General features: G+C 59.7%; 17 protein-coding genes across 34 annotated transcripts; 10 read left to right on the top strand and 7 right to left on the bottom strand.

Annotated features, from left to right (window-relative positions):
* Nucleotides 1-1,562: 1,562 nt before the first annotated feature.
* LOC129404822 (protein kinase C zeta type-like) lies at nt 1,563-7,705 on the bottom strand. The gene is made up of 4 exons (XM_055137829.1): nt 7,525-7,705; nt 5,857-5,978; nt 3,585-3,671; nt 1,563-1,891 (listed from the first exon to the last, which is right to left on the bottom strand). The coding sequence occupies exons 1-4, from the start codon at nt 7,593-7,595 to the stop codon at nt 1,692-1,694; spliced, it is 480 nt and encodes a 159-aa protein (XP_054993804.1). The 5' UTR covers nt 7,596-7,705; the 3' UTR covers nt 1,563-1,691.
* A 5,217-nt stretch (nt 7,706-12,922) lies between these two features.
* Nucleotides 12,923-23,099, bottom strand: GABRD (gamma-aminobutyric acid type A receptor subunit delta). Of its 3 annotated transcripts, none has more exons than XM_055137790.1 (9): nt 22,903-23,099; nt 17,889-18,001; nt 17,642-17,709; nt 17,340-17,560; nt 15,431-15,513; nt 14,680-14,817; nt 14,151-14,306; nt 13,843-14,048; nt 12,923-13,761 (listed from the first exon to the last, which is right to left on the bottom strand). In XM_055137790.1, exons 1-9 carry the CDS (start codon nt 23,082-23,084, stop codon nt 13,462-13,464), a joined length of 1,467 nt encoding a protein of 488 aa, XP_054993765.1. In that variant the 5' UTR covers nt 23,085-23,099; the 3' UTR covers nt 12,923-13,461. The 3 variants fall into 3 exon arrangements, with proteins under 3 accessions (XP_054993765.1, XP_054993766.1, XP_054993767.1); XM_055137791.1 differs by lacking the exon at nt 22,903-23,099 and adding an exon at nt 20,757-20,917 and having other exon boundaries at nt 17,642-17,748; XM_055137792.1 differs by lacking the exon at nt 22,903-23,099 and adding an exon at nt 20,757-20,916.
* Nucleotides 23,100-32,374: 9,275 nt separating this feature from the next.
* Nucleotides 32,375-86,784, top strand: CFAP74 (cilia and flagella associated protein 74). The gene is made up of 40 exons (XM_055137766.1): nt 32,375-32,792; nt 39,063-39,147; nt 43,521-43,602; nt 43,715-43,837; nt 45,135-45,233; nt 46,916-47,020; nt 51,153-51,326; nt 52,649-52,759; nt 53,172-53,274; nt 53,687-53,844; nt 54,022-54,226; nt 55,311-55,475; nt 57,450-57,623; nt 58,005-58,123; nt 60,781-60,847; nt 61,232-61,321; nt 63,448-63,597; nt 64,526-64,685; nt 69,124-69,200; nt 69,388-69,510; nt 71,266-71,387; nt 72,166-72,294; nt 73,331-73,418; nt 73,674-73,847; nt 75,011-75,144; nt 77,278-77,527; nt 78,184-78,276; nt 78,647-78,783; nt 79,004-79,138; nt 79,251-79,360; nt 79,440-79,495; nt 79,568-79,687; nt 79,925-80,080; nt 80,325-80,463; nt 80,539-80,693; nt 80,771-80,897; nt 80,986-81,134; nt 81,574-81,708; nt 81,802-83,432; nt 86,710-86,784. Exons 2-39 carry the CDS (start codon nt 39,081-39,083, stop codon nt 81,967-81,969), a joined length of 4,929 nt encoding a protein of 1,642 aa, XP_054993741.1. The 5' UTR covers nt 32,375-32,792; nt 39,063-39,080; the 3' UTR covers nt 81,970-83,432; nt 86,710-86,784.
* Nucleotides 86,785-94,487: 7,703 nt separating this feature from the next.
* On the top strand, nt 94,488-143,595 carry GNB1 (G protein subunit beta 1). Of its 4 annotated transcripts, XM_055137817.1 has the most exons (13): nt 94,488-94,657; nt 121,549-121,597; nt 128,068-128,219; nt 129,444-129,545; nt 131,373-131,411; nt 131,964-132,070; nt 134,580-134,643; nt 136,268-136,430; nt 140,271-140,337; nt 140,719-140,920; nt 141,035-141,251; nt 142,045-142,161; nt 142,250-143,595. In XM_055137817.1, the coding sequence occupies exons 4-12, from the start codon at nt 129,489-129,491 to the stop codon at nt 142,149-142,151; spliced, it is 1,023 nt and encodes a 340-aa protein (XP_054993792.1). In that variant the 5' UTR covers nt 94,488-94,657; nt 121,549-121,597; nt 128,068-128,219; nt 129,444-129,488; the 3' UTR covers nt 142,152-142,161; nt 142,250-143,595. The 4 variants fall into 4 exon arrangements, with proteins under 4 accessions (XP_054993792.1, XP_054993793.1, XP_054993791.1 ...); XM_055137818.1 differs by lacking the exon at nt 128,068-128,219 and having other exon boundaries at nt 142,253-143,595; XM_055137815.1 differs by lacking the exon at nt 128,068-128,219 and having other exon boundaries at nt 94,489-94,657.
* Nucleotides 143,596-145,718: 2,123 nt separating this feature from the next.
* Nucleotides 145,719-154,398, top strand: NADK (NAD kinase). Of its 4 annotated transcripts, none has more exons than XM_055137795.1 (12): nt 145,719-145,892; nt 149,336-149,554; nt 150,313-150,396; nt 151,102-151,231; nt 151,314-151,422; nt 151,506-151,591; nt 151,685-151,787; nt 152,182-152,348; nt 152,449-152,548; nt 152,623-152,794; nt 153,069-153,151; nt 153,384-153,590. In XM_055137795.1, exons 2-12 carry the CDS (start codon nt 149,382-149,384, stop codon nt 153,440-153,442), a joined length of 1,266 nt encoding a protein of 421 aa, XP_054993770.1. In that variant the 5' UTR covers nt 145,719-145,892; nt 149,336-149,381; the 3' UTR covers nt 153,443-153,590. The 4 variants fall into 4 exon arrangements, with proteins under 4 accessions (XP_054993770.1, XP_054993771.1, XP_054993768.1 ...); XM_055137794.1 differs by having other exon boundaries at nt 145,734-145,892; nt 152,623-152,780; nt 153,384-154,398; XM_055137796.1 differs by lacking the exon at nt 152,623-152,794 and having other exon boundaries at nt 153,384-154,398.
* Nucleotides 154,399-160,506: 6,108 nt separating this feature from the next.
* SLC35E2B (solute carrier family 35 member E2B) lies at nt 160,507-174,415 on the top strand. Of its 4 annotated transcripts, none has more exons than XM_055137805.1 (11): nt 160,507-160,697; nt 161,328-161,464; nt 163,406-163,580; nt 163,846-164,213; nt 164,303-164,438; nt 164,624-164,751; nt 166,011-166,131; nt 167,913-167,966; nt 168,120-168,192; nt 169,342-169,487; nt 171,479-174,415. In XM_055137805.1, the coding sequence occupies exons 4-11, from the start codon at nt 163,916-163,918 to the stop codon at nt 171,717-171,719; spliced, it is 1,197 nt and encodes a 398-aa protein (XP_054993780.1). In that variant the 5' UTR covers nt 160,507-160,697; nt 161,328-161,464; nt 163,406-163,580; nt 163,846-163,915; the 3' UTR covers nt 171,720-174,415. The 4 variants fall into 4 exon arrangements, with proteins under 4 accessions (XP_054993780.1, XP_054993782.1, XP_054993779.1 ...); XM_055137807.1 differs by having other exon boundaries at nt 161,311-161,464; XM_055137804.1 differs by having other exon boundaries at nt 161,190-161,464.
* Nucleotides 174,416-175,012: 597 nt separating this feature from the next.
* Nucleotides 175,013-185,361, top strand: LOC101555794 (cyclin-dependent kinase 11B). 4 transcript variants are annotated; one of them, XM_055137778.1, is made up of 18 exons: nt 175,013-175,314; nt 175,464-175,587; nt 175,700-175,815; nt 176,445-176,542; nt 177,697-177,835; nt 180,522-180,658; nt 181,343-181,468; nt 181,630-181,725; nt 181,804-181,974; nt 182,182-182,247; nt 182,717-182,892; nt 183,143-183,233; nt 183,532-183,653; nt 183,729-183,834; nt 183,939-184,168; nt 184,236-184,352; nt 184,440-184,588; nt 184,666-185,361. In XM_055137778.1, exons 2-18 carry the CDS (start codon nt 175,477-175,479, stop codon nt 184,946-184,948), a joined length of 2,334 nt encoding a protein of 777 aa, XP_054993753.1. In that variant the 5' UTR covers nt 175,013-175,314; nt 175,464-175,476; the 3' UTR covers nt 184,949-185,361. The 4 variants fall into 4 exon arrangements, with proteins under 4 accessions (XP_054993753.1, XP_054993752.1, XP_054993751.1 ...); XM_055137777.1 differs by having other exon boundaries at nt 176,445-176,572; nt 182,185-182,247; XM_055137776.1 differs by having other exon boundaries at nt 175,015-175,314; nt 176,445-176,572; nt 181,807-181,974.
* A 44-nt stretch (nt 185,362-185,405) lies between these two features.
* Nucleotides 185,406-188,197, bottom strand: MMP23B (matrix metallopeptidase 23B). 2 transcript variants are annotated; one of them, XM_055137799.1, is made up of 8 exons: nt 187,465-188,197; nt 187,098-187,222; nt 186,892-187,031; nt 186,647-186,814; nt 186,239-186,403; nt 186,054-186,164; nt 185,855-185,981; nt 185,406-185,774 (listed from the first exon to the last, which is right to left on the bottom strand). In XM_055137799.1, the coding sequence occupies exons 1-8, from the start codon at nt 187,612-187,614 to the stop codon at nt 185,597-185,599; spliced, it is 1,164 nt and encodes a 387-aa protein (XP_054993774.1). In that variant the 5' UTR covers nt 187,615-188,197; the 3' UTR covers nt 185,406-185,596. The 2 variants fall into 2 exon arrangements, with proteins under 2 accessions (XP_054993774.1, XP_054993772.1); XM_055137797.1 differs by having other exon boundaries at nt 186,239-186,814.
* A 151-nt stretch (nt 188,198-188,348) lies between these two features.
* MIB2 (MIB E3 ubiquitin protein ligase 2) lies at nt 188,349-194,779 on the bottom strand. 3 transcript variants are annotated; one of them, XM_055137771.1, is made up of 19 exons: nt 194,642-194,779; nt 194,276-194,324; nt 192,952-193,215; nt 192,645-192,816; nt 192,289-192,395; nt 192,015-192,209; nt 191,791-191,933; nt 191,210-191,314; nt 190,979-191,141; nt 190,770-190,903; nt 190,522-190,670; nt 190,285-190,441; nt 190,048-190,208; nt 189,841-189,967; nt 189,531-189,764; nt 189,171-189,349; nt 188,904-189,088; nt 188,755-188,820; nt 188,349-188,681 (listed from the first exon to the last, which is right to left on the bottom strand). In XM_055137771.1, the coding sequence occupies exons 3-19, from the start codon at nt 193,196-193,198 to the stop codon at nt 188,443-188,445; spliced, it is 2,763 nt and encodes a 920-aa protein (XP_054993746.1). In that variant the 5' UTR covers nt 193,199-193,215; nt 194,276-194,324; nt 194,642-194,779; the 3' UTR covers nt 188,349-188,442. The 3 variants fall into 3 exon arrangements, with proteins under 3 accessions (XP_054993746.1, XP_054993745.1, XP_054993748.1); XM_055137770.1 differs by having other exon boundaries at nt 190,770-191,141; XM_055137773.1 differs by having other exon boundaries at nt 190,770-191,141; nt 194,276-194,331; nt 194,646-194,755.
* A 7,186-nt stretch (nt 194,780-201,965) lies between these two features.
* FNDC10 (fibronectin type III domain containing 10) lies at nt 201,966-203,555 on the top strand. The gene has a single exon (XM_055137821.1). It carries the CDS (start codon nt 202,005-202,007, stop codon nt 202,698-202,700), a length of 696 nt encoding a protein of 231 aa, XP_054993796.1. The 5' UTR covers nt 201,966-202,004; the 3' UTR covers nt 202,701-203,555.
* A 5,406-nt stretch (nt 203,556-208,961) lies between these two features.
* On the top strand, nt 208,962-220,626 carry SSU72 (SSU72 homolog, RNA polymerase II CTD phosphatase). The gene is made up of 5 exons (XM_004607037.2): nt 208,962-209,125; nt 214,428-214,571; nt 219,987-220,126; nt 220,199-220,317; nt 220,403-220,626. The coding sequence occupies exons 1-5, from the start codon at nt 209,046-209,048 to the stop codon at nt 220,502-220,504; spliced, it is 585 nt and encodes a 194-aa protein (XP_004607094.1). The 5' UTR covers nt 208,962-209,045; the 3' UTR covers nt 220,505-220,626.
* A 437-nt stretch (nt 220,627-221,063) lies between these two features.
* On the top strand, nt 221,064-224,356 carry TMEM240 (transmembrane protein 240). The gene is made up of 4 exons (XM_055139014.1): nt 221,064-221,223; nt 221,364-221,470; nt 223,637-223,845; nt 223,943-224,356. The coding sequence occupies exons 1-4, from the start codon at nt 221,167-221,169 to the stop codon at nt 224,089-224,091; spliced, it is 522 nt and encodes a 173-aa protein (XP_054994989.1). The 5' UTR covers nt 221,064-221,166; the 3' UTR covers nt 224,092-224,356.
* A 40-nt stretch (nt 224,357-224,396) lies between these two features.
* Nucleotides 224,397-234,637, bottom strand: LOC101555268 (ATPase family AAA domain containing 3A). Its single transcript, XM_004607179.2, has 16 exons — nt 234,323-234,637; nt 232,602-232,678; nt 232,430-232,531; nt 232,283-232,342; nt 232,088-232,157; nt 231,832-231,997; nt 231,691-231,760; nt 231,304-231,459; nt 231,043-231,099; nt 230,797-230,922; nt 230,571-230,695; nt 229,516-229,567; nt 229,209-229,279; nt 228,638-228,805; nt 227,993-228,101; nt 224,397-224,964 (listed from the first exon to the last, which is right to left on the bottom strand). The coding sequence occupies exons 1-16, from the start codon at nt 234,522-234,524 to the stop codon at nt 224,818-224,820; spliced, it is 1,758 nt and encodes a 585-aa protein (XP_004607236.1). The 5' UTR covers nt 234,525-234,637; the 3' UTR covers nt 224,397-224,817.
* Nucleotides 234,638-237,710: 3,073 nt separating this feature from the next.
* On the bottom strand, nt 237,711-242,210 carry VWA1 (von Willebrand factor A domain containing 1). The gene is made up of 4 exons (XM_055138949.1): nt 242,048-242,210; nt 240,798-241,355; nt 239,549-239,833; nt 237,711-238,803 (listed from the first exon to the last, which is right to left on the bottom strand). Exons 1-4 carry the CDS (start codon nt 242,118-242,120, stop codon nt 238,472-238,474), a joined length of 1,248 nt encoding a protein of 415 aa, XP_054994924.1. The 5' UTR covers nt 242,121-242,210; the 3' UTR covers nt 237,711-238,471.
* A 5,455-nt stretch (nt 242,211-247,665) lies between these two features.
* Nucleotides 247,666-250,849, bottom strand: TMEM88B (transmembrane protein 88B). Its single transcript, XM_004607177.2, has 2 exons — nt 249,467-250,849; nt 247,666-248,946 (listed from the first exon to the last, which is right to left on the bottom strand). The coding sequence occupies exons 1-2, from the start codon at nt 250,250-250,252 to the stop codon at nt 248,707-248,709; spliced, it is 1,026 nt and encodes a 341-aa protein (XP_004607234.2). The 5' UTR covers nt 250,253-250,849; the 3' UTR covers nt 247,666-248,706.
* ANKRD65 (ankyrin repeat domain 65) lies at nt 248,920-255,616 on the top strand. The gene is made up of 5 exons (XM_055140957.1): nt 248,920-248,961; nt 251,637-251,732; nt 251,834-252,009; nt 252,082-252,616; nt 252,839-255,616. Exons 2-5 carry the CDS (start codon nt 251,661-251,663, stop codon nt 253,232-253,234), a joined length of 1,179 nt encoding a protein of 392 aa, XP_054996932.1. The 5' UTR covers nt 248,920-248,961; nt 251,637-251,660; the 3' UTR covers nt 253,235-255,616.
* Nucleotides 255,617-257,813: 2,197 nt separating this feature from the next.
* MRPL20 (mitochondrial ribosomal protein L20) lies at nt 257,814-260,473 on the top strand. Its single transcript, XM_004607175.2, has 4 exons — nt 257,814-258,170; nt 258,262-258,372; nt 258,962-259,039; nt 260,062-260,473. The coding sequence occupies exons 1-4, from the start codon at nt 257,919-257,921 to the stop codon at nt 260,233-260,235; spliced, it is 615 nt and encodes a 204-aa protein (XP_004607232.2). The 5' UTR covers nt 257,814-257,918; the 3' UTR covers nt 260,236-260,473.
* Nucleotides 260,474-268,627: the final 8,154 nt, after the last annotated feature.

Genomic DNA, 268,627 nt, shown 5'->3' with positions numbered 1-268,627 from the left:
AGGTGGGCAGGCGTGTGCCTTGCACACAGCTGACACAATTCGCTCCCCACCACCCTGTAAACACCCTGGAGCCTGCCAGGAGTAATTCCTGAGCACCACTGGGTATGGCCCAAAAAGGGAAAACAGAAACTCCACATACAGGAACCCAGGCCGAGCACAAGAAACCGGGATCCCTCCCCAGCCCACCTGGCCTCAGAGCCCGCCGGGAGTGACCCCCAAACAAATGAAGAAAACTGCCGCTCAGATCAGATGTGACAGTCAGTGCTGCCCAGGGGGAGAATCGATTCTGCCACAGGGGCCACCACGCCTGTCACACCAGCCTGCAGGGCACTGGCCCACGAGTGCTCAGGGAGGGGCAGGTACTGGCCTGGGCAGGAATGTGGGTGGAGGGTCATCTGGGCAGTTCAGATGAGGGCGTGGACAAGTGGCTCACAGAGAACCAACTGCCTGCCTTTCAGTGCTAGAACATTCTGTCCGTGCAGCTCACACACAACCTGTGAGCAGACCGTGCACAGGGACTCTCCTGAGAAGGCCCCTCCTACCCCACCACAGGCCCACCTTCTTGCTGACCCTTGGCGCCAGCAGGGCTGCAGGAGGGTGGGGGGCCCTGGCTGGGGCCTGGGGGCAGTCACAGAAGCCGCTGGGTCAGCAGTGCAGGGAAGGGTGCCCCCATCTGCAGGTCACCGGCCCGCCACCGGAAGGAGCTGTGGAATGTGCGCCAGCAAACAGTCTGCCTTGAGTACCCCCAGGCATCCCAAGGGCCAGGCGCGCTGCGGGCAGGGTGTGCCTCCTTGCCAGGGCCTCTAGGGTCAGCCCCGATTTCTGCTACTAGGCTGCCCTGCACCTCTCTCGCCCAGGGGAGACAAGCGCTGGCCCATCAGCCCCCGGAGGGACTCCGGGAGCCAGACTGACCACTGTGCTAGTGAGCCGGTGTCCATACAACAGCCCCTGCTGGGGGCTCCCCAGGCCACAGTAGGGCACAGCCAGGCAGACGTTATGGGGTCTGGTCCGGGCAGACAGACGGACACTGAGGGCCAGAGCGATTATACAGCGGAAGGGCTCCTGCCTTGCGTGCGGGCGACCCAGGTTTGATCCCTGCATCCCAGACAGCCCCCCAGCACCAGCAGGAGAAACTCCTTAGCACGGAGCCAGGCATAAATCCTGAGCACTGCCGAGCATGACCCCCAAACAAACAAACAGAACGATGGACGCTGTGGGGCCTGGTCAGGGGCAGACGTGTGTCCTGAATCTCCTTAGGGGTCACAGGCCCTCCTGGGATCTCCCTTGTGGCACCCAGCTGGTAGCCCTGCTGAGGGCAGCAACAGTGACCTAGACACAGCACTCACAGCCACAAACTCACTCACACACACAGGGACACAGACACACCCACGGAGGGACACCCCCAGACACCCCCAGACATATCCCAGACACACCCAGAGATACGACCCAGACACCCCATACACACCCCCAGACACACCCATCGACACACCCACAGAGACATTCAGATACACACACACAGACTCACAGATACACTCACAGACATACCCACAGACTCACAGACACAGACACCCACAGACACCCACAAACACACACACAGTCACCCACAGACACCGACACACACAGACACACCTGCAGACACACAAAAAGACATACACAGTCACCCACAGACACCGACACACACAGACACACCCTCAGACAGATTCACAGACACACAGATACCACAGACATCCCCGCAGAAGGACACACACATGCCAACAGTCACAACCACACAGACTCACAGGCGAGAGCAGCAGAGTGGACACCAGCCTCAGAGGCCTGGCCCAGAGGCTGTGGTACTCACTGTCCTCGCCGGGGCAGGGCAGGCCGGGCTGCGCAGGGACGCTCGGGAAGACTGCAGGGGGGACAGAAGCCAGGTCAGCGGTGGCACCGGCATCCCTGCCTGCCAGAGGGGAGCCCAGAGCTCGGCTGTGCGGCATCAGCAGTGCGATGTTGACTCCGAAACCACGGAGGGCTACCCTGGGCATGCCAATCCCCCCCCACTGCATGACCAGGCCTCGTCAGGGGTCTCTCCTCGGCCTCAAGCACAAAGGGCTGCAGTTCAGCTACTGCTCCCTACCCAGCCTGAAGAGGGACAGTGAGGGCCGGGGAGGGACAGCGAGGAAGTGGCAAAGCACTGACCGGCCATTGTCCTTTTGGTCCCAGCTTTGGCTCAATTGTCCAGGGTGCATGCTGGGGGCCACTGACACCTGGGGGCCTCACAGCTGGGGGGTCATACAGCTGAAGGATGATACACCTGGGGGCCTCACACACCTGCGGGATCACCCACCTGGGGGATGGCACACCTGGGGGCCTCACACCTGGGGGATGGTATATTTCTGGGGGCCTCACAACTGGGGATCATACAGCTGAAGGATGATACACCTGGGGGCTTCACACCTGGGGGATGATGCACCCGGGGGCCAAACACCTGGGGCATCTTACACCTGGGGATAGTATACCTGAGGACCTCAACCTGGGGGATGATACACCTGGGGGGCCTCACACCTGGGGGCTGGTACGCCTGGGGGGCCAAACACCTGGGGCATCATACACCTGGAGATCACATACCTGGGGGATGGTACATCTAGGCCAACCACAGATGTACACATAGATGTGGCCGTTCAACCACGGTCACTGAAAAACCCCCAAACACTGGGAATCTAGGGCGGAAACCCCAATTCTTGGGCTGAATAAAGTATTTTCCCAAAACCTAATTTCTGACCAGCTCTGAGCTTCCCACTTAAGACACCAGCACCCAGGGAAGGAACCCCCCTTTCACCCCTGCCCAGGGCCCCGTCCCCCTCACCTCTCTCCCCTGCCCAGGGCCCGTCCCTCTCACCTCGCTCCCCTGCCTGGGGTCTGTCCCCCTCACCTCTCTCCCCTGCCTGGGGCCCGTCCCCCTCACCTCGCTCCCCTGCCTGGGGTCTGTCCCCCTCACCTCTCTCCCCTGCCCAGGGCCCATCCCCCTCACCTCTTCCCTGCCCGGGGCCTGTCCCTCTCTCCTCTCTCCCCTGCTTGGGGCCCATCCCTCTTACCTCTCCCCTGTCTGGGCCCTGTCCCCCCACCTCTCTCCCCTGCCCAGGGCCCATCCCCCTCACCTCTTCCCTGCCCGGGGCCTGTCCCTCTCTCCTCTCTCCCCTGTCTGGGCCCTGTCCCCCTCTCCTCTCTCCCCTGCCTGGGGCCCATCCCTCTTACCTCTCCCCTGTTCCCCTCTCCTCTCTCCCCTGTCCAGGGCCCGTCCATCTGACACTGCCTCTTCAGGGCCTAGAACGCCTGAGCACCAGGCTGCCAGGGCAACCGAGATCAGCCTGGGCTCCTGGGCTGAGGGTGGGATCCCGCGCTGCCTTTGCCAGAAGCACCATCACTCCTGGTGGGCTCAGGGGACCCTAATCAAACCCGGCGTGCAAGGCAGCGCCCTATGGCTGTCCTATGTCTCCAGGCCCGGCACTCTGGCTTCTACCCAGGAAATGCGAGAGTCGGACGGCTGCTGGGCCCTGATGCCCGTGCGCCCGGCCCCACCCTACAGGACCGGACACAATACTGACCGTGGAAGATGAGCACTGCCCTGCGCTGACAGGCCAGGCGGAAGGCCTCCTCCAGCTCCATCTGTGAGGACACAGTACAGGGGTCGCCTGCGGGCAACAGAGAGCACTGAGCCCCAGGACAGAGCAGGCGCAGGAGAAACCTGACTGGCGGCCACAGACACCTAGCCACTGACCAGGGAGCAGGAGGAAGCGAAAGCAATGGGGCAGCCTCACCACCCGCCAAGTCCAAGAGATCAGTGCCCACCTGCAGGGGCACAGGCAGGAGCTGGAAAAGGCCAGACAGGGACAAGGGGTCTGTAGACGAGGGCGCAGAGGGATAGGGGTTGCAGCTGGAGGTCAGGTACTAGGTGAATAGGGGTCTGGGATAGGGCCTGCAGGAGGGGTCTGGGGAACAGGGTCTGGGGGAGAGACGCCTGGAAGACAAGGGTCTGGGGAACAGGGGTCTGGGACACAGAGGTCTGGGACACAGGACCTGGGGGACAGGGTCTGGTGGATAATGGTCTGGGGGACAGAGTCTAGGACAGGGTCTGGGGAACAGGGGTCTGGGGGACAGGGCCTGGGGGACAGGGTCTTGGATAGGGTCTGGGAGACAGGGTCTAGGACAGGGCCTGGGGAACAGGGTCTTGGATAGGGTCTGGGGGACAGGGTCTAGGACAGGGTCTGGGGGACAGGGTCTGGAGGACAGGGGTCTGGGGGACAGGGTCTAGGACAGAGTCTAGGGGATAGGGTCTGGGACAGGGTCTAGGACAGGGACCTAGGGGACAGGGTCTAGGGCAGGGTCTGGAGGACAAGGTCTGGGAGACAGGGTCGAGGACAGGGTCTAGGACAGGGTTTAGGATAGAGTCTGGGGGACAGAGTCTGGGGGACAGAGGCCTGGAAGACAAGGGTCTGGGACACAAGGGTCTAGGACACAGGGGTCTGGGTCACAGGACCTGGGGGACAGTGTCTAGGACAGGGTCTGGGGGACAGGGTCTGGGGGACAGGGTCTAGGACAGGTTCTGGAGGACAAGGTCTGGGAGACAGGGTCGAGGACAGGGTCTAGGACAGGGTTTAGGATAGAGTCTGGGGGACAGAGTCTGGGGGACAGAGGCCTGGAAGACAAGGGTCTGGGGAACAGGGGTCTGGGACACAAGGGTCTAGGACACAGGGGTCTGGGTCACAGGACCTGGGGGACAGTGTCTAGGACAGGGTCTGGGGGACAGGGTCTGGGGGACAGGGTCTAGGACAGGGTCTGGGGGACAGGGGCTGGGGGACAGGGTCTAGGACAGGGTCTAGGACAGGGTCTGGGGGACAGGGTCTAGGACAGGGGCTGGCGGACAGGGTCTAGGACAGGGTCTGGGGGACAGGGTCTAGGACAGGGTCTGGGGGAAAGTGTCTAGGACAAGGTCTGGGGGACAGGGGCCTAGGGGACAGGGTCTGGGGGACAGGGTCTAGGACAGGGGTCTGGAGGACAGGATCTGGGGGACAGGGTCTAGGACAGGGTCTGGGGGACAGGGTCTGGGGACAGGGTCTGGGAGACAGTGTCTAGAACAGGGTCTGGGGGACAGGGTCTAGGACAGGGTCTGGGGGACAGGGTCTGGGGACAGGGTCTAGGACAGGGTCTGGGGGACAGGGTCTAGGACAGAGTCTGGAGGACAGGATCTGGGGGACAGGGTCTAGGACAGGGTCTAGGACAGGGTCTGGGGGACAGGGTCTAGGATAGGGTCTGGGGGACAGGGTCTAGGACAGGGTCTGGGGGACAGGGTCTAGGATAGGGGCTGGGGGACAGGGGTCTGGAGGACAGGATCTGGGAGACAGGGTCTAGGACAGAGTCTGGGGGAAAGTGTCTAGTACAGGGTCTGGGGGACAGGGTCTAGGACAGGGTCTGGGGGACAGGGTCTGGGGACAGGGTCTGGGGGACAGGGTCTAGGACAGGGTCTGGGGGACAGGGTCTAGGACAGAGTCTGGGGGACAGGGTCTAGGACAGGGTCTAGGACAGAGTCTGGGGGACAGGGTCTAGGACAGGGTCTGGGGGACAGGGTCTAGGACAGGGTCTGGGGGACAGTCTCTAGGACAGGGTCTGGGGGACAGTCTCTAGGACAGGGTCTCGGGAACAGGGGTTGAGGGACAGGGCCTGGGGGTGCATGTCTGCAGGCTCGCGGGCTCAGGACCAGAGTCTGTCCCTGCCACGGGGCCTGAGGGTGTCCCTGCCCCCTGGTCAGTCCTGCTTGCCGAGTGCCCCTTCCAGGAGTCCCAGCCCAGCAGGCAGCCGCAGTCCCTCCCCAAGACACACCTTCGCTGTCCACCCACTTGAGGGTGAGCGGGTGGCTGCCGCTGAGCCTGCACAGGCCGCGCACTTCTGCACACAGCTCCTGGAAGGTGGTGGCGGGGTCGACGCTGCTGATGAACAGGTCCCTGGGCGGGGGGGCACACGGGCAGCTGACCCGCGGGTTCCGTGGGTAGCTCCCACAGAAGTCCTGGGTGCTGCCAGGTTCCTCCAGCGGTCTCGGAAGAGCCCTGTGCAGCACTGGGTGTGGCCCCAAGCTCGTGGCCCTGACCCCCACCCCAGGCACATACAGCCCTGCTGGGGGTCTGGGAGGCAAGTTGACCCCCCTCAGGACGGAGGTGGAGGGTGCTCAGGGACACTGCTCCCCCAGAGACAAAGGAGGGACGCTGCCCCCAGGCACCAAAACAGGAGCCTTCAGGGCTCCCACGGTCCCCTGGAGCTCAGCAAGCACCCACCCAGTATGGGGGTCTGCAGGGCTGGGGGTCACCTCTCTATGGGACCCCACACCCCCAAGGCAGCCTCCTTCCTGCTGGAACTGCCAAGAACCAGCTCTTCAGGGCTCCCCTAGCCCAGCCCAGCCTGGAGGGTCAGCAGAGGGGAAACGGAGGCAGGGGGCCAGGCACACTTCTCCCTGGAGACTCGGACGGGAGGGGGCACCGGCTTTTGCCCTCAGCAGTGCCAGGACAGGTGCTAAGAGACAGTAAAGGGCGAGCTGGACCCGGGGCTCTGGGGGGCTGTCCAAGCAGGGCAAGGTCTCCGAAGTCCCCGAACTGTGAGGCCCTCCGGTGCTCTGTTGTGACTGCACCCCCAAGGGGACCCCCATATCCAGCTTTTGGGGGGCCACAGCCTCTTTCTTAGAGAGCCCCTGTCCACCCCTTGTTCACCCCTGGTGGACGAAGACGGGGCCGAGTGAAGGTCAGAGTGGGCCCCATGTTCTGGTCACCCACATTCACACCTTCTTGCTGTCCGCTCCCTTGCCTAGAGGCCCCTGAGGCGGGCGTGGGCGTGGTCACTGAAGCCTCTCTGCCCACACCCCGTGAGTCCCCCAAGACGGCCTGGGAGCCCCTAAGTGCGGCCTCGGCACCAGGCGGGCACTGCGTGGGGGACCGGACCGAGGGTGCCGGGACCCAGCCAGGAGCACCGCCGGGAGCACCGCGCCGGCACCGCCCGCAGAGCCCGAGCGCGCGTCCACCCCAGCCCGCTCCGCAGCCCGGCTCCCACCGACTGGCCGGGCGGCGCCCTGCCCTCCAGCCACGCCCGCGCAGTCCGCGCCGGGGGGACAGCAGCCCCGCCGGCCAGTCCCCGTCTGCGTCCACTGCCCCGCCGGCTCCGACCCGCCGCCCGTCCCACCGCCCGCCCAGCAGCCGGTCCAACCCGCCGCCCGTCCAGCCCGTCCCGCCGCCCGTCCAGCCCGTCCAGCAGCCAGTTCAACCCGCCGCCTGTCCAGCCCGTCCAGTTGCCCATCCCGCCGCCCGTCCAGCAGCCAGTTCAACCCGCCGCGCGTCCAGCCCGTCCCGCCGCGCGTCCAGCCCGTCCAGCCCGTCCCGCCGCCCGTCCAACCCGGCCCGCCGCGCGTCCAGCCCGTCCAGCCCGTCCCGCCGCCCGTCCAGCCCGTCCCGCCGCGCGTCCAGCCCGTCCAGCCCGTCCAGCCCGGCCCGCCGCCGCCGGCCTCACCCGCCGTAGTGCGCCTTGAGGCGGACGCGGCCGCCGCTCCCGTCCATCTTGGGGCGCGTCCGGCTGGGCATGGCGTGGACGGCTGTCAGAGCGGCGGCCCGAGCGCGCGGGTCAGGGTGCGGGCCGGGGGCCGGGGCGGGGGCCGGGCGGGCCGGGCCGGGCGCCTCCCGCTGCCCCCGGGGCGCCGGAACATGGCGGCCGGGCCGGCCGGGCCGGGGCCGGGGCGGGGGCGGTGGCACCTGCGGCCAATGAGGGCGAGGCGGGGCCCACCTGGGCCAATGGCGCGGCGCGGGCCACCTGTGGGGCGGGGCGCGGCCCACCTGCGGCCAATGGCGGCGCGCGGCCCCTCGCGGGACGCGCCTCTGGGGCCCCGACGCGGCGCTCCGAGGCTGAACTCCGGCGGGGCGCGCCCTCCCTCACGCCTGTCCCGAGCGCCCCGCGCCCCCACCCTCCCTCACCCCTCCCGGCGCAGACCCCGGGAACCGCCCTTCCTCTCGCTCCTCTCCCTCCTCGCTTCTCCCCTCCTCTCCCTTCCTCCACCTAGCGTTTCCCCTCCCCTCCCGCTCGCTTCGCCCTCTCACCTCCCGCTCCTCACCTCTCCTCAGTTTTCCCCTCCTCACGTTCCCCCTCACCCCCGCCTCAGCTCCCTCCTCACATCCCCTCCTCACCCCTCCTCACTTTCCCCCTCACCTCCCTCCCCACTTCACCCTCCTCACTTCACACCCTCTCATCTCCCTCCTCACTCTCTCTTCTCTCCTCACATCCCCCCTCACCCTTCTCACTTCCTCTTCAGCTCTCTTCCTCACGCTCTCCTCAGCTCCTCACTTCCCACCTCACACCCCCTCCTCACCCCTCCCCACTTTCCCCCTCACTCCTCCTCACTTCCTCTTCACTTCTCAGCCCCCCTCAGTTCTCTCCTCACTTCTCACTCTCATCTGACTCCTCTCACTTCTCCCCTCCTCACATTCCCTCCTCAGCCCTCCTCACTTCCTCTTCATTTCTCCTCCTCACTCCCCTCCCAGTTCCCCCTTCACTTCCCTGTCCTTCCTTCCTAGCCTCTCTCTCCTGCGTGTGTGTGTGTGTGTGGAGGAGGGTCGCAGAGTTTCTGTGTGGGAGAGGGAGAGGACTCAGCACTCTGCGGTGTGGCCGCCAGAGAGAAGCCCCCCAGGCCTGGCTCCTCACTGTCTGGAACCACAGCGGGGCACAGCCAGGACTGACCAACCGGGAGGGACAGTCGCCTTCCTGCATCCCCGGGCACCCCAGAGCCCTGGACTGAGCGCCAGAGCGTCTAAGAGCCACCTGCCACCTGAGCACTGTTCTGGAAGTGGGTCCCTAGTGCGCCCCCACTCATTGCTGCAGCCCCCTCATGACAACCAGAAGCGGCAGTGGCTGAGCAGAAAGGCAGGCCCCGCCCACCTCCGGGTACACGCCCTGGTTGCCCTCTCTCCCCCCCCCCCCCCGCAGGTGTCACTTCCGCCCCGCCCTCCCCACGGTGTCACTGTCCAGCGGCCAGCACTCTTCCCTCCCCAGCCACCCTCATCCTCTCTGCCCGGATGTGGTGGCTTGGCGCCTGTGACCTGCAGCGGGAGGAAGGAAACCAGCTTATAGGTGAAGACCCTCAGGACCGAGATCCAGTAGGGGATCACAGTGGGGCCACGGGCAGGGTGCCGCCTCTGCCCCCCATCATGTACCTCAGTGGAGGGCGTGGGGCTGACCCTGCTGTGTGCTGCCCACTGGGGGCTGGGGAGACTCTAGGCACGGCTCTCTGAGCAGACCTGGCCGCTGGCAGCTCCGGCACCTCCTGTGCCCCAGCCCCGCTCTGGGCAGCAGATGTTTCCTCTGCCGCGGGTCACGGGGCTTGGGGAAAGTGACAAACAACAGCCTCCACCTCTGTGGATTCATTTGTTCCACTGCCTCTGACCCGCAGGGTCTGGGGTGTGGGGGATGATCAGACATGGCTGCTGGGGTGCTGTGGGAGGGGCGCACTGAGCCGCCCTTCCCAGAGCATGCAGCTCTGAGAGGGGCCTGAAGCTTTCAGGGAGGGCAGCGCCCTCCAGTGGGGGCTCCCTGCCCTACACCTGTCTGGCCTCACAGGCGGCGGCTCCTCTGTGTGTGTGTACACATGCTTGCTCTTGTGTGTGCGTCTGCACATGCTTGTGTGTGCTTATATGTGCATGTGTACATACTATGAGAGCCTGTGTGTGCATGCTTTTGTGTACACATGTCTGTGTGCCTGTGTAAGCATGTCGCTGTTCCATGTATATGTGTCTGTGTGTGCATGTGCCTGTGTGCATGTGCCTGTGTATGCATATGCCTGTGTGCATGTGTCTGTGTGTGCATGTGCCTATGTGTATGTGTCTGTGCGCATGTTTGTGTATGCATGTCATGTGTCCATGTGCCTATCTGTATGTGTCTGTGTGTGCCTGTGTGTCCATGCGCCTGTATGTCTGAGCCTGTATATATGTGCTTGTGTGTTCATGTGCCTGTGTGTCCATGTGCCTCCATGTGCCTGTGTATATGTTCCTATATGTGCATGTGCCTATGTGTATATGTGTGTGTCTGTGTGTGCATGTGCCTATGTGTATATGCCTATATGTATGGGTTTGTGTGTCCATGTGACTGTGTGTGCATGTGCATAAATGTGCATGTGCCTGTGTGTGTCTGTGTGTGCATGTGCCTGTGTATATGTGTCTATGTGTGTGTCTGTGTGTGCATGTGCCTATGTGTATGTGTCTGTGTGTGCCTGTGTGTATGTGCCTATATGTATGGGTTTGTGTGTTCATGTGCCTGTGTGTGCATGTGCTTATATGTGCATGTGCCTGTGTGTATGTATGTGTGCATGTGTCTGTATGTGTATGTGCCTGTGTGCATGTTCCTATGTGTGCATGTGCCTGTGTGTATGTTCCTCTGTATGCATGTGCCTGTGTGTCTGTGCATGTGCCTATGTGTCTATGCATGTGCCTGCATGTGCATGTGCCTGTATGTGCCTGTGTGTGCCCCTGACATGTGTGGCATGTTTGTGCATCTCTATATGATGTGCATGAGTAGAGGGGTGCTGGGGCTGTCCATGTGTGCAGACAGGGATCAGAAAGGAGGGCTGGGGGGAGGGGGTGTCAGGGCTTTGGGGAGGGGCCTGGTGAATGAGAAGGGATGAGCCTGGGCCTGCTGTGCTCCCCACACTCCCACTGGGTTCACACCCTGTACTGGGGCGTGGTTGTGTTGTCCTGTCAGGGCAGTGTGACACAGATGAGCCCAGGGTCCAATCCTCAACAGGTGCCAAGGCTGCCTCTTCTTGCAGGACCCTTTGGTGCCAGGCTCCCTCCCAGGACGTAGCTCCCCCCTAATGTGGCAGCACAGCTCCAATCTGGGTAAGCCCGTGGGCCGGGGTGGCCCAGTGTCATGCCCTGCTTGCACGGTAGCAAGCAGATGTGCCGCAGCCAGGCCCCCAGTGCCGCTGTGGCCTGGACGGTGGGAGGCAGAGTGAAGCCCCTGCTGCACCCTCGCGGCACTGGCCCAGATTATATTTAACCCAGAGCAAGTGAGGGCTGAGGAGGCGGCTCCCACGCCACGGTGACCATGGCAACTGCGTGGCGGAGCAGTCTTCGGGCGAGTCCTGCGCTCAGCCTTCTCGCAGTTCCCAGGCGCCCACAGCTTCCCCGCTGTACCCACCTGGAGAACCCCCCACCCCTGCCTGAGACCCCACCCGTCTCCTTTGCTTCCTCACTGTCAGAATGCAGGCCAGGCCCAGGGCCCGGCTGGGACTCAGGTCCAGGTGACGGGTGACAGGCAGAGCTACCGGAAGAGCCGCAGACAGGATCACTGAGACCTTCCTGGAAGGGTGTTGCAGCCCCCAGACCCCAGAGATGCTCCTGCTGCTACCTTACAGATGGGGCAGGGGAAAGGCGGGGAGCCAGAGGCCCTCAGCCTTGTGCCGGGAGCAGCCCCTCGGGCCCTAGTGAGGGTGGGCACTCCCAGGCAGGAGGGTCCTTGGTGGGCCTGGACGGTGCTGCACACAGCACTGGCCGCCCCCTACCCCGGGCCCCAGCATGAGGGCCTGAGGCTGGCCCAGCCTGCTTGTCCGTGAGCCCCACTTGGAGAGTCGGCCACGGTGCCCACACACTCGCCTGCCCAGAGCCCCAGGCTTGATTTCTAGGCGGACTGGAGAAGCCGTCTCCTTACTTCCTCGCTACGCCACCTCCAGAGTGTCCCCAGGTCCTACTCACTGGGAGCAAGAGGTCCCTACTTGAAAGAGGGCTCCTGCAGCTGGGGAGGCTCAGGTGAGAGCGAGACAAGGACAGAGAGAGACAGACACAGAGACAGAGACAGAGAGACAGGAGAGATAGGCAAAGACAGACAGAGACATGGAGGGGGGCCCAGAGAGTCGCTTCCTGCGCTCAAGTCCCATCTCAGACCCTGAAGCTCTGCTCAGAGGGGACCTTGATTTTCCTCCCCCGTGTCCTCCCCTCTGAGCCTGGGAGGTGACTGTGCATATGTCCTCTGCTGTTGTGGGGTACCACTCAGGAAAGCACCTGTCCAGCACCCAGGAGCCAGCACCAGGCCAGCCCTCTGTCAGCCATGCCCTGCCCTGTCAGTGGCCATGAGGGGACCCTCCCTGCCCTCTGCCAGTCTCTCCCGGGCAGGAGGAGGGGGCAGGAGCAGGCAGTGTGACTGCAGGCTGCAGAATCCAACAGCCCACCCTGCCCGCTGCGTGGGTGCCCGAGGCAGAGAGGCGGCTTTAAATAGCATCTGTGGGAACGAGGGCGGGGGCAGGGAAGGCAGGAGGGGACAGGGAAGGAGGGGGGCACAGGGAAAGCAGCAGGGGACAGGGAAGGGGGGGACAGGGAAGCTGGGGGCACCGGTGGGCGGAGCAGAGTCCCGCCCTGTGCAGGGCCCAGAGGAGAAGGCTCACTGGCTGCCTACCTGCACCCCACTGGCCGCCCCACACTTGCTCCGCCTCCTGGTGCTGCCCCAGGTGCTGGCCAGTGCAGGTGCAGCCCTACTCAGCTGCCAGGCTGCCGCTGGCCCCTGAGACCTGACCAAGGTCCGAGTGAGGGGCCGTGCCGGAACTGGAGCTGTGGGTCAGTGTGGCTCTGGCACAGCCCGCTGTCCTCTGCTCGGACACATCAGTGTTCTCTGGGGGTGGCCAGGGAGGACAGGCAGAGCCCTGCAGCCGACCGCTGGGGGGAGGGGGTGGGCAGAAGCCCCCGGGGCGCTCTGGCCCCACTGATGGACAATGGACAGCTCGCTCGCAGACCATCCCTTCCGGAACAGCTGTGGCTAATGGCCCCCGAGGCGCCTGTCAGGCGTCACTGTAGAGTGGCAGGGGGCCGGGAAGGGTGATGCCCGGACACAGCCCACCCTGAGAGGGAGGCAGGCGCAGCGCAGCCAGAGGCACAGGCACCCTCGGCCCCAGGGCTTTATTGGCTTCATGCTGGCACCCCATTCCTTGAGGGCAACCCCAGAGTCAGGCCTGAGCACAGTGGCCATTTGGGGGTCCCCAGGCCGCCCAGGGCCCAGATGGAGCAGCCTCAAACCTGTCTGTGCTGAGAAGGGGGTCGGCAAGGGGCAGGCAGGAAAGAGGAGGGGATGGGCAGGAGGGAGGAAAGGGGGCAGGTGGGGGCGGGCGGGGGGGACCAAACAAGAGGGCAGGAGGGGGAGAGGAGGAGATCGAGGCAGGAGGGGGGAAGGGATGGGCAGAAGGGAGGAAAGGGGGCAGGTGGGAGGGGGAATGGAGACAAGTGGGAGGGGCAGGCAGGACGGGACAGCAAGAGGGCCAAGAGGGCAGAGAGGAGGGGGAGGAGGGAGGAGAGGCAGGAAGGAGGGCCGTGCCGGAGGGGGGAGGGAGGAGGGCAGGTGTTGGGTGGCTCCAGAAGAAGGGTGGGGTGGCCTGGACGGAGCCATGGGGACCCGGGCTTGCCCACCCTGGGACTCGAGTCCTCACATGGTGTAGGCTGCCCAGTAGATGACGTTGACGGCGGCAAAGGCCGCGGGGAACACAGCGCGGGCGTAGGTGTCGATGGTGTCTGCATCGATGGGTTTGAAAAGCGCACGGAGGCTGCCCTGGGCCGCGGCCGGGGCTGCCCCCCGCTTCTTCATCTCTCCTGTCTCCACCTCCACCGAGCGGTAGGCGCCCATGAGGTTCCCGGGGACGAGGCGCTGAGGGCCGGACAGAGCCAGCTCCCTGCTGACGCCGGCCGCCGAGAGAGAGAAGAGCACAATGGCATTCCTCACGTCCATCTGCAGGGAGAGGAGGGCAGCTCACGGGGCGCCCGGGCGGGGCAGTGACAGGGTCGTCCCAGGGACTGCCCGCGGGCTCACCTCCACCCTCTGGCCCACGCTCTTGGCCTTCTGCTTCTTCCTGTAGTCGGCGTTGAAGTGAGCGAAGGCATACTCCACCAGCGCGGCAAACACAAACACGTAGCAGATCCAGAAGTACACGTCCAGCGCCTTAATGGCCGAGGCGCGTGGCAAGGAGGAGCGGGCACTCACCATTAGTGTCGTCATGGTCAGCACGGTGGTGATGCCTGCGGGCACCGGGGTGGGATGGCTGGAGCCCCCAGCCCTTCCGGCCACACCCCTGCTGCTACTGGCCCCCGCTGCCCCCAGACTCCCTTGCCCAGGCATACCGAGAGACACGCGGGCGGGCACGGCTGCCTGGCTGATCCAGAAGGAAACCCAGGACATGGCCACCAGGAGGACGGATGGCATGTAGGACTGGATGATGTACACACCCCGGTTTCTCCGCAGGTGGAAATGCAGGCTGAGCCTCGGGAACTGGCCGGCTGCCGGAGAACCCTCTGTCCCTTAGGGCCCGGCCCACCGAGCCCCACGCCCACCCACCTCTTCATACTGTCCAGTGGCCCCTCTGGCTCCTGAGGAAGGACAGCGTTGGGCCAGCTGTGGGCCTTGAGTTTGCTGGCTCCGCTAAGCCCCAGGGAAGGGTGTGTGGTCCCCTCCCTACCCGGGGCAGGCAGCAAGAGCAGGGAGAAAAGGGGCAAAGCTGGCGACTGGGGACTTTACCCAAAGGACACCTTGCTGCCCAAACTTGGAGCACAGCGAGTCCTTGGGAAGGACAGAGGGGCCCAAGAGAAACCCCGTCCACTGTGCTCCTGCATGGCTGCGGCGGCGATCTCTCCCTGGGAAGAGGTCCCATACCGGACTTGAAGTTCATCAGCTCCGAAGTGAAGCGGTAGCTGGTGATGGTGAACTGGGCCAGCTGCAGCTTGTCCAGCCCGTGGATCTGCTCCTGGTTTTCCGACCAGTAGTAGAGGATGTCCTCAGATGAGTAGCCATCTGCGGATCCACACAGCCAGGTGACCAAGTGAGGGGCTGGGGCCAGGAGCCCGCATTGGGCCCACCGTCACGGCCACGCCCTAGAGGCCTGACCTGAGACCCCGCCCCCAGCAGGCCACGCCCCTACGGGCCCGCTCTCTAAGGCCCTTTCCCCTGCACTTCTGCGTGAGGCCCCATCCCTGGCAGGTCCTGCCCCGTGAGGCCCCGCCCTTCCACGTGAGGCCCCGCCCCTGGCAGGCCCCACCCCATGAAGCCCACCTCCTTCTGTGAGGCCCCACCCCTCCACGTGAGGCCCGCCCACTCCGTGAGCCCCGCCCCTTCCTCGAGGCCCAGCCCCGTGAGAGCAGTGCGGACACGCCCCCCGCATATCACCTCCCTGCCCCCCACCTCTCAGCAGGCCTCATTGGCAGTGCCCCTGGGGTGCTGGTGCTGGCGACACAAGTACCAGCGCCTGGCGCCACGGCGTGGCTCTCCCGAGGGCGCTGGCCATGGAGCCGACCAATGCCTCCTGGCCCTCCTCATTCTCAGGGTGGCCTGCCCCAGGGCCAGGCTGAGTTCAGCGGAGTTGCCTGCCCTGAGCCGTCTCCCAGCCCACGCCCGCAAGCCCACTCACAGCTCTCCAGATGCAGCATGCACTCCTGCTCGTCCATGGGGTACTTGGCCAGGTCCATGTCACAGGCCACTGTGGATGTGATGCTGTCAAAACAATGTCCTTTGGTGAAGGTGGGCGTGGGCAAGGTTCTGCCAGCAGCTCCTGCCCGATGGAAATGCCAGGCCTCCTGACCCTGCCGCAGCTGCGTCTCAGACCCCGTGGGCAGCTGAAGCAGCTGGGAAGGATGGAAGCTCTACCCCGTGGGACTGTACTCGGGGCCTGTCCTGGAAGCAAGAGCTGGGTCTCACTCGTTTCTGTTTGGAGGATGCAGCACCAATGCTGATACTGGCTAATTGGGGCACGGAGGCTGGGAGGTCAGGTCGGCCTGAGTGAAGGTCCAAGGTCCTGCCGGCCCTGGGAGAGTCTGGATTGTCCAAGATAGTTTGGGTTCTTCTTTGTTAATGGCAGGTCAGGGGGCACACCTGGTGGCACTCAGGCTTTCTCCTGCCTCTGCTCAGGGATCACTCCTGGCTCTGTGCTCAAGGCACCATCTGTAGTACCAGAGGCTGAACCAGGTTGGTCAGAAGCAAGACAAGTGCCTTACCCCACAATACCATCTCTCTGCCTCCACACCCTGAAGAATTTGGACTCATGCCAATATCCCAATTTTATTTTATTTGTTTTGTTTTGGGGTCACACCTGCAAGTGCTCAAGGGTTATTCCTGGCTTTGCACTCCTGGCAGTGCTTGTGAGACCATATGAGATGCTTGGGCTGGCATCAAACCCTGACTGGCTGTGTGCAAGGCCAATACCCTACCTGCTGGACTATAGCTCTGCCCCCAAACCTCCCAGTGTGAAGACAGCGGCCTCCTCAGACTGTGCTTTGGGTACCACGTTGTTTTTTTTTCTTTTTGGGTCACAACCGGCGATGCACAGGGGTTACTCCTGGCTCTGCACTCAGGAATTGCTCCTGGCGGTGCTCAGGGGACCATATGGGGTGCTGGGAATCGAACCCGGGTCGGCCACGTGCAAGGCAGACGCCCTACCCGCTGTGCTATTGCTCCAGCCCTGGGTACCACGTTTGAACATGATGCTCCACCAGCCAAAAGATGAAGCCTTGCTGAAGGCTCAGATGAGGTTAGTATTGTGTAGTAACAAAGTGTGTGCATGTGTGCTGCGGGTGCAAGCCAGGCCATGTGCATCATGGTGTGAGCTGCGCCAGCGAGCCCGTCCCAGTCATCCTTATGTAAAGGGAGTATTTTTACTGACGGTCTGTGGGTGTGTTTGGACATACTGCTGTGGTGCACGGCAGGGACAGGAGCCCTCTGTGAGACTCGCTTCACCGTGACACACCTAGAGCAAGACCCACAGCACTGTACCCCCCCTAACGTTCACACCAGCCCCCGTGAACCGGGTCCCCTCCATCCTTGGCACAGTGACGCCAGCTGACAAATGTCAGTGTGCACGTGCCTCCACATAGTGCTCAGTGTTGGGGCCTGAGCGACAGCACAGCAGGTACCGGCCTTGCACATGGCCAACCTGGGTTCAATCCCCAGCACCACTTGTGATTCCCGAGCACAAAGTACAAGTTAGCCCTAAGCATCAATTTATTTTTATTTATTTATTTATTTATTTTTGCTTTTTAGGTCACACCTGGAGATGCACAGGGGTTACTCCTGGCTCTGCACTCAGGAATTACTCCTGGCGGTGCTCGGGGGACCATATGGGATGCTGGGAATCGAACCCGGGTTGGCCGCGTGCAAGGCAAACACCCTACCCGCTGTGCTATTGCTCCAACCCTAAGCCCTGAGCATCAAAGACCCAAACCAAAGCAAAGAGAACCCCAGTGAAGAAAGGCAGGTGCCAGCGTCACCTGAGTGATCTGTGGGGACAGAGGGAAAGAGGGTGCACCCCGCCCCGAGGGGCTCACCGGATGCTGTAGAGAATCACCCCGTCAGGCTGCAGCCGGATGAGCTTGTTCTCCACCGTCACGTCGTGGAACCAGGCCGACTTGGCGTTGACGATGAAGGTGTCCGGGAGCCAGAGCTTGTCAACGAAGCGACTGTCCAGGCCCAGGGTCTCGTTGGTGTGGCTGTAGGAGAGCCGGCTGTCCCTCCAGCTCTGGTGCACAAACACTGTCATGGTGTACTCCTGAGGGGCAGGAGGCCAACACTCTCAGCACGGAGACAGGCCCAGGGGCCAGACTGTGGGCGCAGGATGGGTAGCACGTACCATGTTGGCCTCTGAGATATGGTCAATGCTGGCCACCTCGATGGCCAGTGCCACGTTCACAGGCGGTCCTGCAAGGAAGGGGCAGAGCTGCAGGGGCGGCGCTGAGTCTGTGAGTGACAGACAGGAAGGGGGCGGGCGCTGTTCAGCCTGGGAGGACCAGCCCCCGCCCCTCAGTGCCCAAGGTCTGACGGCCACAGGGGAGCTGGTCTCTCCTGGGCTCCACAGCAGGCTGGCCCAGCACACCCACCTCCAATGCCGGGCCGGAAGTTGCGGGCGTAGCCTTCCACCAAGCTGTCCAGATTGGGGAGCCAGGAGATCTCCAGGTTAGAGCCGACATAGTCCCCAATGTCACTCACAGCTCTGCAAAGGCAAAGCCCACGGTCTGGCCAGGCCCCGGGACAGCTTGGTCCCAAGTGCTGAGACAGCGGGTGGGGTGGGGGGTGGACAGGAAGACCCCCCAAGGGACTCACATTAGGAACCGTGCATCCTCCCCCTCCTCTCCCCGGTGGACCAGCACCACCCCCTGGCCGAACTCCAGGCAGCTCCTCCCACCCGTCCCACCAGGGCAGCTAGCCACAAGGCCCCTCTTGGTCGCTCAAGCCTGGACCCCAATGAGAGCAAGAAGGTGCCCTTCAGCTCTGAGGATGGTGGCATGGACACCCCCGAGGCTGAGGAAGAAGAATGGTCATGGGGTCCCACAACCGAGCCACCAGGCTGTGGGCCCAGAAGGCCGCCATCATCTAGGCAGACCCCGGAGCCCCCGTTTCTACATGCTCCTGGCGCCATGCACCTGGGGCGGGCTAGCCTGATGGATGGTCACATGGGCTTCTCTGTCCGACAGCCCAGGGTCAGCGCCGTACAGAGTGCCTCATGGCCTCATGTGCCTGCCCCCTGCACCCCGGGGAGCCCTTGGCCGGGGCCCCACCGGGCTGTGCACAGAGTGAGGGTCTGAGGAACATGCAGCACATGCTGAGGCCATGTGTAGCCTGTGAGGCCTGGGCAGCTGCGCTGAGCAGCCGGGACACCGGGTACGGCCCCCCACACCTCAGCCCCTCGCTGTGAAATGCCGTACTGCGGCCAGGAAACCCAGGCGCTGCTCAGGCACGCAGGGCCCGGGCTGGGACGCGCCTCCTCGTGCTCCACCTGTAGCCCCCGCAGCTCTCACCGCCAGGGTCCCACCTCAGACTCTGGCGGCCCTCCGGTGCCCAGCATTTGGCCCTGCCTCTCGCCCAGGACTCCTACACCCTTGCTTCCTCTCACCGACCCCTACACATCTTCCTGACCCTGTGCAAGCCCTCCCCAGGGAGTTCCTCCTGGACACACCCGCCCACTCACCGACCCGCCCATCACACCCACCCGTCATCTACCCATTCACCAAGTTACACCCCACCCATCACGCACCATCAGTCTATCCTATAACCGTCCACTCATCCACCACCATCCATCCATTCGTTACCCTACTACCCATCCACCCCACCCCCCACCCAGCAGCCTGGAGGGCTCCTGATTCAGCTGGCGGCCATGGGAGGGCAGTGGCCTTGGGTCCAGCTCTCCGTGGGAGGAACCTCACCATGGTTTGGGCGCCAGAACCCCAAGGGCCTTCCGCCTCAGGCCTGCGGTTCCTGCTGCCTCTGTGCGCTTCTGCCCCTCCCCCCACTCTCCCGACCCCGAGGGGCACAAGGGCCGCTGTCCCTCAGCAGGACCCGGCACTGGGCCTGACTGATGAGGGGTGTCTTCAGACATGAGTGCGTGGCCCGAGTCTGGCATCCGGGCCTGGTCCCCAGGGAGGCACGGTGAGCTGGTGGGCAGAGCGGGGACTCATCAAAGGGCCAGCCCTGAGGCCACACCCACTGGGCAGGGCTTCAACAGAAGAATATCCACTGTGCCACCACCATGGCAGAGCCCTCCCAGCCCCTGGCCTGCACCCACAGGAGCCCTGAGTCAGGCTCCGCCCCAGGGGCAGGAAAGGGGTCGAAGGCTGGTGGGGGAGCCCCGAGTCCCCAGCTGATGGCTACCGGCCTGGAGTAAGGCCAGAGTGTGTGTGCAGTTCTGGCCCGAGAATTCCTGCCTCAAGTGCAGAAACAGGCCCAGGGGCTGCGGGGAGAGACGCGGCACCCCTGGCAGAGGGGCAGGGCCGGGCTCCCCAGTGAGCTTGGCAGTCAGGCCCGGGTGAAGCTCTGGGCTTCGGAGGCAGCTGCGATCCCAGCCTTACCCTCTGTCCTTCCTGTTACCTTGAAGTCGGAGAGGAGGAGAGAAGGAGGAGGAGGAGGAGAAGGAGGAGGAGGAGGAGGAGGAGGAGCTGAGCCTCCCAGAACTGGTCCCCCAGCCCCTGGGGAGCACTTCCAGGTGTGCCCGCCCCCCATACAAACAAAACCGGATGGATGCCAGGCTGTGCTCCCACCCACCCGGGACCCGCGTCCAGACCCCACCTTGCAGCGGCGGGCCAAGTGCCCTACCAGGACAGACCGCTTCTGCCGGCCGGGTTAGGGGGTGCCGCTGCAGCCTTAACCCCAGAGCCGCACGGGCCTCCTGCGAGTCTGGGGGAGGGGTAGGTCCCCTCGCGCCTGCCCCGCTGGCGGAGAAAAGCTCGCTCCACCTTTTGGGGTCCAGCACTGCAGTCCTCCAGCCCCGGCCGGCCCTTCCCTGTGCGCGGGTCAGGGGGCGCCACCCGAGCCGGTCCCCGGAGAGGACCCCGGCGTCCTGCGGCCCCAAGTCCCAGCCCGGCTCCGCGCGTCCGTCCCGAGTTGGCCCGCGGAGCGCCGCTTCAGCACCGGGCGCGGACAGCGGCGCGGACAGCGGGGACGGGTCGCGGAGAGCGCGGACAGCGGCGCGGGCAGCGCGGACGAGGCGCAGCAGCGGGGACGGGGCGCGGGCAGCGGGGACGGGGCGCGGAGAGCGGGGACGGGCGCGGACAGCGGGCACGGGGCGCGGGCAGCGGGGACGGGGCGCGGAGAGCGGGGACGGGGCGCGGAGAGCGGGGACGGGGCGCGGAGAGCGGGGACGGGGCGCGGAGAGCGGGGACGGGGCGCGGGCAGCGGGGACGGGGCGCGGAGAGCGGGGACGGGCGCGGGCAGCGGGGACGGGCGCGGGCAGCGGGGACGGAGCGCGGGCTCACCTGGCGCCGCGGAGCAGCAGGAGCGCGGTCAGCAGCCGGGCGGGTGCGGCCATGGCCGGGCAGGGAGGGCGGGTCGCTCCGGCCTCTCGGCTCCTCCCGCCGCTCCGGCTCCAAAGTTGCTGGCGGCGCGGCGGCGCGGGCGCACGGGCGGGCACCGGGCACGGCGCGCGGCGCGGGGGCGGGCGGAGCGCGGGGGCCCCCTGCCCGCCGACCCGCCCCGCAGCGCCGCTCCAGGGCCCGTCCGCGGAGACCCCCTGGAGCCCGCCCACCCCCGGGTCGGAGGCGGCGGGGCCGCGGGCGTGTGGCCAGAGGCTGGGGGCGCTGCCCTTGGGCGGGGAGCACCGGCCCCTGCACCCCGCGACCCGCGCCGCCCGACCCCCGCCCCGCCGCCTGGCCGGCCCGCCTCTAGGCAGGCACCGCTGCTCAGGAGAACCCACCGCCTCACGCCGTCCCGCTGACCCCACTGCCCCGGTGGGGCCCTCCCGACGACCCCACCACCCCACGCAGACCCAACGACCCCACCGCCCCAGGCCTTTCCGGTGACCCTCACTACAGCTGTCCCGGTGACCCCACCTCCCCACTCCCTCCAGACTCCACCGCCCCTGGCTGGCAGCCTCTGGCCCCTCAGGTGCCCCGGAGGCTGTCTCAGGTGCTGGTCTGCTCCCTCTGGGGGTGCCCAGTCCTGTGCCCCCTTTAGCAGGGAGCTGGTGTCAAGGGGCCCCCCTCCACATAAGACAAGGCCAGGTGCCGATGGTCAGTGAGAACAGCCTGGGCTAGGCCTCATCCCTTTGCGCCTCTGGCTCTGTCCAGGCACAGCTGCCTACTGGGAGGGGGGGTGGGGGTAAGGGGGTGGGGGGTGTCAGGTTGCCCGCTGCACTGTCAGGTGACACGGGGCAAACGGAAGAGAAGGGAGCAGGCGACCTGCACGCACAGGACAGGGCACCAGCCCCTCCTACAGGACCCCGATATATATATATATATATTTTGCTTTTTGGGTCACACCTGGCGATGCACAGGGGTTACTCCTGGCTCTGCACTCAGGAATTTCCCCTGCCCGTGCTCAGGGGACCATATGGGATGCTGGGATTCGAACCCGGGTCGGCCGCGTGCAAGGCAAACGCCCTACCCGATGTGCTATTGCTCCAGCCCCAGGACCCCAATATTTGCCTTTTCCTTTCCTTTTCCTCCTGTTCTCCCACGCCTACAGTTTTGTGTCTCCATATTGCCCCAATTACTTTTACTCTAGCCAAAGAAGAGGGGCTTCCATTGCCCCCCCTACCCCCACTCCCTGTCCTTCCTTCTGCTGCCAGGAACTCACGCCGTTGCCTGCCACATGTGGTCCTGGGGCCCAATACAGGGTCGTGAAAGCTCTTGCACTGAGCCTGCCCAGGGCCCCTTTCCCGTCACCAGGTGCTTTGGCAAACGGTTTCCTGCCCGTGGGAGCCTCTGCCACACCTAGTCGATGTCCCTCCACCTGTTCCCCAGGACTATTCATCTTTTGTTGGTAGCTTTGGGTCACACTTGGCAGTGCTCACTGCTCAGGGCTTGTTCCTGGTTCTGTGCTCAGAGATCAGGCATGGCAAGGCTCAGGGGACTAGTTGCTGGGGCTCAGACCTGGGTGCCCTCCCCGCTGCCCCATCTCTCTGGCCCCCAGAGTCTCACCCACTCTACCCAGATGAGCTCCAGCGTCCAAGACCACGGAGTCAGTTTGGTCGGCCCCCCCCAAGGTCAGGGAGCTAGGATCGTGGTCCTGTGTGCTTGGCTCTCTGGCACACGCTCCCCTCCTGGGAGAGCCGAGGAGTTGCCCTGGAGCCAGGCTCTGGGCATTGGATCCGCTCTGCTGCGGCTTGCCCAGCACGCTAGGGAAGGCAAGGGTCCCCACAGATACTTTCTGGGGGGCGAAGCACAAGAACCAAGGGCTCCCAAGGTTTTTGTTCTTTTTGTTCTTGTTTTTGGGCCACACCTGGAGGTACTCAAGGGTTACTCCTGGCTCTGTGCTCAGGAATTACTCCTGGCGGTGCCCCAGGGACCACATGGGATGCTGAGGATTGAACCCTGGCCCGCCATGTGCAAGGCAAACACCCTCCCCACTGTACTATCACTCTGGCCCCGACCCCAAGTCCTTTAACAGAATCCAGTCCTTCACCTCTGCAGCAGTGTCCGTCCTGAGAGCAGCTGTGGTGCTGCCAGGTGCTGGGCACTGCCTCCCCCGAAGACCCTGGTGGTTCCTCCACTCCTGCCCAGGGCTGACGAGAGCTCGGGTGGGCGAAAGGGGCCGGTGTGCGTGGGAGGAGGCCATGGCTGCAGCCAGACTCTTGGTGACGCCATTCTCTCCTGGCACTGCTGTGGGCATCGAATAGGGACAGGATCAGAGGTGAAGAAGTTGCCCCCCCCCCCGTCCCCAGGGCTGCACCCCTAGCTGGGCTGTCTTGGCCTCTGTTCTAGGTCCCCTGCCATGGCAGGCTCAGCCTCTCTGGCATGGCCCTTGCCTAGAGCGTGTGTGTTCAGTCTCTCTGCTATTGTACGCAGGAAAGCCTTCTGCTTCCCTGTGACACAGAACAGGACGCACACATTTGCCCGGAAACTCCGTCCTGACCCCCCGGCCAGCTCTCCCCACCCTGAGGACAGTGACACCTGAGAGTTAAAAGGCTGCAGAGGTCCGCCCCGCCGGCCCGGCCCCGGCCACTCAGCCAGACCTTGTGCCACTCTGTCGGGAAAGGCTTTGCCGGGTGCTCGCGGCCTATGGGAAGGATGGCGGCATGTCAGGGCCCCAGCGGAGAGCTGGGCGCATTTCAGGGTGGCAGCAGGCCGGGGCCCAGGAGGTGGGGATGAGTCACTGGCCCGGAGGGAAACTGCACAGTTAAATTTAAACCCCTGCCCTGTCTGCCGGGGAAGGGCTTTGTTATTTTCCTGGGGAGATGCAGCAGTGAGGTGACAGGGACAAAGAGAAGGTTTCAGTGAGCCCAGAGTGGGACGATCAGCCCCATGATTTTCCAGCAGAATCCGCTAACTTGGCGAGCAGGAACTTGGCAGGAAGCACGGGCTGCGAGCCACACACATGCCGCCCGGGCTCCCCGCCCCTCCCACAGAGGCCAGTTCACTAGGAAACCAGCCCAGCTCAGTGGCAGTTTTTAGGCAGGAAGCTGTGAACCAATAAAGCGTCAAGCGGGGAGCATTGTCTGCCCCAGCTCCGCGGCGTCTGATTGCGCTTGCCTAAGTGTGACGTGGAGAAGTCACAATTCTATTCTGGAGCTGTGTGCTTTGTTTTTGAGGGGTGGAGGGTGCCAGGGGTCAAACCCCGGGCTGCAGACGTGAAAGCATGTGCCACCACTGGGCTACTGGGTTTGGAAGTGGCCATTTGAGTTCTTCTGTGTGATGGACAGCGCTAAACACAAATTAGCATTCCAACAAAAGGGCTGTCACGGCAGTGATAACTGCATTGTGCCTCGGTGCCAGGTGACTGACACCGCTGCCCTGGAGAAGGCTCTGTGGGAACTGGCCACCTGCCAACGTGGCGCCAGCGCCGGGCCCGGGTCTCTCTCTGGGCTAGCGGTAACCCCTATGTAGGAAATTCGCTTAAATCTTTTTTGTTTATTTGTCTGGCTTGATTGGGGGCCACACCTGGTGACGCTTAGGAACTGTTCTGGCTCTGCACTCAGGAATTGCTCCTGGTGGTGTCCGGCGACCATTTGTGACGCCCGCGGTTGAACCTGGTTGGCCGCAATGCTGTACAATCTCTCCGACCCCTTGCTTAAATCTTCTTCTTTTTTTTTTCTTTTTTTGTTTTTCTTTTTGGGTCACACCCAGCGATGCTCAGGGGTTACTCCTGGCTTTGCACTCAGGAATTACTCCTGGCGGTGCTTGGGGGACCATATGGGATGCCGGGGATCGAACCCGGGTTGGCCGTGTGCAAGGCGAACGCCCTACCTGCTGTGCTATTGCTCCGGCCCCGCTTAAATCTTCTTGACCTTAGAATCCAACACTGCCTCTTCCCTCCAGAAAGACCCGACTGAGTGAGCCACGGGCGCCCTTCAGCGACAGGCTGTGCATTGTCCAGCGTCAGGGTTTCAACTGCCAGCGTGGGGGATCTGCTGGCCTTCAGCTTTTTAAAATTTTATTTCTTTGGGGGAGCCACACCTGATGGTGCTCAGGGATTACTCCTGGCAGTGCTTGGGGCCATATGGGATGCCAGGTGTGAGGCAAGCTCCCCCCCACCGTCTGGCTGCCCCATCCCAGTTCTTGCCACTTAACACAGTGTATGCCTGGATGCACAGTGACCCAGTGACAGGTACTGTTGTGGCAGCATTTTTATTATGAAAATGCTTTTGGTTCCTGCCTCTGCAGTCCTGAATGTAGGTGATGAGGAATGAAAGCCCCCGCTAAGGCGGGGAGGAGAGGCTGTCAGGGTGCGAGGGAGGCGGCTTCTGCCGAGGAGAGACTGAAGCACGGGGGGCGCCTGGGCCATACAGTGGGGACTTGATTCACATCCTCTCCTTCCTGGCTGGAGGCTTCCCCCTTCAGAGCCAGGTGGGGCCAGCCTAGGGGGACCTGTGATGGAGGGAGGGGCGTGGAGCAGGGGACACGGGCCTGGGGGTGGAGGCTCTGGCTGGGAATCTGGGCTCTAGACTTGGGTCTCAGTTCCGTGTTCAGGGACTGAGTCCGGCCCTCTCGAGTGTCGCCGCTGCTCAGCCCTCCAGCCCCTGGGCCCCAGCTTTTGTTTCTGTTTGTTTGATTATTCCCTCTGTATTGAGGCTGCCACATCTAGGACCCCACATGTGGCAGTGGCACTCACTGGGTGCCAGGGCACAGCAGTAAGGTGGAGAACTACTGACTCACGTCCCCAGACCCCCCAAATTTGAAAGATTAGCTTGACGGAAAGGCTGAAGAGAGGGGACTGTGGTTAAGGCACTCACCTTGCACGCAGCCCGCCCAGGTTCCATCCCCAGCCCCCAGTGGCATTGCCAGAATGGGGGTAAGCACTGAGCATGGTCAGGTGTGACTTCCCAAAAACCCCTTTCTTTTGATACTCACGTACAAGAAAAGTGATCCATGGGACTGGAGTGATAGCACAGCGGGTAGGGTGTTTGCCTTGCACGCACGCGGCCAACCTGGGTTTGATTCCCAGCATCCCATATGGTCTCCTGAGCACCGCCAGGGATAATTCCTGAGTACAGAGCCAGGAGTGACCCCTGTGCATCGCCAGGTGTGACCCAAAAAGAAAAAAAGAAAAGTGATCCAACATGAATAAAAGTCGCTCATTTTAAGTCCCAACCTTGGTGGGTTCGGCGCTGCGTGTACTGTCTGTGCTACGTCACGATCCCAGCCCGAAGTCCAGCCCCGTCAGAGGGGCTCCCGCCTCACCCCTGCACAGGCAGGGCTGCTCTGGCCCCTTCTAGATGCCTTTCTGAAGTGCTTCCTGGTGGCAGTGAGTCTGCGGGAGGAATCTTTCCAGAGTAGACACATGCAGGCATATGCATGCACCCATACACGTGCACGTGCACACATCCACACATGTACAGACTTTCACATGCACATGCCCCTTACACTCATGCACACATATGCACACACCCATATACGTGCATGTGCACACATCCACACATGTGCAGACCCCCACATGCCTCATACTCACATGCATACATACGTGTGCACACCTGCACATGGCCACATGCACACACATAAACATATGCATGCACACACATGTCCCACAGGACTCTTGCTCCAGCAGTGTATTAGAGGCACGTGCCAGCCCTCTGCAGGGCCGTGGAACTGTGGCCAGGCTAGCGGGCACCCCCTCTGGCACACTCTGTGCAGGAGATGTGTGAGCTCCTCAGAACCTGGGACCAGGCCCATGGCAGCCATGGAGGGGCTGACTTCCCTCAGCCAGAGATCCTGGAGCCTGAGCTGGCCCTGCTGGGCCCCCACTGGCTGCAGCTGCACGAGGGACGCAGCAGCCACCCAGAGCCATGGAAACCCTGTGCGTGTGATTTGAAGCCTCGCACCCCACAGCCAGTTTTCACATCTCCCTGGTGTCTAGTGGTGCAGGCTCCGGCCCCGGCACCCTGCAGTGACCATGGCTTCTGATGCCCACCCAGTCTGCGGTGTGCACGGACAAGCATTTTAGTATTTTTTAAAACAATTTATATTTAACTTATATTCAAATTTCTTTTTTTTGAGAATAAAAAAAACTTGCTTTGCTTGGTTCCCCCCTTTTTAATTGAATCACTCTGAGATATATAGTTACAAAGGTGTTCATGATTTGGTTTCATTCATGCAATGTACCAACACCCAGCCTTCACCAGTGCACGTTTCCCACCACCAATGTCGCCATTCCCTCCCCCACCCCCAGCCTGCCTCTAGGGCAGGCACTTTTCTCCTTATAGGCTCTGTGGTTTGAAATACAGGTACTGACAGGTTATCATGCATGTCCCATCACCCCCTTTCAGCACACAGTTCTTGTCCAGAGTGATCATTTCCAACTATCATTGTCATAGTGATTCCTTCTCTGTCCTAACTGCACAACCCCTACCCCCTGGCAGCCCCACAACTTTTGGCAGGCTTCCCACCATGGACCAGTCCTCCTGGCCCTCGTCCTACTGTCTTCAGGCATTATTTTCATCACATTGTATCATTGTCATCCTGTTGTTCGTCGATTAACTTGAGTGGGCACCAGTAACGTCTCTATTACACTCAGCCCTGAAATTTTTTTTTTCTTTTTGGGTCACACCTGGCAATGCTCAGGGGTCATTCCTGGCTCTGCACTCAGGGATCACCCCTGGCGGTGCTCAGGGGACCGTATGGGATGCTGGGAATCGAACACCAGTCGGTCGCTTGCAAGGCAAACGCCCTACCCGCTGTGCTACCGCTCCAGCCCCAGCCCTGAGATTTTAGCAGCCTCTCCTTACTCATCTTTCTTAATGATTGGAGGCTCTTTCAGGGTCAGGGGAATGAGACCTATTGTTACTGTTTTTGGCATATTGAATACGCCACGGGTAGCTTGCCAGGTTCTGCCGTGAGGGTGGGATACTCTTGGTAGCTTGCCAGGCTCTCTGAGAGGTATGTATATATCTGTTACTGTATTTTGGATACGAATACGCCATGGGGATCTTTCCAGGTTCTCCCAAATGGGCAATAAACTCTCGGTAGCTTGTCAGGTTCTCTAAGAGGGAGAACTAGGCTATTAGATGTCGCGTGGCTGCATTGCAAGCTTCCGGGAGCTTGGTTTTATAGTCTCTGGATGTTGGCTATTGATGGGATTACATGGCGCTGGGAAACTAATATGAAATTAGTTTCATATTATGGTTTTTTTCATATCCCACAAACGAGTGCAATCAGTCTATTTATGTCCCTCTTCCTCTGACCCATTTCATTCAGTATGATACTCTCCATGTCCATCCAAGTATAAGCAAATTTCATGACTTAATTTTTCCTCAGGGCTGTGTAGTATTCCACTGTGTACATGTGCCATCATTTCTTTATCCACTTGTCAGTTCTCAGGTACTTGGGTTTCCATATTCTGGCTACTGTGAATAGTGCTGCTGAGAGCATCGAAGTGCTGAGGGCTTTTCTGCTTGTGTTTTTGGACCCCCAGGGTACAGTCCCAGGAGCTGTACTGCTGAGTGGATGGAAGCTCAGTTTCTGTTTTTTTGAGAAATGCCTGTATTGTTTTCCAGAAAGCAGAGCCCGTTGTAGCACTGCTCAAATCAGTTTCTCTACTGTCTTTGGGGTCATGCTACTGCTATCCCCACCATTTTCCTTGGACAGTGGCTTAGCAGCTTTCACCAACAACGGGTTGCTGACGGCATACCTCATTGTTCCCAAGCTTCAATGGCCTCATTTTTACTTTTCCTTTTTCGGAGGCCACAGCCAGTGGTGCTTAGGGCTTACTCCTGGCTCTGCACTCAAGGATCACTCGTGGCAGGCTCAGAGAACCATATGGGTACGGGGAATTGAACCTGGACAGGCTGCATGCAAGGCAAGCACCCTCCCTGCTGTCATATGTTTCCGGTCCTTCATTTGTTACCTTTGTGCAGCTTTCGGCAGAGGGTACATCTACCCATCACTGCTTTATTGTCTGAGCGGAAACGTGCTTTCACAGAAGATTTTCTTCAGTAATGATTTTACTGAGATAGAATTGACATCCCATAGGGCCGGAGTGATAGCACAGCAAGGAGGATGCCTGCCTTGCACATAGCTGGTCAGGGTTCAAGCCCTGGCATCCCATATGGTTCCCCATAGCTGCCCCTGCCTTCCTGCCTGCCTTCCCGTCCCCATCTGCCAGGCTACTCCTGTCTCTATCCTGGTTTCTTCCTGTTGCTCTGTATCAACTGAGTCTTGGTGTGTGTGTGTGTGTGTGTGTGTGTATGTGTGTATGTGTGTGTGTGTGTGTGTGTGTGTGTGCGCGTGCGCGCCCACGTGGTGTGTTTTCTTTTGGATTTGGGGCCACATCCAGGGGTGTTCAGAAGCTAGTTCTGATTCTGTTCTCAGCAGTGCCCCCTGGCGGTTCTTGGGACCCTCTTCAGTGCCAGGGAACAAACCCAGGCTAAGGCGGGCAGTGCCTTACCCCTGGCCTCCCTGTCCAGCCCGTGTGGTGTGTTGGCGTTTTTCTTGTTTATTCCAGGGAGATAGTGAAGTAGGTACTTGCCTTTCATGTGGCTGCTTGGGCCAACCCCAGTTTAATCCCTGCCACTGAACGCGGTTCCCTATGCCTTGCTGGATTGGTATAAACTTTCCCAGCCCCCCAAATTTTTCTCATTTTCATCCATTTGATGTTTGTGGGTCTTGGTGACCTAGTAGATTCATAGTTTTCAACCAGTTGGAAGGTTTCAGTTTCTTCTGAGGGGTCGTCCTCCCCTCTGGACCGTCCCACACAATCCCACGGCCTGGGAGAAGGCTCCAGCCTCCAGCCCCTCAGGCCTGGCCTCCTGGAATCCAGGCTGTCTGGCTGTGCGTGCTGCCAGTGCTTCGGGCCTCACGCGAGGCTCCGCAAGAGCCCGACGGGCCTTGACCCATGTCGGCCCGTCCTGGCTCAGCAGCGTGCTGGCCTGGCAGTGGGCAAGGCAGCCATGTGTCTGAGGGTGGTGCTGCCTCTTCCTGAGGTGTGAGCCACCTCCATCGGATCTGAGATGTCAGGAGTCTGGGAAGCATGAACACGGGGGCGCCCTCCTGTGCCCAGGCTTTCCCAGCCAGCCCGACCTAGGGAGCAAACCCATCCTGCTCCCTATTTTTCCCAGCCCATTTTTCCCAGCCCTCTTTCTTAATTGTCATCTGTGTATCAACTTCTCTATGGGGGGGGGGCACCCTGCTGTTCTCAGGGCTTACTCATAGCTGTGTGTTCAGGGACCCTACTCAATGTTGGGGACCAAATCTAGGTCAGCTGTGTGCAAACCAAGTGCCCTAAACCCTATGCTACCTCTCCAGCCCCCATATTCCTGTGTCATAGGTGACAATTTCCTGGTTCAACATCCATAACTACCCAGGACAGGCTCCCCATCCCAGCTGCTCATGAGTGACTGCCGTTGGACTGAGCAAGGCCCTCACATGTCTTGAGGAGCCCTATCTGGCTGTGCTCAGGGTTTACTCCCGGTGGGCTTAGGGGACCATGTGGGCTGCTAGGGACTGAACCCACGGAGCTGACACTTGGGAAGAAGCAGGACAGGCAGGAAGAATAGGTGCTGGGGCTGCCCACCAGGAAGGCGGAGGGGCTCTAGACAGTCTGTGGGAAGCCCGTGTTGGTAGTTAGGGTCAGGTCCCGAGCCCCTGCCCTGGTCAATGGCCAGGACCCACAGGGAAAGGTGCAACACTCTTCTATGGTCCCGGCTGCTAGAGGCTGGCAACTAGCTGAAGCCTCACAGGAAAATGCACAGCTCCTGTGGGCGGGACTGTTGCTGGCCCTGCTCTCAAAATAGTAAGTGTCCAGCTACCCTGCAGGGTTTTATTTCCGACATGAAAGCGCGGGTTGCATTGTGCGCTTCACTCTCGCTGATACTAGCTCTGGTACCTTAAATAGGAAGAGCCCCTCCAAGCTGGCATGTGCACCGGCCGGTGCAATGCCAGGCGCTTTGATCATCCGCTTGCTTTCTGAGGTTATGGCGGTCCAGAACTCTCTGGTATGTTTTCTCTGATCTGGTGTCATTCGTTTTTCTAAGAAACTGTGGCCTCTTTAGGGGGACAGAACCCGGGTACTAAGAGTGCTCATTGCCGCTGGGCTTGGTGGCTGGCTTTAGGCTGGAGCTGAGCCCAGATGTTGCAGCCAGAGCTGCACAGGGCTACTGAACAGGCAAGATGTGGCCATGCATGGTTGGAATTTTCCATGTTGCTTAAGCTGTACCAGCAAAAGATACAAGGAAAGTTGCCATTTTAATCTTCTTGGTGTTGTTTGTGGTTACTCCAAGTAGCGCAAGGGAACCATGGGTGCCAAGGACTGAACCAAAAGCTCCCATGTGCAAAACATTAACGCCAGCCCTTCGTGCTGTTCCCTGACCCCTTTTTAACCGTTTTAGCATGTGCAGTTGGATAACATCCACACTATCGTGCAGTTGTCACCACCAATCGTTTCTAGAACCTTCTCATCCTCCCACACTGAACAAAGCCCCCTTGATGGTGCCTCAAGTCCCTGCACCTGCCCCTATGCCCGGCCTCAAGGTCCCACCACACTATGAATCGCAGACAAGGGACCGGAACCCAGTGTCTGGTGCCCACTCTCTGCCCGTGTCCGGGGCCTCCGCGTGTCCTCCCGTCCCTCCTTCCCGCGGCGGCCAGGCCCGCTCCAGCCACCGTGCTCCACGACCCACGAGGCTGCGGCGGGTCCAGCCTGGGTCGCGGGTGGGACTGCACCTGGCGAAGCGGCGGCTCAGACCTGCCCAGGCCCATCACGCAGGACGCGGGTGACGTGCGCACTGGGCGTCTCTGCGATGCCGCCCCATGAGACAGACTCCTGCACACAACGCGGCGGCCTGGGCTCCGCACACAGCTAGGCCTCCCGGGCGCCTCCCCGCCACTGACCCGGCTTTCAGCCCGCGCCAAGAGCGCCGGACTCCACACTGCGCCTGCGCGGATCTCAACCCTACAGACACACACACACACCCACAGACACACACAGACCCCCCCCTACAGACACACACACACACACAGACACACACAAACCCCCCCTACAGACACACACACTGACACACCCACACACACACAGACACCCCCCCCACCAATACACACAGACACACACACGCTCCTGTACTGAGCCTGCGCGGATCTCACCACACAGACACAAACACACACACCACAGACACACAGACACACACACAGGCACACAGGCACACACACACCCCACACAAACACACTGAAACACAGATATACTCCCACAGAGACACACACACCTGCTCCTGCACTGTGCCTGCGCGGATCCCACAACACACAGACACACAGACACACACAGACGCATCCCCCACAGACACACAGAACACATCCCGCAGAGACACACACACAGACACACCCCCACCAACACATACAGACACACTCATAGACTCACATACACAGAGGCACGCGCGCGCGCGCGCGCCCGCCCGCACCCCCGCTCTTGCACTGCGCCTGCGCGGCGGGCGGCCCCTCCCGCGGGGGGCGGGGCCGCGTCCGTCCCTCGGGCCGCGGCCGGTTCCCCGGGAGACCGCGCGCCGCCTAGCGACGGGGGACGGGCCAACGCCCGGCGTCGGAGGGACCGCGGTGAGGGTCGCTTGTCCCCCGGGGGTCCCCGTGAGGGCTGAGGGCCGAGGACCCTGAAGGGTCACCGTGAGGACTAACTGGGGTCGAGTGGAAGTTCTGTGGCCACGCGACCCCCGGAGGGGCCCCCCTGAGGAGTCGTGGGGCGCCTCAGGGGCCGCGGGGGCGTCTGCGGCTCCGCCTCTCCCCGCCGCCGGCCTTTGGGGGCCGCCCGCGCCCGTCGCCGCGTCTCGCGCGCACGCACCGTCCGGCTGGGCCCGGCGCCCGCGCGCCCGAGAGGGAGTGGGGGGCGCCCTCCCGCCTCTCGGACCCGCGCCGCCCCGTCAGGTGAGCGGGGAGGGGCCTGCTCCCGCGCGGGCACCTCAGAACTCACCCACCCGGGGCTGGAGCCGCAGCGCGGCGGGGAGGGGCCGGCCTGGCACGCGGCGGGCGCGGGTTCGATCCCAGCATCCCCTACGGTCCCCCAGCACCGCCAGGGGTGATTCCTGAGTGCAGAGCCAGGAGTGACCCCTGAGCATCGCCGGGTGTGACCCAAAAAGCTAAAATAAAAAACCCACCTCACCCGTCTCGTGCTCGCGTCAGGCAGACCCTCTCCCGGCGCTTGTGTCTCAGGGCTGTAGTTATCACTTAAGCAACCCAGTGCATCTTCACTGTTTTTGAATTTTGTGTAAGTGGAAAAATGCTCTGTATTCTTTTAACTTTTGGAACAACGCCAGATTTATATAAAAGTTACCGGGCCTGAGAGATGGCACGCAGGGAAGGCACTTGCCTTGCTCCTGGCCACCCAGGTTCACCCCCCAGCACCACATGTATGTCTCCTGAGCCACACCAGGAGTGATCCCTGAGCGTAGACCGGGAGTCAGCCCTGAGCACAGCTGGGTACAGCACCGCCCCCCTCCGCCCAACTCAGATTTTTAAAAGTTTCGGATTTATCACCAAATATACTGGATTACTTCCTGGGAGCTATGTGAGTTGCGACACCATGCTCTATCACCTTGAAATGCTTTACAGGGCATTTCCTCCACATGAAGACTTTCTCTACCCTAACTGCAGACTGCCAGTGAGGAGAGGGGCGTGGACGGTCATCACTTGATGCCACAAAGTTGTCAAAACAAAAGGGTCCAGTCCAGGATCACACAGCATGCTGCGTTCTTACTGTGTTGTGTAGTCTAGAACATTCTCAGTATTTCTGGACTTTCTACGCTGACTGCTCTAGAGTTTTCAGGCTGATTGATTACTCTGTAGCAAACTCTTCCACTGGTGCTTGCTCTTGCTTGACTTCCCTTTCCTACTTCCAACCGGGGAAATTCACAGAACTGATGCCTTCTGACCTGCTGCTTCTGTCCTGTCAAGTGGCTGCCGCTTGTCACTTTATCCATGATGAGCACTTTGGTTATTGATCAAGGTGGAGTCCACTGCCTCCCTGCAGGGAAGTGACTTTCCCTTTATAATTACTGAGTGTTGTACTGGGTATTTTGAAACCATGTGATGTCCTCTTCCCTCCCAGGCTTCTGTGCACATGGCTGCCACAGTGGACACCAAGCTCATCCCTCTTGGGCCTGGAGACCTTATCCTACACCCCCCCACCTTGGGACAGCCCACCATACACCTCATGCATAGTCTGCCTTTTCTGTCTGGCTGGGAAACCTTTGAAAGTACAGGGAGTGGGGAGAGGAAGAGCACTAACAATGATCCTTTCCTTCCCCGTCAGTGATGAGATACTTCTGCACTCTGGAAGCTGCAGTTTATCTTTTCGTCTGCATGACCCCATAGGATTGCATAGTGTAGATCATGGCTCTTTGCTGATGGCCCTGGGGATTGTATCCAGAGTGGCCGCTGCTCTGTGAGGGAGGGCCTAGTATGTCTCCTGACATTTTTGTGTGTTGAGCCGAATTATATCCTCAAAAATAATTGTATTTTGAAATAATTCACACCATCTCAGAATGTGACCTCATTTGGAAATAGGGTCACTCACTGGAGAAATTAATTAGTTAAGAGGGCCCTTATCCAATATGACAGGTGTCTTTTAAAAAAAGGAGAAAGTTGGACATAGACACATACAAAGAACATTATGTTGTATTATTAGGGTTGTATTTACCACGAGTCAGAGAACAATCAGAAACTGGGAGAAAAACCTGGAATAAATCATTCCCTAGTACTTTAGAGGGAGCTTGCTGCTTGTCACAACCTTGCTTTCAGATTTCTGGTCTTTCAACCGTGAGAGAATGCATTTTTTGGGGGGGTCACACCTGGCGATGCACAGGGGTTACTCCTGGCTCTGCACTCAGGAATCACCCCTGGCCGTGCTCAGAGGACCATATGGGATGCTGGGATTTGAACCCGGGTTGGCCGAGTGCAAGGCAAACGCCCTACCCGCTGTGCTATCGCTCCAGCCCCGAGAATGCATTTTCGTTCTTCTGAGATACACATTTTGTGCTTTTTTTTTTTTTATGGCATCCCAGGAAACTCAGAACATGTAAGAATTTCCCTTAGGGTACCTGGTAAGGAGAGGAATTGTAGAATCAGAGGGTGTGGTAGAATAATGTTCCTCAGTGATGTCCATGTCCTAATTCTTGGAATCTGCGGACACGATAGGTTATATGGCAGTGGGGAAAATAAGGAGGATACAGATGGGATTAAGGCTGTTAATCATCTGTCTCTGAGATGGGAAGATTATCCTGGTTTGTCCAATGTGCTATTACCACCACAAGGGGGGCAGAAGAGAAAACCCCAAAGACAACAGCTTGAAAGTTCTACCTGATGTTGCTGCAGGCAATGTGGATGATCTACGGGCACTGGAAGGTCGGTAGCTTAGGATGTGTGAGTCGCACAGAGGAGACCCCGGCTTGATCCTCAGAAGTGGCGTTACATAGTCCCACGAGCATTTAACGGAGAGTAGCCCCCTAGCACCAAGAAGTATGTTACTGAAAAAAAAAAATCATCCCTGACACTGGAAAAGGCAAGAAAATGGATTCTCCCTCTGGAGACTATAGAGAGAGCCATTGCAGCTCACCTGATTTACGCACAGGGAGACATTCAGTCCTTTGACCTCTAGGCTGTGAGAAAGTGAATCTGTATGGAACCTCTGGGTTTGTTGAACTTGTCATTGCAGAAATACAGAGGTCACAGATCTTGAGTTTCCCAGGGCCTGGCTCCACACAGTTTCCACAACTCATTCAAATACCATGAGTGCAGACTGCGCTCTGCCTGTAGGCTTGGGGCCGCTGTTCTTATGAGGCATTTAATGTTTTTCCAAATATGACTTGTGTTTGATGACTCTATGATAATATGCCATTTTGGTTTTTGTATTTTTTTTTCTTTTTGGGTTACACCCAGCTATGCACAGGAATTACTCCTGGCGGTGCTCAGGGGACCATATGGGATGCTGGGTATCGAACCCAGGTCAGCCGCATGCAAGGCAAACACCCTACCTGGTGCTATTGCTCCAGCCACGTTCATTTGTATTTTCTAAATGCAAAGGAGCTGAGTTGTATTACCAAAAAAGTAATTTTCCTAAACTAGGACTCTGTTAAGAATTTGAAGGGAAAAGTATTAATAGTGCCAGGAAAAGAGGTATGATCTGGGAGATACTGAACATGTAGCAGCTCCCTTTACTGGACACTTAAATGTCCTTTACTGCCAAGTGTCTTTCAGAGTTTTGCCATTTGGCTGTTGGACTTATTTTTGATACCAAGGCCACACCTGGTGATGCTCAGAGGCTATTCCTGCCTCTGCTCAGGAATGACCCATGCCAGTACTCAGGAGTCAGCCACAGGCAAGGCTAGCACCTTAAACTGTGTACTGTCTCCAGTGTTTCCTGAATACCAGCAATGTGCTCTTAACGGTCAGTCTTCTGGGTGGCTTATTGCTTTTATCTTCTACTTTGGAGCTCTTTTTTTTTTTTTTTTTTTTTTTTTGGTTTTTGGGTCACACCTGGCTATACACAGGGGTTATTCCTGGCTCTGCACTCAGGAATCACCCCTGGTGGTGCTCAGGGGACCATATGGGATGCTGGGAATCGAACCCAGGTCAGCTGCATGCAAGGCAGACGCCCTACCCACTGTACTCACTGTGCTATCGCTCCAGCCCTAAACACATTTTTATTTGTTTGTTTGTTTTTTGTTTTTGGGTCACACCCGACAATACACAGGGGTTACTCCTGGATCATGCACTCAGGACTTACTCCTGGCGGTGCTCGGGGGACCATATGGGATGCTGGGAATCGAACCCGAGTCAGCCGCGTGCAAGGCAAACACCTACCCGCTGTGCTGTTGCTCCAGCCCCTAAACACATTTTTAAATGTTTGTGTTCCCCATGTGTCTACTGTTTTTGGTATTAAGAAGCCCTGAAGTCAAGATCCTCCTTCCACTTCTCAGTATTGCAGTTTTTCTTTCTACCTTACAGTCTTTAATTCACAAGGCGTGCCATTGGGTGGGCATTCAGCTAGCATGTTTGGGCCACTGCTGAGATGCTCACATTCTTCCCTCTCCTCCTTCACCCCACTCCATCTCCTGTTGGGATTGTGGTGATAGAGGTGTTGGTTCATGAGTCTCTGTAGTTGAAAGTATATCTCTCCATTTACTTAATTATATTGACTAAATTGTGGAAAATTTCAAACTCACACAAGTCTGGAGTGGTAATATGAACTACATGTATCTATCATTCCATTCTGGGAGTTAATAGAATTTTATCTTTTTCTCCTCACTTTTAGTCTGTTTTATTGTTTTTGTTTTTGGGCCATACCCAGCATTACTCAGGGCTTCCTCCTAGCTCTGTGCTCAGGGGTGAGTTCTGGTGGGCTTAGGGACTATATGTGATGCCAGGAATTGCAAGGCAAGCACGGAGCCACTGTACTCTCTCTCTAGACCCCTCACTTTTAGTTTTCAAATAATACAGTCTAAAGAAAGTATCATTTTACCTATCAATTGGGGAAGCAAAGTAGGTTTTATTGAAAGGAATTGAGAGAGAGAAAGAGAGAACACAGGCTTCTCCATAGGAACAGCACTATAGCACGGTCATCCTGTTGTTCCTCGATTTGCTCGAGCAGGCACCAGTAATATCTCCATGGTGAGACTTGTTGTTACTGTTTTTAGCATATTGAATACACCACAGGGAGCTTGCCAGGCTCTCCGAGGAGAGGGACAGAGGAATCGAACCTGGGTCGGCTTAGAATCAGCTCAGAGGCTCCTTTTCAGTATAGTTGAGGAACAAAATATTTCATCTTCATTCACACTTTTCCAGGCAGGAGAACCCCAAGATACACCCTGGTTTACTTCATGGGCCTCACTGAACTCATTCAGTTCCCAAGCCTGACCAGAAGTAGAGGAGGAAAGTCATAACTAAATCACTCATGAGTACAGACCCTCCTTCTAAAGAGAAAATGACAGAGTCCCACTGTGTAAAGTTAAAGGAGATTGAAATAGAAATTAAATGGAGTAAATGACCCAGTTTCCTTAATAAATGAATGTCATGGGGGTGGGGCTGTGAGACTTTTCAATTAAAAGGGTCTAAAGAGACAATGAGAGGAAAAGTGATATGGGGATCCTTGATGGATCCTGATTCAAGCAAGCAACTGTAAAATATTTTTCTTGAGAATCTGTGGGAAAATAACTATAAATTGGTACTAGATTTTATTAAATCAATGTTAATTCTGTTACGGTTGATAATGATTTTAAATATGGATGCCCAGGAGTGAATATTATTTTGGAGTCAATTAACTCCCATGTTACAAAGCATAGTATGAACTGTCTTCTGTGTCTATACAAAAAGGACATTGCTAAACCATGCAAGTGACATAAAGGAGAGGGAAAAGCAAAATTATTAGTGCTTGATAGAATTTGGTGTGCCTCAGGGGCACTGTTGTGGGAGTAACTCAATAAACCTAAGCTCCCTGAGGGAGGAGCATGGACAAATCAAAGTTATCCAACATGTAACAACCACCCAAAAACCAGGTATAAAGTCTTTCCACCACAATTTTCTAAAGCCCTCTCTCTCTGGCCTCATTCACCACTACTCAAACCACCGACTTCTGTCCCTGCCAATTGGTTTACCAGTATTTGGGTTGAATATATACTTTTTTGTGTCTTGCCCCTCTCCTTCTTAAATTTGAGTGACAGGCTCAGCACTTAGCTACAACTTCACTCTTATCATCTTAATGTCTTTTTACAAGATAAATTGTGCTTATGAAATTTAGTTTTTAGGATGCTCAGGAGTTACTCCTGGCTCTGAGCTATGGACTTAATTCTGGTGGCACTCAGAGGATTATATGGGATGCCTGGGATTGAATGCAGGTTGACCACATGTAAGGCAAATGCCCTATCCACTGTACTGTCACTCTAAGCCTCAAGATTTTCAAATTCTGTTATTTTTTTTTTTTTTTTTGCTGGGGAGGGCACACCAACAATGCTCAGGGGTTACTCCTGGCTCTGCATTCAGGAATTACTCCTGGAAGTGCTCAGAGAAGCATATGGGATGCTGGGGATCAAACCCAGGTCAGCCACATGCTATGTAAGGCAAGTGTTCTACCTTCTGTACTATCTCTCCAGCCCTAGGCCCTGTGATATTTTAACCTCTGATTTTGTTCATCTTGTTTTCCAGTGATTTCTGCTTCCCAACATGGAAGAGGATACCAACCCATCCCCCGAGGAGGGGCTTTTAGCCAATGACACTCTTGTGGAAGATGGTAATAAAGGTCTTTCCCTGGGGGCAGCCTTCTGGCATCAAGGGGCACAAAGTGGCATGCTTCACAGTTGTCCTTGAGTTCCCTTTTTTTTTAGGGGGACTTTATCTTTTCAGCTCATTTTTATTCCTCAGTAAGGGAGCTTAAATTGTTCTGTTTTCAGTTGAAAGAGAAAAATTTGAAAGTGGCAGACCATAGTTCTTTAGTTTCTAACATCTATTTAAAAATCTGATGCCATTTTTATCCCAGTCCTTTGAATATGACCTATTTTTGTTTTCTTTGCCTGGAAGCTTTTAGATTAAAAAAAAATGATGATCCAAAATTTTCTAAGCTATGTTGGGCACCAGGAGAACATTCCAGTCAGAATACCAGGTTCTGCGACCAGAGAGATTTTCAAGGCACTTGCCTTACGCATGACTGATTCGTTTTTGATCCGCAGTACCTCATATCCCGCCCCCTCCCAGACAACTCACGACGAGTGAACCCGAGAGCAGCCTAATGTGCCCCTACCCTCCTGCAAATACCAGGCTCGATGGTCCTTCACTCCCCACCTCAGAGTGTTTTGGGGTGTGGTGTGAGTAGTCAGGTGCCACTACCCAAACGCTAAGCCTCCTCTCACACCACCTTCCCTCTCCCGTTCTCCTGTGTCTATGAATTGATTCCTTTTAGAATCCTTTTCCAACCACACTGAGATTCAACATGAGTGAAGATAAAACCAGTAGTTCCATTTGCTTTGTTTTACTAAAGGTCACAGCCATTCTCTAAGATAGTAATTTCTGTGTTCACAAATGTGTGTATGGGCTCTCTCACCACATGTATTTGGTGGCCTTGAACCTCTTCCCCACCCCGGCCAGCAGCTGCCACCAACAGACACGTGAAGGAAGGAACAGGGCTGCCAAGCGAGTTGGTGATCAGTTACAGATTATTCCAATCTGCGTTCTGCCATTTATTCCATTCTTCCCGAGGGCCTATTCCAGTCTCCCTGAGCAACGGTGACAGTCTCACATTGCTCCTCATTACCATCTCCTGCTATCCCCGTGCTACTTTGTGTGCCCAGTCTTAATCAATAGCCCAACCTCCTAGGGTGAAGGTAGTGATTCCACCCAGGTCAGATAGCACAATCAACACATGTAAAGCCCTTCCTTCTGGGGAAGCTCTTATAAAACAAAGATCTCCTCCTGCGAGATCTCCTCAAGGGCAGAATTTTATCTAAGGGCATATTTCTCCTTTCCTTAGTCCAAAAACAATCACCCTAGATTTTCTTCATAATAATCTTTCTAGTCATTTTGTATGGACACAGTAAAGAGATACATTAAGCTTATAGGATGGTTCTCCTGAGAACATCTCGCTATATATCCCAGACTACAGTGCTCAGGCCAGATTAGTCCTTCCTAACCTCAGCAGGGTCCTTATCAGTTGTTTCTCTTTGGATCATAACAGAATTTGTCCATGATCGTGCTCTTAACTTATTGTTAAGTTTTATGGTGCTTGGCCTGTCCTGTTATGATGCCAGGGTAGCTTACAGTTTGCCCTGGGTCCATCCAGTCCCTTCGTTAGGACCCTGCTTTTGGGGTGCTAAGAACTAAGGGCAACTGAGGCTTAAGTCGAGTAAATATGACAGGTGCCCAGGAGTAAATACTATTCAGAGTCAGTTAACTCCCAAGTTACAGAAGCATAGCATAAACTGTTTTCCTGTGTCTATACAAAAAGGGCATTGCTCTAAAGTAAACTATGCAATGGACATAAGGGAAAGAGAAAAGCAATATTTCACTTACATGTACAAAATCCAGCGTCCTTAGAAGGATCTGATCTTAGAAGTCACAGGGCCTGATTTGGGGATATAGGTGATTAACAGATAGGGGAAGCAGAGCACAGAGGAGAATCCTGTGCTCTGGGTTTGATTCCTAGCATCCCATATGGTTCCCCGAGCACCACCAGGAGTAACTCCTGAGTGCAGAGCCAGGAGTAACCCCTGAGCATTGCTGGATGTGACCCAAAAAGCAAAAAAAAAAGAAAAGATAAACCTCTTTACAAATGGGAGCACTATGATGGGTAACCCAATAAACCTAAGCTTCCTGTGGCAAGGGAGAAAGAACAAACCAATGTTATCCTATAGTAGTTCTCAAACTTTCTTAAATCATATAATCCCTTTATAATATTAAAATTTATTGAAGACTCTAGACTTTTATAGGCTATGTATTTCAATGTTTGTTGTACTAAAATTGAACCGAGGGGGCCAGTGATTTGGCTTACAGAAGAGCACCTGCCTCACATCTGTCAGGCCCTGGGCTAGATCCCTCCCACTGCGCCCAGAAACTGTATATGCATTTAAGGTAGAAATGAGTGGGTCAGAGAGACTGTGCAGTGGGAAAGATGTGGCCCAGCCAGGTTCAGTCCCTGACCACATATGGATGGGAGCATGGCAAGGAGTGACTGAGCCTGGTGCACAGCTGGGTGTGCCCCCAAACCAACAACAACGAAAAAAAGGGGGCAGGGGAGAAAGGGGAGAGGAAGAAGGAAAGGCAGGGCCAGAGTGATAGCACTGCGGGCAGGGAGCTAGCCTTGCTCATGGCTGACTTGGGTTCAATCCCCAGTACTCCATATGGTCACTCACCAGAACTGATCCTAAGTACAAGAAATAAGCCTTGAGCAGTATTGGGTGTGGCCCCTACCTCCACTAAAAATAAAAGCAGATAGATAGGGAAGCCTAGTCTCTTTCTCTCTCCTCTCTCTCTCTCTCTCTCTCTCTCTATATATATATATATATATATATATAAATTTATACACACACACACACACACACACACATATATATATATATATATATATATATATTTGCTTTTTGGTGATGCACAGGGCTTACTCCTGGTTCTGCACTCAGGAATTACTCCTGGCGGTGCTCTGGGGACCATATGGGATGCTGGGAATTGGACCCGGGTCGGCTGTGTGCAAGGCAAATGTTTTACCTGCTATACTATTGCTCCAGCCCCAGCCTAATGTCTATAAAGAAGAGTACGGTTTAGAGGCATTCTGGTGAGCAACGTGGCCCGGACAATGCTCCGGACCCGAATCGGGGCCAGCAACACCGGGGGGCCGGAAGGAGGAGGTGCCGCCAGCACACCTTCTCCAGATGGAACCCTGGCGACACTGAGCAGCAACTAACACGGCTCCAGGATTCGGGACTGGGACACATCCGAGCCGCGCGGCCGCTAACGCCACACGACCTTTTCTAAAACCTGAAAACATACAATCTTTGAATGGAAAACTAATTATCAATTGCCTCCTTATTAGGGTTATCTTATTTGGGGATATAACTCCCACAACAATAGTGAGTTTTGTGTTGAAATATGGAACATAATCAAGGTGAAGAGAAAATAAAGTGAAATTCATCAGTAAAAAAAAAAAAAAAAGAAAGTAAAGGAGAGTACCAAAAAAAAAAAAGAATGTTCATCAATATTACAACATTGCTGTATGTTGATAGTAGCATTTTATAATTATATATATTTTTTGAATTATTTGCATAATATCTTTTTGCCACAACCAATATAAATTTGAACACAACAGAAAAAAATTAAAGTCAGAAAACAGAAGAAAAAAAAAAAAAAGAAGAGTACGGTTTAATGATATGCTGGATTCTCTTTTAACCCTAGGTTTAGTCTGTTGCAAGCATCTGCCACATGGGCTCTACTTCATGGGCAAAACTCTACTTCACACATCAAATGAAAATGAAAGAATCCAATAGCATCTTTTAGTGTTATTATGAGAATAGCCTTGATTTTGCAGACTCTGGAAGAACTCCAGGGCCCTCCAGGTCCCAGGTGGCACTGTTGGAGAACCTTTGCCCTCAGTGCTGTCACCAGCATTGACCATGAAGTTCGAGCTTGTCAGGGCTTGTTACTTGTTGAACTCATTTTTGTATGTTCAGAATGGCTCTCTGTTTTCTAACTCTTTTATTTATTTATTTATTTATTTATTTATTTATTTATTTATTTATTTATTTATTCTTTTTGGGTCACACCCAGCGATGCTCAGGGGTTACTCCTGGCTTTGCACTCAGGAATTGCTCCTGGCAGTGCTTGGGGGACCATATGAGATGCCGGGGGGATCGAACCCGGGTTGGCCGAGTGCAGGGCAAACGCCCTACCTGCTGTGCTATCGCTCTGGCCCCTCTAACTAACTCTTTTTGTAATTTTGGGGTCACACCAGGCGATGCACAGGGGTTACTCCTGCCTCTGACTCAGGAATTACCCCTGGCGGTGCTCGGGGGACCCTATGGGATGCTGGGAATAGAACCTAGGTCGGCCGTGTGCAAGGCAAACACCCTCCCCGCTGTGCTATCTCTCCAGCCCCCAATGTTTTCTAACTCTTATTTCTAGAAAGAGATGCACCGGACCATTCAGAATTGGAGGAGGAACCTTCTCCTCCAGAAGCTGCAGAGAACACTGCTGCAGACTACTGGTAACTGCTCTGCCCCCACCGCAGCTTTCATCCCAGCTAGGGAAGCTGGCTTGTGCAAACTACAGGGCACGTTTGCCACACAGTGAGCAGCTGGTGTCCTCTCTTGGTTAAGTTCAGAGAAAGAGCTGAAGAAAAGAGACGTCCAGGCCGAGAGTCAAGAGCTGCAGCTGAGGAAGGACTTGAACACCCTGGATATGCTGCACAGGAGGAAAGACCTCTCTATTCAGAAAGTGAGGTGAGGACCAGGAGATGGCGCTTGCTGGAGCCCTGGCTTCAATTCCTGGCACTGCATGCTCCCCCAGCAGTGCTGGAAGCAACCCCTGAGCATCGCTAGGTGTGTCTCCCAAGCTAAACCAACCAAACAGAACAGAGATGAGCCCCCCCAGCCCCAGGCACGAGCAGCCTCCACAGCGCAGCACCCTTTGGTCGTGATGCCCAGACCTTCTCCTACCTTCTGGGCGCTCTGCTTAAATCCTGCGGAGAGCTGCCCCTTAGGAGGCTGTGTCAGCTCAGACAGCCCCGCCCTTTTCCACCCCACCTTGGTCACGGTGTGGTGGGCACACCAGCACTAACTCTCAGGTCACTCGCCACTCCTTGATGTCGGTGAAGATTTGAAGCTTCAAACTCACAGACTGTGGGAACAACCAGCTCCTGTCCTTTCTTCCTTACTGCATCTACAAGTATGTGTTACACCTATGATTTTTATTGGGAGTTTGTTTGAAAGCAAGTTTCATGACACTTGACTCTGAAGTGCTTTGGTGTCAGCCCAGCACTGGCGCGGTGGCAGAGCACATGTCTAGCCGATGTGAGGCCCTTCGTCAGCCCCTGGCACAGCATACCCGCCCCAGCACCTCAGGCGAGGCCCCTATTTCAAACAAACAAGTAATTCATCCAAATACTTTAGTGTTTCCTAAAACGAATATTCTTCTGCTTGAACCCAGCACTGTTATTTCACCTAACAAAGCCGAGAATGTTTCCCGTTACCGTCATGAAGCCGCTTGTGCTGTGGTTCGTCCTCTGGATGTCCTCTAGAGTCAGTATTTGAGTTGTGTCTGTGCCTTTAGTTGCAGTGAAAGTCACACAATGGAAGGATCCCGCCAGGGCTCCCAAACGCTGCTGGGGTGCTAAGGAGGGGTGCCCTGTGTGGCCCACTGGGACCCTCACTGTGGGACTCTGCAGTGTCCTTCATCTGTGCAGGTCCAAGTTAACTCTGCTCCTGGATTCTCAGCACAAGGCAGGGGCCCTGGAGGCTGATGTCGCCTGTCTAGCTGCTCACCCGATAGGGTTTCCAGAAAGCAGCGGAATGCCCTGCTTATGTGCTGGATTGTACTAGAAAAATCTTGAAACCCTGCCGGGTGAGAGGTCACTTAGTCCAACTGCCGTCTTCTGGGCTAGTGGAGCAGGGTAGCAGACAGCGAAGGCACCAGTTTTCAGGGAAATATTGATCTGAACTCTGGTCCTAGTGTTCAGAAGCAAAAGCCCTGGATTTCAGGGACATGCTGATCTAAATAAACTCTGGTTTCAACTTGTAGAAGGGAGCTCCATGCTTGCCGCCAGAGGATGGATTTCATTGCCAAGCAGCAGGCGACTGTGTCCGCCAATCTGGCTGTGGAGAGAGAGGCCAACAACATGTAGGTGGCTCCCTCTGGGCTGGGGGGCTGAGGGGGAAGCAGGGGGCTCAGCAGTGTCGCCAGGAAGCGCTCGCATTTGTCAGGGTGTGTCGGAGTGCAGGCAGGCAACAGAACAGACCAGCCACCGCCTGTGCATTGGGGACGAGACTGGAGCTCCCAGGAATGGGCGATGCAGTGGTCGGGCACTTGGGTCTCACTGAAGAAGAGGTGCCGGGCTGCAGAGTGATGGCCAGGCTCATTCTGGGCCCCATGGGAAATACCCACGGGGATGGGCCAGTGTGGGGCCAGTCCAGGGTACTGAGTGGGCTCGGCTAGGGAAAAAGGTTCAGAACTGGCTTACTTTGGGCGAGCAGCCAGATTGGAGGGGGCGGGGCAAGGTCAGGGGGAGGTGGGGGGATGGGGAGTTGCCTGCAAAACCACCCGTAGAGGGCCGAGTTCCATCCCCAGCACCGCATATGGACCCCCAAGCGCCACCAGGAATAACTCCTAAGTGCAGAGCCAGGAGGGAGCCCTGAGCACTGCTGGGTGTAGCCCCAAAACAACACACACAAAAAGACCACCAGCTTGAACACAGCAGCCCAGAGACTGCTCGCCCCTGCACACTGAGCTCCCCTGAGTGGTGCCGTGTCCCCTGCATCTATTCCTGTCGTCCTGACAGCAGCCTCTGAGGTTCTCGGGGGCCTTCTCTGGCCTTCCCTAGGTCTCCCAGCTGAGAGGGCCAGAGGGACCTTGGTCCTGCCCCTCTGTCTGAAGCTCTGGAAGCAGCCCACTCACTTCATGGAGAGAACAGAGGCATCCACCTGCTCCGGCTACCAGAGATGGGACCCCACAGGATGTAGGCCCGATGGAATAGAACCTGGGCAGGAGCCTCCCAAGGACCCAGGATGCAGGAATAAGACCACTTGGAAGGGTTGGGGGTATACCCAGGGGTAATGGGGGCCTGCTGTGTGCTCAGGGTTTGCCCCTGGGTGTACTCTAGGGACTATGTAATACTGGGGATCAGATCAGGGATGGCTACATGCGAGGGAGGGGCCTTACTCCTGTACCATCTTTTTGGTCCTGGAAGGATTTTTTTTTTTTTGGGGGCCACACCCAGTGGTGCTCAGAAGTCACTCCTGACTCTGTACTCGGTATCCCTCCTGGTGGGCTTGGGGGACCATATAGGGTGCTGGGGATTGAACATAGGTCAGCTGCGTGCAGGGCAACCACCGGACCTGAGTACTATTGTTCTGGCCCCCCGGAAGGATTTTTAAGTTTGCCTATCTTTGAAAATGAATGCCCAAACCACTTCGTCTCATTCTGTCCACGTGAGGAGGGGACCAGGTCCTCTGGAATTGCTGCATCTCTGAGTGTCAGTGGGCTGTATGTGGGAGTGGGCTATATGTGGGAGAGGGGAAGAAGAAAGACTCGGCACCAGGACAGTCTCCTTGGGCAGAAAGGAGAGCCAGAGGGGTTCTGTGTGGCTGCGGCCATGGACACCCCACTTCTGCCCCATCTCATTGGGGAGAACAGAGCTTCCTGGCCACTTTCTGTGGCTGCAGTTCGTGTGCAGTTGACCTTGTGAGTGATCTCTCTTGGAGTGAAATGGCCGTGAAGGGGGCACGGAGGCTGAGAGAGGCCTGGCAGGGCCGCCTGTGGGCCAGGCCTCCAAGCACGCCCCCTCCTGTTTCTCCTGTCCCCAGTGCTGCTGTGGGCCGCCTGCAGGCAGTGGCCAGAAGCCTGTGTACTGAGCTGGAGAAGGAAGAGGAGCAGAAGTCCCAGCTCATGGCCATGCTGAGGGAGAACGAGTAAGTGGGACAGGAGCGGGGCTGGCCATCGCTCAGGCTCCGTCCTGGCTCAGGGTGGGAGCAGAGTTTTGGGCAGATGAGGAATGAAAGGGAGGGGCTTCCTTCATTTTCATTTTGAACTGTTTTTATGTTTACAGATAAGTCAGAAAAATAGCTCTAACACTCCGTGTTCTCTTAGCTCAGTGGTCTGTGAAGTCCTGTAGCCTGTGGGTCCTGCTGGGGTCACATCAGGCTGTTCTGCCTCCCATAAGCACTAACCCCACATCCAGCAGTTGTTAGATGACAGGCTAGTGACCTGTCATCTGGTCCTGCAGTATCCGCCGTTTCCTCCTGCTTGTTGGAGAGTGCACCCCACCAGAACCATGGCCTTGGAGGGTCCACAGCCCCAGAACCACTGTCCTTGGAGGGTACACAGCCCCAGAACCATGGCCTTGGAGGGTACACAGCCCCAGAACCACTGTCCTTGGAGGGTACACAGCCCCAGAACCATGGCCTTGGAGGGTACACAGCCCCAGAACCATGGCCTTGGAGGGTACACAGCCCCAGAACCATGGCCTTGGAGGGTACACAGCCCCAGAACCATGGCCTTGGAGGGTACACAGCCCCAGAACCATGGCCTTGGAGGGTACACAGCCCCAGAACCACTGTCCTTGGAGGGTACACAGCCCCAGAACCATGGCCTTGGAGGGTACACAGCCCCAGAACCACTGTCCTTGGAGGGTACACAGCCCCAGAACCATGGCCTTGGAGGGTACACAGCCCCAGAACCGCTGTCCTTGGAGGGTACACAGCCCCAGAACCACTGTCCTTGGAGGGTACACAGCCCCAGAACCATGGCCTTGGAGGGTACACAGCCCCAGAACCATGGCCTTGGAGGGTACACAGCCCCAGAACTACTGTCCTTGGAGGGTACACAGCCCCAGAACCATGGCCTTGGAGGGTACACAGCCCCAGAACCACTGTCCTTGGAGGGTACATAGCCCCAGAACCATGGCCTTGGAGGGTACACAGCCCCAGAACCACTGTCCTTGGAGGGTACACAGCCCCAGAACCATGGCCTTGGAGGGTACACAGCCCCAGAACCATGGCCTTGGAGGGTACACAGCCCCAGAACCACTGTCCTTGGAGGGTACACAGCCCCAGAACCACTGTCCTTGGAGGGTACACAGCCCCAGAACCATGGCCTTGGAGGGTACACAGCCCCAGAACCTTGGAGAGTTGCTTGCTGAGCACCTCATGACCCTGGGCCCCATTCTGGGGGTGGGGCACCTGAGGGCAGGGACTGTGGGTTGTAACGGCGTGCTGGGTTCCTCCAGCCAGACCAGCCCTTTCCTTTGGCAGCTGGAAACTCAATGGCATGTACAGGGGAGCTCCCTCTCTCACCCCTTTCTACCCACGAGCTTCTGCAGTGTTAGTTCCATGGCAGCTGCCAAAGCTGACTTGCAGAGCCCCTCCTGAGTCAGCTTTCTTTGGCAGCAGGAGCTTTCCTCTCCCCTTTGGTCACTCGCCAGTGTGGACTCTTTTTTGTTTGGTGGCTTCGTCTTCTGAGGAATGCATTCACTGGTCCAGAAAGTCAAAGAGTGGACGTGGACACCTGTGCCAGTGCTCAGGCCAGGTGCTTATTGCTGGTTGGCAGGCAGGCATCCCAGTGGCCCCCACAGGCATGCTGAGCAGTGTGCGAGTCCTTGCCGTGTTCTCATTGGCTGGTCCTGTGGTGCGCGCACACCCCTCCTGGGTATTGCCTAAATTTGATTGGATAATCTGCAGGCATGTGCCCCTAGGGATGGCTTGGGGTTTGAGAAGTGGGTACTGGCTATTTCAAGGCTTTCCTGGGGTCTGTGCTTTCTAGCATGTAAGCAGTTCCTACATCGACCCCCTCCTAATAAATACCCTATTTGTCCAAACACCATGAAGTTTGGTTATTATAGACCTCTGTCAGTCACTTTCCGTTTAGGATGGAATGCTTTGTGTTGAAAATGGTGGGCTGGAGCCATAGCACAGAGGTTAAGGTGCTTGCCTTGCAGGAGGCTGACCCGGTTCAATCCCTGGTACCCTATAGGTCCCTCAGGCCTGTCAGGAATAAGCCCTGAGCAGAGCTGGGTGTGGCCCAAAAACAAAACAAAACAGCCCCCAAAAATGGACTATGAGTGATTTGTCTTTTTTGCACTCGGTGCTTTCTCACTCTCTCTCTCTCTCTCTCTCTCTCTCTCTCTCTCTCTCCCTTTCTCCCTTTCTCTCTTTCTCTCTTTCTCTCTCTCTCTTTCTCTTTCTTTCTTTCTTTCTTTCTTTCTTTCTTTCTTTCTTTCTTTCTTTCTTTCTTTCTTTCTTTCTTTCTTTCTTTCTTTCTCTCTCTCTTTCTTTCTTTCTTTCTTTCTTTCTCTCTCTCTCTTTCTTCCTTCCTTCCTTCCTTCCTTCCTTCCTTCCTTCCTTCCTTCCTTCCTTCCTTCCTTCCTTCCTTCCTTCCTTGCCACATTTGACAGAGCTCAGGGGTTTCTCCTGGCTCTGAACTCTGAATCACTTCTGATGGTGCTCAGGGGACCATAGAAGATGCCAGGGATCGAACCTGGGTTGCTGTGTAGACAGCAAACGCCCTCCCTGCTGTGCTATTGCTCCAGCTCCTCTCACTGCTCCTGACCCTCTGATCACTGCACATGTGGCCGGCAGGTTTTCTCAGGCCGACTCCTGTGACCTTTTGACATCCCCTTCTATTTCTCCGGGCACACTCTGGTACACGGTGTCCTTGTGCACATATACTTCCCTGCCCCAACCTGGCCAGGCCACTTGTCCAAGGAGCCCTAGTTTCTTGAAGGAAGATGGTGTTTAGCGGCCTTGAGCTGGGTGCCCTGGGCATTCCTGTGCCCTGCCCCCCATAGGTAGACCCCTGTGATTCCTGCCCTCCCGTCTGCATTTATCTTCTGCCAGGGGTGGTGGTCTGTTTGCCTCTCCCTGTCCAGTCTTGGTCAGTCACCTTGGCTCAGCTGCCACCGCTCGGATGCTGTCCTCCTGCCTTGCGCCCCGAGCTGCTGCCGGAGGGCCGTCCCTTCTCCTTTCCGCTCCCTTGCCCTGTGCCTAATGCTCCAGGAAGGGCACGCAGATGTCTCGCAGCCGCTCAGCTGCCTTTCCGCCTGCAGCCCTGGCCCCCGTGGAGTCCAGCCCAGCATGCCGGCCTTCGTCCATTCATGAACTTTCACTTCAAAGTTCCAGTGTCTCTCCCAGCTGCGTTTTCTGTGCAAATCTTTGTCATTACCCTTATTATTATCATTATTATTGTTTTGTTTTTTACTTTTGGGCTACCTTGGCAGTGCTCAGGAGTTTCTCCTGTCTCTGAACTTCGAAATCACTCCTGGTGGTGCTCAGGGGAATGGTGAGGCTTGAGGGTCAACTGGCTCTCCATCCCGAGTAACAAATCTTCACTCTCATCTGTCCTGGCGTCAGGGGCCCTGTAGCAGTGGGCCAGAGCGGAGGCTCTGTAGGAGCTGTCCCTAGAGGGCGCTGCTGCACTTCTCTGCCACACAGACCCGGTCCTAGCACAGTGCAGGTCTCTGTCCTGAAGCCCTGTGACAGCCCCTCCATGCCCTTCAGCTCCCAGAGGTCCCCATGATGTTGGTTGGTGGCACCTCCTGTCATCTGCAAAGCTAGCGATGCTGCATCTCTGGCCCTCCCTGTGTCGTGTCGTAGATACAGTGGGGACAGTGGGACCCGCACTGCTCTCGCACTCGGCACCCAGAACTGATACAGCACAACCCTTCAGCGGAGGGTGCCGGCCCTCCCCCATCAGGGTCCTGGCCCCTCCTCCAACCCCGCCACCCCATCCAGACACATCATCACCTCCATGCCTGATGTCACCTCCCTCCATGCCCAGTGTCACCTCAATTTTGCCTGGTATCACCTCCATCCGTGGCCAGGATAACCGCCCCTCCATGCCATGTATACCCTTCCTCGTGCCCGGTATTGGGGAGGCCGGGGCTCCGTGGAGGTGGAGATGACCTGTAAACAGTGCTCAGGGTCTGCCTGGATGATGTGATTCAAACCCAGCACCCAGCCGCCCAGATTCCCAGAGTGGACGCTCCATGGATGGCCTGCCCAGGTCCCAGCACCTTTGCCAGCATAAGCAAATGCATCTGTCTGCCAGGAACGCCATGTGGCACATTGAGATTCAGAAGGTGAAGTTTGAGGATTTCCAAAAGTCTGTCCAGGAGAAGGCCGTGGCGACCAGCAGGTGCCTCCAGGTGAGGGCGGCCCAGCAGCTGCGCCAGGAGGAGGCAGCCTCGGCGCGGAGGGCACGCAGCCAGCTGCTGAGGGTCAGGTCAGTGCCTGGCATCCTTTCTGCTTCTTGTCCTGTCGAGCCAGCTGGATGCTGGCCCTGCTGCTGTCTGTCTCCAGGCCCTTCCCTCATGCCTTTGTTCCAAGTCCTGAGGCTTCTCTCCTTGCCCTCCCTTGCGCCTGGACACTCCCCCTCCCTCCCTCCCGCCCTCCTGCCCTGGACACTCCCCCTCCCTCCCTCCCTCCCCCCGAAACTCCCCCTCCCTCCCTCTCTCCCACCTGGACACTCCCCCTCCCTCCCTCCCTCCTCCCCACACGCCCCCTCCCTCCCTCTCTCCCTCCCTCCCCCCTGGACACTTCCTCTCCCTCCCTCCCTCCCCCTGGACACTCCCCCTCCCTCCCTCCCTCCCTCCCTCCCACCTGGATACTCCCCCTCCCTCCCTCCCTCCCTCCCCCCTGGACACTCCCCCTCCCTCCCTCCCCCCAGACACTCCCCCTCCCTCCCTCCCTCCCTCCCCCCTGGATACTCCCCCTCCCTCCCTCTCTCCTTCCCCCCCCGACACTCCCCCTCCCTCCCTCTCTCCCTCCCTCCCCCCTGGATACTCCCCCTCCCTCCCTCCCTCCCTCCCCCCTGGACACTCCCCCTCCCTCCCTCCCCCCAGACACTCCCCCTCCCTCCCTCCCTCCCCCCTGGATACTCCCCCTCCCTCCCTCCCTCCTCCCTGGACACTTCCCCTCCCTCCCTCCCCCCTGAATACTCCCCCTCCCTCCCTCCCTCCCCCTGGACACTTCCCCTCCCTCCCTCCCCCCTGAATATTCCCCCTCCCTCCCTCCCTCCCTCCCTCCCACACTGGACACTCCCCCTCCCTCCCTCCCTCCCCCATGGACACTCCGGCTCCCTCCCTCCCACCCTCCTGCCCTGGGCATTCCCCCTCCCTCCCTCACTCTGGACACTCCCCGCTCTCCCTCCCCGCTCCCTTCCTGTCCGATGCTCTTCCACTGGCCCCTGCCCTTGCTTTGAAGTGCCCGTAGGGCAGCCCCTATCTCAGGGCAAGAAAGGGCTGTCGGTGTTCCCGTGTGCCCGGCACCCGGCACCCGCAGCTGAAGTCCCCTCCCAGGTCCCCACAGTGCCCTCCCTGTTCCCAGTCCCATCTCATCCCACAGCGCCACATTCGTGTGGGTCCCCTAACTCCCCGCCTAGTCCAACCCAGTCGGATCTTAGTGCCCGCTCCGCCATCCTCCCGAGTCCCTCCGGTGTTCTCTTGGTGGTTTAGTGGCAGAGCTGCCTGCGGTGCCCACTGTGCCCTGCCTGACGGGCAGAGCGCGGCCCCCAGAGCAGGTGTGCCATCTCGCCCGCTGCTGCAGGAGGTCCATGGAGCTGCAGAAGGAGCAGGGGCTCCGGCACCAGAAGCTGCTGGCTGACGCGAAGAGGAACCACAGGGTGGCAGTGAAGTTCCTGAAGGCGACCCTGGGCAGGTAGCCCTTCCTGCCGCGGGCTGGGGAGCTTTCGCCTCCGTGATGGAACCCCCACTTCTTACTGTGCAACCCTCCTCTCATCCCAAAAGGTTGGGTCTGTGCTTCCCGGGCTGCCAATGTATTTTCAGACAAGACCCACAAGGTGCACGGACCCCCAGAACACCTGAGGCCAGGGCTCCTTCATGTCTGCGGTTAGCCACAACCCCTGTGACTGCCATGTGGCCCCGGTGAACTCTCTCCTCATACACGCACACACACACACACACACACACACACACACACTCACACACACACACACATGCACACGCGCGCACGCATACACACCCGTGCACAGCCCAAAACTCCTCCCAGCCCTGTGGCTGCACAGAAGCAGGCCCTGGTGCCTTCCAGCTGCCCACGGACCTTTCTGCAGGGTTCGAGAGCGCACAAGAGAGGAGGAGCTGGCGTCCCAGGAGCACATGCGGAGGCGCATGGACGCTGTGCTGGCCCTGAAGAACAACATCACTGCGAACCGCGTAGGTCCTGGGGCCACACCCTCACCCCTCTCAGAGCCCGGCTAGTGCCCGGGACACCATCTGGAAGGGTCTGTCCCAGCAGAAGGCCATTCTGTGTGCTGCTCCACCCGCTCCCAGCTCCCTTTCCAGGGCAGAAGGCAGAGAGCCCTCCTCCAGGGGACTGCTCCGGAGCACCGGGGCTCTGAGTCATCCCCAAGGCGGAGGGGGCAGGCACGAGCAAGCTTCCTCACGGAGGGCAGCCTGGCTGGGAAGCACAGTGGCAGTTGCTGGCGAGAGCTCATGTTGCAGAGCAGGGCACGGGGTGGGAGCCGGAATCACTGATTCTGTCGAGGGCTGCCTCAGTACCCCCCCGTGCACGTGGCCGGGCTCACGCAGGTGCAGGTGTGGTCACTGTAGCCTCCTCTGTGTCCAGGAACTGCTCCGCAAGATTCAGGCCTGGGGCCAGGCTAAGACCAATGCGGCTCAGCAGAAGGTCCAGGCCGAGGAGAAGGAGATTCTGGCGCAAGGGGGGAACGCCTTCAAGCACCTCGTCCATCAGCGCAAGCGCCAGGAGCTGGAGGCCCAGACCAAGTGAGGCCTGGGAGCAGGCATAGAGGGGTCACGGGCGTGTGTCTGTCCCCAGGGGCCCAGCAGCAGGAGCTCCACACTCCCCCGTCTCCTACCCCCAGGCCGCAGTTCCTTTGCCCCCCCGCCCCCCCGACCCCGGCCCCATTCCCAGGCAACTGCCGGGCGTCCCGTTTCCCACAGAGCCTTTGAGGAAGAGCAGAAGCTCAGGAAGCTGGAGATCGTGAGTCGGATTTTGAAAGAGGAGAGCGAGGAAGAGAACAAGAAAAAGCAGCAGCCTGAGCCTGCGCAGGCGGCGCAGCGCCTGACTCTGCGGGACAAGACGTGGCAGTACATCTCTGACTTCTCCAGAGGGCGTGCCACGGCTGCAGGCACCGTGCACCCACCGGTGAGTGTGGCACGGGGCAGGGAACCAAAGCAAGACCCCTCGTGCTCCGGGCTGCCTCCCCTGGGCTCCTGGCAACCTCCTCCTCAGGCCCAGTTGCCCTGGCCACTGCTGTGGGCACAGGTCTGCACATCCCCCCAAATGTCCTTGGAGGGACACAGACCCCCACACAGCTCCTCCTCAGTGGACAGCAGCCAGGAGTAACCGTCTCGTGGGGGGCAGACTGGGTGCCATGGGGGAGAGGCCCATAGTCATGGCACTGCTATAGCAGAACTGACCGGGCCAGTGTGTGGACAGACCTGTGAGCAGAGGTCAGTCCTGGGCCAGGTGAGACTTGGGAGTGTCCCCTGGTAGAGGAGCTCGTCCCCCTGCTGCTCCTTGGCCTCATGTCCCGGTGCTGAGGGTGGCTGTGTGCGTGGCGGGTGTAGGGACGCCCGCAGAGCGGGGCTCTACTCTGCCTGTCGACCTGGAGTTCCGGGGGGCACTTCGGCTTCTGTGCTTGAGCACCCAAACCTGGAGGCCGACTCTGGCTGGTCCGGGTCCCAGCACCCACAGCGCATCCCAGGCCCCCCATGCCCCAGTTCTGCTGTCCCTGGGCCTCAGCCCCATGGCTGCTGGCACCCTGGAGGCCTGGCACCTGTCGCCTCCCTCTGTCTCACAGCCTCCGAGCCTCTGCCCTGCTCCTGTCCTTGTTGCTCCTTGTAGTGGCTCTGGCACCTTGTCTCTCTCGGGGCCCTCTCCAGGCATCACCTACAGCTGCGTCCCTGCTGCTGGCACAGAGGCACCCGAGAAAGGGTCTGTAGGACCCATCCAGGCCGAGCAGAACACAGGCTCTTGGAGGCCTGGGGCCGTCAGCAAAGGCAGAAACCCCGAGCAGAGTCAAGGATGCGGCGCCTGCCTGCGCTGGCTGTGGGCAGTGGGGGACTGAGCAACACCCAGAGACCCTTCTGTGGCACCATGCGGGGACGACGCTAGGAGGAGCAAGGGGTGCTGTGTCCCACCGCGCGGCCTGCAGCCCCGGCAGCCCCCTGCCCTCCTTCCTGGGCCGTGTCTCTGCGCCAAGGTCAGCGTGCTGCTCCCCTCCCAGGCACAGGAGCACGACTTCCCTGTGACGCCTCAGGCCTCGCAGCTACTGAAAGCCATCTCCGCCGACTTCGCCCAGAGCGACCTGTGGGCCCTCAACGCAGAGGAGGAGACGCTGGCCAAGCCAGAAATCCCCGGGCTGTGGGATGAAGACTACAAGCTCTGCCAGGTAGCAGCTTTGGCTCTTCGGTTCAGTTGATTGATTGACTGATTTTTGGGTCACACCTGGCTGTGCTCAGGGCTTACTCCTGGCTCCGGGCTCAGGGATCACTCCTGCGCGGCTCAGCGGACCCCATGGAGTGCTGGGGAGTGAACCCAGATCAGCCGTGTGCAAGGAAAATGTGCGGCCACTGTGATCGCTCCAGCAGCGCGTGCATTGAAATCCCTCAGCTTTAGATGCCATCAGGTGTTTTGTTATTGTTGTTGTTGTGGTTTGTTTTGTTTTTTATGGAATCACCGTGAGATAGAGCATCACAAAATTGTTCATGATTGGGTTTCAGTCATACAATATTCCAACACCCGTCTCTCCACCAGCATAATTTCCTAGCACCAGTATCCCCAGTTTCCCTCCCACCCCTCTAAGCACCCCCCGACCCCTGCCTGCCTCTATGGCAGGCACCTCTCTTCTCTCTCTCTCTCTCTCTCTCTCTCTCTCTCTCTCTCTCTCTCTCTCTCTCTCTCTCTCCTCCCTCTCTCTCTCCTCGCTCTCTCTCGTTTTAGGCATTACGGTTTGCGACACAGATGCTGAAAGGGCATCATGCATATCCCTTTACCTGCTCTCAGCACTCAGTTCCTGTCCAGAGTGACCATTTCCAACTAGTATTGTCCTAATGGACCCCCCTCCATCTTAACTGCCCTCCACCTCCCACACCATTGACCAGCTATTGACCAGTCCCCATGAGGTGTTTTTATTGGGTGTCCATTTCTTATGTCCTCTGTGCCCCTGGGCCCAGGCAGCCCACTCCTGAGGCTTCCCTGGGTATTGGCAAGCTGCTGCTGCCCCCCTCCCTCCGCACCCATGCCACACAGTGTTGGTATCAGCCACACCCAGTTCCACAGGGCCAGAGTCAGTGAGAGTTGGGCAGACGGCTCCAAAATTACTCTGCCCTGCTGGGGAGACGGTCGCAACAGGAGACCCCGCTGCTCGGGGACCCTCTTTCCAAGAATGCTGTGTCCTGCTGCTGCAAAACCAGCAGGCACCATGCTGTGAGCCAGGAAGCTGGAGTGCTGCCATGGCCAGTCAAGGCCAGGCGCCACCTGCACGACCCACCTGCCATGGCTCTGTGTACACATGGCTGACAAGACCTCTGTGATTCTGCTGGTTCTGGGGATAAGTGACTGACCAGGCCAGGAAGATGACAGGTCATCCCTCATGTACCCCTACTTCTGAACACTGACCATAGGGAGGCAGGCCCTGGAGCCCCCAAAGATGAGGACCTAGACAGTTCCTATAGCTGCATACTAGGTACTTTTCTAGTTATCTCCCCTGCTTACTCCTGTTAGTCTGGGGAACCCTCTGACTGTGCCCACATAGACTTAACCCGTACCTGTAGCCAGGTACTGCTCACAGATATTAGTCACCATGCCGAGCCACTGTTGGTAGGCAGGGATACCCTCTCAAGAATAAGTTGCTTCCCGGGGCTGGAGTGATAGCACAGCGGGTAGAGCGTTTGCTTTGCACGCGGCCAACCCGGGTTCGATTCCCAGCATCCCATATGGTCCCCTGAGCACCGCCAGGAGTGATTCCTGAGTGCAAAGCCAGGAATAACCCCTGTGCATCACCAGGTGTGACCCAAAAAAAAAAAAAAAGAATATGTTGCTTCCCATAGGGCATTTCTTGACTTTGTCAGGGCCAGAGTGGTAGTACAACTGGGGCTCAATCCCTGGCCCCTCACACGGTCCCCCAAACACCAGGAGGAATGATCTCTGAGAGCAGAGTCATCACATGAGCATCTCCAGGTGTAGCCCCAAAATAAAATAAAAAAGACTTTGTTGGGTTGGAGAGAGAGCACAGCAGGTAAGCGCCTGCCTTGCACGCGGCAGTGGCCCACGCGCCCCTCCCGCTGTGGCCTTTGAGTCTGTGTGCTGACACGTGTGGCCCCGGAGGAGGCCCTCACTGACGCCCCTGTCCTTGTGAACCCAGGCGCCCAAAGAAGACATGGACCGGAAGCCCGTGGGAGGGACAAAGATGGAAAAGGACATCCTGGCCCGTGCTCTGGAGAAGCTACGCAGTGGGCTGGTCCACAAGCAGGTGGTGTCAGGTCGAGAGTTCAAAGGTTGCCCCTTCAACAGCAAACCCAAAGTCATTCACTTCAAGGTGAGGCGGGAGGGGGGGAGGGGCGGCACTCCTGAGCCTCCCACCTGGGAGCTTGGCCTGAGGCTCTCACCCAGGGACGTCGCTCTGGTGGGGACACTAGAGGCAGGTAGCCAAGAGTGTGGGTGACCTCGGTCATGTGAGCCATTTCCTGGACTCCAGCTCTGGGCCCCAGAAGTCCTTCTGACCTTGGTGGCGATGACTCCCATTCAGTCATGTCTCTGGGTTGCTCTCGTGGCACCATGGCCTGGCAGCTTTGCCACCGTTCATAGCCTTTAGACTAGCACCCAGTGTATAGGGGTGGCCTCTGCGCACAGCCGCAGCTGCCTTGGCAGGCTAGCAGTGGCCTTCAGGAAGCCTCGAGAGCTTCTCTGATCATTCTAGGACTTTGACGTTGGCAAAGTGTACAAGAAAAAGATCACGCTGATCAACACCACCTACACCATCAACTACTGCAGGCTGGAGGGTGTGGAGGAACACCTGCGGGATTTCATCCACATCCAGTAGGTGCTCCTCAGCCCTTCCCACTCAAACAGTCCAGAGCCTTCTGTGCACACAGTGCCCGGTGTGAACCCAGCACCATGCCTGGTGTGAACCCATTGCCGTGCCCAACATAAACCCAACACCGTGCCTGGTGTGAACCCGACACTGGTTTAAACCAAGCCATGCATGTGGCTTGGGTCTGGCTGCCCACTGTGTTTAAACCCAGCACTGCCCAGTGTAATCCCAGCTCTGTCTGGTGTAATCCCAGCTCTGCCTGGTGTGATCCCAGCTCTGCCTGGTGTGATTCCAACTCTGCCTGGTGTGATCCCAATTCTGCCTGGTATAACCCAACTCTGCCTGGTATAACCCAACTCTGCCTGGTGTGATCCCAGCTCTGCCTGGTGTGATTCCAACTCTGCCTGGTATAACCCAACTCTGCCTGGTGTGATTCCAACTCTGCCTGGTGTGATCCCAGCTCTTCCTGGTGTGATCCCAGCTCTGCCTGGTGTGATTCCAACTCTGCCTGGTATAACCCAACTCTGCCTGGTGTGATTCCAACTCTGCCTGGTGTGATCCCAGCTCTGCCTGGTGTGATTCCAACTCTGCCTGGTATAACCCAACTCTGCCTGGTATAACCCAACTCTGCCTGGTGTGATTCCAACTCTGCCTGGTGTGATCCCAGCTCTTCCTGGTGTGATTCCAATTCTGCCTGGTACAAACCAACTCTGCCTGGTGTAATCCCAACTCTACCTGGTATGATTTCAACTCTTCCTGGTTTAACCCAACTCTGCCTGGTGTAATCCAGCTCTGCCTGGTGTGATCCCTACTCTGCCTGATGTGATCCCAACTCTGCCTGGTATAACCCAACTCTGCCTGGTGTGATCCCAGCTCTGCCTGGTGTGATTCCAACTCTACCTGGTGTAATCCCAGCTCTTCCTGGTGTGATTCCAACTCTGCCTGGTACAAACCAACTCTGCCTGGTGTAATCCAGCTCTGCCTGGTGTGATCCCTACTCTGCCTGGTGTGATCCCAACTCTGCCTGGTATAACCCAACTCTGCCTGGTGTGATCCCAGCTCTGTCTGGTGTGATTCCAACTCTACCTGGTGTAATCCCAGCTCTTCCTGGTGTGATTCCAACTCTGCCTGGTACAAACCAACTCTGCCTGGTGTAATCCAGCTCTGCCTGGTGTGATCCCTACTCTGCCTGGTGTGATCCCAACTCTGCTGGTGTAATCCTAACTCTGCCTGGTATGACTTAAACTCTTCCTGGTTTAACCCAACTCTGCCTGGTGTAATCCAGCTCTGCCTAGTGTGATCCCTACTCTGCCTGGTGTGATCCCAACTCGCTGGTGTGATCCCAACTCTGCCTGGTGTGAACCCAGGTCTGTTCCAGTTGTGAACTCAGGGCTGTGTCCCAGGGTGCTGTGCCTACTGTCTCTGGGCTATGGTTGTCTGAGACCAGCCCTGCTGCCCTCATGAACGTCTGGCTAGTGTGTTGTTGACCGTTGCAGCTAAGACTTCCCTGGTAGCCACACATCTTTTCTATCTGAATATTGGAGCCATCTCTCTTTGTGTTTCTTTGGGTGGGAGGTCTCTCGCAGTGCTCAGGAGCTAGGACCCCTCTGGCAGCACTTGGCCCAACATTTCAGTGCTGCTCCTGAGCACCAGTGCCAGGACCCCCAGGGCCACACTCAGTGATGCTCAGGGGACCATTTGGTGCCAGGGAGAGACTCACGACTCCACGTGTAAGGCATCTGCCCTCCTCCATCCCAGGTCTTCCCCAACCCTGACACCATCCATCTTTTATTCCAGGGTTACTTCCTTCAGCTCTAAATTATTCACCTGTTCCAATGTTTCATTTTTCTTTTTGGAGACCCCCCCTTGAGCATAAGATGGATATTTCTGTATGTCTGTAATTGTCTTTCTGGTCACTTTGTTTTGTTTGCTTGGGGGCTACTGCTGGCTCTGTGCTCAGAGGACCATCTAGGGTTACGGGATCAAAGCCAGGCTGGCTGTGTGCAAGACCAGTGCCCTCCCTGCCTTACCATCGCTCTGGCCCCTTTCTGGTCCCTTTAATGCTTTCTTCTCTTTATTTCCCCTATTTTCCCCTGATGAGCCCTGCTGTGTCCTGGGCAGTCCCCCTCGCTGTTCCCCCCGTGTCCTGGGCAGGCCCTCTCTCCTTTCTGGGCAGTCCCTCCTTTCCTCTGCTCATGTGCGCTGCACCCATTTCGCTTGTGTTTCCAGTGGTCCCTTGCTGCAGGTTCCCAGGTCCACGTGCTCGCTGTGTGTTCTGTCCCATGAGCTGTCTTCCCAGCCTTTGGTTTGTTGGTGTTTGGGCCACACCTGACTGTGCTCAGGGCTTATTTCTGGCTCTGCACTCAGGGATCACTCTTGGTGTGCTCAGGGGACCATGTGGGGTGCCAGGGAGAAAACCTGGATTGGCAGTGTGCAGGCAGACACCCTTCCCGCCATGTTTTCATTCTCAAGAAAATGACCATCGACTTTCAAGCGGCATGTCAGGCCGTGGCTCGAGAGGCCTTCCGGAGGACCTGCCTCCCACAGTGCTGCCAGGAGGGTCCACGTCGGGCTCTGTGGGAGGGACCCCCTGGAGAGGATGGTCCTCGGCCTCCATTCCTCACCTGGGGATCTGACCGTGTTGGGGTCCTTGTGCCTGCAGCTTTGACCCCCCTGGTCCCATGTCCACTGGGATGTCCTGTGAAGTGCTCGTCACCTTCAAGCCCCTGGTGAGTAGGCCCCGCTCTCTCTCGAGGACGGGTGGGAGCAGGGTTCCTGCTGCTGCTCGGCTCTGCGATGCCCCCGAGTTGGAGGGAGCGCCTCGGGAGGGTGCGAGGGCTTCTGCCTGGCTCTCTCGAGTACATTAGCACACTCCCGAGCCCCGGAGCCCTGTGGGCGCTCATCAGCTGGACCAGGTGTGCCCTTCGGTCTAAATGAGGCTTGTCAGAATGTGCCAACAGGCCTCACGGGGTACAGCCACAGGCCTGTCCTCGGGGCTGCCCCGTGCGGCAGGCAGTGGGCAGCTGGACCCAGGCTCTGGTTCTGCATATGCTCCCCTGGGTGCTGGGTCAGCGGACAGACGTCCCTGGGCTGGGGCTGTTGGGCTTTTCCAGGTGAACAAAGATTTGGAAGGGAGCGTCTCCTTTCTGGCGCAGACTGGCAGATTTTCTGTTCCACTGAAGTGTTCTACGAAGAAATGTTCTGTAAGTTCAAAGATCTCTAAGCCGGGTTGGGGCCCGGGGTGGGGAGCCCGGGGTGGGAGTGGAAGTCTGACGTGTGGCAGCTGAGACAAGAGCGGGCGCAGCGGGTCAGAGACGGAGGTGGAGGGTTGGGGAGACTCGCCTTGCACAGCTTTAGCGGGGCCCTGGGCCGTCTTTCCTCAGGCTGGAATTGCAGTTAATTGCCCCACACCTGCATCTGTCCCTTATCTGTTTGTGATTGGCGGTTTACCCACCGTGGCCGACTTTGTTTTTGATCCATTTTACACCTGTAGACACTGGTCTGCAGACCAGCCTCTGAAGACCACTTTCTCTAGTCGGCCTCATTTCCTTCCTAATAATCTAGCTCTGGGGTTTGTTTATCCTCTTTTATTTCCTTAAATTATAACGTTCGGATTTGGATTTTACCTCTTCTTTTTTTTAATTTTTGGGTCACACCTGGTGATGCACAGGGGTTACTCCTGGCTCTGAACTCAGGAATTACTCCTGGCGGTGTTCAGGGGACCATATGGGATGCTGGGAATCGAACCCGGATCGGCCGCGTGCAAGGCAAACACCCTACCCGCTGTGCTATCACTCCAGCCCCTTTACCTCTTTTTTTTTTGTTTTTGTTTTAATGTTTTTTAATTTCAGAGACATACCCAGTGATGCTCAGGGCTTATTCTGGCTCTGCACTCAGGAATCACTGCTGGTGGGGCTCAGGGCCAGAGGGGGTGCTGGAGATTGAACCCAGGTGGTCATGTAGGCAAGTGCCCTACTTGCTGTCCTTTCTCTCTGGCCCCAAATCTTTTTTTTTTTTTTTTGCTTTTTTTGGGTCACACCCGGCGATGCACAGAGGTTACTCCTGACTCATGCACTCAGGAATTACACCTGGCAATGCTCAGGGGACCCTATGGGATGCTGGGAATCGAACCCGGGTCAGCCGCGTGCAAGGCAAACGCCCTACCCTCTGTGCTATTGCTCCAGCCCTCTGGCCCCAAATCTTTATATTTCTTTTGTGTTTGTTTGGGGGCCATACCTGGAGGTGCTCAGGGCTTACTCCTGGCAGTGCTTAAGGAACCATATGGGATGCCAGGGATCAAACCTGGGTCGGCTACGTGATAGGCATATGCTCTACCCGCTGTTGTATGGCTCTAGCCCGATCCTTAGCTTCCTAGCCTGTCCGCTCTGGAGAGTATGCCATGAGTCCTCAGGCCTGTGTGCTGGGTGGGCCTCAGGCCAGTCAGCGTTAGGTCTGGTTGACTTGTGTCTCTTGAGTCTTTAGCAGCCTTCAGCTGCCTGGTGGCGCTCTGGGTTCTTCCTCCTCTCCCCAGCTCTCCTGAGCCTTCCTTGTTTCCACCTTGGTTCTTCCTTCCTCGTTTGTCTGGCTGTTCTGGCCGTTGTTTGAGAGGAACACTGGAAGCATCTATTTCTCCCATCAGCTTTCTCTATTTTGATGTGACATAGCTGTTAAATGTTGGTGTTTGTTTTATCTTCTTGCTCTGTTGAAACATTTGCTAAAATACAACTAATCTTTTCATGGTTTTCCTTGTTCTACCTTTATACCCACAGGGCACAGCCTTTCCAGGCAGCTTCCTCTTATTATTCACACACACACACACACACACACACACACACACACACACACACACACACATACACACACTTAATATTTGTCCATGTGTGTGGCTTATAGCTCATTTCTTTTTAGCTGACTTGATATTTAAGAGTCGGACTTGAGGGCTGGAGTGATAGCACAGCAGATAGGGCGTTTGCCTTGCATGCGGCCGACCCAGGTTTGATTCCCAGTATCCCATATGGTCCCCTGAGCACTTCCAGGGGTAATTCCTGAGTGCAAAGCCAGGAGTGACCCCTGAGCATCGCTGTGTGTGACCCAAAAAGCAAAAAAAAAAAAAAAAAAAAAAAGAGTCGGACTTAGATTGCCCCTAAATCACCACAGCTGTGCAGAGATTGGTGCCTTGGGATTGTGGATGTCACCCTGGTCTGAGCAGAGGCCACACCTCTCTTACCCGGAGTGACTCGGTGTCAGCTGAGTGAGGCAGCAGTGGGGCTGCCCCGGCAGGGAGGACGGCTCCGCTGCCTGCTCCTGGCTCACTGGGCTTCCGTGGCAGCTGAAACTGGACAAGCAGCTCATCGACTTCGGCAGCTATGTGGTGGGTGAGACGGCAACGCGTGTCATCACAATGAGCAACGTCGGGGGCTTGGCCACGGATTTCATCATCCTCCCAGAGCCAGAGTTCTGTGAGCTGGACAGGAGAGCTGTGAGTGTACAGGCTGGGGAGATGTGGGGAACCCTCGGGGCATGTGGGGACAGGTGGGAGCTGAGGGTCCCAAAGCTCCCCTCGGCCCGTGGCTTGGCCTGAAGACCAAATAGTCGCCTCACGGCTGTGGCTTCTTGGAAGGCGCCTCAGCCGCCTCCTGTATGTTTCAGCTCAGCAGGTGGAAAGGGCCTCGCGCTTCTAGGGGCCCACAAGATGGTTTCTGCCCCGTCAGTAGCCACTTAGTGGTCACGCTGGCGTGGCAGCTGCCCACAGGATTAAGGGTCTTTGCAAATACCTTCCCTCAAAGGCTCCCCCAGGGAGGAATGGACCTCCCAGAAGGCAGAGGCAGGGGCCGGGGCAAATGGATCAGAGTGGGCGATGGCTGAAGGGGGGCGCTGGGTGGGACTCAGGCCCAGGCTGTTCTGGCACTCTGGGAGCAAGGCCCTGTGGCCAACTGGATGAAGTCCCAAGGGTCGAACTTCAACCCCAGTGCCCTCGCTGTCCCCAGGATCTGAGTTGTAGGTGGCAGACTCAGTCACCTAGTGGTGATGCAGGAAGGGAGACGGTGGGTGGCAGCCTGTGGCAAGGGGTGAAGGTGGCACCAGGGCAGCTCACAGGCCCGCAGGGACCAGGCTCCCCAGCATTGAGAGAAACGGACAGGGAGAACGGTCAGCTGGACGGGGACTGTGGACAAGGCCTGGCCCAGCACACAGCAGACTCCACACCAGCGTCGGTCTCTGCAGGACAGTGGGGCAGACCCGGCTGGGCTCAACGGAGTGAGGCAGAGGGTCAGGCCTGAGCCTCTGCGAGAGGCAGGACTATGGTCTAGACAGGACCTGGAGCAGGTTCCAGCCTCTGCCCAGTTCTGCCAGGGCCTGAATTGTGACCCCCCAAAGAAACAAACAAAGGTCCATGTTCTCTTCTGCAGACAAAGCTGTTTGGATATGAAGAGAAAGCGCTCTATGATAAAATCACCAGCTTCTCTGAGAATTTTCTCGAGGCCCCTGAACTCTTCACTGACCGTATGCTTATCCCGAGGGGGCTGGGAAAGCCAGACAGCAGGGACCAGGAGGAGAAGAGCTCTTCCGGTGAGGGGCGCGGCGGGAGGGCTGCCGGGACTGCCTCGCCACACCATGGTGCTCTCCAGGCCCGTGTTCCTCTAGGGTTCTGACTTTCAGCGATAGGAAATAGGAAAGCACCTACATATTTAAACAATGTGCGCAAAATGTGCTGGCTGTGGAATGGATCGGAACTTGCACAGTTCCATCTAACAAAATTCCCGGGCCTTTGACAAGACCCTAAGACAGGGACCACACGCGCGCCTGTGGAACCACTCTGCCCCAGAGGGGACCATCTGCCTGGACTGTGGGGCGGCCACAGACAGCCCATGTGTGCACAGGTGTGGCCTTGAGCTCTACCCTCCAGGGAGCTAGCTCCAGTGGGCTGTACGAGGCTTCTCATGCAGGGGCCTGAGCTCAGTCCCCAGCACCACATGCTTTCCCGAGCACTTTCAGAGTGAGTAAACCTGCTGTGGCCCCAAAACAAAACATACCAAAAAACATGTCTTTTTTTTCCTTTTTTGGTCATATCAGTGATACTCAGGGGTTACTCCTGGCTCTGTACTCAGGAATTATTCCTGGCAGTGCTCCAGGGACCAAATGGGATGCCGGGGATTGAGCCTGGGTCCACCGCATTCAAGGCAGATGCCCTGCCACTATACTGTCACTCTGGGCAAAAACATCATTTTTGCAATCATAACAAAGAAAGCCAAGAAGGCCCACAGCTATAGCACAGCGAGAAGGGCAGTTATGTTACACAGTCAACCTGGGCCAACCTGGGTGTGACCCCTGGCACCCCATATGGTCCCCGGAGCCCTATCAGGAGTGATCTCTGAGCACAGAGCCAGGAGTAAGCCCTGAGCACCATCGAGTCTGCCCCTCCCCTCCAAAAAAACCAAAGCAAAGCAAAGAGAAAACAACTCTGTAAAGATGATTTTGCTGGACTGGATCTTGTTGAGAAGTGGGTGTGGCTTCCTGGTGTCCTCCAGCCCTGGGCATGGAGTCGGATGAGATGGCCTTGACCTCAGCTGCCCAGGGGCCCTCAGCCTCTCTCTGAGCAGAGCCTCATATATACCCCCGGGGAGCCCTGGGGAGGGTCACGGAGCAGCCCTGGAGGAGCCCCGGCTGAACCCTGCAGCTGCCACGTGGGGCTGCGTTGGCCCCCCTGGCATGAGCAGAGCCCTCAGAGGCTGCACATGTGTGTGAGGGCAGGAGAAGCAAAACGCCCCTAGAGCGGGGCAAATAGGCCCTCCCAGGGCCCTGGAGTGGTGCGGGACTGTCCCTCGCTGCTGAGCAGCCACCACCGGGAGGAAGCAGTCCCTGTGGAGAAGCTGAGCCTGCTGAGGTGCTGCCCAAAGCCAAGGCCCGCACAGCTAGAGGACCGGGAGCCAGGAGTGTGCAGCGAGGCCAGCTGCGGGGAGGGGTCTGTCCTCCGCATGCTCGAGACAGGTCCACTTGCGGGCTGCAGTTTTCTGCCGACATGCAGGGTCTATGCATGGTCAAAAGTCTCAGCTGAGGGGCTGGAGCGATAGCACAGCGGGTAGGGCGTTTGCCTTGCGCGCAGCCGACCTGGGTTCGATTCCCAGCATCCCATATGGTCCCCTGAGCATCACCAGGGGTAATTCCTGAGTGCATGAGCCAGGAGTAACCCCTGTGCATAGCCAGGTGTGACCCAAAAAGAAAAAAAAAAAAAAACCAACTCTCAGCTGACCAGGGGAACTCTCCCCGGCACCCAGAAAACGAAACAGGCTTCCAGCTAACTTCCTACTTAGGGATGGCAGGAAGATCCGGGAGACCGCGAGGACATGCACCCACTCCGAGGCAGTGTCAGAGGCTGGAGGAGGAAACAGTCAGTCTGGGGGCCGAGGCTGTGACTCAAGGGGTCGGACACTTGCTGTGCGGGCTCGAGGCCTTGAGCGTGACCCCAGCACTGCCTGCTTCCCTTTCAGGCCGCCAGAGTGACCTTCCCCGCTTTTTCATAAGCAGCTTGGGCTGGGGAGAGAGCGGGCAAGGCCGACACAGGCTGTGCCTGAGAACAGCTGCGCTCACTCCCCGGTCAGCATGGTCCCCCTGCCCCACCGGAGCAAGCCCCAGCCTCGTGCTTGAGCACTGCCCTTGAGCACTGCCAGGTCTGGCCCTAAACCCAAAGAAACAGTTTGAAAAGAAATGAAATTATGTGCCTTGACAGGGAGCATGTTTACCTAGAAATTCCCAAAGAATCCCCAACTAATAACAGTTTTGCATGTGGTCACAGGATACAATACATTTAAAGAATCAAGAATGTTTCTAGAGTAGAAATTAAATATTGAAACTTGAGTTTCTGATAAGTCACAGTTATAAGATCACCAAAAGCATGAAGTGCCAAGTCACCAAGTCATGCAGCTAAGGGCAAAATTTGGAGAGTCTGGGGGCTCGAGCGATAATATAGCAGGGGCGTTTGCCTTGTATGCGCTGACCCGAGGTCAATCCCCAGCATCCCATGTCATCCCCAGCACTGCCAAGAGCAATTCCTGAGCACAGAGCCAGGTGTAAGCCCTGAGCATCGCAATGCTCTGATGAAAGAAACCAGAGGCCTCAGTGTGGTTTGTGTGCGGAAAGATTCTGAGATGGGCCAGAGAGATGGCAGAGGGTCTTCCTTGCCTGACACACAGCTGGGGCTGCCACCCCTGTGAATCGGAGCACCCGGCTCCTAGCTCCCAGAGTCCTGTGGGGAGTTTTGTTTCTGGTGGCTGCACCCCGTCAGCGCGCTCTAGTCTGTCACAGAGCAGATGCCCCTGTCTGTCGGGGCCCCACCCGGTGGTGCTCAGGGTTGACTCCTGGCTCTGCGCTCAGCGGAGCTACCCGCAGGGCCGAGTGAAAGGAAGTGCCTCCCTCACCACCTGTACCTCTGATCCCTCTTTCATTAGTTGTTAATCTACTCTTGCTTGGGGCCGGGGCAGCACACAGCCAGTGGAGCCTGGGGTCTCCTGGTGACACTCAGAGGATCTTGGGGTGCTGGGGGTTAAGCCTGGGCCCCCCATGCAAAGCCGGTGCGCCAGCCCTTTGGGCATCTCTCCGATGTGAATAACCCTCATGCATTCTCGTCGACTGTCCTGACTTGAGGAAGACTGGCTAGTGGGAGGGAATTGGAATGATTCCAGTCCTCTGCCTCCATCAGTACCTGTTGGGGCTGGAGTGCTCTCAAAGAAATGCTCACAGGTAACTCCACCATGAGGAGGCAGGGGCAGGGGAGACCCCTCTGGAGCGTAGGGTGCCTACTGTGGTCATGGGGGAAAGGTCTGGAAAGACAACATGACTCTATTGCTCGGGTCGCAGCCTGCCCTGGGCGCCAGTACTAGAAGGTACCAGGAGGCTCCTTTCAGCCTCTACTTGGAGAGCACAGCCAGCCAACACCTACTGTTCAGGCCCTACTCCTGCAACCTGAGGAGACCAGCAGCGCCTGTGTACCCACCTTCCCGATGACCCCACAGACACTCCTTCCCCACAGACCCTCCTTCCCCACAGACCCTCCTTCTCCACAGACCCTCCTTCCCTACAGACTCCACAGACCCCACAGACCCTCCTTCCCCACAGACCCTCCTTCTTCACAGACCCTCCTTCTCCACAGACCCTCCTTCCCCACAGACTCCACAGACCCCACAGACTCCACAGACCCCACAGACTCCACAGACCCCACAGACCCTCCTTCCCCACAGACCCTCCTTCCCCACAGACCCTCCTTCTCCACAGACCCTCCTTCCCCACAGACTCCACAGACCCCACAGACCCTCCTTCCCCACAGACCCTCCTTCTCCACAGACCCTCCTTCCCCACAGACTCCACAGACCCCACAGACCCTCCTTCCCCACAGACCCTCCTTCCCCACAGACCCCCACTTCCACACAGACGCTCCTTTCCCACAGACCCCACAGGCCCTCTTCTCCACAGACCCCACAGACCTTCCTTCTCCATAGACCCTCCTTCCCCACATACCTCCCCAGACCCTCCTTCCCCACACACCCTCCTTCCCCACTGACCATCCTGCCCTACAACTGCATCAGGACAGACTTGCCTTCTCCACACACCCACCTTCCCGGCTGACCTGCTTTACCCTTTGTAGTTCGCATCCCCACAGCCCCCACACCTGCCTTCCCCTGTTTCCCTACACCATCCCCCACAGACCCCATGCTGGTGTCCTCCTGAGAGCCTCAGGCCTGCCCACCAGTCAGAGAGAGATAACCTGGCCATTACCACCTGGTGACCCCCTCCCGGAGGGAGGAGACAGACAGGAATGCTGGGAGCTTCCTCCTCAGCACAGCCCAGAGCCACAGAGCAGGGAGGGAGCAGAGCCTTTTCCGAATGCATTAACTGATCCCTGAGAGGGAGGAGAGGGCGGCTGGGCAGTGCAGGAAATGCAGTACGCCTGGGCAGAGGGCGGAGAGTCACGTCATGGCCTGTGCTGCCACCCTCACATGAGTCCCTCTTGCAGAGTCAGATGAAATGATGACTACCACCTTCATGATGTCTCCCCAGAGCGAGGACCGAGTTGAGATCTCACTGGGAGAGGTCAGCAGGCCACCTCCAACAGATGTCCCCCACCCGGGCATGGCATGGTCCTCCCAGCTGACCCGGCCACTCGGGGCAGGAAGCTCTGGACAGTCCAGGCGAGACTCACGCTTAAAGCTGGCCGAGGGGCCGGGCTTCGGGGCCCATCATGGCACTCAGGCAGGGCGGCCTCTCTCTGGCTGTGCAGGTCCGAGAGGGCAAGATCGACCCCTTCTGCTCCGTCAGAGTGCCTGTCATCTTCACCCCTGCCACCCCCGGAGTGGTCAGAGCCAAGTTCAAGATCCTGTTCAAGAACCAGCAGTGCCCGGCAGTGAGTACCCACGGCTGCTTCCCGTGCATCCAGAGTGGGAAGCGACTGCCACGTGTGCGAACATATGAATAGTCTTGCCCCTCATCACGCCCGATGTCTGTCTCTGCCTGGCCAGCCTCAGGCATCATGGGGAGACTCAAAGCGCTGGAGCGCATCTGTGTGTCCAAGGCCACTAGGTCGACCCCTTCAGGGTGTGACCCCCAGGCACCCCCAGATACGGCCCAAGTGGGCCCCAGCTTCTTCAGGTCCAGTCACAGCACCATCAGGCCCAGGCACTGCAGAGCGGGCTTTCAGATTTATACATATGAAGGGCCAGAGAGATAGTCCAGTGGGTAGGGCCTTGCTTTGCCCAAGACCTACCCAGGTTCAATCCCCAGAATCCCACAGTGCCCTGAGCCCAGCAGGAGTGATTCCTGAGCTCAGAGCCAGGAGTAAGTCCTAAGCACCGCAGTGTGGTTCCAGAACTAAACAAAAATAAAAATAATATGTGCAAAATTGCACTCCAAGATGATGAGACACTTTATTTTTATATTCTTGTCTTCTGGTGCTGCTGGGAATCAAACCCCAGATCTCACACACACACAGGGCATCTGTGGCCCCTCAGAATTTGATCTGAAAACTTGAAAATTTGTTAAGGACAGGGAAATGCTGGAATATGGGCACTGCACCGTCTGCAGGTGAACCCTGAGCACTGAGCCCGGCATATTGTCCAGAAGCCAAAACCAACGAGAAATCTGGCCAGGTGACCCCTCAGCCTCCTGGGGCACAAAGGCGAGTGCCCGGACCAGCCCAGCTCCCCCGGGTCTGCCTGTGCTGGAGGAAGAGCCCACGCGAGGGCTGCTCTCAGGGCACCCTGCCCCCGTATCCTCCTCCTCTCGGCTCCCCGGGCACCCTCCCTCATTTTCCTGGGCCTGGGTCACATGACCCTGCAGTCCCTCACAGAGCCCACTGCACCCCAGTGTACCCCACCATACCCCACATGGCCCTGCAGTGCTCAGCAGGACCCGCAGGGCCCCTGTGCTGAGCGTGTGGCCACTGAGGTGTTGGTTTGGATTACGGGAAGGGAAACGGCTCTCCCTTCTTCCCTTCCCTGCCCGTGGGCTCCTGGGGGACAGCTCTGCCCACAATGCGTGTCTGTGGGTGGTGGCTGTGGCCCCAGCAGGGCTGCTCCTGGGCAGCCTTGATGTGTACGCATGGGCTCTTGGCTCACCTGGACAGAGAGTGGCCGGCAAGGCTGAGCTGCCCCGTCTCCTGCGCTGGCCCTGGCAGACTCGGCAGAGGAGGGTTTGACCCTGGAGCTGCGCGGCCTGCACAGGAGGCTTACGTCATCTTGCTTTGTTCTTTGAAAATATTGGCAATTAAGAGGATTTTGATTTATTTGGTTTTGGACAGCCCCGAGCTGTGCTCAGGGATGACTCCTATATTCTTATAAGTCATCCCTTATATGACTCCGATATTCTTATACATATTCATATATGTAATATAAGGAGGATACGGGGGCAGGGTGCCCTTGTGGCTCCCAGGGATTGAACCCAGGCTGGCTGTGTGCAGGCCAGCCCCTTGAGGCCTGGATTCTCTCTCCCGCGCCAGGGTCTTTCACTCTGATAATCTGAGTAGTGCCACAGAACTCTAAACCATGGCAGTTTGATGACCAGCCTTCCCATTTTAGTAGCGTTACCAAGACTCCGTCGCTGAGCTTAGGTCTGCTTGAAGCTGGCGGACGGGACGGCTGCTGAGTGTGCGTGTCCATCTCAGCTCCTTTTCAGCGCCATTGGCACTGCTGTGGACGTTCCCGTCTGGGTGCCGAACCCTGAAGTGGACCTGAAGATCTGCATGTATGACCGACTGTACCAGACCTCCATCCTGATCCAAACGCGGTGAGCCAGGGCCTTCTGGGGCTCCTGACACCTGCACGCTGCCCAGAGACCCAAGGGCTGTGCTCTGGGCTGGGATCCCCGATGGGTTGGGTCAGCAGGGTCAATCCTCCTATGCCAGCCCAGCCTCCCTGGGGACCTGGCGGGTGGAGCAGGGTCAGCCAGAGCCCGGCTGCTTTGTAGGGTGATTTCTGGTTCTGCTTAATTTGGCCAATTTTCTGGGCCCAGGCATGGGTGAGATACTGGGGGCCCCCAGCCAGCACAGACATGTGCAGTGTGGACCAGCCCCGGCGCAGGAAGGCCCTAGGGCTCTGGATGGCAATGAGAGAGGACCAACCCTGGCCCTTTCTTCCTGTAGCTCAGCCAGGCGGCCTCAGGGCCTGTGGTGGGCGCAGTAAGCATAGGGAGGGGTCCCCATGCCCTGGGTTAGCAGAAACCCTGGCCGGCAGAGGATGGAAGAGCTTTGGAGGCCAGGGGCTGGTGGCTTGGCCCACCTGGGGACCCAAGCATCGTGCAGAGCTACTGCTGAGGGCTGTGAGGCCAGCCCTGCCCACAGCCTGCCCACAGGCTGGAGAAAGGTGGAGCCTGGCTGGCCTGTGCCCCCGTCCTGCGCCTGCCAGCCAGGTCTTCCCAGAAACATGGCCATCTCCGATGGTGGCGAGGCCCTGATCGGGGAGAGCCCTTCCTGGCCTGGCCTTTCAGCAGCGCCCCTGAGGCCTGAGGCACACGTGGAGACGGGGTCCTGCCGTCACTGACTGACTCGGGACTTCGGGGCCCTCAGGTCCAAAGTGGCCCTGCGTCTGAAGCTGGAAGTGTGCAAGGAGCTGAGGGCCCACTTTGAGCTCCTTCCCGAGATGGGCTACATCCAGGCCCTGTCGTCTTTCTCGGTGCAGCTCAAGTTCCTGCCACGGTGAGTGTGTGCCTGCCTGTGTGTACTTGTGTATGTCTGCATATGTGTGTGCCTGCATGTGTGTGCATGTCTATGTGCCTACATGTGTGTGTGCGTGTGCCTGCATGTGTGTGCATGTCTATGAGCCTACATGTGTGTGCGTGTGTGCCTACATGTGTGCGTGTGTGTACATGTCTGTGCCTACATGTGTGTGCATGTGTGCCTGCATATGCGTGCAGGCAGGGGAGTGACTGTCGGGCCTGCCATCCTCATGCCTGGCCCCCACGCTGATGAACACCTGGCCCTTCCTGGAGCTGAGCTGTCCCCTCCACTTCCCCAGCAAGCGTGTGTGCCTGCTGCCCTTGCCACAAGGCAATCCCACGACTTAGGGGGACTCTCATCCATCTCTTGTTACTTCTGAGACTGTTTCCTCCCCTTGGCCTGTGCTTTGAGATCGAGTCCACACATTGGGTCTGTGGCTGCCTCCCTCCCCACCCCATTGCCTCCTTCTGCCCCTAGTCACAGCCAGAGGCCCAAGGTTAGGGCCTGGTGCTCTGTCTCTCCTTTTTTGTCTTGACCTTGTCTTCAATTCTCTTTTCTGGGGGCTCAGGCACTCTGAGGCCACCCAAGGACCACGCGGTACCAGGAGTGGACCCAGGGCCCCATCCACCACGCGGCCTCAGGAGCCCCTTTGCCTTTTCCTGACATTTCTTACCAACTTAACTCTCTTTCAGGAAATTTTAAGGAAGCTTTTTTTGGGGGGTGTGTGCCACACCTGGTGACGCTCAGGGCTCTGTGCCCAGGAATCACTGCTGGCAGTGCTCAGGAGATCGATCCCTGGTCAGCTGGCCAGCTGCATGCAAGGCAAACACCTTACCTGCCGGGCTGTCGCTCCTCTCCCAGAAATAACTGGCTTTAAGTGATGGTACTGTTTTAGGGTTCCACACGCATGCACTGTGCACACGGGGCGTGGCGGCTCTCAGTGCATCCTCCCCTTCCCGCCATCGCCTGGGTCGGGTTTACCAAGGCGCAGGAGCTCCTGACACTCCTTTTTCAGACACTCTCTCCCAGAGGACGCAGGGAAGTACTTCGACAAGGAGAGCAGAGTTCTGGAGGCCCCGATGACCATCAGGGTGGCTGACCAGGTCTGTGCCAGGTGTTTCCTGGGATGCAGTGGGGGTCTTCTGGGGGTCTCTGGGAGCTGAGCAGTTCCCAGGAGGCAGACCCTGCCCCTGGGCGCCATCCCTCTGCCCCCTGCCTGTGCCTGCTTGGCCATCTGATTGTGTGTCCGTGTACACATGTGCACACTCACTCCCTCCTCTTGGGCACCTCCTCTCCAGCGCTGGGTGGGGGGAGCGTGAACTGCCGGTGAGTGACCAGCTGTGCCCTTCGCTCCTCAGATCAGACCCGTGGAGTTCACTGTCCACGCCATCGTCACCACGTCGGACCTGCAGCTGAGCCCCTCCGTGGTGGACTTCGGCTACTGCACCATCTATGAAGCCATCAGAGCCGAGATCAGCCTCTGTAACTGTTCCCTCCTGCCCCAGGAGTTTGGATTCGTCGGGCTCCCCCAGGTGCCTCCTGCTGCAGGGAGCGGCGGAGGGGGCTGAGGCGGGCAGAGCCAGGGCGCTCTGGGCAAGGCCTGTCCAGCTGCTGCCCAGGTCCTGTGGCCACTGCGGGGCAGCCTTGTACGCTCCTCGACGCCTCCGTCCCCTGCTCATCCCTCTTCTGTACTGCTGTCCCCACGCTGCTCTGCCAGCCTCATCCCTGTCCTCTCCCATTCTCCCACTTCTTCCCCCACATCTCCCATCCCTACCTTCCTCTCTCTCCCTCCTGCATCCCTCGCTCTCCCCCTTCTCTGCCCCCTCTCTCCCTCTCTGCCCTCCCCCTCTCCTCCTCCCCCCTCCTCCATCCTGGCACAGACCCAGAACCCAGGACTTCACCCTCCAGTCTACAGAGCAGACAGGAGGGTCCCAGATCAGGGTCCCTCACTCCTTCCTGCACTGCCCCACCCACTCATACATGCTGGCTCACGGCACACACAAGTGTGCACATGATCAGACACAGACATGCAAGCGTCGTACTTGCAAACCCACATGCACACATGCTCACACAGAGACATACACAACAGGTATAAACACGCTCCTATATGTAGGTGCACACATAGACATGTGCACACACGCATTCACACACATGCTCCAACAAGGATTCATGGTACACACTAGCTCACACACATGTTCACAGAGTTATTAATGACATGCATACTCACATAGCACACATGTTCCTACAGATACCCATGGTGAATGCACGATCACATTCACACACATTGTGGCACATGTGTGCTCACATACACTCACTCATGTTCTCACATGTACTCAAGGCGCATGCTTGCACACATGCTGCTTACACTCACACATACTTGCACAAGCACTTGTGGCACTTTTGTACTCACACACATGCTCTCATAAGCTCGCATGGAACATGAGTGCTCACACACACTCACACAAGCTCACATAAGTACTCATGGCACATCCATGCTCACATACACTCTCATGCTCACACAGTACTCATGGCACATGTGTGCTCATACACGTGCACAGGTTTCACGGACATAATGTGCTCACACAGGTACCTCGTGACACGTACGCTCACTCACATGGTGCTCTCACGAGCTCTGCCCCACGGCACCCCTGAGCAGTTTGTGTCTCTGGTCTCCTCCACGGTTCCTGCTGGCCAGTTTGTGGATATTCAGCCCAGTGATGGTTTTGGGACGATTCTGCCCCTGGAAACTCTGCAGCTCGACGTGATCTTCCAGCCCACCAAGGCCAAGGAGTACAGCTTTGAGCTCATCTGCAAGTCCGAGATTGGCCGGTGAGCCAGTCAGGGGTGCGGGGAGTCTGGCTCAGCCTGCGGGGGGGTGCCTATTTCTGTTCCAGAGACACACTGCTGGCCAGTGGGGTTTCAGACCAGGGACAGGACACCGGGGCCCGGGCAGCATTTCCCACGGGAGACAGTGGGCGGCGGCACGTGGCAGCTCGCACTGCGCAGGGAGACAGCGGGTGCCCTGTGCGGCACTGCGCGCGGAGACAGCGGGTGCCCGTGTGCAGCACTGCACGCGGAGACAGCGGGAGCATGTGGCAGGTCACACTGCGCGGGAGACAGCAGGTGCCCATGTGTGGCACTGCGCAGGGAGACAGCGGGTGCCCATGTGCGGCACTGCGCGCGGAGACAGCAGGGGCACGTGTGCAGCACTGCACGCGGAGACAGCGGGGGCACGTGGCAGGTCGCACTGCGCAGAGCTGCCTCAGGGCACCAGGCCTGAGCTTCCCGAGCAGAGGAAGACATGGAGCCCCTGGCAGGGCCCTGAAGCAGCCCTCTGGGCACCTGCACCCAGCACTCACACGCAGGTGCTGGAAGCCTGGGCCTCCCTCTGCCTGGGCAAACGCCTCAGGGTGGAGAATGGATCATGGCAACCTGGAAGCTTCACTTTGGGTTTCATGGGGAAGTGCTGATGGCTCCTGAGCAGCTGTGCAGTGCTCCCACCAGCACGTGTGGCACTGTGCCCCGGGGTGGGGGTCTGAGAGCCGAGGGCAGTGTCAGCCCTGAGGTTGGCCTGTGTCCTGTCCTTTGGCCCGCTTGGTGGTGACACACAGCCTGGCAGGGTGGGTTGTGGTCAGGGGCTCAGCGTGCCATGCATGGCCAGGACTGGCCTCGAGGGCTTGCACGAGCAAGGCCTGCGTCCCCCTCTGTCAGGGCCAGCCCATGCTCTCAGGTGGCCCTCTGGGGCAGGGCTCACTGCATGTGCTCTTCCAACGTGGCGCCAGGCGTCCTGGGCACAGAGCACGGAGTCTGTGCCTCAACAGCGAACTCTGGCCCCCCACCTCCAGGCCGACGCGTGTACACCTGTGGCATGTTGGGAGGCTTCTCACAGATCACGTGAGGCAGTTACACAGCTGTTCGTGATTGGGCTTCAGTCCCTCAGTGTCACCAGGGCCCAACTCCCAGCACCAGTGTCCCCAGCTGGCCAGACTCTCAGACTCTCCTGCTAGATTTGTCCCGAGCAGCCCCCACTCAGCTGTGCTCGCTGCCTTACGCTGCCGTCTGTGCAACATTCTTCACAGTCCTGCGCCAGAAGCAGGTGCCAGAGCTGCGGTGCACGCTCTCCTGGCAGCCCTGTTCTCTTGCCGCCTCGGCTCAGCCCCCCGCTCTGTGGGGACCGCCTGTCTTTCTGGACTCGGAGGGTCGTGGGGCGTTCTCCACGGCAGTGGGGGGAGCAGCTCGCGCCTTGCTCTTGTGGTCGTACTGTTTGAGGGAGCATGGGATTTTGTAAATCACAGGTTGGCACAGTAACCCCCGAGTGGCCACTGAGGCCTGAGGGGCAGGTGAGTGGCCAAAAGTGACCGGTGGGGCCAGGGAAAGGCTGTGCGGGCCCAGTCCCTGGCACACTGTCCGTGACAGCAGCACGAAGTGGAGGGCAGAGGACCGGAGTCCCACAGACTCCAGGGGCCCCGCAGGACCCCCAGCCCAGCCGCACACGCCTCACTCTCACTGCCCGGATGGCTTCTGTCACAGCGCCTCCCGCCAGCCCTGAAGCCAGGCCACTGGGACAGACTCGGGGCTCGGGTTGGGAGGAGCAGGGGGCAGAGGGGCTGGGGGGACGACAGCTACGAGCTCGGGGACTTGGGGGACACTCCAAGCCAGCACGCTGGTGGCTTTCCAGAGGTCCTGCAGCACGTGTGACTCCTCCGACTCTCACTAAAGAACAGCCATTGGGGGTCAGGTCCCCCACTGGCCCGGGAACCCGAGAACTGTGGCTTGGAGTCCCATAGAAGAGGAAGGAGGGACGCAGCTGACAGCCTCACCTATAGCCCAGGAGTGCCCTCACCCCTGGCACCGCTGGCCCGCATGGGTGCCGGAGACAGGACTTGCCACACACGCTGACGGTCCCATGTGGGCGCCTCAGAGGTGGGCAGGGGCCTCAGCTGCCCCTCATGGCTCCCCCAGGTGCTTCAAGCTGGCGTGCCAGGCGGTGGCTGTCTCCCCGCCACTGGAGCTGTCCCACTGCCAGATCAAGTTTGCCACCACCGCCTTGAGCAGTTCTTCGGTGGCCACCCTGTACGTCATCAGCACTCACGGCGCCCCCGCCGGCTCCCAGGACGCCACCCCCGCGGGGCCCACCTCCTTCGAGTTTTTGGTGCCCCACGATGCACCCATCACCATCTCCCCCTGTATGGGAACTGTGTTTCCCGGAAAGGTGGGTGTAGGCCCGGGGGTCCTCAGGGCCAGAGCAGAAGGCCCGGAGAACCCAGCACCCTTGGCCGCAGGCCTGCTCCTCATTCCAGCAGCTGCCAAGGGGTGAGCGCGGCTGCACGGCCGCCGGGGGAGGTGAGAGATGAGGGGTAGCCCGGCTCAGGGAGGTGAGGTTCGCCCAGCCAGGGGAGGTGAGGGGTCGGCCTGGTCAGGAGAGATGAGGGGTTAGCCTGGCTGGGGGAGGTGAGGGTTGGCCCAGCCAGGGGAGGTGAGGGTTGGCCCAGTCGTGGGAGATGAGGGTCAGCCTGGCTGTGGGAGATGACGGTCGGCCTGGCCAGGGGAGGTGAGGGTCGGCCCAGTTGTGGGAGGTGAGGGTCAGCCTGGCCGGGGGAGGTGAGGGTCGGCCTGGCCAGGGGAGGTGAGGGTCGGCCCAGTTGTGGGAGGTGAGGGTCAGCCTGGCCGGGGGAGGTGAGGGTCGGCCTGGCCGGGGGGGGAGGGTCGGCCTGGCCGGGGGAGGTGAGGGTCGGCCCAGTTGTGGGAGGTGAGGGTCGGCCTGGCCGGGGGAGGTGAGGGTCGGCCCAGTTGTGGGAGGTGAGGGTCGGCCTGGCCGGGGGAGGTGAGGGTCGGCCCAGCCAGGCCACTCTCCAGCACTCCCTGTAGAGGTGCCTGGTCCAGGTGACCTTCGGGCCCAAGCTGCCTGCGGAGCTCCAGCAGCAGGGACTCTTCCAGACCAAAGACGAGGAGGTCAAGCTGGTGAGGGGCAGGCAGGGGTGGGAGGGTGGGGGTCGACTTCCCGCCACCTTTCTCCTGGCACCCCCACACTGGAACCTGGGGCACAAGCCACCTGAGCGTATGGCGACACCCGAGCCAGCTCCTTGGAGGGTGGCTGGGAGGCTGACAGGAGCCTCTGTCCAGGGACAGACGTCCAGGTCCTGGCCAGGGGGTCAGGCCTCAGGGATGCAGCAGAGCAGCACTGGGGGGGTCCCCCTCAGCCTTCCGGGTGGTTCCCAGGCACCCCTGTAGCAGCCGGAAAGGCACAGGGACACCGAGGCTGCCTCGGTTTCCCCTTGGGTGAAGGCTCCACCTGTAGGGAGTGGCCCCCAGCCGGCCTCTCCCCTGGCAGCACCGCCAGAGCACCACCATCGTGCAGAGGAAGGAGCCGCGGAAATCCTCAGTGTACCAGCGGCAGAGCCACGAGCAGGAGCAGCGAGCTCGGCCGTCCCATACACAGGAGCCGCCGAGCAAAGAGCTGGCGCCCAGGTGGGTTGGACCTCGCCTTCCCCGGCATCTGCCCCTGCCCACAGCCCGGCTTCCCCCTGCCAGCCTGGCCCTGGGCACGCGGCACTCGGGGGGGCTGTCCAAGGCACCTGCTCCCCTGTGCTGACTGGAGCCGCTGGGGCTGGGGCTGCCATCACATGGGGCTGTCCAGCCCTGTCCTCTGTGCCCGGGGCGGGGGCTGCATCTTGATGCCTCCCTCCAGCTCAGACCAGTACCAGGCTTTGCAGGCCAGCCTGGCCAGGTCTTTCCAAGGCAAGTTTGACAAGTTTGTGGTCCCCTGCGTCGTGGCCAGCGGCGACCTCAGGGACAGGGAGGGGATGGAGCCCCTGAACTTCAGGTGCGAAACCAGGGCAGGGGTGGGGTGTGGCCAGACCCAGTCTCTGCCTCTCCCTGGCGAGGGTGGGGGCAAGGCCACAGGGCCCCGCCCTGAGCCCCTGCTGCCCCTGCAGCCCCCACCACACTCTCTACCTGGAGCTGTGGTGTCCCACAGTGGCCCCGTCCATCATGGTGATGTCCAACAACGGCAGGACCGTGATCGAGTTTGATGAGGTGGCGATCGGTGAGTTGCAGGTGGCCCTGCCGCCCGCCCTGCCCCGCCCTGCCCCACCCGGCCGGCTGTGACCCCTGCCCCTGTTCAGGCCACAGCAGCCTGAGGAAGGTCTCCATCCAGAACGTGTGCTCCCAAGGCCTGGACGTATCCTTGCTCTGGGGCCGGGCAGCAGCGGGGGCCATGCCCTCCCCCACCTCTCCTTGACGTGAGGCTCAGGTGGACTTCTCCCTGCTGAACCCCGATGGCCCCTTTGTCCTGCTGAACCCTGTCAGCAAGCTGGCGACAGGCGAGAGCCACACCCTGGCGCTGTCCTTCTCTCCCCATGAGAACGTCCTGGTGAGCACCGCAGCCCGGGCCCGCCCCCACAGCCCTGCCCCAGCAGCCTCGCCCCTCCCGGCACACGTGCACGTGCGCGCACGCGCACACACGGACACACACACACACACACACACACACGCACACGCACACACGCACATACGCACACACGCACGCAGACATATGCACACACACGCACGTGCACACACGCACGCACATACGCGCGCACACACACACACGGCCCCGTCTCCCGCGCAGGCCCAGGAGGCGCTGGACATCATCACCAAGCGGGGCGCCCTGACGCTCACCCTGAGGGGCACGGGTGTGGAGCCCAGGATCACCTGCTCCATCCAGGGTGACATCCTGCACATGGGCTACGTCATCGCCAGGGAGACCGTGTCCATGGGTTTCAAGGTGCCCTGGGAGAGCCCAAGAGGGTGGGGCAGTGGGCTGGAGCCCTGCCCCTTTGCCCTTCCTGGCCCAGCTTTGAATGGGGCCCTGCAGGTTGAAGTGAGACAGCGAGGAAGGGGTCTGGAGGGGAGAGCAGCCCCTGTGACAGAGGACAGAGACGCAGGGGAGAGGGCAGGGACGCAGGGGAGGGACAGAGGCAGGGCAGGGACCCGGATGGGCCGGCCCACAGCACCCCCTGCCCGCCCAGCTGCAGAACTGCTCGTCGCTGCCCGTGGAGTTCTCCATGCAGCTGGACAGCCTGGCGGACAGCGGGCCCAACTCGCAGGTGCCGTTGCCGCGCTTCCTGGCAGCGGGGGCCGTGGGAATGCACCGGACGGAGGTCGTAGGTGAGGTGGGCCCGGGACGGGCGTGTGCCAGGCAGGGCCGAGCAGGGTCACCACTGCAGCGCCCACACCCCGCAGGCACACAGAACTACGGCGGGCAGAGCGTGTTCAGCGTGGCCCCCATGGAGGGCGTCCTGGAGCCCGGCCAGGCGCAGGACTTCACGCTCACCTTCAGCCCTGACCACGAGAGCCTCTACTTCTCGGACCTGCTGCGGGTCGTGCTCTTCAATAAGGTGGTGGCCGGGCGGGACCCACACCAGCCCCCCGCCCGCGGGGCTCAGCCTGACCAGGGCTCTGTGGCCTTCCGCAGAACACGTCCCGCCAGATCCTCCTGAAGGGCGCCGCCCGAGAGCACAGCATGTTTGTGGAGGGAGGCGACCCGCTTGATGTGCCTGTGGAGTCGCTGTCAACCGTCCCGCTGCTGGAGCACGGAGAAGGTGGGGCTCTCCCGCTTCACCCACACAGCCCCGCGTGGGCCCGGGCACGCTCAGACACTCGGCCCCTGTCGCCCCCGGTGCCCCCTAGGCAGTGCTCCCCCCTTAGAAGGTGAGGAGCTGAAGGGCATACTGGTGACACTGGACTACATTCAGCTGGACGAGGACACACCGGCGTCCCCGGCCACCCGGGAGCTACAGGTGGGCTGCATCCGAAGCAACCAGCCAACCTCCAAGAAGGTGAGTGCACCCCCCAGACGCTGGGCAGTGCTCCCTGCCCCGTGCTGCCCGTGCTCCTTGTCTCATGCTCCCTGTCCCATGTTCCCCGTGCTCTCTGCACCATGCTCCCTGTCCTGTGCTCCCATGTTCCCTGCCCCACGCTCCTCACCCCATGCTCCCCATGCTCCTGGCACCATGCTCCACATGCTTTCTGCCCCGTGCTCTCTGTCCCATGTTCCTCGTGCTCCCTGTGCTGTGCTCACATGCTCCCCGTCCCATGCTCCCTCCCCATGCTCCCCGTGTTCCCTGCCCTCGTGCTCCATGCTTCCCACCGCACGCTTCCCACCCCATGCTTCCCATACTCCATGCCCATGCTACCTGTCTTGTGCTCCCCATGCCCCCTGTTCTGTGATCCTCGTGCTCCCTGCCCTGTGCTCCTCGGGGCCTGCCTGCCTTACAGGTGGTGGACTTCAGTCTGGACAGTGTCTCGTCCCTGCAGCACAAAGGCTTCACCGTGGAGCCCACCAAGGGCTCTGTGGAGCGCGGCCAGACCAAGACCATCAGCATCTCCTGGGTGCCACCCCCGAACTTTGATGTAGGTGCTCAGGAAACCCCCAAGAGCCCAGGGCCCTGGGCGGGCTGGGCAAGTGCAGTGGCAGCCCCTGAGTGCCCTCTTCGCCCCCCACAGTCGGACCACCCCCTCGTGGTGTCGGCCCTGCTGCAGCTCCGCGGGGACGTCAAGGAGACTTACAAGATCCTCTTTGTGGCCCGGGTGCTGACGAGCACTACCACCCCCGGCCCCCCAGTCCTGAAGCCAAGAGCGCCCACCCCCACTTCCACCTCAGAGCTGGCGTGAGCCCCTGTGAGCCTCTGGGCTTCTGGCCCAGGGCCCCTCAATAAATGCTACTGTCCCCAGCCCTCCGCACTGCAGGTCAGCGGCAGGAACCGCAGCTCATCATGCCTGGCTGGGTCCCTCCTGCCTGTCTTCCCCGTGCCCGCTGGCCACGGCAGCATGGACGTCCCTGCCTTGCCTGGGATAGTGTGTCCTGGGAGTGAGCCCAACCCCGGGGACAGCCAAGGACAGCCAGCCCCAGCCCTGTGTCCTCTGCACTCTGGGTGGTCTGCAGAGTGACCAGCCAGCAGGGCCAGCCCTTGTTCCTCCAGCCCAGGCCCCTCCTGCTTCTGCCGCCTCTGGACGGGAGCGCCCAGCACCTGCCGCCCACACCCCCACCAGGCCGCTTCCAAGCCGCAGGGTGGACAGTGAGGGCCTGGCCCATGGCACTGGGACCTGTGCAGGGCCAGTGTCCCCACACCAGACACTGGAGGAAGTGTGGGCCTCCTGCCCTCCCCTCCACACAACCCACAGCTCTGTGCAGTAGTAACCCCTGGGCCTACCGCCGCCCTTCCAGGAGCTGGACCTGGACTCTAAGGCCCCTCAGCCTACAGCCCGTGTGGCTCTGAGCAGGTCCCTCCTACGAGGAGGTGGTCAAGGTGTTCACGCAGACGGGGAGAGGCCCAGCAAAGGGTCCAGGATCGTTCCCTGAGCTCCCAGCACAGCCGGAGGGATTGGCTGCAGCTCTGGCCCGGCCCAGAGACATGACCGCGGGCCCAGGGCTCAGCGGCTGGGAGAGTAAAGCGACTAGTCGCCAGCTCCGTCTAGAGGAAGGTTCTGGGAGGGACCCTGGTCTGCAGGCACCAGCGTGCCCCGTGCTGGGAGGTGTCAGAGTCCCCAGGCCACCAGGCCCACCTGTGAGAAGCCCTTTTCTGCCAGCCCCCAGGACAGATGCACGTGTGAGAAGGGCCAGAGATTTTACAAGCCGCCAGCCTGGGGGAGGGCTCTGGGGGCAGCAGCGCTTTCCTCGTGACCCTGCCCCGTGGCTGCTGCCCCTCATGCACCGTCCTGAGTGACCGTGGGTCTGATGGCAGAAGCCGACCAGCAGTGGCCCCCTGCCAGCCTCCTGTCATGCCACCATCAGCCCCGCCTGCACGAGTGCAGGGCTCTGCACCTGTGGGTATGGTGAGACAGGCCTGCTGTGGGGGGCCCAGCCCTGCTTGGACATGCCCAGTGCGTGTGGCCCGTGACCCCCTGTGGAAGACAGAAAGAGCCGCCCCTCGGCCCCCGGCTGGGCAGCCCCAGGACTGCACACAGAGCTGTGGCCACCCGCTGTGCTTGGTGGGCGGACACCTGGGCAGCTCACGAGTCTGCAGGTCGCTGTCCCCCTGCCACCTCCTTCACTCCACATCAGGAGTCAGACCTGCCCCAGCAGCCCAGGCCACAGCCCCTCCTAGCCACCCCCGGGACGAGGCTACCAGCCAGAGGTGATCCTCAGTGCAGGAGCACAGGCTGGGGGGTGATCAGGACTCAGGGAGCACTGTGGGGTCGGCAAGGAGGGTGCAGACACCAGCGGGGAGCCCGAGTGAGACTCAGGACTGCGGGTCCAGGGGACCCGGAAAGATCTGGCGGGGCAGAGGGGCCAGAGCTCAGCCTCTGTGCGTGCCACTGTGCCCTTTTTCTGGCGCGTCCCCACCCATGGGAGGCCTCCCCTGAGGGGGGCCGCTCCCTGCAGGCCCTGACTCTGAAGACCCCAGAGCAGGAGCCCAGCCCTCCCTTGGCCGCGCTCCCCTGGAGGGCCTGGGCTTCCCTACCTGGCAGCGTGCCAGGTCCTGCCCCCTCCCAGTGCCGGCTCAGGGAGGCGTTGTTTGTGGCCCCCAGAGCTTGGTGGCACTTTTAGAGTGTACGGAGCAGATTAAAGCGACGGTGGGATGGGCCCAAGGGCTTTATGGGGATCTGGATCTTCCTCACCCAGAACAGCAAGTCCCGTGCCCCCAGGCTGCTCAGTGGGCCAAGGCCCCACCGGAGTCTGCACAGAGTGGGCCGGGCGGTAGGTGGGGCTGATGGAACAGGGCGTGTCTGGTGGGTGGGGCGGCGGTCCCAGGGCTTCCTGCCCAGGCCTCAGCTTGGCCTTGGAGCCCTGGGCAGGAAGGTTCCAGCAGCGCCAGGCCGGCCGCCATGGCAGGCCATAGGAAGGGCCCACCCGGGCTTGGGGGGCCTCCCTCTTCGTGCCCACCGCCCGGGCTGTGGCTTCCAGCTCTGAGAGGGGGGAAGGTTCTGAGCCCCATTTCCGTGCCTGCGCCTCTGTGGGGTTTGACCTCCAGCACCCAGATCACAGCCCATAGGGTGAAGCATCGAAGTGACAGCCAGGGACACCCCGCCAAGTGTGCGTGTGCCCCCACGGGTATGGGGAATCCATGGAGAGTAAGTCCTGGAGGGAGGCCCAAGCCGGAGCCTGGGTGGCCCCAGGAAGAGTCACGAAGAGAAGGATGATGTTAGCTGCACCACACTCAAGCCCAGCCAGGGCAGGGCGCCTACAGGAGTCGTGGGCAAATGTCCCTCAGGCTGTCCAGGCCTTTGCTTTCACAAGGCCCGAGTTCGTGTGTGCACATGCATGAGTATACGCATGTGTGCCCACGTGTGCCCATGAGTGCACATGCATGTGTGTGCACGCATGCATATTTATGTACACATGTGTACATGCGTACACACATCTGCATGTATGTGCGTGCTGGTTCCCATGGTGCTGCCCTCAGATGTCCCCAGAGAGGAGTGTGGTGTGGTGGCGCCTCTGTGTGAGAGAATCAACATCTTGGCCTCCACAGGCGAGCACCTGCAACTCCCCTTTCTCTGCTTTCCTGCCATGGAAGCTTCCCTGAATAGCCCCTCTGCGCCGCTCCCCTGCGCAGTCCCCTCTGCCCCCCATCCCTGCACAGCCCCCGCTGCCCCTCACCTCTGCACAGCCCCCTCTATATCCCTCACCCCTGCATGGCCCTTCTGCCCCTGCCCTGCACAGCCCCCTCTATATCCTTCACCCCTGCAGGGCCCTTCTTCCCCTGCACAGCTCCCGCTGCCCCTCACCTCTGCACAGCCCCCTCTATATCCTTCACCCCTGCAGAGCCCTTCTTCCCCTGCACAGCCCCCTCTATATCCCTCACCTCTGCACAGCCCCCTCTATATCCCTCACCTCTGCACAGCCCCCTCTATATCCCTTGCCCCTGCACAGCCCTTCTGCCCCTGCATAGCCCCCTCTATATCCCTCACCCCTGCACAGCCCCGCTGAACAGACTGAAGAGCCTCTTCTGCCTCCCTTACCCCCATCTGTTGGAACTTGGGGGCTGCAGGGTCTTCTCCCAGCTGGGATCTGGCCCAGGGTTTGCCCATGAGGGTCTGTCTCTGTTCCGTCAGTGTCCTTGTATATGTCCTCATGTGTGGCTGGATTTGGGTCAGAAACTTTTTTTTAATTTTATTTTTGTAAAGTTGTTCACAATATTTGATTACATTTGATATTCAAACACCAATCCCACCACCATTTTACCTTCCCACCACTGTATTTCCAACCCGAACCCCAAACTCTGCCCCCAAATGTCACTGTTACTGTCACCCTTTTGCTCATTGATTTGCTCAAGCGGGCACCAGTAATGTCTCCATCGTGAGACTTGTTGTTACTGTTTTTGGCATATCGAATATGATCTGCAAGAGGGATGGAGGAATCGGAGAGCCCGGCAAGCTACCGAGAGTATCTCGCCCGCACGGCAGAGCCTGGCAAGCTACCTGTGGCGTATTTGATATGCCAAAAACAGCACCAAGTCTCACGATGTAGACATTACCGGTGCCCACTTGAGCAAATTGATGAGCAATGGGATATATATCACTTGTATCACTTGTCATCCTGTTGATCTTCGATTTGCTCGAGCGGGCGCCAGTAAGATCTCCATTTGTCCCTGTCGCGTGCTAGTGTAGCCCAATGAGATCTGCTCGCTCCAGGAACAGGAAGAGCCTCAAATCGTTCATTCAGGATTTTGATGAAGAAGTCTGACCATCTCGTTGGTGGGCGGCCACAGGGTCTTTTGATGTCCCATGGAATCCAGTTGGTAACAGCTCTAGTCCAGTGGTCATCTCTGAATCGCATTACGTGTCCGGACCATCTGATTTTTGATGCTTTGGCAAACGAGACAGCATCCCTGATTCTTTTTTTTTTTTTTTTTTTGCTTTTTGGGTCACACCTGGCGATGCACAGGGGTTACTCCTGGCTCTGCACTCAGGAATTACTCCTGGCGGTGCTCAGGGGACCATATGGGATGCTGGGAATCGAACCCGGGTTGGCCGCGTGCAAGGCAAACGCCCTACCCACTGTGCTATTGCTCCAGCCCCAAGCATCCCTGATTCTTGACCGTTGATGGAGGTCGGAACTCTGGATTCCTTCTCTTACTTGAGTGAAATGTGATACTCCTAGCATGGCTCTTTCGATTCCTCTTTGGGATACCTGAATAGCATTCTCATCCTGTTTTCGTAGGGCCCAGGTCCCTGAGGCATTGATATATATATATATATATATATATATATATATATATATATATATAGTGTGTGTGCAATATATATATATATGTGTAAATATATTTACCCTAAGATCGGTTTCCTTTTACTTTAAACCCAATCAAGTGTGGTGCACTACACTTGGTATATTGGCGGTGTAAAGTATGAGATGTTGCGCGGCAGCACTTTCGGTCCAGGAATAGATTCACTCATCTATTCATTTCACAGGTGAGCTTGCCCGAGCAAGTGGAGCACGTTCGTGAACATGGCGGTGGTTGACTTCTGTTTCAGCTTCAGGGCTGGCTCCACCGGGGCAGGGAGGGGCCTCACCCACTCCCCTCTGGGTTGCCCGAAATGAAACAGCCTGGCGCAGGGTCTGGCGGCCTGTCTGTGCTCTCTTCTGAGAGATTCCTATTGAGCCTCTGGATCACGGCTGTTGATGAGACTGTATGGCACCTGTGGCAGTTTGTAGCAGTGACTGCCAAGCTGCCGGAAGTAAGCGGAGATGGGGGGAGGTCACTCATTCCTGAGAATCTCTTTTTTTTGTGGAGGACTCACAAATGGTGCTCAAAGCCTCTCCTGGAGGTTCCCAGCCACCCCCGCCAGTACCCCCAGTGCTAGGGCCTGGGTCACAGTGACAGTGACGCCCAAACCCCAGGCACTCTGTGCTCAGGGCCTCCAGGGCTGCCTCCCCACTGTGCTCGAGACCGTGTGGTGCCCTGAACCCTCTGTGTGGTACTAACACTCAGTTTTCAGATGGACTGAGTCAGGGCCACCCACCACTCATGGTGAAGAAGCTGCTGTGAATTTGGGGAGCTCCAACGTTGAAGTTCTGAAGAGAAACCTAATTGTTCCCAGGAAGGGCCACACTCAGCCACGTCCTCGAGCAACACCCCTGGCTCTGTGCCGGCATCTCCCTGCAACTGGTCTGTGATGAAAGCCACCTGCCCCCAGTTCCATTGAGAGTCCGGCCTGCTCCGGATGGGACGAGAATTGGACAGAAGGCCAGGGAGGCCATGCAGGGCAGAGAGGACAACAGGGACCCCAGGGAGAAGACATGGGTCCCCTACTGCCGGCCTCAGCACGGAAGGGGGATTCAGGAGGAAGCAGCTGTCTCCAGGCAGCGTGGACACTCGTCACTCCCAAGGGGAAGGTGGATGGGGAAGGGCTCTGAGGTCTCAGCAGTTCTTCCCGAATCTAAAGCTATTCAAAAATACTGTCTCCTCTGTAGTAACATGTAAGTAATCTCATCCAAGGGCTCCCGGGTGAGATGCAACAACCTTCACACACTTTCTTTTAAGGAAATCTTTTTTGATCATTTTTAGCGAATTAATCATAACAAGCAATACAAAATAAATCATTTCGGGCCTGCTCTTGGCGCAGGCTTGGTTGGTGGCTGGGAAAATAGAAAACAATGGGGTCGTGGGAAGATGTAATGGTGGTGGGATTGGTGTAGGAATATTGAATGTAATAAATCACTGAACGATTTTATATTTTTTAATTAAAAAACAAAAACCAAAATACTGTTCCTTAAAGAAATGAAAGTGAGGGCCCACAAGTGGCCCCGGGGCTGAGGCAGGCATGAGTCCAGCACAGCTGAGCAGACACATTTACTGTCCTACTGATGAAAACTCTGGCCCAGAGGGCCCAAGTACCGCTAAGAGTGGCCCTGGGTCCTCTAAACATGCCTGGAGACTGCAGAATTACCCTCATAAAAACACAAGAGAAAGTACAAAGGTTAAGACACTTGCCCAGCACATGGGCTACTACCCTGGTTCCAATCCAACACCACGTAAGGCCCCTTGAGCACAGAGCCAAAATGTAGATAAATCCTTAATCAAAATAATGCGATATAAATATTTTAAAATAAATAAATAATGCCTTATAGCACGAAGAGATTATGCAGGGCTAAGGAGCCTTCATGCAGGTCATCCAGGGTCTTCTCCCAGCCACCACATGGTCTGAGCATTGCTGGACACAGCTTTGGGTGTTCCGGGTGGTCCTTGGTACCACAGGACCCAAGCAGCATTGTATCCTTGGGCCCCTGCCAAGAACTGCCCTTGTTAGCCAAGGCTAACAGCCGGGGCTCCCTGCACTCCCTGAACACTACTTGGGAGGCTAAAAAGCTTTTCGGGCCAGAGCCTAGTGCAGTGAGATGGCGCTTGCCTTGCATACGACTGACCCAAGCTCCATTCCCGGCACCACATTCATTTCCCAGCCCCACCAAAAGAGATTCCTGAGTGCAGAGGCAGGATAAGTCCCAAGTACTGCCAGGTATGGACCAAACCAAACCAAAACAAACATTTTACAATAGTTGTCACTTAATTTTTTTTTTGGGGGGAGGCATACCAGGCTCAGACCTCCTGCATACAAAGCCTATGTCAGACTCCAGATAACTGCCACTTAAAAAGGAGATTGTGAGGCCAAAGCAATAGTACAGAGGGGATGGATTTGCCTTGCATGCAGCCGATCTGTGTTCAATCCCTAGCATCCCATATGGTCCCCCAAGCACCTCCGGGAGTAATTCTTGAGTGAAGAGCCAGAAGTAACCCCTCCGCATCACTGGGTGTGACTCAAAAAATAAAAATAAAATTAAATAAAAAAGGAGATTGTCAGAGAATGAAGACTAAAGACCAAGGGGACCAGAGCAATTATACAGCGGGGAGGCAGTTGCCTTTCTCGTGGCCTACCCAGGTTTGATCCCCATCCCATATGCACCACCAGGAGTAATTCCATAGTGTAGAGCCACGAGTAACCCCTGAGCATCAGCGGGTGTGACCCTAAAAGCCAAAAAATAATAATAAAGACCTGGGCCAAAGCCATAGAACAACAGGGAGGGCACTCGCCTTGCTCGTGGCTGATGGGGTTCACACCCTGGGACCCCATAGCACCCCATGAGTACCACCAGGAGAGATCCCTGAGCACAGGAGTAACCCACCCACGCCCAAGAGTGCCTGAAAACAAGCTCTGGCTGAGACCCCTCTGGAGACGCAGAGCACATGACTTGTGCGTGTGAGTTGCTGGACACCCAACTCCCCCTGTGCTGAGCTGGGCATCACTGGGCACCACCCTTCAAGATTTAAAACTATTATGTTGGATGGGTCAGAGTAGGAGAGAACCAGGGACCAGGGGAGACGGGATGCGGTGGTCGCAGTCAGCAGCAGAAACGTCATGGAACACGTCACCTCTGGAGCTCAGCGCTGCCTCACACGCCCAGTGGGAGCCCAGAGGCTCCGTCCTGCGGACCCCACAACCTCACAACAAACGGAAACAAGGGTTCTTGTCCCTCAATAGACCTTCGTGGCCACGCCAAAGAGCTCCGGCCCGGCCCCGCCCCGCAGTCAGGCCCCGCCCCCAGGGTTTAGGCCCCGCCCCGCCCCGCCACCCGGCCCCGCCCCGGCGCCAGGCCCTGCTCGGCCCCGGAAGCGCCCTGGGCGCCTCCCGGCGCTGTCCAGCAGGCGGCGCTAGCGTGCGGCCTGGAGCGCGGGAGCCGGGCGGGGCTCCACTCCAGGCCCAGGGGTCCCCCGAGGCCCCCGGCGCCCCCGAGGCCGGGGAGCGCGGCTGCGGCGCTGGGCCGGGCGGCCCGCCGGGGCCTCTCGCGGCGCCCCGGGACCGCAGGCTGCGCCCGCCGCTCCCAGGCGCGCGTCACCGGGACCGCCGCGCCCGCTCCGGGGCGGGTTTCCAAAACAGCCGCTCCCGGGGGCCCTGCGGGACGGCACAGCCTCAGCCCCCGGGACCAGCCGAAGGGGCTGGACAAGGGAGTGAGGGCAGCGGGGACCCGGACTCACCTCTGTCCTGCTCGACCCCCAGGAGTAGCGACCGGGGGCCGAGCACAGGAAGATCCACGTCCGTTCCCTGGGGGTGCTGTGCTGCCCCCCCCACCCCCCCACCCCCGCTTGGTGTCGGGTGCCTCCCAGGAACCCGCCCCTTTCTCAGCCTCCGGCCCCCTCCTGCAGGTGGACAGGCTCTCAGTCCCAGGACGTCCTCCCGCAGCTGTCCCCTCCCCCCACGCGTGCTGGCTGCAGGACAGCTGTTCTGCCCACTGCTCAGGGCACCCACCTGGGGCAGCCACGGACCCACAGGGGTGGAGGGCACGGACAGCGCAGGGAGCTGGAGACTGGGGCGGGGGAGGGGGCAGCAGGTCGCCCCCAGTCCAGCCTCAGAAGGACAGACAGAGCCTGAAGGACACTCAGCCGGCCCACTGTCTCAGGGAGAGGAAGATGAACACAAGCTTCACCCCGGCCCTGCAGGGCTGCCCAGGGCTAGACTCTGGCATCCAGACTTCATCAACCACAGCCAGGGCAGCAGGCAGAGGGGCCGCGCCCACACGCCCCCAGAAGCACCCCTGCAGGGCTGGGCCAGGGCCACATGGCCAGGGGAAATACCCTCAGAACTTGAAAGCCTGTGTCCAAACCCAAACCTGCAGGTGTGACTGTGCCGTGGGCAGGCGCTGGCCTTGTACGTGGTGAATTCAGCTTGACCCCCAGCACCTCATATGGCCCCCCGAGCCCACCTAGAGTGACCCCTGACCACCACCCTGTGGCCCAGAAGACAAAACCCGAAAACCCTCGCAGGCTGGACTGCAGACGACACAGGGGTGAATGTGCCCACCTGGGCTGGAGCCCCCCACACCATGGGCATGAACCCTCGAGCCACTGGCATCCCCAGGTGTGGCCACGAGGGGTACTCAGAAGGTTGGTTGGAGCTGCCAGGCCCCCAGACCCGCTCAGAGGGGGCACAGAGTGGGGGGATGTCAGTGGCCCTGCCATGTGCCACGGGTCTGAGCCCTTACAGGCATTAGTGGCTGATTTCGTGGCTGCCTAGACTGGCCAGGGAGGGTACCCAAGGCAACAGCCCGGGGAGCTGGCACCCAGGGGGCTCAGAGGGTGCTGACCAGAGTGGGAGGGGCAGACAGGGCTGGCGTGGCTGAGGGCTCGGGGCCCTTACTGCCACCCTGCTGCCCACCGCCCCTGCCAAGGGCCCAGCCAGCTCGGGCAGCTTCCAGGAGGGCGAGGTGCAGGGCCGGGGGTGGCTCCCGCCCATCCCCCCACAGGCTCCAGGTGCTGTTTACGCTGCAGAGCCGGGTCCCCACGGAGCCACATCCCCGCAGGAGCGTGTGCCACAAAGTTATGGCCCCAAGGCCCCCGGGGCCAGTGGCAGCTGAGGGCAGAGGCCCAGCCAGCGGCAGGCCAGAGAGAAGTGGGGGTGGGTGGGCTGGGGCGCAGACCCCCTCGGTGGCTGGCTGGGTCATGCGGCCTGTGAGTGGGTTGGGCTTGGGGCACACCTCTTGGCCTTTCTCTCTCCGTCGCCCAGTGTCCAACCCCGCAGCAGGCAGCCGGCCTGTGGCCTGGAGCTTCGGGGGGTCCCACGGCCCGGCTGCAGGAGAACAATCGGGGCCTGGGAGCCAGGGAGCCGCCCAGGCCGGCCAGGAAATGGGCGGCGGCTGAGGGCCCGGGCAGGCGCAGGCTGGGGGTCTGTATATCCAGCACGGCTGGGCCCCACATCCGGCCGCCTGTCCCTCGCCGGGAGCCGTCCTGCAGACAGAGCCCCGCTCCCCTTCTCCTCAGAGGCTCTTGGCCCATTCTTGCTTCAGCTTTGCAGCCCGGCACCTGAGCTGAGCCCTGGGGACTGCGTCAGCCTTTGCCCCTGCATCGGGTCCCCCAGGGAGCCCTTCCCCAGCTCTGGTCCAGCTGTCCAGGCTTTGGCCCCGCTGGAGGTGGGGGCTGGCTGCAGCCTCTGGCCGGCTTTATTAAGAAATAGTGGGCCTTGCGCAGAGAGATAGGGTGGCCTTGTGAAAACGCTGACCCTAGCTCTAGTTCCTCCACCGCAGGGGTCCCCGAGCATCAGGGGGAGGTGGTGTGCCCATAGCAGGTGTGCCACCCTCCACAGGGACAAAGCCGGGGTCTCTGGGGCCGGGGGAGGCCAGTTAACTCCCCGTCTCCAAGAGATGCACAAAAGGAGCAGCAGGTGGGGCGGGAGACGGCACGGTGGGGAGGCATTTGCCTGGCTTCAGCCCCTGCACCCATGTGGTCCCCCGAGCTCTGCCGGGAGTGACCCGAGAGCAGAGGCAGGAGTCAGCCCAGAGCACTGCTGGGTGTGTGGCCCTCAAACAAGCCAACCAGCCACCCGCAAGAGGCAGAGCTGCCCCCACTGTGCCCTCTGCCCAGGCACGGGCCTTATCCAGAGCTAAGCCATGCCTGCGGTCACTGTCCAGGCCTTGTCCCCATCACCACGCCTGACACCTTCTGGAGGTTTGGTCTTGCCTTTCTGGGGCTCCTTGGTAACGCCTCAGCCCCACGGGGCGTGATGTGGAGCGGGGAGTCCCTCGAGCAGCTGCCCGCCTGGGGTGCACTCCCCTTCACTCACCTCCCACTCTCTGCCCCTGATGGTGTCTGGGCCCAATGGCCAGGGGTCAGGGCTGGTGGGGTTGGCCTCAAGCCACCTCCCACCAGCTTCCCACCCACTGGCCTCTGGTCCTGGAGTGGACACAGCTGGGACTGCACCTTTCTGGTCCTCAGGGTGCACTAGTGACTGCCAGAGAAGGAAGGAGGGGCGGACCCCGAGGGCTCCTGGCCCGGTTCTTCCCGGTGCGGCCCAGGAAGCCCAGGACTAATTAACCGCCTTCCGGGTCACCTACATTCGGCCACGGCTGGCCTGGGAGGGGGCAGGGCGCTGTCTTGGCAGGGCCGGACCAGGATACTGGCTCCAGTTGGGCCCCGGGCCAGACCCAGGCCTCCTGCCTGCCCAGTCGGGAGGCCCCTCCAGGCTGGCCTGGGGGTACTGGGTCCTTCAAAGCCTGAAGTGCAGCTCTGCTGCTGTGCGCAGGTTTGAATAATTCAGGGGCTCCCTGGTCGGAGGGCCCAGGCGCGGCAGGGGGGGAGGGAGCACCCCCAGAAATCACACAAGCAGTGCTCCCCACAGAGGGCCCCTGGCAGGGCGCAGCCTGCCTCAGAGGCACCCCCGGAACCCAGCTGGAGCCCGCAAGCTGGGCCCAGTGCCCCGCAGGCCAAGCCACCCGGGAGCAGCAACCTGGACCTTCCCCCTCCTGCCCCCTCCTTTGCCCCCCACGCCCTGCCTGTAAAGGCATAAAGGAGGGCAAACTCCAGGGAAGGCCCCGGTGCCTTTCTGTGCTGCCACTGGAACGGGGATGGGCCTCACCAGCGTGGCCACATCAGGGCCCAGGAGGGCGTGACCTGGGAGAGCCCCCCACCTAACACTGCGGCCCTCTGTTCCCGCCCCTCCCCCACTGCAGGCTGCCTCACTCCTGTGCAGGACGTGGCTCAGGCCCTGGCCTCAGAGCCCCCCAGGCCTGTGCTCCCCAGGACCCCGGTGCCCTTCTGGTCCTAGAGGGTGGTGGGCAGGGGGAGCTGGTAAAGTGCAGGGGAGGGGCGGTGTGCCTGGGAGATGTCCTGCGGGGGGACCGTGTGGTGGGAGCCAGAGGGAACGCAGTGGCCTTTGCTTAGGAGCAACGGTGCCCAGAGTAGGGGGCCGCTGGACCTGGGCTTGGGCTGCGGCCGCTGTTGGCTCAGAGGGATGGGGGGTCTGCGGGGGAGGGCAGAGGGGGGACAGGGGGGTGGAGGGAGGGTTGTCTCTGGCCGCCTGCTGGCCGCCCGCCGCGACAGGGCAGGACCCGGGCTCCCCGAGAGGCCGGCGACGGCAACGGCGACGGGAGGACGGCGCGGGGCCAGCAGGGGCTGGAGGGGCGAGGTTCCCGGCCAGGGGTCAAAGCGCGGGGCTTGTCAGATGAGATAAGGGCCGCCATGAACGCCCATCCCGTCCCTCCGGGGCTGGCCCTCCTGCCCTCGCGGAACATTCTGGAGGTTTCTGGGGGCCGGCCCGTCTCACCCCTGGCGCACGGCCGGCCGGGAGCGCGGCGGCAGCACGTGCAGGCCGGGTCTCGCGCGGCGCGGGCTCCAGCCGCGGCCCCTTTAAGCGGCGCGCGCGCGGGGCGGGGCGGGGGCGCGCGGGCGGCGGGCGCGCGCGCGCCGTGCGCGGTGACGCGGCCGCGGGGTTTCCCGAGCTGCGGGCAGGGGCCGCCGCGCCCATCCCGATGGCTGGAGGCGTCTGAGGGGCGGACTGAGGCGGCGGCGCAGCGCACGGCCGGGAGACAGCGGCCGCGCGGGCCCGAGCGACTCGCCGCACGCCCGACGCCGGGCCGGCCGGGACGCGGCGCCAGGTGAGGGCGCGGGCCGCGCGGCGGGCGGGGGGCCCGGGCGGGCGCGGGCGGGCGGGCGGGCGGGTGGGGCGCGGCTCGGGCCGGCCGCGGTCTCGGTTCCGGCCCGGCCCGCTCCGATGAATGGCCGCGCGCCGGCCGCCCCAAGATGGCGCGCGCGAAGCCTTTGTCCCGCGCCCCCCGCGCCCCTCGCCGCGCGCGGGCACGCGCCGCCCCCGCCGCGCCCGGGCCCGCCGACCCCCGCCCGGGCCCGCCGACCCCCGCCCCGCCCGGGCCCGCCGGCCCCGGACCCCGACCCCCGCCCCCCGCCCCCGCCCGGGCTCGCCGACCCCCGCCCCGCGACCCCCGCCCGGGCCCGTCTACCCCCGACCCCCGACCCGCGACCCCCGCCCGGGCCCGCCGACCCCCGGCCCCCGCCCCGCTCGGCCGGCGCGCCCGCCGGCGACGTTTCCTGCCGGGGCGGGAGCCGCGGGGCCGCCCTGCTGCCTCCGTCCGCGGACGTGCAGCCCCCCATGGACACGTAGGCCCCGTGGGTGTCGGGCGCATGGGCGCGCGGCCCCCGTGGACGTGTAGCCCCCCTGGCCGTGCGGGCCCCGCCGGCCGAGCCCGCGGGCCGGGTGTCCCCGCAGCCCTCGCCGCCTCCCGCGTCTCCCCGGCTGCCCTCCCGGGGCCGGTCCCCGCCGCGTTCCCGCCGGAGGTGTGCAGGGAGCTTGCCCAGAGGCCGTTTGGTTTTCGGTTCTGGGCCACACCCGGCGGTGCTCGGCGCTCTCTGCCTGGGATTGCGCCCGGAGAGGCGGGTGGGCCGCTGGTGGGCAGCGAGGCGGTGGGATGGGGCCCGGGCAGAACAGGCGCCCGCCCCTTCGAACCCCCTCTCCGATTTGATTCCAATCTGGGCGGCCCCGGGGCCTGGTGGGCGTTTGCTTTGGTTGGGGCCCCTGGGTCCCTGGGCAGTTATGAAAACGTACAGATCTTATGAGAAATTTCTTGATTTCTCGAAGCTCTGTTCTGTGAGCTTGACTTTCCTGCAAAGTCGGCTTATTGCAAGGGTTATCTCTGTAAATGGCACCGGGAAAGGGGCTCTGATCCCCTTTGAACTACTACTGTTAATTGGCTTTCAGCTAATAATTGAGTGGATTCGCATTTCTGTTTGAGATGTGCAGTAGCAGTGTTTATTAGAGATGCTTCATTGGATTGTTTTTTCTCTGCCCAAAGATTTGGCTCACGCTGGTCTCTGAATTGGATTAAATTCTTAACTGCCTACAGACTGGCTTTTAGCATTAGTGGGTTGGTAATAGATAGTTATATTAGCTGGGCTTGGCCATATGGCCTGTTGTATTATTTTGAAACCCCTAGTTAGCATAAGTCTAACAAGGTATTGAGCATAACCTTATAGAATTTGGGGGGGCAGCCACACCCAGTGGTCCCCAGGGGTCACTCCAGGATTGGGGATTGGCCCTGGGTGGGCTGGGCATGCAAAGCCAGTACTTTACCTGCTATATTATCTCTCTGGCTCCATGTTTTACAGAATTTCTTTTTCCCGTTTTTTGGGCCACACCCGGTGGTGCTCAGGGCTTACTTCTGGCTCTGCGCTCAGGGATCAAACCTGGATTGTTGCTTGCAAGGCTAGTGCCCTCACTGCTTTGGTCTCTGGCCCATGTTTTGAATTTTTTTTTGTAACCCTCTTTTTACAAGTTCTGATATCATGCTTCTGTCATTGACACAGTGGTCAAAGGCCTGATAAACTAGGGAGTTCAGTTTGATCAGAGAACATAGGGTGTGTGTGGGGGGGGTAATTTTGACGGTGAGATTAGAGGAACCATTGACAAAATGCGATGTATAACATTGAAAAAACACAGCTCAATTGTACCTGGAGGGTTATTCTTTATTTGTTGAAAAAAATTGATTATTTTGGTTTTGGGGTCACACCTGGCAGTGCTCACGTTACTGATGGCTTTGCATTCAGGAATTTACCTCTGGCTCTGCGCAGGGAACCGTATGAGATGCCATGGATCGAACCCAGGTCAGCTGTGGGCACTGTGCTATTGCTGTGCCCCATTGTGAATTTTGGGGCCACACCTGGAATTGCTCTGGGCGTCTGTGGTGCCACGGGTCAAACTCCGGCCTCCCCCATGCAGAGCATGGGCCGCAGCCTGCCAGACATGCCCCTGACCCTCGAATGTCCAGCAGTCCTGTACTTAGAGCAGGCTGAGAGGACAGCGGCCAGTTGGAGTTCGATCCCTGCCACCCCGGAACCCCACCCGAGTGCAGAGCCAGAACTGCCGGGTGTGGCCCCCAGACCATATATATGCGTATACGGGGAGACAAGGGAGAGGATGCTGGTGAGCGAGTGTCAGCCCACGGAGCGCTGAGAGGGCCCGGCCTTCTCGCCCAGAAGCGCCTGAGTCCGGGCCTGAGTTTCCCCTTAAGCAGTGTCGGGTCTGGAGAGTGGGCCCGTGGGACAGTGAAGCGTTTAAGCCCCGTGCCTCCTGGTGGCAGGGCGTGCTGTGTAGTATGCCCAGTAATTGCTGTCTTCCCACAGTGGAGAGGCGTATTTACGGGGTGGGAGGTGGCGGGGTGCGGGCCCGACCTGGCGGTGCTCGGGTTACTCCTGGAGATGCTGGGGATCGAACCCGGTCGGCCACGAGCAAGGCAGGTGCCCTCCGTGCTGTCCTGTCTCTCCGGCCCCGTGTTTGCTTGGCCCACCACACCGTGCCGTCCTCGGGGTCTTACCAGCTCTTGCCTGTAGGTGGGCCCTGGGCTCGTTGGACTCTCCTTGGCCCGAGACTATTCTGTGAGACCCGGAGACGGAGAGCTTGTGGCTAACTGTACCCTTCTGTGTCTCCGGCCTCAGCCCTTGGCGATTTTAAACCATCCCCACAGAGGACTGCAGATTCTCTTGGCTACCTGTCCTGCCACTCAGTGAAGCTTTAGACATTTTGGACACTTGCTAATTGGACAAAAAAGTGTTCAGAAGCAGTATTTGTGACTTCTGGTTCCTGAAATGCAGGGAGGAAGAGGAGGGAACTCCTTATTTCTGGGGGACTGAGTGGGGCTGGGCTGCCAGCCGCACCTTGGGAGGCTCCGCCCGGGGCCCGCCTTGGTGGTGCCCATCCCCCTCGCTCCTCTGGGAATGTTCCAGGGCACGCGGGTCTTTCTTCCCAAGGGCTGCAGCAGGAACGGGATGGAGACACAGGTTGCTTCCTTTGCAGATCCCTGTCACTTCCTCCCTCTTGTTGCTCCCGTGCGCTTTCTTTCCTTGCTGTTGCTTGTGGGATGCAGGACCGTGCTGCTTTTTGGGGGGAGTGGGATTGGGGGTGGCTGTGCTGCACCTGGCAGTCTAGGGTATCACGTGGACCCAGGGATCGAACACAGGGTTCCCACTTACACAAAGCCTATGTGCCCACAGTGCAAGTGTGTGGAAGGAACCGGGCCCAGGGCACACAGGCGTCAGGGCCCAGTCTGGGACAGAGATGGGCAGGGAAGGGCGTGCATGCCATGGCCAGCGCCAGCGGGCCCCTCGACGCAGGGCAGCGCGGCACAGCCGGGGACAGAGCACCAGCAGTTTCTGTGCCAGAAGGTCGGCTACAGCGCTGAGTCCGATTCGCATATGAACTGGTTTTCCCTCACACAAGCCCTTTAATTCTAAAAGATTGTGTCCACCTGTGATGTCCCATCTCTCTGATATGGGAGGACAGGTGAGTGAGTAAGGAGAGGTGACGGCGTGGAGGGAGGGTGGGTCTGAGAAGGACACACACAGGATGATCCGGGGAACAGAGCGACAGTGCACGGACATAGACAGTGTGAGAACAGTGACAAGACCTTGGCCTTGGATCACAACTGAGATTACCAGCAAGGGGGACTGAAGGAATGGACTGGGTGTGACACTGGGACAATGGTGTGGGATATCGGCCACTTGATGGTGGTGAGGGGCAATAACTACCTTGATAATAACATTATTGAGCCCATAATGCTAAACTATTTAAGTGTAGTACCTTGTGGACTGGAGAGATAGGGCCGTGGGTGAGGTGCTTGCCGGGCATGTGGCACACCTGGGTTCAATCCCTGACACCCCCTGTAGTCCCCTGAGTCCCTCCTGGAGGGATCTGATCCCTGAACTCAGAGCCAGGAGGAAGCCCTGGGCACCGCTGCCAGGTGTGGCCCCAAAACCTAAATAAACAGGGTACCTTAACTACTAGAATAAAAAAACATTTTAGGCAGTAGAGTATTACAGGGGGGGGGGGAAACTACAAAATCAGGAGAACTCTCCCCCCACCCCTGCCGCAAAACACCTGCAGAGGGGACCCCAGAGCCATAGTACAGTAGGCAGGGAGCATGCCTTCCCTGTGCCAGCCCGGGAGCCACCCCGGCATCGTGTCGCCTGTGGTTCCCCTGAGCCCTGTCATGAGCGAACCGTGAGTACCGCCAGAGTGTGCCCCAAAAGAAGTAGAAGAAACGGGTGCTGAGTGAGAACTCCCTCACCCGGCCAGCGGGGTTAAGATTGACCTGATCAGAGGGCCCCCCACTGGCCTTGCTCGAAGGAGGAGAGGAAGGGATGGACTAGGTGAGGGAGCCCGTCTGCGGAAACAGAAAGGAGGAAAAGACCCGGTCTCTGTGCTCCATGCCCTGTTCTGTGTTGGCTCCCAGACTGTGAAGTGCATTGGGGGTGCTCGGCCAGTGGTACTCAGGGACACCTGGTCCTGTGGTTGAGAGACCCTGGCTGTGTTGGGTGACCACCCATGGCACCTGGGGTTCAAACCAGCCACATGCTAGGCCAGTGCCTTGATCTCTTGTGGCCCCTTGTACTGAGCAGTGCCTCCCGGTGTGCAGTTGAGGGGCTGCACCGAGGGTGCCCCATTCCTTGTTGAGGGAGGCCTAAAAGTCCCTTCTGGACGCTCTGGCTGCTGCTTGGGCCCTGGAGTCGGGCTGGGCACACACAGTAACGCTACTGTGTTCATTTTGCTTTGTTTTGTTTTTTGGCCACACCCTGCAATGCTCAGGGCTTACTCCTGGCTCTGTGCTCATGAATCACCTCTGGCATTCTGGGACCGTCTGTGGTGCAGGGAACTGAACCCTGGTTGGCCACTTGCAAGGCAAGTTTTCTCCCCTCTGTACTTTCACTCTGGCCCTATTACTTTATTTTTGCCTCACCTGGAGAGAGTGAGGGCTTACTCTTACCTCTGTGCTCAGGCATCACTCCTGGTGGTGCCACGGATCAGACCCAGATAGACTGGACGCAAGTGAGTGCCTGAGCCCTGCACTGCATTCTCTGGCCCTGTGGTGGCACCAGGGTTAGACCACAGTCCCTCAGACACCTCCAGGAGTAGCTCCTGCGTGCTGCTGCTGGGTCTAGCCTACCCCAGGCGTGTGTGTGCTCTGTGTGTGTGGGGGGGTGACTTCAGCAGAGTCTGGGGGCCTTTCAGGGGCATCGCTGGGTGGGGAGTGGGTTCCTGGGAGTGCGGTCACTCGGTTTTCCAAGCAGCCCTGTGGACTCCTGGGGGCCCCTTAGAGCTGATGCATCTTCACAGTCACATCCAGGTGTTTCTGGCTTTCGTTCAGGACATTGCATTGAAATGTGGTGTGTGCAACTACGGGTAGATTAGCCAGCACGTGTCCGTGTGAGGGCAGCGGACAGGGCTAGGAACCACCCTCACCACCATGCGCTCGGATTAAGACAAGAAGTCTAGGCCGGTCCAGTTCCTTGATGGAAGTGGTAAGGATCTGTTTTATTCAAGGCCTTGCCCATGTAGTCTGAGAAAACGACTGTGTCCCAGGACACAAGAACATCTGAGGGAGCAGAGAACAGCAGCAGGAAGTACTGGGGGGTTATTTATGGGGTTACTTGCTGAAGGCTGAGCCATTCTTCAGAGAGGACAAATGGTAGCTGGAGCCATAGGACACTTGCCCGCCTGCCCAGGTTCAGTTCCTGGCATCACATATGGTCCCCTGAGCTCTGTCGGGAGTGAATGCTGAGTGAAGAAACCGGAGCTGCGAGTAAGCCCTGAACACCAGGTGTGGCCCCAAGCCCCCCATCCACCTGCCAAGCCATCTTCAAAACAAAAAAAAGGGACAAAGTAAGCCAGTTTGAACAGCAAGGTTATATGAGAAGTGGATTCAAAATTCTTTTTGATATCCTAAGCGCCTTGTTCTTCAAACCTGAAAAAATAATGATTTTCTAACAAATTATTTACTTATTTATTTTGGTGTTTGGGTCCACCTAGTTGTGTCCAGAACTTATTGGCTTTGCGCTCAGGGATAACTCCTGGCAGGGCTTGAGGGACCATATGGCGTGCTGGGATCAAACCCTCGTTGGCAAGACAAATGCCCTACCTGCCGTACTATCACTCTAACCCCTGCTCATTAATTTTTAGTGTGCGCTATACCGATCTGCTCACTGATTCAGTGCTCAGAGAGCACTTTTGGTAGTGTTCGGGGTATTTTGTAGTGCCAGGCAGTGAACTCAGACCTAGTTTGCAGCTCTTCAAGATGGCTCCATCGGGGGCTGGAGCGATAGCACAGCGGGTAGGGTGTTTGCCTTGCACTCGGCCAACCCGGCTTCGAATCCCAGCATCCCATATGGTTCCCTGAGCACCGCCAGGAGTAATTCCTGAGTGTAGAACCAGGAGTAACCCCTGTGCATCGCCGGGTGTGACCCAAAAAAAGAAAAAAAAAAAGAAAAAACAAGATGGCTCCATGGCTACTGGGTGGGGGTTAGCAGATGTTTTCTCGGGCATAACACAGTGAACCAGATTCTAAAAGGGAAACCACAGATGTCTTTGGTGGCAGTGATAACGTTGGAGCTTTCAGGTGGAAATGGGGATTTCCTTCTGAAGAGGTGACTCGGGGCTGGGGAGATAGTACAATGGTAGGGAGTTTGCCTTGCACGAGACTGACCCAGGTTTTATCCCCGGCACCCAACATGGTTCCACAAAAACCAAACAACAGGAAAACACAAAAAAGAGAAACATAATTATGCTACCACCTCTTTTATTCTTTTTTGATTTGGACTACTTCTGAAGGCCCTCGATAGTCCTCCTGGCAGTGTTTGGGGGGCCCTGTGGGGTGTTAGGGTTTGAGCTTGGGTTGACAGCATGGGTGACTGCGTGGGCCTGTCCGCTGTGCTATCTCCCCAACCCCAGTTGTTTTGGGCCACTCCTGGCACTGCTCAGTGCTTATTCCTGACTCTGCTTAGGGGTCACTTCTGGCAGTGTTGGGGGGACCCTGGCAGTGTTGGGGGGACCCATGGACCATGTGCACTGCTGAGTTCTGAACTGGATCAGACCCCTGCCTTCCCCACTGGACTGTCTCTCTAGCCCTGTGGCCAACTCTTCAAGCTTAACACCTCGAGCAGATTCCTCATGACCGGCATCACAGTTGTCTCCTTTCATAGAATAGTTGAGGACTCAGTGTGATCGGATCACACAGATCAGATAAACTGTTGTGCACTTAGCCAGAGTGGAAGTGTAGGAGTTTGCTGCCATCACCTGCGTACTTAGCCTGATGTAGGCACAGGTGTTAACCGCTGTCACCTGTGTGCTTAACCGGAGTGGGGCGCAGGTGTTAGCCTCCTGTTAGCAGCCTTCGCCTGCGTGCTTAGTCTGAGTGGGAGCGCAGGTGTCAGCCATCACCTGTGTGCTTAGCCTGAGTCGGAGCACAGGTGTTAGGCGCTGTCACCTGCATACTAGCCTGATGTAGGCACAGGTATTAGCCACTGTTACCTGTGTGCTTGCCTGAGTAGGATCAGAGATGTTAGCCACCATCACCTGCGTGCTTAGCCTAATGTAGACACACAGCTGTTAGCTGCCGTCATCTGCATGCTTAGCCTGGGTGGGAGCACAGGTGTTAGCTGCAGTCACCTGTGTGCTTAGCCTGGGTGGGAGCACAGGTGTTAGCTGCAGTCACCTGTGTGCTTAGCTTGATGTAGGCACACAGGTGATAGTCGCCGTCACCTGTGAGCTTTGCCTTGTGGGAGTGCAGGTGTCCGCTGCCGTCACCTGCATGCTTCGCCGAGTGGGAGCGCAGGTGTTAACCGCCGTCACCCGAGTGCTTAGCCTGATGTAGGCATACAGGTGTTAGCTGCTGTTAGCCGCCGCCACCTGCGTGCTTGCCTGAGTGGGAGCGCAGGTGTTGGCTGCCATCACCACCCTCGCTTATGATGCCTCCTTCCTGCTGACACCCAGGCCACGCGTCCCACCTCCCCGGTGGTCTCCACCGTAGCTTCCAAGGGCCTTTGCTGGCCCTGAACTCTTCCTGTGGGTATGGCGTGTGGCTGCCGCAACTCTCAGTGGTTCTTTCTACTTTTCAGTTTGGGGCGACACCCAGCAGTGCTCAGGGATCACCTCCTGGCGGTGCTGGGGGAGCGTATGGGATGGCAGGGGTTGGGTGCGGGTCAGCTCTGGAGTCCTACCCACGGTCTTATCTCTCCGACCCCAATCTCCTGAGTTAAGAGAACAGAAATTTCAGCTACTGACAGGGCAGCCCCTTTGCCTTTTTCTCCCTTGTGGTGGTTGCTGGCCATGCAGACCAGGCCTCAGTGCCTTCGTCCTGCCTCTCTGCTTCTGAGGCCGGTCATTGGGCTCGCCTCCTCCCACCCCACGCACTGGGAGCTTAATTCACGTTGTACCCGGGAAGACCCTTTTTCCAAACAGTCCTTTACAGCCCTCGGTGAGTAGGAAGTTTTCAGGGGATGCCCTCCCGCCCCCTGCAGTCCTAGAGCTTCTTGGCCCTGCCCTTGGCATTGCTCACACCGTCCTTGTGCCCCGCCTCTGCCAGTCCTGTGGAAGAGCCTCACTGGGAGAGAGTACAGGCTTCAGGCTCTTGCTCTCTGCAGCTGATCCTGCTGTGGTCCTCCGGAGGCACACCTGAGCACACTCGCCCCCAGGAAACACTAGCAAAATGCCTGGCGTCTGGTCGCGTCGCAGGGCCCAGCGTGGGGAAGGAGCTGGGCTTCTCTGGTGGGTGTGGGGTTGGGCGTAAGACCCTGTGCAGAATGTGCCCTTCTCAGCGCTCTTCCCAACAAACGCCAGCTCTGTTTTGTTTTTTTTTTCTGAAGCAAGATCGTTTTCATTTCGACTTAGATGAGAGGGGAGAGGTGAGGATGTGAGAACATCGGCTTCTCCAGCGTGGAAAAAGTACACGTGTTGAGGGGCAGCACTGCACACCGCTGACCACCACCTCTGGCCACCCTCAGCGGTGCTGGGCTCCATCTGGGGTGCGTGCAAGGCCGGCGCCCGCCCTGCTGCGCGGTGGCCCGTGCTCGCCTTTGCAGATTCCTCTTGTGCTTGCTCTGCATGCCCTGACCTGGTGCTTCCGTTGGCCGCTGCGACCCTCGATGCAGAGCTCCCTGTTGGTGCTCCCATCTGCCCCATCTGTTTCTGTCACACAGTGTCCTGACTTGGGATGGCTTAGAGCCAGGTCTGCATCCCAGTCTTGCTGCCCTTGGGCCATCCCTCCAGCTGTTCACCAACATCTGTATTTATATATTTTATGTTTTGGTTTGGGATCATGCCCAGCGGTGCTCAGGTCTGCACTCGGGTCACTCCTGGCCGTGCTTGTGGGACCAGGTCGGCTGCGTGCAAGGCCAGCACCCTCCCCGCTGGACAGTTGCTCTGGCCCCAGCATCTTTATTTCTGTTGCTGCTTTTGGTTGGTGGGAGAGGAGACGGTTGGGCCACACCTGGCAGTGCTCAGGGGTCAGGGTTGGGAACCCATATGCTGTGTGGGGAGCCAGTTGGGGTTGGTGCGTGCGAGGCAAGCACCTTATTCCCTGGACTATCGCTCCAGCCTGCCTTATTTCCTTTTTTTTTTTTTTTTGGATCACACCCGGCAATGCACAGGGGTTACTCCTGGCTTGGCACTCAGGAATTACCCCTGGCGGTGCTCAGGGGACCATATGGGATGCTGGGAATCGAACCCGGGTCGGCCACGTGCAAGGCAAACAAACGCCCTACCCACTGTGCTATTGCTCCAGCCCCTTTATTATTTTTTTTAATACGACCATTTACTATTTTATTTTGAAAAATATGTTGAGTATTACATGTTTTCAAGAGGGCCACTGATTTGAGTAACACAGTTTCCTTAACATAACAAAATTAACATGGTTTTCTTCAGCTTCATTACACTTAATCCAAAGAGTTTAAACCTTTAAACCTAGATTTCACAAGTTGGCAGTTTTGTCTTTATATATTCCAAACTCTGTCCATGTCAGCTTTGGGATTCTAATCTTGTCTGATACCGTGAGACACAGGGTAATTTGATCAGAGGCCAATTCTGAAAGGCCAGAAGACATTGTTCTAACTTACGCTGTTGAACCATTTTTCTTGATCATGTTCTCTAATTCCTTACATTCCAGAATGTTCAGTGGATTTCTAATAAACTCTCAAGATGAAGAGGAATTGATTATTGTTTGCCTGAAATCTTGGCTCGTGTTCATCTTATTAAACAAAAAAATAGGCAGGACTGGAGCAGTAGGACAGTGGGGAGGGCACTTGCCTGGCTCAAGGCCAACCTGGGTTTGATCCCCGGTCACCACCAGAAGTGATTCCTGAGTGCAGAGCCTGGAGTAACCTCCTTAGCGTCGCTGGGGATTGCTCGAAAACCAAAACCAAACAAAAAATAGGCTCCGTAAATGCCCACCAGTTCTGCCATGGAAACTGGAAAGCTCTTGTTTGCCACTGGGTCCTCGGGCAGCTCCCCTGAGCAGTGTGCGCTCCCGAGTCCTGGTCGTCCGTGCCAACTTGAGTGTCGTCTCCTTCCTGCTTTTGATTTGTGTCTGGGCCACACCCAGTGGTGCTCAGGGCCTGCTCCCAGCCCTGTGCTCCTGGAGCCATGTGGTGCCGTCCGGCCTCCCGCTCGCAGAGGCCGCACTCAACCTCTTGGGCTCTCTCCAGCCCCCGCCACTCATGCTCAAACATTGTTCAGTCCTTGCCTTGCTGGCATTGGCATCACCCAGCAGCGACGGGGCCTGTGGAGCCATTAGCCTAAGACCCACTCAAAGGCTGTGGTTTTGGGGGTGCTGCTGAAGACCTGGTGGGTTGAAGGGAAGTGGACAGTTTTTCAGGGAATTAGAGCAAACAGGTAGAGTCTCTGCCTGACTCGAGCGGGAGGCCGGACAATGCGTTTATTCAGTCAAGAGTGGCCTTTCTCCCTGTCTACATTCTCACTCTTCTCTCTCTTCCTCTTCCTCCCCCCACCCCTTCCTTCCTCTGCCACTCCTGTAGTGTTCAGGGTTTACTCCTGGTGGTGGCTGTGGTGCTCGCGTGCTTGCCAGAAGGCAGAGTTGGCGGTATTGCCATGTCCTTTCGCTTCGATGCTCACCAGGGTTGCACCCTGTTTTTGGTGCTTGCATATACCTGCCTTAGATTGTTGTTCTCTGTGTGTGTGGCCTCGGAGATTTTAATTCATGATCATATACTTCAGTTACTCAGCCCCTGCTTTGCTCCTCTGGGCCCTAAAATTGTTGAGATTTCTGAGTCGGGACAAGTGATTAGGTGTGTGTGTGTGTGTGTGTGTGTGTGTGTGTGTGTGGTGTGGTGTTTGGGGCCCACATCCCATCGGGCAGTGTCGGTCTGTGGGGGGTCACCATGGGATGGAGCCCTGGCCTTGGAATGTAGAGCCTGCAGTGTGCTGGGCCTGGAATCACTCCTGACAGGCTCAGGAGACCCTCAGGGTGCTGGGGGCTAAACCTGGACAGGCAACCACCCAAACCACTGTACCATCCTGCCCGGAGATTTACCTTTTGATTGGGGCTGGAGTGTGAGAAATGTGCCCCAGCCCGCCAGCTCTTCTCCCTGGCCCTTCCTCAGCGTGCTTCCTTTTGTGGGGGTATTGAACCCCGGCTCTCACAAGGCACGTGCTCAGCCCTCGGGGCCACCTCTCTGGCCGCTGGGTGCTCAGCCCCAGTGCTGGTCCCCCCCGCCCACCAGGATCTGGCACATACAGGGTTGTTTCCTTGTGGTTGGCGCCCCACCTGGTGATGCTCAGGCTTCTCTTGGCTCTGCACTCAGGAATTAACTCCTGGTGGCGCTGGGATCCATCCTGGGTCAGCCGCTTCTTACGAGGCAAATGCTCCACGGGCTGTACTGTGGCTTTGTGTTTGTTTTGTTTGGGGCCACACCTAGCAGTGCTCAGGGTTCCTTCTGGCTCTGCAGTTGAGGAATCACTCTTGGTGGTGCTCTGAGGCCATGTGGGATATTGGGGATCAACCCTGTGTGGGCCGCATGCAAGGCAAACGCCCTCTGCACGCAGGAATCCCTCCTGGTGTGCTCAGGGGACCATATGGGATGCCGGGGATCCGACCTGGGTGGCCACATACAGGCGGATGCCCTTCCCGCTGTGCTCTCCTCCGGTCCCTTGCAGGGTTTCTGCATGTCGTGTTCATCTTGGGTCAAGCCGAGTCCCTCTCCTTGTGCTCGCTCTGTCCCAGAGCAGTGGTTGACGACCCTGCGGGTGGCTCCGTCCAAGTAAGTAGAGGCTCCTGCTAGTGCCCCCTTCTCACTGTCCGCTGGGAGTCAGGTTGGAGCAGAGATCAGTGAGCGGCCAGCCAGGAATGCCCCTGAAGCCATGAATCAGCTTTTGCCGTGTCCAGTCTCTGGTCTGGCCCTGTGTAGTGGTCATGGCCCAGGGTGTTGTCTGGCAGCAAGAGGTCGGCCAGCCCCAGATGCCTGCGGTGCTCAGGTCGTGAAACTGCCTTACATGGACACAGTCACATCGCATGGTCTGAAGAGTTACGGTTTCTGAGTGCAAAGCCAGGAGTGAGTCCTGTGCACTGCTGTGTGGCCCCAACACATCAAAACAAAGGGAGGAAATGGCTCTGTTGGGGCCGGGGCTATAGTAGAGCCAGTAGGGTGTTTGACTTACACGCAGCCGACCTGGTTTCCACCCTGACATCCCATACGGTCCCCCAGGCACTGCCAGGATTGATTCCTGAGTGCAGAGCCAGGAGCAACCCCTGAGCATCTTTGGGCATGGACACACCCCCCCCCCAAAAAAAAAAAAAAAAGAAATGCAAAAGAAATATGGTTGTATTTCTGTTGGTTTCTGTGATTTGAAGGGCAGTTGTCCGCGTCAGGCTCTGGGAGGAAGGTGAGAGGCCCGCAGCGGTCCCTAAAGGTTTGCTTCGCTGACTTAGGGGTGGCACATCTGTCCCTGCTGAGGGCTCACTTCCGGTGGGGCTCAGCTCTAACTCCAGTTCTGCAGATTGAACCGGGCTGTCTGCGCGGGCCAAGTCCTTGCCGCTGGGGTGGGGCAGGTTTATGGCGTAGGGGCCAGGGACTCTGACTGCACCTTTGCAGTTTGGGCCCCACACTGTGCTCTCGGGGTCACGCACTCCCCTGGCTTCGGGGCCGTGTGTGGAAGGAGCCGCCCGTGTCCACGGCTTGCTGGTATGTTGCTGTGGCAGAGAGGGGCCCAGTGGCTGCCCTGTGTTGAGGGAGTGGACTTTGTTCCCTGTTCCCTTTCTTGGGCCACGCCCGGCGGTGTGCAGGCTTACTCCTGTCTCTGCTCATGGCTCGCTCCCTCCCCACTGCCCTGCACTCCGTGAGGGGAGCTTTGTACTGTCTGTTAATTGGGGTTGCATCCCAGTCCCCTGGGGGCTTGTTAGCTGCAGTGTGGCGCCTGGAGCAGTTTGCTAACAGGCCCCCGAGGCAGTCAGCTGGCGACAGGTGAGGGAGGCTTCTGGCATTCTCTGGCCTTTGTCCAGTGACTGTGCAGCTTGTTTTTCAGTTGGGGCGCAGGGGCCCCACACCTGGCTGTTCTGGAGAGACTGTGGCAGTGTTTCTGGACACGGTGCTGCTGGGTCCTCGGCGACTCTCCAGCCCAACGCCGTGATGTAAAAAGCAGTTTGAATTTGTATAAATTTTGATTTGTTTCATATTTAATGTCAGCTTTCAGCAAAAACTCGCCTGACTGTTAAGCACAGAATGGTAGGTTTGCAGAGACAGGGCAGGTCTGAAGGACTGGGCTTTGTCCCTTGTCTGAGATACGACAGAGCAGCCGGTGGCTGGCTGGAGCCCCTTACTGACCTGTTACGGAGCAGGCTCATTCCTAGGGGAACTGGGTCACCATGAGGGGCTGAATGACTGTGATTAGGCAGGTAGGTTCCTCTCGCTACCGCCCCCTCATCTTCCCTCCCATTCTTCCCTCGACTCCGAGATGGCAGAGACTCATGGGGGAGGAAGCAGGGACAGTGCCAGGTGCAGCCGTGCCGCCCCGCCCCATCCTGTGACCTCACGCCACACCCCTATGCCCGGAGTCAGCAGCTTCCTCCAGAGAAGTCGGTGATGGGTGGGAGTCCCACGGCCAGGGAAGAGAGGCTGTGTCTGCCCGTGGCCCAGCCCGGTGGTCACCAGGGGCTGGGAGATGCTGGGATGTAACCAGGGCTTCGTACTTGTCCTTTTTTTCCTAATTTAGTCTATAGTAGGAACTAGCTTCAGGGCGTGTGGCTGCTTTGCATGGCCAGAGACCTGGGTCCAGCCCCGTGCACCCCACTGAGCAAGCACTGCCAGCTGAGGCCCTCAAAAGAGTTGTTTTTGTGTTTGTAGGCAAATAGGAAATGCCATTTCCATTTTTTCACTTTCGTTTCTGGTATTGTTTTTGCTTTGTTTGGGGGCCACACTGGTGGGGCTCAGGGTTGACCCTGGCTCACGCTCAGGCATCACTCCTGGTGGGTGAGGGGGCCTGTATGGGGCGATGGTGGTTTGAACCGGGGTTGGCAAGTTGCAAGGCAGGTGGGTCACCCCTGCTCCCCCTCTCCTGGCCGTGGCCCTCACCCCTGCTCCCCCTCTCCTGGCGTGACCCTCACCCCTGCTCTCCCCTCTCCTGGCTGTGACCCTTACCCCTGCTCCCCTCTCTGACCATGACCCTCACCCCCTGCTCCCCCTCTCCTGGCCGTGACCCTCACCCGTGCTCTCCCCTCTCCTGGCCGTGGCCCTCACCCCTGCTCCCCCTCTCCTGGCTGTGGCCCTCACCCCTGCTCCCCTCTCCTGGCCGTGGCCCTCCTGCTCCCCCTCACCTCCCCTGCATCCCATATGGTCCCCAGAGTAAGCCCTGAGTACAATGGGCGTGCCCCCAAACAAAGTCAGTAAACACAAATGCAGTGTTCCTGTATTACATGACAGAGTATTCGGTTTAGTTCTGGGGCTCAGTGGTGCTTAGGGGTTACTCCTGGCCCAGTGCTTAGGGGGTCAGTCCCAGTGGTGCTGGGGATCATCCAGGCCTTCAACATGCGAAGTACTTCTGTTGGAATAAATGTCGCTAGGAATGAGCTCTGTAACAGGAAGATGAGGGGATGCTGTTCTGTTGGATATAAGCGAGATCAGAGTCTGCGGCCGTAGGCGGGATGAGGACTCTAACGGTGTCGGAGTTGAGGGGAGCTAGTTCATGGCTGGTGCAGCGTCTCGGGCACTGGGAGCACGTGGCGTGCAGTGAGATGTTGGGTCACTCGGCAGTCTGTTGCAGAGTCATGCTGGCAGGGGCCAGGGAGAGAACACAGCGGTTAAGGCTCTTGCCTTGCACGAGGCTGACTCTGGCCGTTTGATCCTGCCCCGTATGGCATTCCCCCTTACCCTGCCCTGCCTCCCACCTCCTGACTCCGCTCAGGGACATGTGGGGCATCCAGGCGGGACCCCCCACCTGCAGCCATGTGTGCTAGCCCTTGGACCCTCCCCTGCCCGCTGTACTGACACTCCAGCCCATGACGAATGCTCCTTGTGGAAAGGCATGTACTGCTTAGGAGTGTGAGGGAGAGAAAGAAGGATGTGTGTTCAAGAGGGAGAGCAGGCTTCCCAGAGGGGGAGGAATGACCCAAATGATTTCTCTTTGCCCTCTCCGCCCCTCCCCCTAGTACTTTCGGGGTCACGCCCTTCTCCGGGAACATGCTAGGCTGAACCTTGGACACCCCATGCCGGCTGGGGGGCCAGAGTGCTGGCCACCAGAGCACTGAGGACGGAAAGGGGAACCGAGTATCTGTGTTGGCCTGGAGCACCGTGGAACTCCTCGGGACGCTAAGGACACCACGAACTGGGAAATCTTGGTGCGAACCCGCGCGCCTGCGTCTTCGAGGGCGTGAAGGGAGGGCAGGCTGTGCCTCCCCCGACGCCACCGCGCACACTCGCTTCCCGCGTCTCCCGGAGCCTGGGGCCCACAGACAGAGATGGAGTTGGGTGAAGGCCTGTTGGCGTTGGTGTTGCCGGCGGCTAGGGAGAAACTGAGGAGCTTGAAGGAAAGACCAGTTGGCTGTGGTGGTGTCTGCAGTGGCCTTTGATGGGAGCCGCGTCTCAGTGGAGGAGCTGGCTCCAGAGCTGACGTGCGGCCCTGGTGGGACTCGATCGCTGCCACGCTGGGCACGGCTGCAGAACACAGCCCTGGCTTCTGGGGGCGGGAGAGCAGGGGCACGACGCTGGCAGCACTGCGGCCCAGGGTCCTTGGTCCCAACTTGGTCTTCTCTGGTTCCATGAAAGCAGGAAACTGGGGCAGTGTGAGAGCAGAGAGGAAGCAAGATAAGAGACGGGGGCGGGGCACTGACTGGGGGGTCACAGTCCAGAATCCGAGTTTGCCAGGTACCGAGGCTGGGGAGTGGGCAGGTGTGGCAGAGAGAGGGAGATGCGATGTGGAGCCTTGGTGTCTGGGAGTGTGTGGGGGCAGCTTGTGTTTGTCGTCTGTTTCTGGGAGCTGAGTTATTACTTGATTTATGTATTTGGATGGTGTGTGACACTTTGTGACTCACCCTTTTCAGCTGCAGTGGCCCCAGGCTGTCGGGAGTGCTTTCATGACCTGCCTGCCTGCAGAGAGGAGCCAGGGGCACGGTGGAGACCCTGTCCCGGGCTGGGGGCACCTTGCCTCCTGTGCCACTGGCCTGGGGACAGCAAGCCCGTGAGCGGGGCTGAGCGCTTCCTGATGAGTTTCAGGCGTGCACTGTCCCAACCCGGGTCCCTCACCACGGTCTTGTGTCCCTGCAGCCCTCTCCACCTTCAGGCCTCCCCATCCTGCTCCCCTTTCTTTTCTTTCTCTTTTTTTTTTTTTTTTTTGCTTTTTGGGTCACACCCAGCGATGCACAGGGGTTACTCCTGGCTCTGCACTCAGGAATTACCCTTGGCGGTGCTCAGGGGACCATATGGGATGCTGGGAATCGAACCCGGGTTGGCCGCGTGCAAGGCAAATGCCCTACCCACTGTGCTATCTCTCCAGCCCCCCTGCTCCCCTTTCTCTTGCCTTTGGGCATTATTCATCCCTGGGGGGGGGGCGGTGAGGTGCTTCCCAGCCCAGCTGGTGGAGTGTGGCGGGGAGGACAGAGAGCAGCACCCGCCGGCCCCTCTGTCTCCCCTGAGGCCTGTTGCGCCTGCGCAGGAGAGAGGTTTACGTCGTCAAGAGTGTGGGAATGGCCTGTTCATGGACACTCCCTCGGAGGTTCAGCAGGTCTGAAATGTCTTTTCTATCCTTGAATTGATGCTATTTTGGGCTTTAATTTTTCAATTCTTTTTTGGTTTTTGGGTCACAGCCAGTGCTGCTTAGGGATCACTCCTGGCAGTGCTCAGGGAACCGGATGGGGTGCTGGGGATCAAACCCCAGTTAACCACGTGCAAGACAAGCACCCTACCCACTGTACTATCGCTCTGGGCCCATCCAAACTTATGTTCCTGGTTGCCTGGCATGTCATCATACTGGCCGAATTGAAATGAGGAAAAACCACATGTTGAAGAAATAGGGGTGCAGCGATGTGACTTAGTGGTAAAGTACTCACCCTGCCTCTACGAGGCCGTGGATTTGATCCCTAGCATAAGGGCGGGAAAAGGAAGAAGGAAGGACGATGGAGAAAGGGAGGGAGGGAGAGGATGGCGGGAGAAGGGGAAATGTGGAGGAAAGGATGGAAAAAACAAGCACTGCAGGGGCTGGAGCCATCGCACCACGGGGAGGGCGTTGACTTTGCACGCAGTTGACCCGGGTTCCATCTCCGGCGTCCCTTAGGGTCCCCTGAGCATCGCCAGGAGTGATTCCTGAGTGCAGAGCCAGGGGTCAGCCCTGAGCATCGCCAGGTGTGAGCCCAAAGGAAGAGAAAACGAACCAGGCTTGGCACTGCAGGGCCTGGTATTTGGGAGTGCCCGGCATTATTCCTGACCCTGCTGATACCCAGGGTCCGTACGTGGTGTCGGGGATTCAAGCCAGGGTCGCGGCCACTGAGGCGACTTGTCCCACGCCGGCGAGTCCAGCTGTTCTCACTGGCCTCCTCTCGGGTAGCTCACGGTTGGCCATTTGCCTGCTGGGAGCCCAGGGAGCTCGTCCTCACCGCGTCCTCACCCGCTGTGGGCGGTGCCTCTGGCTCTGCCGTCACTCAGGCGCGTGGGTGGGATCTCTCCTCCTTGCCTCTTCCCTTGTTATTCCCAAGGCTTCTGGGGGAATGTTTGCACCTAGTGATTAAGGAGCTTCACCTTCCTTGAGTCTTTGCCGGCAGCAAGGTTAGGAAGGAAAGCCTGGGCCACAGGCTCGCGCTGCCCCCGCGCAGGCGCAGGTTTGGCTTCTGGAAGCTCCTGAGCTGGGTAGAGGGGAGCCGTGGGCGCGTCTTTTCAGGAATGGAGAAAGTAGGGTTCGTGTCTGTCCACTCCCGTGCTGTCCCAGACATGCGTGGGAGCAGCTGGGCCTCGTGCTGGCCGTGTGTGAGGCAGGGCCTTCCCTGCTGCCAGCCATTCTCACCTGATTGCTTCCTCTGAGTGCTGGGGGTACCTGAGCCTCCATCCGTGTCTGCCTGCCAGTGCCTGGCACAGACTTGATTGGCACCTGGAAAGGGTGGTTCCCAGATATGAACCAGATTCCCAGCCATTTTACTGTGTTCAGGGACGACTCCTGGCTCTGTGCTCAGGGATCGCACCTGGTGGTGCTTGGGGGAACCACATGGAGTGCCGGGGATTGAAGCTGGGTCAGCCGCATGCAAGGCAAACTCCCTACCCACTGTACTATCTCTTCAGCCCTGGGAGCTGAACTTGGGTCGACCAGATGCTCAGGAAGTGTCTTCCGTGCCGTACTGATCTCTGGAACAGTTAGCTGTGCTAGGACTTACTCCTGGCTCTGCTCAGGGATCACTCCTGGCACGGCTGGTAAGACCATAGTGGTGCCAGGGATTGAACCCGGGTTGGGCGTGTGCAAGGCAAACGCCTTACCCGCTGTGCTATTGCTCCAGCCCCCCAACCCCCCTTTTTTAAAAAGTTTTTTTTTTGGGGGGGGAAGACACTCCATTTTGGAGTTGGCTTGGGTGCATAATTTCTCCTTTTGGGCCCCTCCCATCGTCCCCATCCTCATTTTCTGAATCTATTTGCTTAAAAACACCAAGGTTTGTTTGTGATAGGGGCTGGGGTTGAACGCAGGGCTTGGTGGTACAATGCTAAGCTTTGCCCCTCGTCCGTGAAGTGCTCCAGGAGCTTGTCCCCGCGCTGCTGTGGAGTTGAGTGGAGGTGTGTGCCCGTGTGCCTGTGTCCTTCAGGCAGACCTCAACTGGCACGGGGCACGGCGTGCCAGTCTGGCGGCCCCACATGGCCGAGGATGTCAGAGCAGCTCTTGCAGCTCGGGGCCGCCTGCTGTGTGGGGCTCTGGCTTCTGGGCCTCCCGGGCGCTACTTGGGACTGAGGTGTGGGAGTGAGAGCAGCTGCGGGAGTCAGACCATGGCTGTGAGGGCCGGGGGGGTGTGTGTGTGAAGAGATAGGTCCTTTCCCTTTTGTCTTCTGGCCACATCGGTTGGGCTCAGGGATGACTCCTGGTTGTGCTCAGGACCCTGTGTCATGCCAGGGATTGAAACTGGGTCACTGAGATGCAAGGCGAGCACCCTGTGTGCTGTGCTGTGTCCCGGCTCACGTGTCCCTTGTCTTGACTGTGGGGTGATACTCAGCTTCTTAATATAGCCTGATTCTTCTAGGCAGGAGCCACTTCATGTTTCTAGGATTTCTGTGAGAGAATAGCAGTACGGTGCCAACCCCGACAGACAGACAGACAGACAGACAGACAGCACCCCAGGCTCTGGAGAGCCTCAGGCGCACCTGCTGGGGCTTCTTCACTCCTGCAGAACTGCCATGGGGGAGTTCTGGGATGCTGGTGGGGAAGGGAAAGGGCTTCAATTAGGTCGGCGGAAAGTTCGCTCTCCTTCCGTGGGAGGCCTATTTAAAGATGCGGCGCGGAGGAGTCAGATGTCAGAGCCGTCCTTCAGAACGCTGAATGAGGGAGAGGGCGGCTGGTGGTCTCGGAAGGAAAGGCCCGAAGCCACGGCAGGGAGCCACAGTGGCAGACTAGGTGGGGCCTAGAACCAGGAGGTCACAGCCAGGCCACAGGTGCTTCGTGTCGGTGTGGTTCTGTGTCTCTGTGCTTTCATTTCAGTCACTTGATGGCAGGAGACAAAGCAACTGAAGCTCTTAATTGACAGAAAGAATACCAAATCTACCCCCCCCACACACACACCAGAGCAGCGTTTGAGAAGGACTGGCGTGTAGAGGGGCCTGGGCAGGGAGAACAGCCTGGTAAGGGAGAGTGCCCACACCCTTTCCCTCTGGGCGGCCGCTCCCCATGTCCCTGTCCAGAGCTTGCAAATGCATTCCCCACTCGCGTGTTTCAGGGCACGTTGTTTGGTGCTGGGGCTCATTTGGTCTTCTTGAGCTGGCTGCCTGCCCGAGGTTTGGGGGAGCAGTAAGAGGGGGAAGCTGAGCAGACACCCCTGTTGCCCCCAACCTTCTCACCCCTTGACAGGGGAGCGTGCTCAAGAGGCGGGTGGCACCTGGCGCTGGTCCTCTCTGAGGTTGGGGGTGTCTCCTGCCGGATGCATCGGTGCAAAGGAACATTCTAGTAACTGCTCTTGCTTTTCTTTTAAAATACAGACTCATGATTCTAAAATGAGAGTCGGGCTGGGAACGTGGCTCAAGGATGCCAGCTTGGCTTTGGTCACCAGCACTGTATCCCCCACCCCCTGTGGCTCCATAGTAAGATGAATGCGACTCAGTGAGAATGGCAGGGATCACTCCTTTGCACCCTGGCTGAGTCAGGCTGCTCCTGACCCCCGTCTGGCCCAGGCTAGTCACCGGCCTCCGGTTGCTCTCAGGCATCTCTGCTGCAGTTCTGTCGGCTCACAGTTGCGAGACAGGATAATTGCGTTGGGTTCCTGCGGCTTAATCAGATGCTGCCTGTGAAGCCCTTAGTGACGGTATCCGGTCTGGAGTGAGTGCCTAGCACACATTTGTGGTGGGTTGGAAATCACTTGAGCTACGCTGGAGTGATAGTACAGTGGGTAGGGCGCTTGCCTTACACGTGGCTGACCTGGGTTCGATCTCTGGCATCCCATATGGTCTTCCGAGCACCGCCAGAAGTCATTCTGAGCGCAGAGCCAAGAATAACCACTAAGCATCGCGGGGTGTGACCCAGAAGGCAAAAAAAATTTTTTTTTCATTTCAGTTTTTTCCTTTTTCCTTTGACATCCTTTGTGGATGAGCTGGGGGATTTGGGCCACATCCAGCAGTGCTCAGGGCTTACTCCTTACTTAGTGCTTAAGGGTTGCTCCTGGCAGTGCCCCAGAGGTCTTAGGGTGCTGGGAATTGAACCCAGGCCTCCTCCTACACGCAAAGCCACACACGCAAAGCTATGCACGTAGTCAGGTGAGTCAGCTCCTGGCCCCTCAGCTCTGTACTTTAAATTATTTTTAAGATGAAATTTTATGTTTTATTAAACACCATGATTTAGTTGGCGTTTTTTTGTTTTGTTGTTTGTTTGTTTTTTGGGTCACACCCAGCGATGCTCAGGGATTACTCCTGGCTCTGCACTCAGGAATGACTCCTGGCAGTGCTCAGGGGACCATATGGGATGCTGGGAATCGAACCCGGGTCGGCCATGTTCAAGGCAAATGCCCTACCCGCTGTGCTGTCGCTCCAGCTCCCCTAATGTAGTTGTCTTAAGTGCTCAGTGTTCTAACAGTAGTCTCACCACCGGTGTCCCCACTCCCCACCCCTCCCCCAAGCCTGCCCCCTTAGCAGCCTGAAAATGACTTACTTCATCTTGCTTTTCATAGTGTGTATCTCAGATGGTGTTGCTGAAGCTGTTGTCCCGGGATGTGCTGAGCTGCCCTTCGAGGGCCCCCACACAGCCTTCCCTTCTGTTCTGCTGTGCTCCTGCTGGGCTGTCAGCACTGCGAAATCGGGAGTGGTGGTGAGGCCGCGTGCACTCCAGGGGCTGGGAGCCTGGCCCTTGTGTGTCCAGCCCCACCTGAGAGGCCTGGCGTCTCAGCCTGGGGCCGAGGCTCTGGGACACCCAGCAGTGGCTTGTAAGTTTTGAAAAAAAATTAGAGGTTTGCGGCCACACCTGATGGTGCTTAGGGTCAATTTCTGGATCTGTGCTCAGAATCGACCCCTGGCAGTATTCGGGGACCATAGTGGTGCCAGGGATTGAACCAGGGTTGACTGTGCAAGGCAGGTGCCTTAACTCGGGCACTATCTCTGGCCCTCAGGATTTGCAACACTGTTTTTGCCAGTGCTCAGGAAGTGCAGTTCCACAGGTGCCGAGGTCCCTCCCACCTCACTCTCGGCTCACCTGTCCCAGACTTGCGTCTCTCAGCAGGTCGCGGGATCATCTGGCTTTTGTCCTTTTCTCTTTGACTCACTTTGCTCAACTTGACCCCACCGATTCCTTCTATGCAGCAGTGAACTGGGGGTTTTCATTGTTCTTTTCCAATTTTTTTTAAAGTATTTATTATTTATTTATTTATTTATTTATTTAATTTTTTTGCTTTTTGGGTCACACCTGGCGATGCACAGAGGTTACTCCTGGCTCTGCACTCAGGAATTACTCCTGGCAGTGCTCAGGGGACCATATGGGATGCTGGGAATCAAACCCGGGTCGGCCGCGTGCAAGGCAAATGCCTTACCCGCTGTGCTATCGCTCCAGCCCCTAAAGTATTTATTTTTAATTTTTTTATGTTTCAATGAATCACTGTGAGGTACAGTTACAGACTTACAAACTTTTGTGCTGCCAATGATTGTTTTTTCCCTCTTTTGCTGTTTGGGTCACATCTAGTTTTGTGCTCAGGGATCCCTCCTAGCAAGCCTGGGGAACCATACGGTGTGCTGGGGATCAAACCCAGGCTTGATGCAAAGCAAGTAGCCTACCTGCTGCACTATTGCTCTGGCCCCTTTTGGAGGAGTTGTTGGTCGTGCACTGGGGGTGGGCTGGGGGCTCTTACACTGGCGCTGCTGAGGACTGAGTCCTGGCTCAGTGCTTAAGGGCTGAGTATTGTCACACCTGCCGGCCAGGCCTTTGTCCCTGTCCTGAGTCCCCTCGCAGTCATCTTCTCGCACATCTGAGCAGTGTTCCATGGTGGGCAGAGAGGGCGCTATTATGGGCACTTGTTTCCAGATCTTGGCTCTCGTAAGGCCTGGGAATGTTTTTCCTCTTGTTAGCTCCCAAGCAGTTAAGGTAGATTAACGGGAAAGCTGAGGGGCGGAGAGCTGAGTGGTGCAGGAGGTGACTGCACTGTCGGTGCGCTGGCCCTGCCCCTGGTCCCGTTCCTCCGGCACTCCCGAGAACAGCCCCTGAGCAGCCGTAGATATGACCCCAAATACCACCCACCCCCTAACACCGCCGGGTGTGGCCCCAAAACAATTAGAACCCCATGAGTAACAAAAATACAAGCTTACGTACTGGGGTGAAGTAGCTGGGACTCTGATTTGAGAAGGTCTCGGGGCCAGGAAGACCGCTCGGCCCGCAGAGACTTCCTTATGTCAGGCCCTGGGCTGAGTCCCACTCCCAAAATATTCTATCATTGTCATCCCGTTGCTCATCGATTTGTTCGAGCGGGCACCAGTAACGTCTCATTGAGAGACTTATTGTTACTGTTTTTGGCATATCCAATATGCCCAAAACATTAGTTAAAAATAAAAGTAAATTTTTACAGAAGAGGGACTTACAAAACTTAACTAAATTTCTTCTGCTTTCTCCAAAATGCCATCTTTGAATAGGGCCCTGGGTGGGGTCTTGGGGACCAGGCGGCTCCAGTGAGGTTTCTGGGGTGGGCTTGGAACCCTCTGGGCATGTGCTTCACCACGTGGCTCCCCCTCCCCCCTCCGCCTTGTGTCCGTTAAGGGTTTAGACAGGCCGGGGTGCTGGCCGTGGGTTCACCCCCCCTGGGGCACTGACTTTGAGAGAGCGTTTGGCCACCTCCTAGAATGTCTTGCTTTTGGAAATACTCCCTAATATTTCTAAAGAATGCCGGTGAGATGTCGTGTTTTTTTTTTTTGTAATTCAAGTTGTTCAGGGCGGGATTTGTCCCGCCTGGTGTTGCCCAGGACTTATTCCTGACCATGCTCAGGAGTGACCCCTGTGGACGGTCCCCCGGAAGGCGTCTGACCTGTACTACCTCTGGCCCCCTTTCGGTTTTTTTAAAAAAGTGTTGTTGTTGTGTGCTGTGTGTTGAATTTTGCTTGTGTTTGGGGCCACACGGGGCGGGGGTGCCCAGGAATTAGAGCTGGCAAGGATCGGGGGCCCTCTGGGGTGATGAGCCCGCTGGCCGGCCCGGTTCGCTCTGCTGCTGCGCGGTGTGTGGCTCTGCCCGGTGCTGGCGCCCCGGAGCTGCTGGCCCTGGGAAGTGGTTCCGGAGTTCCCTTTCCTTTAGCAGAAGCCCTCCTTTCCCGCCAGGGGGTTTCAGAAGCCCAGCTGTGGGTGGGCACGGGGGACGCTGATGGGTTGGGAGGTGTGAGCACCCCTTTTGGGTTTGGGGTCACTCCCAGCAGTGCAGGACTTACTCTTGGCTTTGTGCTCACGGACCAGTCCTGGGGGGCTGGGGGAACAGTATGTGGTGCCAGGTCCCAGATAGTAGAAAGTCACTGTGTCATATTATAAAGGGGCGGGCTCACCGCCCCCCACAGCTCATTGCTCCAGACACCCTCTTTTTTCCCCCTCCAGTGCCCAGGGCTCCTGGTGGGTCTCAGGGGAGGAATGGGCTGGGCCCAAGCAAGGCGAGCACCTTCCCCGCTCTCTCCTTGTTACTGTTTCTGGCAGTACTCGGGGCTTCCAGAGATCACTCCTGGTGGGGCTCCGGGACCCTCTGGCTTCCAGGGGTCTAAGCCAGCTTGGCTATGTGCGAGGGAAGCGCCCTACTGGCCTACCACCTCTCCAGCCCTGCAAAATTTTAACTTTTTGAGGAATCACCAAACTGTTTTCTTCCACACTCACTTATTGCCAGAAAAATATGCGCTTCCTTATAACATAAGCAGTATAAATCAAAAATAAAAATATTTTGTTAAATAAATACCTTAGAATTTGCAGTTCAGCTGAGGACATTGTCGTTGGCCAATTCCTCTCCTGCTGCCAGACTGAGTCCATGGACAAGCTAGTGGGTTCATCAGTAGGCTGAGGAACCATGAATCACCCCCAGATGATGGTGGGGTGGGGTTTGCCCAGATGGGCTCAGGGGTCACTCCTGGTAGGGCTCTGAGGAGCCTAGGGGTGTTGGGGACTGAACCCGGCTTGGCAGTGTGGAGGGAAAGTGCCATGTCCACTGTGCTCTCTCTTACCCTAAAGGGATTATTTTTAGATTTGGGTCCACACCTCACTGTATTTGGGGCTTGGGGACCATTTTGGGTGCAGGCGCCCTCCGGAACTGTTTTCTTGCCCTTCATAGCGGTTTTCCAGGGAGGTTACCAAAATGTCTGTAAGTGTCTGAAACTCTGCTTCGGCGGAAGAGCAGCAGATATTTCTGAAGAAATCTGGTATTGAACGTACTGGTGCTGACTGCATTGGGGAGGGGAGCGTGGAACCTGCTGTGTTTGATCTTGCCGTGGTAGAGACTGGCCCGAGGGGCTGTACCAGGAATCAGGCTGCAGCCCAGTTCCTGCTGCAGCCGAGTGGCGGAGACCCCTGAGGCCATGCCCTGGGCAGCAGTCTGGGTTACAGCCAGCGGGACGCTTGCCCAGCGCTCACTTCCCAGACCCTCTAAGGACATTTTTTTGGAGGAATGGCGGTGGGGGGCACACCCAGGGATGCTCAGGGATAACTCCTGGCTCTGTACTCAAGAATCACTTCTGACGGGACTTGGGGGACTGTGTGGGGTGTTGGGGATTGAGCCCAGGCTGACCGCCACAGGGAAGTCCAGCGCCCCCCTCCTGTGCATCACTTGGTGCCTATAAGGATTTTTTAAAGAAATTGAGAAAGATACTTTCCCTTCTCTCTCACTGAGAACCTCATTCTAAGCTGATAATAAGTCCTAAGTGATTCTGGGCAGCAAATGCTTTTGGGGAAGACTTGGGCTGAGTGTGTGGAGCTGTGTCCGCCCTCGTGCAGTGCGGATGGGCCTGGTCTGATTGTGGAGCTGTGTCCGCCCGCGTGCAGTGCGGATGGGCCTGTTCTGAGTGTGGAGCTGTGTCCGCCTGTGTGCAGTGCGGATGGGCCTGTTCTGAATGGAGCTGTGTCCGCCCGTGTGCAGTGCGGATGGGCCTGTTCTGAGTGTGGAGCTGTGTCCGCCCGCGTGCAGTGCGGATGGGCCTGTTCGGTCTGAGTGTGGAGCTGTGTCCGCCCGCGTGCAGTGCGGATGGGCCTGGTCTGAGTGTGGAGCTGTGTCCGCCCACGTGCAGTGCGGATGGGCCTGGTCTGAGTGTGGAGCTGTGTCCGCCCGCGTGCAGTGCGGATGGGCCTGGTCTGAGTGTGGAGCTGTGTCCGCCCGCGTGCAGTGCGGATGGGCCTGGTCTGAGTGTGGAGCTGTGTCCGCCCGCGTGCAGTGCGAATGGGCCTGGTCTGAGTGTGGAGCTGTGTCCGCCCGCGTGCAGTGCGGATGGGCCTGGTCTGAGTGTGGAGCTGTGTCTGCCCGCGTGCAGTGCGGATGGGCCTGGTCTGAGTGTGGAGCTGTGTCCGCCCGCGTGCAGTGCAGATGAGCCTGTTCTCTTTCTTTTGCAGACTATTTTACATGTAGTGGAGACCAGACCAGAAGCACTTCTGATTAAAGGTAATTTTGTTGTATGATTCTGATTTAGTCTTTAAGGTATATTTAAATTTCTGTTTGGTTTGTGTTTTGCTTTGTCTTTTCGACCACCCCTAGTGGTGCTCAGGGCTTCCTCTTGTCCTGTGTTGGGGAAACCGCATGGGGCGGCGGGAGATGAACTTGGTTAGGCTGCATGCAGGGCGAGCACTTTATTTCCTGTACTACCTCTATGACTCCAAGTACATTTAATTTTTCATACTTTGCTTTTTATGGTGCTGCAGATCAGATGCCTGGCCTCACCAGGCCGACCACGTGCTTTCCCACTGAGTTACAGCCTGGCCTGGCCAAGTTGCCTTTTTTTTTTTTTTTAATTTTTTTTTTAAGGATGAAGCCATCTTCAGCAAGGATGAAGATCCAGGGGATTATGGTTTGAGCGGAAAACAGTTGGAAAAGAATTTCTCCAACTGTTCTACACATTTCAAATCAGCAGAGCTCCCCCTCCCCCCCGCTAAATCTTACGTGGAATATCTATAGAAAATGTAAAAAGATAAGGTCAGTGACTTAGAAAAACATTCCAACATGTTATTATTGGCAGGGACATGTATGTGTGAGGTCCTGAGTTGGCCCCAGCACTGCTGTAGACTAACAGCTTCATCCCTGTGGCCGGCCACAGCAACAGGGAGGGGTGAGGCGGAGGCACTCTTGCTATTCTCTGTGCTTGTGGAATTGTTTTAGATGCAAGTGAGCTTCGTCTGAGAGACTGGGCAGGGGACAGGGCCTTCCGGCACTCCAGTGGCTCCCACGAGCCCCACACTTGGGGTCACTCTGGGTGTGACCCCAAAATCTGAACAACAAATCGAGTCAGCTCAACAGAATGAGTCAGGTGCTTTGACAGGGCTCGGGGAGGCGGGATTGCCAGCACTGACAGAGAGGCCAGGAAGCCTCAGGGAGAACAGACCCAGGAGACTTGAGTTAGGCGAGAATTCCTAAGTTTGCCGGGCCTAAAATGGCAAGCATTTTACATTGAACCTAATTTTTTTTTTTTTAATTTAGCCACTGTGAACTACGGAGTTGGTGTTCAGCAGCAGTCCCTTCCCCACCGTCCACTCCCTCTGCCTGTGGGTGGCCCTGTTATCCTCCCACCCGCTTGCCTGCCTCTGTGATGAGCTTTCTGTTTAAATAGGTATTCAGTGCTGTGGCTTACAGAACTGGCTCCGGTAGGTTTCATGCGTGATGTTTTAGTGCCTTTTACCTTTAGCGCCTTTTACTGCCCTGTTGCTCTGTCGCCTACTTCCTGACCAAGGCCACTTCTGGTGTTCATTGTTTCCCTTGCCTTCGGGCTTTTGTTCTCCCACTTCGTATCCTGAATGTGAGAGGGATCCTTCTGTGTTGCTCTCTCTCCCTCTGACTGACTTCCTTAAGCGTGATACTCTCCAGATCCATCCATGGAGGGCCAGAATTGCGTGATTCCATCTTTCCTTCTAGCTGAGTGATAGTCCACTGTGTATATGTACCACGGTTCCTTTATCCAGCCGTCTCTTCTTGGGCACTTGGGTTGTGTCCAGGTTCTGGCTGCAGTGAACACAGAGTGCAGAGGGCTTTTCTGCATTGTGCCTTTAGACCCTTAGGAGTACACTCCAAGAAGTGGAATTACTGGGTCAGATGGGCGCACAGTTCCAGGTTTTTTGAAGATTGGACTGGTTCACGTTCCCTTCAGTGGGGAATGAAAGTCCCAGTCTCCCCGCATCCACTGGTTGTTCTGTGATGAAGACAGGGTGGGGGTAGGGGATTCACGTCTTTCAGATAACTATTCCAGGACATAGAACTCTGCCTTCCGTTTTTGTACAGCGCGTCTTGGATAGGCACTTCCTCGAGGGTATGCAGCACTGGTTTAGCCACATGAGACCTCGGCAGAATGACTTGGGCCTGGGGGACTATGTCTGCCCACCCTCAGGTGGGGAGCCGGCGCCTTAGGGTCACGGCCACGTGCGCATCAGTAGGAAAGGACTTAGAATGTTCCAGAAAATGACAAGAGTGTAGGAAAGCAGATCTCAGTGGAGGGTGGACCTAGGGGCCCTGAGGAGCCTTGCAGTGGGAATATCACGTGGATGATGGATATTTTCATGTTTATTTTCTTTGGGGGCCGCACCCAGTGGCTTGTGCCTCCTCATGGCCCGTACTCGGGTTGTTCCCTGGAGTGTTTGGGGCCATGCCGTGCCAGGGGTCAAACCCAGCCCTCTTGCATGCAAAGTGCACATTCACACCAGTGTTCTCTCTGTAGTTTCACTTATTGACCGTAATTGTGGTGAGGTTTCAGAGATGTGTGTGCCTGTCAAAATATGTTCAGTTCAGGGCAGAGATATGGGCAAGGGATGAGCAGCATGTGTGAGACCCTGGGCTCTATCCCTAGGTATTAGATCACATGCCACATACATAGAAATAAGGAAATTAAGGTGGTAGAGCACTTCCTTGCTTGTCTGCAGAGTTATAAAGAAAAAGGAGAAAAAATGGAACAGGATTCATGCTGTACAAAGTGGACTCTTACCCTCCTTATCCAGCTGAAGACTGCTTAACTAAGGGACTTCACTTCTCATTTGAAATTGTATTGTGGGCAAGAGAGATAGTACAGCCAGTAGGGTACTTGCCTTACATGCTGCTGACCTGGGTTCGATCCCCCGCATCCCAGATGGTCCCGCCAAACCGCCAGAAGTAATTCCTGAGGACAGAGCCAGGAGTGACCCCTGAGCATCGCTGGGTGGCACCCCAAAACAAAAAAATACGTGTATTGTGGGCTGGACTCAATCTCAGGCACTAATAACGTTCCCAGGCTTCTCAGTAGTGAGTTCTGTGTACCACTGGGTGTGGCCCGAACACCAAAATAAAACAAAAACTGTATCAGAAGGAAAAACTTTAGAGAGTAGATCGTGAGGGCAGAATGTTAAAATATGTACAACCTAATCAATTAACTAGACATAGGTGTTTTCAAATAATGTAAACCTTTTCTATACTTTTAAATTTATGTTTTAGGTTTCCTGTCTTTTATGGGGGGGGTGGGTTGTTTGTTTGTTTTTGGTTTTGGGCCACCCCTGGGCTTACTCCTGGCGCTCAGAGATCACTCAGGTGAAATTCTGGGGACAGTGCAAGGCCAGCGCCCTCCCCACTGTCTGCTGCCGGCCCTGCGGGCGGTGTAGCCAGTTCAGGCTCTCGTTTACCACGTGATCGCTGGTGCCTGAGGTGCAGGGTGGCTGGCTAGGTGGGCTTGGAGCCCGCGGGGATGGAGTGTGGGAGAACGAGGGCGCCCTAGGCTTGGCTCTGGCTAATTTTAGGGGGGATGTGTGTGTGGCAGGGTGAGCGGAGCACTGTCACCTTGCCGAGGCCCATGCAGTGCTGGGGTCTCCTCTCTGGCAGCATTGGCCTGAATCGGGACTGACATGGGCCTGGGAATGACATTTTATAAAACCGGTAGAGGAGTCAGAGCGATGCTGCCGTAGGCAGGGCGCTGGCCTTCACGTGGCCAACCAGGATCCCTGAAGCTTCCAGGAGAGGTCGTGTGCCGTCAGGAACGCCCCACACACAGACTGGAATGTAAAAGATGAAAGCGCAGGTGGAGTTGCCGTTGGCCCCCCGAGTGACGGTATTGGTGAGAGGTGTTCTCAGAGAGGCCCGGGACGCCCCCAGTGTGTTGTGCGAGCTGTGGAGTATGGAAGGGTTTCCTGAGCCCCGGCGGGTGTAGGCCAGTGGGCAGATGTGGGGCCCTCAGCAGGGCCAGTCTTAGTGGTTAAGCTGGCGAAGGCGCCGCGTCAGCACAGCCAGGGCTTAGTGGGACTTGGCGCGGCCGAGGGGCCCAGCCGCCTGGTGGGAGGGTTCCAGAGGCGCCGAGATCGAGTGAGAAGTGCTTCTTTCCATGTAAGTATGGCTTTAGATGGGCAGTCTCTGGCAAAATAAGAAAAACTTGTACTGGGAAAGCAAAGAGAGATATTGCCAGTAATTTTTTAAATCGAAGAATGTGGGATTATGGGCCAGAGCTATAAGAGGGTGCTTGCCTTGCATGCTGCTAACCAGGATTCAGTCCCCGGGGGCCCAGACGCGCCCCTGAACACTGCCAGAGTGATTCCTGAACACAGGAATGACCGCTCAGCATCGTCGGGTGGGACCCAGAAAACAAAAACAAAAACGTGGGATATAGCCATTTCAGATATGCCTCATTGGAAATGCGGATATAATTTAACAAAAATGCTCTGTAGTGTTTTAAAGTGTCATTTTGTACTTAACTGTTTACACAAATGTTTTAATTTAAATATGATTTATTTTTTTCCAGATTTTCACATGTTCTTTATCATTCTTAGTAATCTGTAATACTTCGACCAGTGATAATTTCATGTGAAAACGATGATCTCACAGTAAGAGGTGGCATTCCTTCCAGGCAGTGCCCACAGTCCCTGGGCGTCCGTCCTCCTGGTGACTTGGGGCCAGACGGGGAGACGGTGCCCGAGAGCTTTGGGCAGGGACCACATGGTGCTGGGGACTGAACCAAAGCATCCCTCTTACCCCTGTACTTTCTCTCTGGTCTCCAACTAGATTCTTAAAAAAAAGAAAATAAAAGGAAGAGAGTTTTGTTGTGCTTTTTGGGCCCACTTGGCGGTGCTCCAGGCTGACTCCTGGCTCTGGGCTCAGGGATCACTCTTGGCAGGACCTGGAGGGACCACCTGGGGTGCCAGGTGTTGAACCCCAGTCAGCATGGTGAAAGGCAAGCCCCTGGCTTGCTCTTCAAGCCTGTCTTCCATGTAACACATTGCTCACTTGTTTGTCTCTATCTTTGCCTTTTTTTATCCCGTTTTTCCCTTCCCTCCTCATGTTTTCCTAGGAGAGTTATATTCAAGAAAAATGGCATTTTTTCACCACCACCTTCCAAAATAGTGCCTTATCCACGTACTATCTCTCTGACCCCCAACTAGCTTTGTAAAATAGAGTTATGGAGAAAATCAAGTAGCTCTTTCTTGGTTCCAGGCTTCAGAACACCCTGTTATATTGTGTGTGTGTGTGTGTGTGTGTGTGTGTGTGTGTGTGTGTGTGTGTACATATTAGAACTGTAATCAATAATGTGTGAAACCAAAGCCGCTCCACCATTCCTGTCTTTCTCCAAAAATAACACTGTTAACATTTTCTCATATATACAGAAAAGATTGCTTACATGAGCGTAGATGTTTCTCATTGTGTACAGAAGCGTCGCTTTTCCTGCAGCGCTCTGGGGCTTGTTTGTTTCAGCTGCATCTCCTCAGGACTGGAGCCTTCCCAGGCAGTGGGAACCGGGAAGTTGCGTGCTTCCTGTTAGCTCCCACGGCGTCTCTACCCTCCGCACAGGATGACTGTGGCTCCCTCTCCCTGTCCACCCTCCAGGGCGGTTTCTCCCGCTCGGGGGCCTGATGCTGTCCCTGTGCCAGACCCTCTCTGGTGCCGGGCAGGCCGCAGGTCCACGCTGAGAACCCTTTGTAGATCGTTCACCCGTGAGAGCTCTTCCTCAGCTTATCCTTGTTATTCGCTTGCTTGGGGCCCACAACCAGTGCTGTGCTCATGTCAGTCGGGAGGTGCCTGGGGACGGCCCTGTGCCCGTGCAGCATGCACACACATGTCCATCGACCTCTCGCTGATCTAGTTTCTTTTTTTGGCTTTTGGGCCACACTCATCTGTGCTCAGGTCTTACTGCACCCAGGGGTTACTCCTGGCCGAGTTAGTGGCCCATATGGGGTGCTGAACCCAGGTGGGCCACGTGCAGGGCAAGCGCCCTCCCTGCTGCGCTTTCTGGCCAGCTCCCATTCTCTCCTCTGGACCATTGTACAGCTCCAGTTAGGTCTTGCAACATCTTTCTCTTCATTGCGGTCGAAACAGGAGCCCTCGGTGGGGTCCAGCCTCACTGCGTGCTTGCCTCGGCCAGTGCCACTGGGCATTCAGTCGCAGGCCTCCGGGTGTGGCGCTGCTGAGAGCCAGCGGGACTTCCTGGGGCTCTTGTTGGGGGCAACTCTAGGATCCCGAGGCCCACAACGCCAAAGGCCATGCTCATAATTCATCATGACTGATGAAAAGAAATGCACCTGGCTGGCTTTCTTTGTGAGTCAAGATTGAAGTCAGTGAGTGCGGGAAGCATTTTTGCTTGAATTTTGTAAATAACTGAATTAAGTGAGCTTCTAATTTTAGGTTTTGAGGAAATTAACTTCTCCAGATAAAAGCAGAATAGCTGGGGGGGCTGGAGCGATAGCACAGTAGGTTGGGCATTTGCCTTGCACGCAGCCGACCTGAGTTCAATTCCCAGCATCTCATATGGTCCCCTGAGCACTGTAATTCCTGAGTGTATTCTTGAGTGTAGAGCCACGGGTAACCCCTGTGCATTGCCAGGTGTGACCCAAAAAGCAAAAAATAAAATTTGTTGACTAAAATGAACCATTTAATTCAGTGTACCTATGAAAATTGTAATTGTAGTTTCTTCGCTGATTTTGCAGAGATTGTGTCCTAGATTCTCTGATGTGGGAAGGGCGTTTGCCTTGCATGCGGCTGACCCGGGTTCGATTCCCAGCATCCCATATGGTCCCCTGAGCACCGCCAGAAGTAATTCCTCAGTGCAGAGCCAGGAGTAACCCCTGTGCATCGCCGGGTATGACCCAAAAACCAAAAAAAAAATAAAAAAGTACCCCAAGTGTGTGGCAGAGAATCCCGAGTGTAGGGACAGGGCTCAGGAGCACACCCCTGCCTCCCCTTTTATAGGCTCTTCTGCTCTGGGCTCTCCTTGGGCCACACATGGGTGGTCACACTGGCCCTGTCCAGCCTCTGTGCTGAGTGATGCTCCACGCATGTTGGGGTTGGCTTGGCTCCTGAGCTCCGGGGACAGGGACCGTGGGCAGAGGTGTGATAGGAAGCAGTCCTATACAAGGTCTTGGGGGGCAGGTATCCTTAGCTCTTGTTTTCCTTGGGGGGGGGCCACACTCGGTGGTGCTCACGGTTTACTCCTGGCGCTGCTCTGGAGTTAACTCGAACCCGGGTTGGCCTCACTTGCAAGGCAAAGCCCTGGCCACTGTGCTGTCATTCCTGTCCCTCCACTAACTCGGAACTTGTGGTTCGGGTTTCGGTTGTTCCAGCAGCCCTCGTTTCGTGCAGAGCAGGCTTTATATGCACACCTGTGCAGTGGCACTTGGGCCTCTCCCCAGGTTTCTTGGGTCCCCGAAATTGTAAACGATTAATTTTTGGGGTATGTGCTTGTGACTTACACAAAGTCTAACTTGTGCAGAATTTCCTGGTTTATTTGCATAAAAAAACATAAATTTGGTTTGCTTGTGGGCTAATTAAATAAATTTAAATAATAAAATATTTAAACTTGTGTATTTAGGGGGGGCTGTACCTGCCAGAGCCCATGTGAGGACTGGGTCTGAGCTATACCTTTCTCTCGTTCCAGCTGCCTCCCCAGTCCCAGTCACCTTTGAGATCCTCACACTGTTCCTGACTGTGCTCAGGGGTGATCCCTGGCGGTGCTCAGCAGGACCCTGTGGGGTGCTGGGTACCCAGCCAGGATCCCCGTGTGTGAGACAAGCCCCTTAGCCTCAGTGGTGTTCCTTTTGACGAGCAGCGTGCGGGCTGCCTATGGGGGCTGGGGCCATGCTCCCACACCTGCGCAGACCAGGTGGTCGTCCAGTTGCCCACCTTGTGTAACACGTGCTGTCCGTGAACAGAGTCCTATGGGACGAGGTCATCGGTTAGGGGCACTGGGTGCCCCTGAGCTAGGGGCCCTGGGTTTTCTGGAAGCTGCCCTGCAGGTCTGTCTCAGGCTCTGGGTTCTGCTGGCCCCCTCAACCCCGTTAACACTTTGTGCCTGTGTCCGTTTCAGATCTCCGATTCTCTGGGACGGCAGTGACGAGCGAGGAGGTCAAAGATGAGCGAGCTTGACCAGTTGCGGCAGGAGGCGGAGCAGCTCAAGAACCAGATCCGAGTACGTGGCCGTGTGCTTGCTCGGCCCTGTGGTCCCCGCCCTGCCGGAAGTGATCCTGATGGCAAGCCAGCTTTAGGCCCAGAGTGGTCCAGAAACGGAAAGGGGGGAAGAAAAGTTCTCATCACTGGCCTAGGATGTACTGATCAGACTCAGATATTTGTCCTGGTGGATGATGTTTCAGGGTAGCGCTCTCTGAATATATGTAAATGTGCCCAGGGATCGATGCGGATTTTGGGTATTTCAGCAGGCTGTTAGCGAGAGGAGAGAGCACTCACTGCAGGTCGGTGACCGGTGGACTGCACCGTGCAGACCCCATCGCAGTTGGCCTCCCCCGGGTTAGGTGGGGAGAGGGACTGAGGGCACTAGCCCTCCGGTGTGGAATGGTGCTTGTTTGACACTGAGGACCTGCGGGAGCGCAGGCACTGTTTCCTTTCTCCGACTGTTACCCTGAGAGGGACGGAGGGAGTGGACAGGCCCGTCCGAACATGGCCCAGCTGGCGCTGTCCTTGATGAGGCACTTCTCTCTGGCCTGTCGGGTTCTGCCGGCATCAGATGCTCGCCAAGCAGTATTTTCTACACACTTCTGAACAGCCATTTAAGTTTTCTGAGTTCACCATAAGGACGGAGCTTAATTATGTTCTTCTGAAGCACTGGGTCTGTCTTCTGAAAATCTAATCTCGTGGGAGGGGAAAGCATCAGCATCATTTTACTTGAACTTCAGGGATGGACTTTTCTGAGAAATTTGCAGCCAAAGGGGAACCCAAAATAGCCTTTTACTGTAAGAATTCAGTATGGGAGCAGTGGCAAGATTGTACAGTGGGAGGGCATTTGCCTTGCATGCAGCCAGCCTGGGGTCAGGATCTGACACCGTCCAGTCCCCAGCCTCCTTATGAGGGAGCGACCTGAGCCAAGCATTTCCCACCCCAAATTAATTTTTTTATTGCTATTTTTGTTGGTGGCAGGGGCACATTCAGCAGTGCTCAGGGGTCGAACGTGGGTCTGTCACCAACTGTACTATCTCTGTGGGCCCCACTGGATGGGTGATGGAGGGGCTGTTCCCACCTCTATCCAGGGGTCTCTCCTGTGGTGCCCAGCTGACCAGGCCTCTATGTGTTCATGCTCCAGCCCAATGAGCCACACTCGGGCCCTTCCGCTGGGTCTTTGTGTATGTGTTGGTAACTATCTCCGTGGCTGAGGATTAGTTGGAACCACCAGGAGTGAGCCCTGAGCACACAGCCCAGAGCAAGCCTCTGGCAGCTCCAGGTGTGCACCAGAAACCGGCACAGGGCGGCCTCCAGAGGAACTGGGCGCACGTGTTTCCTTTGCGATGGCACCTGCCTCCCTGTGCTGCCCTTGTGGACAGCCGTGGTCGCATTGCCCGTCAGAAGATGCCATAGGCTGAAAACAGGTGTCCGTGGGGATTGCAAGATTGATTTTCTCGTAACCTTGAAGGTTTTGGGCACTTAAAGTTTTTAATTAGATTTAGTCTAGCCTTTATAGTCCTTACCTTGCTCTCCCAGTTTCCATGTAAGAAGGGGACACAGCGCATTAGCCGGAACTTTCCCTTGAACTTTGTTCTTCGCTCCAGACCTTTTGCAGCTTTCCGTGGATTTCAGCATTAATACTTGGTTCGGGGTAGAGAGAGTCACAAGGGTGCTTTGGGGGAGCCAGGAGGGAGCTCATGGCTTCATCCGTGTGAGGCAAGTGCGCTCAAGCCCCACGCTGTTCCCTCGGGGTCTCGAGGCTTCTCCTGACTGCGGAGGGCCCGGAGGAGGCAGGGAGCAGCTGGGGTCGGCTCACATCCCCCTTCTCTTTCTAATTCACTAGGATGCCAGGAAAGCCTGTGCGGACGCTACTCTTTCTCAGGTAAGCGCTAGGGCTGCAGGCCGGGCCTGGAGGGGTGGGGGGGGGGCGGGGTGGCAGCATCCGGGTTGGGACACGCCCGCGTGGGGTCATGGCCATGCTGGCCACAGGAGGGCCTGTCGCTCAGGCTTGGAGGCCTTTTCACCAGCTGCACCACAGCTGGGAGAACCTCCAGAAGAGGCTGGAGCTGGCTGGGCAGGCCGTCTCTGATGGGATGGCACAGGTGGGGTAAAGGGGGCAGGAATGGATGGGCAAGGAAGCGTGTCTCCTTAGCCTGCTCATGTACGTGGGCACAGACTCAGTGGGGTCAAATGAGACCTTCTAGAACAATCGCTGCACAGAATTCTCACACTAGAGACCAGACATGTGGAAAAGCCGCTACTGCGCTGCGTTCACTCGGTCCTTTGTGAATGTCAGCTCTTGATGTTGGACTGTCCACCAGTGTGGCCAGGAGCTCTGTGCCCTCGGCCTAGCCTGGGCTGGCAGGGCTGTGGGTGGGCAGGTGCCATGTCAGCTCAGCATTGAGGTCACTCACCTGCCACTCTTGTCTCCTAGATCACAAACAACATCGATCCAGTGGGCAGGATCCAGATGCGCACCAGGAGGACACTGAGGGGCCACTTGGCCAAGATCTACGCCATGCACTGGGGGACGGACTCCAGGTGTGTGGGCGCAGCTCCGCTCTGGTTTGGGGCTTTCTTGGGCAAATAGCCCGAGCTCCTTGGCAGTGCTTTACCCGGAAGAAAGGTGCCTGCACTGGAGCCAGCGTCACACGTCTGCCCCCTGTGCCTCGTGCTCAATTCCTGGCCGCTATGTGGGCTCTCGTGCTGTCTCTGGGGTGTCTCCTCTTTGCAGCCTGGCCAGAGGAGGCTTTGTGCCCCGGGGCACTGGGAAGATGGGGTAGAGTTGACTCTTGGCACGTGTGCGTGCCTGTGCTGTCATAGGCCCAGCAGGCCAGGGCAGCTGGCTGCCACCCTCCCTTCTCCAGGTGTGTTTGTCACCTCCCAGGCTCGAGGCCAGCAGCCTCTCTGCGTCCCTTCGCTTCCGTAGGCCTGTTCCTCCTTCCCCGGAGTGGGCACTTGTCCTCTGCAGGCCCCACCCTGTGCTCTTGGCTCTCCGAGTGTCTCTGAGTAGTATACTTTTGTGTCGGGGTTCTCTTTGTTCGTGAAATTGTCTGCTCTAGAGTGTAAACAGCTACGAACAAAGGATTCTATCTTTAGTTTGTTCTATACAGTATTCCATACAATTCCAAATGCAAATGAGAGCCAGCTCAGATCATTTTAATGAGCCCAGTCATCAAAAGGAGCTGGAAGGCAGATGAAAAGCAGACACGGAAGGGGGGCTTGAAGGGCCTTCCTGTCCGCGTGGTGACTGGGACTGCTGGCCTTGCTGCAGGTGTGAGTGCGGAGAGGGTGGAGGTGTGCATGGGCGGGAGGTGGCCTCCCTGCAGGAAGGAGGTGCAAGGAGTGCCGTCCTGCTGGCCTGGAGACTTTGTTCTCCGTCCTGGACTAACGAAGACGCAGAGCGGTCTTCAGAGGCCTGTGCTGGCCAGCGCTTCAGACCACTGAGGCACATTCTGAGAGCCAGGCGCATTCTTGGCTTTCACACCCAGAGCTTTCTGGAGTCACCCAGTTATGTAGAAGACTGTGGAGTTGTAGGGCTCAAACCTGGGTGCTCGGGCTTATTCCTGGCACCCTCCCCCTGGATTCTCTGCAGGTCCCTAAGTTCCTTGTTCCAGACGCACACTCTGCTGAGGCCATCTCACATTTCTGTCTCCAGGACGATTCTTGCCTGATTCACTGCACCCATTGTGACTGATCCCTAATCCTGCCAAAGCTCCCAGTGCTCCCGGCTGGCGCCGCTAACATGTCGCCTGCCGGAGGTTGATGTGGTGTGTTTTCGGCGCATTCATGCTTGTCCCGTATGGTGGTACAGTCCTGCAAACATGTTCTTTCCTTCAGTCAAAGCTTGAGGCCAGAGCTGGCCTGGCACGTGTGATGCTGGCTTTGCTCCAGGCCCTGCAGGAACCAGGGAAAACTCCCGGGCCAGTCTGTAGAGTTTGCCCCTCGGCTTGGGATTAGACATGTCCCCTCTCACCTTCGCGAGGATCAGTGTGCAGCTTAGCGCCTCCCGGCTCCTCAGCGAGTCAGCAGGTCTTAAGTCTCACAGGAGCCTCTGTAAGGTGACCCTCGGGGCCGCGTGTGCTGACGCTTTGCTCTGCTGCTTCACCACGCTGACGCCTGGAGCTAGTCCTTCGTGCTCCTCGGCCGCTTTTCCTTCCCAGTTAGCGCGTTTGCCTGTTGCTGCTGTTGCCTTGTTTAGTCTCTGGTCTTCACTGCACACAGGCAGGAGGAGGGCGCGCACACTCAGCCTCCACCAACAGCCCTGGCTGCTCGGGCTGGCTTTACCACGACTCTACCGTCAGCGCAGTCTGGGAAAGTTTCACGGCTTTTAGTGAGAAATGTCTAGAAACTGTTATTCCTTTGTATCTGGACTTCTGAGTGTCAGAGTGTCAGAATTTATGCGTGCCTACTTAGGCTTTTATTTGTTCATTTGTTTGGGGGCCACACCCAGCAGTGCTCAGGGATCACTCCTGGCAGGGCTGACATGTGGTGCTGGGCATCAAACCCGAGTCTACTGTGTGCAATTCAAACACCATCCTCGCCCCTGCCCCCCCCCCCCTCGGCCCATGCCCCTTACTAAAGGTGCGTTCGGCTTTCCTGTCAGGGTTAGTTGATGGTGAGAAACCCAGCACACGCAGGAAGAAGTTCCTTGAGTCAGGAAGAGGCTGTGAGTGCAGGTGCGGCCTGCATTTAAGATGTGCTTGCTGGGAACTGAGGCTCTCTGCAGAGTTTGCTTTGTTTTGTGTGGGGATTTGAGGGATTTGAATCAGACTCTTGTTGCCCAGGGGTGACCTGCCATTCTGGAGAACCAGACAAAGCAAGCACCTGAAAACCGTGCTCTTTCCAGCCCTCTGAGGTTGTTTTGGTTTTTGGTTTTTTCCTTCCCTGCTTGTCAGTCTACTCTAAGAATGAAGAAAAAGTTTTTTTTTGATTGTCTAAGCGAGCGTCCCTTTTCTCAGGTAAATGAAACGTTGGTGCACATGCGTCACCAGCTGCTATTGTCTCTGCGTTGCTGGGGACTGAGGCTGTGTCTGTCTCTTCCTTCCAGGCTCCTAGTAAGTGCCTCGCAGGATGGGAAGCTGATCATCTGGGATAGCTATACCACGAACAAGGTAGGGACACACTGCCTTCCCTCACACCGCCCGGGAAAGGGTGGGGCTGCTTTTGTTTCCCTCCTATGGATGGTTGTGTCTGGTTCTTGAGACACAGCAAGTGAACAGGACAGAACTCCATGAGCATGACCCATTATGGTTTGTCACCTAGTTATGGCACCTGACCCAGTTCGGTCCCCTGAACACAGCCAGCTGTGGCCCCAAAGACAAAGTAAAACAGTATTTAAATCCCACAGGCATAATTTTTAGGAATTTAGTGCATAGTTGTACTGAATGAAAACAGGCTGTCACTGGTCCAGGTATGTTTTGAAAGATGAACTTCATTGTATTTTATTGGAGATTATTCCATAATCATCATGGTAGGGGGGGCCAGAATAAAGACACTGCGGGGAGGGCGCTGGCCTGGGCACATGGCCAGCCCGGCTTTGATTCCTGGCGCCTTAGGTGGTCCCTTGAGTCCCTCAAGGATTGATTTGATACCTGAGCAGAGTCAGGACAGCCCTGAGCACAGCCAGGTATGGCCAAAAAGAAAAGGCTGTTTAAATATAGCTAAAATCAAGGGAGCTGTGCAGCAGATTTTTTTTTTTTTCCTTTTTGGGTCACACCTGGCGATGTACAGGGGTTACTCCTGACTCTGCACTCAGGAATTACCCCTGGTGGTGCTTAGGGGACCATATGGGATGCCGGGAATCGAACCTGGGGCAGCCACGTGCAAGGCAAACACCCTATCCGCTGTGCTATTGCTCCAGCCCCCATGCAGCAGAATTATTTTTAAATAGTTATTAAAACTAATTTGATACCTAGCTTGGTGGCCTGTGAGATAGTACAGGGGTTAAGGTGCTGGCCCAGTTTGGATCTTGGAACTGCTTCTGGTCCCGAGTACAGAGACCGGAGCCAACTCTGACTCCAGATGTGATACAACTGCCCCCCCCCCCCCCAATAAAGAAAATATCTGATTTGGTCATGTGAGTAGAAAGCCTTTGTTTGGGGTCGACAGACTGCGCACGTGTTTCTGCCTGTCCAGTCCCTGGCACTGACCCAGCCCTCTGGACGCCGAGTCTCTCGGCTTCAGACTGGGCAATGATGCGGCTGCCGGGGCCCACACAGATGGATGCCTCGGGTCAGCCGACACCAAGCTGATCATTGGTGCGGCCCCCGAAGACAACGGCGCAGGACAGAGCGTCCCGGTAGGAAACGCACTTGTGGAGCCCACAGCAGAAGAGTTTCAGACACCACTCCAGCAAAGCCCCTCGAACGTTGGGGTGTCTTTTAAATGAGTCTGGGCTAGTGCCTCTCTCTCAGTGAGGGAGTTGGACTCAAACTGTGTCAAAGCCTGCATCAGACTGGGGTCACCTTCTGTGCTTCAACAGTCGCCCCACGTGGCTGGACACAGTCTCTGAGGGTCAGCGATGGAATCAACAGTGCGCCACGCTTGGCTGGCATGGTCAGGCCCTGGGTTTCATTCCCAGCTCCGGAGGGGGAAGAGAGACAGACATTATAATCCTGGCTGTTATTTTTGTCTTGTTCTGTCACCCATGCAGCCAGTTGGAGAGTGGAAATGAGAGTTGGTGCCACTGTTGGTGCCCACCTGTGTGAGTTGGCGTCTTCTGTGCTTTTCCCTCAGGTCCATGCCATCCCCTTGCGTTCCTCCTGGGTCATGACCTGTGCATACGCCCCTTCCGGGAACTATGTGGCCTGTGGTGGTCTGGATAACATTTGCTCCATTTATAATCTGAAAACACGTGAAGGGAACGTACGTGTGAGTCGTGAACTGGCCGGACACACAGGTAATTTTCTTGTTAGCACTGTTTATTTCATGAGGTCAGGTGTAGTCATGGCCAGAGAGCCAGCATCAGGAAATGGGATCCACGTCCATCCTTGGTCGGCCTGGCCTGTGCAGCTCTGAATCCCCTGGGTGCCCCGGGCAGAGCTGCCCCACTCCCGGACCGTTGGCCTCCTTCACCCCCACAGTGCAGGACACCACTGCATGCATGCTTGTGCGGGGCTCTTTTCTCGCCCTGTGAGTCCCCTCTTAGGAGTGCCTGCTTGCCCGTCTGCTCTGCATGCAGCCGGGTCCCAGCCCGCCAGTCTCCTGTCCTTCGGAGAGACTCCACGTCGGCCCCTGTTTGTCCTTGCACTCCTCTTACCTTTGGGCTGCTTTCTCCTGAATTTCTTAGTGTTTTAGCTTCTGACTTGGTTTGGTTCGGGTTGGATTGGTTTTGGACCTGCACTGGTGGTGCTCAGGGGTACTCCTCCCTCTGTGCTCAGGAGTGAGCTCTGATGATGCTTGGGACCGTATGAGGTGCTGGGATTCGCACCAGGGTCACTGCATCCACAGCTACAAGCCAAGCAAGTGCCTTGTGGCTCTGACCCTAGTTGTGTAGCCTTTAAGTTGGCTTTAGCCTTTCTTCTTGTTCAGGCATATGCAGTGATCCTCTAAACTCAACCCGTTTGGTTTTAGCTACTTTCTCACTGTCACTGTTGTCCCGATGTTCATCAGTTTGCTCAAGTGGGCACCAGTAATGTCTCCATTGGGAGACTTGTTTTACTGTTCTTGGCATATCGAATACTCCATGGGTAGCTTGCCAGACTCTTCTGTGTTGGTGGGATACTCTCGGTAGCTTGCCAGGCTTTCCGAGAGGGACCGAGGAATCAAACCCAGGTCATCCTCATGCAAGGGAAACACCCTACCCGCTGTGTTATTGCTCCAGTCCTACTTTCTCAGTGTAAAAGTTTGGTTTGCTTTGTCTTGTTTGTTTATTTGTGATTCACACCCTGCAGTGCTCAGGGTCTGACTCTTGGCTCTGTGCTCAGGAATCACTCCTAGAGATGCTTGAGGAGACCATCTGGGGTGCCAGGGATCAGACCTGGGTTGGCCGCAAGCAAGGCAAATGCCCTACCCACTGCATTATTGTCCTGGCCCTGGATTTTTGTCTTTTATTGACTTTGAGACCTTTCAATAGTGTCTTTGAAAATCGTTTCTGTTCTCGGGTCTGTTCGTGTAGTCAGCATCTTCGTCCTCTCCGCCTAGTCCCTGAGTCCTGGCTTCTGGCGTCTGTCCTCAGGCCTGCCCTCCCCACCTTCTGAGTCAGGTCTTCAGCTCTGGGAGCTGCCCTAGGGGGCCGCCGCCCGCACCCTGCTCTTAACAGCTCTTCCTGCATCGCACTCTGGGCCAGGAGCCCAGCCAGCCGGATTGTCTCCATTCGTGTTGTCACATTTCACTTAGGCCCGCCTCGCCGTCTGCTGCCCTCCGGACCTCCGGAGTGGCCCCAGGAACCGGCGCTGGAGGCAGTGCTCCCTGACCCGACCCAGAAGCCCACCCTCTACTGCAGGACCCTACGCAGCGATGGCCTCTGAGGAGTGGGCTTCTGTTTGGGGGCCATACCCAGTGGTGGTTGTTTGGGGTTGGAGGGGGTCACACCCAGCATGCTCAGAGCTTAGTCCTGACTTAATGCTCAGGGATCGCTCCTGGCAGGCTCGGGGACCATGTGGGTGCCAGGGGTCAAAGCAGGTGCCCTTCCTGTTATGCTGCTATCTCCCCAGCCCTGAAGAACACGCTTCTCGAACTGTTGGTTTACTTAGCAGTGGTCTTACCTTTCTGATCCCATTCATTGGACTGACTTTCTCGTCTCTCTTCCCGCTGGTCCTGGGGGGAGAGGACAGAGAGCTGAGACCCAGGAGGACCCACCGCCAGCAGCATCCTGGGTCCCACTGGCTGTGGAGGCAGTGGCAGCTCTCGACCTCGGGGCTCTGCCTCTTGGAACCATCTTTCCTGGGCCCGGGGACTCCAGTTTTGGAAGGGGAGTGGTTTGGTTCACACCCGGTGGCTGAGGGCTGCTCCTGGCTTAGTATTTAGGGGTCACACCTTGTGCTGCTTGGGAAACCGTTTGGAGTGCTGGGGATCAAGCTCCGGTCGGTCTTCTGCAAGGCAGGAACTGTCATCTCTGTGCTGTCTTTCCAGCCGAAGATTTTGGATTTTAAAAATACGTATATTTTTAAAATACATAATACATATTAAATATATATATCCCGCACAGAAGAACCTGGCAAGCTTCCCGTGGCATATTTGATATGCCAAATACAGTAACAATAACAGTTCTCATTCCCCTGACCCTGAAAGAGCCTCCAATCATTGGGAAAGATGAGTAAGGAGAGGCTTCTAAAATCTCAGGGCTGGGACGAATGGAGACGTTACTGGCGCCTGTTCGAGTAAATCGGTGAACAGTGGGATGACAGTGATACAGAAATATATATATAAATATATATTATATATGTGTATATAATATATATGCCCTCTACCTTTTAGCTAAGGCACCGTGACTGACAGTTATTCTGCTAGAGTGACCTTCCTGTCACCAGTGTCCCGGCTTCCTCCCCTCCCACTTTTGTATCTGGTTGCTATCATTTGGGTCTTGTGTTGGTCTAACAATCTGGCCATGTGCCTACCTCTGTGCCACCTGGGCCCCGTCCTGCAACTCCTCTGTTCCTCTTACTGCCCCTTGACTTCTGCCCGTCCCTGCCCACTCCTGGGGGCCCGGGTAATCTGGGTGTCCCATCCCCCTCGGCACCGTGCATTTCCTCTCCCATTGTACGCAGGTAAGGGAGATCATCTGGTGTCGGTCACCCTCATTCTGCTGTTGGACCTTTTTAAACTCTGTTTGTTGGGGAAGTGGCCCAAGTGGCAGACCACAGACCATCCCTGGCACTGTGTGTCGCCTAAGTGCTGCCAGGCGATGCACCTATTGAAAAGGGACAGAAAGGAAACTGTCGCCCCAGCAAAAAGCAAGAGAGTGTCAGGAGGAGGATTTTAGAAATTGTGCCTCCCATATCAGTAAGATTTTGGTTTCTTTTGGTTTGGGTTTTGGAGTCACCTCTGGCAGTGCGCAGGGCTTAGTCCTAGCTTTGTGCTCAGGGTAGTGTGTGGGATCCCTGTACATGCCAGGGATTGTCCCCAGGTTGGCCATGTGTAAGGCTTCACCGTGTTCACTGTCTGTCCCCAAGATTGATTTGTGATTGTAGTTTCTACAAGTTGTGCCTCTTGAGAGTAGTTTGGGCCTGTCGAGGCAAAAAGACCTGATGCGGACTTTCCAGTTTGACGTGAGTTACGTGGACACTTGGTGAGCCTTGCCTGCAGGCCTGGTTCTACCCTGGCACCACCAGGGTTGCCCTGAGCAGCCTGGAAGGGATTCAGACCACACACAACAAACACAGACCACACGTGTGCACACACACACACACACAATTTTCTTTCTGAACGCTTAGAATACTCACTGTGTCAGATTAGAATACTCACTGTGTCATAGCTGTGGTGGAGGTCAGCGAGTTAATTTGGCAGGTCAGACGCACACCACCCCCTCGGCCAGTCCCTGTGGCCCTTGTCCCTGGGGCCTTCTCCCTAGCCCTAGCACTGCACCTCGAGCCCATTCGGGCTGTGGCCAGCAGGGTCTCCTGGGCACCAGGCTGAGCACCGCTGTTGCCAGTGCACAGGCACTTGGGCTCTGACTCGCTAGCCCAGAGTCCAGCGTGCCCAGCACCTGCCGTCAGGGTGTGCCCCTGACCGCTATCCCAGGAGCAGGGGCCAGAGTCCGCAGCTCTGCACGGCGCTCACTGGGCTCTATCCTTGCTAGGCTACCTGTCCTGCTGCCGCTTCCTGGATGACAATCAGATCGTCACCAGCTCTGGAGACACCACCTGGTGAGTGCCCGGGCCGTGTGCCGGCCCCTCCGGTCTACCTAGGCTGACAGCGGTGGTCTTGCCCCGATCCGCCCTGGGGACTAGCCTTCTTCCCACATTTAAGCAGTCCCCACAGGCCACCAGCACCTCTCCTGTTTGCGACTCAACCGTCCTGGCCGGTACACGCCCGTGTCAGCATCCACGCCTGACAGAGAGGCTCTGGCCAGGCGCGGTGACCTGCCCAGAGCCCGCATCCCCTGTGCTGCTGACAGTGGTCAGCGGTGTCTCGTCAGCACCGCTCTCAGGCCATGTGTCCAGGGCCGCTGTGACTCTCGGCACTGTGTTTCCTCACTGGGCATCTAAGAACCGGGCTCCGTGGCTTGTCCTGTGCTCCCAATGCAGTGCTTTGTGGGACATCGAGACGGGCCAGCAGACGACCACGTTCACTGGCCACACTGGGGACGTCATGAGCCTGTCCCTCGCTCCTGACACCAGACTCTTCGTCTCGGGGGCCTGCGACGCGTCAGCCAAACTCTGGGACGTGCGGGAAGGCATGTGCCGGCAAACCTTCACTGGCCATGAGTCGGACATCAACGCCATCTGCGTGAGTGGGGCTCGGGTTGGGCGCCACTTCCTAGACCTCGCCCGGGCCCCTCTCCCCACGCTGCCCCCAGGCAGCTGGCGCTCGCACCCACCCTTGCCCTGCCTTCCTTCGCAGTTCTTCCCCAACGGCAACGCGTTCGCCACTGGCTCGGATGACGCCACCTGCAGGCTGTTCGACCTCCGCGCGGACCAGGAGCTGATGACCTACTCCCATGACAACATCATCTGCGGCATCACCTCGGTCTCCTTCTCCAAGAGCGGCCGCCTCCTCCTCGCAGGGTACGACGACTTCAACTGCAACGTCTGGGATGCGCTCAAGGCTGACAGGGCAGGTGAGCAGCTGCTGAGCCTCAGCCAGGCTGGGAGCCTGGTGCTTCGGCCCTTTCTCGGTGGCATGCGCCCTCCCTGCTATCTCTCTCCCGGCGTGTGTGTGCACTCAGGCCGCATCTGGGAGACTCAAGGGACCTTAGGGGGTGCCGGGCATCTGAGGCCAGTTCATGGCTGCTGCCACAGGCAAGCGCCTTAGCCCACAGCCCTCTCACTCACCTCCTTCCTCCTGTCACAGCAGTTGCAGAGATTGCCATGTCCTGTTGCAGTGACCAGAGAGGCCCACTGAGGCCAGTAGAGCTGAGGCTGGTCCCCAGGGGACCCACCAAGGACCTGGGAGAGTGGAGACTAGACCAGGCTCCCTAAATGGTCTCTCACAGAAGCCTTGGAAAGACAGGGGCTGTTCTGACCGGTTGCCTGGGCACTGTTCACCGAATCTGCAGGAGTCCTCAGCTCAGCGCAGGCCCAGCAGTGACACAGAGGGAGAGGGGAAGGGAGAGCGAGAAAGGAGAAAGAGTAGGAGAGGGGAGAGGAGAGGAGGGAGAGAGAGAGGAGAGACAGAGGAGAGAAGGGGGGAGGGGAGAGGAGGGGGAGAGGAGGAGGGAGAGGGGAGACAGCAGAGAGAGGAGAGGAGGGGGAGAGGAGAGACAGGAGAAGGGGGAGAGAGGAGAGGAGCAGAGAGAGGAGAGGAAGGGGAGGGGGGAGAGCGCCAACCCCTTCCTTCCCTGCGTCAGGCCCTTTCCCCTGCTCCCGTCCTCCTGGCCTGCCTCTGTAGCCGCTGTGCTGTTGTCACTCCAGGTGTCTTGGCTGGGCACGACAACCGCGTCAGCTGCCTGGGTGTGACCGATGACGGGATGGCCGTGGCCACCGGGTCCTGGGACAGCTTCCTCAAGATCTGGAACTGAGGCCCACCAGGTAAGGGAGTGGCCCTGCCCCACTGTCCCCCCTGGGTGAGCAGCCTGCCCTGCTGTCTCCACCCCTCACGCCTCTGCCTCTCCCACAGCAGATCGGACACGCAGCGACTGGCGGACCATTCCAACGTGCAGCGTTGCAGTGATAGCATTTCCACCCCTACTAACGTGGACGTCCTGCTCCTCCCTCGAGCCTCCGAAGGGCCCCTCTCCTTCACTTACTGCTGAAACAAGAGCACAATTCCCACTGCGAGAAGAGTCTCTGTGCTGGCAACTAAAACAAATTGTGCATTCCTCCCGGGACCATTGTCTTTGTTTTCTTTTTGTCTTGAATGAATTTAAAAGGAAATACTATAATAAACATGTTAACCAGCAGGTAAACTGGAGTGTGCTTGTGAGACACACGTTTCGCTAGTGACCCTGTTGGTGTTCCTGCTAGGCAGCAGAGGGCGTGATCTTGTAATCGGTTCTGAATTTCAGGTCGTTTGTAGCAGGATTTTGAAGACAGAGATTTCCTTTTTCAATATTCCTTTGTGTTCTGTAGTCGAGCAGAGAAAGGCCAGTGCGGCCTCCCAGAAGGCGTCGCTGCCATCACCTAGTCTCTGGGGTCTCTTTCCCGTGAGTGTCCTGGCAGAGAGACGCACCCCGCACTTTGGCCCCGTGTGTGCGGCGCCCACTCGGCCAAGTCCGGCATCTCCCCCGCCCGCGCCCTCTCCCCATGCACTTCCGTTTTCGGTCTCAGCTGGGTTTTCCTTGTGCAGTCGGAGGAAGCTGACGGGGCGAGCCAGACACGTGGCCGTGCCCACCCCGGCAGGACCCTTTCCTGCGCTTGGTCAGCGGTCAGTTCTCTGTGTATGAACAATGTACAAATCAATGTTTTGGAAATAACAATCTCACACTTTCTAAGTTAAATTTTAAAAATTTGATCATTTACCATATTGGGTGGGTTTATTCTTAGAATCGCATGCTGTAGAAACGCTCCAAAGTGCATATAGGACTCGGCCCTTAAATGTTCTTTCCTTTCTGATAGACCCTCTGTCTGCTGCCGCCACCTGGCTCACCCACTCTGCTGCTCCACGCGGCGCCCCGCCTTTCTCTGTTCCTTTCAAACGCCCCGGCTAGGTGACCCTTGGGCAGGGGCAGTGGAGGCCCCGTGGTAGCCCCCCGCCTCCACCCAGCCTCCTCCTTAGCAGCAGTAGTGGCTTCTGTCCGTCCGTGAACTGTGCTGTCACCGGCAGGCCTGGACCTGGCAGAGAGGAAGCGCGAAGCCCCCCCACCCCCATCCCACCCGCCCTCTGTAGCTCTGCGGCCCGTCCCCCCTCTTCACCTCTGGTATTTAATTTTTAAAAGTCAGTGTACTGCAAGGAAGCTGGATGCAAGATAGATACTATACTCAACTGTACTGTTATTTAAGACGTAATAAAGCAGTTTGACATGAGGGATGCTCGTGTGGCTGTTTCTTTGCAGGCTGTCTCACTGGGGGGGCTTGGCTACATCCAGTTCTTGTACCAGAAATTAAAGGGTCCAGGGGCCCTGGGGATTTCTCCTGGACACCCCCTCCTGCCCCCACCCCATGATACTGCATTTGCCCTCCCTCAGCATCTGGGCAGATCCCTTGTTCGACACGTTATTCTGGGCCTCCGGGGCTCACCCATCACCACCAGCTGCCCCAAAACCAGGGTAGGGGTGGGGTGGCAGATGGGGTGCTGCTCACCTTGGCCTCTCAGACCTCCAGACTTGAGGACCGGGTGGCCTGAGGTGCCATGCCAGCCTCCTCGAATCCACCCAGGCCGTACCCCTGGGACTGCCTGGGGGAGTGTCATTCCCACTGGAGCCCCCCATCTCAGAGCCCTGTTGTGCTCAGCAGATCTTCCTGAAGTCCACACAGTCCAGGCCAGTGCTGTTCTCTGGTCCCTGGCCACTGATGATGCTCATGAACCACGGCTGCAGGGCGCCTGGTTCCCAGAGGCCAGGACAGAGGTGGTGTGCCCTGCCATTCTGCAAGACTGTGCCAGGAGCCTGTAGCACCCACAGGCTCCCCCAAGTGCACAGAGCTTTCCCCTTCCTACCCATCTGGTCCATCTCTACCCTTGGGAGGGCCCAGGTGTGGGGCCTGATGTGGAAGATGAGCCATGTGAATACACAAGCACTGAATCCTGGCACTGCCTGCCACTGGCTGTGGGAAAAAACTACTACCAGAGAGTGACCCCCTTTGCAGACCCAGAACCCTCAAGCTGACTAGTGCCACCCAGTCCCTTCTCTCTGCCTGTGAAAGGCCCAGGGCCTGCTGGGAACAATTGCACAATGCTCATAGGAGGGGAAGCAGTTTCCTCAGCTCTGAAAGGGGAAGTTCTTCAGGAAACGGGAAGGGAGGTGCATTGCCCAAGTTCCCCAAGAGGGGCAGAGCTGCTGTGCTAGGGCTCCCTGTTGCCATTCCTGGTTAGGAGTGTTCCAGTCAGATGGGCGGGCGGTATAAGAGGTGTGACGGGCTGCAGGCGTAGTGTGTTTGCGTTGCACGCAGCCAACCCAGGTTCGATCCCCAACATTCCATACGGTCTGCTGCTTGCCGGGTGTGTCCCCAACATCCCCCGAAGGTGTACATATTATACATATGATATGAGTCACCAGCCCAGAGCCCAGAAGCAGGAAGTCGAACTGTGACATGCAAATACAGGGCACCAAGGGAGGTTCCGAAAACGGTGCCCGGAACCAGTCTGGAATCAGAGCACGCTGGCGCCCCGGGGTTGGGTCTGGGAGCTCAGTAAGGGCTAGCAGCCTCGGTGTCCAAGCGAGCCCTTCGGTTCCCCCGCCTCCTGCTCGCCGGTCCCCGCTCCCTCCTGGCTGGGTGGCCCTGCTGACCCGGGAGCTCGGGCAGAGACCGGCGAGGACTTTTCGGGCTCCTCGGGTCCAGCCCGCCCTTCGGGGAAGGCCCTGCACTGCTCCTTTTCCAGGCACCCGGTGAGGGAGGGGGCCGAGTGCCCGCCCTGAGTCACGGGGCCTGGAACAGACAAGGCAGGGGTGGGGCGGTGCACACCCAGGGTGCTCTAGTCCCCGCGGCTCGTCCAGCTCGGGCGCGGGTGGTCCAGCACGCCGGTGGAGGGACAGTCCCGGGAAAGCACTTCCCAAGCTAGTGGGGGCCGGCGCCGACCTTCCCCGCCATCCCATGGGAAAAGAGCCGAGCGCGGCCCAGAGCCCGTTTCCCAGGGCCGCACGGCGCCCACCGACCCCGGTGACCTGCCGAGCACAGGGCGCGGCGTGGCGGGCAGGGCGCCTGCGCGGGGCAGGGGTAAAAGGGAGCGGGGCGGGCCTGGGCACTGGGTAGTCGTGCTGGTCACGGCGCCTGCGCGGGGCGGGGCGCGGCGCGCCTGCGCACTAGCTGGTCCTGCTGCTTATGGTGCCCGCGCGGGGCGGGACGGGGCGGGGCGCGCCTGCGCACTGGCTGACATGACTGCTCGGCGGCGCCTGCGCGGGGCGGGGCGCGCCTGCGCACTGGCTGGTCCCGCGGCTCACGGCGCCTGCGCGGAGCGGGGCGGGGCGGGGCGCGCCTGCGCACTGGCTGGCTCTGCTGCTCGGCGGCGCCAGCGCCGCGATCCGGGCGCCGAGGGGCTGCCATGGGGCGGGGAGCGGCCGCGGCGGCGGGGCCCGGCTGAGGACGGCGAGCGGCGGCGGGGCGGCCGGCCCTGTGGGCCCGAGCCGGCCCGGGGGCGGCCACGCGGGCGCCCACGTCAGCGAACGGTGAGTGAGCGCGGCCGCCGGCCCGGGGCGCGGGGGCGGGGCCTGCGGCGGGTCCGGCCGGGCTCCGAGTGGACCTGGCCGGGCCGCGCCTCGCGCCGGCGACGCCGCTGGGCTCGCGCCGGACGGTCCCGCCGGGAGCGCTCGGGGCGCTGGGGGCCGGGCCGGGCGGGGGGCGGGGTCGGGGCTGGCGGGGCGGCCGGGTGGGGCGCGCGGCTGTGGGCGTGGGGGTGAGCGACCCGCCCAGAACCGGTGACCCTCGACCCCGGTGCGGGAAAGGCGACGTCCCCAGGAGTGCCCGGTCCGGCCGTGGCCTGACTGCGGCCACGAGCGGGGTTCAGGGCAGAGGAGGCGCAGCCGCACGGCCGCGCGGTTTCCCCACCGAGAGCGCGAGGTGAGCGCGGGGGCCCGGGGCACGGCGGACCGACCCAGGGCGGACTCGGGCCTGCCCTCCCCGAGTGCTCAGGGCCCTCTCTCCGGGCGGGGTCAGTTCTACCTGGGGAGGAGCGGGCGCTCTTCCCCCCCCCCCTGCCGGTGCCACCACACCCTCGCCAGGGCTGGGCGGCACTGGGGATGATTAACCGCGCTGGCTTCTCCGCACCCGCCGACCTTTCCCCTGCAGGTCACGGGAGAGCCGCTGGCCCGAGCCTGCTTGGCCGGACAAGGTGGGACCCTCGGGACCACCCTCCGTGAAGCCTGGCTTTGTACTGCTCCCCGCTGCCTTTGAGTCCGGCTGCCTGGGGAAGGAGTGGTCATCTCAGAGCCGGGGTCATGTGTTTGGCACCGGCGTGAGCGGAATGCGGATGGTTTCGCCCTTTCAGGCAGTCACACAGGCTGGAGAGGGTAGGGGTTTGGGGCGCAGCGCTCCTGGCCAGCCCAGATTCAGTCCCCAGCGCCCCACGTGATCCACTGAGCACCTTTGATGTGCCCCCCCCCCCAGATGTAAACACTTCAACCTACCGAATAAACTTGAATTAAATGTGAGTCCTAGGGCCGGAGAGATAGTACAGCAGGAAGGACCTTTGCCTTACACGTGGCCTACCTGGGTTTAATCACCAGCACCACATATGGTCCCGGCCAAGTCTGGCCCAAAAACCAAAATGTAAAAATAAATGTGAGTCCTGATTCACTATTGTCGAATTGGGAGCAGGGGAGAGGGCCAGAGAGTACAGTGGGTAAGGTGCTTTACTCAGACACAGTAGCCGATCCTGGTTTAATCTCAGGCAGTTGATATGGTTCTCCAAATATCACCAGGAGTGAACCCTGAGCACAGAGCCGGGAGTGAACCCTGAGCACAGAGCTGGGAGTGAGCCCCGAGCACAGAGCCGGGAGTGAACCCTGAGTACAGAGGCAGGAGTCAGCCCCTGCTGACCTGGGAGCCAGCCTACAGGGAGGGCAGCCGAGCAGCTGGAGAGAGGGAGCTTGCTTGGCGTGCAGCTGACCCAGGTTCCGTCCCCGGGCCCTGCCGGGAGTGAACCCTGCGACTTCAGCTCCTCTCTCCCCAGCCTCAGCCCGGCAGCCCTTCCTGCCTCGTGCTTCTCACCAAGGGCCCTGAGCCTGGAGGCCTGGTGTGACTGCCGTCGCTGTCTGCTCCCCGCAGCTCCGGCTTTCACCCGCACCCCGCAGTCTGAGAACCTGCAGGTTGGATTCTGCGGGGCTCTGTGGCAGTGCTTGAGGGCGACTCTCAGCTCTGCTCAAGAGTCTACTATCGTGGGGCCGCTGATTTAGAGTCAGACAACCAGAAAGTTTGAGTTTATCAGCTGGTGGCTGCACGGGGCCCCAGCCCCGAACCACACAGCCACCATGGCAGTTTCCCGATGTTTCCACGGGGCCAGGCAGTGCAGAGGCCGACAGCCTTCATGCTGGGCATAAACACTGCAGCAGGGGAAGGGGCCTGTCCCCGGTGGGTCGGTCAGGGTTATCTCTGGGGTCTGAGGACGAGGTATGTTCGCAGTGCCTAGGACAGCTTCTGGCTTTGGCGTGCAAGCAGGCTTGAGCCAGGCCGTCACTTGCTCGTGACTGTGGTCTGAGCCCTGGGCAGCCCCTCCCTGTCCCTGGCAGTGCTCGGTCTGGGTGCCAGTGCCTTTGCTGTCTCACTCTTCAGAGCCACGCCTGCTCCTGCCACCTCTCCTTGGCTTCCTGAGGACAACAGGCAGGTGTGGCCAGTTTCTGCAGCCCTGTCACCTGCCCCCGGGTCATCTGTCCTGGACTCACCTGCCCTCTGTCACCTGTTCTTTGGGTCTCTCGCCCAGGCAGGCAGGGTCCTTTGAGGGCTGGAGAGATGGTATGGGGACAGTGCTGGCCTTCACGTGACTGACCTGGGGTCAGTCCCCTGTACCACTTTAGTTCCTTCAAGCACTACCAGTTTGGCCTCAAAGCCCAGAAAGAAAGGCAGTAGAGTGGGTCAGGTAGTTGCGCCACGCCACCACCCCGGCTTCCATCCCCCGCACCCTCTGTGGTCCCTTGAGCACCTCCAGAGTGATCCCTGAGCACAGAGTCAGGAGTACCCTGCGAGCATCCTTGGCGTGACCTCCAAACCAAACAAAAATTTGAGAAAGAAAAAGTGATGGCTTTTCCAGCTTGTTCTGTGGATCTTTCGGCTCCTTGGTCTGGAGGGTTCTCTCTGACCTGCAGGAGCTTGGGGCCGCAGGGGCTTCATCACGCCCAGCCCTAGGGGCTACGGCCGGACATGTTTCCAAAGCTGAGAGTCAAAGTTCTCTCTTACCCACTTCTCCAAACTCCACTCATGTCTCTGGTTTCTGGTCTATTTTTATCGCCTCTTCTGCTTTTCTTCCTTGCATAGCCGCGTTGGCTTCATCTGGGGCCGGCAGCGGGGAGGCGTTGGAGGCCCTGGCCCTCACCCTGCATCCCTGCATCCCTGTGGAGCCCTCAGCCGCTGGGGAGCAGTGCGGGATTCCCATACATCCTTCTCTCCCGGCTGGTATTTTCCAGTCTGGGTTTGGGGTCACTCCCGGCCCCTCTCGGTTTTGCGCTGTGGGTCAGGAGATGGGTGTCCCCAGCCTCGCTGACTTGGGAATGTTTCCGTGGCATCCGCCCTGGACTTGGGCCAGCCACGCACCGTGGTCTCCCCTGCCCAGCACCCCGTCCCCTTGGGACTGGTGAGGGGGAGACGTCTGCAGGGCTGACAGCTGTGGGTGCTCGTTGCTTCCGATACTGAGTGGGGCTGGGGGTGCAGAAGAGCCGCTGGGGTCACACTTGGCGGTGCTCCACGGCCCTGTGGGTACAGAGATTTGAACGCGGGGTGGGCGGAACGCGGGGCCCGCGCCTTAACCCCAGAGCACTCTGTCCGCCCTGAGTCGGGGTTCACTGACCTGGTGTGGGAGAGGCTGGAGGGCGGGCCAGCACCCCAGGACTGAAACCAGTGCGCCTGGCTCTCGCCTCCCGAGCGCTGTCTGCCCGCGCTGACCCTCCGTATCCTCCCTTAGGCCTCAGCGTGTGTCCCTCCCAAGCCACCACGCATCAGCTGCAGACATGGAGCGTGAGCGGGTCGGCGGGAGCAAGGAGCTGGGCGTGGCCACCCCCTTGTACCGTTGCTCGGCCTGCAATGGGGACGAGGACTGGGGCCTCGGCCACCCCATCCGGGGCCGTGCCAAGTCCCGCAGCCTCTCGGCCTCCCCGGCGCTGGCTGGCAATAAGGAGTTCAGGTAGGAAGTGGGCCCTGCCCCTCGAACTCCAGACCTGCTCTCCCAGACTGTTCCAGAGGCTTCCACAGGCTCCCGGCTGAAGCTGCCTAAAGATTTGCTCTGAGCTCTGTAGAGGGCGGGGCTGGGTAGGGCCGCCAGGGTCCAGAGCCCCAGGCTGGCCTGGCCCCTGCGTGTGTGTGGGGAGGGGGTGGGGCCGGTCAGCAAGGTCCGTGCAGTCCGGCCCCTCCCTAGCCACTCACAGCACCGGTCCTTGCACAATGCGCTTTAGTAAGCGCCTGGGAGCCGGCCCGGCCGGGCGGGGATGGCTCCTGCAGGAGCCACTGCAGTTTCCGGGACGGTCCTGGTGAGTGAGCGGGCAGCCGGGCTGGCCTCTGAGGGCAGCCATGGGGAGCCCAGGGTGGAACAGCCTATGCACAGTTCTGGAGAGCTTGTGGACACGGGTGACACCTCCACGCGGGTGGGCAGGGCTGAAGGGGCTGGCACAGCATGTGCGGACGCGGGAGGCCCGCGTGGAGGCCACTGTGGTCTGGACATGCATCCCAGCACCCTGTCCCGTGGGCAGCCTGACGCCCCTTGGCTCATCCCGGCTCTCTAGAGGCTGCGGCCCAAACGGCCACTTCCCCACACTCGGCAAGAGCTTCCCAGAGGCGGTGACCCTATCCCGAGGCTTCACTGTGCCCCTAGTGGCTGTGTGGGCGGTGTGGGGCCCTCGTGGGCGCCGCCAGTGCCTGGCTCTGACCGCACGTCTCTTCCCCCAGGAGGACCCGCTCACTGCACGGGCCCTGCCCGGTGACCACATTTGGACCAAAGGCCTGTGTGCTGCAGAACCCCCAGGCCATCATGTGAGTCCGAGGGCCGCCTGCCCTCCTCCCTGGTCCCCTAGGGCATCCCCGGCACACAGGGCAGGCCACACCACCTCTGGTGGAAGGGGATCCAGGTGTACCCCCTCCTTCTTCCCAAGACATTGGGGCTCCTGCTAGGTCTGACTGCTTGGGGACTCGGGCCTGGCTGGGCTGGCCTGGGCTCAGGGCACAGGGATTGCCAGGGGCGCCACCACCAGGCCAGGCCTGCTGTGCAGATAGGCCCCAGGTGGCGTGTCCACATGACTGCCACCATCGCCCGCAGGGCTGGACCCAAAGCCCGGTGCCCCTGCTTCCTGTTTACACTGGCACGGCCCTGCCCTCGTGACCTCTCCTCACCCTCGGCCTCTAGAGCTCAGGTGGAGCGCTCCCTGGTCAGGGTGGTTAGGGTGGGTGTGCCCAGCACAGGCCACGGGCCTCAACCCTGGCAGCACCCCATCTGGCTTCCCTCGTCGCCCTCCTGGTTTGTCAGTGGATGAGGTGCAGCAAGATCCTGGCCAGGCCCCCTCAGCCCAGCTGCTCTGACCCCCTCCCCGCTGACTCAAGGGGCTGAGTTTGGGTGTCTGCGGTCCCGTTTGGCTGGTTGTGGGGTGCCTTGTCCATGCCAGCCACCTGCTCAGAGGGGTGGGTGGTGGCTGGTGGGGGACATCGACAGGGAGGCCCACTGAGCTCCCCGCTCCTTCCAAGGCACATCCAGGACCCTGCGAGCCAGCGGCTGGCCTGGAACAAGCCGCCGAAGAGTGTGCTGGTGGTGAAGAAGCTGCGGGACGCCAGCCTGCTGCAGCCCTTCAAGGAGCTGTGCTCGTACCTGACGGAGGTGCGCAGCCATCACTGGGGCGCGGGGCAGGCGTGGGCTCAGGGCTCAGGGCCCGGTAAAACTGACGGGGACCTCATTCCAGGAGAATGGCATGATCGTGTATGTGGAGAAGAAAGTTCTGGAAGACCCGGCCATTGTGAGCGATGCTCACTTTGGACCAGTGAAGAAGAAGTTCTGCACCTTCCGCGAAGGCGAGTCCCCCGGGGCCCGGGCGGCTGCGGGCACCCCAGGGCCTTCTGGGCGCCGTGTGACGCCCGCGTGCCTGTGTCTCCAGATTACGATGACATTTCCAACCAGATCGACCTCATCATCTGCCTGGGTGGGGATGGCACGCTGCTGTATGCATCCTCTCTCTTCCAGGTGCAGGACCCGCCCACCCCCTACCCCTCGGGCAGTGCCCCCTCCCCCCACCGTCATGGTCTCTCACACTGGCCCCTCGCAACCCCCCTGCAGGGTAGTGTCCCCCCAGTCATGGCCTTCCACCTGGGCTCCCTGGGCTTTCTCACGCCCTTCAGCTTCGAGAACTTCCAGCCCCAAGTCATGCAGGTCATCCAGGGTGAGTGACCCTTTTGCACATGGGGTCTTCCTCGCGCTCGGTTTCAGCTGGGGGGTGTCAGCACACCCAGTGCCACTCGGGGGTCACCGGCGGGGCTCCCTGCCTTCCCTGCCTCCAGGCCCACTTCTGGGCCTTAGTGCTGTAAGAAGCGCACTCGCTGGTTCTCGCTCAGGGTGTTGTAACCATCCCCTTCTTCCTCAGCCTGGAGGAGGCTCAGCACGTCACTGACGTGTGACCTGGACGTGTGGCCTGCTGAGTCACAGAGGAAACAGGCGGGAACTGGTTTCGCAGGAAACCTTTTCAGTGCTGGGGAGAGAGAGTTGTGGGGTCCTGCTCACAAGGGTGATGGGGCCCGGGTGTGCTTCCCACTCACTGCCCTGTGTGCGGCCCCCAGGGAACGCGGCTGTGGTTCTGCGGAGCCGCTTGAAGGTCCGGGTGGTGAAGGAGCTCCGCGCCCAGCCTCCGGCCGTCTCCAACGGTCTGAGTGAGCACCTCAGTGAGCACAGGGTGCCGGCCACCGCCCTGGACGTGGAGCTGGGGAAGCAAGTGATGCAGTACCAGGTGTGGGGGCCCAGCCCGCAGGACACGCCCCGGGAGCCCCCCTCGGTGCTCAGGGCTGCGTGAGGGTCAGTCCTCCTGCACATGCCTCCCGCGCCCACAGGTGCTGAATGAGGTGGTGATTGACAGGGGCCCCTCGTCCTACCTGTCCAACGTGGACGTCTACCTGGACGGGCACCTCATCACCACGGTGCAGGGGGATGGTAGGTGTAGGTGGGTGCCCAGGGGTTGGTGGCGGGAGGCCGCTGGGATGCACCTGTGACCCCCCCTCCCCCAGGTGTGATCGTCTCCACCCCCACGGGGAGCACGGCCTACGCGGCAGCCGCCGGGGCCTCCATGATCCACCCCAATGTGCCGGCCATCATGATCACGCCCATCTGCCCCCACTCGCTGTCCTTCCGGCCCATCGTGGTCCCTGCAGGGGTGGAGCTGAAGGTCAGAGACCCCAGGTGCTCCCCCTCACCCCTGCAGGCTGCCCTGACCCTGGCCGTGTGTCCCCTAGGAACGGTTGCCCGGGCTGTGGGCTGAGTCCCTGGCTGGCAGCAGAATGCCTGGACCCCAGGGGGCCTGTGGCAATGCTGACCCCGGGTGGGGGGCCTGTGGCGACCCTGACCCCGGGGGGGGGGCAGGGCCTGTGGCAACCCTGAGCCTGGGTGGGGGCCTATGGTGACCCTGTGCCCGGGTAGCTGAGCTGCCCCATACCTGTTTTGCTTGACCTTTCAGATCATGCTGTCCCCAGAAGCCAGGAACACTGCTTGGGTGTCCTTCGATGGACGAAAGCGACAGGAGATACGCCATGGAGACAGGTGTGTGGAGGGACGGGTGAGGGGGGCCGGCCATGCAGTGGGACCTGTGTAAGGAGCAGTACGTGAAGGCTGTGTCTCGGGCCCACCTGCGTCCTTTCAGCTGACACTCTGCCCAAGTTCCCTCCTCTGACCCTGGGAGTTGAGAGGCCCCTGGGCTGCCTGCAGTTAGCGCCCTGAGGCCGGGCTGGGGGGCTGGGGGGTTGGGGGTCACCTGCGTTCCCACTGCCTGCAGCATCAGCATCACAACATCTTGCTACCCGCTGCCCTCCATCTGCGTGCGAGACCCCGTGAGCGACTGGTTCGAGAGCCTGGGCCAGTGTCTGCACTGGAACGTGCGCAAGAAGCAGGCACAGTTCTCGGAGGAAGAAGAGGGCGGTGCCGACGGCTAGAGCCTCCGTCAGGGACACGGAGGCGGCCTCTGTCCACCACATGACCTATCAATGTTTCAGATCTGATTCTTTTTTTGCATTTCTAAGCGAGGTGCCTAGTGGCGCAGGGGGCAGGCGCTGGGCAGTGGGTCGCCTCCAGGCACTTTCTCTGGATCAGTGAGGTCCTGGGGGGGGGCTTGTGGTCAATCAGTCTGTCCTTTGGTGCGAAAGCAATTGTCACGGCCTAAATTCTCTCGCTGCACCGATTCTCCCTGATTTTGCACCTGTCCTCGGAATGCTGGAGGGACACTGAGGGACTCAGCGCCAGCCTGTTTTGATGGATGGCTAGGGGACTGTTGGTGCCATGGCTCCATAGCCCATGAGCAGAGTAGTGGGGACTGTCTGGTTGATTCTTCTCAGGATGTCAGGCTTTTGGGGTCCCCATCGTCCCTTGAGCGCACACTCCACATGTGCCCCAGGGCCTAGTAAGGGATTGCCCCAGGCCTCGTGCTTTTGATCTGTGGGCCCCGCCGGGCGGGTGCACCTACCAGTAACCCTGGCGCTAGCTGGGCAGGAGGCTCCTGAGTTCCTGGGGGGCCCCGTACCTTCACCTGGCAATGATGGGACGGCCTCAGTGGCCCCATGGTGCCCTTGGCCGGGGATCTGCAGAGCTGGCCCTGCTCCAGGTGTGCTGACCACTGCCCGATGCCTGCCCGCGTCTGCACACAGGAAGGAAGGGTGTGCTGACCTTGCAGCGCATCCCATGGCCTGGTACCCTAGTGTCCATACTGTTAATATCTCGAAAGTTTGTTCAATGTTGAAAAGCTTTATCACTATTTTCCGATTCTTTCAATAAACAGACTTGTTTAAAAAGCTGGAGTGAGCAGCTGCTTTGTTTGGCTTTCTGGGGCCAGCGGGCTGGGCGCCAGGGTCTGGAGAGGTGGGGTCTCACACAGGCGTCCCCAGCTGCTCTAAGGTCATCTCTCCAGTGGCAGCAGCCTAGATCAGTCTGCCACATGGACCACGTGGCCCTGTCGGAGCACTGTGAGCCTCCTTGCTAGTGGGCGTGGCGGAAAGCCCTGTGCTGGGCAGGGGACCTGCTGGCTTCAGGCGGGGCTGTCCCAGCTGGGCAAACTTCCTGCCCACCCACCACTGTCCAGCACTTCTCGAGCCTTCGCCCCTGCACCAGGCTGTGTTGGGAAGTGGGTTTGCACAGGCCACTCTGAACACAGGGCCAGGATGAACCAGTGTGGACCCCAAGACCGTGTGGATGGCCCTGAGGCTGGACCCAGTGCAGGAGCCTGACCCGGTCTGCACAGTGGCCTTTCTCGACAAAGGTGACCGCTGCCCCTTGTCTGCTTCTAGCTTGGCACAGACATCCCAGGGTGTGTCTGGGCCCCGGCTGAGGCTGCTTGGGTCTGGCTGGAGAACACAGCCTGGACCAGGGCCTGCCTGCCCAGCTCCCATACCAGCAGCCGACGAATGGATCGATGGGGTGTGGGGTGCGAGACCATGCCAGCAGGAGGAGCTGAGAATGCCCAGGGATGCTCCAAGAAGGGAACTTGCTTCCTCAGAGAGATCTGGGCGGAGCTTGAGCTATCCTCTGGATCAGCAAATGGAGAGGGCTGGTGTCGGTACAGAAAGAAGGGAAGCCTGGGGCTGTGGGGCTCTGGTGGGTGCTGGACATGCGTGGCCACCTATTTACTACTTGGCTCGAACCCGAGGAACCCTGAGTGCACACCACACAAAAACAATCCCACTTACTCAGGACCGCATCCACAGAGACCCCCAAAACCCCCTCCCCGCTGCTAGCCCCCACTGCCCCATGACCCCTGTCTTCCTCCTGAAACGATCTTGGTCCTAAGGGGCTCAAGCAGTGGGCAGCTGGGCCCTGACACTGAGTCCAGACACGGATTTGAACACAGGCTCCCAGGGCTGCAGCTGGTGGCTGGGAGAGATGGCGCTGGCCTGTGCTCCTGGGAACATTGCGTAGGAGCAAGTGGCTCTAGCCAAGCCCTGGCAGCCTTTTTTTCTACCCACAGTGAGCTCCCGACCCTGCTGCCATCACTGTCCCCTGGAACTAAGGCCCCCTTTGCGGTCCATGGACACTAGACTCAGTGGGAATGTGAGGGTGGAGCCAGCCAGGTCTGTAGGTGTGACAGATGAGGTGCTTCGCTTCACATCTGCCAGGTGAACCCCTGCATCTGGAACTCAATCATCTTTTTACCCCCTCACAAGCTTCTGGCTACACCTGTGTCACCTGCATGACATCCATCTGTCTGCACCATCCTCTCCTGTGTGCTTCGTGTGCTTCCCGCGGTGACGTGTCTGTCCAAATGTTGTGTCTCTCCCCTTTGTTTTTTCTAGTTAGCTGTCCTATGTAAATTAGATTTTTTTTTTTTTTTTTGCTTTTTGGGTCACACCCAGCGATGCTCAGGGGTTACTCCTGGCTTTGCACTCAGGAATTACTCCTGGCGGTGCTTGGGGGATCATATGGGATGCCGGGGATCGAACCCGGGTCGGCCGCGTGCAAGGCAAACGCCCTACCCGCTGTGCTATTGCTCCGGCCCGTAAATTAGGTTTTTAACTCCAATTGTATCATTGTATCCTGTATCACTATCATCCCATTGTTCATCGAGAGCGGGCACCAGTAACATCTTCATTTGTCCCTGTGGCATGCTAGTGTAGCCTAATGGCGTCTGTATGCTCCAGGAACACAAGGAGCACGTTGTTACTGTTTTTGGCATATCAAATATGAGTAGCTTGCCAGGCTCTGCTGTGCGGGGGGGGGGGGGGGAAGAAGAAAAAGAATAAAGAGGTCGCATGGCCACGTGCTCCAGGAAAAATTGCGTCTTCTGGGAGCATTGTTTTATAGTCTCTGGATCTTGGTCATTGATAAGATACATGGTGGTGGGGAGTGAGGGGTTGGCGGGGGTGGAGTTTGTGGATGTGACTGTCAAGCTACTGGAAAACTGGGGATCTGGGTAGAGGAGGCCCAGTCCCGATCCCAGCAGACTCCAATTGTAGAAATAACTAATTGGATGGGGAATGCCCTATGCAAATGTGTTTGTGTAAAATAACAAAGTGGAGGTCTTATTCAGCTGTTCCTTCCTCCTTTCCTTGTGCTGGAGGATAGACAGAAGGCCAGGGGACACCATGACTGTGGGACTGTGGACACTTCTCTTCCCACCTTCCAGAAGCCTGTTTCTGAATGTTGGAAACCCTAGGAAGGAGATGGAGATGGGCAGGGCAGATTCTGGATGCTGCCTGGAGCTCTGACAACCGGCAGCCCAGAGGGAAGAATTCCGCAAGAGCTGCAGCATTCTTAGCGCCTGGGAACCCACATGTTGCCTCAGTTTCCCTTCCTGAGTGCTCTTAGTTGGTTTTTCGGGAACCTTGTCAGTCAGCCCTAACTAGAGAGGACAGCCTGGAGGCTCCTGTGCTCCTTCTCCCTGAAAGTCTACTTGGAATCCATTCAGAGTTGAAACTCCAGGCTGGACAACGGGTAAGGCGCTTCTTTGCACACGGCCAACCCTGTCCCATCCCCAGCTTCCCTCATGGTCCCCCAAGTACCACCAGGAGTGATTCCTGAGTGCAGAGCCAGGAGGAACCCCGAGTATCACCATGTGTGGCCCCAAAACAAAAAATCTGAAACTCCAGCAAATACAGATGGAAACGAAGATGAAGATGAAATTCAGACTGGCCTGACCTGAAATTTCTGCCTGTTTCCCTCCTGGGCAGAACAGACAACTGTTCTCAGACAAGAGGTGGGTTCCCAGAATAGAAGTCTGTGGGAAGCCCAGGAACTGAAGGAGGAAGGCATGGAACAGCTACACTGGGGAGGTCAATAGCCAACTGTTACTTTGTTTTGATTTGGGGCCACACACCCAGTGGTGCTCAGGGCTGACTTCTGCCTCTGTGCTTAGGGATCACACCCAGCAGGCTCAGCGGACCATCTGGGGTGCCGAGGAGGGGATGGAGCCTGGGTTGAGCACGTGCAGGTGCCTTTCTCATTATACTATCACTCTAGTCCCAGTAAGGCAGGTTTTTTTTTTTTTTTTTTTTTTTTTTGCCAGCAGGCTGGATAGTATGGTGGCTAAGGAGCTTGCCTTGCAGGTGGCAGACCCAGGTTTGATCCCCAGAGCCCCAAGCAATGCCAGGAGTGATCCCTAAGAACAGAACCAGGAGTAAGTCCTGAACACAGTCAGGTATAGTCCAAAACACAAAATTGGGAATGTAGCTCAACTTTAGGGCATTTTCCTTGCATGTGTGAGGTCCTGGGTGCCAGCCTCGAAAACCTGGAAATTCTCACCAAAAGCCAGGGAAGAAGCAAGCAGCACACCTTACAGAGTGGGGGGAGTCAGTGAACCCAGATGAACTCATGCTCCAGAGCTGGGCCCAGAACAAAGGTGGGAGTTCTCATTCATAGAGTTATCTGATAGGGGTTGGGACATTTGTGGGCAGCTGGCAGGAGAGGACAGAAGCAGGAATTCCCAAGCACCGTAGTTTCACAAAGCAGGATCTGGACGACCTCAAGAGCATGAGCACATTTGGAGGATGTTCCCAAATTACCAAGGTTACAAAGCGAGATTAGGGCTGGGACCATCTCAAGGACACCCCGGATGCACCCCATGATTATGTCCTGTCTCTGACTCGTCTGCCCTCCTGCTCTCTGGCATTAGCCTGCCAGAAATGTGAGCAGGGTGTGGTTTCCTCATCAGCACCACGAAAACAAACAAAACTAATTTTTATAAATTTTTTTTTGGAATTCAACTCCCAACAACTCCCAGACCCCCAGCCAGCAAGACAGTCGCAGTATCAGGGCTTTGTGGGAGCAGGTGCATTCCCGTTGCCCACTTTGCCCGGGTGGGTGGGGTGGTCGGGCTTAGCTTAGGGATGCAGAAGGGAGCTCCGGAATATTGCAGGCACGTGCTACGGAAACGCTCGACTCGCCTCTGCTTTTTCCTTGCGTTGCTCGGTAGTCACCCGGCCCAGGGCGAGTCACCGGGTCCCTGCGGGATGCGGAGAGCGGGCCGCCCCGGGGACGGCTCGCCTCGCGCCACCAACTGCTCTCTGCCGACCCACTGACTTTAGAACAATAGAAAGTACTGCTAAGACCTAGAGAGCTTATTGTTACAGCAGGCCTGTGGGCAGAAACCGGGCTCAAAGCACCGAGCGCGGAGGTGAGCGGAAAGACCACCGGCCTCAGGTGAAACCCGCGCCGGGGCCCAGCGGCTGCAGAGCGGAAGAGACGCCCGCCGAACACCGCCCCTAGGAGGCGACCAATCAGCTCGCCCAGAGTTTCCGAGACGACCAATCAGCTCGCCCAGAGTTTCCGAGACGACCAATCAGCTTGCCCAGAGTTTCCGAGACGACCAATCAGTCTCGCCCGGGGCGTGGCCTCAGCCCCGCCGCCCTTCGCGGGGCCCGGGCATCCGAGGCCACCGCCCGGTCTTCTGGGGCCGGAAGTGGAGGTCAGGCGCGGCGGCGTCCCCGACCTGCTCCGGGGATGGGCCCGACAGGCGCCCCGACCGGGCGGGAGGGCCGAGGCCGCCCGAGCCACAGCCGCGCGACTTCCGGCGCGTCACTTCCGGCCCCGCGTGCTTCCGCCGCCTGCGCGCCCCGCCCCGGGTTCGGCGCGCGGCTCGGGGCGGAGAGACGCGGCCGCGCCGGCTGAGGCGCCGCCCGCCCGGGCTCCCGGCAGCGCGGCCGGCTCCGGCGGGGGCGCCGCGGTCCCGCCCCGCGCCCGGCGCGCCCCGACGCACGCGGCCCTTCCGGGGCGCCGCTTCCGTGCCGCCCGCCCCGCAGCCCCGACGGCACGGTCTCCCGCGGGCTCGGCGGCTCCTGGCCCGGGACCTCGCGGGGCGGGACGGGCAGGCGAGTGGGGCGGGCAGGGGGCGGGGCGCGGGAGGGTCCAGGGCCCCGGGCCCAGGCTGCGGGCTGCCCCCCCCCCCCCCCCGCGCCTCCCGAGGCCCCGAAGCGGTGTGACCCGGTGTGCGGCGCGGAGGGCAAGGCCGCCACGTGCACGCTGCAGCCTGGAGGTGGTCTCCGTGCCCTGGCGTTCCCTCCCGCCACCGACTTTTGGGGGTCACAGTGGGGTCCCCCACATGTGAAGCCCCCTGTGCTGGCATGTGCTTCCTTGAGGCCTGGGCCTGGGGGGGGCTGGGGTTCTCCGCTCTGTTGGCCCATGTGAGTTGAGGCGAGGCTCTTGCTTGGTGCTCTGGGGTCACTCAGCAAAGTTGGGGAACCACCTTGTGGTGCGGGGGGTGGGGGCGTCAGACTTGGGCTCCTGGCAGTTCCTGTGGGCGAGAACAGTCTGGTCTCGGAACCATAGCGTGTGGGACAGTCAGGGCCTTTCCAGGTCATTCTGTCCAAAGCCCTGCTGATACTCGGAATCAGCCAGCGGGGAAGGAGCACCTCGTTCTTTCGTTCTAGGACGGGTCGCTGCTTGTGGAGATAATGTTTTCGATAGGGGCACGGTTGTGCTTTGGACTGCATGTCCCCAGCGCCCCCGCTGTCCTGCGTCTTCCTGCCTGCCCCTCCCTCCGATTCTGGTTCTCCTTCACTGCTCTCGTCCAGTACTTTGTTTGCTGTAGAGTCGGGGTAGCGTGACGGTACCATTGCAGGGCGCAGACCCCTTCCCAGTGGGATGAGCCCATTGTGGACTCTGGGGGCGTGACCCCATTCAGGCTGCTCTAGGGCCAAGTTTGTACCTGCCAAAGTCGGGCAGCTAAGCCCCAAAGCAGCCGTGAGCACCTTACTACTGCTTCCTTACTACTCTGGGCAGAGGTCTTGAGCGAGGGGACAGGCAGGGCGGCAGGTAGCCATGGGTGTTGCGTGCCGTGATGGGGTGGCCACTCCCAGTGCCCAGGTAGAGCTGAGCCCTGCCCCATTCTCTGCGTGCTGTGCTCATGTCTAGATTCAGGTATGGGCAGCTGGTGATTTGTAAAAAGTTTTCGTTGTCTGACCTTGAGTCTCTTACAGGACAAGAATGACCTCTTGCTGAAAGTGGCCCTGCTTGTGTGGACAGCAAGCCATGTGGACAGGTGGTGAGGCGGAGTGTCTGTGGACAGTAAGCCGCTCATCCTGACCCCAGCTTCCCTGAGCGGCACCAACTCTCTGAGTCCCCCAGTGTGGCGTTTCTACTCAGGATCTCGGCTGCAGGCTGATCACAGATGGTCAGTATTGATTACAAGTTCACTGTGCCTTGTTGCCTGGAAACTACCTGCTGCTGCACAGGGCTGTGGCACTGGAGACCAAGAGCATCTGCTGGAGGGGACCACTGGGAAAGCACAAGTGGTGCTGGGGATTCAGAACCAGGTCTCGTGGTGCCGGGCAAGCGCCTCCACCCCCGTCCTCGTTATCTGGCCACTGTCCCTTCTGCTGCTTAAGCCTGTGGGGCATGAGCTGAGCATGGGGTAGCGTGGGCCTCTTCGAACACCACAGTGCAGCGCCCGTGAGGCTGAATCCCTGGGCAGAGTGCTGGCACCTGTGGCCAGTTGGTTCTGCACCACAGGGTTCCTGGGTCAAGACCTCAGGGCAGTGCAGCGCTGGGCTGCGTCCCCAGGGCCCCACCTCCTGTCCCCGTTCCGCCCCGCAGCGTGGCCCCCTGCCTTCTTCCTTCTTTGATGTGGTGACTGCTTCCGTTCTCCCGTGCTGCCTTTCTCTAGAGACCCAGTCCTGTCTCCGTCCTGTGGGGTTCTGGGTCTGACGTGGTGGACGGTGGGGATTTTGTCCCTGCTCGGCTCCCATGGCCTGGCTTCCCCTGGCGCTCTGATCTCTGACCTTCAGCCATCGATCTTCATCAGCAAAGGTCCTCGGGCCAGTGGAGGAAGCAGCCACGTCGTCTGCCCGCCTGCTGGGGATTTGGGCCCCTGGTGCAGCCAGCGGGGCACTCGGAGAAGCCCGGGTCTCACCCTGACCCATCGAAGCCGCCTGGGACCTGGTGAGCTTTGGCTCCTCGGCTTCGGCCTGGGCATAGGGTGTTTCTGTGCGGCTGCGCCCTCCCCTCTGGTCCCTGTGTCCGGTGGGAGCAACTCCTGGGCCTGCTTCCTCCGGAGCCCCCTCACCTTCTCGCCTCTGCAGCCTCTGCCCCCAGGACTCTGCTGGCTCTGGAAAGCCCTCGTGCCTGACGGGCCCCCATGTGTGGGGGGCATTCTTGGGACATCCCCCCACATTGTTGGGGCAGAGGTCAGAGCAGCACACTGGGTCCTCACGTGTGGCCAGCAGGAGGGCCTCTCCTGCCCTGCTCTTACTGAGCTGCAGACGCTTCGGGATTTGTCGTGTTTAGCTTTATTTTGTTTTGGTTTGTTTCGACCCCACCCTGCTGTGCTCGGGGCTTACTCCTGGCTCTGTGCTCAGGAATCACTCCTGGCGGTACTTGGAGGACCACTTGGGTTGCTGGGGATTGAACCCTGGTCAGGCACGTACAAGGCAAACGCCCTCCCTGCTTGCGGTGGCGCCAGGCCCTGCAGCGAGGAACCCCCGTTGGGACGTGACCGCTGATTGCGGCTCTTTGGTTTGGGGGCATTCCCAAGGGTGCTTGGGAGCTACTCGGGACTGCTCAGGAGTGGTCCGTGGTGCCCTGTTAGGGTGGACCAGGGTGGGCTATGTGCAGGGCAATAGCTAACACGCCATCTCTTCACCCCTGCGCTCTGGCCTCACGAGCAGCCCACCTCTAACCCTGCATTCTCCGCCCTGCCAGTGTCCCGTCTATTAACCCCTAGCTCTGGGCCCCACGCACACCCTGTCTCCTCACCCCTGTGCTCTGGCTTCACGAGCACCCTGTCTCCTGGCGCCTCTCAGTGACCTCATGCCTGCCGACCTTGGCGCCCCGTGACGTCATGGCAACCTGTGCTGGTTCCGGGGAAACAGGCCTACACTCCCCTGTCACGTGGACGCTCTGGGAGGGGAGGCCTCAAGCCGGCGCGCAGGGACTCCTGTGAGAGGGACAATATCGGGTGGGATGCTGGGTGGTAGAGCCATGGTGGCCACCTGGGGGTGGCACCTGGTGAGGCCCCTGGGCAGTGGGGGGTGGGTGCCTTGTGGGGCTCCCCATGCCTCCCAGCCTCTGTTCTAGCACCTGCTCCCGAGTGGGAAGGACCCCTGCACCCTGCTTGGTGTGAGGGGTTCTGGAGCTCATGGAAGCTTTGCCTTGCAAGTAGAATATGGGGGTGCTGATGGTTTTGAGGTTTCCCAGCCCCGTCTTGCTCCCGGCCACTGGCCTGTCAGGGGTCTGGGGTGCAGGAAGTTGGTCTGTGCTGGAATGTTGGGCATGGGCTCTGGCACCTGTTGGCGAGGGCTAGCGGCAGGTGGACAGACAGAGGAACACGGGCAGGGGCCTGGGGTTTCTTGCTTAATGATGCCCCCACCTATGGGAGCCCACTGTTGGCTAAGCCTGTGGCTGACCAGGGAGAGTCCCCACAGCCAGGCCTTATCCTGAAAGATTTGTCAAGGTAGGGCCTTGATTTCTGGTTTGGGGGCCTCACCTGGCGGTCTGCAGGACTTACTCCTGGCGGGGCTCAAGGGACCGAATGGAGTGCTGGAGATCAAACCTGGGTCGGCCGCGAGCAAGGCAGGTGCCCTATGCACTATACTCTCACTCTAGCCTGATTCGCACTTTTCTTGGGATCTGTTTCCTCAAGAAATGAAAGGTGGCAAGTGTTGCCAGAAGCCTCAGGTTTGTGATGTGTCTGCTGTGACTCAAAGCTGGGCCATTTCATGTTCAGAAACCTTTCATTGGGCTGGAGCGACAGCATAGCAAGTAGGGCATTTGCCTTGCACGCAGCCTTCCCGGGTTCAGTCCCCAGCATGTGGCCATCCAAGCCTGAGCACCACGAGTTGTGACCCAGAACAGCCCCAAAAAGAAACTTTTTGCTGTTGTCAGGTTTGTCACACCCCACGTGCAGCTGTGGACCCATCAGGGCTCCTGACTTCTAGTGTGGCCAGCATCATCCTGAGGCAGGCCTGCCTGGAAGGCACCCCAGAGCCTGCTGCAAAGGACTTGTCACCAGGACGTGCCCTGGGAGCTGGGCTCTAGGCGTGCAGACAGGGCTGACCAGGTGAGACCCTCGGCTACCCTCAAGGGACGGTGTCCCCAAGCTCACACCACTAGCCACCAGCCCAAGAGTGCGGTTTCAGTGCCTTCCAGCCTCCACATCAGAGACCCTCTCCTCCAGGCAGCAGAGGCCAGTTGGGAATGTCTTTCTGGGGGGCAGAGGAGGTGGCGTCTGGGCTCCCCCACGGGTTGAGCGGCCGGGGACGAGCCCTTCCAACTGGGGTTTGTCTCTGTCTCTCCCTTCTCCCTCCTGTCCCTCCCTTCTGCAGCCTGAGCCCGCCTGAGCTCCAGCACTGGACACTGCAGGGCCCATGCTGACCGTCCTGGGGGTCACTCGGTATGGCTGCCTCGACGAAGGCCCCTGCGCCGGAGGAGCCCAGGGGGAGAGCACTCCTGTCCTGGGCCTCGTTCTGGGGGCCCCGCAGCGAGAAGCTGGTCCTGAGCAGGGCGGAGGGCGCGCCCGAGGAGGCGGTGCTCACCATCACCATCACCGAGAGCACCGCCCTGGAGTCAGACCTGGGCGCCTGGAGCACCCGCGCGCTCGTCTACCTCAGCCTCTGGTTCTTCTTCAGCTTCTGCACCCTCTTCCTCAACAAGTACATCCTGTCCCTGCTGGAGGGCGAGCCCAGCGTGCTGGGTAATCCCTGCCCGGGGGTGGGGGCACGTCTCGCCTGTGGCAGGGGCGGGGGGCCAGGACCCATCCCTCACGGACCCTCGTCCCTGTAGGTGCCGTGCAGATGCTGTCCACCGCCTGCATCGGCTGCGTGAAGGTCTTCGTGCCCTGCTGCCTGTCTCAGCACAAAGCCCGCCTCTCCTACCCGCCCAACTTCATCCTGACCATGTTGTTTGTGGGCCTGATGAGGTGGGCACAGGGCGGGCTCCCCGCCGCCTTAGGGTGGGTGTGGCCACGTGGCCCAACACACCGAGCACGGTGGAAGGCCCCAGCGCCCTGGACCCCTTATGGCCTGCCCAGGGTGTTCCCGTGGGGTGCACAAGCTGACAGGCAGTTCGGTGGTGAGACCCACATTGTGGTCTTTCCACTTTTAGATTCGCAACGGTAGTTTTGGGCTTGGTCAGCCTGAAGAACGTGGCGGTTTCCTTTGCTGAGACCGTGAAGAGCTCGGCCCCCATTTTCACCGTCATCATGTCCCGCATGATTCTGGGGGAGTACACAGGTAACGCATCCCCCACCCCAGTCCCCGCTGCATGGGGTGCCCCAGCTTCATGCGGAGAGCAGCTGTGGAAGGAGTGCAGACAGGTGCCTATGGGCAGCTCCCCTCTGGCCACCTTCAGGGCAGGGCGAGCCCCTCCCTGCACGCCACTCCCCCCGGTGCCATTCCCTGCCCTGCAAACCAGGAAAGTGACACGTTTGCTTGATCAGCTGGATCTGATAGGTACAGCTGGTTGGGGTGTGGTCTGGTATGGCTGCACATCTTGAGAGACACAGATGTGGGTGTCAGTGGGTGCAGGCCTAGGTACGGCGACAGGGTGGACGTGGCTGTAGATGTGGATCTAGGCTTGGCACAGGTGTAGTTAGGGGCAGTAGGTGTGGTGCAGACGTGGACGGAGGTACGGATTTGATACAGATCTGGAAGGAGATGTCCATATAGACACAAATATGGGGTGGTGGGCGTGGATAGAGCTTTGGGCAAGAGCGAATGCTCACCTGCAGATGTGGGTATGGGCATGGGTGGGTCCTATTCAGAAAACAACAAAAGGGGCCAGAGAGATGGGACTGCGGGCAGCATACTTAACCATGTTCGCAGCCAGTCTGGGTTCAATCCCCAGGACCCCATATGGTCACCTGAGCACTGCCAGGGTGACCCAAAGCTAAATAAACAAAATGACTGGTGTGTCTCCAGACATACCCAGGACAGTGGTTAGGGCACTAGCCCTGCACTTGGCTGAGCCAGGTTGGATCCCCAGCAGCACCACCAGTGTGGCCCAAGAACCGAAGAGAAAGAATGACAAGATGTTTGAGTCCCAAGAGGAGTAGGACAGGCTTGACTTCTCCCAGATGTGCCTGGGAAACTGCAGACATTCCAGGGTGATCAGTTCTGCCGGTCAGCAGTGTGACACGGGCCTGGTTGTCCCCAGCAGAGGGCCACACGAGTGACTTTGAGACTGCAGTGGTGGTGAGCTGTGGCACGTGCTTGCTAAACAGCTCGCGGAGCTAAAGTGAACAGCAAACGGAAATCTGAGGTCTAGGAAGACAGCTTGACAGGCTCAGGATGTGCTGATCCTGCCGGGTGTGGCCCAGAAGTCGGGGTGGGAGGGAGGAAGAGTAAATTGGCTGGGGATCGTTGGTAGATGACCAGGTCCCAGGACTCAAGAGTGGTGCCGAGGCCACAGAGCTGCAACGTACAAGATGTCGTTGTTTCCAGTGCCGTGGAAAGGCTGACAGCCGAGGTCTCCGGTGTGACGCTCTTTGCAGGCTTGCTGGTCAACCTCTCCCTTATCCCCGTCATGGGCGGGCTGGCTCTGTGCACTGCCACCGAGATCAGCTTCAACATTCTGGGCTTCTCGGCTGCGCTGTCCACCAACATCATGGACTGGTGAGCGGAGGGGAGTACGTAGGGCTTGGGGGACATGGCTGCTGGGCGGCCACTGGAGGCCAGAGCCGGGCCTACTAAGGCTTCTTTTCATACAGTGGCCCAGGGAGGTCCCTTTGGTTGGGGCTGGGTTTGGGGTCATGCCCACGTGGCCATGCTCGGGACCAGAAGTGACAGGGATATCACCCTGGGCTGCTGCATACACAGCCATTAGCCCAGCTGCCAGCAAGTTGACCCTGGAGCCATCCCCTGGCCCTGGCCAATCCCCTCCTGAGGTCTGACCAGCAGGCAGCTGTGATTTCTCTTGCCCCCTCCCCACCAGACCCTTGCTCACGTCTCAGCCAGAAGTGGGTGTTCATATACTTTTGGTGCCAGCCGATCTTCACTGAGATTGCTTTGTGAGTCTCTGGAGCAGGGCTGCCATGAGCTTATGTGGCGGTGTTCCATGAAGGTGGCTCATCTCTCCTCCCACGTCGCTCTTAGTCTTGACAGGCAGGGGCATGCCCTTCAGCCACTCTGTGCAGCCAGCTGACACATGGCCAGTGCCTGGTTGTCCCACTGGTGGTCCTCATTGAGCACGTACACCTTCATCCACTGCCGGTGCTGTCTGGGATGGCCCAGGGTCCTGCTGCAGTTGCCTGGGAAGAGGGCCTGGGGCTGGGCAGAAGGGTGCCCTCAAGCCAAGGGTCTCGCCACCCTGCTACGGTACCAAGTCAGTGTCTGCTCACTGCCTGCCTCCCGCCTCCACCAGCACCCTGCAGAACCACTTCCTGCCTTCCTGTGCTAAGCAGTTTTGCCAGTTAATTCAGCCAATCAAAGCGAGACCAAAGTTTGATTCTCCTGACTCTTCTCCACTGCCTTCAGATCTGTCTTCCAGAGTGTCAGGGGCCCAGAAACCAAGTGAGCGACAGTCGCCAGCAGCCCCCTGCTGTCCGTGGCCTCCCTGGAGGTGCATCAGTGCCTGATCCAGGATTTTTTTTTTTTTCTTTTTGGGTCACACCTGGTGATGCAAGGGGTCAATCCTCCTGGCTCATGCACTCAGGAATTACCCCTGGCAGTGCTCAGGGGACCATATGGGACGCTAGGAATCAAACCCAGATCGGCCACATGTAAGGCAAATGCCCTCCCGCTGTGCTATTGCTCCAGGCCCAGATCCAGGAATTTTTTTTCTTCTTGGGACACACCCGGCGATGCACAGGGGTCACTCCTGGCTCATGCACTCAGGAATTATCCTGGCGGTGCTCAGGGGACCATATAGGACGCTGGGAATCAAACTCGGGTCGGCCGCATACAAGGCAAAGGCCCTACCTGCTGTGCTATTGCTCCAGCCCCCGAGATTCAGGAATTTTTGAGGCTTTTTTTTTTTTTCTTTTTTGGGTCACACCTGACATTGCACAAGGGTTACTCCTGGCTCTGCACTTAGGAATTACTCCTGGCGGTGCTCGGGGCACCATATGGAACGCTGGGAATTGAACCCGGTTGGTTGCGTGCAATGCAAACGCCCTACCTGCTGTGCTATCGCCCCAGCCCCTGAGGCTGCTTTTGGAGGTGATTTGTCTAGTGCGAGGAGGGGATCCCCGTACTGTATCCATGGGGACCTGTCTTCGGCCCTGACCCCATTGCTAGCCCAGAGGGGTGTCGGAGCAGTGGTCAGGGCAGGGACTGTGAACTCTGACTGGAGATCTTTGGCCATCTCCAGCTTGTGCAGCGTCAGACGGTGTTGCCCTGGTAACAGTAGGCTCAGGCGTCTCCCCCCCCCCTTAACCCCTTATTTTCTGTTCCAGTTTGCAGAATGTTTTTTCAAAAAAGCTCCTCAGTGGGGACAAGTACCGGTTCTCGTAAGTACTGTGAGCAGGGCCCCCTTCCGCACCTCTGTCCATGGCGTGCCCGGGGCCCTTCCTGGACCTAGATGGAACCCACAGTTGGCAGTGGGGTCGGGTGGGAGTAGGTGCCATGTGTGCAATTCTGGGTGGCGGCCCTTGTCCCCACAGGGCTGCAGAGCTCCAATTCTACACCAGCGCCGCGGCTGTGGCCATGCTCGTCCCTGCCTGGGTCTTCTTCATGGTGAGTCTCAGACACAGTGCTCCTCCACACGCAGCCGAAGGGCGGGCACGGCTTCCCGGGGGCTCCAGCGAGAGTGCCGGCGGCCCTGCTGCTCACAACACACTGCACTGGGAGCCCTTGCTCCTTTACTGACTTTCTTTGGGGTGGGGGCAGAGGGGGATGCAGGGGTTTAGGCCACTCCTGGCAGTGCTCAGGACTTGCTCTGGTCTGTGCTCAGGAATCACTCCTAGCAGGCTTGGGGAACCACAGGGGTGCCAGGGTCAGATTCTGGTCAGCTGCATGAAAGAAAAAGGCCTCACTCGTGTCCTGCTGAGCCGGGTCAGAGTGGCCCCTCTGCATGTGGGTAGGGGTCTCCGTGCTCTGCAGCAGTTCACAGGATGGGCCGGGCCCTCAACAGGCCACAAAGCAGACCCTAGTCCCCAGTCTCCACTTCAGACCCAGTGACCATGATGCTCCCTGCCCCCGCTGAGGGTCCTTCACCTGCAGGCCGTAAGACACCTCTCATGGCAGTCCTTCCCATGCGCAGAAAGGCTGTTCGGTCTGTGCTGAAACCGATGTGGACCACTCAGGCTTGGGACCTCCCCTGAGTGGGAGCCAAGCTGGGGTTTGTCCCCGTTATTCTCACTTGGTATCTGACAGTGTCCTCACGCCATCTGGGGGACTGTCCGTGGGTTTGGGGTCTGGAGGGGACAGTCCACCTGAGGGGTTAGGATGCCACACTAGTGAATGGGAGTGCAGCTGCTTATTCGGGTTGTGGCATGTCCCTCAGTCAGGTCATAGGACAGCTCGGCAGAATGACCCCTCTAGTCCCCTGGGATAGGCCCTGGTATGCCCAGTAGCCAGGTACCTTATGCACCTCAGTCACTGCCCGCACATGCTGTCCTGGTGTGACTGCCCTTCAAGTGTCCAACATAGGGCACAGTCACACCAGGCCTTGTCCTCGTCCTGGTGGCCACTTGTGCTTCCTCTTCATAGTCTGATCATTGGTGTTCAGCCCCTTTCAGCCCCACCTCAGCATCATCAGACCAGACTCCCAGGCCTGTGCAGGCATGTGTGCATGTGTGTGTCTGCATGTGCGTGTGTGTGTGTGCGCGGCGCTTGTCTCCCCGCGGAAGCACTCTTCAGAAGCTGTCGTGCCACCACCACCAGGACTTGCCGGTGATCGGGAGGAGCGGGAGAAGCGTCAGCTACAGCCAGGACGTGGTGGCGCTGCTGCTGCTGGATGGTGTCCTGTTCCACCTGCAGAGCGTCACGGCCTACGCGCTCATGGGCAAGGTCTCGCCGGTGACCTTCAGGTACAGCCTTGCTGCCTCTTCATGTCTGGACACCTGTGGCCATTCCCATGCACGGCCAAAGCACTTCCTCAGAATGGTGCCCACCCTCTGGTTGGTTGTTTTGTTTGGGTCTACATCCAGCCCTGCTCACCTTCTTCCTGGCTTGATGCTCAGGGATCACTCCTGGGTGGGCAACCCTATGGGTGTCGGATCCAGGTTGGCCGCACGTGTGTGGTGAACATCCCACCTGCTGTCCTGTATCTCTGGCTCCCTTTGGATTTGTGGTTAAATAGCTGGGTCCTAGGCCATGAACTCAGGGCCTGTTGCCTATGTGAGGCTGGGCAGGGTGAGGTGGTACCTGACATGGCAGGGCTCTTCACATATGCAAGGAGAGAGCCCGAGGCGCTCAGGGCTGTGCTCTCCTCCCCTCCTGGCAGGCGGTATGAGCATCAGTGGCTGTTCTGCAGCTCAGCACTGCGCCCGTGTGTGGCTGGCCTGCAGCACCTCTGCCTCCAGGGCAGCTTCCCTCTAGCTGTCTTGCATGTCGCTCCTAGGGCAGACCAGAGGGCAAAGAAGCGTCTGCAGGGGGCAGGCCTGCCTTCCCGCTTCTGCGGTTCTTGACCACTGAAGTCCAGCATTCTGTTTGGGGTCGAGAATTACTTCCAAGTATCTCTAAAACGTGATGGGGCCCCTCTGAGCAGTTCTCAGCTGAGGTGGCCCAGGCAGCACCTTGTCCTGGGGCGCTGCTTGGGAACTGTGTGGTGTGGGATCACACCCGGCTCGCCACACCCACACCAGTGCCTTCACCCTATATTGCCTCTCTGGCCGTGAAAGCTTCTTTGAAAGGGCTTCTTAGCTGTATTTTTTCTTCGTTGGCTTTGGGACTCCACCTGGCAGGGTCATGCGAGGGAGCTGCGGTGCTGCTTGGCCTCCCCATCCTGGGGCTTCCCAGGTGGTGCTGAGGTTAAACTGAGATGGCCTCAAGCCTGGCCAGTGCCTTCAGCCGTGGACTTTCTCTAGCCCCTGAAACTTCTTCATGACTCTCGTAGTGTTGGTTCAAAACAAAGTTGTCTTTTAAAGAAATAGTCTTTTGCTTTTGTGGCCATATGTGGTGGTGCTTGGGGCTTACTCCTGGCTCTGTGCTCACGGATCCCTGCTGGTGGGCTCGGGGGACCTTTTGTGGTGCTGGGGATCAAACCCAGGTTGGCCACGTGCAAGGCAAGGACCCTGTCCACTGTCTTACCGCTGCTGCCCGAGAAGTAGTTCTTCCTTGTCTCACCTTCGTGTCGGCCATAGTCACTAAGGTGGTCTAGGAAAGGCAGAGAAGTTCGAGCGGTGTTGGCCACGCCCAGGGCTACTCTGTTTCAGGGTCACTCCTGCTGGTAGCTCTGTTGCTCAGGGCCCACCCAGTATAGGGGGGTTCACCAGCCGCCTCATACACAAGGCAAGTGCCTTAACCCATGTTCTCTGTCAGACCCCTCCTGGAAACCAGCTGACCAGTGTCTTCAACATCTCGCAGGATTTCTGCTGGCAAAGCAAAGGCCTGGTGGGGTGTTTGTTGGGCATTGCTGCTAGGGGACTGGCATTGTGGAGGCATAAGCACTTGTGGGAGTATGGTGGATCCTTCTAGAGAGCTCTCAGGGAAGTACTGCAATTCATGGCTGAGTTCTAGGGCCCCTCCCTACCCCCAAAACACACACAGGGTGTAATTTAGGTGGTTATCTTGCATTTGACTGACCTGATGGTTCCCTGAGGACAGAGCCAGAAGTAGCCCCTGAACACTGCTGGGAGGGGCCCAAAGTCCTCTCCCCACAGGAAAGGTGCCCACCAGGGCCGGGGCTATGCTCAGTGACAGGCGGGTTTCTCACACATTTGAGATGTGGGTTCAATTTACTACACTTAAAAAAGAGGGAAAAGAATACCTCTCCTCAGAAGAGGGAGAGGGTAGCTTGGCCATGAGCCCCCTTTCTCGTGCTTGCTGCCCTCCCACCTCAGGCCCATCTCTGTTGCAGCGTGGCCAGCACTGCGAAGCACGCCCTGTCCATCTGGCTCAGCATCCTCATCTTTGGCAACAAAGTCACCAGCCTGTCAGCCATAGGCACCGTCCTGGTGACAGCGGGTGTCCTGCTCTACAACCGAGCCAAGCAGCACCAGCGGGAGGCTATGCAGAGCCTTGTCACCACCAGCAGCCACTCCGCGGAGGAGGACAGCAAACTGCTGGGCCCCAAGGATCCCAGGCCTGGGCACCAGTGAGCACAGGTCCAGGCAGGAGCCCCTTCAGTGTGGCAGAGCCTCGCTCATGGCAGACAGTTGGGTGCCATCAGACCCTCTGCTCCTTTCTCAGGACTCGGCCCACAGCAGCTGGAACTCACTTCAGGGCCCAAATGACTGTCTGCAGCAGATAACCAGTGTTGCTGGGCTGCGTCCCCAAGGGCCAGAGGTCTGAGACAGGCTGTCCTGCATCCTTGTGACCACGGGGGATGTCCCCACTGTCCTGGGGAAAAAGCCAACTCCTACTGCTGAGCGAGCTCCGGCATCCCCACCTTGCCTCGGGCCAGGATCACCGGTCTATGGCCCAGGAGGGTGAGGATGTACCAGGGCAGCCTCTTGGGGCGTGGTGAATCTCTCAGAAGCTGCCGCAGACCTCTCTCCCCTCAGCTGGCCAAGGTCAGGCTTGCTTCACCCTTCATGCAGGAGTGTCTGGAAGAGCGTTTCCTCCTGTCTGCTGCTTTTCAGGTGACTTGGGCACAGATAGGTCTGAAAGTGGGGGTTCATCCACTTTGAACCACAACCCTACAAGAGGCCCTAACGTGCAGTGGTGTCCTCACCTCATCCCTGTCGCCGTTTCTCCCAGAAGAGCACCGTTGTCACGTCAGGTCTTTGCAACCCTCCATCTTGAATTGAGGACTTGAATTGAGGACTCCCATGCGGCCTGATGCAGTGCACCAGATGTGTGCGAACACTCAGGCTGAAGGGTCACGAGCCCTGCCTTCCTCATCTCGGTCCTCACATCCCTGCTGTCCACTTTGAGGGCTCAAACCTGCTCCTTGGCTTCCCAGTTGGCCTCTCCGCTGGGAAAGACGGCAGTAGTTCCGGGAAACCCAGTGTGTTGGGAACGGAGCAATAACCATGGCTTAAAGTCCTGCTTCTTGGAAAAAGTGCCACGATGATGGATTACAGTAAGCCCTGGAACTGCAAACAAGCTTCCTTGGCAGCAAGCCCTGGATCTGGTCAGTGCCTACAGCCTGCCGCTGCCGTACCCTTCGCTCTGAGGCCCCTGACACTCTGGCTTCTCACCTTTCCCCTCCTTGATCTATGGCAGGTCTTGGGTGTGGTGTGGTTCCGTGAGACTCAGAGAAGGGCAACTCTCCACAGGCTGTGGAGCTGGGCTCAGAAGGGATGTGTGGAGGCCCCCCACACCCAGATTTTTAGGTCTGTGGGGATCCCAGGCTTGGCATGGTGGTGTTCCCCGCCCTTGTACTCTCAAAAGCATCTTGCAGCTCATTTGATTTTCTTGGGGTTTTTTTTTTCTTACTTTTTGGACCAGAAACAAAACTAGGATTCTTATAGAAACGTTCTCGGTAAGGCAGCTTTCCTGCAAAACTGCTTTTGAGACTTTTTCTCGCCTGGTGGAAGACCACAGAGCACCTGACCGACTCAGGCCAACATCCATCTTTCAGACTTGCTTCCTCTGAGCTGGCCGCTGCTCCGTTTCTGGACAGCCTGGGTAGGGTTGGTCCCCATGTCCTACGACTCTGTAGACAATATACTGTCACACTGCTGCAGACCACACAAGCGTTGACACTGGCTGTCGAACTTGCACTGGCTCATTTCCTCCTGTGTGTCCTTGTCTGTGCCTTTGTAAACACTTCAACTACATTTCTGAATTGGGTCTTCGGATTCCTAAAGTGAAAACTTAAGGTGGATGCAGCTCTCATCATCAAAGGATTGCCCAACTAGTAAATGGTGTTTAATTTTGTTTAAAATTCACATAATTAGGACTGGAGAGAGAGTTTAGTGGGCAGGGTGCTTTCCTTGCACACAGTGGTCCCAGGTTTGACTCCCACTGGGTTCCCAGGAATGATCCCTAAGCACAGGCTGGTATGGCCCAAAAACAAAACCTGTGCTAATTTCCTGAATGTCAGCGTTAAGAATAGGCAATGCTAATAATGTTTTTTCCTCAGTCCACAATATCTGATAAAGGTAAACGTGGCAGATTAGAAACTAAAGGAAGAGTCAAGCCAACCACCTTGAGCTCTGCAGCACCAGTGGAGAGGTTCTGAGGTTGCTTCCTGTGTGCTCCCTGTGGGAAGGTACCAAGGCACCGGACCTGGCATTTCCAGCCTTCTTGCTGGTTCCCTGCCTGGAGTTCAAGCATGGAGACTTTACACATCATCTCTGCCATGTGCCAAAGGCTTTTTCCTTTTCCCCATAATACACTTATGTGTGTCCAGTCAGGCCGTTCTAAAGCCTGTCCACCCAGGACACAAATCTGCCCTCTAGTCAGATTTTAAAACTTGTGGCCCCAATCTTCCACCCACACCCACAAAAAAAAGTATAATTTTGCTTTTTATAAGCAAGCATTCCTGCCCATCCACAAGATCCTGCGTCTCCTGACAAAGGGTCCAGAACCTGGCAACGGTGGCCACGAGGTGTATAACTGGGCCCAGAGCACCACAACGGGTTGGACACCGTTTGTCTTTATATGATTTCGTCGGAGGAATGAACGGTGCTGTGAGCCGAGTCAGCCGGAGGAGGGCCTAAGTGCCCAGCACGGGCAGGTGCATCGTCCACACTGGGAAGCCTGAAGACTGCCCACAGCCCTGCCTGCTCCTGCCCGAGCGCCATGCCAGGGCGGTGAGCGCTCTGCACGGTGCCTGCCCCGGGGCCTCTTGTGGCTAGACAGGCAGAGGCCACCTGGGAGCAGTAATAAACGGATGCTGTGCTGACCCCGCTGTCTCCGCTTGCTGGGGCCACCCGGGGCCCGGGAACCGTCCTGCGCGATGCGCGATGCTCTCCAAGGCGCGAGACGCCTCCTGGGCCTCCCGTTTGCGGCCTGCAGGTCAACGCCCCCCGCCCGCGAGAACGTCAGCACACAGCTGGCGACTCCGCTGGAGCAGTGTCGGCCCCGAGCGTCTGCGCCCGCCCGCTCGCTTTTCCCGCGCGCCTCAGCCTCGCCCCTTGTGCTCCGCACTCCGGGTTCTCCAGTCCGCGCCCCCGCCCCCAAACCGCCTCAGTCCCCGCCCCCGCGGGCTCCACCCTCCTTAGTCCCCGCCCCACGCCCCTCGGTCCCGCCCGCCCCCACGGGCTAAACGTTCCTCAGCCCCTCCCCCAAACCGCCTCAGTCCCCGCCCCCGCGGGCTCCACCCTCCTTAGTCCCCGCCCCGCGCCCGTCTCAGTCCAGCCCCCGCGGGCTACACGCCCCTCGGTCCCGCCCGCCCCCACGGGCTAAACGTTCCTCAGCCCCTCCCCCAAACCGCCTCAGTCCCCGCCCCGCGCCCTTCTCAGTTCAGTCCCCGCCTCCGCGGGCTAAACGTTCCTCAGCCCCGCCCCCAAACCGCCTCAGTCCCCGCCCCCGCGGACTACACGCTCCTCCGTCCCTGCACCGCGCCCACCACAGCCCCCGCCCCCCGCACTCCTCGCCCGGTCCACGGGCCCCCGCGCCTCTCAGTCGCGCCCCTCAGCGCAGCAGCCTTGAGAGGCTCCGAGTGGCGCGCGCGGAACTTCCGGGAGGCTCGTCATCCGCGTGCGCCGGGCAGGAAGTGACGACACTCCTTGCGCGCGCCGGGCGCTGTTTCTCCTCAGGCTCCAGGCAGGCGGCGGCGGTGGCGGCGGCGGAGGCGCAGGGGTGAGTGGCGGCGGGCGGGCGGGCGGCGGGAGGCACCCCCGCGGCGACCCCGTGAGCCCGGCGGGCCGGGAGCGGCCGCGCGCTCGGCCCCGCCCACCCGCCGGCGCGGCCGCCTAACGGGCTGTGGCGCGGCCGCGGCCTCTCCGCAGCGGGGCGACCCCAATGGGTGATGAAAAGGACTCCTGGAAAGTGAAGACGTTAGATGAGATTCTGCAGGAGAAGAAGCGCCGGAAGGAGCAGGAGGAGAAAGCCGAGATCAAACGCCTGAAGAACGTGAGTCCGGGCTGCCGCGCGCCCGGGGGGCGGGACCCCCGCCCCAGCCCCAGCCCCAGCCCCGGTGGCGGCGGCCCCGCAGGGACCAGGCTCCATCGCCCCCACCCCGCAGGCCGATGACCGCGACTCCAAGCGGGATTCCCTGGAGGAGGGGGAGCTGAGGGAGCACCGCATGGAGATCACCATCCGCAACTCGCCGTACCGGCGCGAGGACTCCACGGAGGACAGGTGACCGTCGGGGCGGGAGCGCTGGGCACGGGACGGGTGCCCGTCGCAGACGTCGCCTCCGACCGCGCGGAATAGAGAACACCGGTTTGCCTGGGGGACTCCGCGCTGGTGGCGCTCGGGCTCCGCGCTCCGGGCAGGGGGTAGGGACAGTGCGCAGTGTCGAGGGTCGGTCTTGAGGCTCCCCCTCTGCTGCCCGCGCCGCCGTTTCTAATGGAGCCGTCGTGTGAAGGACGTGGGGGAGGTGTGACTGGAAGTAAGCTCTGTGCAGCCTGGCGCATGTTTACGCACCCACGGAATGACAGCCGCGATTGTGGTACCTTGTTTTAAGCCAGGTTCTGTCAGGATTTTTCTTTGAGGCGGTGGGTGCTCCGAAGGTTGCGTGGTAGAACCTGTACCTTCTGTAGAACATGCGCCCCAGTCCTGCGTGCCGTGCCCAGCCACAAAGCTCTGAGGGTCACACTGTCCATCTGGACCTGTGTATAACACACAGCTTGGGTTCTAGCCTCAGAGTTACCGTGGTCATTTATTCTCAACTGCGGAGTTTCCTGGCCCGAAGAAACTCCGTAACACCCTCGTACTCTCTATGTGACTTTTTTCCAAGCGTGGTTTGTGTCTGTATCTTATTTCAGAGGAGAGGAAGATGACTCTTTGGCTATCAAACCACCCCAGCAAATGTCTCGAAAAGAAAAGGCTCATCACAGGAAAGACGAAAAGAGAAAAGAGAAACGTAGGCATCGTAGTCATTCAGCAGAAGGGGGTACAGAGCATTTGTTTTTCTTTGTATCATGTACAAGTTTATTTTACTGTCTATCTTCTGCATAGTATGATGCTATCAGTTTCAAAGCATAAACTTGTAGGTTATTGGGGGCTGGAGCGATAGCACAGCGGGTAGGGCGTTTGCCTTGCACGCGGCCGACCCGGGTTCAAATCCCAGCATCCCATATGGTCCCCTGAGCAACGCCAGGGGTAATTCCTGAGTGAAGAGCCAGGAGTAACCCCTGTGCATCGCCGGGTGTGACCCAAAAACCAAAATAATAAATAAATAAATAAAAAGTTTAAGTCCATATAATGTTTCTGACCAGTAATACTAAGAGTCAATTAGAAGTATACTGTGTTTATTATTTTCACTGTATGGAAGTAACTATTAGTATGAGAGCATCAATGTTGGGGTCAGAGCAGTAGCACAGTATATAGAGCACTTGCTTTGCACACAGCTGACCTGACTTCCATCCCCAGCACCCCATGCCCTGAGCACTGCTGGGTGTAACCCCTATACCCAAAAAAAAGCAGTGCGTGAATATTAGTTCTTTTGCTCATCTGCACAGCGTTAATGTGACCCCACCATCCCCAGAATGCCAGCCAACTTCCACCTTTATCCTTTTCTCAGAGGGGATTGGGGGGGAGGGGTTGATTTGGGAGTGCTGAATCATGTTAGTGCACCACTTCCATCCCCTTTCCCACCCCGAAAACAATGTTTTGCGGTTTGGGGACTACACCCAGTGGTGCATGGGGCATACCCTGGCCCTTCTCAGTGATGGGTCTGGGCCAGGGGGCTGCTCTGTGATGCTGAGGATTGAACTGGGGCCAGCAGCAGGCTGGTCAAGCGGCTCACCCTTCTGCTGTCTCTCTGACTCCCAGCGTGGCTTTAACCTGCCGAGAGGATCTAAGTCTCATTACGTGCTCTTTCAATGAGGGGCTAACATGGCCCTTCACTTTTATTGGAAGAGTAGGAATGGAAAGTTGCGTTTTCACAGCAGTAACTGCATTTCTTTCCATTATTCAGACAACTGTTCCAGTTGTAAAATGTCTTTTCATTGGGTAGTTTTTTGTTAGGTTCTTGGGAGTTCGGTTTGTTTGCATGACACCATCATTTCTCACTAGGTAAGCATGCTAGGGTGAAAGAAAAAGAAAGAGAACATGAACGTCGGAAACGCCACAGAGAAGAACAGGACAAAGCACGTCGGGAATGGGAAAGGCAGAAGAGGCGGGAGATGGCGAGAGAGCATTCCAGGAGAGAGAGGTGAGCCGGCTGGCGAGGGCGTTCAGGGAGGGAGAGGTGAGCCGGGAGAGAGAGGTGAGTGGGCCTGGCAAGGGCGTTCCGGGAGAGAGGTGAGTGGGCCTGGCAAGGGCGTTCCGGGAGAGAGAGGTGAGTGGGTCTGGTGAGGGCGTTCCGGGAGAGAGGTGAGCTGGCTGGCGAGGGCGTTCCGGGAGAGAGAGGTGAGCGGGCTGGCGAGGGCGTTCCAGGAGAGAGAGGTGAGCCGGCTGGCGAGGGCGTTCCGGGAGAGAGGTGAGCAGGCCTGGCACTGCAGCTCAGCTGAAACATCGGGAAGCTGGGCATCTCCTGGGAACAGTGGAAGAATTGATCATTTTTCTGTTGGGTGGGGTGTGATTGGGCCACCTCTGGCACCACTCAGAGGCTACCCCGGGTCCGCTCTCTGGGATCACTCCTTACTGGGCTTGGAGTACCCTAGTGCCAGGGATCAAACCCGGGCCAACTATGTGCAGGGCAAGTGCTTTCCCCTGTACTCTCTCTTCAGCCCCGAGATGGTCATTTCAGCAACAGGTAAGAACTCGCCAGTGAGTCCGGGGCCATAGCACAGTGGGGAGGGCATTTGCCTTGCACACAGCTGACCCGGGTTTAATCCCCGGCACCCCATGTAGTCCCCCAAGTACCGCCAGGAACCCCTACGCATCATGCGTTGGGTGTGACCCAAAAAGAAAAAAAAAAAGGAAATTTGCCAGCATGAATTGGGTGCAGAAGAGTCACGTAGCCATCCTGATGAAGTTGTTGTGGAGAGTTGTCTGGAAGTAGTGAGCTGCTGCTTTTTGAAGGGATGGTTGGGTGAGCACAGGACTTACTCCTGGCTCTGCACTCTGGGATACTTCAGGGACTGGGTGTGGTGCCAGAGATAGAACCCAGGTTAGCTGCATGCGTGGCCAGCGCCCTACCATTGTCCTATCTTTTGGACCCCTCTTGAAGATAGAATTAGGGGTAGGGGAGAAAACCTGGGGACATTGGTGGAGGGAAGTTTACACTAGTGGTGCGATTGTACTGGCACATTGTGCGCCTTAAAAACTTAACTATGAATAACCTTTTTTAAAAGGTAAGCCACTGATTTACAAATAAAGACAGAATTAGACACGGGTTGGCCGAGAGAAGCATCTGTGGTGGAGCCACTGCCCGAGGCTGTGCAGGGTCACTCCTGCCCAAGACCTAATGTCTGTGAGATGGGCCGGAGCGGGGCTAAGAGGGGGAGGGGCCTTTCTGGCCTGGTTGCTGGTGGCAGAAAAGGAAGGAGAGAGTGGGTTTCCCACAGGAGCCAGGTGAGAGCGAGCATTTGCCCTGGGTCTTCTCGGAAAGCTTGTCCAGACTGTGTGCAAACAGTTCCCGGGGTGCCCAGGGGCGATTCCTGGTTCTTGCTCAGGAGACGCCACGTGGTGCTGAGGGGATCTGATGGGGCAGCTCCCTTCGGGAAATGGCTGGCTTTGGGGCAGTATTCCTTAAGTTTATGTAATGAGTACTGAGGAGTCTGGCGCACTTCTTTGCTTTGGACTTCTCTTCTGCCCTGCTCGGCTCCAGGTATCTGAGCCAGGAAGGCTAAGCACTGCACAGCTTAGGGTACCTCAGATGCGGCAGGGGCTGGGGCACAGTGCTTGCGTAATCTTACGCTGCTCAGAACCATGGAGGCAGAGTTGGCCACCACAGCACTTGGCAGCCATGAGGGACAGTGCCAGGGATGGAACGTGGAGTCTTACCCCACACACACAGGGCAAGTGCCCTACTGGGTTCTGAAGAGTCGTTTTCTATTTGACAGTCTCTCTCATTTGGGATCTAGAGATTGATTCATGCTGAGTTAGGAATGTAACCAGATTTACAGTTCCTTTCTTGATTTTTATTTTTTTTGGACGGAAGGGAGGGTGCCATATATGGTGCTGTAGCTAAAGAGATCCCTGATTCGTTACAATTTTTTGTGGAGGGGGGGCGGCATCCCCTATCCAGCAGTGCTCCTGGTCCTGCACTCAGAGATGGTGCTTGGGAAACCTTGTGGGTCACTGGGAGTGGAACTCGGGCTAGCATGTGCAAGGGTAGCACCCTGCCTGCGGTACATTCTCTGGCCCCCAGGAGCTACTGCTGGCTCTGTGCTCTGGGTAGCTGCTACCAGTGCTGAGGACCATCTCAGCTAAGTTTGGCTGCATTTGAACACCTTCACCCCTGCACGTGTTCAGGGGTCACTCCTGGCGGGGGTTGGTTGGGGGAGGACCCTAGGACCCTACGTGGTGCTGGGAATCAAGTCTGATGGGCCACGTGCAAAGCAAGCACCCTCCTCACTGCAGTATTCCTGGCCCCCGTAGAATAGTTCAAAGAAGAAAGTAGAGGTGTCAGCAGTACCAGGTTGCGCTGGTGGCTGTCATCCTGAAGATGAGTGTCCCCGTGTCTGCGCAATTCCACTTGTTGGTCACCTGATGGTGCAGGCGGCCATCTGTTTCAGCTGCCAGTGTTCCGGAACCAGCCCCTCACTGCCTTCCTATTTCCCTGAATGCCCACTTTCCTTGCCAGCCTGGGTTGGGACTGACCTACGGCTTCATCTGCCAGAGATCCCAGGGAGCAGAGACAGGACTAGGGGTTGAACTGAGTGTGTAACCTGAAGCATAAAGCAGAGAGAAGAGAGCGAACCAGAGAAATAGCTGGCATGTGCTTATTGCAGGGACCGCCTTGAGCAGTTAGAGAGGAAAAGGGAGCGGGAGCGGAAGCTGCGGGAGCAGCAGAAGGAGCAGCGGGAGCAGAAGGAGCGGGAGCGGAGGGCAGAAGAGCGGCGCAAGGAGCGTGAGGCCCGGAGGGAAGGTAACGAGCTAGTGGGCAAGTGCTCACCTGGGACCCGGCCTTTCTCATCAGAGCTGAGGCAGGGCCAGAGAGAGGCCAGGGAGCGGCAGGTGGTGGAGCCACGGCTGGTCTGTGTGTCCAGGGCTAGGAACAGCTGTGCTGGGGGCAGGAGCTTGGAAATGGGCTTTGCCGTCTGGACTTGGGCTCTTCCTTTTTGGCCAGTGGAGACCCGTGGCTTGCAGACCTCTGCCCCTGGACCGGTGGTTGCACACCAGCCGCCTGAAAGCCAAGCTTCTCAAATGTGGGGTCTGAAAGCATTAGCAGTAGTAAAAATGAATACGGAATCATCTGTGTGCTTGGGCTGGGGGACGAAGGTGGGGAACATTTGCTTCTCACGTGGGCGGCTCTGGGGTTCAGCCCTTAGCATCACCCAAGAACACCTGAAACTGCATCATAAACCTGACGTGTTTCTGGCAGCACTGACCTGTGCATTTCTCGGGTGAGAGGGTGGCGAGTGCAAGGGTGAGGCAGCCGTGGCTGTGGGGTTGACCCACAGCTCCGGGTTGGAAGGGGCACCTCCTTGGGCTTCCTTGGTGCTGTTAGGCGTCTGCACGATGGGCGTGACTGCCGCAGGCCCTGTGCTCGGTCCCCACAGCCAGGGGCACCCTGCTCACTGGGGGATCACCTGTCCTGTCTTCGCTGCAGCCGTTTCTGCTCATCACCGAACCATGAGGGAGGACTATGGCGAGAAAGGGAAAGCCAGTCACTGGGGCCGCAGCCCTCTGCGACCACCTCGAGAGAGGTTTGAGCTGGGAGACAGCCGGAAGCCAGGTGAGGCTCAGCATCTGCAGGGCTGTTTGTCAGCCTGTGCACAGTCCGAGGGACTCTGTGCCTTCCCTCGTTCTTGCCAAGCGCGTGGGCTAAGCTGGGCTACAGGCACATCTCAGCGCTGCTTTCAGCCTTCCCCACATTTGATGACTTGTTTCCTAAAGTGAAAGAGGAGAAAATGGAGGAGAGAGACCTACTGTCCGACCTACAGGACATCAGCGACAGCGAGCGAAAAACCAGCTCGGCCGAGTCATCGTCAGGTACTGCTCACGGGGCCCGGGGCCCTGGCCACAGTGGGTGGGGCTGCGTGTGCACATCTGACTCTTTCCTTCCTGAAGCAGAGTCCGGTTCAGGGTCCGAGGAGGAAGAGGAGGAGGAAGAGGAGGAAGAAGAAGAGGAAGGGAGCAGCAGTGAGGAATCTGAGGAGGAGGAGGAAGAGGAGGAGGAGGAGGAAGAGGAGGAGGAGGAGACTGGCAGCAACTCAGAAGACGCATCTGGGCAGTCAGCTGGTGAGGACACCCAGCTGAAGACAGGTGGCTCGGGTGGAGCCCAGAGGGCGCGTCCGGGCAGTCAGCGGGTGGGGGAGTGCTGGCTGCTGGGGTGCCGGAGCCCCGGAACAGAATCGGAAGGCGTTCCCACACTGTGTAACTCCTGGGGTCCAGCACCACAGCCCTCTGGGCCCTGTGCAGTCTGCTGAGTTCTGCCTTCTCTTCTAGAAGAAGTGAGTGAGGAGGAAATGAGTGAGGATGAAGAGCGAGAGAACGAGAACCATATCTTAGTTGGTAAGTCCTGGTACTGCTACTGCTTTCACGTACCCCTGAGTATGGTGGCCCATTTGCGGGGAGGGGGAGGGTTGACACCTTCCAGCGCTGTGGCAGGCGCCTCTAGCAAACACTCCCCTTGGCCTGGCTGCCAGTCCGCAGTGGTCTCTCGGGCATGGCAGCCATACACCACAGTGTGCTCACGCCACACTCAGCCTTACCTGGGGCCACGTGTCCCCATGGCGGCACTCTCAGCGAACAGTGCTTACTGTCATCCTGGGCGCCTCTGACTTAGAGCCCCCCAACGCCCCACCCTCAGAACCCAGCTAGGAAGGAGGCAGCACTGCTGTCCAGCCTCACGGCCATGCCCACACCCCCTGGACGCTCTGAGTGCCAGCCCCAAGACCTCGAGCACAGTCTCCTGGGGCCAGGCTGGGTTGTCATCCCTGTCCCGTGTCTAAGTGCAGAAGTAATCAGTGTCCCTTTGAAGTTCCAGAGTCAAGATTCGATCGGGATTCCGGGGAGAGTGAAGAAGGGGAGGAGGGAGTAGGAGAGGGCACCCCTCAGAGCAGCGCCCTGACCGAAGGGGACTTCGTACCCGACTCCCCCGCCTTGTCGCCCATCGAGCTCAAACAGGAGCTGCCCAAGTACCTGCCTGCTTTGCAGGTCAGCCTGAGGGGGAGGGGCCTGTGGCCTCTAGCCAGGGTCTTGGGCTGGTGTTGCAGTCTGAGGCACAGGGAGGGAAGGAGGGAGTGGGGGCTCCTTGTGCTAAAGGAGTGCCACAGCCAGCCTCTAGGAGCAGCAGGGCGCTTGTATCCCTGCGGGGTCCAGTGTGGTGGGTGGTGCGCCCCCTCCCCCCCCCGCCCCCGGTCTGGGCCTTGACCCAGGTTGGCTCCCCTCACGGCTGCTTCTGCAGGGCTGTCGGAGCGTGGAAGAGTTCCAGTGCCTGAACAGGATTGAAGAGGGCACCTACGGGGTGGTGTACCGAGCCAAGGACAAGAAGACAGGTGGCTCGGGTGGGACTGCTTCCAGGCCACCCCGGGGCTCTGCTGGGGGCACGGGTGGGGGACATTCCTGGCAATGTGGCCTGCAAGGCCCAGAAAGGCCATTGACAGTGAGAAGCCTCGGGAGCCGCGGGCTTCTTGTTGTGTGAATGGCTCGTGGTCCCTTCAGCCTACTCTGAGCCCCTGGTTTGTCAGGGACCACACAGTGGGGCTTTGGTTCCTGCTGTTCTCACTGTTTGAGGGAGGGCATCTAGTGGCGGGCAAGTCCCAGTGACCCGGGAACACCTCGTCGTCTTCCCAGATGAGATTGTGGCTTTGAAGCGACTGAAGATGGAGAAGGAGAAGGAGGGCTTTCCCATCACCTCACTGCGAGAGATTAACACCATTCTCAAGGCCCAGCACCCCAACATTGTCACTGTCAGGGTAAGGCCTCTCTGCAGAGCTGCGGTGGGGCTGCAGCCTGGGGACCATGGCCCGATGACCTATGCTGCCTCCTAGGAAATCGTGGTGGGCAGCAACATGGACAAGATATACATCGTCATGAACTACGTGGAACATGACCTCAAGAGCCTGATGGAAACCATGAAGCAGCCGTTCCTGCCAGGTAGGGCTGTCCACTGTGTGTGCGCCATGGCCACGTTCCTGTGCCATGCCAGGCTGCAGGTCCTGCCTTAGCCGGGCACTGCATGTTCCCACATCACTGTCTAGGGGAAGTGAAGACCCTGATGATCCAGCTGCTGCGTGGCGTCAAACACCTGCACGATAACTGGATTCTGCACCGCGATCTCAAGACGTCCAACCTGCTCCTGAGCCACGCCGGCATCCTCAAGGTGGGGGACTTTGGGCTGGCCCGAGAGTACGGCTCCCCGCTGAAGGCCTACACCCCGGTGGTCGTGACCCTGTGGTACCGTGCCCCAGAGCTGCTGCTGGGCGCCAAGGTGAGTGCCTGCTGCTGGGCGGCCCACCCTGGGGCCTTGCCCACCCTGAGCCTGGCTCTGTCCCCAGGAGTACTCCACTGCCGTGGACATGTGGTCAGTAGGCTGCATCTTCGGGGAGCTACTCACGCAGAAGCCTCTGTTCCCTGGGAAGTCGGAGATCGACCAGATCAACAAAGTGTTTAAGGTGGGTCTGGGGCCCTAGCTCTCCACTGGGTGGTGGGCCAGCCCTTTCTGCAGGGTATGGATACTTGGAAGGGTTTCTGCTGCTTAGGATCTGGGGACCCCCAGTGAAAAAATCTGGCCAGGCTACAACGAACTTCCTGCAGTCAAGAAAATGAGCTTCACGGAGTACCCCTACAACAACCTCCGCAAGCGCTTTGGGGCTCTGCTCTCAGACCAGGGCTTCGACCTCATGAACAAGTAGGTGGCCCTGGCCTAGCCCCACCCCTCCCCTCCCCTCCCCGATGGGTGGGCGCCTTACCCATGCTCTCTCATAGGTTCCTGACCTACTACCCTGGGCGAAGGGTCAGTGCAGAGGATGGACTCAAGCACGAGTATTTCCGAGAGACCCCTCTCCCCATTGACCCCTCCATGTTCCCCACATGGCCTGCCAAGAGTGAGCAGCAGCGGGTCAAGCGGGGCACCAGCCCTCGGCCCCCTGAGGGAGGCCTGGGCTACAGCCAGCTGGGTGAGGATGACCTGAAAGAGACAGGATTCCACCTGACCACCACCAACCAGGGCGCCTCAGCCGCCGGCCCTGGCTTCAGCCTCAAGTTCTGAGCTTCCTGGGTCCAGCCCATGAGTCTCAGCTGGCACCCACCACAGGTCCTGGGGGCCAGAGCTGGGAAAGGGGGATCTGCTGCCCCCGCGTGGCCACTCGGGGCAAGCGCAGCTCTTGGACTGGGTTGTTTGGTTTTCACTTTCCTTTTTTTAATTTCCTTTGGGCTTGTAAATGTGTAGAATTAAGCCACATGGCCTCCAAAGGATATTTTTTCAGCTGGGATGGGCTGGTCCCCAAGAGGCAGCAGGGCCCACCAGAAGCCTGGGGAGGGCCTGTTGGAGCTGAACCTTGGGCACTTCCTGCCGTGCGACCTTCGGGTCCTTCCCGCGCCCCGGAGCTGAGCCCACCGGGCCGCGTGATTTTGTACAAGCTCGTTGCGTGTTCTGAGATGTAGTAAAGTTTTTTGGAGGAAGCCTGGTCTGTTGAGGGCAGCCTGCTGGCCTCTGTTGAGGGGGTGGGGTGTTGAGGGGGAGGTGGGTGCCCTGTCCACCCCCAACACCAGGTCACAGTTAACTCCACTTCCCAGGAACAGTCAGGGAAAGCTCTTCCCTGCCTGGTATGGTCGCCCCAGTGGTGGGGGGGTTCTGGTGTCCTGGCCCCAGGAGCGCCTCTCCCAAAAACGAGGCGAGACTGCGACAGGAAGTACTTTATGAGTCGCGCACACGCACGCGCCAGGAGTAGGTGGTGAGCACCCGGCGCTGGCGCCGCACCACGCACGTGTAGGTGCCCTCTGTGATGGCGTTGGCAATGATGCTCAGGTGCGCCTCGCCCAGCGCCAGGTAGCCAGGGTAGGAGAACTCCAGGGGCTCTTGGTCCTTGTACCAGCTGGGGGAAGAAGGGGACTCAGGCTGGGCATCCCAGTCCCTGCTGCCCGCCCGGATGTAGGCCTGGGGCCGGCCACTCACTGCACTTTGCCCTTCTTGTGCAGGATCTTCTGGCCACAGCGGAAGGTCATGTTCCTGCCCTCTGACACTAGCCTGGTTTTGGTCCTGGGCGGGGGTGGGGTGGCGGCCTCCGTGGGGAAGGGGAACTCTGCTCCAGTGGGGACATGTCATTAGTGGCACACCCTGGCCCGGGGGCCGGGGCTGGGGCACAGGGCCTCACCGTAGCAGAAGTCGCAGCTGCTGGGGCAGAGCCTTTTCATCAGCCTCTGGCGGGCTGCGCAGAAGCCCTTTCTGGCCCAGGAGCCGCAGACGGACAGCCGGTCCAGGCAGCCTGCAGGACGGAGTGCAGTGGGAAACTCGGGGCCCGAGGGACCGGGCCCACCGCACTCACAGCCGGGCACCCACCGTAGAGCCGGTGCAGCCCCCACAGCTCGTCTTGCGACAGCACCTTCCAGCCGCGCAGCGTGGCATTGAGGTGCATGAGCGCGCGGCCCTGCAGCGAGTGCATCAGGCCCAGCGCGTGGCCGATCTCGTGCGCCGCCACGTGCACCAGGTCGGTGAGCCACACGCCTGCAGGCCGGGTCAGGACAGGCGTCCCCTGCGCGCAGCTGCGCTGGGAACGCTCGGGCAGGAGATAAGGATGTGAGCTCGGCCCCCAGGAATGCAGCTCCGCCCCCGCCGGGGCGCGGGGGCGGGCGGGACCTGGCGTTTGGGACCCGGGCCCGCCGCCGCCCAGTCTCCCTGCCTGCCCTTCCCTGGGCGCGCCCACCGGTGCCCACCCCGGAGGGGCCCCAGGAAGCAGCCGACCGTCACCTTTCTTCCAGCTGTAGCGCGTGGGGCCCAGGATCCAGTACTCGCTGTCATCGAAGTGGATGCCGCCGTGCGGGGGGAAGAAGGCGTGGGCCAGCTCCCCGGTGGGCCCGTCGAAGCAGTGGTGCAGCGCCGAGGCCAGGCAGTCCGTGTGGTTGGCGGGGTAGAAGCCTGCGGGGCCGCGGAGCTGAGCGGGGCGCGCGGGGCCGGGCGGGGCCGGGTGGGGCGCGCGGGGAGAGGGCGCCCACCTATGCGAAGGTCACTGGGCTGCTCCGGGGCAACCTCTCGGAAACTGAAGGGGGACACCTCGCTCCACATGCGGAAGGCTGCGGCCAGGCCCCGCCGGGTCTCGCTGGGGCTCAGCAGGTTCCGAGGGAAGGAGAGGACCCTGGGGTGCGCACCCCGTTAGGGCGGCGGCCGGGCCGTAGCCACGCCCCCAGCGCCGGGCACCCACCTGTAGGTGAGGTTGAAGCGGTCCCAGCGCAGCCGGGCTGGCGTCAGCGTGTAGCGACGTCTGCGGGGCGCCTGTGGGGGCGGTGGGCCCGAGACCCCCGTGGGGGACGGCGAAGTCACATCTTCCTTGGGGGGAAGCGGGAGCCACGGGTTGGCGGCGGGGACTGTCAGGAACCGAGTGGGAGCATCCCCTTCTCTTTCCTTCTCGGGTTCTCGGCCTCGCCGTGGCACTTGGACGGCCACAAGGCAAAAGGTCCACCCCCACCCCTCCAGCCGGCCAGATCCCAGGGGCCAGCGTGCGGCCAACCACTCTCCCACCCTGCCGTGGCCACACGCTCCGGCACGGCGGCGCGCCGACGTGGCCTCACCTGCACCGCGCTCGGGGTGGCCGGCAGCCCCAGCCGCGCCAGCAGCAGGAGCGCAGGGAGCAGGCACAAGGCGCCCAGCCAGGCGGGCCGCTGGCCGCCCCGGCCCGGGAGCCCCGGCGTGGCCGCGGGCGCGCTGGCCCCGCGCTGCATGGCGTCTGCGCCGGCTGTCGGGGCGCCGCGGCGCGGGGCTGAGCACGGCGAGGAGGGAGCCAGCGGGGAGGTGGCGGCGGGCGGCTCGGGTTACAGCCCTGGGGGGGCCGGGGCCGCCTGAAGCAAACCAGCTGGCCCGCCGCCGCCCGGAGGCTGGCCCGAGACGCCTAGTCCACGGCCGAGGGATGCAGAGCGAGCGCCGCCTTGGAGGCGGGCAGGAGCCCCGGACGGACTGGCGGCTTTTTCCCTAGATGGACTCAAACCCTGGACGTCCGCTCAGAGCAGGAGCTTGTCCTGCGGGACCCGGCCGAGGCCCCTGCCAGGGAGCGCACATGGCGAGTGGGGGACGTGGCGAGGCCTAGAGAAGCAGCGGGGGGCGAGGCTGGGGCAGGAGCCGCACCCTAGGAGACGCCAGCGGGGACCACACGCACGCACGCACACCGCCGCAGGTGCACGGAGAGGAGCGCACGGGGGTCGCCTGCGGAGGTCCAGAGCCAACTCCCAACCACTAGGATGGCACGGGGTCTCGACCGGGGGGAACCTGGGGCTGCGCGGGGGCACGGGGGAGGAGCCCCGCCGCGAGGGCGGAGCGGGCCGGGATTGGGGAGACGAGGTGAGGGGCTGGCCGAGGGCGGGAGGCCGGGCGTCCCCGGGGTGCGCGCCGCGGTCCAGAAACGCCCCCGCCCCAACACACACACACACGCCGCAGCCCCGCCCCAGGCAGGCACCAGGCGCCAAGTCCGATAATCTTTTTATAAAACACAGAAGGGCGCGACGGGAGTGGAAGTGGCGGGACAGATGCGGCTCCGGAGCGGGGCGGGCGCGGGTTCACACGAAGATCTGGATGCGGTCGCGGACGGGCTGGCGGCAGATGGGGCAGGCGCTGAGAGCGGCGCCGCAGGGCGCGCACGCGCCGTGGCCGCACTGGAACACCAGGCGGATGTGGCTGTCGATGCAGATGGGGCAGGTGATGCGCTCCTCCATCTGCCGGTAGCGGCTCTGCAGCTCCTCCACCAGCTGCCGGGGCGGCCCGGCCGGGGGCGCGGCACCCGCCACCTCCGAGCCGTCTACGGGCGGGACAGGGCGCGGTCAGGGCTGGCCGCGGAGGGAGGCCCGCCCCCGCCCCCGCCCCGCGCGCACCTGGCCGCAGCTTCTTGGCGATGGGCACCTGGCACCGGATGCACTTCTTCATCCTGCGCGCGCACTCTGCGGGGGGCAGCGGGCATCGGTGGGCGTCGGCCAGCGGGGGGCCGGCCCCGGGCCGCCCCGCGACTCCGCCCCGCACTCACCCTCGCACACCGTGCGGTGCTGGCAGGGTGAGAAGAGCACCAGCAGCGCCAGCTCGGAGCACACCAGACACTCGGCGGCGTCGGGCCCCGACGCGGCGGCCACGTGCAGGTTCGTCACGGTGTTGGGGGTGCTGCGGGTCAGCCTGGGGCCCGGGACGGCGGCCCCGCTCCCCGCCTGCCGCTCCCTGCAGTCGGGCGAGGGGCTTTAGAAGGGCCCGAGGCCGGCGGGGGTCCCGCCCCGTCCCCCGCGCCGCCCGCGGGGCTCACCGGAAGCGCTGGGCGCAGCCCTGCAGGGCTTTGCGCGCGCGGCCGTCCGCGGCCAGGTCCAGCGGGCTACGGCCGCGGTGGTTGGTGTAGCTCACGTCGGCGCCCTCCAGCGCCAGGAAGCAGGCCAGCGCCGCGCCCACCGTCAGCTCCGCGCTGCCCGGGAGGCCCGAGGCCTGGAGCTGAGGGCGGGGCGGGGTCAGAGGCTGGCCCCCGACCCGGTCCCCACCGCCCCCCTCCGCACACTGGCCCGTTCCCCAGCTCCCGGGTTGACCGGGGGCACGTCCACGGGCCACACTGGCCCCGTCAGAGACAGCGGCGGCTCTGCAGCCGCCTATCCGCACCCGAACCCACACTTCTCACCCTGGACAGCAGTGGCCCGGGCCCGGGGTCCCCCCCTGCGCCGCCAGCCGCCAAGGGCAGCAGCTGGTGGCGCTGCAGGGCCACGTGCAGGGCCGTGTCTCCCTCCTCGTCCTCGGCGTTGACGCTGCAGCCCGCGTCGGCCAACAGCGGCACCAGCCCCACGTGCGCCTGCTGCACGGCCAGGTGCAGCGGCGTCTGCAGCTTCCGGTTGCGTACGTTCACGTCGCAGCGGCCCTGGGGCGGGAGCGCAGGCTCAGCACGGTCCGGGCGGCCCCAGCCCCTAGCCCGGCGGCGCGGTCAGGGCCCCCACCTCTCGGATGAGGATCTGGGCCACCTCGCAGTGGTTGTTGAGGGCTGCCAGGTGCAGTGCGGCAAAGCCATCCTCCTTCTTGGCGTCCACCAGCTGCCGCGCCCGTGCCAGGATCCTCCGGACAGCTCTGCAGGGGCAGAAAGGTGCGTCCGGAGGCCGAAGCGCCAGGGCCCCCGGCGGTGTGTCTGTGCGGTAGTCCCCACTCACAGCGCATGGCCCTTGAGTGCCGCGAGATGCAGCAGCGTGAAGCCTTGGCTGTTGGTGGCCGTGACGTCGGTGGCGGGCACCTCAGTGAGGACCTCCACGATGCCGCTGGCACCAGCGCCCGCTGAGATGGCACAGTGCAGGGGTGTGTCCGCATGTGCGTCCTGCCGACAAGGGGCCAAGGTCACTGGGAGATGACCCCTGGGTCCCTAGGTCCCAGGGCCAGGACACCACACTCACAGGCAGGTTAACGTCGCAGCCGTGCTCGCACAGGACGCGCACCACGTCCAGGAAGCCCCGCTGCACGGCCAGGTGCAGTGCAGCACTGCGTGTGCCACTGACAATGTTAGGCTGGCACCCTGCACTCAGCAGCACTCGTGCGGCCTCCGGCTGGTTCCTGGCAGAAAGGGCAGAGTCGCTGTGGAGGGGCCACAGTGGGCCTGTGGCCCCTCCCCAGGCCCCTGCCCAAGGCCTCACCCCAGGGCCGCATAGTGCAGCGCGGTGTGGCCCTCCTCATCCCTCACGTCCACGCCCGCCCGCGCCTGGAGCAGCAGCCGCACCAGTTCCACCTGGCCCAGGTAGGCGGCCACCTGCAGAGCAGTCCTGCCTTGGTTCTTGGTGTCCACCTGCCGGGAGGGCCTGATCAGCAACTTCCCTCCGGCCACCTCTGCAGGGGTGGGGGGGGGAGGGGGGCAGGGTGTGGCGGGTGTGGAGGCCGGGCTCGCCTGTTCCGGGTGCCTCCGCAGCACGTCCAGAGCTCGGGCCACATCCCCCAGCGCCGCCTCCACCACCAGGCGCCCAGGACGCTCGACGTCGCTCTTCTGGGCTCGAAGCTTGTCCAGAGCAACCCCCAGTGAACCTGGGGACGGCACTGCGGTGAGCGGTGACCTGGGGGCTTCCCCGCCCCGTGTGGCGCCCAGCTGGTTGCCCGCACTTTTGTTCTCCCTGGCGCGCTCAGCCACGTCCAGGTTGGCGTCCTCTTGGGGACGGTAGGCCACCAGGCAGGAAGGGCTGAAGGTCCACAGCTGACCGCCCACAGTCACCTGCAGGTTGCCGTCTCCAAACACCTTCAGCACCCGCCCGACGTGGCCCAGGGCCTGCGGAGAGGGGGAGGGGTGTCACAGCTAGCGGGGAGGTGGCCGGGAGGCTGAGTGGGTGTACTTACAGGAGCCATGTCGTCCGTCCACTCGCCGTGCCCCGCCTGCAGCCGCTTCACCGTGTCCAGGTCGTCAATGACTCGCACCACATCGCCCACCCAGAAGGAGTGACGCTGCGAGAGAGGTGCGGGTGGGTGGCGGCCCTGAGCAGGCGGCAGGCGGCACCCAGCCCTCCCCTCCCGGCACAAGCCGGTCAGGGCGTCCGGCACGGCAGGGCTCTGCAGCTGTACCTCTGCCTTCACCTAGCCAGGAGCTCCAGGCCGTCTCAGAGGACCCTCGGGCAGCCTTGGCACAGGCCCCCGCCGTCACACCACACCCACCACCCTGGCCCGGTGCCCACAGTGGGCGTGCAGCCTGCCGCTGCAGCCTCCCAGGCGTCGCTCCACACCTGAACCCCACTGCCTGGGGCCAGGCTGGCATCAGAGGGGCACTTGGCTCAGCACAGGCCCCCACACTCCATGCAGGCCCGAGGGTGAAAGGTCAGAGGGCCTGTAGCTGAACTGGATGCACACGTCCTCAAGGTCTGTCCCCCAAACGGTGGCCAGGGCAGGATGGGGATGAGGGACAGCTCAGCAGACGGGCAGCTCACCTCTGCCATCCTGGGGTTCCACCCACCACGGCCTTCCTGCATCTCCCGCAAGATGTCGGCATCCAGCACACACTTGCCCTTGTCCCCGTGCTGAAGGGGCTGCCCATCCGCACTGACCCTGCGCTGCAGCTCTGCCGGCTTGCCTGTGGGTGGGCAGTGGGCATGCTCGGGGGCGCCCCGACTGGGCAGGCCTGGCTGCTGCCGCCCGCACCCCAGGTGCTTACCCAGCCGGGGCAGGTGTTCCTTGTAGTAGAAGCCACCAGGTGCCACCACCACACACTTCAGGTCCACCTTGCCTTTGTGACCCACGCGGTACACGTTGGTGGTGCCATCCGCCCAGGTGACGCTGGCCACACTGCGGCCCGTCTCCACGTCCCAGCCCCGGATGTCCACCACGCGGCCTGGCTTCCCCTCCCCTCCTGGGGAGACAGCAGTCCCGGTGGCGCTGAGAGCAGGCCATGGGCCACGCAGCCCTGCCCGCCCGCAGCCCCCACTCACCATCCTGCGAGCCCCACTCCCAGTCAGGGCCCCGCACCACCTTGGCGCCCTGAAAGATGCCCCTGAGCTGGGTCCTCGGGAGGCCCTGGCGGGGGCTCAGTGGAACCCTAAAAGAAAGGGACAGGTCTGGGCCGGAGGCGCCCCCCACAGGCCCAGAAGATGGGGGTCCACCGTGCTGTTACCTCCAGGAGCCAGGCACCCCAAGACCCAGAGCATGGACTCCTGCCCCACTCAGGAGAGGCCTGGGGCTGGTTCCCAGGGGGGAGGGGAAGGGCGGGAAACCCCACACAGCAGCGTGTGGGGCAAGGGGCGGGACGTGCACGCGCGGTGCCACCGACCCCGGCAGGCAGGCTCACGGGCGTGAGTGGGCCGTCTCATAGCGCTCGAAGGCGTGTGCCAGGTCGTGCTTGCTGTGCATGTAGCACTGCGTGCAGAGGTCGTAGTCGAAGCAGACGCGGCACTTCCAGCGCATGCCGCGCAGCCCGTGCTTCTTACAGCAGTCACAGATGATGTTCGGGTGGCGGACGCCTGGGGGCAAGAGGGCAGGAGCAGCTGTGCCGCAGGCACGCGCCCACCAGCACAGTCGTGCACAGGCCAGCACGCATGCAGGCAGGCACGGACGTGCACACACACACACCCGGCACAGACAGCAGGTGCACGCACCGATCTGGGCGTTGTCGTAGAGCAGCAGGTCGTGTGCGCCCTGGTAGCCCGCGCGGTAGTTGGTGCGGATGCCGTGGTCCCACTGCACCACCACAGTGCGGTCTGGGGTCGAGGGGCTCCCGTGGCGGCCGAGCTCCACCACAGTGCCGACGAGCCCCTCGCCGCCATCCTGCTGGCCCCACATCCAGTCCACACCTCGCACCACGCGCATGCCCACCTGCACACCGGCTTGGGGGTCTGGGTCCATGGTGGGTGCTGCTGGGCCTGTGGGCAGAGTGTCTGGGAGGGCCCGTCCTGGAGGCCCCTCCGCCCCCTCCCACAGGCACTTCTGTGGAAATCCCTTTCTGTGTTCCATGATGCTGACCAGTGGGGCTGACTTCCTGGTGGGCACTGGCCCATGCGAGGTTAGGGGCTGCTAGCAGCAGGGAGCCCTAGTTTCCTTCGGTTTAGGAAGAAAGGCTTTAGGCTGCAGCCACTGGGCATTCGGAGGGGGCTGGCACCCCAAGGTCACTGCTGCCAACCACATTTTCTCTGCAGACTTCGGCCACCAGCAACAGGCGCCCCCAATGTGGGCCCCTACCACACACAGCCCCTTGGCCACTAGCCCCCCTAAAGCAACCTCTGGGGGCCTCCCCAGCAGTCACGGAAATGGGGGTCATGCCTGGTTAACAATGGTCACAGGACAAGAGAGGATGCTGGGTCCCCAGGGACAGGAACCCGCCCACACATGAGGCCCACCTCTCACCTGGGGCCGCCAGAGAGCCTCAGGAAGCTCCCGGGCACTGCTGGGGTGGCCTGCATGTGAGAGGGGAGGTGCCGCCCACTCTCCAGCACCCAGCAGACACCAGAGGAGGCCAAAGCAAGGGACCAGGCCTGCCCCCCCCCCCCCAGTATCGGGACGGCCAAACTGAGGCCTTTGGCAGGCAGTACTGGGGCGTCAGGCAGTGGCCCCCACTCCCGTGGCAGCCGGCCACATCCTACGGGATCTGCAGGGCAGGTGACCACCCGGTCCCCATGGGCTTGACAAGGACCTTCCTGACCCCGACCCTGAACGAGGAGGCAGCAAGGGCATGGTCAAGTGAGCCAGAACGGCCTCATGTCACGTCTCTCCCACATGTCCCCCCACGGGCCACCGCCAAGGGCCCCGGGGAGTCTCCTTGTCACCAAGCCTTCCCTGTGGCCCGCCGCGCGGCCCTGGCCTGGGCAGCAGCTCCCTGCGCCCCCCGGTCTGTGCCGTGGCTGAGGGGAAGAGAGCAGACGCTGGGCGGGCGACCCTGCGGAGCCGCTGACCTCTGTCTTGCCAGCGTGCCCGGGGGACCCCTACCTAGAGTGTTAGTGACCGTCTCCGGGGGTGCGCACGACGACCACCGAGGCTTCCTGCTGGAAACTGGACGTCAGCGACCCGCCACCCGCCACCCGCGCCGCGGCCGACCTGGGGGAGGGGGCTGGGGACAGCTGTCAGCCAGGCAGCGGCGGGCCGGGGCGGGGCGCTGCGGCACGCGCGGGCCCGCGGGGAGGGCGCGCTGACCCCGGGCGTCCACGGCGTCCCGGGACTTGTTGCGTCGGGAGCAACAGGCCGCGCGCCCCCACCCCCGGCCCGCCCGGCCCCGCCGCGGCTCGCGGGCCGCCCGCGCGCCCCCGCGGACCCGACCCCCGCCCGCCCGGCCCCGCGCCCGCCGCCGCCCCGCACTTGCCCGCAAGTTTGCGTCCCGCCCGCTCGGCGCGGGGGTCCGAGGGTCCCGGGCGCCCGACAGCCGCCGCGCGGGGCCCGGCGGCGCGCGTGCTCGCGGGGACCGGCGGCGGCGGCGGCCGTTCGCCCGCGCCCGCCCCGCCGCGCCGCCGCGCCGCGCGAGCCCACCCGCAGGCCGAGCCGAGCCCCCCGCACCGGCGCCGGGCCGCGCGGCGCCTGCCGGGGGTTGTAGTTCGCGGCGCGGCGGGGCGGCCGGCGGCGGGCGGCCCCGAACCACGACTCCCAGGAGGCCGCGCGCGCCGGGCAGGGCGGCCGGCAGGGGGCGCCGCGAGCTCCGGCCGCTTCTGCGCCGCCGCGGACGCGCCGCGCGTGACCCGAGCCCGCAGGCGCCGCCGTCCCCAGGCGCCCGGGGAGCGCCCGCCGCGAGGGGCGACCGCCGCGCCCTGATTGGCTGCGCCGGGAGCGCGACGTCACGTGAGAACGCGCCCCGCACCTCCCCCGGGTCACGCGCCTCCCCGCCGGGTCACTCACCCCAGGTCATTCCCCCCACCGCCCGCCCCCTTCACTCCCTCGCACCCCGGGGGCACGCACCGACGCCCCGAGTCACGCACTGACATCCCCGGGTCACGCACGGACGCCCGCCCGACACGCAGCTCCGCCCGGTGCCCGGCAGCCCGGAGCCAGCGCGGAGCCGGTCCCCGCAGCGGTGCCCGCGGGCCTCTCCGCCTCTGGCGTCACTCTGTCCTCTTCTTTACGCTGGTCTTGGGGCCGGGCCACTGGGCTGGGCTCAGAGGTCACTGCTGACAGGGCTCGGAGCCCACGTTCAGCGAGAGTGCCACCGGCCAGCCTCGTGCAGAGTGCTGTCCCCGCTGCTGTCCCCCGCCTCGTTGTGCTCTCGGAGCACCGATACTGTTTTCCTTGGGGGGGGCCCACAGCTGGCAGTGCTCAGGGCTTACACCTGGCTGTGCCCAAGACCACTCCTCATGGGTGTTGGGGGGCCGTCTGCGGTGCCAGGGATCAAACCCAGGTCAGCGGCAAGCACACTGCCTGCTGTACTGTCGCGCTGGCACCTGGGTTTTCTTTTGTTCTTTTTTCTCCTTTAATGAGTCATCCAGTCAATGAAGTGCCTCTGAGTCCGAGAGCTGTGGGCACAGGCAGGAAGTGGGGGAGGAGAGTGGCACCTCGCCCACCTTGGGAGCCTAGTCTTGCCTGGGCCAAGCCTGTGCCATCGGATTGGGATGGGACGGTCCCTGCAGACCAATTCGGGGAACTGCCCCTTGCACTGGTAGGGCGCCTGCCCGCTTGCCTCATTCTCAGCTGGTTCTGGTGCAGAAAGGACGGGCTCTGCTCCCTGCACCCGCGTGTGGACTCGTGCCACTGCTCCTGGGCACCTGCTGAGCTGCCTGCCAGTGGGTGTGCCCCGCCTCAAGGTCCAGGAGCACGGGTCCGAGGCACCACCCAGGCTGCTCCATTCTCCTGAGGGGGCCCCACCTTGGGGGCCCCTCTTTACTCTCCTCTGCACCTGCCTTCCTAGGGGCTGCCCACCACACATCTCGCAGCTGACCATCACATTGGGTCTGGCACCCCAACGACCATGGAGGCCGTGGCCAGGCCAGCCAGGGTGGCAGCCCAGGAGGGATGGGAAAAACTTGGCTGCACCACCCTGAAGGTGGGCGCTTCCGGGGCAGGGCCTGCCCACCGCCTGTGCTGTTCCTAGGAGTTCTCCATGGAACCCCACTTCAGAGTGGTTTTCTTTATTTATTTTTTGCTTTTTTGGGTCACACCCGGCGATGCATGCACAGGGGCTACTCCTGGCTCTGCACTCAGGAACTACCCCTGGCAGTGCTCAGGGGACCATATGGGACGCTAGGAATCAAACCTGGGTCAGCCGCATGCAAGGCAAACGCCCTCCCCGCTGTGCTATCGCTCCAGTACCCCCAGAGTGGTTTTCTTGACCCTCCTGCTTGTGGCTGTGGGGCTGTGCCCACACTGAGCCCTCCGGCCAGATTCACAGAGGGAAACTGAGGGCCCGGCTGTGTTCCTGCGTCAGCAGCCTCAGGCTATACAGGCTTGCCAGGAGACTCCCCCAGGAACTCAGGTCTGCCCCACAGTGACTCTGTCTCCCGACCACAAGGACCATCTTGGTCCCTTTTCCCTACCACCTGACCCCACTCTCCTGAACGGGGGCCTGGGGAGCCGCCTCCCAGCCCGTGGCCCTCCCAGGGTAGACAAGGCAGCCCACACAAGTCACTGCCCCGGGTCTGGTGTGAACAAGGCACAGCCATCTCCAAACCAGCAAAACTGCAGAATATCAGATCAACACACTCATGGGTCTACTCAAGCAGTGAGGGATCAAGAAAGGTTAAGGAAACAATTTCTGGATCAGAGAAACAGGACAGGACTAAAGCGCTTGCCTTGCATGTAACTGACCCTGCTTTGTTCCCTGGCATTGCCAGGAGCAATTCCTGACCACAGAGCCAAGAGGAAGTTCTGAACACCACTAGGTGTAGCCCCCAAACAAAACAGCACTCTCACAGTACAATCGGGGAAACCCAAGGGTGGGGTCTTCATGGCCTTGAGCTTGGCATTTGAACTGTAAATAATAAAAAATAAATTGTGTGTGTGTGTGTACACATGCACAGTGGGGCTTAAGGGATAATACAGCAGGTAGGGCACTTGACTTGCCTGCAGCCAACCTGGATTTAGCCCCTGAGTTTGGCACCCAATATGGTCCCCTGAGCAACACCAGGAGTAATTCCTGAGCACTGTTTGGCCCCAAAACACAAAGATACAAATGGCAGATAGGTGGTATAGAGGAGAGGAGCTTGCCTGTATCCAACCCCCAAGTTCTTACATCTGTACCCAAAAAAGGTAATTAAGCTTCAAAAATAGTTTCATGTTCATCAGACATTGTGAAGAGAGCACCCCCAAAGGGGGAAACAGAGTGACTGTGTATCCACTCTAGACCCCAAGCACGACCAGGCATGGCCCAAAGGACAAAAACTAATAAAGGACCCCTAAAAACAGCACCGCCGCCACCATGGACACGCTTCAACAGGCATGAGGTGAGTACAGAGGAGGAGAGCATGGGTCACGGAACTGGGGTCTCCTGCTAAGTGACCCACATCTAGGATGTGTGACGTTGCTCTGTCCTGATAGCACAAGGGGACCTGTTTCTTTTTTTCCCTTTTATTTATTTATTTATTTATTTTAGTTTTTTATTTTTGGGCTATACCTGGCTATGCACAGGGGTTACTCCTGGCTCTGCACTCAGGAATTACTCCTGGCGGTACTCGGGGGACCATATGGAATGCTGGGAATCGAACCCGGGTCGGCTGCGTGCAAGGCAAACGCCCTCCTCACTGTGCTACCACTCCAGCCCCTGGACCCATTTCTTGGATATGCCCCGTGCTGAAGGGCACAGGAGCACTGGATGGCAGCAAGTCCATCTGGGGGAGAAAGGACAAAAGCAGGACCCTGGAGCCCGAAGGGAAGTGCATCGAGGGCCTCTCAACAGAGGCTCCTGAGGTGGAGGTTGAGACCCTGGGGTCACTGCATGTCCCCCAAAGCATGATGCCAGACCCCAGTGTTTGCATGAAAGGCCCAGTCAGCCCCAGGGAGCAAGAAGTGGCTACAGAGATGAGAGGCAGGTGGTTGCCGCCACGATGCTCGCTGGATGGCTGTGTCCGCCCCTCAGTGGGCTCAGAGCTGCACAGACAGATCCACTGACAGTCCCTGTAAGCTGGTGTCACGTTGGGGCCAGAGAGAGTGTTCAGAGGGTTGAGCGTTCGGGAGGAAGTGGCACCCGGCATGCTCCCAAAGAAACAGGTGTTCCATGAACGTCACCTTCAGGAAATACCGCTGAAGGGCAAGGCACAGGACAGGGCAAGGCAAGCAATCCCCAGGACTCCACTGAACAACATTCATCCTCTTGGCCCCAGAGCTCAGAGCAAGGGACGGGTGGGCGTTCCTGGACAACCCGGAGCCAGGAATACGGGAGTAGGCAGACAGGGAGAAGAGCCGCCCCCTCACAGGTCCCGCAGCGTCGCAGCCAGGAGTCCCAGGGCCAGGCTGAGATGGGCAGGCCCCCCACTCTCCCGCGGGCCATCTGCAGGCAGAAGGAGAAACAGACCAGCCTGAGCAGCACCCCCATCATGCCCCCTTGCTGCTCTCTGGGGCGGAGCTGAGCCAGAGGTTCTGGTGACCACTGCCCTTGTGGTGTGGCCCTGGAGACACCAGCCCAGAGAACCTGGGCTCCCTGCTTGCACAGTGGTTGGCGGTTGCAGCCATAAGCCTGGCCTGGCAGGGGTGGGAGGACAGAGGCCGTGGAAGGACGCTGCAGGTCCCTCCCTGGGTCACCACCAGGGACCCCAAAGCTCCGGTAGGCCACCACACACGCTACTGTCCCCACCGTTCCCCACATGTGAGGGGCTCTCCAGCTGGCTCAGGCTTGCAGCGCCTCCCAAGCTCACCCAGCCACAGAACCCTGACCTCAGAGCAGGGGGTGCCACAGGGACCCTGGAAGCCAGTCAAGCCTCTTAGAGTCTCTCGGCGAACAGTGGAGGCCCTGTCAGTCCTCATAGCCGGAGAAGCAGCAGGAAGTGGAATGGGTGCAGGTGACCCCCATGTGGCCCCAACACCCACTCTTGGGGCCCTAAAACACCCCAGGCTGCAGACCCCACGCATGTCCCATGCTGGGGACACCAAGACACTCCTGCTAGGGGTCCCACAGATGACCCATCCTGGGGACCAGACAGACACCCTGTAATAGGGACCCTGCAGATACTCCAGGCTCGAGACCCTAAGACACTCCATACTGGGGACCCTAAAGATGCCCCACCCAGGGGACACCCTGTGCTCTGGACCCAGGTGCATGGTCCTGTCTTGGCTGCTCTTCTTGCCATGGGTCCCAGGTGTCCCCGCACCCCACACCCTCATGGCTGCTCCAGCCTCGCCCCAGGGGCCCCAGCTCGTCACAGCAAAGTCTCAGGCACAGGAGCCCTGTGCACGCCCTGCCCGTGGGGAGGACAAAGAAGCCCCCAGATGGGACACAGGTCCAGGGTGACAATACCCCTCAGCTTATAGAATAGGTACCCCCAGCTCCCACAGGGCGGCCCCTCCCTGGTCCGGGTGGGTCCCCATGAGCACGCGCTCTCACACACGGAAGACTCAGACCGCAGCAGTGAGCAAAATAGGGGCTGGGATTCCCCGGGGCCACAAAGCCCAGGCTCCCTCGGCTCATCTGTCCCTGCGGATCAGGACAGACCTGGAAAGCAGGGGACTGAGCTGGTCAGCAGGAGCCTGTGGGCACTGGGACTGCAGGTGACAGGTGGATGCCCTCCAAGAACAGGAAGCCAAGACCACCTGTTGTTCTGGCACCTTCTGTTCTTTCTGTGCAGAAGTATCTCGAGAAAACAGGAAACAGCTGCAGAGCTGGTGCCTCGGGTCCCCAAAAGACATGTCCGACGTCCAGTTACAGGGCAGGCACTACAGAGCCCGCGGCCTCCACTCCCAGCCAGCCTCACACACGAGCCGGGCCCCTCCCTGGAAGCCCATACCCAGGGCCTGAGCCCACAGCATCAGATCAGTTCCCAGCTGCCAAGTTGGGAGGCTGGATTAGGTAGGAGGCTGGACCTGGCAGCGAGGCTGGACTGGGCAGGAAGGCTGGACTGGGTGGTGAAGGTGGACCCAGGCAGGGAGGACTGGGCGGGTAGGTAGGTCCAGGTAGGAGACGGGACCAGGTGGAAAGGCAGGACAGGGCAGGAGGCAGAACTAGGTGGAGTCAGAAATGGGCAGGGAGTCAGTACTGGGCAGGGAAGCTGGACTGGGCAGGGAGGTAGGACTGGGTGGGGAGCAGGACTGGACGATGCAGCAGACATCCCGACCAGGCCTCCTGCCACAGCCCTGCAGTGGCACCTGCCTCTGAGGAGGCCAGGAGGTGTCCCAGGCCACACAGTTCAGTGTGTCTGGCCAAGTGGGGGGCCTATTCCCCACCATGCCTCGGGCTGTGGGACCCAGGACCGGGACAAACTGCCCCCAGGCTAGGGTCCAGCACTTTTCTCGGGGGCTGGTGGAGAACTAGGCCTGAGTTTCTCTAGGAGGCAGCAGCAGAGCTGGGTAAGGCAGGTTCCTGCCACCCAGGCTTCCTCTGCCCCCAGAAGGCCTGAGCTCCGTCCCCAGGCAGAGGCACTGTCCTGCCTAAAGCAGGAGCGCAGGCTGGTCGGCACCCACAGATGTACTCCCCTGCGCGGCTGCTTTGCCGGGGAGAGGCCCGGCAAGTGGTCCAGTGCCCCAAGGAGCACCCAGCATCTTCCGCTCCCCAGCAGGGTCCCCGCCCAGAGCTGGGGGGTGCCGAGCCAGGGCCCTTCCTACCTGAGACGCCTGTGGACACTCTGCCCAACTGCCCAGCAGTGGGTCCCGGCCAGAACGAGTGACCGATCCGGGAGGGGGTCCTGCCCCAGGGGACACGCAGCAGCTGGGCTGTCAAGACTGAGTTCCCTCAGCGGGTAGGGCGTTTGCCTTGCACGCGACCGACCCGGGTTCGATTCCCAGCATCCCATATGGTCCCCTGAGCACCGCCAGGGATAATTCCTGAGTGCAGAGCCAGGAGTAATCCCTGTGCAGAGCCAGGTGTGACCCAAAAAAGAAAAAAAAAAAAAAAGACTGAGTTCCCGGCCTTGCACCCAGCTCTGTCCCTCAGAAACAAGGACCGCCCCATCTCCCTCAGCCAGAAGCCCCCTTGCAGTGGCCTGTCCCTTGGCCTGAGAGTGTCCTAAGCGCCGGCAGGTGCGGGCACAGAGGAGGACGTCGTGGGACCAGCCCCGGAGGCAGCGAAGCGCTGCCCTTGACACCCCAGGAAGGCCCCTCCTCTGAGCCTGCTGCGCGGGAGCCCTTTTCGCCCAGGCCCGCCTGCGCCATTCACCCGCAACCGGGCGGAACCGAAGGTCCGTTCCCCTCCTCGCCCGCCCGTCCAGGCAGGCAGGACCCCTCGCGGGGGGAAAGCGCGTCCCGGCCGTCTGGGGCGGCCCCAGAGCCACGCCCCACGCCGCGCCACGGGGGCCGGGCAGCCGGGAGCGCAGGCGCCGCGCGCCCACCCCGCGCCCGACCCTCGGGAACGCGCGCCGCCCGGGGCCGCCCTCCAGGGCCGCGGCCCCGCGAGGGTTAAGGGGGGCGGGGCTCGGGGCGGCCCCGCCTCCGCCGCCGCCGCGCGGGTCCGAGCGCGCACGGGGCGCGGGGGCGGGTCGGAGCGGGCGGCAGAGGGCGCGGCGCGCGGGGCGAGCGCGGGGAGCGGCGGCCCGCGTGACCCAGCGCCCGCGCCGTGCGCCCGCGAGCCCGCGCCCCGCCGCCCCGGCCCCGCCGCAGGATGCGCGCCCCGCCGCTGCTGCTGCTGCTGGCCGCCTGCGCGCCGCCGCCCTGCGCCGCGGCCGTCCCGACGCCGCCCGGCTGGGAGCCGCCGGCCGACGCTCCCTGGTGCCCCTACAAGGTGCTGCCCGAGGGCCCCGAGGCGGGCGGCGGGCGCCTGTGCTTCCGCAGCCCGGCGCGCGGCTTCCAGTGCCAGGCGCCCAGCTGCGCGGCGCACCCCTCGGCCAGCGACTCCCTGCGCGCTAGCGTCCTGCGCAACCGCAGTGTCCTGCTGCAGTGGCGCCTGCCGCCGGCCGCCGCGCGCCGCGTGCGCGCCTTCGCGCTCAACTGCTCGTGGCGCGGCGCCTACACGCGCTTCCCGTGCGAGCGCGTGCTGCTGGGCGCCGCCTGCCGCGACTACCTGCTGGCCGACGTGCACGACGGCGTGCGCTACCGCCTGTGCCTGCAGCCGCTGCCGCTGCCGCTGCGCGCCGACCCCGCCGCCGCCGCCGCCGCCGCCCCGGAGCCCGCCGGCCGCGCCGAGTGCGTGGAGTTCGCCGCCGAGCCGGCCGGCATGCGGGACATCGTGGTGGCCATGACGGCGGTGGGCGGCTCCATCTGCGTCATGCTCGTGGTCATCTGCCTGCTGGTGGCCTACATCACCGAGAACCTCATGCACCCGGCCTTCGGGCGCCCGGGCCTGCGCCGGCAGCCGTGAGCCGCTGGAGCGTCTCCCGACCCCCGCCCGGACCGGCTCCACACCGGCTCGACGCGGGGCCTGCTGGAGAGGGCCGAGAAGTGCCCGGGTCATCGCGCCCCTTTCCCGGCGCCGCAGCCGCCTCCCAGCCCCCGGCCCGAACTGGCCCTGGGGCCCGAGCTGAAGCGCGGGGCGCGGCCGGGGCGCTTCCTGCTCTCACTCCAGAGGCTCTTAAGGGGGCGGGGAGCGGCGACCCCTCCTCCGCTGCTTCTTCACCGCGCGCTTACCGGCTCGAGGGGGACCCTCGGAGCCGGTGTCCCCGCGTCACCCCAGCGGGCTTAGGTTAGCTTCGTGCCTTAGTATGGGAACCCTTGCAGCCGCCCCTGTGCTCTGCCTTCCCAGGGCGCCCGTGGCCCCAGCGCTGGCCTCGCCGCCCCGCAGGAGGCCCCTCCGACCTCGCGGGTGTTGCTGACGCGAGTGTGACGAGCCTGCAGGCGAGGCCTGGCCCAGCGCGAGCCGGTGGGAGTCGGTGCAGGCCGCGGGCAGCTCCCGCTGTCCCCCGTGCGCTCGCGCTGCGGTCCAACGTGCGGGAGTGGGCGGGCGAAGGGCAGCGCCACCTTCGCGGTCGGGGCTGCAGCTTAGGTAGATGCCCCGGGCCCGTCGACCCCCGCTCCGTGGACTGGACGCCCCGCGCGGGCCGAACGAGCCCCCGGATAGACACGTGGCACAGGGTCCCTGGGCTCTGGGCTCCGCCCTCGTCCTCTTGCTGCGGCCGTTAGCGCCCCCAGCGCGCTCCCTACCTCTGTCCCGTGACTTTCCCCCGCCCGCCCCGCTGAGCCTGTGTCCATATCCACACGTCCATCGTCCTCAGACCGAGACGGCGTCTGGTGTGATTCTTTGGGAAGCGGTGGGATGCGGGGAGTTGGGTGTCTGGTTCTCAGCGGAGCTGGCCTGGCCCCTCCACCGGGGTGGGCAGTGCCCCGGAGCTGTAGGGGACAGAGGGCTCCCCAACTAGGTCCCTGGGAGCCCGCAGCTGGCAGCCTGCTCGGGGTGACTCACTTCCGGGGTGGGCGCAGCCGTGGCATTGACAGCTCTGGCGGGGGTGGGGGATCTGGGCCTCCTGCGGCCCTTGCAGGGATTCGTGGGCTGAGAGGGTCGTCAGTGCTGCGTGGTCAGAAACATAAGGCAAGTCCTAGCGTGCTCCGGGCACACACGTCCTGGGACCCACGTCCCCTTCATTGTCCTGAATGGCCCAACTAAACAAAGATCTCTGTGAAAAGGAAGGGTTCGTTCAAGGAACCTCCAGCAGAAGGGCTTGGGCTCATGGGGACAGAGGACGGGGTCCCTCATGCAGGAGCAGGTGCTGTGATAGCTTGTGCGCCCCAACAGACCTCCTGAGGCTCCTGGGGGCGCTCAGCCCCACCCCCAAGCACCCAGATGCACCTTCCCTGCCCGTTCCCCCGGGGTTCCACTACCCATGTCCCGGGCTGCGTCTGCTCTTAGGGGATCGATCCCTTTCTGGGATGGGGACTCCGGGCAGTCACCTTTGCACAGGCTAGAGCTGGACACGTAGCGCTCTGACCTCAGTAATCCAGGTGGTGGAGGGGGAGGGAAATGCCGTTCAGCGCACTGACCAGCTGATGAACAGGCACTGCCTGGGGTCCCTTGGTGGCTGGAGAGTCTCTCCCTGAGCACCTGCACAGCTGCGCCACTGTGGCCCCTTCTAGCCCTCCACTGGGGGCGCCTTCACCCCTTGCCCTGTATATGTGCTGCTGTCCCCACAGGGCTGGTCTTTCTGGGCTCTGGCTGCAGTGGTCTCTGAGTCAGTTTTACAGCCCCTCTTCCCCCAGCACTGATCAGGGATATGGTTGGATCTGGTCTCCAGGACTTACTGGACAGCTCCAGGTGGTCCACCTGGTTTCCAAGAGACCTGGGGCACCCAGAACATCTTGGCCTCTGCCGGGCTGGGGGATATGCCTCCTCCATGTGAAAACCCTCAGAGCTGCACCCTGCAGTGCCCTCAGAAACCCCGCCCCAGAGGGAAGTGACAGGAGCCTGCTCTGGGGCTAGGGGCAGAGTGGGGGAGCACCCCCTAACTTCCTCCTGCCATTCTTTTTTTTTTTTTTTTTGCTTTTTGGGTCACACCCGGCGATGCGCAGGGGTCACTCCTGGCTCTGCACTCAGGAATTACCCCTGACAGTGCTCAGGGGACCATATGGGATGCTGGGAATCGAACCCGGGTCGGCCGCATGCAAGGCAAACGCCCTACCCGCTGTGCTATCACTTCAGCCCCACTCCTGCCATTCTTGAGGCTCTGCTAAAAGGCAGACCTGGGTGAGCAGTGTAGGTGCATATAGGGTGTCTGCTGGGGTGTGTGTGGCCTCTGGTATGGAGATATAATCTGGGGGATCTGGTGTGATGTGTGTAGCCTGAACTGTGGTATGGGGTTTGGGGGTGTTGTGATTGGAGTGGGGTTGTGATCTCTGTTATGGGTATATCTGTATGAGGGTGTGTACGGCATGTATGGTCTGGTGTGGGGGGCTTGATATGTATGGGGGGATGTTATGGGACATGGTGTGGGGGTTGTATGTGGTACATTTGGGGGGAGGTTTGTGCTGTATGTAGGTGTAGAGTGGGTGTGGTGCTGGTGTGTGAAGTTTAGTGTATATGTGTGGGGTATGGTGTATAGTGAGGGAATGTATGTGTGATGTAGGGTGTGGGGTCTGTTAGATGTGTTCAGGGGAGTATTGGGTCTCCCACTTGGAGTATATGGAGTGTTCCATATTGTGCTTAGTCTGTGGTTTGGGGGTGTATGAGGTCTGTGGTTTGGGAATGTGGTCTCTGATGTGAGAATGTACTGGTCTGTGATGTAGGTGGGGGTGTATGTGGTCTCTGGTGTATGTATATGGGGAGTGTGATATTTGGATCTGGTGTATATGGGGGGTTATATGGTCTGTGGTATATGTGTGTGGTGTATGTGGTCTATTACATGTAGGTGGGAGGGCATATGTGGGGTTTGTACTTTGGTGTGGGGGTCTCTAGGGTGTGTGGATGTACACAGGGTGTATTTGTCCTGTGGATGTATGGGCTGTAGTGTATGTATGGCTTTGAGGTGTTTTGTCTGAGAAGTGTGGGTGTGTGTGGTCTGTAGGGGTGTGGTGTGGGGGTGTATGAGATCTGTGGGGTGTATGGTCTGTGGTGTATATGTGCGTCATATGTGGGGGTGTGATCTATATTCTGGTGTGTGAATTGTGTGGTCTGGTCTGTAAATGTGGGTATGGAGTGTAGTTGGTGTGTGGTTTAGGGTGTGGGGTATGTGGTCTACGGTTTGGGGTATGAAATATGTGGTTTGTGGGGTAGATGTGGGAGTGTGGTGTGGGGGGTACAGTAGTGTGTGGTCTGTGGTCTATGGTGTGTGTGAGTTGTGATGTGTGGGTATGTGCTATATGTGAGGGGGGAATTTGGTCTGTGGTGCTGCGTAGTCTGTGGTGTATATATATGAGGTGTGGGGTGAGGTCTGTGGTATGGGGTATGGTCTATGGTGTGTGTGTAGATGTGTGCTCTGTGGTGTACATGTTGGGTGTGATCTATGGTGTCTGTGGTTTATATATGGTCTATGGTGTGTGACCTGTGTGTGTGTGTGCAGTATGTGATGGGATTTGGCCTGTGGTGTATGTATTGGGCTTTAATGTGTAATGTGAAGTGTGTGGTCTGCTGTATGTGTGGGTATGGGGTGTTTGTAGAAGTGTGGTCTGTGGTGTATGTGCAGGGAGTGTGGTCTGTAGCATATGGATGTGTCATGTGTGATCTGCAGTGTAATGTGTGTGTGGAATTTGGTTTGTGGTCTCTGATGTGGGGTATGTGGCCTAGAGTGAGATGTGTGTGTATGTGTAGGGGGAATCTTTTTGTGGGGTATGTTCTGTGGGATGTGTGTGGGTGTATGGGGTGTGGTCTGTGGTCTATGTTAGGAATTTGCTCTGTGGCCTGTGGTGTATGTGCGGGTGGTCTGGTCTATGGTGTGTGGCCTGTGGTATGTATGTGGGGGTGTAGGGGTGGTCTGTGGTGTGTGTGGTCTGTGGTCTATATGGATGTGGTCTGTAGTGTGTGGGTGTGTGGTCTGTGTGTACATGGGGGGAGGAGGAATTTAGTCCCAGATGTATTATGAGGGGTATGGTCTGTGATGTGAGGGTGTGTGATGTGTGTGGAAATTTGGTGTGTGGGGTGTGATGGGGCTATTGTCAGCATGTCACCTACCCTTCCCCACTGTCCCATTCCCAGTTCCTTCCCTCCTTCTAGAACAACGCCCTGTCCAGTTCCCCCACAAGTCTCCCACAGCAAGTGTCCATGGGGCTGTTTGAGGAGCGGAGCCCACCTTCCTCTCTAATCCTGGCCCTGTGAGGAGCACAGCGGTGGATGTTTCCATGAGACCTGCCTGTGGGGCCCCTCAGTGCATGGTCACTTTCTGCCACCTGGGTAAGGCTGACACGAGCTACACATAGAAACTCTGGTGACTGGGTCTGCTGGGGTGCTTGCATGTCAGCCCTCTTCTTCCTGGGCTTCACTTCCCTGTGTTCAAATGCTTGTGGAACTGTGAGCTCTTCCTCTCAGTTTCCTAGAGCGCCACCAGCAGTCTGGACATTCCATAGAAGAGGGCGCTTACGCGGGCAGAGGCGGCCCGTGTCTACTGCCACAGGTGAATGGGTATGAGACAACCTCAGAACTGAGGCCGCAGCAGCCCTCACAGGTTCTGCAAGTGAGCAGTCAGAAGCGGTGCTGGCAGGGGCTTCCTGAAGGCCGGTGCTGTGCCGAGCCTGGGATCCTGGCACGCCCCTCAAAGCGCTCAAGAGTTCTGTCACCAGGTCTTGTATCAGGCTGTATCTTCTTATCACACAGACACTTCTCACAGGGCTGGATTCACTGCAGAGACTTCTGCTTCTGATCAGGCCACATCCACAAGTGGGTGGACATCAGACACTCTTTTGGGGAACACAATTCAGTCCTGGCCTGGAGAGACGGTGCAGAGCTGAGGACTGTCTGCATATGCGGCTGACCCAGTTCAAGTCCCTGGCACCACATACGGACCCCAAGTTACTGCCTCGAGGTTGGGTGTGGACCCCCCAGCAATCCATAGCAGAAGCTCATCTGCCCTCGTGACTAGCAAACACGTGTGCACTGGCTTCCTTACATTTCCTTTTCTTGCAACGTACTCAGCAGTGCTCAGGGGACTGTGAGGTGCTAAGAATCAAACCCAGGGCTAAGCGCCGCTCCAGTCCTTGAGCCACGGCCCCAACTCCATGGGGATGATTTGAGGAGGGCAGTGTTGGGACTACACCAGCCACGTTCAGGGGCTGTTTCTAGCTCTGTGCTCAGGTGTGGTGCTGGGGGTTCAAGTCAGGGTTGGTGGGTGCACACGACGTGCCTTAACCTCAGAGCTATCTCTCCTGTGTCGCAACTGTTTCGTCTTCTTTGGGCCACACCCAGATGTACTGAGGGTTGTTCCTGGGGGTGCTCGGGAGACCCCGTAGGTGACGGGGCCCAGGTCAGGCACCCTCAGACCACCTGTCTGGCCTCGCCATCTTGTTTCCACAGAAACAAAGAGGAACGAGCAACTTCCCCGTGCAGAGGGCTGGCCAGAACCAGAGGGAGAGCTCGTCTTCCTCTGCCACCTGGCGCAGGTCAGAAGCCAACACTGGACCAACCATCCTCGGCAGCCTCCCCAACACACCCCTGCTCTCTGGTGGTCCCGGAGCCCCCCAGGGCGGCCGCGTTCCTGCCTACACTGGGCTACGGAACCCACGGCCACGTCGGGCCCGCGTCGTCTCGTCACTGCGTCCTGCACTCTGGCGCCCCACATGTCGCCCCTACCCTCCGTCCGCGGACGCTGAGCCGCCACCTCTCGACGGCGCTGCTGGAACCCGCAGCGGGGGCGGTCCGCGTCGGCTGGGCTTCTCCCTCGGGCGTCCCGGCCGCCGCCCGAGCGCGCCCGCCCCGGGAGGCTGAGGCGGGAGGAGGCGTTCGGTCGTCAGGCCGCTTCAGGGGCGCGTCAGGCGCCCGCGCTCGCCGAAGGCACAGGCGGGGCGTGCGGGGCGCGGCGGAGACGGGTCGCTCGCGCCGCTCCTCGGAGCCCGGGTCCGCGCCCGCGCGCGCCAGGGGAGGGGCGGCGGCGCCGAGCGCTGGGGTCGGGCAGCTAGGCGCGCCGCGCCGCCAGTGACGGGCCGGAAGCGCCCGGCGCGGCGCGCTGACGTCACGGCTTCCTCCGTCGCGGTGCGATGACGTCACTGCTTCCGTCCGGCGCGCCCGCCATCTTGGCTCCGCGGCGGCGCCGGGCCGGCTGGCAGCGCAGGGCGGCGCGGAGGTGCGGCCGCCATGCCGTCGTCGCCGCTGCGGGTGGCGGTGGTGTGCTCGAGCAACCAGAACCGGAGCATGGAGGCGCACAACATCCTCAGGTAGTGCGGCCGCCGCCCGCCGCGCAGGCGCCGCCAGCGCGCGCCCGCTCCGCCGCCGGAAGTGCCCGGAGGCCCCGCGGGCTGACGCCGCCGCCGGAACCCGGGGCCCGGAGTTCGCTGCTCCCGGGCCATGTTCCGAGAGTGAGGGGCCCCCGCCGCCGCCAACGCCAACGCCCCCGCCCGCACTCAGGCCGCCCGGGACCTCGGGGGTCTCGGTCCTCCCTGCCGTGCCCGGGTCGCGCCCCGCCCGCCGCCCCGACCCGCCGGCCTCGCACAGGGACTTCGGCGGGCGGTCTCGAGGCTCCATCGACGGTGCTCGGGGGTCGCTCCTGGCGGGACGCGGAGGGGAGCAGACGTGGTGTGGGGCTTGAACCCGGGTCAGCCCGGCGTGCTCGACAGTCTCTCCGGCCCCAGGTTTTAAAACGTTTAAAAAGCTCGGCATGCGCCAGAAGACCGGGGGTCCGAGCCCCACACTCCACGTGTCTGCTGGAGACTCCCTGGAACTTAGGGTCTGGAGACACAGTCCAGTAGGTCCGGCCCTTGTCCGGCATTGGACTGACCCCGGCGGCTTCCCCCTCACCCCGAACACCGCCGGGAGTGACCCCTGAGCACAGCCGGGTGTGGCTGCAGAAGCCCAGCCCTAAAAGGAAGTTCGGTATTTGGGCCCCAGGGAGTTGTCCTGGCTCTGTTCTCAGGGGTCCCTCCTGGCGGGCTTGGAGGGCCAGGTGTGGTGTGTGAGGCCAAAGCCCTCCGCACTGCCCCCGCCCCTTCACGTTGCGTGGGGCAGAGCATGGAAGCCCCTGGCTCAGATCCGGGTCTGCCCTGGGTGTCACTCGCGTATTCTGCACGCTCGCCTTTGTGGGGTGCCAGAGCTGGACCGGAGGAGTCGGGCCTGGGTTAGGGAAGTTAGTCTCCGATGGCCTCCGTCTGCCCGGCTCTCGGGACAGGTTTTGGGACAGGTGCGGGCAGAACTGCGTGTTCGGATCTGCCTCTCTGTTCTGGCCGGGGCCAGGCAGGCTCAGGAGAAGGCAGAGGCGGTAAGTGTGGGTAAGTGCCCGTTGTTACAGGCTTATTTTATTTTTGTTTTTTTGGCTTCATTTGGCAGTGATCTGCCCTCAGGACTTAATTCTTTATTATTATTATTATCATCATTTTATTATTCTTTCTGGGTCACACCCAGCGATGCACAGAGATTATTCCTGGCTCTGCACTCAGGAATTACTCCTGGCAGTGCTCAGGGGACCATATGGGATGTTGGGAATTGAACCCAGGTCGGCCGCATGCAAGGCAAACGCCCTACCACTGTGCTCTCGCTCCAGCCCCTCAGGACTTAATTCTTGCGGGGCTCCGGGGACCATATCGGACGCCAGGGATTAAGCCCGAGTTGGCTCAGTGCACGCTGTAACGTCCCTCTGGCCCCAGGAGGCATTGCAAGGGGCCAGGTCTCACAGAAGAGGGAACCAGGCTCTCTCCTGTGTGCTGAAATAGTGATACTGTTGCCAGAAACACTGTAGAAACCTGGAGGCCAGCGGCCAGACCATTGTGTGTCTTTCTAGGTCCTTCTCACCCTGCTGCTTCAGGGACACAGCCCTGCTCTGACTCACAGCTGGTCTGGGTGAGCCACACAGGTCCCGGAGCCTTTTCCCTCCGAATGGCCGTCAACAACACGTCTGGCCCAGGCCCTTTGTCTTGTCTGTGGGCCACCCCTGGCAGTGCTCTAGGCTTATTCCTGGTTCTGTTTATGGATCGCTCTTGGCCTGTTCGTATGGTGAGCTGCCTGGGGTGCCCTAGCTGCTGTCCAGCTCTGCTGCCCTGGCACCCTTTTCTCTGGCCTCACCATATCAGCAGTCTGTTTTAGAGGAGCCTAGCTTTTTTTTTTCCTCTTTTGGAGTCATATCCAGCAGTGCTCGTGGATTACTCCTAGCGGTTCTCGAGGGACCATATGAGATGCTGGGAATCGAACCTCAGTTAGCTGTGTGCAAGGCAAAAAGTCCTCCCCGCTGTGCTATCTCTCTGGCCTGAGCTAGTATTCTTCCCCTCTTGTTCTCTTTCTGTGACTCCCCAGAGGCCAATCCAGGACTGTGTCAGGTATAGGTATCCTTAAGCTTCCCTCCATTCCCCAGGACGCTCAGGCGTAGGCATTTTTAAACTCTCCTCCTTTTGGGGGCTGGAGTGATAGCACAGCGGGTAGGGCATTTGCCTTGCACACAGCCGACCCAGGTTCAATTCCCAGCATCCCATATGATCCCCTGAGCACCACCAGGGGTGATTCCTGAGTGCAGAGCCAGGAGTGACCCCTGTGCATCGCCAGGTGTGACCCAAAAAGCAAAAAAAAAAAAAAAACAACTCCTTTTTCCCAGTGGCAATTTTGGAAATGCCCCTCTGGGCGTCGTTTCCATCTTTCCATGGTGGTGCCAAGACTTTAGCTCTTCTTAGTCTTGAGGTTTGAGATTACTTTATGTCTTTCATCTTTCAGAAGTATGATTTGTATCTTGTTGGGATTATTTGCAGGGCTTTAAGGCATAGTTAGGAAATTTATGTGATCATTTGCTTTCGTGAACTGTGTGAGTTAGGTTTAAAAGTACTGATTGATGGGCTGGAGTGATAGTACAGTTAGGGTTAGGTTCTTGCCTTGCGTTTTGCCTATCTGGGTTCAATCCCTGGGACCCCCTATTCCCCTGAGCACCACCAGGTATGACCCAAAAAAGAGAAAAGGAAATGCTGATTGTGGGGCCAGAGCAGTAGGACAACATGTAGGGTCCCTGCCTTCCATATGGCCTGCCCAGTTTCAATCCCGGCTCCCCCTGTGGTTCCCAAACCCTGAGCACAGACCCAGGAGTAAGTCCTAAGCACCACTGGGTTGGCCCACGAAGGGACAACAAAGCAAAAATAAAAGTACTATTTGTTTGTTTGGTTTTTTTTTTTCCGCTTTTTGGGTCACACCCAGCGATGCTCAGGGGTTACTCCTGGCTTTGCACTCAGGAATTACTCCTGGCGGTGCTTGGGGGACCATATGGGATGCCGGGGATCGAACCCGGGTCGGCTGCGTGCAAGGCAAACGCCCTACCCGCTGTGCTATTGCTCCGACCCCAAAAGTACTATTTGTGAGGCTGGAGAGAGTACAGCCGGGAGAACACTTGCCTTGCCAGTGGTTGACTGGGGTTTGGCCCCCAGCACTCCATAGGGGCCCCAGTCCCTCCCAGAAGTAATACCTGAGCACCCTGGGTGTTGCCCCAAACCAAAAATAAAAAGTGCTGTTTGTAGGGCACAGAATAGCGTAGGGAGAAAGGAAAGGGGGGCTGTGCCCACAGCTGCCCACACAGCCAGTGCACTGGTCCGGAGGGGTTAGGTGCAAGATGACTCTGGGGCAGGCCTGTGAGGGGGCCCATCTTCTCGGGGTCTTTCAGGGGTCCTTCAGGGCTTTGGGTGTCAAGAGCAGTAAATGATGTGCCTCCCTACAGTTCAGGGCTGCTTTGGGTTTGGGCTGCACCCTGGCCCTGCTCTTTAGTGACCCCTGGTGGTGGTCAGTGTTGAGGCCTGATCCAGGTCAGCTGCTGGGTGGTGTGGACTGTGGAGATGGTTTGTCCAGGGCTTCCAGACTGGTTGGGGGGAGGGTGGGCAGGGAGAATGGTCTGGCTCTGCAGCACAGCGGGGGGCCAGCAGGCCTGGACACAGTAGGCTGCCTCCTGGCTGTGTCCGAGGTTCTGAGAGCCAAGAAGCGTTTGTGGAGGGGGCGGATGTGGAAGAGGACACTGCCTCCTCCCGACAGCCTCAGGGGTTCTGATCCTGAGGGGACTCTCCCTCCTCCCCTCCCGATCTGGGGCTCCTCAGGCCCCAGGCAACCACCAGGAAGCCCCATCTGGAGTGCTGAGGGGCCATTTGATATGTGCGTGTGCCAGCAGGCTTCAGGCCCGACCTCATGGCTCGTCTCCCCGCACTGCTCCGGCCTCTGCCGGTGGCTCCCGTGCTTCTCATCCCCACAGCAGCCCTGGAGGCCAGCCCTGCCGCACATGCCCCCATTCCTTCTGCTGGGTTACAGACACAGTGTCCGGTCACAGAGACTCATGGGGACGGATGGCCCTGTGGCCACCAGGCAGCAGGAGAGGTCCCAGGTCCTGGGGGAAACAGTTTTGCATTTGTAAGCATGTATTGGGAAGAGCAAGGACTTTATGTTTGCAGAATTTAGGGACTTACGGGGGTGTCCTGGGGCTGTGGACACCTCCTGTTCCTGCTGTGCTCCTCAGAAAAGGTGGGGGGTCGATATCCCTGTGTCCCACGAGTGAGGTCAGCACCGAAACATTCACTGTGCCCAGAAAGTGGTGGGCACTGGCCAGGGGTCCCCGTGTCCTTTCTTATGGCGAAGGCCAGCTGCAGCTAGAACTCCAGCCTTTCACCTCCAGACGGCCTTCAGAGTCCTTGCACTGCTGGAGGGCAGGGGCGTCTGTGCACTCCGGGGAGCCTAGGGACCCTTCGAGAAGCACGTCTCTTCAGCGTGTCCTTCGGGCTCCTGGGGCTGGGAGGCAGCTCAGGATTGTCTCTGAGGACGAGCATGGACTGGGCAGGCCGTGGAGGTCACTGCTGATGGTCTTGGGTCCCAGCTGACTGCCCTCTCTCCACCCCCCTGCTCTGAAACCTGAACCTCAGCTCCCAGCACATGGCCATTCCTGATGGGCATTGGGAGTGGTATGGAGTCACTAAAGTGGCAGGGCTTCAAGGCATGGTTGATAGGTGGACACTCCAGCTCGATGTGCTCTGTCATCCTGGGATTGTGGTGGCCACTCCCTGTCCTCTGCCACAGGTGCTGCTGTGAGGGTGGTCCCACAGGGCCGGGGAGTGCACTTCCCCAATCTGGGGGAGGACGGCAGCACTGCAGGCACCACAGACCTTCACCGCGGTCTGGAAGGACCCGTGGGAGACAAAGATGAGCGTGGAGAGAGCTCATCTCGCAGGTCTGGGGCCGGGGAGAGGGTTAGGCATCCTTGTGGGGACAGCACAGCAGCCTGGGCCCTGAGCCTGCACCTCGCCAGCCCGTGTCTGATGCTGTGAAGCCCGGCATGGGGCCGGCTCACCTGCCTGGGGAGCCCCACTGCAGGGCTTCATGCTCCTGGAGGGGGTGAGGTAACCTCCTCTCGCCTGGGATGCAACTGGCTGCAGAAGGTGGGAGGTTCTGAGAGAAGGTTCTAGATGGGAACATTTCCTCCAGTCAGTACCCACAACTGCTCAGCTCCCTCATTCCCTGATTTTGGACGCTCTGGTCTTGCATCATCCCATTGGAATTTCTTTCTCCATTTGTGTCTTTCAGCAAACGTGGATTCAGCGTCCGCTCCTTCGGGACAGGAACTCACGTGAAGCTTCCCGGGCCTGCCCCTGACAAGCCCAATGTTTACGATTTCAAAACCACCTATGACCAGATGTACAACGACCTGCTCAGGAAAGACAAAGAGCTGTATCCCGTCACCCCAACCCTGGTCCGACAGGTGTGCCTGCCTGGGGGACAGTGACAGGTGTGCTCACCCTGGGACAGTCTGACCGGCGTCCCCTCCTCAGGACATTTTGACTGGTGTGCTCCCCTGGGACAATCTGACCAGTATACCCGTCCTGGGACAGTCTGACCGGTGTGTTCTGGTTTAGGCATTGTGCTGACCCCCTGAGGGGCACCTGAGAAACTATCCATGCTATCTGGGCAGACAGGGATTGGCGAGTAGCAGCGGGCTTGCAGAAGCAAATGGCATCCACGGTGGCAGATGGGGCAGGACTGTGGGGGGTCTGCAGCCTCCGTTGAGCAGTTTCAGGATCAAGAGCTGAGTCCTGCACCTCAGGCCGTCCCTTCCTGAGCCGCACACAGGTGGGTGGTAGAGCAGGGTGGCATGATGGGACCCTGGCGGCTCCTGTGGTTGCCCCCGGGTGTTGTGCCTGGGAGAGCGGCTCCCGCTGGGGACCAGGGCTGGGAGGTGGCCGGGCTGCTGGCACAGGGCTGGGCCTTCTCTCGTGAGCAGATTCATTGTCCTCCCCTGAATTGGTGGATGAAGACACCCACCTGGGAAGCTCTCCCTGTTAATGAATGAGGAGCGTCATCTCTTCGAGGGTGGATTAGGGAGCAGGGAGCTGGGAGGCGGTGCCTGAGTATCAGAAATGACCGTCAGGGTTGGGGCCTTATGGCAGCAGGTAGGGCGTTTGCCTTGCACACAGCAGACCCAGGTTCCATCCCAGCCCCCTCCCCTGTCCTGAGCTGTTCAGTACGTGCAGCTGGTTCTGGGGGCAGGTGGGGGCCAGGCTGCAGGCCTCAGGCGCCTGTGTGGCCCTGAGCCACACACCCTAGATAGCAGGGCCCTCTGCTGTGCTTCCTTGGCTCACCCCCTGGAGTTCCAGGTTTGCTTCTCCCCATGTTCTCCCTTTTTTGTGTGTTTTTTTTTTTTTTTTTGGTCACACCCAGAGATGCACAGGGGTTACTCCTGGCTCTGCACTCAGGAATTACTCCTGGCGGTGCTCAGGGGACCCTATAGGATGCTGGGAATCGAACCCAGGTCAGCCGCATGCAAGGCAAACGCCCTCCCCGCTGTGCTATTGCTCCAGCCTTCTCCCCATGTTCTCTTATATTGACCTGGCCTGCGTGGGGAGGCCAGAGGCAGGAGATGGGGGGAGGGGTCATTCTCTGCTGTCCTGCGTCCCTGATTTTTTCTGTGTTTCACACCGCAGCATCACTGACTCCTAGCTCTGCGCTCAGGAATTGCTCCTGGTAGACTCGGGACCATCTGTATAGGGTGCCAGGGATCAAACCGGGCAGGGCCCTACACGCTGAACAATTGTTTTCTTTCCTTTTTTCTTTTTTGTTTTTTTGGGGGGTGTTCAAACCTGGCGGTGCTTAGGGGTTACTCCTAGCTCTGCACTCAGGAATTTCTCCCGGTGGTGCTTGGAGGACCATATAGGATGCCAGGGATTGAACCTGGGTTGGCCTCATGCAAGTCAAATGCCCTATTCTCTCTCTGGCGTTTTTAAAATTTTTTATTTATATTTTTGCTTTTTGGGTCACACTCAGAGTTGCACAGGGGTTACTCCTGGCTCTGCACTCAGGAATTACTCCTGGCAGTGCTCAGGGGACCATATGAAATGCTGGGAATCAAACCTGGGTTGGCCATGTGCAAGGCAAATACCCTACCCGCTATGCTATCGCTCCAGCCCCTCAAGGTAATTTTTATTGAAACTTACTTAGGAATATGTGAGGGGAGAGAGAACGGGCTTTTCCAGAGTGAAAATAAGGGTAACGAGCAAAGAAATAAGACAAGCAAGCAACATCTGTACTCCAGGGAGAACATGGGCTTGTAGAATGAGCTCGGCCCCAGCTTTTGAGGGATTTTGGTTTTGGTTTTTGTTCTGAATCCTGCAGTGCCCATTGCATACTCCTGGCTCTGCGCAGGGATCATTCCTGGCAGAGCTTGGGAGACGTGGGGTGCCGGGATCAAACCTGGGTGACTATGCAAGGCGCACATAGTCAAAATCCCCCTCCCCGCTATCTGGGGGATTTTTAGAAATTTTTTTTTTCCCCTGCCCGGCCCCTAGAAACGGTTTTTGTTGGCTGAGGTTCTGTGACTTCCCTGGACATATTCCCAACCACACCCACCACCTGTCTGGGTGCCTTGTTTCTCAGCCTTCAGCTCAGCTCTGATTGTGTGTTCTGGCCCCACTCATTCCCTGCACAGTGAGAACCCCTTTGCCCCACACCCAAGGCCACCCCAGGTAGGTGGCTCTCCTGGGGCTCCCCCTTGGTCTGCTGACAGCACAGACACTGATGCGCATCACCCTTGCGTCCTGTCTGGACGCCTCAGAGGGGACGATGGACCTGGGCCCTGCATGCACAGCCCTCGACTCCCCCAGACATGGCCTGCGGCAGTGCTGGCAGTGCTGGTCTGGACAGTGGTTTCTCTCCCAGAGCTTTGGGACATGGCCCAGGCCAGATGGTCTTTGCTTCGTTCCTGTCAGGGCTCACTTCATCCCCTCCTTTGCTCTGAGGGGCTTCTTTGGATTGGGTGATCTCTCGCATGGTGGCAGGGCTGTGTCCAGGTCGGAGGCAGGAGGCACATGGGTCTGCTTGGGCCCCAGACAGCAGCTGGGGAGTGTTCGGGCGCTGGGGGCTTCTCTTTCTTCACTAACTGCTCCTGCAGGCACAGCTTAGGGCTGGGGCCTCTCCAGACCCCTGGCCACCACATCTGAGTCCCCTCATTTGGTCTTGGGGCACATGTGTGTTGTAATAGCCATAGGTGTTGTCTTTCTGGCAAGGGACACCCTAGGGGAGTCAGATCCCAGATTCAGCCTGTGGTGTGGGGCTGGCCCTGTGTTTTTGGGTCCAAGGGGGGAATTTTTGTTCCCGAAACCAGTATGACCGGGGCACCTGCTGGTCCCTCTGTTCCCTGTATGCTTGGCTCACTCAGGAATGCCCTCTGCCCACCCAGAGATGCCAGGTGGCCTAGGGACAGGGAGGCAGGATTCTGTGAACCCCCGTGCACCCTTGTCCTGGCAGGACATTCTGGAGCCCCCTCACACATGCAACTCGGGCCTGAGGTGGACTCACAAAGGCTCTCCAGGTTGGGCATGCGCTGCCAAGCCCTGAGCCCAGGCCTCCTCACTGAAACTCGACCAGTTGGTGGGAGAGTCAGCCTGCAGGAAGAGCGTGTTCCAGAACGGGGTCCCCAGGGGCCATGTTCTGACGGTCTGATCCCACTGGGGTCTGGTCTGACGCCACTTGGTGAGTGCATGTGTGTACGTGGGGGGGCGGGGCTGGTTTGCCACCACCTGGTGAGAGAGAGAGTGAGTGTGTGTGTGGGGGGGGGGGGCTGGTTTGCCACCACCTGGTGAGAGAGAGAGAGTGTGTGTGTGTGTGTGTGTGTGTGTGTGTGTGTGTGTGTGTGTGTGTGTGTGTGTGTGTGTGTGTAACTAACTCTCTACTATGAGCAGTAGATGTTTCACCGGGAGGGTGGGAGCTGTACTCACTCTAGACCCGCCCTCTGGCGTTGCGCCCAGAGGACAGACAGGCTGGGCTTAGGAAGCGTGGCCCGCTCTCAGCACTTCAGGTTCAGACTGTTGGAGAGACTTGTGTGACCGACTTAGGGCTCCAGATTCTAGAATTAGCGGGTTTTCTTTTTAACGGCTGGTGATGCTTAGGGGCCACAGTGTGCCAGGAGTCGGCCTGGCCCCTGCACCACCTCCTGGCTCCAAGATGCAAAATTCCTCAGGCTCTCAGCCTGTTTTGTTTTGACAAAAGGAGGTGGGGTTTATTCAAGAGCAAACACGGGAGCTGGAGACAGTTTCACAGTGCATTTCCTTGCAGTTCAGGCCCGAGAGCTAGAACAGTGGGTAGGACACTTGCATGCAGGCGCCTGACCTGGTTCCGCTGGCACCTGTGTCCCCGAGCACCTCCAGCATGCCACCCGCCCCCACCCACCCATCCCAGACAGTGCGCCCCAGCACCGCGTGGTGGCCTGGTCAGCCCCGTGCCTGAGAGCTGGAAGGTGCACCCCTGGCCTCCAGAGCACCACTTGGGAGACCAACAAGACCCCCAAATTCTGGCTTTCCTTCAGGTGAGAATAAACTGCTTCACCCTCTCCTCCCAGTTCCACGCTGTCAAGTACTTGTGTCTTTGTTGGGTTTTTTGTTTTAGTTTTTTGTTTGTTTTTGGGCCACACTCGGCAATGCTCAGGGCTGACTCCTGGCTCTGTGTTCAGGAATTACTCTTGGCAGTTTTCAGGGGACCGTATGGGATGCCAGGGATTGAAGCTGGGCTGCCCACATGCAAGGCAAAAACTCTTCCCACTGTCCCATGGCTCTGGCCCCACAGTGTCAGTACCACCCACTCTCTGGGCACAAGTTGCCAGGCACTGGGTACTGGGTGGGCCTCGGCCCCGACCTCCACATTCCCTCCTGAGGGGAGTCGTGCCTTGCAGCAGCCCTATTTCCTGACCCAGCCTGTCTGTCTCCAAGTCGCCATCGAGGCGGGCCCGTGTTACCTGCTCTGGCTTGGGCTCCCACACAGACACATAAACCTCCCCCCGCACCCCGAATCAGTGTCCACTCCGCGTGTGATGACCCTGGGTCCTGCAGGTGCCCTTCTGGAAACGAAAGGGGTATTTCTGGGACACAGGATGCTGGGGGCTTAACGCAGGTACCCTGCGGGCTGTACTGTGCTCGGGCTCGTGTGGGGCATAGTGTTGGTTGGCTGGACCCCTCAGAGTTGTCCCTGAGCCCCCTTACAGCTGCTTCCTGATGGGGCTGTTCTGGGCCTTTGCCCCCTCCTGGCCAGGCACACTGACTACCAGCTGCTGTTTCTTGGGCGGGGGTGGAGGGGCGTTCCAGTGATTGTGGGCCCATTAGTTTAAGGTCCCAGGACTGCTGTGGTGTCAGTGACCAAACGAGGGGCTCTGCACTATCCAGGTGGGATCTGTGGCGTAGGGTGGGTCAGCACCCCAGCTTGGAGGGGCACGTTGAAGGCTGGGCTGTCTGCTCCCAGGAGCAGGCACTGGGCCTCACGTGGCTGAGCTGGCCGGCTTCTGCCCTTGCTACCTTGGCAGCCCACGGTTGCAGGGGATGATACATCTGTGCCCTCTGAACTTGCCGCCTGTCCCCCAAGACTGCTTATGTCCCAGAAGCTTTGTCTCCTTCATAGGGGTTCTGTGCCCTCTTTCACTGCCACACCCTTCCCCAGGGCCACTCCTGGCTCCCAGGACAGCCCGGGAGGGACTGAGTTAGGGACAGGTAGTGCTCAGAAAAGGGGAGAGTGCCAGCACCCTGCATCCTGCCTCATGGGACACAGCTGCACGGGCCGGGTGGGGTCAGGCCGCGCTCTGGCAGGAGTTCCTTAACACCGCGCCAGCTACACGCAGAACGGAATCCTTCACATGCTGGACCGCAACAAGAGGATCAAGCCCCGGCCCGAGCGGTTCCAGAACTGCAAGGACCTGTTCGACCTCATCCTCACGTGTGAGGAGAGGGTGTATGACCAGGTGGTGGAAGGTGAGCCCCGCCTGCACGTGGGGGCGGGGGAGGGGGGCGGGGCGCGGCCTGCCCTGCTGACTGCCCCCACAGACCTCAACTCCAGAGAGCAGGAGACCTGCCAGCCGGTGCACGTCATCAACGTGGACATCCAGGACAACCACGAGGAGGCCACCCTGGGCGCCTTCCTGATCTGCGAGCTCTGCCAGTGTGTGAGTATGGAGGGGCGGCAGGGCACGCCCGGGGCCCCGCGCGGCGGGGGTCCCGGCCGGGCGCCCACTCGTGGTCTTCTCGCAGATCCAGCACACGGAGGACATGGAGAACGACATGGACGAGCTGCTGCAGGAGTTCGAGGAGAAGAGCGGCCGGGCCTTCCTGCACACGGTGTGCTTCTACTGAGCGTCCCCGCGGGGCCGGCCGTGTGTCCACGCGGGGCCCGCGGGGGCCGCGGGGCCGGGCGGGCGCGCTTCCGCCCCGCGCCCGGGAGCGAACACTGAGATAAAGTTCTTTCCTTCCCCACGCGCGTGGCTGTCTCCGTGTGTGTGTGTGTGCGTGGGCGCCGGCGGGCGGGCGGGGCGGGCGGGGGCGCGCCGCGGGCGGGGGGCGCGGGCGGCCCGCGGGCGCGCTGACCTCGGACGTCCGGCGGCGCCGCCCAGGCCGGCCCGTCCCGCCGCGGCGCCGCGCGGGGGAGGCCGATGGGGGCGCGCGCCGTCCGCGCGGGACCCGGGGAGGGGTCCGGCGGGCGCGCGGGGCGGGGCGGCCCGGGGGCGTCCCCTGGCGGCGCCGGCGCGGGGCGGCGGCGGGAGGGGCGCGGGCGGCCGGGCGCGGGCGGCGCGGAGGGCGGGCCGAGGGCGGAGCGGAGCGCGGCGGGCCGGGCGGCCGAGCGACCCCGGCGGCGGCCGCGTCCCCTGCGCGCCCCCGCCCCGCGCCTGCTGCCCGGGCCCGGGCGCGCTCAGGCGCTGCCCTCTGCGGAGGCGGCCGGCGGGGGCCCAGCTCCGGGCCGGGGCCGGGGGCGCGCCGGGGCCGGGGGGCGGCGCTCCGGCCCGGCCCGGCCCCGCCCGATGTCCATGAGCGCGAACACCATGATCTTCATGATTCTGGGGGCGTCGATCGTGATGGTGAGCCGGGGGGCCCCGCGCGCCGCCCCCGCGCCGCCGCCGCGCCGCCCGCGCTTGTTTACCGGCCGCGGCCCGCGCCCTCGGCCCCGCGCCCGCGCCCCCAGCCGCCCCTCCGGCTCACCCGCCATGGGCTCTTCCAGGCCATCGCGTGCTTGATGGACATGAACGCGCTGCTGGACCGCTTCCACAACTACATCCTCCCGCACCTGCGGGGCGAGGACCGGGTCTGCCACTGCAACTGCGGTCGGTGAGTGCGCGCGGCGGGCACACGCGTGATCGCGCCGCCGCGGCGGCCGCGCTAGGCCGGGAGGGCCCGGGGTGGGCGGGAGGTCACCCCAGGCGCCGGCCGGCCGTGCCTGGCGCCCCGCGGCCCACGGGGGCGGCGCCGCGCCTGGGAGCCGCGCCCGGGCCTGCGCGGGTCATGGTGGGAAGGGCCTGCCCGAGGGGTGCCCGGCCTGCGCCCATTTACCGCCGAGGAACTGAGGCAGGCGCCGGGGCTGGCTCAAGGTCACCCACGCGGCAGGGCGCTGTGGGACCCCCGTCCTGTGCAGACAGTGTGCTGCCCCGGCCACGCATGTCCGTCTGTCCACGTACGAAATAAACATCTTACCATGAGGCGCGCATGTGTGTACTGTCTGCGTCTACATGTGTGCCCACGGCACACACCTCTGCATGTTCCCCCACCCGGTCCCGGGCGGGAGCAGGTGGGCACAAGCCCAAGGTTACCCCACTGGTCAAGGTGGTGGGCCCACACAGGCTGTCCTGCCCGCCTGCCGACCTCGTTGCAGCCCCGACCTACCCACCTGTGCTGCCTTGGCCTGGTGTGCAGTGCTGCTCCTGAGCGGGTTGACACCAGCCACGCACGGTTCCCTGTGCTGTGACCGCATGTGTGTGCCTGTGTCTGCACACGCCCATCTGGGATAGGCTGTGCCTGGCGTGTGTGTGTGGTGTCCTGTGTGGCGTCCAGGACCCATGTGGGCTCATGTCCGCACCGGCGGGGAGCTCTGTCTGCTTCTATCCACATGTGTATTAGCACATGTGACCACGGGACATGTGCCTGTGTGCGGCCGTGGACAGCCAAGCGTGCGCTCCGTGTAGTGGTCTGTGCGGGCCTGCCTGTGGACACACCCGCCACGCCTTCTGGAGACCCCGCAACCATGCATGCGCCTACACGTGACATACCACGCTTGTGCCCACGGGCATGTTCGCACACACATTTGCCTGGGCCATGTCCCAGAGCCCACGCCACACCCCATGCACATGCAGTGTGTCCACGCCATGCGTCAGACATCAGACACATGCGCCATGCGTGACCACGTCAGGACCAGGACGGACACTTGGAGACTTGGGGGCAGGATGTCCCCAGCTGGGCCCTAAGTCAGAGGAAGGAGAGGGCAGCAATGGACCCTGTGGTGGTGTCCGCCAACCCCTGTAGGTGCCAGGCCGGGGTTCAGGCCTGACCTGATTTCACTGAAGGCTGCTGAGTGCAGTTTCCTGCCAACCCACAGGGAAGACCCCAACAGAGGTTCGAGGCCGGAAGACTGGGCGGGCAGAGGCTGCTCAACTAACCCTTGGGCTTCCCGGCCAGTCTGGGGCCATGGTGTTTGAGCGAGGCGTTGGGCCCCGCAGGTCTTTGTTGAGGTGTGAAGATACGTGCTGAGCTGCTGGCCAGAGCAGCACGCCAGGCTGGTGGGCCTGGCCAGCTGGGGGCAAAGAGTGCGGCCACACCCTGTCTCCGTGGGGCAGCAGGGGCCTGGCACAGCCTGGAGCCTGGCCAGCTGGGAGGGAGTGTGTTGGCATCCCCCACGGCGGGTTTGGGCGGGAAGAGCTATTTTTAGGTGCGAGTTTGAGGTGTCTGTGGATCCCACATGGAGACTCTGAGGCATCTGCGCACAGCACAGACCTGGGGAGGGGGGTGCGGGGGCACAGGAAATCAAGGGCTGGGGGAGGTGAGGGGGCTCCAGCCAGGATCAGCAGCACCTCACGGAGATGCTTCTGGGATGTGGCCTGGGCAGGGTGAGGCTCGGGTGGGAGGGACTTGGGGAGGGGGCCATCACCATGACTCCCGCGTCGAGGGGCCTGGACAGGCCTAGCAGACCCACGGCTGGAACAGGGGCCGGTCAGGCAGAAGATGGATCTGCCAGGAGCAGGTAGGGAAGTGTGGGGCACGATCAGTGCCCGGGGAGCGATGCAGGTCCTGCTGGCACTTCTGGTCAGCAGCACAGCGCAGCAGGGAGAGGCCTTGTCTGGCATCCAACCCCCACCCCAGCCTGCTCACCTGTGCCCTGCAGCGGGGTCAGGACTTGGCCCTGGCCCCCCGCCCCCGGGAAAGTCTCATCCTGCCGCACCAAGGGCCGGGGAGGGGGGGGGGGCCGGCCGCGGGAGAGGTGCCAGCGCGCCCTGCCGCCCCCAGGCACCACGTCCACTACGTGATCCCGTACGACGGGGACCAGTCGGTGGTGGACGCCTCCGAGAACTACTTCGTGACCGACAACGTCACCAAGCAGGAGATCGACCTCATGTTGGGGCTGCTGCTGGGCTTCTGCATCAGCTGGTTCCTGGTGTGGATGGACGGAGTCCTGCACTGCGCCGTGCGCGCCTGGAGGGCCGGCCGGCGCTGCGGTGAGTGCGGGGCCGCGGCCCCGCCCCCTCCCCTCCCCCTCCCAGCCCCCGCCCCGCCCCCGCCCCGGCCCTGGCCGACAGCGCCCGTCCCCTGCAGACGGCTCGTGGACCTGGCTGCCCAAGCTGTGTGGCCTGCGGGAGCTGGGCCGGAGGCCGCACCGGCCCTTCGAGGAGGCGGCCGGGAACATGGTGCACGTGAAACAGAAACTCTACCACAACGGCCACCCGAGCCCGCGGCACCTGTGACCGCGCAGGACTCGGGCCGTGCGGGACGCGGACTGGAGCCCGGGCGCGCCCCGCGGAAGGTGCTGTCCCCTCTTCTCTCCAGGCGGGGCCGGGCGCGGACCCGGAGCATGTGCATGGGGCGGGTGGGGGGACTGCGGGCCGCGGGGGGCGCGGGGCGGGCTGTCGGGGAGGCCCGGGTGGCAGCAATAAGGCCCTGGACTCGCACCCCGGTGGGCGCCTCACTGTGACCCCCCGCCGGTCAGTAAACCCTCCGGAAGCCCCCGCCCGCCTCGCTTGTCTGTCGCGCGCCAGCTAGGACCCACAAGCAGAGCTCTGCCTTTTATTTGGTTCTGGTCGAGGCCCCCAGACCGGGTATCAACCCATGCCGGGAATACAGTAGACCCCCTTGGACTTGGGGGGCCTGACCCTTCATCCAGTGATGCCAGCTCTAGAGCCTGCCCCGCTCACCCTCTTTGGTGCACAACCAACCTCCTGGGGGGTTGGGCATACCCCCACCCCCGCTGGCCCTTTCGTGTGGCCCCAGGCTGGGTTCGGTGCCTGTTGCCCTCTGGGCTTGTGGAGGCCTCAGGAGTGTCCAGGCCAGAGCCCCCAACCAGGACCGCCCCATGGGGGGTTGGGACAGAAGCCCAGCCTAGGGGTCCTAAGCTGGGCCAGTCCTGCCCACATGCATTGTGCCTCACTGATCACCAGGGCACTGGGCAGCTCAGTGCTCCAGCGTGGGCCCCCTCAGGAGGGGTATGGTGCCCCCTCAGGCCGAACTGCATCCGCCTTCAGCCACTCCATCTTCTGCTGATGCTGCCGGATGGCGTCCTGCACGCGGGCGTCCACCATGGCCTCGGTCAGCACCCCATCCTCAGACGCATACGCCATGGCCTGCGGGGAGAGTGCAGGCAGGGCAGTCCTGGCCGGGGAGCTGGGTCAGCTGCATCCCCAGGCCAGGCCCAGTGGAACTCCTGACCAGAACCCACTCCAGGCCTCACTAGGCGCCCCAGTCTGGGTGGGCCCCCACGGAAGCTCAGCAGCACCAAGGGACCCCCAGGACACACATGACCCAGAGTGCCTGAAGGTCACAAGGCTCTGACCCATGGGGGCGAGGCAGACGAGTCTGCTCTCGACCACCTAAGAACAGTGTCCCCAACCTGTCGAGGAACATGTAGGGGACCTAGAGAGCCCCCAAGGGCAGGGACAGGACAGGACTCCCCAGTGCCCCCTGGTGCCATCAGCACCAGCCCAGTAGCCAGATGCTGGGGAAACGACAGGGTGCTGGAGAGAGCAGAGCCCAAAGATGCCGCCAAGCTACTCTGAGGCAAGTTCAGTGGCCGGCATGGTCTGAGGGTGCCACAGGCCGGGACCCACCAGGCAGCAGAACCTCGGCTGGTCTGCTTCCTGCCCAGCCCTGCCAGGTGCCACCACACCAGCCACAGTCCCAAGCATGGCAGGTGTGGCCCACGAGCATGGTTGGCAGCCCCCAGAACCAAATGAAAAGGTTTGGGGGTGGGGTGCGGGGGGAGTTGCAGCCTAGGAAGTAAATGGAGAGGCCCAGAGCCCAGGCAGACAGAACAAAACTCTAGGGCACAGGAAGAGGAGGCTGGACATCTCTGGCACTGGGACTCTTCCCGGCTCTGCTCAGCTGCTCCCTGCAGGGCCTGGAGCCAAATTGTCCATATGGAAAATCAAACTGGGGTCCTTCAGCCTGAAGAGCAATTTCCAGCCTGTTCTGGAAGGAGCCCCAATGGCCTCAGAAAGATCCCACAGGAGTTAGGCGCTGTGCTTCACTGGCAGCAGTGCCCAACGACCCAAGCAATGGAGGGTGTGGCCACAGCCCCCTCAAGAGGAGGGGGAGCTGGAGCAATAGCACAGCGGGGAGGGCGTTTGCCTTGCACGCAGCCTACCCAGGCTCGATTCCCAGCATCCCATAGGGTCCCCTGAGCACCGCCAGGGGTGATTCCTGAGTGCAGAGCCAGGAGTAACCTCTGTGCATCGCCAGGTGTGTGCCCCAAAAAGCAAAAAAAAAAAAAAAAAAAAAAAAAAAAAAAGCAGCGAGGGGTCCCACATGGCCTGATTTCCAAGGAAAAGACAGACGAACTGCGTCTGACCCAACAATTCTCTGGGTTTTGGCCACACCCGGCAGTGCTTGGGGTGCCTGTGCAGTGCGCAGTGCTGGGCAAGTGCCTGCTGTACTACTGCCCGAGCCCCGTGAACGAGTCTTCCCCATCAAAGCGCTGCACAGAGGGAGCGCAAGAAAACATCTGAGGCCTGCTGTCCACAAGGGCCAGTCCTGCACCTGGCTGGCCGAGGTTCCACCCTGGCACCACAGGGCACCCGAGCTCAGGGCACCCTGAGCACGCTGGATATGACCCCAAAACCAAAAGTAAAAACCACCGTGAAGGGCTGGGCGGAACCCTCCCCCACACGCAGTGCAGGCCACCGTGCAGGAAAGCGCCTGTCCCTAGCAGGGGACGCTGAAGCACAGAAGCCTCGGTCACTGCACACGGGCAGAAGGCGACCTCCACAGCCTCGTGCAAGGCCTCACCTGATGCAGGCATAGTGGTCGAGCCCAGCACCAGGAGCTGCCCGAGACCCCAAAGCAACAATCTCACCACCAGAAACCTGAGAAGCTCCAAGCACGCATAAGAAAGGAGAGACAGGGGCTGGAGCAATAGCACAGCAGGGAGGGCGTTTGCCTTGCATGCAGCCAACCCAGGGTCGATTCCCAGCATCCCATAGGGTCCCCTGAGCACTGCTAGGGGTAATTCCTGAGTGCAGAGCCAAGAGGAACCCCTGAGCATCGCCAGGTGTGCCCCCAAAAAAGGAAAAAAAAAAAGACAGAAGGGGAGTGGAAGCTGGATGGGGTCACTACAGTCGGGCAGGAGCAGGGCTGAGTAGGAGGAGGGGGACACAGTCTCTGCCCTGTCCCAGGCTGCCACTCTAGGGCTCAGCTCTCTGTTGGCCCGCCCTCACAGCAGTCAGCACCACCCTACCACCTCTCTCTCTCTCTCTCTCTCTCTCACACACACACATACACACACAAACACACACACACACACACACACACACACACAGTGGGTCCAACACCAGAATGCTCACTCTCAGACAAACACACACACACAGCGGGGCCAACACCAGACCCCTCTCTCCCTCTCTCTCTCTCCCTCTCTCTCTGACAGACCCACACAGCAGGGCCAATACCAGACTGCTCTCTCTCTCTCTCTCTCTCTCTCTCTCTCTCTCTCTCTCTCTCTCTGACAGACAGATACACAAACACACAGAGCAGGGCCAGCAGCACACTGCTCTCTCTGAGACACACACACAGAGCAGGCAGCAGGACCAGCACCAGACTGCACTCCCCCCCTCCCTCCCTCTCTCTCTCTCTCTCTCCCTCTCTCTCTCTCTCTCTCTCTCTCTCTCTCACACACACACACACACACACACACACACACACACACACACACACACACACACACACACACACACAGAGCGGGGCCAGCACCACTCTGCTCTCACACACGGACTCCGGCCACACAGAGCTGGGGCAGCCCCGCAGACAGGCATTCTGGGTGGCAGCCTGCATGCTCTGGGAGTCGATGTTGGACCACCTCAGAGAAAAGGTGTCAAGGAAGATGCCAAGGAAGGCGCACCCCTTTATGGCATCAAGGTTCTGTGACCCCCAAACTCAGGACCCTGGAACAGCCGTGGCCGCTGGCCTTCTTGCACAGCACGACGGGTTTGCATTCGCTGCAGAAGGGGGTGGTACTGGCCAAAGGCGTCACTGTGTGAGCACTGGCCTCCAGGGTCCCATTGCTGGGGCAACCCCAAACACTGCCAGGTGTGACCCAGAGGCCCAAATACTAAAGCTGTGGGGGGCCGGCACCCCACTCTCAGCAGGGCTCAGCCCACTCACCTGCCACGCCACAGCCAGCTGGGAGATCTCGCGGCCCGACATGCCCTCCGTCAGCCGGGCCACCTCCGAGCACTTCTTCCCAAAGTCAAACTGGGCCAGCTTCAGGCGCCTGCAAGGAGGCCCGGGGCAGGTCCAGAGCACGCACGCACAGAGCCAGCCCGTGTCTGAGCATCTGTGTCAGTGTCTGCGCACAGGGGGTCTATGAGGGGCAGGGCCTGTGCTGATGAGCCCCACCTCTCTGCAACCTGCCCACAGTCCTTGAGGGCAGGGAGCTCCAAAGCCCCCAGACCTGAGGCAGGAGGGCCCTGAGTAGGGGGCAGGGCCAGCCCAGGCATCCCCACTCCCGAGAGAAGACACAAGTAGGCCAGCTTGGATCTAGAGCGGGCCAGCGGCAGTGGGGGCACCCCGCACTGGAGCAGGGCTCTGCCCACCCAGCGGCCAACAGCGGGCGCTAGAGAGCTCTGTCACTGTTCTCACACCCTTGGCCGCCGCCAGAGGTCAGGAAAGCCAGCAAGATGGGGACGCAAGCCAGGGGAGCAGGATGGGGATGAGGGTGAGCGGGATGACAGTGAGGACAGGGATGGGGTGAGCGGAACGGGAACACAGACAGGTGGGAGGCGGGTGAGGGCCAGAGCAGATACTTACTGTGTGCCCTCGCTGGCTGGCCTCAGCACATACTTGTCGAAGTACATCCGCACCAGGCGCTCGCGCTCCTCCAGCCCTGGCAGGTCAAAGCTGACCATTTCATCAATGCGGTCGTTGATGGCCCAGTCAAACTGCTCTGGCTGATTGCTGGCCAGGACCAGCATAAACCTGCAGCCAGAGATACCTCAAGGGGTGTCCTCGGCCCCAGGCAGGAAGGCCGACACCCTGAGCCTTAGAAGGCCCGGCCCTGTGCTCGGCCACCAGCCCTGCAGACAGCGCCCGCCCCTGCCAGGTGTGGGTAGAAGGGACCCTGGGTTGTGCCTGCCACCTGCCGAGAAGATTCCCGAGGAAGGGGCACCTCCACCCTCCACACAGGCCGAGGGCCCTGCACCCCAGCCAAGGCACAGGGGTGCTGGGTGGGCAACTCTGCCCGAGGTCGGTGGGGCCTCAGCGGCTGGCACTATGCAGGCAGTGGGCACAGCCTGGCCCCATGACTCACTGGCAAGAGGCCGCGCCCGCCTGCACCTCAGGTGACTTGGGGCTGCCAGGGGGCGGCGGGGTGCTGCCTCACTTGCTGCTCTGCTGGCCTGTCCGGTGCAGGAAGGCGTTCAGAGTGGCCCTGAGATCCTCGCTGATCTTCTCCTACACAGAGAGCCCCGCATCAGGCAGCAGGCCTGGGCAGCCCCGGGCCGGCCCAGACGGGGAGAGAAAGCCAACCGAAAAAATGCCACCAAGGATGCAAGGAGAACAGTGAGTGGCAGGACCAAGCCACACTGAGTCAGGAGCATAGGCACCGGGACCCAGTGCCTCTGGCCAGCCCCTCAGCCCTGACTGCTCCCTGTGGCCGCCCACAGCCCTCCAGCTGCCACCGTGCTCACCGTGGCTCGTTTCCGGAGGAAGGCATCTGCTTCATCCACGAAGAGCAGGAGGCTGTGAAGGGGACACACGTCAGCTGGGCCCAGAGACTCACTGGTCAAAGCAGAACACACAGGCCTGGTGGCTCGTACCACACTGCCGGGGTCTCTGGGCTGAACCCCGGCTCTCTGGGGATGGGAAAGAGCTGCTGTGTGCCAAAGGCCAGAAAGTGACCCACAGGCACAACTGTAAGAAACACACCAGCAGTGCAGTCCCCATCCACTGAGGCAGACAGCACACAGCCCAGACAGCCTGACCCCAGCACCCCGCAGTGCCCAAGGAGGGGGGGAGGTGTGTGTGTGTGTGTGTGTGTGTGTGTGTGTGTGTGCTGGCACCAGCAGAGCCCAAGGGGTGTGGGTGTGTGTCCTGCAGAATCCAACAGGTGTGTATGTGCGTGCGTGTGCGTGTGCGTGTGTGTGTGTGTGTGTCCCGCAGAGCCCAACGGGTGTGTGTCTGTAGGGGCCAGAGCGACCATACCGGGAGGAGGGCACTTGCCTGGTACAGGGCTGACCTGGGCTCCATCCCCAGCACCCCATATGGTCCCTGAGGATTCCTGAGTGCAGAGCCAGAAGTCAACCCTAGTACTAGCAGGCATAGCCCAAAACAAAAGAAAACCAAAAACAGCGTGAGTGAACATGTGTGTCTCTGTGTAAATGTGCTAAGCGTGTATAAATGTGAATGTGTGCAAGTATGCAAGAACTTGAATGTGTGCATGTACGTGTACACAGAGCGTGAGCTTAGGAACGCAGGAGCGTGTGGAGAGTATGCACGTGTGCACATGTGACCCATGCAAGAATACATTTCAGTCCGTGCGTGTATGAGTATGAATGTATCTATGTGCCTACGTATGTGTGCACGGGAGAATAAGTGTGACTGACAACACAGGAGCAGGAATACGTGCATGAACACGGATGTTGTAAGTGTGCTTGTGTGTGCTTGTGTGTGTGCGTGCGCGTGCACATGAGTGTGATGGTGGCAGAGATCACACCTGTGTGGGAGTCTGACTGCAGAAACTCACCCTCGCCGGCTGGTGTCAGCCCAGTCAAAGACTTTGTGCATGGCAGTCACACCGTCACGGCCCATGGGTGCCACGTCCCCGCCCGTCATGATGGCGTAGTCCATGCCAGAGTGCAGCGCCAGTTTCTGGGCAGGAGGGGAGGCAGGGGCGGCAGCGTGCACATCGCGTCTGCGCTCTCCAGACCGCACTGCCGCCCTCGGCCCAGCTCGCCCCACACAGGGCTCACCTTGGCAAAAAGCGTCTTGCCAGTCCCAGGGGGCCCGTACATCAGGATGTTCCTGTAGAGGCTCCGGTTCTTCTTCGTGTTCCTCGTGGCAATGGCGATGTCCCGCACACGTGCCTCCAGGCTGGGCTGCGGAGAACAGCAGTCTGGGAACGGCACTGGCCTCTGCTCCCGGGGCCCCTTGGCCAGCACGAGGGGCTCTGTCCTAGGCTGGAGCCCTGCCCTGCCTCGCCCTCAGTCAACACTTACACTGAGGACAACGCCCTCCAATGCATCCTGAGGTTTACTGAAGAGCCGCCTGGTGACCTGGAGGAGACAGCGGGGTCATTGGCAGGGGCCCCAGGGAGCAGGGCCCAGAACTGCCAGGGCAGGCCTCACGGGCACCGTGCAAAGGCGCTCCCCTGGGACTCCCAACCACAGGCAAGCGATGTGTGCACCGTCACCCCAGCAGAAGGGGAGGGGAGAGAGGAAGAAGGGCAGGCAGGACAGACGCGCAGGGCTGGCCCTCACCTGCACCGGGTGCCGCAGAGCCTCCAGCACAGTGACCCTCGACGTCTCCCTCACCAACGACGGCTTCCCCAGCCGGGCCTCGATGTACCGTCCAGCAACGGCCGTGGCATTCTTAGCAGAGTAGACCCCAACAGCCAGCAGGCTCAGCCCGGCTACCTGGGATGGGCGCAAGGCATGAGGCCCTCCTCTAGTGCCACACACGAGACCCCCCCCCAGCCAACAAGGGCTCTGCCCACACGCCCGGGAATGCAGAGGTGCTGAGGCGCGGCCTGCCAGAGCTCACGGCACTGCGAGGACCGAGGGCTCCCGGGGATAGTGCAGGTGGGCAGCATCAGGAAAGAAACCCCACCACAAGCCACCGTAGCCAGGGGGTCACCTGTAGCATACCGTGGCTGTCACTTTGTCCCAGTCCGTCACAAAGGCCCGGAATCCCTCACCAAACAGGGTACCGGCCGTCCTGTGGGGAGGGTGGGTGAGCGGCGGTAGCACAGCAGCGAGGGCAGAGGTGCCACCCGCTCCTGGCCTCACCGAATGGACTCCAAGATGGTCTGGCGGTGCTCGGCGGCCCGCAGGCGGATCTGCTCACGGATGATGTCAGCGTTCTCGCGGTCAGCCTTGGCCCGGGCACGCGCCTCTGCCTCTACCCGCAGCATTTCGTTCTTGTGCCGCAGCTCCATCTCCCGCTCCACGGTGGCTGTGGGTCCGCGGGCACAGCTGAGCCGCCCTGCACCCCCCCTCCCGCGTGGGCCGGCCCCCGCAGCGATGCCCTGCCTGCCCCACGCACCTCTCCGAATGGCCTCCTGCTTCTGCACCGACTCCTCCTGCTTCCGCAAATTCTCCTCATTGGTGAGTTGCTGAGAAGCCAGAGGGAAGTGGTCAATGGCACGGCGGCCTGGACTCGGCCCACGGGAGGTTCTGGAAGCTCACGGTAGCCCCCGGCCCTGCCTGTCCCAAGCACTCCGGGGCCCAGGGGACATACCTGCTGCCGCAGCTGGTCATCATAGCGCTGCCTCGCCAGCTTGTCCTGGTACTGAGCCCTCTGGGGGAAGGAGAAAAGGGTGGCTTGCCCAGCTGTCCTGCCCCGCCCGCTGCCCCCAGGCCTCCCTCTGCCCAGCAGGGGCCTCACCGCCTGGTGCTGGCGTGTCTCCTCGCTCAGGGTCTTCCTCCGTTCCTCTGCCTGCACGCGGAGCTGCTCGTTTTTCAGCTGCTCCACAGCGGCCTCATACTCCTGCGGCACATCAGCTGCTCAGGGCAGGTGCTCGGGGCAGCCAGTGGGCCCGCCCAGCGCCCGTGCATACCTTGAGCTTGGACTGTTGCTCCAGCTGCAGAGTCTGCTCCTGCATCTGTGCCAGGCTCAGCGCCTCCTTGGCATGTCCTGCATTGGGGACGCATCAGGACAAGGCGGCCACCGGGGATGACCCTGCCAGAGGCCACAGCCCCTGCTGCTCACCCAGACAGCAGCCCACCTAGTCAACCCAAGATCATCCCCACCATCAGGGACAGGAGCTCCGTGGAGACAGTCACGCCGAGGCCAGAGCTCCACTTCCAACAGCCACTGCCCCCAGGGTGCTGAGTCCAATACAGAGCAAGGGAAGAGGAGCAGGAAGAGGAGGAGGAGGAGGAGCAGGGGCAGGAGAGCAGGGAAGGCCAGGCCCAGCTCTGCACAGTCCCTCTACCACACACAGGCCTGTCCCGTCTACAGGTGACTGACATCTGGGGTGCCCACTCTGTTTCCAGAGAAACTCACGGGCTCAGTGGTGTGACTCAGTCTGAAGCACTAGCCCACCCGAGACCCTCAGCTCACTTCCGCACTGCCACGAAAGAACAAACAAAACTCCTAAACCCTTGGACAGGCAGGGACGGCACCCCCAGCCAGGAACCCGAAGCCTGGCCCTGCTTCACGCCCCTCTGTACCCAAGTCTTCCTTTTTAGTACTAAACTCCCCCTAACCTCCCCCCCCCCCCCGCACCTTCAAGGGAACCCCTGAGGTCACCCTGCAAGGGGAGTCTGGGGAACTGCAAAGTGGGCGATTGGGGGCTCTCACGGGAGTGTTCCCTGCACAGACAGACACCAGCCGGGTGGTGGGCTGTATGGCTGTTAACAGCATCCCAAGGAGCAGCGAGCGCCCCCTAATAATCTGGGGTGCAAACCGGCAAACAGCACAGCGCGGGGCTGCAGTTACACAAGCTCCGAGCAAGGAGCAGAAACAGGCAAGCAGCAGAGCAGGGGGCAGGGGGACAGCAGGCAGCCCCATGTCCAAATGTCTCTTTTTCTAGAGATAAAGAGTGGCCACCAGGGGCCGGAGCGATAGCACTGCGGGTAGGGCGTTTGCCTTGCACGCGGCCGACCTGGGTTCGATCCCTGGCATCCCATATGGTCCCCCAAACACCACCAGGAGTAATTTCTGATTGCAAAGCCAGGAGCAACCCCTGAGCATCGCTGGGTGTGACCCAAAAAAAGCAAAAAAAAAAAAAGAGTGGCCACCAGCAGGCCCAGCCCCCGGCCGTTGACACTCATCTATTCCCTTGGCGGCAGGACCTGCGGGCTGGTGGGAGGAAGAGGGAAAGCCGAGAGGCAGTTCACCGGGAAGAGGCCGCACACTTGTGTGGGACAAGCTGCAGGGCGGAGAAACGTGGGCTCGGTGGTGGGAGGGCAGAAGCCAAAGTCCCGGGACCCGGGAAGAGAACACTCTAGGGCAGGCGAGGAGGAAGCGGATGAGGCGAGCAGCGGGCACACGTGCACGGGGCCCGAGGGTCAGGGTTCAGGCTGCAGGAGCGGGAGGCCCTGAACTGGTCCACGCCAGCGGACCGACCTCCGGCGAGCAACAATGTGTCCCCCGTCCAAGCACAGCCCCCACTAGCGCCCTGAACGCCAGCCCGGGTCGACCGACCCCGCGAGGCCCGCACGTGCGCCCCCGTCCCCGCCCCGTCCGCGCGCTGGCGCGTCCGGGCAGCGGGTCCGGCTCCCCGGACCCGGGTCCCCTCCTGCCGCCCCGCGGGGCGCGGCCGCCGGCACTCACGCGAGTGCTCCAGCTCACGCGCCGCCTTGGCCGCGCGCTCCAGGCCTGTCGGGTCGAAGTTGCTCCATTTGTCCTTGGGCGCCGACCGGTCCCCGGCGCCGCGGTCCCCGCTGCCCTCGGCCCCGGGCGGCGCGGCAGGCAGGGACAGAGGAGGCACCGCGCCCTCGCCCTTGGAGCCCTTGATGCCGAACAGCCACGACATGACTCCGCCGCCGCCGCGCGCCCCGCAGCGCTGGGCCCCAAGGCGAGCTGGACACGCGCGGCGCTGGGTAGCCTCCACGCGCCCCGAGCCGGCGGCCGGAGCCACTGCGCAGGCGCGACACACGCCCCTTCGTCCCGCCCCGGAAGCGCCTGCAGATTGGCCACGAGGGCCGCGACTCCTGGGCCGCGGCGCAGCCATTGGGCGGGGTGCTACCCGGGACGGAACCAGGCGCCTGATCTACGGAGACTAGCCAGGGACAAAATTAGTCGTTGCGCCCAAGTTACGTCACGTCCGCTTAGCAACGACTCCGGGTCCCGTTGCTATGGGCGCCTCTGGGTTCCAGACGTCCGGCGCCAGGGAAGCACCAGACGGCGGGAGGCCGGCGCGGGGAGTCCGCGCGGGGGCAGTAGCCGTGGACACCCGGCACGGGTGACCTGCGGCCAGAGCCTTTCGCGGCGGCCCGCAGGGCGGAACGGATGGGCACGGCCAGGAACCAGCAGCCCCAGGGGCCCAGTCGCTGTCCCGAAGGTCACGTGCAGCGCTGCGGGGCGCGGAGGGACAAAGGTGGACGGAGGTCACGTGGTGGCTCAGGAGCCAGCTGTGCCCCAAATGAGTCAAAGTTCGCTTCGGGCTGTCTTTGTTCTTTTTTTCTTTTTGGCTTTTTGGGTCACACCTGGTGGTGCTCAGGGCTGACTCCTGGCTCTGCAGTCAGGGATCACTCCTGGCGGAATTCAGGGGACCACATGGGAGGCTGGGGATCGAACCTGGGACAACCGGATGTGCAAGGCAAATGCCCTCCGCGCTGCACTATTGCTTGGCCTTCTTCATTTTTGATGGACCCTAGTCTTAATAAGTCTTTTTTTTTTTTCAAATCCGAATAAGGAAAGGAAAAGTGTTTTCAGATTAAGCCTGAAAAAGCAAGTGAGCTTCCAGCCACACAGGAAGTGCCCCGTGGGAGTGAGGGGGCCACATCCACTCTGGCCGCCCAGGTGCCCTCTCTGCGCCCTGGCTCTGAGAATCAAACATTGCACTGAATGTTTTCAGTCTAACCTGAAAAGACAGACAGTGAGGGCTAAAGAGACAGTACGGGGACAACATTCCCCTTGCAAACGCCCCACCCATGTTCCATCCAGCATCTACTGTGGTCCCCCAAGCACCTCCAGGAGTGAACTCAGCATCCCCAAGTGTGAACCCCCCAAACCAAAAAGAATCAAACCTCACTTAAATGGAAGCCGCTGGAGAGGTCGGCCACCACCTTTTCTAAAGCTGCCAAGTGCAGCAGCAGAGCTGTGGCTCCCCAAAAGACTAGACTACAGCTAGAGCGATAGTTCAGCGGGGAGGGCATTTGCCTTGAGCGCAGCAGATCTGGGTTCGATTCCCAGATCCCACATAGTACACTGAGCACTGCCAGGAGTGATTCCTGAGTGCAGAGCCAGGAATAACCCCTGAGCATCACTAGGTGTGACCCAAAAAGCAAAAAAAAAAAAAAAAAGTAGACAAGGCGGTGGGAACACCCTTCCCTCAGCATGGCACACTAGGGGTGCAGGCATGGGGACAACCTGGCCATGAACTCAGGACACAGCTGCCCTCGGGGACCCACACTGGCAGCAGGCACACGCGCACACTGCTCTTGTTCCCCCAGAAATTGGGGCAGGGTCCCAGAGTTCGGCCTGGTGTCCAGGGTCACTCACAGGCCAGAGCTGTGGTTTTCCACTGCAGCCCCAGGCCGAGATCCCAGGGCTCCATGGAGACAGCAGCAGCTGCCCCCGCCCTCTATGTCTTCTGTGGGGTGCCCACATAGAGCTCTCCCCAGCCTCTCTACCTGTACATGCTGCCCAGACAGCAGCACTCTCAGCACTGGTGCCCACGGCTGGGCCCCTCCATGTCTGGCAGCTCTTCAGAAGTTAAGGAGAGGCTGCACGTGTGCCTTTGGAGCACCGCCAGCGCACACTACCAGGAGCAGCCACTAGCGTGCACAGCAGTCCACAGGGCCATGCCAGCACAGAGCCTGGGCCGAGACTCACAGCTGCTGCACCGACCCCACACAAGCATGGCCTGCCCTCACAGAGGTCTCAGAGGAGCAGCCATAGAAGACTCGGGGAGAGCCATAGTACAGCAGGTAAGGCATTTACCTGGCACTAGCTGGCCCAGATTTAATCCCAAGCACCCCTGTGGTCCCACCTGTGCCTGAGCACAAAACAAAAACCAACCATAAAAGGTCATCTTTAGGGGCCAGAGAACTAGTGCAGTGGATAAGGCTTAAATCCCAGTTGCCTGTGTGCCTCCCATAGGATCCCTCAATCACTGCCAGGAGTAACCCCTGAGCACTTCTAGGTGTTGCCAAAAAAAAAAAAAGTTTTGAGGCCAGAGATAGCAGGTCAGATGCTCGTCTTGCTTGCAGGTGACCCAGCCCTAGCACTGGAGCCCCCTCCTGCTTTTCTTGCTTATAAAGGCCCAGTGCAGTGGATGGAGGAACTGGATGGGCCAATGGGAGGGAGACCTCAGGTCTGCAAAGGGTGGGGGCCTGAGATCAGGACTCAAGAGGAACTAATAAGGCCAAGAACCACCTGACCCAGGCTTCCATTCCAGGGCCAGGGTGGGGGGTGGGGCTGGAGTCTGCCAGCACCCGGAGGGTGGTGTGTGCAGGCCTGTGGGGAGTGGGGGTTTTCCCAGCACCAGGTCGCAGCCTGCAGGGGGGACGCTGCTCCTCTGTTTGAGCTCAGCAGGATTCGGTCATGCTGGTGTTTCCTGGGTCCCGGGCCTAGATGCTCTAATAGCATCTTGGGTCCGGCCTCTGGGCCTCACCGCCTGCCAACTGCCAGTTTCGTGACAGTGATGGTCCAGGTGTGACGCCACTAGACCACTGAGGAGACCCCACCCGAAAGGCCCCTGCCAGGTGGCCCATCATCACACAGGTAGCTCAGTCCCGGGTCTCTCAAGCCTGCAGGGAGAAGCCGGCTCGCTGGGGCTGCCCAGACCCACGCATCGGGTAGCGGGCTCCACCCACTGCCTTCGTGGGTCTTCTGGCCGGCGGGGTCTACAGCCCTCAGCTGACCCGCAGAGGGTGCGTCCAACCCAGGCGCAGGCCCCATACTAGTCCCCCCTCTCCCCCCTGCCCCCACCCCACCAGTAGAAACAGCGGGTCGAGGGCCAGGACAGCACGAAGGAGACCAGAGCACACTCAGCTGGCTGGCATACGACTGTATTTGGGGTCTGGGGCGTTACGACTGTATTTGGGGTCTGGGCGTTAGTGGACAAGAGGGCAAAGTGAGTATTGAGTCAAGCAGAGGGGGGCCGGGGTGCCCGCCAAGTGCTGCCCATCCTTGGATGTCCTCTGGGGTGGGGTCAGGAGAGATGCAGAGAACCCCAGTGGCTGCAGCGCCCCCTTCCAGCACCGGCTCCCAGCAGCGCTGGCCCGTCTTCGGAGCTCACTGGCTGTGGTCCCAGGGTCGTTCTCAAAGTGCTCTCTAAGACTCATGGGGTCCTGGGCAGGAGGGCAGCGCCCCCCATCCCCCCATCTGAGCCTCCTGGTGAAGACTATGACGTCCACCCAGCCAGGCTCCCAGCCCGGCCTGCACGTCTTTTTTCCCTACAGCCTGTGTCATGGTCCTGCGTGGCCATTTTCCCTGCAGCCTGTGTCATGGTCCTGCGTGGCCGGGTTGGGCCCCTCGCACTCACCAGCACCACCCTGACCACACGTTCATGTGGAAGGTCGGGTCCCCCACCCAGTGCTGTGGCCCAGGTCCCAAGGTCGGCGCTGTGTCCAGTTCTGGGCTGGGAAGGGTGGAGCGGCCACGGCAGGCGAGCCGGGCGGCGGGGCCGGGGCTGGGGGTCACGCTGAAGTAGACTGGGTCGCGACTCCGGCCCCCGGGCAAAATCCTGCCTCCGAAGCGGGTGCCACCCGCCTAGGCTGGGCAAGGGGGCCCTCGGCTGGGTGGGCAGCGGGCTCAGGGCTCCAGGGTCGCGGCTGCCGGCGGAAGGGGGCGCGCGCGCCGTTGGCCCTCGGGCGTGCAGGCCTTGGCGGACAGCGCCCGCTCGCGGCCCGAGCGGAAGGCCGCGGTCACCGTCACCAGGTAGGTGGTGCCGGGCGCCAGGCCCTGCAGCGTGGTACTGTTCTGGCCCGCTGGCACCTCCACGCGCTGGGCCGCGCCGCCGCGCACCGGCCCAAACTGCACGTGGTAGCCCAGCGCCGAGGCCGAGCCCAGCGCCGGGGTCCAGCTCACGCGGAGGCTCCGCGGTCTGGCGTGCGAGAAGACGATGCGCTCGGGTCCGGCCTCCTCTGCAGGGAAGCGCCAGTGAGCCTCGGGCCCGCGGGGAGCCGCGCCCCACCCCGGCCCCGCCCCGCGCCCGGACCCCGCCCCACCTCGGCTCCTCTCCCCGCGAACCCGAGCGGCCCCGCCCCACACCGGGAGCCCTTGCGCCGCGCCCAGCCGCGCCCGCCCCCCGCGCCCAGGCCCCGCCCAGCCCCGGGTTCCCGCGCCGCGTTCAGGCCCCGCCCAATGCAGGGCCCCACCCCTCCTCGCACCCAAGCCCGGCCCAGGCCCGCGGCCACTGCGCCGCGCCCTGGCCCCGCCCCAAGACGCACCCCAGATCCCGCCCCGCGTCCGGGCCCGGCCCCGCCCGGCCCCACCCCACCCCGTGCCCGGCCCCGCCCCGCGCTTAGGCCCCGCCCCACCCTGGTTTACCCCGTGCAGTGCTTTAGATCCCTCCCCGGCCCCGCCCAGCCGCCCAGGCCCCGCCCTCGCGTCCGGCCCCGTCCCGCGTCCAGGCCCCGCCCCACCCCGGCCACCCCGCGCTGCGCGCCAGATCTCGCCCCTCCCCGCGCCGGCCCCGCCTCGCGGCCCAAGCCCCGCCCAGCCGTCGACCCCCGCTCCTTCCCGCCCCGGGCCCCGCTCCGCTACCAGATCCGGCCTGGCACCTCAAGCCCCACCACTCCCGCCCCCTGCCCCAGATCCGGTTACCCGGCCCCAAGTCCCGCCCCCTCGCCCCCAACTACCCGCGTCCGGACCGCAGCCCGGACTCACCTGGAAGTGGCAGCGTGCGCACCCGCAGGCGCTGCGGCGCCACCAGTTGCTCGTTGGATTCGGGCAGCAGCGCCACATCGTAGTCCGTGTCCGGGTCCAGGCCTGTCCAGACCCAGCCGGTGGCATTGCCGGGCAGCTGCTGGCGCAGTGGGATCCCTGACTGTGCGCTGGGCGCCACCTCCAGCACATAGTACCCCGAGTGGGCAGCTAACAGAGGCGGCCAGACCAGGCGGAAGCTGCTGGACGTGACCTCGGAGGCCCGGAGTTGCTGTGGCTGCATCGCATCTGCGGGGAGCCGGGGCAGGGTGTCAGGGAAGGGACCGACCCCAGGAATACCGAGGTGAGAAAGGCTAGGGTCAGTGGCAGAACTGGACTGCCCTGGAGCCGCGGGGCCATGCCCCACCAACCCCATCAGGACCCAGTAAGCTTGCCTAGGTACCAAGCCCACAGGTCAGGGGTTGCCCCCTCTTGCTTGGCCCCTCAAAGGTGCAAGGACCTCAGTGGCCACCACAGGCCAAGCCATGAACAGTTCCTCAGCCTGCCTGGTATGGCTGAGGGGTCAGCAGGTCTAGAAGGAAGTTGGTGGGCAGAGAGATAGAAGGGATGAAGGCTCTTGCCTTGCATTGTGGCTGACCCAGGTTCAATGCTGGTACCACATTTGGTCCCTGGAGCCTGTCAGGAGAGACCCCTGAGTGCAGAGGCAGGAGTCAACCCTGAGTACCACCGGGTGTGACCCCAAACCCAAACCAAACAAAACCAAAAGAATGAAGTAGAGGAATACTACAGCGGGCAGGGTGCTTGCCTTGCACAGTCAATTCCTCGCATCCCATATTGTCCTCTGAGCCCACCAGGAATGATTCCTGAGTGCAAAGCCAGAAGCACTGCCAGATGGGTGGCCCCAAAACAAACAAACAAAAAAGTAAAGAAGTGGAGTGTGAAGTGCTTCCCAGACCATGGTAGGCACGCTGGCCAGACCCCGACTAGTCAGTTCTCACAGTTTCCTGGGGGCACAGCGGGGCTCAGTCTGGGCTACCTCACCCTGGGGGGTGGGGGCGATCCTCCTCCTTGGTCCCTGTTTGCCCCCCAGCTCCCACTCCCAGGCCCTCCAGCCTTGGGTGCTCCGTGGCAGAGTGCCCAGTGTGGCCTCATCTGTTGCCCTCTGACCTGCTAAAGCACAGGGAGGGGGGTCGGGACCCACAGCTACACCCCCCAGGATGCTCAGGGAGCCCGGATGGCACAGCCCCCCTACCGAGGATGGCGCCCCGGAGCCGCTGGGCGATGATGGGCAGGTCGTCCACATCCACAAAGTGCAGATGTGTATCTGCTGGGGCGGAGGCGGCGGCCAGGAGCTCAAGCCGGTTGCTGCGGCCGGTGCTGACTATGAAGACGGTGACACCCAGGTCTTTCAACTCCTGCATGGGTGGCCCCACGGGGTCGCTGGAGCCACCATCAGTCACCCACACCAGCACCTTGGGCACCCCTGGCCGGGCCCCTGCTGCCTCGGAGAATAGCTGCTCCTTGGCATAGGCCAGTGCCAGGCCAGTGTGGGTGTCGCCCATGCGCTGGGCCGCCCCCAGCACCGCATCCCGCACCGCTGCGCCAGAGCTGTGCTGGTCAAAGGAAAACTCAGTGTGCGGGCGGCTGCCCACGTGCACCAGACTGGCGCGCAGGGCACCAGGGCCCACGGGCAGGGGCGCGGCCAGCTGCCCCACGAACTCGCGCACGCGGGAGAACTCGTAGTGCGACACACTGGCCGAGCTGTCCAGCAGAAACAGCAGGTCCCCCTGGGAGGCCGATGTAGGGACACCTAGGGGAGAGGAGGGGGTTCAGGTCCAGGTGCAGCTCCCAGGCAGCCCCCACAGCGAGACCCCTGGGGGGCGGCACTTCCTCCCCCACACCCTGCAGGTCCTGAAAGGCGGGGTGGCCACCACCCAAAGGCACCTGCATCCCCACTGAGTATGAGTGGGGTCTTGGGCACAGAGGCCTGCTCTGGCCCCCCAAGGGGTCCTGGCCAGTGGCAGGAGAGCCTGGGACAGGCCTGGGGGTCTGCACCCAGAGAAGCAGGGTTGAGGCAGCCCTTTAGCTCAGCCTCCCAAGTGAAGCAACGGGGGGGTGGGGGCAGCTGGGGACAGCACGGTCAAGGACCAGACGCTGGGATCCCTCCCCTGACCCGGTCTGCACCGAGAAAGCAGGGCGACCCCACGGAGGGACCTCCCCATTCGTGCCGGCCCCTCACCACTGGTACCTGCGTTGCCTCTGCCCTCTCCAGAGTCACTTTAAGGGAGGCTGGGCTGGCTGTTCCTTGCAACCGCGCCATACCTTGGATATGAGGGCGGTGCACAAGGCACGTCCAACTAGCGCAGGTTCCAACCGCCGCCTGGGGCACCTAATCTGCGGCCGCAGGTGGTTGGGGTGCCCAGCAGACCGCCCCACGCGCTCCCCGGCCAGCGCAGGCAGCAGCGGCAGGACAGGCGCCCAGGCCAGACCCCACGTACTCACCACGCTCCGCGTCGCTGCGCGCCAGCGCCAGCCGCAGGCTCAGGGCCAGGCCAAGCGCCGTCCAGGGCAGCATCGCGCGACGGGACGGGCGCGCTCGGCCTCTGCTCGCCACTCGCGCCCCAGCTCGCTCGGTCCGGGGCCGCAGGGCGCGCCGCCGCGCAGGCCAGGGACGGCCCCGCCCACCTAGGCCCCTCCCACGAGGCCCGCCCCCGCGCGACCGAGGGCCAACCGCATGGACCCACGACGGCCCCGCCCACCTAGGCCCCGCCCTGCGGGCGCGCTCGCCGAAGAATTAGTCGCTAAGGGACGGGGCGCGCTCCCCGGAAGTCGCCCGGACACGTGGACGCGCACACTCAGTCTCCAGCCCCCAGCCAGGCGACTGGTCACCCCCAGGGCTCTCTGAAGCCGAGCGCAAGAGTCTTTGAAGCCAAGCGCAAGTGAAGCTTAGGAGGTGTGTGGGGAGCAAAGTCCCCGGAGCCCAGATCCTGCCCCGACCACACACACACACACACACGCAGGCGCACGCACATGCATGCACACACGTGCACACACACAGGGGCGATGGAGGAGCAGCTGGTCTTGAGTCCCCCAGACCCAGCTTAAGAAATGGGGTCCTGGGGGGCTGGAGCAATAGCACAGCGGGTAGGGTGTTTGCCTTGCACGCGGCTGACCCGGGTTCTAATCCCAGCATCCCATATGGTCCCCTGAGCACCTCCAGGGGTAATTCCTGAGTGAAGAGCCAGGAGTAACCCCTGTGCATTGCCGGGTGTGACCCAAAAACCAAAAAAAAAAAAGAAAGAAAGAAATGGGGTCCTGGAAGGAGGCCTGTTAGAAGGAGGAGGTGTGGAGGGGGCTGCTGCAGACCACTGAGCTAGCAGCTGGTCTCTACCCTACCCAGCACTGAGAACTAGGTCGGACGTCCCAGGGTGCTCAGGTCCAGCGCTGTCCCTTAGGTGAGGCTGACAACATCCCTCCGCCAATGGCTCCTGCCACATAGGCCTGAGACCCTCCTCTCTGTGGGACTCCAGGATGCCCCCTCCCTTGCCCAGCCCCCAGAGGGTGCTCAGGAGGGTAAGCGGATGGGGCTCAATGGTCTTCCTTCCTCTGGGTCCAGCAGGTGAGAGCCCAAGCACGCCTTTGCCTAAAAAAGGAAGCAGAGCAGACTGGTCTGAAGAACCAGCACCGCCACCGGCCTCCGGCCACCCCACCCTCACGCAGCGGGAATTTTGGCAGTGGTGGTGCTGGCTGTGCTCCACGGCCTCCACGGGGACCAGACTGCCGGGGCTTCCGCTGGGGGTGTGTCCCGCTCCAGGCTGACCAGGCTTGGACTGAGTGTAGGCAGCAGGCCAGGCCACGCTGCCCTCACTGGGCACCACCTGCTCGCTGGGTGTGGCAGGCGATGCCAGCAGCTAGGCAGCTGTGCCTACTTGTCTGCCACTCCTGCCCGGGGCGGGCTCCCTGCAGCTGGGCCGATGGGGAAGTTTCCATCCCTTCTGGAAAAAGTGAGCGTATTGTCTTGGCCATGACTCAGCCCTCTAGGACACAGCCGCCTCCCCATTTCACTCTGAGCTCTGCCACCTGCCTGGGCAACTCTGGCCAGTCCTGGTAGGGCTGGCCAGTCTGAGCTCCAGTGACCCAGAGCCCCCTGCGTCGGCTCTGCATCTCCGCCCTGCCTTGCACTCTGCTGCCCCCACCTTCAAGGAGAGACCTGAGCAGAGATTCCCCAGGGAGTGTAGGATCAGGGCCAGGCCGGACTGAAGCAGACACAAGAGGAAGCAAAAATATAATGGCCCGGAAACCCCCTCTCTGAGGGCAGAGGGCTGGGGCGAGGGGGACATGGCCCAGATGGCCCTAAGGCCAGGATCTACACAGGAAGATGCAGCTGGTGTGGAGTTCACAGCCCCACACTGGTCTCGCCGTCCAGAGTCCCGTGCATCCTTCCCGGAGCTGCCCCCCCCCCCCCCGCAATGGAGGGGTTCCCGAAACCCAGAAGGAACCCGGAAGTTCTCTGCCCCCGCCTGCCTGCCTCCTCCACACAATCCAGCTTGTACAGAGAAGAAGGGCCTTTTGTCCCCGCTGTGGTCATGCAGACCTCAGGGGAGGTCAGCCCAGGCCTCTGACCCAGCGTAGGGTCCCCACCACCACACCAGGCCCCTGTTTTTTGTGTTGTGTGTCTCTATGCCCCCCAGTAGTTGGTGAGGTGGGTGCAGACACGGAACAGGGCAGCTGCCCAGGGTGGGGGCTTAGCGAGCCACACAGTGACAGGCCCAGGACCCGTCTTTTCTAGGTTCCCTCCTTCTTTGCGGGCAGGGCGGGCTCTGGGACTGTGCTGGGGGCTGGAGGGCCCGGGTCACCCCACAGCCTGTAGCTTGCCCCTCCCCAGGTTCTGTAGCCAAGGCCAGGACAAGCAACACCCACAGAGGCCACCAGCCGTGGTGTGGCACCACCCAGGGTTTCGCCCCTTTCAGACAGAGAAGCCCAGAGCAGCCCTAAGACCTAAGACGACTGAGCAAATGAGTGCCCTCAGGGGGTTGTCGCCCACTGCAAAAAACTGGACCCCTCTGCCTGCCCCCCTCCTTGTGGTGCTGGCCCCCGGCATGCCAATCCAGCCAGGCACAAGCAGTGCAGAGTGGGCAGGACGTCCAGGAGGGCTCCAGGGAGCCAGGCACACAGGAGGCCCAGGCCCACTAGTGCCCCCAAGCCCTGTTGCATGTGTGTGACCCAACACCAGATCTCAAGCCAATTAAGACCCAGCAAATGGTGCAGGCAGGAAGTCAACTCCAGAGGGTCCCCGAGCCCTGCCGGGAGTAAGCCCTGAGCAGAGCTAGCGTAGTCCAAACACAATAAAACAGGCCATGGTGGGGCCCAGCCGGGGGCAGGCACTTAGACATCTCAGAGTGAAATGCCGAGTCAGAGGGCAGCATCTGCCCCTCTCTCAGCCCCCAGGAGCCCATCTGTGAGGCCAGTTGAGGCCCACCCTGGCCTGTCTGTGGAACCTCAGCTCTTGGACATGGCAGAGAGCAGCAGAGTTGTGCCGGCTCCTCGGGGCTCTCAGAAAGGGCCCAGGGTGAGGTGAGGGGCCTCAGCCAGCAACAGAGCCAATTGTCTGGATGCACACCTGCAGGAACAGGGTTGGACGGGCCGTGAGCCAAACAGACAGGACAGAAGGGTTGGCTGGATAGTGCAGGAGTCAGAAATAATCAGCTGACAGTCACACCCAGATCACAGGTGCACAACAGGGCCCACAGTGTGCCCAGACCCTGCATACAACACACACAACTCCATACAACACATGTGCAGTAACACAGCAGTCATGCATGTGCAACTGCACGCAACACATGCACAGGCAGACAACACATGTGTGCACATGTATATAACACACATGCACACGCACACAATACACATGCACCCACACACAACACACATGCACCTGTACACAATACACATGTGCATCTGCATAAACACATGTGTGCACCTGCATACAAAACTCTTGTACTCACACGCGACATTCACACATGCACCCTAATACAACACTCATGCACCTACACATAACACACATGCACACGCACACAAAACACATGTGTGGTGTGCACAAACAAAACATATGCACCTGCACTCAACATGCATGCACCCCAACACAACACACATGTCTGCACACAACACACATATGTACCCACACAGTAGCAATACATGTATACTGACACACAACACACATGTGTGCACCCACATACAACACACACATGCATCTGCACATAGCACACACATACCCATGCACAACACACATGGACTCACACACAAAACACATATACCAACACAAAATACCTACATGCACCTGCACACAACACATACATACACACCTGCATATAACACTACCTGTGTACCCAAACATAAAACACATTTGCACCTTCACACAACACAAAAGTGTACCACACACCACACGCATGGCCCTGCACAACAACATACATGTGTGCACTCACACACAGCACACATATCCATTACATAAAACACAAGTGTACCTGTACACAACACGCACATGTGCACCTGCACACACATGTGGACAGAACACGTACATGCACCTGAACACAGCATACACGTGTGCATATGCTGTGTTCATACATGAACCTGCACAGCGGCATACACATGTACAGCCTACACACAACACACACACGCACAGCAGCAGCATACATGTGTGCACCCCCACACAGCACATATTTGTGCATGTGCACACAACACACGTGCACCCACATTCTGACATCCACAGGTGTAGCACACATCTACATGAATGCGTGCACATATCATCACACGTGTGCGCCCATGCGGTCAACATGCATACATATGCACGTGTCTACACGCACGTAAACTCAGCCTGCACATGCACACACAGCTGGGGTGCTGGGGTGTCCAGTCCTGAGGAAGGTGTTTGCTTCCCTCAGGGCGACCTCAGCTCAGCACCTCCACCCTGAGGAGGGGCCTGCCACCTGCAGCGAGGGTCTCCTCAGGACGGAGGCTGGGCCGGGAGCGGGTGGGGGGGGCCCTGGAAGGGGCCCTCTGTGGTGGCTCCTTGATGGCCAAGATTAGGAGGCAGGAATGTGGGCTTCAGGTGATGCCTCCAACCAGAGGACCAGCCCCACACCCTGATGGAGAAACAAAGGCTTCCTCAGACCTGGGGGCAGAGCCAGCTGCCCCATTCCTGGCCTCTCCTTGCACAGCCCCCCTGTCACCACCTCTGACTGGGGGTGTTGTCCCTTTGTGACTCCCTAAGGGGTACCCTGTGAAGGCAGAGCTGACTCCCTCCGCCCCCGCCCAGCTGTTGTTTGCTGCACTCTACCAGGCCCAAGGGTGCTCAGGACAGACTCAACTCAAGCCAGCTGGGGGAGTGGCCAGCAGCCAGTGCAGCTGGGATGGGGTCAGAGCGGGTGCAGACCAGATCAGGCTCAGAGTGGGGCACAGATCACCCTGAGGCTGCCTGCTGGGCCTGACAACCCCCGAGCCAGTGGTGGGAGGCCAGGCACTGCTGGCTGGGCCCCTTTAAAAGTACGAAGTACAAGGAGCTGCTGGGCTTCCTGGGAAGGGGGCCTCCCCAAGGTGTGCCAACTGAACCCCAGATTAGTCAGAACTAGAAGGCGCAGTGTCCAGAGACCGGGTAGAAGGCCTTGAAGGAGACCCACGTGCCCCTGGGAGGCAGGGGGTGTCCACATGGGCTGCTGGGCTGGAGGAGTCCAGGGCTTGGAGACAGGTACATGTGTCCAGGACAGGTGCACGGGGACACTCCCTGAAGACTCCAAGGTCGTATATGTGCGCACACACATCTGTGTGTTAGCATGCATGCGTGTGTGCATGCATGTGTGTGTGCATGCATGTGTGTGCATATAGATGAGTGTGGCTAGGTTCCAAACACCCAAAATAAATAAATACAAACCAGCAAAGCTTCCAAGACACTCTATACTAGTGGGAGTCAGCAGGAACCACGAATAGCCGACCAATGAGGACTGAAGAACTGGATTTGTAGGTCCGGGGACACATGTGGAGATGAAAGCTGGATTGCACCAGGGAGCCGAAGCACCTGGAGACTAGAGACACTAGACTGCTTCTGACTGGAAATGAACCAAGTGCTACCATTACACATCCAGTATGGTTTATTTAACTGATTCTAGGGTGTAGGGGCCACAGAGAGCACTGCACGGGAAACACTGCTGGTGGTGCTTGGGGGACCATTTTTTTTTTCCTTTTTGGATCACACCCGGCGATGCACAGGGGTTACTCCTGGCTCTTCACTCAGGAATTACCCCTGGCGGTGCTCAGGGGACCATATGGGATGCTGGGAATCAAACCCGGGTCAGCCGTGTGCAAGGCAAACGCCCTACCCGCTGTGCTATTGTTCCAGCCCCTTGGGGGACCATATGTTGAGCAGAGGATTGGACCTGGGTCAGCTGCAGGCAGGGGCGTGCCCTACCCACTGTGCTCTCTCCGGTTCCATGACATTAAATATCACTGAGAACTAACGGGCCAGGCTAGGGGCGCAGATGGGCACAGAGCCTGTGGGTGTGCACGTGCATGGCACGAGCTGACCCCCCAACCTGGGCAGTTACTGACACAGAGGGAAAGACCACCAACCCTGTCTCGAGCTGTGCTCAACAGGGGCAGCCGGGAGCTGGAGAAGGCGGGAAGGGTCCAGAACTCCCCACAGCATCCACGGAGGTAGGACCCTGTGTGAAGATGGACAGCCAAGCAGAACTGTCCACAGAGCATGAGAGGAGGATCTGGACCCCTGACCTCGTGCCTGCCCCACCCTATCACAGGCTCGCCCCCACCTGTCCAGTGTGACCCCTCAATGCACGTCTCAGGCTGAGCTCCCACACGGCAGTTCAGCACGTTGGCCAGCCCAGCCGGGCAGCAGAGAGGCTGCTGCACAGCGGTGGCGGGAGGCCAGCGGCCACTGCTGGAGCGGCAGAGCGCAGGTGCACCCTCCCCAGCCTTCCTCCCGCTGGACGCCCGAGGGCCCCGGCTGGTCCGAGGCAGGCTGGTGCCACCTCGCGGACACCCGCGGCGCTGCTTAGGGACGAGCCGGCCGCGACCCAGGCGCGGTCAGTGGAATTGGCTGGTGCCACCCGACGAGGGTCCGGAACTGGAGTCCTCGGGGTTTGTGCCGGGTCTCTGGCTCATGCCCAGGAGCAGAGCTGCTCCTCCTCTTCAGGGTCTCCGGAGCCGAGGGAGCAGCAGTGTCCGAGGGTCCAGGTGGGCGGCGGCAGCAGCGGGCGCAGGCGCCGGGACAGGCGGGAGCGGGCAGCGGCGGCGAGGACGAGCAGCGGCGGCAGCGCCAGGAAACCGGACACGATGAGCGCCGCGGCCGCGCGGTCCGACAGCAGCGCCCGGCAGGCGGGCCGGGGCGCCGGGTGGACCTGCGGACGCGGGCGGTCAGTGGGGGCGGGGCGGGGATGGGCGGTCCGTGGGGCGGGGCCAAGTTGACGTGGAAGCTGGGGTCCCACGGTCTGGGCAGTGGCCAGAGCGGATGGCCCCTGGGGGAGATTCAGAGGGCGCTCTTGTTGCGTCCCCCTTCTCCCTGGGACCTTCCCAGCCATCCTGCCACCCCCTGGGCGCGTCCTGTCAAGGCAGAGGGAAGGGGGGACCCGAAGCCTCCCCGCAGCGGTCCACCCCTACTGGCCCAAGGCAGGAGGGGCTGTGAGGGCTGTGAATGAGAGATGGGGCAGGATCTCCTCGTCCTGAAACCTCCTGGTCCCACCCCTCTCAGCCACCGGGCACTGGCAGCTCCTGGTACAGGCTGGGAGGCTTGGCAGGGGCAGCTGTCCCCTCAGCCCTAACAAAAGCTCCTCTTCAGCGAACAAAAGCCCGGGGAGGGACTTGGGAGAAGGGGATCTGCGGGAGGGGTCCCCCCGGGAGGGCGCGAGGGTCTCTGCTCACCCTGGAGTGGCACAGGAATCCCACATAGACGGTGGTGGCCGCCGGCAGCAGCACCAGCAGGAAGACGGTGGCTGGCAGCAGCAGGTGGAGGAGCAGCCCGGCCAGGGCCCGGGCGGACAGCAGCAGGTGGCACAGCCCGGCCAGGGCCCGGGCAGCGCTGCTCTGGCGGCCACTGAGCCTCTGCGGCAGCATGGGGGCCGTGTCTGCCGCGCCCCCACCCTCCTCCTCCTCCTCCTCCGTCTCCCTCTCCTGCTGGCTCATGCTCTCAGCAGCTCTGGCCCTGCCGTGCAGGCCTCCTGCTGGCCCAGGCAGGGTCCTGAGCGGCAGTTGCTGGAGCCTCACCTGTTTCCTCCGCTGCAGCCTGGCCTCTCCTTCAGGCGACAGCTGCCCCCAGCTCTGCTCTGGCCTCACACGCCTGTTCCTCCAGCCTGCCCCAGGCCCTCCTCCCTCTGCTCCCGCCCTCAGTGTGGTGCCCGGCGCCCAGGGCCCCACAGTGACTTCATCTCTCAGCCGCCCTCTGGGGCTGCAGTGCCCAGGCCTCACATCCCAGCCCTGGCCCGCCTTGACCATCACTCCCGCACCTGGACGCTCCACCTCCACCCTTCCTCGGGGCAGGGCAGAGTGTGGAATCTCCAGGAGGTGCAGCAGTGCCCTCCCTGGGGGAATCATCCACCCTGTGTCCTGGCGCGGCTGCCTTCTGTCACTGCCAAGCAGAGCCTCCCCAGCCCCTGCAGGAGGCCTGCGGCAGACCCCTGCCCACCCGGGTGCCCTCAGCACCTGCAGCATGTATTGCTCTGCGCTGCCTCACTGCGCCTGAAGCCAGCACAGGGCTCTGGGCTCTTTCCAGCCCCTGCTCCATCCCTCCAAATTTTCTTGCGTTTTCCCCAGACCTCTTGGCTCACCAAGTCCCACCAAGAAGCCTGGGAAAGGGCTCAGCCCCCAGCTGGACCCTGTAGGGCTGAGGCTCAGCGGCTGGTCACATGAAGGAGGTGCAATGGGGACCCTGGGGCCAGCGAAACAGGGGCCTGACCGCAAAGAGCCAAGAGCAAGCTCTGAGCACTGCTGGGTGTGGCCCCAAAGAAAGAAAACTGTCCTTTTCTGGGGGGCAGAGCCATAGCACAGCAGCTGGGGCGTTTACCTTCCATTCGGCTGACCCAGTTTGACCCCAGTCCCCCAGATGGCCCCTCAAGCACTACCAGGAGTAGTTCCTGAGTGCAGAGCCGTCCCCCTCCCCCACAGAAAATGGTCCCTTTCCTCACTGCATGAGGAATGAGGGTGACCCATGGCCATACAAAGTGTGGGGCACGTCCCAATACGGCAGTTGTGTCCCAGTGCATACCCTTCTGGGCGAGCCCGGATGATTGTGTCCCAAAGGGATTGTGTCCTGCGTGTCTCCCCAACCACCCCTTCACCCTCAGGCCCCTGCTGGCCCCCTGGCCCCTCCAAGGGTCTCCACCTGACCCAGGCACTCTGTGCCAGCCTGCGGGAGGGGAGGCCTGAGTGAGCTGGATCCCTCCAACCCGGAGTGCTGGGAGCCCTTATAGGCAAGAGGGGGGCAGAGCCCACGGAAGGCAGAGCCAAGAGGACAAAGAGGAAAACCAAAGGTGGGGGCCAAGAGAGAGTCAAGAGGGCCTGGGACCCATGGGGAGGTAGCCCTGAGCACACCTTTGCTCTGGCACCTGAAGGGGACCTCTAGGATGTGGGGGTGCAGGATGCGGGGTGGGAGTGAGAGGGTTGACAAGCTGCAGGTAGCCATGCCCTAGGACAGGGGCCTTGGCAAGAAGGGAGAGGGGAAGATGCTCCCAGGGCCCCATTGCTGTGGGCCCCCCTCCTGCTCAGGCTTCCACCCCAAGCCCACGCTCAGTGGGCCTGCCTTAGCCACCCCAGCCAGGGGCCCCCCCTTCCCATCTGTGGTTTGGGGAGGAGGGGGGCCCAGGTCAGGCATGGGGGCGTCCAGCCCCGCAGGCATGTCCTTGGAGGCCAGCCTTGCAGGGCTTGTCCCAGCCTGCCTGGCCTTTGTCTGTGGGAGAAAGGCCCAGCCAGGGGCCTGGGGTGGTTGGCAGGGGAACTGGGTGCTGGCAGAGGTCACTGGCTGGGCACGGTGCGGGAGGAACCTGAGCCTTAGTGAGGCCACAAGGCAGCAGAGGGGCCAAGCTCTGCTCACCCACAGCCCAGTGCTCTGGAGGGGGCCGGCATGCACCCCCTGCCCGCCGACAGGGACGGCGGAGGCGCGGCGCCACGAGACGAGAGGGCAGCAGCCCCGGAGGTAGCACCTCTGCTGGGAACCAGGAGCCAAATCCCGGGCCTGGGCGGTGGGGCGCGCCCCGGCCCAGTCGGGACTGGGCTCTGGATTCCTGTCGGCCGCAGGAAGACCCGGTGGAGGCCGAGCTGGAGCCGGAGCTGCGGTGGGTGGAGCTGGCCGCCGAGGGAGCCCCGGCCTGCGACAGCGCGGAGACCAGGGCACCCCTGCTGCGGGCCGTGTGGCGGGGGCCCGTGGGCCGAGTGACCCAGCTGCTGCGCCAGGGAGCGGACGTAGAGTGCAGGTGGGGCGCGGGGCGCGCCGGGCGGGCGGGCGGAGCGCCCCCGGCCGCCGCCCACTCGCCCCTCGCCCGCAGGGACGCCGCGGGCCGCACGCCGCTGCACCTGGCCGTGCTGCGCGGCCACGCGGGGCTCGTGCGGATGCTGCTGCGGCGCGGGGCGCGCGCGGACGCCCGGGACGGCGCGGGGCGCTCGGCGCTGCACGCGGCCGCCTGGCCCTGCGCCGCGCGGCCGGCCGAGCTCCTGCTGGCGCGCGGGGCCCCGGCGGGCGCGCGCGCGCGGGGCGGCCTGTCGCCGCTGCACTGGGCGGCCGCGCTGGGCCGCACGCTGCTGGTCGGCCGCCTGCTGGCCGCGCCCGACGCCGACGCCCGCGGTCCGGACGCGTGCGGCTGGACGGCGGCGCACTGGGCGGCGGCGGGCGGGCGGCTGCCCGTGCTCGAGCTGCTGGCGGCGGCCGGCGCGGCCGACCTGGACGGGGCCCTGCTCGTGGCGGCCGCGGCCGGCCGGGGCGCGGCGCTGCGCCTGCTGCTGGCGCGCGGGGCGCGGCCCGACGCCCGGGACGCCGCGGGGGCCACGGCGCTCGGCGTGGCGGCCAGCGCGGGCCGCGGGCAGGTACGTTCCGGGGGGCGGGGTCCCGGGGCTCGCGGTCTCCGGGGCCAGGGCGGGGAGGGGGCGCTGGGGTCTGCTCGGAGGACAGCGACGCGTAAGTAACCGGAGGGCAGACCTGGCGGAAGTCCGGAGCAGTGTGGAGGCCAGTGGTGGTGGTGGACGCTTCACACCAGCTGGGGTCAACTTTCCCGGTGTCTGGGACACAGCGGGCCTCCCTCCCTCTAGGAGATGGAAGTGCTCCTTGACCACGGTGCTGACCCGAGTCTCCAGGACAAGCACGGCCGCTCTGCCCTGCACAGGGCAGCTGCTCGCGGACACCTGCTGGCCGCTCAGCTGCTGGCCACCTGCGGCGCCGAGGTGGATGCCCAGGATGCACTGAGCCTCACACCTTTGCATCATGCAGCTCGTGGTGGCCACGTGGAAGTGGCCAGGCACCTTCTGGACAGGGGCGCGCAGGTGGACGCAGAGGGGTGGCTCCACACCACAGCGCTACACCTAGCCATGGAGCAGGGGCATGGCCACATTGTGGAGCTCCTGCTGAGTTGGGGGGCTAGCCCAGCCCTGAGCCTTCCATGGGGTGACAGCGCGGGAGCGTGGGGTTCTCAGCACCCCCTGCCCTGAGCGACTTGGCCTGCCGGGGTGCTGCACCGGAGGAGGAGCAGCACACGTGACCAGGGCCTGCATGCCCCACTCCAGCAGCCCCAGGGTTGGGGACCGAGAGACCTGAGTCAGACGCACCCACCGTATTCCCCCAGCCCCTACTTCCCAAGACAATGACCCAGATTAAATGGTTGGCTCAAAGCTCTCCTTTGGGATGGTCCATTCTGCAGCCTGGTCACGGGGTACTCATGACCCTGACCAACCTTCCCATCTTCTCGTCTTTGGCCTCAGGCTCACTTATGGGGGCCAGGGGCCTGACCCTGGGACCCAACCTCACCCTTGGCATTTGCTAAACTTGAGCACCTGGCTGCTTTGACCACATGCCTCAGGCCCCTTACCTGGCACAGCTTTCCCTCAGATCTCTGCCAGCCCTGATCAGAAACTTCCTTCTTTAGAAACTGGAGAAACCATTTTCGCAGTAGATTCTCCTAGCACTATTAGGGACCTGGGAGATGCTCAGCGGGCTGGAGCACAGACCTTTTGTGTGGGAGGCCCTTGTTTGACCCATTCCCCAGCCCCTGTCCCTGCCCTGTGCTCCCCTCAGCACTTCTAGGAGCAACTCTTGACTGTTGTGCTGGAAAGGGTCCCTGGTATTTCCAGGTGGGACCAAAATAATAATAAACAAATTTAAAAAGAACCAAAAGGGAAAAAAAGGTGAATGAAATTGCACCCCAGTTCCCTAAAGGAGTCATTGAAGCAGTCCATGATTCTGGGCTGAGCAATGGAGCGCAAGAAGATGCACATTGATGCTAGGGAGAGGGTGCAAGGCAGACGTGGAATAGGGCATTCATGTCTCCTCAGAGCCGGCAGCCACACCTGACTATGCCCCAGGAAACTGGTCCCTCCGTGTTATGGGCGCCACGCGCAAAGCCCAGGCATCCTTAGACTCCAATGACACATTCCTGTCCCAGAGCTCTTGTCCCCACCCCCAGCCAACCCCTCCCCCCCACTTCGCTGTCTTGCCTCCTGCTAACAGACTGATGTAAAAGAAAGCATCCACCCTGAGTGCATCTGAGAATCAGATGGGGCTGTGGAGGTCAGGTTCCGGGCATCTGGCACTTCGGGAATGCCCAGGTGCAAAGTACTAGAGATGTAGTTTGTGGGTGATCTGGTTAGATCCCTGGCAACACATGATCTCCTGAGCACCAAACTGGGAGTAAGTCCCCAAACAGAAACCAAACCAAAAAGTCTAAAACCTAGACACAACAGGGTGGGAGAGAAAGTAGAGCGGGAAGGTGCTTGCCTTGCACGTGGCCCACCTGGGTTTGATCCCCAGGTCCCATATGATCCCCAGACAGATCCCTGAGTGCAGAGCCAGGAATAGGACTTGAGCATACCTGGGTGTTGCTCCAAACACAAAAACAAAAAAGAAAGTAGTGCTGAAGGGGATCCATAGCCACAGAGAAACCAGACTCCTCACCCAGCTTCCGAGGGCCCAGCTCTGCTGCTGACAAGCTTGCAGCTCTGCAGGGCTCCTCAGGAGGAACCAGGTCAACCACCATATCACCACCAAATCCTGTCTGGCCGAGTCCACTGTGAAGTACACTCTCCCAGCGCACAACAAATGGCACTGCTCTGACCCTTAGGTAGCCAGGTCCCCCAGGTCAGACTACTGGACATGAGGCCAGAGCTGCTGGCCCTTATGACGAAGTCTTCCATGTTGCCAGCAAAACAGGGATTGTTAAAACTCTAGTCTAGCTCATTGGCTCTAAATGTACCTTGTTCACCATAAAAGCAAAAGCAGAAAACATAAACTGGGCAGGGAAGAGCAGGCTGCGGCTTAGGCTGCAGCCTGAGTCCTCGCAGAGGTTCTGTTTCCAGATGGCAACTCTGTGGTTTGGAAGGGAATGTTCTTGCTCTTAGAAGACCCACAAAGAATTTAGAAAATCTCCAACTTCCTCTAAAGAGTTCAGAAAAACTCCACTGCTGTGTATAAATATTTATAGAAAATGATTTTAAACATTTGGTAATTTGCACATTGGGAAGTTTCTGGAACCAGCATTGCGCTTTTTCTGTGGTTTAAAGTTCTGTCCACAGGATAGGGAGATAACACAGTGATGATGGCACAACCCTCACATGCCCAGGGCCCTGGATTGGAACCCTGGCACTTCAGGGGTAGTGCTGGTGGGAAGCAATGCTACATTACCTGGCAAGCAATGAACCATCTGTCAGGGTGGCAGAGATCACCAGAAGTGGCCTTTAGGCCTCCTGAGAACTGTGTGGAAGCCCCCAAATAAATAAAATTATATCCACATAAAAAGTGTAACATGAACAGAAAGCTAGCTTTTATCTATTTATTGAATTTTGCTCCAGCTGTACTCAGAAGCTACCACTGATTCTCTGTCACTCCCAGTGGTGCTTGGTTTTTGTTTTTGTTTTTGTGGGTAGTGGAGCTGTTACTGACTGGATTCCACAGGATGTCAAAAGACCACGTGGCTGCCCACCAATGAGATGGTCAGATTTTTTTTTTTTGGGGGGGTTTTGGGTCACACCCAGCGACGCACAGAGGTTACTCCTGGCTCATGCACTCAGGAATTACTCCTGGCGGTGCTTGGGGGACCCTATGGGATGCTGGGAATCGAACCCGGGTCGGCAGCTTGCAAGGCAAATGCCCTACCCGCTGTGCTATTGCTCCAGTCCCCGAGATGGTCAGATTTCTTCGTCAAAACCCTGAATGAACGATTTGAGGCTCTTATTCCTGGAGCGAGCAGATATCATTAGGCTACACTCACACACGACAGGGACAAATGGAGACGTTACTGGCGCCCACTCGAGCAAATCGAAAATCAACGGGATGACAAGTGATACAAGTGAAGTGATTTTGGGTAACACTCAGTGATGCACAGGGGTTGCTCCTGGCTCATGTACTCAGGAATTATTCCTGGTGGTGCTTGAAGGACCATAAGGGATGCTGGGAATCAAACCCGGGTGGGCTGCGTGCAAGGCAAACGCCCTACCCTCTGTGCAATCTCTCCAGCCCCAAGTACTTGGTTTTTAAAGTTTTAGGATTTTCCACCTTTGTGTTCAGTGTGGCCACACCCAGCAGCACTTAGGACTTGCTTACTCCTGGCTCATACTGAGGGATCACTCTGGGTGGTGCTTTTGGGACCATACAACTCTGGGGATCTAACTCAGACTGGCAATGTGTAATACAGCATTCTAACCCCTATACTGTCTCTCCAGACCTATCACTGTATCACTGTCATCCCGTAGCACATCAATTTGCTCAAGCGGGCACCAGTAATGTCTCCATTGTGAGACTTGTTACTGTTTTTGGCATATTGAATACGCCATGGGTAGCTTGCCAGGCTCTGCCATGAGGGCTAGATACTCTTAGTAGCTTGCCGGCTCTCCAATAGTTTAATTTTTTTTTTGGCCACACATGGTACTGCTCAGGGCTTAATCCTGGCTCTGAGCTCAGGGATCACATCTGGCAGATTTTAAGGACCATATGGGATACTAGAGATTGAACCTATGTCAGCCATAAGCAAGCAAGCCCTCTATCTGCTGCACCTGATCAGGCCCCACTTTATTTTTTATTTTATCTGTTTTTTATTTTTCTTTTTGGGCTACATCCCGTGATGCTCAAGGGTTACTCCTGGCTCTGCCCTCAGGAATTACTCTTGGTAGTGCACTGGGGACCATATGGGATGTCAGAGATAGAATCAGTGAGTGCCATGTGCAAAGCAAGCTCCATACCGGCTAACCCACTGTATTATTGCTCTGGTCCCAGGGTGCTCAGGGTGCTTTATTTTTAAGACGAGTAAAGTTATGGGGTCCAGTAATAGTACCCCTTTCTATCCCCAGCACCCCATATGGTCCCCCTAGCCCTGCCAAGAGTGTCCCTAAGGGCAGAGCCAGGATTAAACCCTGAGCAATGTCGTATGTGGTCCAAAAAATTGTAATAATAAGGGGCTGGAGTGATAGCACAGCGGGTAGGACATTTGCCTTGCATGCGGCCGGCCTGGGTTCGATTCCCAGCATTCCATATGGTCCCTCGAGCACCGCCAGGAATGATTTCTGAGTGCAGAGCCAGGAGTAAGCCCTGAGCATCACCAGGTATGGGCCACCCGCCAAAAAAAAGAGAAAAGATTTTTTTTTTTTGTCACACCCGGCATTGCACAGGGATTACTCCTGGCTCATGCACCCAGGAATTACTCCTGGCGATGCTAGGGAGACCATATGGGATGCTGGGAGTCGAACCTGGTCGGCCGCGTGCTATCGCTCTAGCCCCCAAAAGGAAAAAAATTTAATAAGAAAAACCCTAAAAGGAAATCCCTTCTCCATCACAGTATCGCGCCCGGCCCGGTGCCAAGGGCTTGTTAGCCTCGTCAGTTCCGAGCAGCACGGCTCCAGGCAGCACCTGCCTGCCGGGGCGTGGCCGGGGCGTGGCTCGGCAGAGGCTCCGCCCGCGCCGAGCAGGCTGGGGCAGTGGGTGGGGCCTGGACGCGAGCAAGCGCGCCCAGCCGGGAGGTGGACAGTGTGCGGGGGCGCTCAGGGCCGGGGAGACAGTCCGCGCAGCAAAGCGTGCATCGGCTCGGGCGGGGCGTGCCACGAGCATGCGCCCTGCAGCCGCCGGGGGCGGACGCGTGCGCGGGCGGAGCTCTGTCTCGAGCATGCGCCCTGCAGCCGGCGGGGTTGGCGCATGCGCAGGCGGCGTCCTGTCGCGAGCAAGCGCCCTGCAGCCGGAGGGGCGGGCGCGTGCGCGGCGCCCGGGACGTTCTCTGCGGTCGCGGACCGCGCGCTGTCGCGCCATCGCGTTGACCGTGCGACCAGGTGGCCGCGCGTGTTTCCCAAGGAAGACGTGGTCATGGTCTTCCTCACGTCGCAGCTCTGGCTGCGGAACCGCCTCACCGACCGCTACTGGCGGATCCAGGAGGTGCTGCAGCACGCGCGGGTGAGTGGGCGCGCGCCCCGGCCCGGCCCCCCGGCGCCCCCAGCCCCGCGCGGTGCGGGCCGCGCCGACTCTCTCGCCTGTCTCCCTGCAGCACTTCCGGGGCCGCAAGAACCGCTGCTACCGCCTGGCGGTCAGAGCTGTGACTCGCGCGTTCGTGAAGTGCACCAAAGCCCGGAGGCTGAAGAAGAGGAACTTGCGGACGGTGAGCGCCGTGGGCTGCGCCGGTGGGCGAGTCTCCGGGCGGCGCACGGTTGGGGTGTGCTGCGTCCTCCCGGAGGACCTGCAGACCCCTGGGCCGGGCTCCCCCGCACGTGCGTCCGGAGTGCGTCTCCTGAGCACGGGGCTGAGGTGGGCCCAGGGGGTTACGTGCCGCTCTGAGGGAAGCATGCTTTTTTCTTTTTAAGTTTTTGGGTCACACCGGGTGCTGCTCAGAGGTTATTCCTGGCCCTGCACTCAGGGATCACTCCTGGTGGTGCTCAGTAGACCAAATAGGATGCCAGTGATGGAACCCCGGTTGGTGACATTCGAGGCTAACGGCTGTCTGCTGCACTGTTCCTCCGGCCCCCAAAAGTAGTTCTTGTTGTTTGTTTTTTACTTTGGGAACCACACCCACGGACAGTTGAGCTCTGCACTCACTGCAGGGCTTGGTGTAAACCATATGGGATGCTGGGGCTGGAATCGAGGTCGGCAGCATGCAACATGCTCCTTTCCCACTGTACTATTGCTCTTCCGTCCCCCCTCTCCATCCTCCCCCTGAAACTAGTTCATAAACTTATTGCTATTTCTTTCAGCTCTGGATCAATCGAATTACTGCTGCCTCTCAGGAGCATGGCCTGAAGTACTCAGCATTCATTGCCAATTTAGTTAAGGTATGGTTGGGCTTGGGGCCGGGTGAGATCTGGCCCTGTAGAGCGAGGGTCTGTGTAGTGCCACTCCTTTTCAGGGGGTAAATCGTTCACCATACCTCTGGAACCAGCGATTTTATACATTAAGTGATGTTACATTATATTAAGTGAGCGAGCAGGAGACACCACCACTCTGTTATTTGTGCCCATGACCTCTACTGCCCTGTTAAACCCATCCCAGCGTTCCCTCACTTTGGGAAACACCTGTAACAGAGCCTGGCTTGGCTGGCATGGCCCAATTTCAGGGCAGTGGTTTGTTTTTGTTTTGTTTTGTTTTTTAATTAGCATATGAAGAGCCTGGCAAGTTCCCCCCCACATCCCTATTTGATATGCCAAATATAGTAACAATAATAGGTCTCATTTCCCTGACCTGAAAAGAACCTCCAATCTTTGGGAAAAACGAACTAAGGAGAGACTGCTAAAATATCAGGGCTGGGACAAATGGAGATGTTACTGGTGCCCCCTCGAGCAAATAGATGAACAATTGAATGACAGTGATAAAGTTAATTAGGACATACACAGCAATGCTCAGGACTTAGTTCTGCCTCTTTGCTCAGGGATCACTCTTGGCAGGACTTGGGGAATATATGTGGAGCCTAGGATTGAATCTGGGTCTTTCGCAGGGGGAGATGGGATAATAACATCTGGAGGTGCTCAGACCTTGCTCCTGGCAGGGCTCAGGGCTCAGGAGACTGTATAGATCTGCAGTCGTGCAAGGCACGGCTTCGATGACTTAGTTTGGCTGGCCTAGGTTTGGGGAATGTCGCTTCTTCACAAACCCCTTTGTCTTGCTTGTAAAGTGGTGCTGTGATTTACACTCTCCCATTAACACCGGTGGTGTTGGTCAGCCACATCTGGACGTGCTCTGAAAATCGAACGAGGGACCAACGCACAACTCAAGCTCTGTGTCCACTTGTCATGCCCCTGTCCCTCCTTGCACTAGAGGCATTTCTGGGGCTGACAACAGGCTTTGGTTCTTTTCCCAGTGCCAGGTGGAGCTCAACAGGAAAGTACTTGCTGATCTAGCCATTTACGAACCAAAGACTTTTAAATCTTTGGCTGCTTTGGCGAAAAGGAGGCGAGAGGAAGGTTTTGCTGCTGCCTTGGGTGACGGGAAGGAGCCAGAAGGTGTGTTTTCCAGAGTGGTGCAGTACCGCTGAACAGAGCATGCCAGCCTGGCTGCCCTTGGCACCTGTGGCCCATGTGAGCCTCACACTAAACGCAGGGACAGAAATCCGGTCCATGGCAGTGACGTCCAGTCGGCGGATGGCGTATATGCGTGATGTCATCTGTGGTTACTTCCTTCGAAGCAGGTGGTAGGCCACTTTCTGTATTGGGTCTCCCAGTCTCTGATTCAGAAATAGCACTTGACTGCAAATAAAGCATGTGCAAGCCGTGTTCTCTGGACTGTGGCCTCAGCACGTGCAGAGCCCAGGTCCTCTCCTGCATCTGGGATTGGGGTCTGCAGCAAGCTGCTCTCAGGCAGCAGTGCCCCATCCAGGCCAGGCCCTCACCTTCCCGGACCTTACCCTGTGGTCCTGCAGAGGCCCAGCTCTTTCCAGGCAAAAGGGGCCCTGGGTAGGGCTGTCTGATGTTGAAGCTGTATGTATGCATGTGCAGGGATTGGGCAGGAGGCGCTGCTGGGGATCGAACTACCTGGGACAAGACCCGAGAATCCTCTGGAGCTGCTGAGAACCCCTCCCCTACATCCTTCCCATCCTTGGGGCTGTTGGTTCACTCCTCAGTGCTGTCAATTGAGCTTCCCTTCAAAGCCACACTGCCTGTGGTGCCTGGTGTTCATCCATTATCCCAGGATCTGGGCTTTCCCCCCCAGGTGTCCACACCACACTTCTCAGGCTTAGGGTGCAGTTGTATTGCTGCTTGCCCACCATCCTGCCATCAGTTCTCCTGTTCCTGCAAGATCCCCTTCCATAGCTGCCCAAGGGCAGCCAGTTGGGAGGCGGTGATGGGTCAGGAAAGTGCTACTGGTAACCTGCAGGCAGGCAGGTGAGTAGACAGCCACTCATGACTCCACTTACCATTTTTGTCTGCAGTGACAGCGGTTTTTATTTTGGGGGTTGGATTTGGACCACACACTCGGCAGAGTTGGGGGTAACTCCCGGTGGTGATTGGCATTGAGTGGTGCTGGAGGTCTAACCAGAACCGGATCTCTAGCCCCATGCTGGCACACCTGGAGTGCTGGGGGGTGTGGGGGGTGGTTCCGTGCCCAGGATTAGCCTAGGCCTTTGGCATGTGAATCCTGTGCTCTTGCCTGCTGAGCCACTGCTTGTGGTTGTAGGGTTAGTATGGCCTCTGAAAGTCAAGAGGACTGCCTACTGAAATTGGCACAGCTGTTTGGTTTCCAAGACTTCCACTCTGCGCATAATGGCACAACTCAGAAGGAAATAAATTTAAGAGCTTGAACCTCTGGCTTCCCAGATAAGTGCCAGAATTGCAGCATGTAACACAGCACGAACAAAGCGTGGAGCATGAATGAGGTACCAGAGGACCTAGCCACAGGGGCCATGGCGTGGGAAGGACTGACTAGCTCTGTGGCTCCCGGGTTCTGGGGCGTATCCTGACTCCCTTGCTCCTGTCTCAGCGACCTTCACCCTGGCCTGTGAACTACCAGATTTGGACACAATGCTGCCAGCTCTCACATCTGGGGAGCCTTTTCCACACAACTCCCCTCTCAGTGTGCTCACTTTTCAGGGAAGCGAGACATGGGTTCTAGACAGACCTCCTCAAGTATTCCCAGTCCAAGCCAGCCCTCACACGGTTGCCTCAAGTCTACCAGGAAGGGGAGTCCTTAGGCCTGTGCACTATGTCCTGATCCCAACTGACACAGCTGTTCGGGGCACTGCAGGGAGTGGCAGGAGAGCCACCTGCTGCTGGGCTGCAGAGAGGCAACAGTCCACAGCCCTGCTGGCAGGGGGCTTCCCCAGTGCTCCCAAACCCAGTGTGGCCTGTGGCAGCTACAGAAACTTAGGCTTCATAGGCAGGGTAATCAGGCTTTATCTTGGGATCAGGTAGGACAAAGTTTTTCTGCCTTTTATTGTTTTTGGGTCACAGCTGGCAATGGGGGAGGAGAGGGATGGCAGTATTCCTGGCTCTGCACTCCCAGTGGTGCTTCGGGGACAGTATGGGATTCCAGGTTGGCCTTGTGCAAGACAAGTGTCCCTCCTGCTGTATTATCACTTTGGCCCTTATTTTTCTGCTTTTTGGAACCATATCCAGCATTGCTCAGGGCTTAGCCCTAGCTCCTGTGCTCAGGGGTCACTGGTGGTGCTTGGGGGCCCGTTAGCCATATTGGGTTCCGAGATGGAACCTGAGAGGGCTGTGTGCAACCCTGCCTGCTGCACTAACTCACTGGCCTGAGGGCACTTCTGGCCGGATTTCTGGTTTCTAGTATCATCTCTCACTCCTAGAGCTCCCACACTGGGTATGATGGGTTCGCTTAAGCACTGAGTATGCAGGGGCCAAAGTGGCGTCCTAATAGTATAGTGACAGCAGACCACCACAGGGCAGATCCAGGTAGTGGGATCTACATCCCTCTCCTCCAACTCCAGGAGTCAGCATTTTTTTGTCTGTGTTTTATGATACGCTAAAACATCCCTCACTGTGCTGATTTATTAGCGTCAGAGCAACATTCCTCCCCTAGAAAGAAACACAGGCCTCTTTTCTGGGCAATCAGGAGTTCAAGACCCCTCTTGTGCAATAGGGTCACTTCTGCCAGGGAGTCCAGTTCGTCCTGGAGGGTTCCCATGAAGTCCCCTGCATGCTCTTGGTCACTGGCTTTCCTCTATTTCAAGGGGATGTAGTTAGATGTCCTACTCCCAGTGGCTACTTCCTACCCTGGGAGCAGTGGTAGGGGTTGGGTAGCTCTAGTCTACATCAGTAAGCTTGCAATGGGACCTTGAGGGTTTGGTTGTTAGGGGCAGTGTTCATCCAACGGGAGCTGTGAGCATGAGTGCACAGCCCCTTCCAGTATCGCGGCAAGCACTGGCACATGCTTGTCTCACCAGATCCGTTCAGGCTGAGGTAAGCTGTGAGTAGAGCCCGAACGGAGTGTACAGCTCCAAGGTGAGGCCTCCTGCTGGTTCCATCCCCTTTCTTCCAGATAGGCACTGTTGGGCCCACTCTTTCTAACAAAGGGTCTGTGGTCCCGCTGGCTTCCTGGGTTGTGGTCAGGGTCAGGTTGCTGTGTGGAATGTAGTGTGATGTGGAGGATTAAGAGCACTGGGCAGAGCCGGCTGTCCCCAGCAAGACTGGGGATAGTGGCACTTAAAGGGTAATGGGGGGCCGGAGTGATAGCACAGCAGGTAGGGCATTTACCTTGCACGTGGCTGTCCCGGGTTCAGTCCCCAGCATCCCATATGGTCCTCAGAGGACCGTCAGGAGTAATTCCTGAGTGCAGAGCCAGGAGTAACCCCTGAGCATCGCCAGGTATGACCCAAAAAGGACAAAAAAAAAGAGGTAATGGGGCTGGAGCAATAGCACAGCGGGTAGGGTGTTTGCCTTGCACGCGGCCGACCCGGGTTCAAATCCCAGCATCCCATATGGTCCCCTGAGCACCGCCAGGGGTGATTCCTGAGTGCAGAGCCAGGAGTAACCCCTGTGCATCGCCGGGTGTGACCCAAAAAGAAAAAAAAAAAAAAGAGGTAATGGTAAGTCTTGGGGCACAGTTTGACAGGGTCAGCCTTGACCTGGTATATCTAACCGCTGGCAGGAGTGCTGCCTTTCTGAGCTTCTCGGGGACTTTGTTCCTCTAGCACCTGATCCAGGATGTCTGTTTAGGGGGAAGCCCAAAACAGGCATATCCAGTGATGCTGCATCTTCTGGTGGTCCCTGTCCAGCAGGGTTGCCCTTTCTGCACACAAGCAGCTGCCTGATCAGTACGTTGGAAAACACACTACAGGGTTGTTCACTTTGTAGTCTGGCGAAGGCTCATGCCCCCACCAGCCAGAGACATTGGACTCTCCAATAAACCTTCGCCCAGCAGTCCTTTGGGTAGTCTGTGAAGTCCCTGCCAGTGCAGCCAAGGTTAGGGCCCAGAGTCCCGCAGGGCATCTCTTTGTAAGCACACCTGAGTCCAGAGCAATCAGGGAAGGAGTTAATGGAGCCATCAGCAAGAAAATGCTTATAGACACTATTCCTGGTCTACCCAACCCCAGGAGGAGGGTTCACTTCTGGGGAATGCAGAGAATAGGGGAAGACAATCCTGCTCTGAGATGCTGGTAGGGACACAGGGGTAGCTGGTCTAGACATTGGTGGTCCTGTGTTCCTAATTGTGGGGGGAACCACACTCAGATATACCCTGGCAGTGCTCTATATGGGATGCTGACGTCAGGATTGAACTTGGGTAGTGTGCAAGGCAAAGTGCTCTACCTGTTGTATTATCTCTTGGGACCCTGGTGCTTTTTCTTAAGCATAGTCAGTGTCTGCTCCCATGGTGCCGCATGCCTGGAGAAGACTGTGCTTTGGCATGGTCATGACTGTCCACACATCCAGCCTCAGCTTCCTGGAATACCTTCTGGCTGTGGTGTACCCACAACTCAATACTTACTGTGGGAGTCATGAGAATGACTTGGTTGCAAAGGCCAGGGAATCAGAACCTTGACCAATGCCTGATCTCCTGGGCTGGACAGGTGAACATACTGACCCTTCCCCAGAGAGTCAAACTCCTCCCTCTCTGCTCAGAGCCTGGAGCACCCTGCCCAACTGGACATACCGGAAACTCACCTCTCCTGGAGCCACCCAGTTACCCCCTTGTGTGACTAGGAGTGGCTTCCCACATAGGAGCTCAAATGGGGGCAGCTCTGGTCTTCTAGGGGTGTCTCAGACATAAAGCAAGGCTAAGGGAGTACGTTTGGCCATCTCCGGCTCCTTTCTTTGCAGTTTGGCAAGGCAGTTCTCTACAGTTTGATTCCTCCTCTCCACCAGTTAAGAGCTCTGGGGCGGTACTGTGTGAAGGTGCAAAGTGATGTGGAAGCTAGTGGCGAAATATCGGACAACCTTGGCCACAAATGCTGGCAATCCACTGTCTGACCTGATACCCGTGGGCATACTGAAACACAGGATCAGCTTGACCCACCCAGTGTAAGTGCCGATACCTCATCATCTGCCAAGTCAATCTCTGAACCATCAAGGGGCCCCATCCTGTTCTCTGGACCTCCATGAGCTTCCTGGGTGTTTTCTTTCCTTTTTTGTTTTGTTTTTGGGCCACACCCAGCATTGCTCAGGAATCACTCCTGGTGGGGACTTGAGACCTTACGGGATACCGTGGATCCAACCCAGGTTGACTGTGTGCAAGGCAAGTGCCCTATCTATTGTACCATCTCTAAGGCCCCTTTTTGTTTTTGGTTATGGTGCACCTCTGCCTTCCTGCTTGGGCCGTCGTGGAGAACCTGGATATCCCTAGTCAAGGGTCCAGTGGCTGGTCAGGTTCAGTCTTTAGTGGGGGAGCTGGCTGTGAAGTTACTTGGCCCCATTGAGGGTTATGGCCTCAGCGACTACTCTCCCATCAGGCAGTTAGCCAGCCTAAATCGGTCTCAGTGCTTCCCTCTTTGCTCATTCTGCTCAAGGGGAAAATATTGGGGTTTCTGACCACTCGGTGGGTTCCAGGGCAAGAGGGAGGTAGGCTTGATTGGGTCACTACCACCATTTCTTGAGCTGACCGGTTAGCAAAATCATTTTCCTCTACTATTTGTTGGTGAGTCTGGGTTCCTTTCTGCTGTCCCCTGCAGTGCATCAGTGCTTCCAGATCGCAGGGTCTTGACTTGGTTTCTGATCTTCATTCTCTTCATGGGGCCCATGGATGTACAGAGCAGCGAAGGTACACCGGGAGTCCGTGAGGATGTTGATAGCTCTCCCTTCACTCAGCACCAGAACCCTTCTCAGGGCCCAGAGTTGAGCCCACTGCACCGGCCAGTGGCTTGGAGTGCCCCTGCCCTGGCTGTTCATGATTGAATGGTTACCATGTATGCTTATTGTAGCCTGCATCCCGCCTGCGGTGGCTCCTGTCAGAGGTGAGTCCAACCTGAATTGGCCCAGGAGGGTGTCGTATGTCTGGTCAGGTTGCATGGACTTCACCAAGGATATCTTGGTATTGTTGCTCTGTGAGCGAGTGTTCAGACCTCAGTGTGAGGGTCTGCCATTAGCTGAGTTTTGTATCTGTCTAGACTCTCACTGGATATCCACCATTCAGATGGTCCTTCCAATGAGGCTAACGTGCGATATGGGATTTAATGATTAACTGGCCTTGCAATTAGTACTTCAGTCACTATTGCCAGGAGGGACATGCACAAGCAAAGGGCCCACCTGCCACGACAGTCAATTTTTCTGGGAAGATATACCACCAAGGGGCCAAAGCAACAGTATACCGTGTAGGGTGTTCGCCTTGATGTAGCCAACCTGGGTTCAATCCTGCATCCCTTAAGATCCTCCAAGCATCACCCAGAGTCATTCCTGAGTGCAGAGCTGAGCATCACTGGGTGTGACCTAGCCACCCTACACTCCACCAAAAAAAAAAAAGTAAAAAAGATATGGCATTGGCTGGTGCTGTGGCCCAAGCCGAGTGCTCTAAGGGCCACTCCTTTCTTCTCTATGAGTGTAGACTGGTTTGGTTGGGTCAGAAAGGCCCAGGGCAGGTGCCTCCATCAGCTTGGCTTTTACAATCAGGATCCACTGCAGATGATTTCTCTTATCACCCCTTTTGGTATCTTAGTGTGAGGGATGGGCTATGTTGGTGAAGCCAGGGATCCAAAGGCAATGAAGCCCCAAGGAATGCTCACAGCTGCCTCAGTCTGGCTCGGCTTTTCGATTTGGTCCCTTTTTTTTTTTTTGCTTTTGCTTTTTGGGTTACACCTGGCGATGCACAAGGGTTACTCCTGGCTCTGCACTCAGGAATTACCCCTGGCCATGCTCAGGGGACCATATGGGATGCTGGGATTTGAACCTGGTTCGGCCCCGTGCAAGGCAAACGCCCTACCCGCTGTGCTGTCTCTCCAGCCCCCAAGTCCCATTCTTAAGCTGGCAGTTTAGGCAGGTAACTGCAGGCAGCAGGCTTTTGTTTGTTTTTGTATTTTTAAATCCTTTTGGGTCACACCCGGTGATGCTCAGGGTTACTCATGGCTCTGCACTCAGGAATCACTCTTGACAGTGCTTGGGGGACCATATGGGATGCCAGGGATCAAACTCGGGTGGGCTGTGTGCAAGGCAAACGAGCAGCCTGCTGGATTATCGCTCCGGCCCCCTGGAAGGCTTTGTTCCAGACCTTGTAACTTAAGGTTTGAAGGTAGCCAAGTGTGTGTGTCCCAGCCCAGCAACTTTCTTTAGTGGGAGCTTCCAGGAGGAGCCTGCAGGATGACCTAGCAGGGCAGCTTGATTTTTTTTTTCTGCTTTTTGGGTCACACCCAGCGATGCACAGGGATCACTCCTGGCTCTGCACTCAGGAATTACCCCTGGCGGTTCTCAGGGGACCATATGGGATGCTGGGAATTGAACCCGGGTCAGCCGCATTCAAGGCAAACGCCCTACCCGCTGTGCTATCACTCCAGCACAATGGCAGATTGATTCTTCCAGGAAGCATCCTCAAGCCTCCCCAAAGATCGTGGAGGAGTTTTTGAGCCCTTGGGAAACCAGGTCCAGCTCCTCTCATCTGGATTCTGGATCTTCCCATTCACTGAGAACCCCATCCAGTCCAAGGCAGAAGGTGGCACCCTTCAAGTCCAGGCAATACCATGTGGCCATGGGAGGGAGGCAGCTAAGGGTATAGAGACTGGGCATTGCTGCAACCCTGCCATAGCTTCATTTAGTTGCTTAAGTCTTGGATGGGGTGACAGTCATCCTTCCCTTGCTTCCAGACCAGCAGAAATTGGGTGTTCCAGGAGGACTAAATAGGCTGCAGTTTACGCTTTCCTTTGCTACCTTGGGGGACTGGGCATGGAGTGGTATATGGGCCTGCTTGCGGTTTCAACCACTAGGGGTTGGCAGAGGGTCAGCCTAATCTTTCCATCTTCAGTCCAGATTGCTGGAGTAGCTTTCCAGGAGCTCTCCAAGGTGGCTGGGTGAAACAGCGGGCACAGTCACTATTCCTCAGGCGAGTGCTTGAGGCACAAGACTACCGGCTGGTTTCCCTTTCAGTTTTGGAAATGTGATCCCAGCCCCAAATCTGGACAGACAATGACTTTCCCCCTGTCCCCTCACCCCCGTGGTGCATTCTCTGGACTCCACAGGGGGCATGACTGGGACTTGCAGGTGGCCCCAATAGTCATCATAGTCTGATTGGTCTCTGGCACTACTGGTCTCATGACAGCCGATGTGGCCACCTGTGTCCAAGATGAAGTATGCTTTTACTTTCTTTGGTTTCTGGGTAATACTCGGCAGTGCTCGAGGCTTACTCCTGGCTCTTAGCTCAAGAATCATTTCTGGTAGGCTCAGGGGAACATATGGGGTGCTGGGTATCCAATTCAGATTGGCTACCTACACAGCAACTGCCCTGCCCGGTGTACAACTGCTCTGGCCACTGATGTCCATTTTCTGCTACCTCTT

This window comes from Sorex araneus, chromosome 5, assembly GCF_027595985.1.
Source record: "Sorex araneus isolate mSorAra2 chromosome 5, mSorAra2.pri, whole genome shotgun sequence".
NCBI classification, from domain to species: domain Eukaryota; kingdom Metazoa; phylum Chordata; class Mammalia; order Eulipotyphla; family Soricidae; genus Sorex; species Sorex araneus.
Note: the sequence above shows the minus strand (reverse complement) of the source record. Positions and strands in the feature narration are given on the sequence as shown.

Coding starts and splice junctions, on each gene's coding strand:
- VWA1 (XM_055138949.1), bottom strand. CDS start 242,120: ATGCTGCCCTGGACGGCGCTTGGCCTGGCCCTGAGCCTGCGGCTGGCG. Junction 241,356..242,047: donor GCGCAGCGACGCGGAGCGTG/GTGAGTACGTGG, acceptor CCTCTCCCCTAG/GTGTCCCTACATCGGCCTCC. Junction 239,834..240,797: donor GCTCCGGGGCGCCATCCTCG/GTAGGGGGGCTG, acceptor GGCTCCCCGCAG/ATGCGATGCAGCCACAGCAA.
- SLC35E2B (XM_004607182.2), top strand. CDS start 163,916: ATGGCTGCCTCGACGAAGGCCCCTGCGCCGGAGGAGCCCAGGGGGAGA. Junction 164,752..166,010: donor GATTCTGGGGGAGTACACAG/GTAACGCATCCC, acceptor CGCTCTTTGCAG/GCTTGCTGGTCAACCTCTCC. Junction 166,132..167,912: donor TCCACCAACATCATGGACTG/GTGAGCGGAGGG, acceptor TTTCTGTTCCAG/TTTGCAGAATGTTTTTTCAA.
- ANKRD65 (XM_055140957.1), top strand. CDS start 251,661: ATGCACCCCCTGCCCGCCGACAGGGACGGCGGAGGCGCGGCGCCACGA. Junction 251,733..251,833: donor AGAGGGCAGCAGCCCCGGAG/GTAGCACCTCTG, acceptor TGTCGGCCGCAG/GAAGACCCGGTGGAGGCCGA. Junction 252,617..252,838: donor CCAGCGCGGGCCGCGGGCAG/GTACGTTCCGGG, acceptor CCCTCCCTCTAG/GAGATGGAAGTGCTCCTTGA.
- LOC129404822 (XM_055137829.1), bottom strand. CDS start 7,595: ATGCCCAGCCGGACGCGCCCCAAGATGGACGGGAGCGGCGGCCGCGTC. Junction 5,979..7,524: donor CTCAAGGCGCACTACGGCGG/GTGAGGCCGGCG, acceptor CCCCCCGCCCAG/GGACCTGTTCATCAGCAGCG. Junction 1,892..3,584: donor GGCAGTGCTCATCTTCCACG/GTCAGTATTGTG, acceptor TCCCCCCTGCAG/TCTTCCCGAGCGTCCCTGCG.
- SSU72 (XM_004607037.2), top strand. CDS start 209,046: ATGCCGTCGTCGCCGCTGCGGGTGGCGGTGGTGTGCTCGAGCAACCAG. Junction 209,126..214,427: donor GAGGCGCACAACATCCTCAG/GTAGTGCGGCCG, acceptor TGTGTCTTTCAG/CAAACGTGGATTCAGCGTCC. Junction 220,127..220,198: donor GTATGACCAGGTGGTGGAAG/GTGAGCCCCGCC, acceptor CTGCCCCCACAG/ACCTCAACTCCAGAGAGCAG.
- TMEM88B (XM_004607177.2), bottom strand. CDS start 250,252: ATGCTGCAGGTGCTGAGGGCACCCGGGTGGGCAGGGGTCTGCCGCAGG. Junction 248,947..249,466: donor GATTCCTGTGCCACTCCAGG/GTGAGCAGAGAC, acceptor CCGCGTCCGCAG/GTCCACCCGGCGCCCCGGCC.
- GABRD (XM_055137790.1), bottom strand. CDS start 23,084: ATGGCGTCACCAAGAGTCTGGCTGCAGCCATGGCCTCCTCCCACGCAC. Junction 17,710..17,888: donor CTTCCGGCCCGGCATTGGAG/GTGGGTGTGCTG, acceptor CCTTCCTTGCAG/GACCGCCTGTGAACGTGGCA. Junction 14,049..14,150: donor GCCCGCCCGCGTGTCTCTCG/GTATGCCTGGGC, acceptor CGGTGCCCGCAG/GCATCACCACCGTGCTGACC.
- LOC101555268 (XM_004607179.2), bottom strand. CDS start 234,524: ATGTCGTGGCTGTTCGGCATCAAGGGCTCCAAGGGCGAGGGCGCGGTG. Junction 232,532..232,601: donor AGCAACAGTCCAAGCTCAAG/GTATGCACGGGC, acceptor GATGTGCCGCAG/GAGTATGAGGCCGCTGTGGA. Junction 224,965..227,992: donor AGCTGGCTGTGGCGTGGCAG/GTGAGTGGGCTG, acceptor CTCTCCCCGCAG/GCCATGGCGTATGCGTCTGA.
- NADK (XM_055137793.1), top strand. CDS start 149,382: ATGGAGCGTGAGCGGGTCGGCGGGAGCAAGGAGCTGGGCGTGGCCACC. Junction 149,555..150,312: donor GCTGGCAATAAGGAGTTCAG/GTAGGAAGTGGG, acceptor CTCTTCCCCCAG/GAGGACCCGCTCACTGCACG. Junction 151,232..151,313: donor TGTGCTCGTACCTGACGGAG/GTGCGCAGCCAT, acceptor ACCTCATTCCAG/GAGAATGGCATGATCGTGTA.
- LOC101555794 (XM_055137775.1), top strand. CDS start 175,477: ATGGGTGATGAAAAGGACTCCTGGAAAGTGAAGACGTTAGATGAGATT. Junction 182,893..183,142: donor AGTACCTGCCTGCTTTGCAG/GTCAGCCTGAGG, acceptor CTGCTTCTGCAG/GGCTGTCGGAGCGTGGAAGA. Junction 184,589..184,665: donor GGCTTCGACCTCATGAACAA/GTAGGTGGCCCT, acceptor GCTCTCTCATAG/GTTCCTGACCTACTACCCTG.
- FNDC10 (XM_055137821.1), top strand. CDS start 202,005: ATGCGCGCCCCGCCGCTGCTGCTGCTGCTGGCCGCCTGCGCGCCGCCG.
- GNB1 (XM_055137816.1), top strand. CDS start 129,489: ATGAGCGAGCTTGACCAGTTGCGGCAGGAGGCGGAGCAGCTCAAGAAC. Junction 129,546..131,372: donor AGCTCAAGAACCAGATCCGA/GTACGTGGCCGT, acceptor CTAATTCACTAG/GATGCCAGGAAAGCCTGTGC. Junction 131,412..131,963: donor CGGACGCTACTCTTTCTCAG/GTAAGCGCTAGG, acceptor CTTGTCTCCTAG/ATCACAAACAACATCGATCC.
- MRPL20 (XM_004607175.2), top strand. CDS start 257,919: ATGCGCAGGCGGCGTCCTGTCGCGAGCAAGCGCCCTGCAGCCGGAGGG. Junction 258,171..258,261: donor AGGTGCTGCAGCACGCGCGG/GTGAGTGGGCGC, acceptor GTCTCCCTGCAG/CACTTCCGGGGCCGCAAGAA. Junction 258,373..258,961: donor AGAAGAGGAACTTGCGGACG/GTGAGCGCCGTG, acceptor TATTTCTTTCAG/CTCTGGATCAATCGAATTAC.
- MMP23B (XM_055137797.1), bottom strand. CDS start 187,614: ATGCAGCGCGGGGCCAGCGCGCCCGCGGCCACGCCGGGGCTCCCGGGC. Junction 186,165..186,238: donor GGGGCTGCACCGGCTCTACG/GTGGGTGCCCGG, acceptor TCCGTCCTGCAG/GCTGCCTGGACCGGCTGTCC. Junction 185,775..185,854: donor CACAAGAAGGGCAAAGTGCA/GTGAGTGGCCGG, acceptor TTCTTCCCCCAG/CTGGTACAAGGACCAAGAGC.
- CFAP74 (XM_055137766.1), top strand. CDS start 39,081: ATGGAAGAGGATACCAACCCATCCCCCGAGGAGGGGCTTTTAGCCAAT. Junction 43,603..43,714: donor AACACTGCTGCAGACTACTG/GTAACTGCTCTG, acceptor CTCTTGGTTAAG/TTCAGAGAAAGAGCTGAAGA. Junction 71,388..72,165: donor TCCATCCTGATCCAAACGCG/GTGAGCCAGGGC, acceptor CGGGGCCCTCAG/GTCCAAAGTGGCCCTGCGTC.
- TMEM240 (XM_055139014.1), top strand. CDS start 221,167: ATGTCCATGAGCGCGAACACCATGATCTTCATGATTCTGGGGGCGTCG. Junction 221,224..221,363: donor TGGGGGCGTCGATCGTGATG/GTGAGCCGGGGG, acceptor GGGCTCTTCCAG/GCCATCGCGTGCTTGATGGA. Junction 223,846..223,942: donor GAGGGCCGGCCGGCGCTGCG/GTGAGTGCGGGG, acceptor CGTCCCCTGCAG/ACGGCTCGTGGACCTGGCTG.
- MIB2 (XM_055137770.1), bottom strand. CDS start 193,198: ATGGACCCAGACCCCCAAGCCGGTGTGCAGGTGGGCATGCGCGTGGTG. Junction 192,817..192,951: donor CTACGACAACGCCCAGATCG/GTGCGTGCACCT, acceptor TCTTGCCCCCAG/GCGTCCGCCACCCGAACATC. Junction 190,209..190,284: donor GCTGCGACGTTAACCTGCCT/GTGAGTGTGGTG, acceptor CCTTGTCGGCAG/GACGCACATGCGGACACACC.